Genomic DNA, 257,809 nt, shown 5'->3' on the forward strand with positions numbered 1-257,809 from the left:
GGTGCTATGATTACTACTTTGCTGTGCTGTCCTCAGTACTAGCGGCCAATGTCTAATGAGGAGGAGCTTCTCCATGTGTGTGTTAGCTGTTTGTCTTTCCTCCGTTGTGAACTGCTTACTAATACCCTTTGTTCATTCTTAATTGTTGGCTTTGCAGGACATGTTTTTTTGTTTGTTTGTTTCTTAAGATGTATTTATTTATTTGAAACACGGAGTTACAAAGAGAGAGATCTTCCATCTGCTTGTTCACTCTCCAAATGGCCCTAACAGTGCAGGCTGGGCCAGGCTGAGGCCAGGAGCCTGGAACTCCATCCAGGTCTCCACCATGGGTGGTAAGAACTACAACTTGCAACTGAAACATCTTACTCTTGACCAAGGCATGTGGTCACTCACCTTTATTTCCTCCATCTCATGTTTTTCCTTTTAAACACATTTTAAATTGTATAGATATTTATATATAAACAATTGCAAGGAAAATGACTCTGTGACTTAATTATTTTAAGATTTATTTATGGGGCCAGCTCTATGGCACAGCCGGTTAAGCTGCTGCCTGCGGCATCAGCATCCCATGTGAGCACTGGTTTGAGTGCAGGATGCTCCTCTTCTGATCCAGCTCCCCGCTGATACACCTGGGAAGGCAGCAGCAGATGGCCCAAGTCCTTGGGCCCCTGCACCTGTGTGGGAGACCCAGCAGAAGCTCCTGGTTCCTGGCTTCAGCCTGGCCTAGTCCCAGCTGTTGCGGCTGTTTGGGGAGTGAACCAGCAGATGGAAGATTCTCTCTCTCTCTCTCTCTCTCTAACTCTAACCTTCAGATAAATAAATACATCTTTTTTTTTATTTTTTAAGATTTAATTGGTTTACTTGAAAGAGTTACAGAGAGAGGCAGATAGAGAGAGAGGTCTTCCATCCACTGGTTCACTCCCCAGATGGCAGCAACGGTCAGAGCTGCACCAATACGGAGCCAGGAGCCAGGAGCTTCTTCCAGGTCTCCCACATGGGTGCAGGGGCCCAAGGACTGGGCCATCTTCCACTGCTTTCCCAGGCCACAGCAGAGAGCTGGATCAGAAGAGGAGCAGCTGGGACTAGAACCGGCCCCCATATGGGATGCTGGCACTTCAGGCCAGGGCATTAACCCACTGCACCACAGCACCAGCCCCAATAAACACATCTTTTTAAAATATTTATTTATTATTTATTTTGAAAGGCTGAGTTAGAGAGAAGGAAAAATAGAGAGATCTTCCATCCAATGGTTCACTCCCTAAATGGTCACAACTGCCAGGGCTGGGCAAAGCTGAGGCCAGGAGCCAGGAGCTTCATCTGGGTGTCCCATGTGGGTGGCAGGTGCTCAACACTTGGGCCCCTTTCTGCTACTTTTCTCAGGTGCATTAGCAGAGAGCTGGATCAGAAATGGAGCAGCCAATAGGCTAATCCTCTGCCTAGCGGCACCAGCACACCGGATTCTGTCCCGGTTGCCCCTCTTCCAGGCCAGCTCTCTGCTGTGGCCCAGGAAGGCAGTGGAGGATGGCCCAAGTTCTTGGGCCCTGAACCCAGTGGGAGACCAGGAGAAGCACCTGGATCCTGCCTTCGGATCAGCGTGATGCTCTGGCTGCAGCGCCGCCGGCTGCAGCGGCCATTGGAGGGTGAACCAACGGCAAAGGAAGACCTTTCTCTCTGTGTCTCTCTCTCACTATCCACTCTGCCTGTCAAAAAAAAAAAAAAAAAAAAGGAAGTGGAGCAGCCGGGACTCAAACCAGCAGTGTTCATATGGGATGCCAGCGTCACAGATGGTGGCTTTACCTGCTACGCCACAGCACCAGCCCCTGTATCTTACTATCTTAACTGCTACTTTATTACTGTGTGTCAGGGTACTTCAAAATGGTTGTGGAAAATGGAACTATATATTTAGGCATAAAAATATTTTGAGAGCCAATCATAATGTGCATTTCTCATGAACTTTTTGACATACCATTGCATTTACACACAGAAAAACACAAATTTTGTACTCATTTTAGAAGTCTACAGATCTGTAATCATAAGGTCAAGACCTTTTTCCTTTTTTAAAGATGTATTTATTTATTTGAAAGACACAGTTACTGAGAGGCAGAGGCAGAGAGAGAGGTCTTCCATCCATTGGTTCACTCCCCAGATGGCTGCACTCCCCAGAGCTGTGCCGATCCAGAGCCAGGAGCCAGGAGCTTCTTTCAGGTCTCCCACATGGGTGCAGGGGCCCAAAGTCTTGGACCATTTCGAAGTTTGTTTCTTCAGTTTATCACCATGCTGTTCACCTACCAAGACAGCTTTATTACTCAGTAGAGTACAGTGAACCTGACATTCACTTATTTTTGGATGTTTGTATCATTTCCTGCTTTTTAACATTATGAACAGTTTTGCATCGAGCAAATTCTTGGCTTTGACTTTCTCGAGGGAATTATCTTCTCAGGGTGAATTTCTGAGTGGTGGACAGTGCCTGAAACCCAGGGGCTTCTGGCATTTTCTTTTTCTTTTCTTATTCTTCAAAACCACCACACTCAAGCCCTGATGCCTGCTATTTCATAAACACTGTGGGAGAAAACACACTCTCTAAGCCAGAAACCAAAATTTTAATTCGAGTAGGGTAGAAAGGGTTGTATCCCAGCGATGCATGTGACAAAGGATCCCAGTCTGACACACTCCGAGCCTTCCCGGCAGCCCCTGAAACTGGACCTGCGGTGTCGGCTTTTTACCCGAGGCAGGATCGGTTGACAGCATCAGCCGCCCTCCCTACCACCATCTCTTGTCCCCGTGGGAATGGCTGAGGCGACGCTTTGCAAACAGGAGACTGGTCTTGGTAGCTACTCTCGCAACACACGTAGCAGAGGATGCTCATTTACCACCAGTGACCTGTTGGTCTCGAGCAGTTTTGCGATGGAGAAAGGAGAGGAGAGTAGGCACTGTAGTGCAGCGGGTTAAGCTGCTGCCTGGGATGCTGGCATCCCGCACTGGAATGGACACCTGTTCAAGTCCTGGCGACTCTGCTTCCCATTTGGCTTCCTGCTGATGCTCCTGGGAAGGCAGTGGTAAATGGCCCAAGCTCTTGGGCCCCTGCACTCACATGGGAGACCTGGATGGCGTTCCTGGCTCCTGGCTTTGGCTCTGGCCTGGCCCAGACCTGGGTGTTGCAACCACTCGGAGAGTGAACCAGGAGATGGAAGATCTCTCTCTCTCCCTCCCTCCCTCCCTCCCTCCCCCATCCCCCTCTATTTAAGCACTCTGCTTCTCAAATAAATGGGCCTTTTAAAAATACAAAGGAATGTAAGAAAAGTACTTTTGTTGGAGGGCGAGAACTGGGTCTGTGCCGGCTTCCTGTTATCTCCTTAGCCATGGCCGTAATGCCCAGCTCCTAGTAGATGCTTGGTGAACGTGAGTTGAATGAATGAATGGAAGAACGAGGATGAATTATACCTGAAGGAAATCTGTATCCTGGACATCGCCAGGACAAAAGTCGCTCTGCCCAGCAGGGGGTAGGGCTGGGGGCAGTGTGTCACCACTGGCACAGTTCGGAAGCATCTAATGTGCATTCTTTATTGTCCTCCAGTATCAGACACAGTGCTAGCGCTCACAAAGGTGGTTGATACACAAGAACAGAGCAGGAGGCATTCCTGGCGTGGGACGTCTGGGGTGTCAGGACTACTTATGCTGCCCGGAAGCCTGGATCTAACTAAACAATAAAGGGGACTTCTTGACCCTTGCTACTGGGAGGCCCACAGAGGAGCCCGGCTTCAGGAGTAGTTTGATTCAGCAGCTCCATGACATCATGAAGGGGCCGGCACTGTGGCCGGCGGCAGGTATATAGGAGTGTTCACGTGAGCCCCAGCTGCAGCCACCTCTGATCCAGCTCCCTGGTAATGCATCTGGGAAAGCAGCAGCAGTAGATGGTCCAAGTACTTGGGCCCCTGCTGCCCATGTGAGAGACCAGATTGATTTCCTGGCTCCTGGCTTTGGCCTGGCTCAGGCCCGGTCCCTTCACTGTGACCATCTGGGGAGTGGACCAACAGGTGGGAGATCTCTCTGTCTCACACCCCATCGAATACTCTACCTTGCAAGTAAATAAATCTTTTCCTTAAAATGACATCATCAAGGACGGAGGCTTTTTGCTTCTCACTCTATCAGATTCAGCCCAAGACAAGCTTTCCTCCCAGAGAAAGGAGGGATGCAGCTCCCCGTCCACGTCCGATGTGGGAAGAGTGGGGAGGTCTACCCTAGCATTCCAAGGAGCAGTGCTGAGATTCCCCCTGGCTGTGGGGTGCTTGGGGCGAGGGCAGACTCTGCGTGAAAGCCCTGGGTAACCTAGGGAAGGGCTTGAGCGCTGGGCAGTGGATAAGCAGGCACCTGATAAGTTGTAGGACCTGGACAGGTGGGAGGAAGGTATCAAAAATGTGCCAAAAAGAAAGAGTAAGCCCAGGGTGAATGACGAGGCCACAGTGAAAACGTGGTGGCCTGGGGCGTGCCAGCAGTGGGTGGTAGGTGACCTTCGTTTCCCAGACGCAAAGGCAAGCGTATCCATCAGACTCCTTCCTGGCAGTCACCTCCTGGTGCAGCCTCGAGGAAGGGCGAGGAAATTTTATCCATGCGGCTGCAGTGACACTGGTGCAAGGTCACCTAGAACGGATGTGATGCCTTAGGAAGAAGCGTACAGAGAGAAGGGGCTGAGCCTCTGCAGCCTCACGGAGAGCCGGCAGAGAAGGCTGAGGCCGGGGAAGAAAGGCACCCTGGAAGCCACGGATGGGGAGTGTGCAAAAACCTCCCCAGGCAGGTGCACACAGGCGAGGCCAGTGGCAGGGGCCTGGGGTGGGTCTCCCATGGACCCTGCGAAATGTCCCCTAGGGGATGCAAGACGTCACGCCCCCGTCCCGGCTCCCTGGATGAGTGTGGACAAGCCCACCAGGTTCTGCCCAGGAAGGCACGGGGCAGCTCCTCTGTAGAACGCACTGCAGATGCTGTAGCAAGGGCCAGGGACTTCCAGAACCACCCAGGAAGGCCTCGGAACCCTGCTGGCTGGAGGAGGAGACCCTGAGCTGGGGTGTCAGAAGGGGTTCTGAACACCAGCTTGAAGCGAGCAGCTGGAGGGAGAGACGTCTGGGATGTGCAGGGGTTGTCGTGGTCACACCATGCCGGGAGACTGATGGTTCCAGCAGCTGGCAGGGATCACCCCGACGGTCCCCTCTGAAGGGTGCAGCGCCAAGGGGAGTGAGCGCAGCCACCAGTGTCCACATAGCTCCAAGGCCAGCTGGGCCAAGTGAAGTCTCCTTGGCCTGCCCGCAACTGGCCTGGGCTTGGATCCCATGGGACCCAGGCTCTGCTGGGCAGCCCGTCTGCCCCTCCTCCCCACCTCAAGAGTCTCCCCTCCCACCCCTCGCTCAGACTCCCTTTTCGGGGTGTGAAAGAAATGACTGTCCCCCTGCAAGCAGTCCCTGTGGCTTATGGTGCAAATCAAAACCCTTTGCAATTTTTTTTTCCCTTCCAGAACCACCAAGTTCAACACTGAAAAAAAATTTGGCTTTTAGATCTTTGTCTTTTCAACAGACAGCCCCCCCCCCCCCCCGTGACAGCTAGAAAGCTAGGAATTAGCCTGTGCCTGTGGAATGGGGCCTAAGGAAAACAGCACTATGCAAAGGAATGCTTCAGCCTTGGAAGCGGCCCAGTCTTTTATGCTACAAAGTCCTGCCCACACCCCAGCAACTACAGGTGGTCCCAGCCTCCCCCTGGCCCAAGGAAAGAACCCTAGGAGAATCCTCTCTGCCAAGCCTGATAACACCGGGTGATAATAAAATCCTGGGGAAGATTTCGCCGATTCCGCACTGAGCAAACCCTCTGGGAAAAGGGCAGGAAGAACTGCAGCCCGATCCCTTGTATCTGCAGACTTTTGCTGAGCTGGCTGCCTGCCCTGCCGGGCACCTGGCCCCTGGTTCACCGCTACCCTCTGTCCTCTGTCCCAGGTCTGACTTCTTTCTTGCATGAAGACAGAAACAGCCAAGCAGCCATGTCCAGTAAGGGGCTCTGGGATCAGCGCACACTGTGAAGCAGGTGACAAATGGAACCAGATTGTATGAAGGCACAGAGGCTGCAGGGTCTTTGTCCCAGCAGCTGGCATCAACGACGCTAACACACCGTGCGCTGCTGGTGAGAACCACAGCATGGCCCGATGCCATGACCAAGCCTTCCCTCAAAATGCCATGGCATCACTGGCCAACTTTAGCTCCATGTCTTGGGGACGGGCCATTACCTGGATCGGCCCCCTCCTTTGCAGGCTGCCGCCCCCACCCCTCCTCTGCCACCAGAGGTAGCAGGGGCACAGTGCAGAGCAGTGCAGGGACGTGGGCGGAGTTCAGGACTGCAAGGCACAGTCTCCTCGTTCGACTCTGTCTCTGCTGGATGTGTCTGGCGAGACTTGGCAGGGACACAGCCAGGTGCCGGCCAATTTTAAACCAGTGTCTGCCTTTTCCCAATCAACCCCCGTCTGTGTTCATTTGCTCTCTGTCACGGAGGCTTGTTTCCCAGGCTCTCACCACATCCTGGTGAAGAGCAGGTAAAGTTGCTCTGTGGCGAGGTATCAGTCTGCCAGGGCTGCCAAACCTGAAGAGTACCATGGCCAGGTGGCTTTGCCAGTGGGAGGTTACCTCCCCACAGTGTGGAGCTGAAGTCTGAGACCACGGCGTGGGCAGGGATGGTCTCTCCTTGGCTTGTGGCTACCCGCCTCCTTGCAACACTTTGTCTTTATCTCTTCTTCTGAGCACGCCGGTCCACTGGGTTAAGGACTGCTTGTGTGACTCTGTGTCCCCTTAATTGTCTCTTTCAAGGCCCATCTCCAAATACCTTTAAAAAACCTCCCACTGTGAGGTTTCGGGGGTCAGAATGACAATATGTGAAATTGAGGGGACACAACTAATCACAAGGGTCCAGTTGGTGTTGTCCACGGTCTTATTTCTGTGGGTCATTTAAGGAAGCAAAAAGCTGCTTCCTGGCATTCGGATCAGTCACAAGATGCTTGTAACAGGGCACTGAGGCTGGGCTAGGTATTTTTATTTTTAATTGTATTTGTTTATTTTCATTTTATTTGATAGGCAAAGAGACAGAAACGAAGGGGGAGGGAGGGAGGAAGCTCCTGGCTCCTGGCTTCGGGTTGGCGCAGCTGTAACAAAAGGCTGTAACAGCAAGAGCTGGGCCAGACCAGAGCCAGGAGCCAGGAGCCAGGAGCTTCTTCCAGGTCTCCCACGCGGGTGCAGGCACCCAGCACTTGGGCCATCTTCTACTGCTTTCCCAGGCCATGGCAGAGAGCTGGATCAAAGTGGAGCAGCCGAGACTTGAACCATAGCCCATATGGGATGCCAGCACTGCAGGCAACAGCTTTACCCGCTATGCTACAGCGCCAGCCCCGGGTATTTGTTTTATGCTCTGGGTTATAATCCAATACTGGGTTATTCATTTTGTTGCTCAAAATGATCCAGCTTTGCTCACTAGGAGCTCTCTCAATCTCTCTCTTTTCAAAATTTACGTAAAAATACTTGAATATTCAAATATTTGAAAAGCAGAGGGAGGGTGAGAGAGCGCGAGAGAGATATCAATTGTCCATCTGCTGGTCCACTCCCCAAATGGCCCAACAGCCAAGGCTGGGTCAGGCTGCAGCCAGGAGCCAGGAACTCCATCTGGGTCTCTCACGTGGGTGGCAGGGACCCAAGCACCTGGACCACCATCTGCTGTCTTCCTAGGTGCACTGGAAAGGAAGTGGAGTAGCCAGGACTTAAAAAGGAACTCCACTAAGGGGTGCAGGTGCCACCAGGCTTTCCTTTGGGTGTCTCTCTGATCAGCTCCATCATTGTGTGTGTGTGGTGTTTAGCATTTCCTTACTCCATCACTGTGTGTGTGTACGTGTGTGTGTGTGTGTGTGTATTTAGCATTTCCTTACTCCATCACTGTATATGTGTGTGTGTGTTTAGCATTTCCTTACTCCATCAGTGTGTGTGTGCGTGTGTGTGTGGTGTGTTTAGCATTTCCTTACTCCATCACTGTGTGTGTGTGTGGTGTGTTTAGCATTTCCTTACTCCATCATTGTGTGTGTGCGCACGTGTGTGTGTGTTTAGCATTTCCTTACTCCATCACTGTGTGTTTAGCATTTCCTTACTCCATCATTGTGTGTGTGTGTTTAGCATTTCCTTACTCCATCATTGTGTGTGTGTGTGTGTGGTGTGTTTAGCATTTCCTTACTCCATCACTGTGTGTGTGTGTGTGTATGTGTGCTCAGCATTTCCTTACTCCATCACTGTGTGTGTGTGTGTGTGTGTGTGCTCAGCATTTCCTTACTCCATCACTGTGTGTGCTCAGCATTTCCTTACTCCATCATTGTGTGTGTGTGGTGTGTTTAGCATTTCCTTACTCCATCACTGTGTGTGTGTGTGTGTTTAGCATTTCCTTACTCCACCATTGTGTGTGTGTGTGTGTGGTGTGCTCAGCATTTCCTTACTCCATCACTGTGTGTGTGTGTGTGTGTGTGCTCAGCATTTCCTTACTCCATCACTGTGTGTGCTCAGCATTTCCTTACTCCATCACTGTGTGTGTGTGGTGTGTTTAGCATTTCCTTACTCCATCACTGTGTGTGTGTGTGTGTTTAGCATTTCCTTACTCCACCATTGTGTGTGTGCTCGCATGTGTGTTTACCATTTCCTTACTCCATCACTGTTTATGTGTGTGTTTAGCATTTCCTTACTCCATCATTGTGTGTGTGTGCTCAGCATTTCCTTACTCCATCACTGTGTGTGTGTACGTGTGTGTGCTCAGCATTTCCTTACTCCATCACTGTGTGTGTGTGTTTAGCATTTCCTTACTCCATCACTGTTTATGTGTGTGTTTAGCATTTCCTTACTCCATCATTGTGTGTGCGTGTGTGTGCTCAGCATTTCCTTACTCCATTATTGTGTGTATGTGTGTGTTTAGCATTTCCTTACTCCATCACTGTGTGTGTGTGTTTAGCATTTCCTTACTCCATCACTGTGTGTGTGTGTGTGTGTTTAGATTTCCTTACTCCATCACTGTGTGTGTGTGTTTAGCATTTCCTTACTCCATCACTGTGTGTGTGTGTTTAGCATTTCCTTACTCCATCATTGTGTGTGTGTGTGTGTGTGTGTTTAGCATTTCCTTACTCCATCACTGTGTGTGTGTGTGTGGTGTGTTTAGCATTTCCTTACTCCATCATTGTGTGTGTGTGTGTATGTGTGTGTTTAGCATTTCCTTACTCCATCATTGTGTGTGTGTGCTCAGCATTTCCTTACTCCATCACTGTGTGTGTGTACGTGTGTGTGTTTAGCATTTCCTTACTCCATCACTGTGTGTGTGTGTTTAGCATTTCCTTACTCCATCATTGTGTGTGTGTGTGTGTGTTTAGCATTTCCTTACTCCATCACTGTGTGTGCTCAGCATTTCCTTACTCCATCATTGTGTGTGTGTGTTTAGCATTTCCTTACTCCATCACTGTGTGTGTGTGTTTAGCATTTCCTTACTCCATCATTTTGTGTGTGTGTGTGTGTTTAGCATTTCCTTACTCCATCATTGTGTGTGTGTGTTTAGATTTCCTTACTCCATCACTCTGTGTGTGTGTTTAGCATTTCCTTACTCCATCATTGTGTGTGTGTGTTTAGCATTTCCTTACTCCATCACTGTGAGTGCTCAGCATTTCCTTACTCCATCATTTTGTGTGTGTGTGTGTGTGTTTAGCATTTCCTTACTCCATCACTGTGTGTGCTCAGCATTTCCTTACTCCATCATTGTGTGTGTGTGTGTGTGTATTTAGCATTTCCTTACCCTATGCACTAGAAGATGACCCAGCTTCATTTTGCATATTCCCTGCCCCAGTCGTGGAATCAGTTGATTTTCCTGGTGGCCAGGATCGGGCATGGGACATGCTCCGGGTGACCAGGGCACCTCTCCTCGCAGGCCGTCTGAGCCGGGGCAGCAGGCAGCAGCAGGCATGGGGGGCCTGCGTGTCTGTGAGGATTCCTGTTGTATGCACTGGTGTCTCCAGTAACCTGACAATGTGGTGACACTGATGCTGCCGCTTCCATCCGGTACTGGACCCCAAGGTCATTCTGGTCTCCCACCCCTTTGCTGGTCTGCAGCCTCCCACTCCAACAAAGGGAAACCACGTGCCCTGTCACCCACCCCACCCCCACCCCGAGCCAGCACCACCTGCTGCCTGTCTTGCTCCGCTCGGGCTGCGGGGCTAACCTGACGAGACAGCAGTGCCGGCTGCACTTCCTTCCACCTTGACTTCCCAGCTTCCGTTCATTTCTGAAATGGCTTAGGTCAGCACCTTCCACCCATTCCAACTGTTTTTTGGGGGGATTCTCCCTTCTCCTGCCAATGAAGCCAGCCCGTGGGGCTCCCACTGTGCTATTCTCGGATGAGGACTAGCTCCTGCATCCTAGTGGCTCTCACCAGTCCCCTCTGCCATCACCGGTGCCACTGAACCGAGTGACAGTCATACCCCAAACAACTCAGCTGAACCCCCTGCACCTGCCTGCCAAGCCCTGTGACCCCCTGGGTGGACCCAGCCTCAGGCCAAACCCCTGCAAGCCTCCACCTGCTCATCCCCCAGGACCATGCAACAGGGGTGGCCGCCCTGGGTCCTGGCCAAGCTGTCCAGCCATCCTGCTGGTCTACGCGGTAACTGGGGCCTTCTCAGGTTACTCAGAGGATCACTTTGCCTTAGAAACTCCAGCTGTCCCCTTGGGCGCATCCGTAACCGATGCCAAGGCCCTGAGCAGCCAAGGGCCGGCCGGCAACCGCGGAGTGTGAGTGGGTATTCCGTGAGAACGCAGGCTGTGTCCGCCGTGGCCGTGGCCGGTGCAGGCAAACAAGGCAGGTGAGCAAAGCTGGGGAGCGGTGCAGCCCCTGCCTGGGATGGGGGAGGTGGGCAGGAACCGAGATGCCGTGTGGTACCGAGATAGCCCAATCAGGAGCCTGGGTTCCAGCATTCCCAGGAGGGGAGGGAAGAGACAACAGCCCAGCCTGGGGGCTCTGGGTGGGTGTGGAGAGGACACCCTGGAGGGCTTGACGTGGTTCAGAAGCTCTGGGCAGTGGGAGGTCGGGGGACTGGCAGCCTCTGTGGCCCTGTGGACTTCCCAGGTTGGGTGTAGAGGTGGCTTGTCACCCGGCACAGGGGTGGCCGTGGAGGGAGAGCTTTCCAGACAGTCCCTCTCTGGTTACAGAGAAACTGCTTCTCTCGCAGTAGAGGAAGCAACTTCAGGTCCCCAAATGATGTGGCGGTGCCCTCACCCACACAGGAGCCCTGTGCTTGGCCATCAGGTGACCCGGGACATGCCCCTGAGTGTCCGTGCCCCGTGCCAGCACCACAGCCTGGCAGATGAGGACAGGGGCCCCGGGGTGGGCGTGGGACTGATCCTGCCAGCCTTGGGGAGGCAGTCTCACACGTGCCCTCTGCTGGCACGGCCTCTCCCAATGTCACTTGGGGACACTCCCTCCCAGTCCATCGTGCTGTCAGAACTCTGGGCCTTTCCCCCCGCCCCCAACTCCCCAGTCCCAAGAAGTGTGTGGCCCACGCCGGTTCCTGGGAGAGGGAGCTGTGGGCAGGATGGCTCCTGGGGGCGGGTCTCCAAATTTTCACAGGGAGCTGAGGGGCAGCCGGGACCCTCCAGGCCAGGGTCAGCAAGCCCTCAGACCCTCCAACCAGAATACACGCCCCCCCCCCCCCCCGCCAACATCAGAGGCCCACCACTCCTGTAATGAATCCCTGCTCGAAACAAACCCACACAAGGGCTGGCCTAGCTGAGGTTCTCCAGAACGGTCTATCCTTGCCTCCCCAAGCTGTGCTTGTGTCCCCTGGACACCTCGATCGCTTGCCCTCACAGCTGGCCTCTTCTGAAAAGAGTCCCTCTCTGCTCCCTGAGCCTATCCCAGCGCCAGGACCCAGAGCCCCAGAGCAGCCATTGTCTTACAACCCAAAAGAGCTCACCGCACCACTAAGACAGACCCGGCACGTGCTCTCTGCTTAGAAGTTTCTAGTACTCTGGATCTTATCAGTTGCCAGTGAGAAACCCACTCTACACCTCCAAAGAAAGGAGGCCAAGAGTCCACATCCCCGGGAAGTCCTGCCATCAAGTCCAAGTTGGGTGAGCATGAGGCACAGCTGGATGCCGGCGCTTGGTGCCACAGACACCAAAGCTTGGAACGGCTGGCAGGGTGGCTGCGGACAGCACCCAACCTGCAACGTCCCAGATAGCCAGCGAGCCCAGAGAAAGACACCCCCCCTCCCGAGGCCACCATGTCACATCTGAAACGCTCAAGCGCCCTTTAGGAGACTCAGGCTGGGATGCAGCGGTTGGACAGGCCTGGTCAAGGCCCACTCCTGCTATCAGGGCCAGCGCATAACCACCTGTCTGTCCCCCTGAAGCCCAGGGCATGGGGGGCATGGGAGACAGGGAGGGTCGGCCTAGCGGTGACCCTGTCTTGTCTCCTCAGCCAAGTGGGAAGAGGCCTGTGAGGACAGGACGGGCAGGAACCCTCTGGACAGGGGTCCCTGGGCTCTGCCTCAGATGGGTGGGAGGCAGAGGAGTGAGCCCTGGGTGGGAGGGAGGGCTGGCTCTGCCACTCACCAGCTGGGCGTCCTGGGGTTAGGACCTTCCCATCTCAAGGCAGAGACACCTCACTGCTTGGGTCTGGGGGAGGTTTATAAAATCCTTCTACCTCCCCCGGTGGGTACAAATGGCTTCTGGGACTGCTTCCTGCTCCAACATTCTGGGCTACTGGAAGCTTGCGATTAGGTGGAAGGAACAGTAAGGTAAGGGAAGACCACGGAAGCCACAGTGCCCTATGGAAGTCGCACAGTGAGGTCATCCCTCTGGGAAAAGGTGTGGCTTCACCAGCTACGATCCCAAGGAACTCTAACTAAATCCTTATGTGGAAGCCACAACTCTGTCTCCAAGAGTTCCCTTTTGCTGGTTCACTCCCCAAATGCCCACGACAGTGGGGGGCGGGGGGCTGAGCCAGGCTGAAGCCAGGAAGTGGGAACTCCATTTAGGTCTCCCCTGGGGGTGGCCTCCCAGCGTGCACATTAGCAGGGAGCCAGAACTTGGAGAGATACTAGGATATGGGATGCAGCTGTCCCAGATGATGTTTTAACTGCTGTGGCAAGCGTGTGCCCTGGACCTAGAAAGAAGAGTTTGTTTTTTTTTTAAATGATTATTTGTTATTTATCTGAAAGGCAGAGGGGCAGAGAGAGAGAGAACAACCTTCCATCCCCTAGGTCACTCCCCAAATGCCCACAACAGTCAGGACTAGGCCAGACAAGCCAGGAGCTGGGACCTCAATCTCCGTCTCTCTCGCGCGGGTGGGACGCGCCCAATTACTTGAGCCAGCACCTTCAGAACCCCCCGGGCGGGGGCAGGGAAGCAGAGCCAGGCACCTGATATAGGATGCAGGCACCCCAAGTGGGTCTCAGGCCTTGGGCCAAAGCCTACCCCTCCAATTAAGACTTTAAAGACGGGGCATTTGTCTTTCACATCCAAAAACCAACATTAAGACGATATTTAATAAGTTACAAAGCCCGGAGTTAACGACAACGTTGTGGAGACATAAGTGGATGACGTCAGAGCCCCCCCTCCCCACATCCGCCTTCGGCCTCCCCGGGGTCACTGAGGCAGCAGGCCCAGCTCTCCCCGTCCCCAGCCCCTCCCTCTCCCTACAGACCCCTGCCCTCATCACGCTGTCCCCGTGGGGGCCTGACAGCCGCCCAGAACCCCAGCTGTCGCCTCCACTTCCTTTCTGACCTCCCTGTCCACACCTCTCCCTCCTGGGCGCCATCTTCTCAGCCACACTTCCGGCTGACCCCGGAAGAAGACCGGAAGTGGGGAAGTGAAGCCGGATGGAGGGGAACTGAGGCAGAGAGCTGGTCAGGAGGAGCAGAGAGGAGACGAGACCCCGGGCTGGCACGTGTCCTAGGCCTGTGCTCTCTCGCCCCCTCCAGCCACGCCGCCGCCATGCCGACCACCAACCTGGGCTGGCCCGAGGACTTCGGCTTCCGGCTTGGCGGCTCCGGCCCCTGCTTCGTCCTGGAGGTGGCCGAGGGCAGCAGCGCGCACGCCGGGGGCCTGCGGCCCGGAGACCAGATCCTGGAGCTCGAGGGCCTTGCCGTGGGCGGCCTGAGCCGCGAGCGCCTCGTGCGCCTGGCGCGGCGCTGCCCGCGCGTGCCGCCCAGCCTGGGCGTGCTCCCGGGCTTCGACGACGGCGGTCCCGGCCTGCGGGCCCCACGCCCCGGCCGGGGCCTCGCGCTCGGCCGCGAGCTGCTGCGCTTGGTGGGCCGTAAGCGCCCCGACGCTGTGCACCGAGAGCGCAGGCGCAAGGCCCAGGAGTTCAGCCGGAAGGTGAGGCGCACGGGGGGCGGGGCTGGGGGCGGGGCCTGAGGGGCGGGGCCTCCGCTCCCACCTGCTGGCGCTCAGGACATTTCTGGAGACGGCTATATCCCAAGTATGACGCTCAGATGTTAAGGTGCTGTATCTGATTTTGTACCTTTTGTTCCCCTGTTTTATGGCAATTGTTTTTTCTTATTTTGATTTTTTAAGAGATTTATTTTATTTATTTGAAAGAGTTACACAGAGAGAGAAGGAGAGGCAGAGAGAGAGACAGAAAGGTCTTCCATCTGCTGGTTCACTCCCCAGCTGGCTGCAACGGCTGGAGCTGTGCCAATCTGAAGCCAGGAGCCAGGAGCTTCTTCCGGGTCTCCCATGTAGGTGCAGGGGCCCAAGGACCTGCGCCATCCTCCACTGCTATCTCAGGCCACAGCAGAGAGCTGGATGGGAAGTGGAGCAGCCGCGACTCTAACCGGCACCAATATGGGGATGCCATCACTGCTGGTGGCGGCTTTACCCACTATGCCACAGCGCAAGCCCCAAATTTTAATGTTTTTAAAGATTTATTTTATTTATTTGAAAGGTAGAGTTACAAAGAGAGGTAGAGGCAGAGAGAGAGAGGTCTTCCATCCACTGATTCACTCCCCAGATGGCTGCAATAACTGGGGCTAGGCCAGTCCAAAGCCAGAAGCCAAGAGCCTCTTCCAGGTCTCCCACATGGATGCAGAGACCCAAGCATTCAGGCCATCCTCCACTGCTTTCCCAGGCTCATTTGCAGGGAGCTGGATCAGAAGTGGAGCAGCGGGGACTCAAACCAGCACCCATCTGGGATGCTGGTGCTGCAGGCTTGGGCGTTAACCCACTGCACCACAGCACCAGCCCAGATTTTAATTTTATTTATTTGAAAGAGTTACACAGAGAGACAAGGTGAGACAGAGACAGAGGTCTTCGATCCACTGGTTCACACCCCAAATGGCTGAAACAGCCAGGGCTGGGCTGGTTGAAAACCAGGAGCTTTGGCAGGTGCCACGGCTCAATAGGCTAATCCTCCGCCTGCAGCGCTGGCACCCCGAGTTCTAGTCCCGGTCGGGGCGCCGGATTCTGTCCTGGTTGCCCCTCTTCCAGACCAGCTCTCTGCTGTGGCCCGGGAGTGCAGTGGAGGATGGCCCAAGTGCTTGGGCCCTGCACCCCATGGGAGACCAGGAAAAGCACCTGGCTCCTGGCTCCTGCCATCGGATCAGTGCGGTGCGCCGGCCGCAGCGGCCATTGGAGGGTGAACCAACGGCACAAGGAAGACCTTTCTCTCTGTCTCTCTCTCTCACTGTCCACTCTGCCTCTCAAAAAAACAAAACAAGACAAAACAAAAACAGGAGCTTCTTCCCGGTCTCCCACTCATGTTCAGGGGCCCAAACACTTGGGACATTTTTCACTGCTTTCCCAGACTGCTAGCAGGGAGCTGAATCATAAGTGGAGCAGGGGCCGGTGCTGTGGCACAGTGGGTTAACGCCCTGGCCTGAAGCGCCGGCATCCCATATGGGCGCTGGTTCTAGTCCCGGCTGCTCCTCTTCCAATCCAGCTCTCTGCTGTGGCCTGGGAAAGCAGTGGAAGGTGGCCCAAGTCCTTGGGCCCCTGCACCCTTTTGGGAGACCTGGAGAAAGCTCCTGGCTTCTGGCTTCGGATCGGCCCAGCTCTGGCCGTTGTGGCCGTCTGTTGAGTGAACCAGTGGATGGAAGACTCTCTCTCTCTCTGCCTCTCCTCTCTCTGCCTCTCCTCTGTCTCTCCTCTCTCTGTCTCTCCTCTCTCTGTGTAACTCTGACTTTCAAATAAATAAATAAATCTTAAGAAAAAAAAACTGGAGCAGCCGGGACTTGAACTGGTGCCCGTATGGGATGCTGGCACTGCAGGTGGCGACTTTCACGTGCTATGCCACAGGACCGGCCCCTGCAATTGTCCCTTTTGAGAAATGTTTTTATTCATTGATTTGAGAGGCAGAGAGGGAGAAACAGAAATCTCCCATCCAATGGTTCAGTCCCCAAATACCTGCCATGCCTGGGACTGGGCCAGGCTGAAGCAGGGACTTGGGCCATCTTCCGCTGCCTGGGTCAGAAATGGAGCAGCTAGGATTCGATGTAGGCTGCTGCATTACAGGAGGAGGTTTAACCTGCTGTGCCAAAGTGCTGGCTCCCTGCTTGTTTTGTCTTGGTTGAGGTATTTATAGCCGAATAGTAAGGTGCCCTCAGGGTACAGCCCAGTCGATTTTACACAGGCACGCATTCTTGTGACCAGCACCCTGACCCGAGGCAGAGTAACAGGATATGGGTAATGATAGAATGTAGCCGTAGAATAATTCCTTCCCCCAGAATTCCTTTCCCTGTGGAGCCTCCCCATCAGGGGTGACCGCGGTCTCACTCGCATCGTTACAGATTGTCTCGGCCTGTAGGTGAACTTTATTTTTTATTTATTTTTTTTTATTTATTTGAAAGTCAGAGTTACACAGAGAGAGGAGAGGCAGAGAGACAGAGAGAGGTCTTCCATCCGATGGTTCACTCCCCAAATGGCCACAACAGCCGGACCTGTGCCGATCCGAAGCCAGGAGCCAGGAGCTTCTTCCGGGTCTCCCACGTGGGCGCAGGGGTCCAAGGACCCGGGCCATCTTATACTGCTTTCCCGGGCCACAGCAGAGAGCTGGACAGGAAGTAGAGCAGCCGGGTCCCGAACCGGCGCCCATATGGGATGCTAGCACTTCAGGCCAGGGCGTTAACCCACAGCGCCACAGCGCCGACCCTGTAGGTGAACTTTATGTAACGCAGGTGTGCAGTACCAACTCTTTGATGCTGGTCTTTTTAAAATTTTATTTATTTTATTGACTCGAAAGGCAGAGAGAGAGAGAGAGAGAGAGAGAGAGAGAGAGAGAGAGAGAACTCTCCCATCAGCTGGTTCACTCCCCCATATACTTGGAATAGCCAGGGCTGGGCCAGACTGCAACCAGCAGCTCATACTCAGTGTGGGTCCCCAATGAATGGCAGGGGCTCAGCTGCTTGAACCATCACTGCTGTCTCACAAGGTTTGCATCAGCAGGAAGCTGGATCAGAATTGTAGCCTTAAACCAGGGACTGCAAAATAGGAAGTTGGGGCCGGCGCTGTGGTGTAGCCGGTAAAGGTGCTGCTTGCAGTGCTGGCATCCCATATGGGCAGTGGTTAGAGTCCTGGCTGCTCCACTTCTGATCCAGCTCTCTGCCATGGCCTGAGAAAGCGTTAAAAGATGCTCCAAGTCCTTGGGCTCCTGCACCCACATTGGAGCCCTGGAAGAAGCTCCTGGCTCCTGGCTTTGGTTCAGCACAATTCTGGCCATTGTTGCCATCTAAGGAGTAAACCAGCAGAGGCAAGACCTCTCTCTCTCTCTCTCTCTCTCTCTGCGCCTCTGCCTCTGCCTCTCTCTCTCTGTAACTCTGCCTTTCAAATAAATAAGTAGATCTTAAAAATAAAATGGAATGTGGACACCCAAATGATCTATTTTTTGAAAATATTTATTTATTTGAAAGGTAGAGGCAGAGGCAGAGGCAGAGGTAGAGAGAGAGTCTTCCATCCGCTGATTCACTCCCCAGAGGGCCACAATGGCCAGAGCTGGACTGGTCCGAAGCCAGGAGTCAGGAGCTTCTTCTGGGTCTCCCACACGGGTGCAGGGTCCCAAGGACTTGGGCCATCTTCTGCTACTTTCCCAGGCCATAGCAGAGAGCTGGATCAGAAGAGGAGCAGCCAGGACTAGAACCGGCGGCCATATGGAATGCCGCCCCTACATTCTTTAGATTTGAGGTTACAGGCTTGGGTAGCCCCGTGGTCCAGCATCCAATGGCAGCTGGTTGTGTTGAGTGAGCCAGGGAGGGGAGTCCTAGTGATGTCTTTTTTTTTTTTTTTAAGTATTTATTTACTTATTGAAAAGGCAGAGTTACAAAGGTGGGGGTGGGGTAGGGCAGAGTTCTCTGAGCCGCTGGGTCATTTCCCAACTGGCTACAACGGCAGGCGGAAGTGAGGAAACAGGAGCTCCGTGTGGGTCTTCTCCATGGTGACGGGGCCCAAGCACTTGGGCCATCTTCTGCTGCCTCCTCAGACGTGTCCACAGGAAGCCGGATCAGAAATGGAGTGGCCAGGACTCGAGGCAGGCACTTGAGAAGGCATGCAGGCCTTGCGAGCGGCAGCTTAACCCACTAAGCCTCAACCCAGGCCCCCGGATGGCGCCTTAGCCGCTGCCCTGCGTACTGCCGGGCTTCTCTGCTCAGCCTTGCGTCTGCGACTTTCATTCCCGTTGTGTGTAGCAGCGGATCCTTCTTTTCATTACCTGTATCGTACAAAGAGCCACATCTGTCCCAAATGCCCACAAAACCAGGGTCCGACTGGTTGGTTGGCCATGGCGAGGGGCCTAGGTTTGGGTCCCCCAAGTTTCCAAAGGCATTTGGCACACACAGGTTCTGTGGGCTTGCAGATGGAAAGTTGGGATGACCCTAAAGATGAGGAGTTGAGATCCTGGAATGGCCGAAGTTTCCACCTGCAGGAGGAGCCCAGGGCCCAAGTGACCTGCAGGAAGCAGGGGTGGACCCAGGACAGGCAAGAGCGGGGACCCAGGGCTGGGGAGGAAGATGGAGGATGGACCAGCAAGGTCTGGCTACCAGACTACCCACCCCTGTATCTCTGCACCCCGGGGCATTCAGAGAGACTTCTAGGCCCTCATTTGGCTGAGACTCAAATGGAACAAAACAGCGATCCCATGTGGGTGACCAGAAAGCAGTCTGAAGCCCAGACACCCTGGACCCCTGCCTCAGACCCTGGCCCGTGCGGTGCTAAAGCTGGAAACTCAGTATCTGGGGACTGGGGACGGGATTGCACAGACTTGTCCTGTATGGAAGGGGAGCTGTCCAGCCCTGCCCTTGGGGGGGCTCGGCCCCCGGGTGTGGGGTTGGGGGGCCGGGAAGCCCTGTTGCAGCGGGGCTATAGCAGAAACGGCTCCCGGCCCTCTGCCCGGTCTGAGATCTACTCTGGCCTCCTCTGGCGTCCAAGCCTAGTCCAGTTCTTATTCCTTCTGCACTGACCACCCCAGGGGCCTTTCCCCCATCATGCATCCTGGCTCATCCCCTCGACTGAGTCTTTCAGCCCTGTGCCTCTGTGGCCAGGTGCACACGCTCACTCGCACACCCTCACCTGCATAGGACTCGACATCACCAGTGTCCAGCTCCTCAAGAGAGGTGGCCGCCTCCCTCTGCCCAGAACAGGCCCTGCTGCTCTCACAAACAGAACCAGCGTCTCCCCGCCTCCACCCTGCAGAAGTGCTTTTTCACCCACACCGAGTAGTCTTCTGTGTGTCCAGGAACAGGGGACAGCAGAGCGTACTGGTGAGCACCAGATGACTGTGGATGCAAAGGCCGGCCTCAGACCCAGTCTAATTATTTAATCTCTACAGTGTTAGAAGTGGGTCCACGCAGAGCCCCCAGCAGGGGTGGCCGGGAAGCAGGGACTCTGCCAGCCTGCCCGGGCCCACCGAGGTGTGTCTTCCAGCAAAGGGGCACGGAGAGTGGTGGATTCCGGATGCACCAAGTGCCCCCAGCACCTGGAGGCGGATCACCAAAGACCACCTCGGGAGATGAAGGGGCTCGGTGCAGCCCCCCGCATCGGTTTCCAGCTCCCAGCCCCCAGGTTCTCATCTGCACTCTGCCTGCCCCAGTTTTTCCTCCCTGAAGTAGCTGAGGTTTAATAGAAAACCCATTAGTGCCCCGTGATGGTGCCTCATGCTTAGATGTAGGTTGGGAACATCTGGGTAATAACTGACACCAAAACCGCACCGTGGCCGAGGCCCCAGGAGGGGGCAACTATTTTTTCCTCTTTCTTACATAAAGCATCGTTGCCTCTAGCTGGCATCCGCCTTTGAATCCAGGCTGCCGCTGACTTTGCCTTCCAAAGCACCAACCCCCGTCTGCACAGCAGGTGCATGGAGAGGGCTTCCTGGCCCTGCAGCCTTCCCTGCCCATTGGGAGGGAGACTGAGGTCAGCAGGGGCCTGCAGGAAATGCAGAACAGGCCCCTGTGGGTTCAGGTCCTGAGACACGCACTCAGCACTCAGCACTCAGCACTGAGTGCTTACTGGTTGCTGCTTCCCACACCTGGGGATGGACAGAGCCAGACCTCGGCCATCAAATCCAGGGGACGGAGGTGTGGGTGTGCCGGGACTCACGTGTGCACAGAAAGGGGCTTCTGCACAGGCCCACCCCTTCTCTCCGGAAAGCCTCCCTCGGTCAGCCCCTGTGGGACCACCCACGAGGCCGGTGGCTATACGAGGGGACTTCAGAAAGTTTGTGGGGAAATAGGACAATGAAAAGGTGAATTTGGGGCCGGCGCCGCGGCTCACTAGGCTAATCCTCCGCCTAGCGGCGCCGGCACACCAGGTTCTAGTCCCAGTCGGGGTGCCGAATTCTGTCCCGGTTGCCCCTCTTCCAGGTCAGCTCTCTGCTGTGGCCCGGGAGTGCAGTGGAGGATGGCCCAGGTGCTTGGGCCCTGCACCCCATGGGAGACCAGGAAAAGCACCTGGCTCCTGGCTCCTGCCATCGGATCAGCGCGGTGCGCCGGCTGCAGCGCGCCAGCCGCGGCAGCCATTGGAGGGTGAACCAACGGCAAAAAGGAAGACCTTTCTCTCTGTCTCTCTCTCTCACTGTCCACTCTGCCTGTCAAAAAAAAAAAAAGAAAAGAAAAGAAAAGGTGAATTTGGTGCAGAGGAGGTTGCAATGCATGCCTAGTTTTTTCGTAGTACATATTTTCCCTGAACTTTTTGACAAATGTGTGCATGTAGGTATTTCAAATTTTTTGCAGCAAAGTAAATTTACCTTTTAATTTCTTTTGGCAGGAGTTTTATTTTTTTAAAAAGATTTATTTATTTATTTGAAAGTCAGAGTTACACAGAGAAAGGAGAGGCAGAGAGAGAGAGAGAGAGAGAGAGAGAGAGAGAGAGAGAGGTCTTCCATCCGCTGGCTCACTCCCCAGTTGGCCACAAGGGCCGGAGCTGCACCAATCAGAAGCCAGGAGCCGGGGCTTCTTCCGGGTTACCCACGTGGGCGCAGGGGCTCAAGGACATGGGCCATCTTCCACTGCTTTCCCAGGCCACAGCAGAGAGCCAGATCAGAAGAAGAGCAGCCAGGACTAGAACCAGCGCCCTTATGGGATGTCAGCACTTCAGGTCAGGGCATCAACCCGCTGTGCCACAGCGCCGGCCCCAAGCTTTATTTTTTTATTTGAGATGCAGAGAGAGAGAGAATTCCCCCATCTGCTGGTTCACTCCCCAAATGCTGCAACAGCCAGACCAGTCTGGGGCTAAAACAGGAAGCCTGGAATGTAATTCAGGCCTCCCACATGTGTGACAGGGACCCAGTGACTTGAGCCACCACCACTGCCTTCCAGGGTCTGCACTGGCAGGAAGCTGGACTCAGTAATCAGGACTGAGGTGCTCTGATGACGTCAGCCATCAGGTTAGCGTGACGCCTGCTCCCTCTGTGCACCTGTCGAAGTCCCCTCACAGAGTTCCCAAGTTCAGGTGTGAACTCGGGGAGAAGATGCAGATCTGGAGGTCACTGTGTGGGGTCTGGTCCGTGCAGCGCCTGCCATAGTGCAGGTGGGAGGAGGAGTGGTCCTCACTGCTGACAGCAATGGGATGAAAACAGCGAACGCAGAAGCTCTGGCTGCAAAGAGGGTGTGGAGTCAGGGGAGGCGGGACTTCATTCGCTTATTTATAGCATGGAAGAGACAGGAGCTGCAAGGAGAGAGGCCGCAGAGGTGCTAATGCTGTGAGTTGGTTAGGGGCCCAGGACGGGGCAGCGACCATGAACAAGATAGACAAGGAGGCTGTTCTGGTGCAACCAACAGGCCTGTCAGGAGGAAGGCACCAGATGGATGGACCGGTCAGTGCAACTCAAGAGGATGCAATGGATGGGAGACCAGGAGGAAGCACCTGGCTCCTGGCTTCGGATCGGCGCAGCGCCGGCTGTAGCGGCCATTTGGGGGGTGAACCAATGGAAGGAAGACCTTTGTCTCTCTCTCTGTCTCACTGTCTAACTCTGCCTGTCAAAAAAAAAAAAAAAAAAGAGGATGCAATGGGCAGGGTGAGGGTGCTCAGGAAAGCTGGGCAGGTGACTCCTGGGCCGGAGCTGAATGGAGGAGGTAGTGGGAAGACAGGGTGGGGTGTCTGTGGCCTGCTGTGCTGACCTGAACCAGGGAGGGCCTTCCTCGTCCTCCGAGGGTGAAGGAAGGAGGAGGGGCAGAGGAGTGGAGAGTGAGGAAGGTGGTACCTGACAGCCTGCATTTGGCTGAACGTGACCCTGAGCCCCCGAGAGACAGAGAGAGAGAGAGAGATGGGGCCCCTGCCGTGTCTTCCCACCCGCGTGGCAAGGTCTGCTCAGGATGTCCGTGCCCAGGAACGGCCCAGACCCTGCAGTGACAAGCAAGGCCTGTCATCCCACAGGATGCACAGTCGATGGTCAGCTGCCCGTAGAAACCCAGCTTCCATTCACATGGAATGTCCAGTACAGGCAAACCCCTCGAGACAGAACAGTAGATCATTTGTTGCCAGGGGCTGGGGAGGAGGGGGCGGGGAGCACAAATATGGGGTCCATGTTGGGTGAAGAGAACGTTCTGGAATGAGAGCCTGGTGACAGTCACGTGGCACGGCGGGCGTGCTGGCCGGCCGGCACCATCGTATATGTCAGTGCAATCCTGGTGGCATATTTCATGACAGGTGCGTTTGGCCACAGCACAAAGTCCAGGCAGGAGGAGTAAGGACAACCTAGCAGGCGTTGCTCCTCCAGACCCTGCAAGTCTCAGCTCACTGTGGCAAACAGTGACAGCCACTGAATTGTGAAAAACAGCCCAACCCTCCAACAGTCAGTGCGCAATTCCTGTGCCAATACCTACGTGCACTTATGGATAGAAAGGCAATGCTGCGCGTTGCACCGGATAACCTACTTTCCTTACTTGCCAGGGCACCACGTCAGTGTTATTGAGGCCTCATTTGCATACCATGTACCCATTTCAAGCGTATGATCCACCAGTGCTTGGTATGTTCCCCAAATTGTACAGCCATCCCCCACATTCGGTTAGGAGTTTGACCGCCCCAAAAAGAAATCCCACACTCCTCGGCCATCCCTCTCCTTTTCATGGTTTTAAATAAAGATGGACAGCATCATTCTTTCTGGCAAGTAAGGACCACACTGCAGGAAATCTAAAAGACCATCCATTGCAAGACACCCTTATTTACCATTAAGAAACAGAAATGGGCTGGCATTGTGGCCTAGTGGGTTAAGACACCATCTGCAATGCAGGCATTCCATATGAGCGACAGTTCAAGTCCTGGCTGCTCCACTTCACAACCAGCTCTCTGCTCATTTGCCTGGGAAAGCAGCAGAAGATGGCCCAAGTACTTGGGACCCTGAACCCATGTGGGAGACCTGGAAGAAGCTCCTGGCTCATGGCTTTGAATTGGCTCACCTCTGGCTGTTGCAGCTACTTGAGGAGTGAACCAGCAAATGGAAGGCCTCTCTCTCTCTCTCTCTCTCTCTCTCCCCCCTCTCCCCTCTCCCCTCTCCCCTCTCCCCTCTCCCCTCTCCCCTCTCCCCTCTCTCTTCTCTCTTCTCTCTTCTCTCTTCTCTCTAACTCTGCCTTTCAAATAAATAAATCATATATATATATATAATTGGACACAAAAAACCATGACATGTTCTTCCTTATCACCTTAAAAAAAAAAAAGTTTATTTATTGGAGCCGGCACTGTGTTGCAGTGGGTTAATGCCCTGGCCTGCAGTGCTGACATCTCATGGACGACGGTTTGAGACCCGGCTGCTCCACTTCGAGTCCAGCTTTCTGCTATGGCCTGGGAAAGCAGCAGAAGACAGCCCAAGGACTTGGGCCCCTGCACCCGCGTGGGAGACCTGGAAGAAACTCCTGGCTCCTGGCTCCGGATCGGCACAGTTCCAGCCGTTGCGGCCAATTTGGGAGTGAACCAGCAGGTGGAAGATCTCTCTCTCTCTCTCTCTCTCTCTCTCTTTCTGCCTGTCCTCTCTCTGTATAACTCTGACTTTCAAATAAATAAATCTTTTTAAAAACTATTTTTATTTACTTGAGAGGCAGAGTTAAAGAAAGATAGAGGTAGAGACAGAGAGGTCTTCCATCTGCTGGTTCACTCCCCAAATGGCCGCAATGTCCAGAGCTGTGCCAGGCTGAAGCCAGGAGCCTGGAGCTTCCTCCAGGTCTTCCACGTGGGTGCAGGGGCCCAAGCACTTGGGCCATCTTCTGCTGCTTTTACAGGCCATCATGTAACTGAATCAGAAGAGGGGAAGCCAGGATCTGAACCGGTGCCCATATGGGATGCCAGTGCCGTAGGTAGATGCTTAACCTACTATGCCACCGCACCAGCCCCACCTTTTTTCTTTTCTAAAGAAAATTTGTTTGTTTGAAAGGCTGAGCAACAGAGAGAGAGAGTCAGAGATCTTCTGCTGGATAGCTCCAGGAGCCAGGGATTCCACCCAAGTGTCCCAAATGGGTGGCAGGGACCTAAGTGCTTGAACCATCATCTGTTGCCTCCCAGGCATATGGAGCAGCATAGGAAGTAGAAGTGGCAGCCTAACCTGCTGTGCCAACACACCTGCCTCATTATCCCCTTCTTACCACTTAATTAGTTATTAGTGAAAGAGGACTCTTAGGCTTGCTTATTTATTTATTTATTTATTTATTACAGGCAGAGTTAGACAGTAAGAGAGAGACAGAGAGAAAGTTCTTCCTTCCATTGGCTCAACCCCTAAATGGCCGCTATGGCTGGTATGCTGCACCGATCCGAAGCCAGGAGCCAGGTGCTTCCTCCTGGTCTCCCATGCAGGTGCAGGGCCCAAGGATCTGGGCCATCTTCCACTGCCTTCCTGGGCCACAGCAGAGAGCTGGACTGGAAGAGGAGCAACCGGGACAGAACCGGTGCCCCAACCGGGACTAGAATCCGGAGTGCTGGCACCGCAGGCAGAGTATTAGATCTTAGGCTTATTTATACGTAGTACCCGCAACCCGCATAACTTTGTGGAAATAACGTTTTTTTTATTTTTATTTTTATTTTTTTGACAGAGTGGACAGTGAGAGAGAGAGACAGAGAGAAAGGTCTTCCTTTACCATTGGTTCACCCTCCAATGGCCGCCGCGGCCAGCACACCGCGCTGATCCGATGGCAGGAGCCAGGTGCTTCTCCTGGTCTCCCATGGGGTGCAGGGCCCAAGCACTTGGGCCATCCTCCACTGCACGCCCGGGGCCACAGCAGAGAGCTGGCCTGGAAGAGGGGTAACCGGGACAGAATCCAGCACCCCGACCGGGACTAGAACCCGGTATGCCGGTGCCGCAGGCGGAGGATTAGCCTAGTGAGCCACGGCGCCGGCCCGGAAATAACATTTAACACTCATGAGCAAATTCACAAACACACAGGACAACCAACAGTGAAGCATATCCCCCTTTGGAGATGTTCAATGTGGAAAAAATGCCCCCCCCCCCCGAGTCAGTGATGTGCAGATGACGTGATGTGGGAGGAACTTAGCTACAAAGCAATGAGGATGGGCGTTTGGCCCAGGGGCGAAGGCGTGCGTTCAGATGCCCACATCCCGAATAGCAGGGCCTGGGTGAGATTCCTGGCTCCAGCTCCTGGCTTCAGCCTCCTGCTGATGTGGGCCCTGGGAGGCAGCAGTGACGGATGGAGCAACTGGGTCCCTGCCACCCATGTGGGAGACCTGGATTGAGTTTGCAGCTTCTGGCTGCCAGACCGTTGTGGGGAGTGAAGGAATGAACCAGTGAATGAGAGTGCTGGCGCTGGCGCTCTCTCGCTCGCTCTCTCTCGTCTCAAATAAATAAATATTAATAAAAACAGGTTAACCTAGGCAGGGAAGGGCAGCTCACAGAATCAGTGCTTAGAACCAGGAGAAGCACAGCTGTGCTAAAGCCCCGTGCAGGAAGGGTTCGCTCAGAGCAAACTGCAGGGCCGGCCACTGCTCCAAACAGCCTTGGCTGTCCCAGGCGTTTCTACATCGCCATTCCTTCCAGAGCCCCTGCCTGGCTACCCCACGATCACTGGTTACTTGGAGGCTTCTTTCTTTCTCAACTGCACAGCCAAGAGACTCCCAGCACCCCCCGCGCCCGCCCCTTGGCCGGGCTGCCGTCACACGTTCACATTGTCTCCGTCTCAGCACTGCAGACCCTGCAGAGAGGGGCCTTCTCACTCACGCATCGCTGTGCACTTGTCCCCACACGGCGAGGACACATGCCCGGAGGTGGGTCCGGGGAGTGGAAGGGTAGCCCTGGGCACATGTTCCAAGCTGCCTTCCGAAAGCCTTGTGCCCGTCGGCAGGCCGTCCCCCGACCCCCACCCCTGCATGGATGCGCCTTGACTGCCAGCAGCTGGCTTCTACAAAAAAAAAAAAAAAAAAAAAAAAAAAACAGAGAAAATAAACATCCCTGAGGGAGCCAGGGGGCCAGGGTGTGGCACAGCAGTGAGACGGGGCTTGGGACACCCCCCTCCCAAGTCTTTCCGACCCAGCTGCTTGCTAGCGCACACCCTGGGAGGCAGCAGGTGATGGCGCAAGTGCTTGGGTCCCTTCTAGCCACGTGGGAGGCCCAGATGGAGGTCTAGGTGTTGGCCTAGCGCAGCCCTGGCTGTGGTGGGCATCTGGGGGAGTGAACCAGGTAGAAGACTGGTCTGTCTGTCTCTCTCCCTGTCTTTCAGAATTAACTAAATAAACACATCCTTCAAGGCGGGGCATGCATGCCACAGCTTTTCTGTGGGGCTGGGCTGTTCTCTGTGGGATCTCATCAAGCCTTGTAGTAGAAGGAAGTGTAGTATTATAATAATAGTAACTGGCAATTATTGAGCGCCTGGCACAATTCTAAGCGCCGCGTTGATGCCTTGGCTTCTTTGGGTATTCCTTAGATGTGGAATGAAGCGACTGCCCGTACCCATCTTGGAGGGTTTGAAAGGACAGGACAAAGTGCTCCCCGTGCCCCCCGCCCTGTGGACGGGGAGAGGGAGGTAGGTGACTGGCCACCGTCCCTCCCTGCATCTCTCCTGGCAGGTGGATGAGATCCTGGGGGACCAGCTGACCACCAAGGAGCAGGTGTTCACGGCGCTGAAGCAGTTTGCCGCTGAGCAGCGGGTGGACGACCTGGTGCGGGCACTCACCCTGGCACTGCCGCACGAGGCCCAGGGGCCCCTCCTGGACAGCCTCAGGTACCTCGGGCAGGGCGGGTCTCTCTCTCCCTCAGCTACCCAAGCAGTCACAGCCTGCCCTGCTCCAACTCCAAACCCAGATGGACACCAAGACACTGTTGTTCTTGGAACAAGGTGCAGGCAGGGGAGCCTAGGACGGTGCCATGGGGCCATGGGCGTCCCCCACACCCGCCTCTGCCCTCTGATTCTCCGACGATGACTGAGTGTTGAGGACCCCACCAGACGCTTCCAGGAACATTCTCTGGCTGAAGCCCCCATTTCACTGAGGCTCAGAGAGGCTGGGGGTCCTGGGAACCAGCTCAGCTGTGTACTTTTTTTTTTTTTTTTAAGATTTATTTATTTGAAAGGCAGAGTTACAGAGAGGCAGAAGCAGAGAGAGAGAGAGAGAGAGAGAGAGAGAGAGAGATGTCTTCCATCTGCTGGTTCACTCCCCAAATGGCCACAATGGCTGGAGCTGGACCAATCTGAAGCCAGGAGCTTCTTCCAGGTCTCCCATGGGGTCGCAGGGGCCCAAGGACTTGGGCCATCTTCCACTGCTTTCCCAGGCCACAGCAGAGAGACGGATCGGCAGTGGAGCAGCCGGGACTCGAACCGGTGCCCATATGGGATGCCAGCACGGCATTTACACCTGGCAGCTTTCCCCACTACGCCACAGCGCCAGCCCCCAGCTGTGTACTTTCTGGTCTTCCGAGGTGCTCTGGACTCACCCTTTAGGTTTAATCTCAGAAGAAAAAAAAAAGTCTTGGGGGTGGGGGTTCTCACCTGGGGTGATCCAAGAGCCTTCCCACCCTGCCTGCATCCTCCCAGGGCCCCCTCTGGGGTTCTCTGCTCCCGCCCTGCCTCCCAGGCTTGAGTCTGCTCCCCCGCCGCCACCCTCCCCTCCTCTGGGCTCAGCCCACCCCCTCCCCTCGCTGCCATTCACCCCGCAGCCTGCCCCTCCCTCTGGGCCTGGCCAATGTCAGGGACGGGGCTGGCCTCCCCTCCACCCTCCACCCCCAACCCCAGCCCGGGCGCGGTGTCTCTGCTCTGCCACGGAGCCCGGGAGGCCACCGAGAAAGGCCACCATGAGCTGCCTTGGGTGAGTAAGGGGCCCGTCCCTTGCTGGGAAAACCCAGAGAGGAAAGAAAAAGTTATTTCTAGAGCGAATTTGCCGCGGGGATGAGGCTGTGACGCCAAGCGCTCCCTGCGGAGGTGATGGACGCGAGCCCGCCTGTCCGCGCGCCCGGGACTGGGCTGGGGGTGGGGGTTGGGGGGCGCAGCACCTGCTGTCCCCGGGAAGTTGGCGCGCTGGTCCCCGCTCCGCCCGCAGCCAGCTCAGCTGGATGCCCTGCGCGCGCCCAGCGCTCCCCTGGGTGCCGCTCTGTTCCTGTCCCCGCCCTTCCCTGGCCGCAGCTGGTCTCCGAGATTGGCAGGTCAGGAAGGCCGGGGGAGGGGCGCCCCGGGGGGCATGCTGGGCTCCGAGCCCCGGGATGCCCGGCCCTGCAGCCTCCTTCCTTGCGGCTGAGCAGCCACAGCCTTGGCTGTCAGTGCGGTGGGGGGAGGTTGCTGGCGGAGGGGGCAGCGCCCAGCTGGGCTCTGGAGGGAGAGGACTCCCCTAGCAGGGGGCTGAGGCATGCCCCCCACTCTCCCCCACACACTCATCCTGGGCTGGCAGGTTGCCAGTCCCGGCTAGTGCCGGCTCCAGCACTGATGGTGATCCCCGCACAGCGTGCCTTCCTGATAGAGCTCATGGGGGACAGGGGACCTAAAGGCCACAGTTAGCCATGTTTCCCGGGTCCAGGGAGCCTGCATGGCTAACTCAGCACTGAGCAATCCAGGCAGCCTCCTCGGCAGAGGCAGCAGGCACCAGCGTGTGGCTCAAGCAGTGAGCAGTGTCGGAGCGGCCCTGTGTCCTTTGGAGAGTGGAAGGACACCAGCAAGGAGGCTGATAAGGGGCAGGCACCTGGCTGGAGAGGATGGGAGCAGTGCCACGGTGGCCCCGGGGTAGCCCATGGTGCCCAGCGGGAAGCATCCCAACATGCCAGCCAAGGAGAGCCCCTGCTGGGACAGTGGGACCTGGCATAGAGAAGACACAAGGTTTTAATGGAGGCTCAGTGGCCAAAGGGTAGTGAAAAAAGAAACGTATATTTGTGTGTGAATAAGAGAGAGAACTGCACGTGGGGGGTGGGGGTGGGTAGAACCCCTCCCAAATCAGGGAGGTGGGGACCATGAGACCAGGAACCTGCACCATCCTGCCCAGTAGCCACGTGCCACATGTGGCCATTGAAGATAAAAAGTATTTACTGTTTGCTAACATTGACACTTCAGCTTAGGCTCACAGCTACATTCCAGGGTGGTTGCCCTGTGGGGTTGTGCAGAGAACATGTCCGCGGTCACAACGTAAGCCAAAGGCAGCGTCTTCCTCTCCGACGGCAGTTAGTCCTGCCGCTCAGAGCCTAATCTGGGTCTGTCCCAGAGGGACGGATCCCAGGCTGATGAGGTGATGAAACGGCTTTATAATTAGGACAGGCAGGCCGTTTGGAAAGTGTGACGTGGCCAGGAGGGAACAGGAGAGCAGTCAGCTTTGTGGTCCACTAGCGTTTCAAGGAATGGGAGGAGGAGGGCAAGGAGGAGGGGGCGGTGTCTGCGGGGGGCGGGGTGGGATGGGAAGCAGCTGGAGTTTGGAACCCAGCAAACCCAGCTGGAACCCCAGGTCCACTCTGGCGATGGCACCTGGAGCAGGTTAACTGACATGTATGGCATATTTTTAAAGTGGGGCGATGATGCAGGATCCCCAGTGGGAAACCATACAAATGAACTTTCCCATCTGTAGGCAGGACAGAGATGCACTGAGAATCTGGGGAGGGGTGTGAGGAACCATCAGCATCTCCCCCACCCCCTTCCACGTGGGTGCTGGGTGCTGGGGCCACCATCAAACCAAGTCATTGGGAGAACTCGGAGGTTGTGAAAGTGGCAGCGTCAGGCTCCCTGGCTGCCTCCTGGGCACGGTCTCTCTACCAAGAGCGGCTTGGCAAAGTGCAGTGCTAACGGCATTTGGTGCCTGATGGTTCTGCCGCCGGGGGCGGTCCTGCGCCTTGGGTGGTGTTCAGCAGCATCCCTGGCCTCACTGTCCACTGAATCTAGTGCCCCCCATTGCCATCTTGCAACCAGAACTGTTTCCAGGCAGTGCCAGATATCCCCCAGGGAGCAGAACAAGTGCCCTGCAGAGGTCTCTGGCAGCGCCCTCTCCCAGCGGCAGGCGCTTCAGGGAAGTCCAGCCGCTCTCCTGCAAGCCCATGCTGCCTTGGGCCACCTGGCCAGGTGCACCGTACCCGCAGGGATGTGCACCAGGGCAGCATGTCCAGATCCGAGCAGGAGCACGTGGTCCACCACAGCGCGGGGGCAGGTGCCATAGCTGTTATCATGGCACACACGGTTCTGGTTGCTGGGCCATTCATTGCACCTGGCACAGAACCAGAAGGTGACTCCATCATGAGAGACAGGCTTTGCTCTCCGTGAGGATGGCTAGACATTTCTGTCCCTGGGCAGGGCTGAGGACAAGGAGTGGGGAGGGCATGGCACCAGGGGGCACTTGGCTTTGGCTTCCTGCTGCTGCTGCCAGGAAGTGCAGGCCTGGGAGGGCACGGCGGGGTGGTGGGCTTGCCAAGGCCAGGTGCACTGTGGCCCAGGGCCTGGACAGAGCACCGGATGCTGGCGGCCACCTCTGCTGTGTCCTCCCTGTGCCTCTCTGAGCCAGGCAAGACGTTTCTCGGAGTGACACAGCCAAAGCCCTGGGGTTTCCAGCCCTTCGAGGGAAGGGCCCACTGCTGTGGCCCCTGCTGAGGTTGCCAGGGGAGGAGCCCTCCCCAGGAAGCCCCCAGGATCTGTCATTTTTCTCCTCTTATTTCAGATTCTGGCCCCCTGAGGCTGTCAGGCTTGGGGTCTGCTCCTGCTCTGACTGGCAGGGAGCAGCAGGGCCAGGGGCAGGGGCAGGGGCAGAGCCCTGTCACCTCCCCCTCCTCCCCTTCAGGCGTCCCTGGGGTCTTGTCCCCACCTGGGCAGCCCCTCCTCACTTGCACTCACCAGGCCTCAGACACTGCCCCTTTGCTGTACTTTGCAGTCCAGCCACGTGTGCCCAACACCCCTACCCTTCCAGCATCACCCCGCCCCTGGAGGGCTCCAGCGCCTGGGGTCCCTCATTCCTCCTTGAATCCTGAAAGTCTCCCATGGCTGCCTGCAGGGCTGGGGTGGGCTGCTGACCCTGGCATTCTGGGCCCCCAGTCCAGCGTCTTCACCAGAGCTTCCCGCTGCGTAGGTAGGAAGGATTTCTCGCCTGCCGGCTCCTGCTAAGCCCTGGAGGCTCGGAACAAAGACCACCCCCGCCCGAAAGCCTTCCAAGTTTTACAAAAAGGAATCGGGGCTTCTTCTGGACCCAGTCTTGGCGGCGGCGCAGCGTGGAGGACGAGCCGCTGTGCGGGTCCAGGCAGGCGAGCCTCCAGAAGGGATAGCACAAGTGCCAAGGGCGGGGAGCGGGGCGACCTCCAAGCGCCCCGGGCTTCCACCCCCACCCCACCCCAACCCCGCCCCCCCGCCAGCTAGCGGAAGGGTCCCTCGGCGGGGCGGGGCGGGGCGGGGCCACGCCAGAGGGGCGGGCGCGGGGCCGCGGGCCGGGACGGCTCGGGAGGGGCCGAGCGCTCTCGCCGGGCAGATGCGTGTGGAGTCGCGGCGCCCTCGCTCCGCTCGCGGGCTCGCCCGCCCCCGGCCCCTCCGCACCTGCCGCTCCGCGGTCCTCGGCTCCAGATGGGGAAAGACCAGGGCTTCTCTCGGCACTTTCGGTAGCTTCCCCGCCGCTCCCGCGCCCCCAGGAACCGTGCGCCCTGGGCGCAGCGGACCCTCCTCCGGCCGGCCTGAAAGGGGGTGGGGCTGGAGCACTGAGGTGCTTCCCTGACCTGGGTGGGCGCCCTGGAGCCTGGGAGGAGCCCGGGGGCTGGGGAGGGTGGAGATAAACGGTGCGGGGAGGTCTTCGCGTTGGGCGCTGGGGACCCTGGAGTCGGAGTCAAAACTAAGGGCTAGGACTGAAAAGCCCTGGTTCCTTCTTTCTCTGATGGAGGGGACAGGACAGAGGCTGAGGTTTGGGTCGGGTGCTCTGGGTGAGAGTTTGGGGGGCACTGCCGCTCCACTCCCTGAGGGCCCCTCTCCAGCAGTTCACTGGTGGATGATCCTGGGTGAGATGGAGAAAGCTGAGTGGGGACTGGGAATACAGCTGAGAGAAAACTCCCTAGGGGAGTCCTTGGTGGAAACCTGGGGTTGGTTTTGGACCTGACCCTGGCAGACAGAACTGAGCTGAGAGCATGGTGGTTTTGTGCCCCCTCCAGGGGGGGAATCCCATGGCCTCAGAGATCTATTGACAAAGGACACGGGAATCCTGGGGCGGCTGTTGCAGGGCTGGCACAGCCAGAGGGGCAGTGGTCAGTCCCTGTAGTCAATGCAGCCGCACTGCGCCCGGCTCTGCTGGGCCAGACTGGGCTGCATGGAGGGCTCACGTGAGCCAGGAAGGGTGTCTGGCTCTCCACGCAGCCTTGGCCTCTGTCTCAGCCGCAAGGACCCCAAGCAGGACAAGGGCCACCCAGCCTCCTCCCACCCGTGTGGTTGATGCCTCACCCTGGCTCCCACCAGAGGGGCAGGCCTTGCTGCTGCAGGCTGGAGCTGGAACGGCCACTTGGCCCCTACCCAGGCTGGACTCTGGTTTGGTGTCCGATGCCTTCCAGAGCCTGGGACTGGACCCAAAGTGGGAAGCAGGCAGTCTCAGGCTTCCTCCCTCAGTGCCAATGCAGCAAGCATATGGGGTGTGGGTAATGTGCAGGCTAGACAGATGGAGGGGGCAGGCTCCCGAGACCTCGAGTGACCATCTGGGGCATCACTGCAGGGGGCAGGATGGGCTCCTGACAAAGCTGAGCTGGCCACTACATTCTGGCTGCCGCCTCCCTGCAACACGCAGGCCCAGGCAGAGCTCTCTGGAGGGCAGCAAAATGCACCCACCTCCCAGAGGATCCATGCCCGTTCCCTTGCACCAAGGGGGCTCCTCCACCTGCCCGGCCACCTTAATCTTGCCCACAGAGGGTGGGGGGTGGGGGCCACTAGCCAAGCTCAGAGGGGTTGTATTTCAGCTGGCTGCAGGGCCACTGTCCCCTCCCTGTCTCCTTCCCCCTCCCCCTTGTGCCCTTGGAACTGACTCCAGGGAAAGGATCCTTGGGATGCAGCCTGGGAAGCATCGCTAGCCAGCAGACCTTTGGGGGTCCTTCTCGGAGGCCCTGCCACAGTGCAGAGCCTGGGCTCCCACTGCAGCCGCGCTAAGGGCCAGCGACAGAACCCTGGAAGGCCACAGATCCCCTCTGCCCTGCGACCACACAGTCCAGCCCTGTGTTAGCTGGTCACAGTGGCTTGCAGCTGAGTGACCGATTTCCAGCCTCTTGGAGACCAGGGGACCCTGCGCGGCCTCCCTCACCGTTTTGAGCTCCAGCTCCTGGAGGGGGCTGAGTAAGCAGGAGATCACAATGAATGGAGGCCAAGAGCGAGTCCACTTTAGCAAAGTGAATGCACAGGGCAGAAGCTTGGAGGTGGCAGATGTGGCGGTGCCGGCCCGAGAAGCAAGCAGGCAGCGGAGGCAGACCCCGGGCCGACCGCGGCCGGGTTTGTGCCAGCAGGCACCTAGAAACAAGCCTGGGACAGGTGTAACGGAGAGGGGGATCGTGGCCCGCGGGGAGGCGCAGTCAGGGGTCGCGCCCCGACTCTGCCATCCTCGCCCACAGAATCTTCATCCCCAAGAAGCACCGGGCGCGCTTCGACGAGGTGGTGTCGCAGGGCCTACTGGGCAAGCTGTGCCGCGCGCGCAGGGCGCAGGGCGCACAGCGGCTTCGCCGGAGCCGCAGCGAAGAGCGGCCCGAGCGCCTCCTGGTGTCCACGCGCGCCAGCGCCGCCCCGCGCCGCCCGGACGAGCCGCCCCCACGCAAAGCCGCCTCGCTGGTGGGCGGCCGCGCCGGCTCCGGGGGCGCGCGCAGGTACCCGAGGCGCGTGGGCACCGGCCGTGGACGCCTCCCCATCCATGGCTCGGGGGATGGAGACCTGGGTTGGGGGGTGGCTGGGGAGGTTAATGGGAGCGGGACGCGGGAGGGCTCCATGCTCTGCGTCTCCAGCAGAGCAGGACCCGGTTCCTGCCTTCACCCCGCCCTTATCTCTCCCCAGGACAGTCCGCGTCTACAAGGGCAACAAGAGCTTTGGCTTCACGCTGCGCGGCCATGGGCCTGTCTGGATCGAGTCTGTCCTGCCTGGTGAGGGGTGGGCAGGGTTGTCTCCATTGATTCTGCCCACGTGGGTGGCTCAGGCCGGTAGATCCAAATTCTCTCCTCCAAGGTCTTTCCTGTGTCGCCACGGAGGGCCAGAGGTATTGATCAGGACACGGGGCAGCCAGACAGAGTGGGTGCTTGCCCAGGCTATGCCACAACCAGACTCAGAGAGATATCAGGGCCTCAGTACCTCTGCCCACCCCACCCACCCCTACCTGGACCCCTTTTCTCTTCCCACCTGCTCTGGACTCCTGGGACTTGAGCCTTCCCAGTGCAGTGGTCTCTCCAGCGAGGTCCGGAATGGGCTGTGTGCTCTGTTCCGTCGTGGACAGTCTCAGCAGGGCTACTGAGGTGGACTCTGCCTCCGTGTGACCACCCCTCGGGGCTGGGCCACTTGCTCTGCCCTGCACCCACCCCCTCCCAGCAAGAAGCCCCTGGTGACACAGCCCCACCTGCACCCCTGTTGATGCTGCCCCTTCCTGCACCTCCACATCTCACACCTTCTGTGAATCTTGGGATCTTTCCGGAAGTGAATCCTGGGACCCGGCTCGTGCCGGTTCTCAACGGACCCAGGCATCGCTAAGCAGTTGACCCCAGGGTGTAGGGAGGGAGGCCCACGGCTGCTCGGAGGAGGGCTTCCTCTAGAAACGGCTAATCCCAGTCTCCCTGCCTCTCCCACGTGCGGGTGGAGACACCTGGTGTTGGGCTTTGCCAAAATCCACAGGTGCTGTTCTCCCCAGCCAGGTGACTGCCTGCTTTTCCTGCCATAGGAAACATGGGAAAGGCTGTGCCAAGTCAAGGACCTGGGGTCTCCTGAGCCCCTAGCCCATTGACCACTGATCCCCTGGGACAGCCCCTCTGGCCGTCCTCCTCCTCCAAGTGGAAGTCCAGGCAGGCTGGGTTCAACTAACCCTCACCCTCTCCCCCCTTTCCATCCCAGGGAAAGGACTCCTTCCCCTACCCCATCTCACCTTTACCAGGAAGTCTCCGCTGATTGTCTCCCCCCAACCCTCGCCTCAACTTGCCAGCCCTGCCTTCCAGGTGCTAGGTCCGACACTCAGGGCCATCAAGGGAGAAAGTGCCAGCTGAGGCTAATGAGCCAAGGAGACCACTGCCATTGGAAACACAGTTTGTCACTCACAGGTCCCAAGGGGAGGAAGGAAGTGGGCCATACTGCGGAGGACTGTGGAGGGTAGGGTTCCCTGGGGTGGGTCGGGGACAAGACCCAGGGCAGGGGGAGTGAGAGGAAGCACAGGCTACAGCCTTCCTTGGGGTTTTCACCAGCAGCAGTGGGCGGGGCGGGGCAGGGCAAGCGGGCTAAACCAGCTCAGGATTGGGTGTTGGAATAATTGCAGCGACTCCAGGGCAGAGGGACTGGGGTGAGTAGGGCAGGCGGCCACAGTGAAGCCCCCACCGAGGGGGTACTCGGAGGCACGGGCTCAGAAAGGGTAGGGTCGGCTTGCATGCTAAAGGCACACTTGCTAAAGTCCTTTTTGGGCAGAGTCCATCTCGCCAGGCCCCAAGATGTCAAAGCATCAGGAAATGCAGGAAACAAAAGAAAAATTTTGACTAATGCACCAGGTTTCCCCAGCCTGAGGGCGGAGCGTCGCTTGCGTGCACCCAGACGTGAGGCACCAAGACCAGAGCTGCAGCGGGGGCCCTTCAGCAGCCCAGGGCCTGACCCCCTCCCTCTGGGGGGGGTCACTGTGTCCTGAGCCCACATGGCCATCTGCGGACCCGGACTGCACCCTCCTCCACCACCCAGCGTGTCTCTGAGCCTCTGCTGCTGGCCCGTAAAACAGGAGAGCGACATCTGGCCGCCAGCGCCGGGCCCTGCCCCGCTGACTCCCGCGTCCTCTCTTCTGGCTTCCAGGCAGCCCGGCTGACAATGCTGCCCTCAAGTCGGGCGACCGGATCCTGTTCCTCAACGGACTGGACATGAGGTCAGGGGCCTCTGGGGACCATGCCCCTCCCCCCGACCACGATGACACCTGCCTCTTGGGACATCCGGGCCCTGGTCCCGATCTCTAACCAGTTGGTTCCCGGGCCCTGTCCCTCTTCCCATGCAAACTCTCAAGTCCATTCCCCCCACCCAACTCGGGACCTCAGTTCCTCCTTCCAGCCAGGGGGAATTCCCCAACTCCATGCTGGGGACACCGCGTTGCAGGGACCCCCTGTGTGTGGCGGTGGCAGGGCCACAGCTCCTTCAGCCAGGAAGGTAAAGGCCCAGGTGGTGAACTAAGCTGGTCCGAGGCCTGGGGCTTTTACCGTGCAAGATTCCAAACGGGAGAGGCAGGCCCTGGCCAGTCGTGGCCTCTCCAGGCAGGCCCGGAAGGTCTGACCGGCAGCCGTGCACGTGGCTGACCCCAGTGTGGCCCTCCTGGGCCATCTCTGCTTGGCAGGAACTGCTCACATGACAAGGTGGTGTCCATGCTGCAGGGCAGTGGCGCGATGCCCACGCTGGTGGTAGAAGAGGGGCTCGTCCCGTTCGCCAGCGGTGAGACCCCCTCCCCCAACACTGCCACTGCGGGGACCCCCAGAGTGCAGAGGACTCTGCAGCTTCCCTCCCCAGGGCTGCCCCCTGGTGGGGCTGGAACCCCAAGGGGACCCCACCCAGGGCTCTCGCTCCCACCCCAACCCCAGCTGCCCGGCAGACACACCCTCCACACACCTGACCTGTGCCTCTCCTGCCTGTGGTCCCGGCAGACTCTGATTCACTGGATTCGCCCAACCCGTCGTCAGCGCTCACCTCCCTGCAGTGGGTGGCCGAGATCCTGCCGTCCAGCATCCGGGTCCAAGGGAGGACCTTCAGCCAGCAGCTGGAACACCTGCTCACGCCGCCCGAGCGCTATGGCGTCTGCCGGGCCCTGGAGAGCTTCTTCCAGCACAGGTGGCTGGGCCGGAGCGGGGGTGGGGCCCGTCTGGGGTGGACTCCAGGTCCTGCCTGTATGCACCCTGCTGGGCTCCGTCTCCTGGGGGAGTCTCCTAGAAGGAAGCACCTGCGGGGGGGGGGGGGGGGGGTGCTCCAGGGTTGGATTGCCCTGGAGCAAGCCCCGCCTCTGACACCCAGCCACGTGGCCTCTGTGAAGTGAGGCCTGTCCTTGGCCAGGGCTCTCCATGAGAGCCACGCCTGTGGGCAGCGTTACGGAGTTGGGGTTGGGGGTCTTTTCTCCTGGACCTGAGCTGCAGCAGGGTGCATCTGTGGCTCACCTCACTCTGGGGGACCATTGTTACGATCTGTGTCAAGCCCCTCACTGCTTCATTCCCTTTTCTTTAAATCCTTTTATTTTCTTTAAAGATGCATTTATTTAAAATGCAGAACATCAGAGAGAGAGACAGAGGTCTTCCCCTCACTGGTTTGCCCCACCCCCCAAATAGCTACAGCACCCAAATGGCTGGGCCAGGCTGAAGCGGGGAGCCAGGAACCCCATCACCCCAGGCGCAGCATCAGGGAGCTGGATCTGAAGTGGAGCAGCCAGAACGCCAGCCAGCACCGATGGCTTAACTCGCTGCACCACAGCGCCACCCCGAGGCAGTTTTATTAAGATGCCACTCACTTGCCCCGCAGTTGAGCCACTTAAGTGTACAGTTGGGTGTTTAGTATGATCCTGCGTTGCCGACAACAGGCACGTGTCCTGAGAAACCCGTCAGGCATCTCCTCCAGTGTGAACGTCACCGAGTGCACACACACAAGCCGGCACTAGTGGGGCCCTTCCTTGGCTGGGACGTCCCGACACGGCCGCGTCACTCCTAGGTACAGGCATCACTGCCGCAGGCTGTAGAACTTCATCAGGCCAGAAGGAAACCCTGAACCCTGTCCCGTCGTCCTCCGCCCCGACCCTGGGCAGCCAGCGTCTGTGGTCTCTGCAGACTCTGCACTCTCACGAGTGGGCGCTCACGTCTGGCTTCTTGCACTGAGCTTGAAACTGTCGCGCTCCAAGTGAGTTGGCCAGTGCTCCTGGCTGCTGCCTGTGGCTGAACACTCCCCCATCGCGTGGGCGTGTCTCATTGTGTTCTTGCACCTCTGTCTGGAGACAGATACATGCGTCGTGTCTGCCCGTCACTCCCTGTGAGCTCCACCGGCTGGGGCCGTGGCCGCCCGGGATGGGCATCCTTTGGTTTGCAGGTGTTCTCGGAAAGTGGGCGCTGCTGTGTAGTTCGACGTCTTTTTCTTTTGCATCGTGGTTGAGTTTTTGTTTTTTTGTTTTTGTTTTTTCACAGGCAGAGTGGACAGTGAGAGAGAGAGACAGAGAGAAGGGTCTTCCTTTTGCCGTTGGTTCACCCTCCAATGGCCGCCGCGGCCGGCGCACTGCGCTGATCCGAAGCCAGGAGCCAGGTGCTTCTCCTGGTCTCCCATGGGGTGCAGGGCCCAAGCACTTGGGCCATCCTCCACTGCACTCCCGGGCCACAGCAGAGAGCTGGCCTGGAAGAGGGGCAACCGGGACAGAATCCGGCGCCCCGACCGGGACTAGAACCCGGTGTGCCGGCGCCGCAAGGCGGAGGATTAGCTTATTGAGTCGCAGCGCCGGCTGTGGTTGAGTTTTAAGTCACGGCCTGTGTTTGATTTTTTTCTTACCAACAACTACGTGTTTAGGTCTGTCTTCACTCAGCGCACGGTTTTGTAACTGCTGCCAGATTCCTGTGGGGCATGGCACTATCCACCTTTTCTTTCTTTTTTTTTTTTTTTTTTTTGCTTGTCTTCTGGCCATAAAGTTACGTCTTCTTATTTTTTAATATATAAACTTATTTTTATTTATTTGAGAGGCAGAAAGACAAAGAGAGACTGAGACACACAAAGAGAGCTCCCCTCAGCTGCTTCTCTCCCCAGATGCCCACAACGGCTATATCTGGACCAGGGCTGGAGCCGGCAGTCAGAAACTAAATCCGGGTCTCCCACGTGGGCAGCAGGAGCCTGGTTTCTTGAGCCATCATGCTGCGTCCCAGGGCCTGGAGCCAGGAGTCAGAGCCAGGCTTTGAATGCGGGCACTCTGCCGTGGAGCATCCTAACCGGCATCTTAACCGCTTCTGACGTCCCGTTCATTGGGGTGGGTTTGATGTTGTTAGCAGTCACTTAAGCACCTTTTCATACGCTCGGGAATGTTTGATGCATCCTCGACAAGGTACCTTTTTATGCCCTCCATCCCTTTCTGCTTTGTCGGGCGCCTTGTTCCTGCTGATTTGCACGAGTCCCTCATGCCTTTTAGACACCAGTTCCCCCTTGGTTTTGGAAACATCTTCCCCTGTTTGTTGTTTCTCTTCCTACTTCTGCAGTAGCCAATCTTCACATTCCCAAGTTGTTCTTCTGTGAACAGATGTCTTTGATTTTGTATTATCAAGCTCACTGCATTCTTGGTCTTACTCTTTTGCCTTTTGAAATTTTATGAAGACTTTGCTTTCTAGGTCCTTTTAAAGATTTATTTATTTGGAAGGCAGAGAGAGAGAAAGAGAGAGCACTCCTCCATCTGCTGCTTCACTCCCCAGGTGACCGTAACAGCCAGAGCTGGGCCAGGCTGAAGCCAGGAGCCAGGCGCTTCTTCCAGGTTTCCTGCATGGTTGCAGGGGCTGAAACCCTTGAGCCATCTTCCACTGCTTTCTCAGGCACATTAGCAGGGAGCTGGATCAGAAGTGGAGCAGCCGGAACATGAACCAGTGCCCATGTGGGACACTGGAGCTGCAGGCAGCGGTTCAACCCACCACACCACAACACCAGGCCCAGTTCTCCTAATTTTATAATGTTACCTGTCATACTTGAGTCTTCTTCCCACCCAGAGTTCACCTTGATGAGTGATTTTATATAAGGACCTGGCTTTATCTTTTCCATATACTGCAGTCAGAAAACTGTTTTTAAGAGACAAACATTTCTGGCCGGCGCCGCGGCTCACTAGGCTAATCCTCCGCCTAGTGGCACCGGCACACCGGGTTCTAGTCCCGGTTGGGGCGCCGGATTCTGTCCCGGTTGCCCCTCTTCCAGGCCAGCTCTCTGCTGTGGCCAGGGAGTGGAGGATGGCCCAGGTGCTTGGGCCCTGCACCCCATGGGAGACCAGGAAAAGCACCTGGCTCCTGGCTCCTGCCATCGGATCAGCGCGGTGCGCCGGCCGCAGCGCGCCGGCCGCGGCGGCCATTGGAGGGTGAACCAACGGCAAAAGGAAGACCTTTCTTTCTGTCCCTCTCTCTCACTGTCCACTCTGCCTGTCAAAAAAAAAAAAAAAAGAGAGACAAACATTTCTGTGCAGTAGATGCTGTTTAAGACCTGTTTTATTTATTTGAAAGGCAGAGTGACACAGAGTGAGAAACAGTGGGGGTAGGGGGAGAGATAGTCCATCCACTGGTTCACTCCCCAAAGGGCTGCAACAGCCAGATCTGGGCTGGGCTGGGCTGAAGCCAGGAGCCAGGAACCCCATCTGGGTCTCCCACATGGGGGCAGAGTCCCAAGCACTTGGGCCATCTTCTGCTGCCTTCCCAGGTGCACTGGCAGGAAGCTGGATTGGAAGCAGAGCAGCTGGGACTTGAATCGGCACTTCCATATGAGATGCCGGTGTTGTAAGCGATGGCTTAGCCTGCTGTGTCACCACTCCAGCCCAGTAGGTGCTATTTTGATCCCCATTCTATAGGTGGGCACAGAGAAGTTAAGTAAGCTGAGAAAGGACACTCAGCCGCTCAGTGGCAGAGCCAGGATTTGAATCTTGCCGACCTGGCCCCAGAGCCCACCTTCCTGCCTGCTGCTCCTTCTCTGGCTGAATTCTGTGGCCTGGAAGGATCGCCCTGGTCTCCACCCCACCCTACCCGCTGCGGTGAGCCCCTGGATAATGAACCCCTTTGTCCTGCACCCTCCCCCAGGAACATCGACACCCTCATTGTGGACGTCTATCCCGTGCTGGACACGCCTGCCAAGCAGGTGCTGTGGCAGTTCATCTACCAGCTGCTGACCTATGAGGAACAGGAGCTCTGCCAGGAGAAAATCGAGTGCTTCCTCGGCTACACGGCCATGACGGGTAAGCTGCCCCACCCACCTGGTGCACAGCCAGACACCTGTCCCCACCCAGGAGTCCTTACAGGCAGCTGTGCTCTCCCACCCGACTGCCTGCTCTCAGGCTCCTCACGCACAGAATGGGAGTGACCTCAGCAGCACTGCTTTGCATCCTGGGAAGTGTGCGTCACGGGCTGAGAAGTGTGTGTGTGGTTTGTTTTACAGATGCACCAGCACATGCCGCCTGGGTCACGAGCCCTTGGCCAGGGGGCACCTGGCTGGTGGGCTCCCAGCACATGTGCCTGAACACACACACACATGCGCGTGCACCTGCTGCACACACTCACAGCTTGCCGGGCCGTGAGCCTCCCACCTGCCCACAGCACCCTGCACTGTTAAGCCAGGTGGAGGAAGTGTGTCAGACCCTGTGAATTTGCCCTGTTCGGGGCTCTTTGCACCTGCTTTGACAGTCCCTGCAGGCCCCGCTATATGCTGGCCCTGGGGGCCCATGAGCCCTAGTCCTGGGGGCCCACAGTTTTCTGGGGGAGACAAGTGTCTTGGCAAGAAGCTCAGGGACTGGGCTGGGCAGCACACACCCTACACAGCTGTCCAGGCCAGGCCCTTCCCTGTTGTCCCCTAAGCCCCTTTGGACAGCAGTGATGAGCCTGGTCCCAGCATGGGACACTGAGCCCCTAGAAAGCAAGGGACCCTAGACTCTTACCATGGGAAGAACCCTGTGGATCGGATTTTGTCCCTCCGCTGGCCAGGCCGGGGGGCTCCTCCTGTGTCCTGGTGCCCGGTTTCCCTGGCCTGGGGCCCACTTCTTGGTCCAGGCGACTTCTGCCCTCATTGGAGGCTCCTTGTCTGGCTGAGAGGGTGGGAGGCCACCATCTCACCTGCATGTCCCACAGCAGAGTCAGAGCCGGAGCCAGAGCCGGAGCTGGAGCCAGAGCCGGTGCCCGAGCCCCAGCCACGGAGCTCCCTGAGGGCCTCCTCCGTGTGCCGCCGGAGCCTCCGGTCCCAGGGCCTGGAGACCAGCCTCAGCTGCGGTATGGCCCCCGATGGAAAGGCTGGGGTGGGTAGGTGGGAGAGGACCTCCAGGGCTCAGTTTTCCCATCTGCAAAAGGGGTGTGCAGTGCTGAGACTTGACAGAGAATGAGGGCAGGCAAGACTGAGCATGGCCATCCTGGGTCCGCGGGGCCTGTGGGATCCAGGCCAGGGCCCAGGCCTCACGGCTCAGGTGTGGTAAGGAGACCCCTAGGGCAGGCGCGGCCGCCCCTGATTGATTCCTGATTCCTCAGCAGGTCCCAGCGAGTGCGCTGAGATGCCGCTTCCTCTGATCCCAGGAGAGCGCCAGGCCGGCGACGGCACATCCCTCCCCGAGACCCCCAACCCCAAGATGGTGAGGCTTGCCCTGCCCCCCAGGTGGGATGCGCAGGGATGGGGGTGCCCATAGCTGAGGGGGCCCAGGAGGCCCCAGGCCAAGGCGCCCCCGTGGCTGCTGCTGGCTGGCTGAAGCCACATTAGGGCCACGCGGGAGACGCGGGCGTGGGCTGCACTCCCCATGCCCCGTCCCCACAGATGTCGGCCGTCTACGCGGAGCTCGAGTCGCGGCTGAGCAGCAGCTTCAAGGGGAAGATGGGGTCGACATCCAAATCCCTGGGCTCCCCGCCAGGCCCCAGCCCAGCAGACACGGCAGGTAGGGGCTTGCCAGCCCGGTCCCCGGAGGCACTGTCCTCCTGTCTGGTCGTCCCTGTGGTCCACACACCTGGGAAACGTCCCCGAGGCAGAGGGAACCCCTCCCCCAGAGGCCTCCATGCACGGGTCAGGGTTGTCCACGTGGTCAGGGTCATCCCGGCCCCTCCCATGTCACCTGTATCCCTCACCCCAGCCATGGAAGTCCCCGCGTTAGCAACGCGCCCTTGGACAAACTACAGCGTGCATGTGGGTTGCTGTGCGGGAGGGAGTCAGAGGACAAGAGCCCTGTGTGCCCAGGGCATGCTGGGCATGGGAGGGGCCACCTGACCCTCGGCCCCTCGGCCCTTTGAATGGCGTGCAGCTGGGCTGGGGTGTCTGTTTCAAGGTCCAGCCCGTCCAGGGGCTAAGTCGGGTCTCCCTCAGGTGCTCTGACCTTTGACCTCGCGCTGGGAAAAGCCTGGGAGGCAGAGTCACCCAGACTGGGCAAAGGGGAGTGCCTAGGGCCACAGCACTGACCTGCCCCGGGCCCTCCCCTCCAGCCTGCACCTGTGACCTGGGTGCAGGCTGAACAGGGGTCCTCACGCTCCATCCCCCACCCCAGGGCCCAGGACCCTGTCCAGCGTCTCCTGGCCCAGCGAGCGGCTGCTGCCCTCCCCCTGCTACTACCCGCTGTGCTCAGGGGACCCGGGCTCCCCCAGCAGCTCCGAGTCCCACCCCTACGCCAGCCTGGACAGCAGCAGGGCGCCCTCCCCACAGCCAGGGCCCGTCCACCCCGACAGCCCCCCCAGCCCGGACCCTGCCCGCCCGCCCAGCCGCAGGAAGCGCTTCACCTTCTCGCGCCCGATGCGAAGCCGGGACACTGACCGCTTCCTGGATGCGCTGAGTGAGCAGCTGGGCCCCCGCGTCACCATCGTGGAGGACTTTCTGACGCCCGAGAACGACTATGAGGAGGTGGGCGTGCCAGCAACGGGGTGGGGGGGAAGGGGCAGTGGTGGACATGGAGCCCGGCGGGGAACCAAGTCCCCAGCTCCTGCAGGGGGCCCAGTGACCTCGGGGTCTGCCCCAGGCTACCCCATCCTGTCCCTGGCCCCAGGCTATCCCATTTACTCTCATTACCCCATCCGTGTCCCAGGCTACCTCACCCACAGTCTCAGGGTAAACCACCAGACCCTTGTGTTCCTCTACCCAGCTTATCCCACCGCGTGCTGAGGTTACCCCGCACGCCTGGTCTGTCCTGGGCTATCCCACGCTCCCCACCCTCGGCCCACGTTTCATACACGTGCACCTGCTGTTGTCCGTCTGGGCCCAGCCCCGCCCTCCCCTCCCCTGCTCTCCCCCCACCAGATGAGCTTCCATGACGACCAGGGCAGCTTTGCCACCAACGAGCGGAGCAGCGGGAGCGACTGCGTGAGCAGCAGCGAGGAGGGCAGCTCCCTGACGTACTCCTCTATCTCCGACCACATACCCCCGCCCCCACTCAGCCCCCCACCCCCGCCACCCCTGCCCTTCCACGACCCCAAGCCCAGCGCCCGCTCCTCTGCCGGTCCCCGGGGTCCCAGCCAGGTGCTGCCCAAGCCCCTAGCCCAGCTCAGCCACCCTGTCCCACCGCCGCCTCCACCGCCCCTGCCCCCGCCCGTGCCCTGTGCGCCCCCCATGCTGTCCCGGGGCCTGGGCCACCGGCGCAGCGAGACCAGCCACATGAGCGTCAAACGCTTGCGGTGGGAGCAGGTGGAGAACTCGGAAGGCACCATCTGGGGTCAGGTACGTGAGCCGGGCCCGCTGGGGCCTTGCACCAGGGGAGGGCGGCCAGGGCAGCGGCGTTGAAGGCCTGAGCCATCCCCACAGTGTTCCTGGGACCAGCCCAAGGACACATGCCCCTGGTGGTTGACGCAGGCATTGAAGCCAATCCAGGTCCCTAAGCCAGACACCCTGGGGACGCCTGAAATGCCATCACACTTTCGGTCGAGTTCTTGTTCTCCTGGGTCCTTAAAAGGGGCAGTGGTCCACACTGCTGCCCGCCGGCCTCCACCATCACTGCAGCGCTCGGATGTCCTCCCGACACTACCAGCATCTACCGAACACCCCCGGTGATGGGGGACTCGCCACCTGCCGAGGCCTCCCTCCCCTCACTGGGCAATTTTCACCACCGTCCCCTGTGTGACTCTGAGCTCATCTCCCAGAGCTCCCCCGCCCAGGCATCCTCTGCCAGCCACAGGCCCACCAACCCCTGTTCTTGAGGTCGTTCTAGAATGTGCCTTCTGGCCACAATCCACGTCATTGCCAAAGAGCAGGCCCCACCTGGAACCCCAGCCAGTGGGGCTAGACTGGTGCGGAGCGGTGAGCAGGATCGTTGCTTCCTTTGACCTGACACCAGACTCCGGCCTGGGCTCCCTCTGGCTTCCGGAGCTGCCCCCTTCCTGGGGCCCGTGCCCGCCATCACCCTGAAGCCCAGTCTCTCCATATTCTTGGAACTCACAGCTTGCTGTCACACAGAGCCATGCTTGTCATGCCTCCCCGTGGCCGTCTCCTGGGTCCTGGTCCTGTGTCCTGCCCTCCCAGCCAGGACGGCGAGCTCCCCTGTCCCCAGGGAACCTGTCCATGTTGCTGATAAATATGCCCAGTAGTATAGGACCACCAACAGGGACCTCCCGGCTTTAGATGGTTCCTGAAGGTGGACACAGGGAAGCAGGTCACATACCTGCCTAAGTCCACGCCAGCTGTTCGCGCCCCACAGCTGAGATTTCATTCTCTGCGGGTCTCCCTTTTAGAATGGCCCCTTGGCAGCTGCCTGGCCCTCACTCCGTGCCCGAACCCCAGACTGCACCTCTCATCTAGACCATGTGTTACAGCCAGCTGTCCAGGCCCTGGCTTAGGACAGCTGCTTCTGTCCCCCCCCCCCCCCGTCCGCACCAGTTTGCCAGTGAACTCACTCACTCCCTGCAAAGGAGACCTGAAAAAACAGGGCCAGACCCCTCAGCCGCCACCTTCAGCCCCTTTAGCTCGGTGGCTGCCGCCCACCTCACCAGCTCCTGCACTGACAGAGATCCAAGCACGCCAGGAGTGCAGATCTCAAGAGGAGCCAGCTCCCCACCCCATCTTCCGGAGCCTGTCCTGGGCTTCTCCCGGGGCCTGGTGGGAGATCTCCCTCCGGGAGCCCCCAGGGTGGCTCTCGATGCGGGGGGGGGGGGGGGGGCGGGAGCACAGGTGTGGTGGAGGAAGCCAGCCCAGCTGCTGCTGTTCCTCCCACCCTGAGCTCCCTACCCTGTCCCACAGCTGGGGGAGGATTCCGACTACGATAAGCTGAGCGACATGGTGAAATACCTCGACCTGGAGCTCCACTTTGGCACCCAGAAGCCTGCCAGTGAGTGTCCTGGTGGCCGGGGGCGGGGGAACCCCGGACACCGCGCCGCCTGCGGCATCTGCGAGAGTACTCTGACGGCCGTTCACCCACTGTGTCGTCAGACCTTGAACCCCTGAGTCGCTCAGTTTCTCGGAGCTTCATCTCAAAAGGGAGACTATTAAGAACAGCTGGCGGCCGACGCTGTGCCTCAATAGGCTAATCCTCCACCTGCGGCGCCGGCACACCGGGTTCTAGTCCCGGTTGGGGCACCAGATTCTGTCCTGGTTGCCCCTCTTTCAGGCCAGCTCTCTGCTGTGGCCCGGGAGTGCAGTGGAGGATGGCCCAGGTGCTTGGGCCCTGCACCCCATGGGAGACCAGGAGAAGCACCTGGCTCCTGCCATTGGATCAGCATGATGCGCCGGCCGCAGCACGCCGGCTACGGTGGCCATTGGAGGGTGAACCAACGGCAAAAAGGAAGACCTCTTTGTCTCTCTCTATCCACTCTGTCAAAAAAAAAAAAACAAAAAACAGCTGGCATGGATTGCGTGCTGACCAAATGCCAGGCACTCTTCTAAGTTAATCCCGTGACAAACTGTGAGGTTACCTCCTCCTCCTAAGGAGGAAACACAGGAAACACTACGTGACTTGTGCCAAGTCACACAGCCAGGATAGAGTGGGAGGACTGAGGGCCAGGCCCCCTCTCTCCTCGGCCTGGAGGGGAAAGGCCTTGCCCGTTCGGGAATCAGCTGAAAGGTGGAGAGCTGGTTGATTCTCTTCTGCCAGCCCCATCCCGAGAGCCCAGAAGAGAGAGGGCATGGTCGTGGGGGGATGGGCACTCACCACCCACGCTGTGTTCCACTGCACCCGAGTGTCCCTGAGTGGAAGGGTGAGGAATGAGGGGCAGCCTCCCCCCAGAGCTGATGCAGCCCAGGCCGTGCTGGGGGCTGGGGGCTGGGGGGTGGTCTTGGTGGATGGCAGCGGCTGCACCATTCCTGGGCTGGTCCAGGGCACACCAAGCCCAGCCTCCCCTTTGCAACCGTCCAGTTTCCTTTCCAGAGCCTGTGCCGGGGCCCGAGCCCTTCAGGAAGAAGGAGGTGGTAGAGATCCTGTCCCACAAGAAGGCCTACAACACCTGTAAGTGTTGGCATCAGGCACCCCCACGGTCGTAGGGGTGGCACAGTGGCACTCACTATGGGTGGCAGTGCCACGGCCCAGCCTGGGTAAGGTTAGGCTTGGGGCTGGGACCCCTGTCACCTGGCTGCGCAGAGTCCCGACCTGAGCCCACCTGGGCTCAGGCATCGGCCTTGGCTGCACCTCCGTCGGCCCCACCTCCCCTGTAAACCCCCTCCCCAGTTCCGGCTTCCAGCACCATCCTCCGCAGGCCCCGCCCTCGCCCTGGTCCCCGCCCCTCACCCCGCCCCTCGCGGCCCCGCCCACAGCCATCCTCCTGGCGCACCTGAAGCTGAGCCCGGCCGAGCTGCGGCAGGTGCTCATGAGCATGGAGCCCCGGCGGCTGGAGCCGGCGCACCTGGCGCAGCTGCTGCTCTTCGCGCCGGACGCCGACGAGGAGCAGCGCTACCAGGCCTTCCGCGAGGCGCCCGGCCGCCTCAGCGAGCCCGACCAGTTCGTCCTGCAGGTGCTCCCGCTCGCGCTCCCGCTTTAGCGCGCGCCCTGGGCCGGGCTCCCACCGGGATCCGTGGGAGAGGGGGCGAGGGTGCCCCCTGCTAGGAGCCGCGCTAGGCTTTCTCAAGGGCGTCCGTGACCCCAGCCCCGTCCCAGACGGCGCGGAGGCCCCTGGCGGGCGCTGCGTGACTGCGAACCCCGCCCTCGCGGCAGATGCTGTCGGTTCCCGAGTACAAGACCCGCCTGCGCAGCCTCCACTTCCAGGCTACGCTGCAAGAGAAGACCGAGGAGATCCGAGGCAGCCTGGAGTGCCTGCGCCAGGCCTCCCTGGAGCTCAGGAACAGCCGGAAGCTCGCCAAGATCCTGGAGGTCAGGGGGCAGCCCAGCCCTGGCCCCCTAGCCTGGCGGGCGGGGGCGGGGCTAGGACTTAGCAGGACCCGCCCCCTTCCTCTCCCCAGTTTGTGCTGGCCATGGGCAACTATCTCAACGATGGCCAGCCCAGGACCAACAAGACCACGGGCTTCAAGATCAACTTTCTGACCGAGGTGAGGGGCCCGCCAGTCCCCGGCGAGGGATGGATTAGGCCAGGCGTGACTGCAGCGGAGGGCGGGGGCGGGGCGGGGGGGCGGGACTTGGAACGGGACGGCCCAGTTGGGGCTAGGCCAGGCCGGGGGAGCCAGATGGGGCGCTTACGTTGGGGCGGGGGTGTCACTCGCAGCTGAACTCCACCAAGACCGCGGACGGGAAGTCCACCTTCCTGCACATCCTTGCCAAATCGCTGAGCCAGCACTTCCCAGAGCTCCTGGGCTTCGCTCAGGACCTGCCCACTGTGCCCCTGGCTGCCAAAGGTAGGCGGGAGGGGGATGTGGAGGCAGAGGCTGTGCTGGGCTGGGGTGGGGGGAGAGAGGGGAGGTGCTGGGCTGGGGGGGTAGGTGCTGGGCTGGGGGTGGAGGGGAGGCAGAGGCTGTGCTGGGCTGGGGGAGGTGGGGGCTGTGGAGGCAGAGGCTGTGCTGGGCTGGAGAGGAGGGGGAGGAGCGGCTGGGCTGGGCTGGGGGGATGGGAGGGGCAGAGGCTGCCTGGGCTGGATGGGCGGGGCCTCGTGAAGCTCCTCTCCCCTTCTCTGCAGTAAACCAGCGGGCCCTAACCAGCGACCTGGCTGACCTTCACGGCACCATCAGTGAGATCCAGGACGCCTGCCAGACCATGTCCCCCTCCAGCGAGGACAAGTTTGCTGTGGTCATGGCCGTATCCTCTGACGGACACCCGGCTGCACCTGGGGGGTGGGATGGTGGGGTTTCACCCTGGTCCCTTTGAATCCGCGACGTAGGCCAGCTTTGTGTGACCTAGAATGGGGCTCCTTAGAGTTTCCCAAAGCCGCTGCCTTGTCCCCATCCGTCCCTGTAGGCGTTGGAGCCCAGACGGAAGTCATATGGCACAGGGAGGGGCTGCTGAGGCCCGACCAGCCAGAGGCAGTCAGGAGAGGGGAGCATTTCCAGGGAGCCCCCTGCGGGGCCTCCCCAGGGCAGGAGACGGATCTGGGGGGGATGGTGGGAGGGCAGAGCGGGTGGCAGCTCTCTGTGCCCCTGCTCTGTGGCCCCTGCCCTCCCTGGCACTGCCCCTGTCGTGTGTCCTGGTCCCAGAGCGTGGTCGGGGTGAGTGCCCAGGTTAGGAACGTGGCGTCAGATCCTGCTTTCCTGGGAGGTGGGAGACCCGAGGAGGCTGGCCAGCCCGTGCCTCGCCGGGCGGGCATCCCTGAGCCCGTGGCAAGCGCTCCTCACCGCTGCTGCTGCCTTGAACCATCTGACACCGAGATGCATTGTGGGTGTGGAAGCTGGGGCTGCTCAGGAGGGAGTCAGCTTCCCTCGGTGCAGGGGGTGGGCGGAGGTACCTGCCTGTGTCCCTGGCTTGCGGAATCCCAGGGCAGTGGGGATGGGTGGCTGTTTCTGGGCAGTCTCACTGCTGGAAGGCAGCCCAGCAGACAGCCCCAGGCCCAAGTCCTGACTCGGCTGTTCATCAGCTGAGTGCCTGTAGGCAAGTTGCTTCCCCACCCTGAGCCCTAGAGAGAGGCTGAGGATCCCCACCCCAGCAGGGGGGGGGGTTGGGCTGGGGTGGCGGGGTTGTCGTGACTGTTAACTGATGACCGTGCGCCTGAATCCATCCCATGGCCCTGTGTGACGCTGGGCTATGTGTGCTGCAGTGTCTTACCTGTAAGGTGGGGCTGACCTGCCTCCTTGAGGTGTCTGGACATCAAGTACGAACGTGCGGCGAGCTTAGAGCGCAGCTGGGCACAGCCCGAGTCCCGGGCCACATTACGGTGGCTCAGCCGCTGGGCCTCTGCCGAAGACTCACCAGGGAACACGGGGAACACAGAGGGCACTTCCGGAGCAAACCTGAACTTCTGAACCGTTTCAGACAGTGACAAAGGCAGAGGAGGTTCCGGAAGGGGCCACTACAGGTGGGTGACTTGGGGAAAAGGGGGCAGCGGCCTCTGAGAAGAGAGAGCCGCCCTGCCAGAAAGCAGAGAGTGAGGGTCTGAGGCTGCCAGCGACTGGGCCAGGTGCCAGGACGAGCGTGGTGGGCAGTGGGACAGGTGGGGGGAGGGGCGCCCAGCAGGCTGGCGGTTTCCTTGACCGAGACCCCTCAGTCCTTCCTGGAGACGGCCCAGCCAGTGCTCCGGGCGCTGGACGGGCTGCAGCACGAGGCCATGGAGGAGCTGGCCAAGGCGCTGGCCTTCTTCGGGGAGGACTCCAAAGCCACGACCTCCGAGGCGTTCTTTGGCATTTTTGCCGAGTTCATGAGCAAGTTCGAGGTGAGCCACGGTGGACGGGAGGGCTCCTCACAAGTGGTCAGGGCTGCAGGTCACACGAGGAGGTCCCCCGTGAGTGACTCTTCCCAAACTGATGGGAAGGGTGCGGAGGCTCCCGGATCCACTGACACCCCCTCCCCTGTGCTGCCCCCTCCCCAGCGAGCACTCAGCGACCTGCAGGCCGGAGACGGCCCGCGCAGCTCTGGGATGGTGTCTCCCTTGGCCTGGTGACGGCAGCCACGTTGCCCGCAGACTGAGTATGGAGGTGGACGCACGATGAGGCTGCGCCCAAGAGGGCAGCGTGGACGCGGAGAGGGAGGGGCCTCGGCACAGGGCCCAGCCGCTGCCCGCGTCTCCAGCTACCTCAGCCGCCAGGCTTGGCCGGCCTGGGCCCACCCTGGTCTGGCACAGCCTCCCTGAGTGGGAGCAGAGACCCTGGCAGCCCAGCCTGGCTTGTTCCTCACTCCCACCTCTCCTGGCTCTCTGGGGGCCCCCGGATGGTGCAGTGGACTGCCTGCCTGGGCCGTGGAATGCAGCACACCAAGCCAGCCTGAGGGCACCTGGAGGTAGAGCAGAGCAAGCAGGCGGGTAGTGGTGATGTGCACAGGAGGAGAGGCCCGGGCAGGGCCTGCAGAATAGAAGTTTTAGCCCAGCAGACAAACTGAGAACCTGTTTAGAGGCGACGGCATCCCAGTCGGGGAAGCCGTGGTCAAGGTCAGAGCAGAGGGAGCGGGGAGATGCCAAGGCAGGATTTGGCGGCTGCCTGCAGGTTTCCCACCTGGGTGGCTGGTGGAACAGGTCTGGGGGCACAGGGCACAATCTGGGACACGTGTGGGCTCCCTAAGGCTGTGGCATGTGTGTGTGGGAGGGTGGTCGGCGACGGGGTTGAGCTGGACGCCAGGAGCAGCGGGAGCGGTGGGCAGGTGGGGCGTGGGATTTCTTCCGCCCTGTCTGCCTCCCTCAGTAGATTCCTGCATCGGGCGGCTTCCCCGGTTACCTCTCCCCTTAACTCTGTATCCCAGAGAAGGCCAAAGCGGGCTTTCAACCTGTGTCTTGGATTCCGTCTCTCCTGCTGCCATCAAATGACTGATGAGATCCCCGCAGTCTTAGGAACCCACTGGGTTCTTCCTGTTCTCTCCTTCTTCCCTGCCCCGTGGAGAAATGTCTAAAGGGGATATGGCTGGAGGAGTCTATTTCTCCCTGATGGCTCCAACTCTCCAACTGCTTAGCTCCCACAGTTCCCCACGCCTGTGTGTCCCGAAAACACTTCAGAAGGTCCCTGAAGATCCCTGGATGAGATCTGAGATCCAGAGAGATTACCGACTCCAGCAGGCATGATCCCTGGGCCCCATGGGCCCATGTGGCAAAAGTCAGAAATGCATGTCCCCTCCGGGAGACCCAGCCTCATCCCTGGGGCACAGCTGGCCAAGCCAAGCACTGGCTAGGTTTTCTTCCTGCTGTGGCTTGTGTTGGCTAACTGTTCGCGCCAACAGTGCTATGTAGCAAACTGTCCCAACACTCAACGGCTTCAAGGGGCAGCCCCTTCTCTGCTCAGGAATCCATGGGTCACCAGACAGCTTGGGTCTGAGCTGGGCTCAGTCAACGCACTCACACACCTACAGTCAGCTGTGGGGCAGCCAGGCGGCCTTGCTAACCCTGTGGGCTCTCTCCCGTGTCGGGCCCTGGCTGGGAAGGCTGGAGTGACCTCCATGGTCCCTCCTCCTGCACCCCAGTGGCCTATTGTTTCCGTGATAAGAGATGGACATCCAAGAGAACAAACTTGGGGAGGTGCAGGGGGTCCCCTCACTTGGACTCGGAACTGCACACCATCCCTCCTGGCACATTCTGTCGTCAAAGCAAGCGACCAGGGTCATATTTTAGGGGAAGGGAAACCAGCTGGATCCATTCTTTGGGGGGAAAAAAAGGATTTATTTATTTATTTGAAAAGCAGAGAGAGAGAGTGATCTTCCATCTATTGGCTCACTCCCCAACTGGATGCAGTGGCCAGGGTTAGACCAGGACAGAGCCAGGAGCCTGGGGCTCCATCCAGGTCTCCCATGTGGGTAGCAGGGGTCCAAGCATTTGGGCCATGTCCTGCTGCTTTCCCAGGCACGTAAGCAGAGAGTTGGACCAGAAGTGGAGCAGCTGGGATTTGAACCAGCGCTCATATCGGGTGCCAGTGTTGCAGGCGGCAGCTTAACCCGCTGCACCACAGCACTGGCCCCGTGCACCCGCTTTGATGAGAGAAGCTGCAGAATCACATTGCACAGGGCATAGACTCAGGGCGGCAGCAGAATCGGGGCTATTTTTGCAAGCAACTTGCGTGCTTGCCCAGACGCTCGGGTGCGCCTCTCAGCCAGCTTAAAATCCCCTGGGACTCTGGTCCTGTGTCTAGCCAGCCAGCCTGGCTCCGCTCTCCCACCCCTGTGTGTCCTCCAGGTGACAGGCTTCTCTCTTACCTGTCACCCATGAGTTATCGGACTCCTCTGCGGATACTCAGACCCATGGGCAGCTGTCATTCGTGCCTGCCTAGCAGCCAGTCCACCCTTGTGCTGGGAAAAGGGTCCCTGTTCTTCCTTTGGGAAAGGCAGGCCCTCGAGCTGTGCTCGCAGGATAAGGAGCAGCCTGAAACTCCGCCTGCGTGGCTCAGAGAAAGGAGCTTCCCCTTTGGCTGGGATCGCTGGGTGGGAAGGGGGCGGAGCCTGGAGGGAGCAGCCGGAGCCACCACGTGGAGGGTGCCTGCCTGGGCTCAAAGCCAACACGGGAAAGAACCCAAGAAGGTCAGCGTTCTCGTCTCTGGGTCCCTGGATCCAACGGTGCCTGAAGTAGACCCCGGGACTTGTGAGTTTCCGAGCCAACAAGTCCCCCTTTCCACCTAGATGTCTGTTTAACTTCAATTCCTCGGCTTGGGCTGAACGGATTGGACTTCTGTCACTTGTAGCCCGTGGACAGATGCTTGTGGCTGCTCTGTGTTTGCACACGCTCCGTGAGCTCTCTCCATTCATAAACTCGTTCATCTGCACTGTGACTGTCCGCTGTGTGCCAGGTGCAGTGCTGGTGTCAGACAGCCTAGGGGTCAGTCTCTGACTTAACTGCGTATCGCGGTAGTGGTACCCCGGCAGCAGTGCAGAGTCCCGTACGTGAGCCAATGTGTGCGTCGCATCACCAACCCCCGCTTCCTCGCCACCTGACAAACTGAATGCAGGCGCTTACGTCCCAGGGACCTGCTGATCTCCCGATGCTGCTAAGGAAGTCCCATAGCCTGGCTATATGTATAGCACCTTTCCCAATAACACCAGTTAACGTTTACTGCGTAGTGGGCTCCGTGTTTCTGTAACGTATTTCATTCCCCCTCCCCCCGAGCTAGGTTTTGTTACTTCCTTTTTACAAATAAAAAGTCAGAAACGTAGGAAAACGTCTGTGGAAATGGGGAGCCCAGCCTTTGAGTGGAAAATACCTTCAGTGTCCTGCTGAATATGATGGCTTCCGTTTCATTTTCCAACTTTGAGAGGCTGAGACAGACAACTCCCGTGTGCTGGTTCATGCCCCAGATGCTTGCCATGGCCAAGCTGAGGCCAAACCCAGGAACTGGGAACTCCATGTGGGTGGCGGGAACCCTATTCCTTGAACCATCATCACCACTGCCTCCCGGGGTCTGCATTGCCAGGAAAGCTGGAGCCAGGAGCCGGCTCTGAACATCGACCCTCACTACTCTAATGTAGGATGCGGGCATCCCAACCAGCGTCTTGACCACCAGGCTCCGTGCTCACCTCTCACATACCTGTGCTCCAAGGCCATAGCTGCCAGCGGCTTTACGTGAAGCCCTTCCCTCTTCGCTGCCACCACCCAGGTGACTCCCAGCAACAGGGCCCTGTTGTCGGTTGTCAAGGATGTAATAGGCGTGATCCCAAAGCCTGAGAGGAGGTGGGATGAGCTGACGCTTTGCAGAGAGAGGCTTCTATCAAGTGCACACACACATTTGTCCAAGTTTCTGTGCTGTTGCTCCAGCCCCACCCTGCGACCCTCGGGCCTCATTCACAGCTCCTCCAACTCAGAGCTAATTCTTCCTGTGTTAGACACCTGCCTCGCTGCGCACTCTGTCCCTCAGTGACCAGGGCTCCTTGCCCTTCCCCGTAAACACTCTGTCCAGTCCTCCCCTCTTCCGAGCCAAAGCATCAGCACTTGTGTCTCTTGGCTACCTCCGTGGCCCTGCTGTGTGTGCACTCAACTCTGGCTCAGCACAGCCTGCCGGTCTGTCTCTCACCGTGCCCGGAGACCTGCTGTCACCCCGGCAGGAAGTCCTGCTGCAGCTTGTCCTCCTTATCTTGCTTGACCTTTAAGCAGCACTGGACACTGTTTACCCTCCCTTGGCAAATTCGTGCACACCCAGGGTTCAGCCACCGGCTGTCTACTCGCTGATAACCCTCTCACCAGCCTGATTCCCACTGGCCCAGCTGCTTTTGGCCTCTGCATACCACAGGTGCTCAATAGTTGCCCATTAAACTGAAGTGGCATCAACGTAGTGGGCTACCAAGTAACTCAAAGAAATGCCTTTGGGCGGGCATTTGGCACACTGGTTAAGATGCCACTTGGAGGCCAGCGCCGCGGCTCAATAGGCTAATCCTCCGCCTGCGGCGCTGGCACACCGGGCTCTGGTCCCAGTCAGGGCGCCGGATTCTGTCCAGCTCTCTGCTGTGGCCCGGGAGTGCAGTGGAGGATGGTCCAAATGCTTGGGCCCTGCACCCACATTGGAGACCAGGGGAAGCACCTGGCTCCTGGCTTCGGATCAGTGCGGTGCGCCGGCCACAGCGCGCCGCTGGAGCAGCCACTGGAGGGTGAACCAACGGCAAAGGAAGACCTTTCTCTCTGTCTCTCTCTCTCACTGTCCACTCTGCCTGTCAAAAAATATTTAAAAAAAAAAAAAAAAGATGCCAGTTGGAACACCACATCCGCATATCCAAGGCCTGGATCCACTTCCCATTGCAGCTTCCTGGACACGTGCAACTCTGGGAGGCAACAGGCGATGGCTTAAGTACTTGGGTCTCTGCCACCCACCCAGGGGACCCAGGTTGAGTTCTGGGCTCCTGGCTTCAGCCTGATCCAGCCCTGACTGTTGCGGGCATTTTTAAAGTGAGCCAGTGGACGGAAGCTCTCTGTCGCTCGCTCTCTAATCCAGAAGTCTGCAGAGTTGGTCGTTGGCTTAGCTGCTAGCACTCCAGCTGGGAACCTCACGTGCTGTATGGGAGTGCCTGAGTTTGTTTCCAGCTTCCTGCTCATGCGCACCCTGGGAGAAGGCAGGTAACAGTTGAAGTGGTTGAATCTCTGCCACTTGATCGAGTTCCTGGCTCCTGGCTTCTGCCTTGCGCAGCCTGGGTTGTTGCAGGCATTTGGGGAGTAAACCAGTGGCTGGGAGCAAAGTCACATCTGTCTATCTCTCAAATTAAGTAAATAAATAAAAATTTTAAATATTCCAGAGCCCTAACAAATAGTGCAAATGTGAATGGGCCAGGTCTAAGGAACCATGCACAAGGTTAAGGATAAAGGGTAACTGGGCCAGGGGTCAGGCAGGAGTGACAGGAAGGGCTGGTTCCTGGAGAGCAAGGGGGTGAACTCCCAGCTCTCTCGAAGCCCGAAACCCAGAATTTTGTTTAAAATGCCCTGATTTTTGAAATGCCAGCAACCAATTCAAAACATTAAGAATGTATCAGTGGCTGCTCCACTTCAGATCCAGCTCTGCTATGGCCTGGGAGAGCAGTGGAAGATGGCCCAAGTCCTTGGGCCCCTCCTGTGTGGGAGACCCGGAAGAAGCTCCTGGCTCCTGGCTTCAGATCGGCCCAGCTCTGGCCATTTGAGGAATGAACCAGTGGGTGGAAGATCCCTCTCTCTCTCTCTCTGTCTGTCTCTCCCTCTCTCTGTAACTCTGCCTCTCAAATAAATAAATAAATCTTTTAAAAAAATGCATCCATGGATATTATTGATGAACCAAAGGAAACCTTTCTGTGACCCAAATAGAGCCCAGCTCTGAGTCTGTGTCACCGTTCACATTCATGCTTGCCTGGGGCTACTACAGGATACCCCATACAAGGTGTCTTGGCTCGTTTTTAAATGTCAGCGAGGGAACTGTGATGGGGCTTTCTGGTAGTTCCAGTTTCTAGATAGAAAGAGGCTGCTAGCCGGCGCCGTGGCTCAATAGGCTAATCCTCCACCATGCGGCGCCGGCACACCGGGTTCTAGTCCCGGTTGGGGCGCCGGATTCTGTCCCGGTTGCTCCTCTTCCAGTCCAGCTCTCTGCTGTGGCCAGGGAGTGCAGTGGAGGATGGCCCAGGTGCTTGGGCCCTGCACCCCATGGGAGACCAGGAAAAGCACCTGGATCCTGGCTCCTGCCATCGGATCAGCAGTGGTGCACTGGCTGCAGTGGCGGCCATTGGAGGGTGATCCAACGGCAAAGGAAGACCTTTCTCTCTCTGTCTCTCTCTCTCACTGTCCACTCTGCCTGTCAAAAAAAAAAAAAAAAAAAAAAGAGGCTGCTTATCTTGAAGCCGCCTTTTGTCACTTAGGAAGCTCCGCCCTTTGGTCACAGGAAGACAAGACCTACACAGAGTGCTGGGGGCGCTGAGGTCACCGTGAAACTGAACTTGAGTCCACAGACTGGGGCTGTAGGTCTGGTTAGTTGTGCGAATTAGCTGCGTTATCTTGAGCTTGATAGTGTCTTGGAAGGTAAGGAAAATACATTTTTGAAAGATTTATTTACGGGCTGGCGCTGTGGTGCGTGGAGTGAAGCCGCGGCCTGCAGTGTTGGAATCCCACATAGGTATAGGTTCCAGGCCTGGCTGCTCCACTTCCAATCCAGCTCCCTGCCAGTGTGCCTGGGAAAACAGTGGAAGAAGGCCCAAGTGCATGGGTCCTTGCACCCACATGGAAGATTCTGTTTGTTTCTCTCTCTCTTTCTCCCTCTCCCTCTCTTTAATTCTGACAAATAAATAAGATAAATTTTTTTAAATGTATAACATTCCTATATGGGCACCAGTTTGAGTCCTGGCCACTCTACTTCTGATACAACTCCCTGCTAATGGCCTGGGAAAGCAGCAGAAGACGGCCCAAGTCCCTACGTCCCTGCACCCACCTGGAAGACCCGGATGGAGTTGCAGGACCCCAGCATTGACCTGAGCCACCTCAGCTGTTACAGACATCTGGGAATGAGCCAGTAGGTAGGAGCTCTCTGTTTCTCTGTATCTGTCTTTCTGGTTTTATTTTTCAAAAAGATTTTATTTATTTAAAAGGCAGCGATACATACAGAGAAGGAGAAAGATAGAGATAGAGACAGAGATAGGTTCCAGGGCTGGCGCTGTGGCATAGCCAGTAAAGCTGCCGCCTGCAGTGCTGGCATCCCATATGGGCGCCGGTTCAAGTCCCGGCTGCTCCACTTCCAATCCAGCTCTCTACTATGGCCTTGGAAAGCAGTGGAAGATGGCTCAAGTCCTTGGGCCTCTGCACCTGCGTGGGAGACCCAGAAGAAGCTCCTGGCTTCAGATTGGCACAGCTCTGGCCTTTGCGGCCAATTGGGGAGTGAACCATCGGAGGGAAGACCTCTCTCTCTCTCTCTCTCTCTCTCTGCCTCTCCTTCTCTCTGTGTGTAACTCTGACTTTCAAATAAATAAATAAATCTTAGAAAGAGAAAGAGGAAGAAAGGAAGGAAGGAAGGAAGGAAGGAAGGAAGGAAGGAAGGAAATGTTTCATTGGCTGATTTACTTCCCAAACAGCCACAATGGCCGGGTCCACACCAGGCCGAAGCCAGGAGCCAGGAGCTTCTTCCGGGTCTCCCATGTGGGTGCAGGGGCCCAGACACTCAAACCGACACCCACATGGGATGCCTGCACTGCAGGCGAAGGCTTAGCCTTCTATGCCACAGCACCGGCCCCTGTCTTTCTGTTTTTAAATATAAATTATTTGAAGAAATAAAAAATGCAATTTTCTGAGAAGGGTCCAGAAACCCAGCAGGATGGGCAAGGGTTCATTGTGGAAAGCAACTGGGGAGGAGGGGCGCTGAGTGGGGCCTGGGTAGAAAACCCCAGAGCTGTGCATTCCCCGCACGCAGGCTGTGCCTCCTTTCTCCACTGAACACCTCCCAGGCATTGCCAGGCCGTGTGACATTGCCTCCCAGGATGCACCTTAGCAGGAAGCTGGGACTTGAACCCAGGACTTGGGTATAGTGCGCGCAACTCCAAAACTTTTTTTTTTTTTGACAGGCAGAGTGGACAGTGAGAGAGAGAGACAGAGAGAAAGGTCTTCCTTTGCCGTTGGTTCACCCTCCAATGGCCGCCGCGGCCGGCGCGCTGCAGCTAGCGCACCGCACTGATCCGATGGCAGGAGCCAGATGCTTCTCCTGGTCTCCCATGGGGTGCAGGGCCCAAGCACTTGGGCCATCCTCCACTGCACTCCCGGGCCACAGCAGAGAGCTGGCCTGGAAGAGGGGCAACCGGGACAGAATCCGGCTCCCCGACCAGGACTAGAACCCGGTGTGCCGGCGCCTCTAGGCGGAGGATTAGCCTATTGAGCCACAGCGCCAGCCCCAAAACTATTTTTTTAAGACTTATTTATTTAAAAGGCGAAGTTACATTGAGAGATTTTTTTAAAAGATTTATTTATTTGGAAAGCAAATTTACAGAAAAGAGGCAGAAAGAGAGACCTTCCATCTACTCCCCAAATGGCTACAACAGCCAGAGCTGCACCAATCCAAAGCCAGGAGCCAGGAGCTTCTTCCGGGTCTCCTACGTGGTTGCAGGGGCCCAAGGACGTGGGCCATCTTCTACTGCTTTCCCAGGCCATAATAGAGAGCTAGATCGGAAGTGGAGCAGCCGGGACTTGAACCAGTGCTCATATGTGATCCCAGTGTTATAGGTGGTGGCTTAACCCTCAGTGCTGGCCCCCAAACTATGTCGTGGCCACCAGGCTATTTACTTTGCCTCAGATAACTTTTTTTTTGAAGATTTACTTATTTACTTCAAAGGTAGAGTTACAGAGAGGGGGGAGAGAGATGTGTTCCATCCACTGGTTTACTCCCAAATGGCTGCAACAGGTGAGGCTGGGCCAGTCCAAAGCCAGGAGCCTGGGCCCCCATCCAAGTCTCCCACGTGGGTGCAGGGGCCCAAAGATTTGAGCCGTCCTCCTAGGTGCCCATATGAGACGCCTGCATCTCCGGCAGCGGCTTAACCAGCTGCACAACACCAGCCCTCAAGCTGTATCCTAACCGCCAGGCCAAGCACTTGCTCTTTCTTGGAGAATTTTAAATAAAGCCCTAGAGACTCCGGTCTTGCTATGGCTGCTTGCTGGAACTGAAGAGATGAAACCTTGCTAAGCAGGTCAGAGAGGCTGAGAGAACTGACCCCAGAGAGAAGAATGGAATGTGGGCCGTGTCTACATCAGTCCCTTTTGGAGAAAATCAAACTCAGGTTGTTAAGTCTTTACGCGATCATCAGTTTTATGCTAACTGGTAAAGGCCTGCAGAAAATTCTCTTCAAAAAATTTCACGTTGTTCTACAAGTGTGTGTGTGTGTGTGTACACATAGGAAATAACTCATAGTCCCTCTGAAGACAACATGTGCTCAGGCACGTAGGTTGCAGAAATTAATGTCAGATACAACCTCATACATATTCAGAGAGTCACATTGAGCTGCACATTTAGGTGTAAATGAAGTGAGAAGAGAGAAAATGGTTCAATTGTATTTATGTTACATAGCAGGGCTAAAACTTTGTCTTGTAAACTCTAGGAAAGAGCAAAAATTAGATTACCAAAGAATTTCTTTCTACAGTATGGCTATGTCAGGATCACCCAATAGGTTATAATTTTTACCCAAAAAAAAATCTAGCTGCCTAAGTGTAGTCTGTGCCAGGGCTAGTGTCGTGGCACAGCAGGTTATGCTGTTGCCTGTGACGCCAGCATTAAATATTGGAGCGCAGGTTCAAGTCCCAGCTACTCTGCTTCCAATCCAGTTCCCTGCTGATGTGCCTAGGAAAGCGTCGGAGGCTGGCCCAAGTGCTCCTGGCCCTGCCACCCACGTGGGAGACCCGGATGGAGTTCCAGGCTTCGGGCTTTGGCCTGGCCCAGCCCCGCCTGTTCCAGCAGTTTGGGGAGTGAACCAGCAGATGGACCATCTCTTTTTGTCTCTGTCTCTCCATCCCTCCCTGTCACTCTGCCTTTCAAATAAATGAAGTAAATCTTAAAAAAAAAGTCTAGGATATACCAAAAAGATAGACTTACTATATCCAGAATGGAAGGCGAGGTGTTTTCAAAGTATTTAATATTCTCAGCGTTTAACCTTGTATTCTCCTGATAGAAGGTCACTTTACATATCCATTTCCAATAATGAGGAGTAGTTGGTTGCTGTGAATCTTCTTCCTTTACAGGAAAAAAAAAAAAAAAGAATGAATGTCAGAACTCCCATCAACTGCTGAAATATGCAGGAACACACTTGAGTAAACATTTTTCTTTTAAAGACATTTATTTGAAAGGCCGAGTTAGAGAGAGAGAGAATCTTCCAATGGCTGGTTCACGTCCCAAAGGTTTCAACGGCCTGGGCTGGACCAGGCCAAAGACTGGAGCCAAGAAGTCCATCCAGGTCTCCCAGGTGCATGCAGGGGCCCAAGGACTTGGGCCATCTTCCACTGCTTTCCCAGCCCACAGCAGAGAGCTGGACTGGAAGTGGAGCAGCCGGGGGGGCTGGTGCTGTGGCACAGCAGGTTAAGCCACTGTCTGCAGAGCTGGCGTCTCCTATCATATGGGTGATGGTTGAATGTCGCTCCCCCTCTTCGTGGAGGAACGACACAGGACCCTGCGCTGTTCTTTTGTCTGCTCGGCCCTTCCCGGGTTTGCTGCTGGTTCTTCCCGGGTTGGCTACTGTCCCTTCCACCTCCGTGGAAGGGCGGTTCCCCCTGCCACATTCCCCACTTCCGCAGGGGAGCGGCACACCGCCGGCCGGCTCTCTCGGGGGCTGCACAGGTGTTCCCCTTAGATGTTCCTCGTGCATGCCATCTCTCTCCTCCTTTGTAGTCCTCCTCCGCCAATCCTAACTCGGCTGCCCACACGCCGAGTACGCTGCTCTCCTCCAATCAGGAGCAAGTCCTACAGTTTATTGGCTGAACTGGAGGCAGCTGTGTAGAAGCTGTTTTCTTCTCTCCCAGCGCCATATTGTGGGAGAGCAGATGCACAGAATAAGTCTTAATTCCAGTAACTCAGTCCAGTCCGGATTGCTCCCCACAGTTGAAGTTCTGGCTGCTCCCTCCTACTGCTCCTGGGAAAGCAGCAGAGGGGAGTGAACCAGCAGATGGAAGACCTCTCTCTTTCTCCCTCTTTCTGTAACTCTGCTTTTCAAATAAATAAAATAAACCTAAAAAAAAAAAAAAAAAGCTTGGATTCGGGACAGGAGATGAGCACGCAGGATGTGTGGATGTGCACACCAGGAAGTATGGTGTCACACATGGTCACCCTCCCCAGCACCTGGCCAGCTCTCAACTCCACCTGCTCACACTGTTCCCAGCGGGTGTTGGCCAAGCAAGTCCTCTCCCAAGGGCTGAGCAAGGGGAGCTGACAGCGTTCAGAGAACCAGGCGTTGCTACCAGCTGATCCAGTGTGTCTGTTGCCCACGCACGAGTTTTCATAATTGGGTCTCTACCTTCCGCCAGAGGCTGTCTGAGCCGTGCACACAAATGGGGTCTCCCTTGAGAGCTGCATGCAGCCGGGGACTGACCGCGGTACCTGTCGGGGGATGGCTTAGCCATTATCAGATGCCGATGAGACAGTTCGGGGAACAGATGTTATTAGAGATGTGTTCCTGGGCAAGGAAGGGGAGGACTGGGGACATGGACAGGTCCAACGGCAGAGCAGGTGGCGCCAAGCCTCAGCCGCTCTGCCGGAAGTGGGTGCGGGCTGCCTCAGAACAGGTGTGACCTTGGGTGAGAAGCCAGGCCTGAGGGTGCTGAGGGCTGGATGCTGACCACGCTCCGTGAAGCAGAGAGGGAGTCTGCCCGTGCATCCTGTTGTCTCCCACAGGAGGTGTGTGGTGGGCAGGGTGGGGGTGGAGACGGGGGAACCAGCTGCGCCATGTCCAGAGGCAGTAGCCAGTCTGGAAAAAAAAAAAAAATCCTTCCAGCCAGTAACACTGTAAAACAGGAAGTGGAGGATGCCGTTATCAGTGGCACTTAGCCAAAATGAAAATTCCCTCCCACGTGGTTGGGCTCAGTCATCCACTGTGTGCAGCTCTGGTTCCTCCCTGCTGCCTCCTTCCTTCCCGGGCTTGGATTCTCTGCTGCCTTCCCTTCGAGCCCCCGGCAGCCTGGCCCCCTCCCCTGCTCTGCCCTCACCCAGGGGCGCTGTCACCGTGTGCCACCAGGGCGAGGAGGGGGTGGTAGCCCAGGTACACCAGACAGGTGTGCCCTGTGGCCTTTCTGGGCGGGACCTAGGGATGGCTCTGCCGCAGGGGTTGTGCCACGGTGTATGTAATGGGCAGGCCCCTCGCCCACCCCTGACGCGGGCACCCAGGAACTTTGAGAGCTGCCGTCTCCCAGGGGTTGGGGCAGCGGCATATGGAAGAGCCGCATCCTGGCTCCAGCCATCAGACCACAGTGCAAACTCAGTCCCAGGCCAGTGTGGCTGCACACACATGAGCCCCTGACTCGCGTGAGCGTCTACACTGGCCCATTCGCTGTTCCTGCTCTGTGCCTGGCGGATGTCATTTGTGCCTTCCCTCCAGCTCCAGGCACCCGGCACAGACAAGCCCTGCGGAACGACTCATGCTTTTTTAGTGATTCCTCACACAAGTTAAATGCTCCGATACCTGCACTCACACGTGGCACTGTCCAGCGTACAGACACCATGAAAATGCACTTTATACTTCTACTTCTTCTCTACTGGGGATGCTAACCAGCAAACAAGACGTCACACATCGAGAGAAGACTGCCAAGGGAAAAAACTTTATTTTTTACGCCCTTGACGGTGCTTTCATGTTTGCTCCCCCTGTCTGAGCCAGGAATCCTGCGTTTTCATTTTGCACCAGGCAGATCCGGCCTCTCAGCTTTCCCCCCTACAGAAAAGTTCACGTTTCTACCTCATTTTAAAGACTCTCCCCAGAAAGACAACATCTTCGGGCCCTCCTTGCATAAGCCGCATCCTCTTGCGAGACTTCCAACGCCAAGCTTAAAATTCTGAGCGATACCATGACTTAATTTCTATTTTCCTCTTAGACTTTTTCATACAATAAGCCTGTGAAGCTCTTATGCTCCCTGGAAGGGGGAAAAAAAAAAACAACCAACAACCAACCCTCAGAAGGGAGTGCCGTTTCAAAAACTAAAGGAAATCGCTGGCACTCCAAGGGAGGCCGGAAACCCGGCAGGGCAAAGTTAGGGAGGCGTCCGGGTCTTTAGGAACGGAGTGGGGCCCCGAGCCCAGCCGCGCCTGCACAGGCGCGCGTCCCCTTTAAGAGGCGGGCCCGTGGGCGGGGCCTGGCGGCGGCCCGCTCTCCCAGACTGCCCCGCGCGCGCGCCGGCAGTTCGGCCACGTCCCCGGCCACGTCGCGCCCGCTCTCGCCATCTTCGCCGCTTCCTCTCGGGGGCCGCCGCCGCCTGAGCCCGCCGAGCCCCGGGGCCCGCCGCGCCGACTGCCGCCGCCATGAACATCTTCCGGCTGACCGGGGACTTGTCCCACCTGGCGGCCATCGTCATCCTGCTGCTGAAGATCTGGAAGACGCGCTCCTGCGCCGGTGAGCGGCCGGGCGAGGCCCCGGGAGGGCTCAGGCGCGGGGCCGGGTCGCCCGCGGGACCCGCCGACCTCGGCCTGCTGGCCCGGCACCGAGACGCGGGCCGCGGGAGCCTGGGGGCCCCTCGGGGTGGGCTCCAGGCCGGGCCGCGCGGGTGTCGCAGCGCGGGGCCGCGCTCCGCACCTGGTTCCCCGCGACCCGGAGCGGCCGGGACGGAAGGGCTCTGGCCCTGCTGAGCGGGGCCCTGTTCGGTCTGACAAGTTCGGGGCGGAAGAACGAGGGTGGGTGGGTGGGGGTCCGGCTGGCCTGTCCGCGCGGTCCCTGAGCTTTAAGGGGCGGGGTCCGGGGGTGGCGGGCGCGGGCGGCGCGGGGATCCCGCACGCGAATCAATGGACGGGGCGAGAGAGGATGGGCAGGCCCGCGCCCGGCTCTGCCTGACGTGGCAGCCGAGCCAGTTCGGGAGGTGGGGCAGCCTGGGGGTGGGGGGCGAGGTCATCGCGCCCCAGTAAAGGCCTGGGGCTCGAGGTCAGGGTGTCAGGGCGGTCGGGTCACCCCAGCTGCGGGAGCGCGAGTAAGGTCTCCGCAGCATTTTGGGGTTTGTCAAACCCCGGGAGCCTCCGTGTAATAACGGGTTCTGCGCTGGGTACCGCCGAGGTGCGTCCCCTGTGGTCTCCCCGCGGTTCCGGCCTCCACGTCACCAGGGAGCTGGCCCGGTCCGTCGCCTGAGCTGATAGCTACAGAGTTCTTGCGTTTCATTGCAATGCCCTGAGTGCTCACGGATGGCGAATTTCTAAGATTTTCTTCGAAGTGCCATGCCTCCCTTGAGCTCGGGTTCAGTGACATCACTTGCAGCGAACTCAGGAACTTGAATTTTTTTCTCGGGGTCAGTGGACAGATGGAGTCCCAGAGGTCTGGGGTAGCAAGGGATCCCATTTATCCGCGTTTCTAAAAGTCCCACTGTGCCGGCCAGGCCTCGCCCTTCTCCCAGGAGCCTAGCTGAGATCCGGGAAGTGAGCGAGACCAACAGAGACCTTTGAGCTGTCAGGACAGGCGTTGCAAAGTCCACACGCTGGGACACCAGTGCGTCTGCCTCGGAGGTGATCTCTCAGAGGCTTGGTCACCGTGACTTCCAGGGCAGCGAATCGGTCAGCCGGTGGTGTCTGTGAGTGGCCGGCTCAGTGAGTTCACCACAGGGAGTGGATGCCCCGGGGCCCGCTCCCCACTGGGGCGAAGGGAGCTGAGGCTGGGGGGTGGGCGCTGGGGCACGCACCTTAGTGAGGAGCCAGGGTCCCAGTGGGTAGCAGTTCACAGTTCAGGGCTTTGGGGGAATAGGAGTCCGCGTGTGCTTCGGCCTAAGTCGCGTTAGTGTTGACATTTGGTGTCGGTAGTGTAGGTCCTCCTTGAGGTGTCAGGTGCTGCTGTTAGTCTTCAGTTTTGCTCCGAGACCTTTGTTTGAATCTCTTTTTCCAGCAAGTCGTGAAAGTGTGCGTGTGCCGGCTCCTAAGCTTGAGTCCAGACACAGCTGTCGGGGAGAGGTTAGTGCAGCTCCAGGAGCAGAACCCTTAGGGGCCGTGAGCAAGGACAGAGCGGGGGAGTCTGCTGCTGTTTTGTTTCCAGATAGTCACTCTTTTCACTTGGGAGACTTAGGAGCATTAAGGGAAATATAAACTATCTCAGATAAAATGCTGAGCAAGAAGGATGAACAGGTGAGTCAGGTTTGCTCGCCAGGTATTCCTTGGGCATTATTAAACTGGGCTTGTTCTCAGATGTAGGAAGATTTGTATTTTTGGTCTATGAGTTTTCCTGGCCTTTTAAAAATCAAAATCACCGAGATCACTTGGTCAGAATTCAAGGCTGCCTTGGACTAGCTACTTTGTTCTCCCACACTAAATTATAAAAGTACCTTGGGGACTCTTGAAAGAGTAAGAATTTGATATGAGTTTCTCAAATAACTGAAATGGGAGACACGCACCAGCCGAGTGTCTCACTTTGAAAATACCAGTATTGCACCTCGTTGTAGGGTTTTGGACGTGTCTGCTGTGCTGTCTCCCACCAGGGTCGGGCAGGAGGCCCGCTGGTGAGGAAGCTGGAGCTGCCTTCTCCCTCCTGGCAGCTGTCTCGGGCCTGTCCTGCAGTACTTGTCTGAATCTGCTGTGCCATTTGCGTGACAGAAGGGTTTCTCTCTCGCAGGAGGAGCATTGCAGCTTCACCTGCCGTGTGCTCACGTTGTCGCTGCATTTTTGCTGTAAACACTGACCTAGATAACCTCGGGAGAACGAGCTGGGGTGTTTAGATGCAGGGCTTCTCTGAGTTTCCCTGTAGAGTGCTGGTGGGGTTCTGAGATCCATGACTCCAGCCTCTGCTTGACTGTGTTCAGGGATGATGGGCAGCTTCTGACCTGTTCACCTGCCTGCTGTCCCTGCACTCACATAATTGCCCGGGATATGTCTTTCCAAGTAAGTGGAAAACACCTTACCTTGATTGTTGATGTGGAGTCCTTCGAGGGGCTTTTTTAAAATTAATTAATTAATTTGAAAGGCAGAGAGAGGCAGAGATCTTCCATCTGCTGGTTCACTCCCCAAATGGCCACAATGGCTGGAGCTGCACAGATCTGAAGCCAGGAGCTTCTTCCAGGTCTCCCACGTGGGTACAGGGGCTCAAACACTTGGACCATCTTCTGCTACTCTCCCAGGCACATCAGCAGGGAGCTAGATCAGAAGTGGAGCAGCCAGAACTCAAACTGGCACCCATATGGGATCCCGGCACGGCAGGCAGCGGCTTTATCTGCTACGCCACAGCGCCAGCCCTTCGAGAGGCTTTTGTGTCAGGTTCCCAGCTCCCTCTTTGAGGCAGCTGTCACCGCTGTTCCCTTGTGTGCCAGTTCTCTCCAGCTGGTGCTGACGACCCACTATGTGCAGGGTACTGGAATAGAATTCAGAAATTCAGAGCAGCGGCTTGCATCTGTTAGAGTTTCTATTCTTTTTTTTTTTTTTTTTTTTTTTTTTTTGATAGGCAGAGTGGACAGTGAGAGAGAGAGAGAGAGAGAGAAGGGTCTTCCTTTTGTTGTTGGTTCACCCTCCAATGGCCGCTGCGGCCGGCGCATCGCGCTGATCTGAAGCCAGGAGCCAGGTGCTTTTCCTGGTCTCCCATGGGGTGCAGGGCCCAAGTACTTGGGCCATCCTCCACTGCACTCCCTGGCCACAGCAGAGAGCTGGACTGGAAGAGGGGCAACCGGGACAGACTCCGGCGCCCCGACCAGGACTAGAACCCGCTGTACCGGCGCCGCAGGCGGAGGATTAGTCTATTGAGCTGCGGCACCGGCCTGAGTTTCTATTCTGAAAAGCTGCAGTTAGCCAATGAGAAGATAGGTATGAACAGATGAGAATAAAGAGTCTCAGCCAGTATGGGCAGTAGTAGATCGTATGGGTGCTGAGTGGTAAGAAGGACCCCAGGGCAGCGCCTGTGTGGAGCAGGGAGTGTGCAGGACCTCTCTGAAGACGAGCATGGCACTGCCGAGGGTGCAGGAGCAGTCAGGCTGCTGAGGGGCTGTGTGGCACCTCTCTCCCAGTTACCTTATCAGTTCCGCACATCAGCACAGTTAACGACAGTAAACCCAGGAAAATAGCCTGTAATAATTCTAGGTACAAAAGGTTGATACCCATAATAAAATACTCCCACAAATAGACAAGCTGACAGAAAAATAGGCAGAGTTGGTAGTTCCCAAAAGAATTAACAAAAGATCAGTTAGGCATGAGAGAATGCCCAGCCTCAGGCAATAACAACTTGGGTGTGGAGACGCAGTGTGTGCCCGCTGGGCGGGAGCAGATGAGAGAGAGAACCTCTGGATGTAGGGAGGAGTATGAAGAAAAGGTGTTGGGAATTTGGCAAGTTGAAATGTCACGCCTTGGGCTGGCTTTGGTGCAGTGGGCTAAGCCGCTGCATACAACCCCAGCACCCCACGTCAGAGCACCCGTTTGAGTCCCAGCTACTCCGCTTCTGATCCAGGGTCCTAGGAGTGTGCGTGGCACACAGCAGAAGGTGCCTGCCTGCATGCACGTGGGAGACCAGGATGCGGTTCCTGGCTCTGGCTTCAGCGCAGCCCAGCCTTGGTTGTTGTGGCCATCTGGGGAGGAACCCAGGATGAAAGAGCTCCCGCCTCCGGCCGCTTCCCCTCTCGGCCTTTCAAGTAAATCAATAAAGGACCTCTCTCTCTGTCTCTCTCCATCTCTCTCTGTCTCTCTCCGTCTCCTAACTTTGCCTTTCAGATAAAGCTTTAAAAAACTTATGTCTATCTCAGCAGTCTAAAGAGTTAAAAATTTTGTTACAATTTGTGATTCATGGGTCATACTTGCGCATTTTGATGGTGTGACTCTAGGGAATCTGGACTCAGCTCGTCCTGTGTGAGCAGACTGGGTAGGTATAACTGTTCATCACACCTGACCAAAGGAATCTGGACTCAGCTCACCCTGTGTGAACAGACTGTGTAGGTATAACTATTCGTTACACCTGATCAAAGGAATCTGGACTCAGCTCACCCTGTGTGAACAGACTGTGTGGGTATAACCGTTCATCACACCTGACCAAAGGAATCTGGACTCAGCTCACCCTGTGTGAACAGACTGTGTAGGTATAACTGTTCATTACACCTGACCAAAGGAATCTGGACTCAGCTCGTCCTGTGTGAACAGACTGTGTAGGTATAACCGTTCATCACACCTGACCAAAGGAATCTGGACTCAGCTCACCCTGTGTGAACAGACTGTGTGGGTATAACCGTTCATCACACCTGACCAGAGTACAAAACCTAAGTGGTGAAGCAGAAGCCAGGCCCCTGGTTTTGTTTTTTTCTTTTTTAGATTTTTATTTATTTATTTGGCAGACAGTTATGCACAGTGGGAGAGAGAGGGGCTTCCATCTGCTGGTTCACTCCCAATTGGCAGCAACAGCCTGAGTTATGCGGATCCAAAGCCAGGAGCTTCCTCTGGGCCTCCCTTGTGGGTGCAGGAGCCCAAGGACTTGGGCCATCTTCCACTGCCCTCCCGGGCCGCCGTAGAGAGCTGGACTGGAAGAGGAGCAGCTGGGACTAGAACCGGCGCCCATCTGGGATTCCGGCGCTGCAGGCGGAGGATTAACCTGCACCACAGCGCTGGAACTAGCCCCCTTTTAAGGGGTGAGAGTGTGTGTGGGCACACACATGAACATGTTTTAAAAAAATGAGAGATTTTAAAAAGCTTGGGGGCTATTGTTGTGGTGTGGCAGTTAAAGCTGCTGCTGTCCCTTACAGGTGCTGGTTCGTTTCCGGCTGTTCAACTTGCGATCCAGGTCCCTGCCACGCACGTGGGAGACTGGAATGAAACTCCTGGTTTCAACCTGGCCCAACCCTGATCGTTACAGCCATCAGGGGAGTGAACCAGCAGATGGAAGATAGCTCTTTGTTTCTCCCTCTCTGTAACTCTGACTTTCAAATAAAGTAATTTCTTAAAAATAAATAGCCTGGGCCGGCGCTGCAGCTCACTAGGCTGATCCTCCGCCAGCCACACCGGCACCCAGGGTTCTAGTCCTGGTTGGGGTGCTGGATTCTGTCCCGGTTGCTCCTCTTCCATGCCAGCTCTCTGCTGTGGCCCAGGAAGGCAGTGGAGGATGGTCCAAGTCCTTGGGCCCTGCACCCCATGGGAGACCAGGAGGAAGCACCTGGCTTTGGAATGGCGCAGCGCGCTGCTGTGGTCGCCTTTTGAGGGGTGAACCAACGGAAGGAAGACCTTTCTCTCTGTCTCTTTCTCACTGTCTAACTCTGCCTGTCAAATAAATAAATAAATAAATAGCCTGGAGGGACAGGCTTTGTGCGGCAGTTTAAGCCACCACTTGGACTGCCTGGTTCTAGCCCTGGCTACTGGGCTTCCGATCCAGCTTCCTGCTAATGTGTACCCTGGGAAAACAGTGGTGATGGCTCAAGCAGTGAGTCCCTCCACCTACGTGGGAGACGCAGACTGGATTCCTGGCTCCTGATTTTGGCTTGGTGCAGCCCTGGCTGTGTGGGTATTTAGGGAGGGAGCTGGAACCAGCAGATAGAATATCTCTTGTGTCTCTCTGCCTCTCAAGTAAATAAATATTTTAAAAATAATAAAAAATAGAAAACCTGAAAAGTTATGCTTAAAATGTGGTGGTATTGAAAATATCTTTCCCCTTTCTATTCCATATGTTTAATGAAGTAATTATCGTGGATTTCTTTGGAAATAGGGGGAAAGTGACAATAGTAAATAGTAAAAGCTGTTATTATGAAGTATTCACAATGGCAGGTGTAGAATAAAGCATTTTAGCCTTTTATTTTCTAGCACGCCCACAAAATTAGTATAATTTGTCCCTATTTGACAGATGCAGAAAGTGAGGACTTGAGCCATCCTCCACTGCTTTCACAGGCCACAGCAGAGAGGTGGATCGGAAGTGGAGCAGTTGGGCCCTGAACCGGCTCCCATATAGGATGCCGGCACTGCAGACTGTGGCTTTACCTGCTACACCACAGCACCAGCCCCAAGTCGTGGGCTTTTATTAGACTTCACTTGGTCTAGAGGGAAGACAAGAGTGACGTCAAGGTTGATGAATGATTTCCATTCAGCGAGTTACTCTCTGAACATGGTGCATGGAGCCTTGGGATGCCAGCTTCAGAGATGCTCCCGGTGGATTTGGGCGCATTTGTTACCTGGTAGCTTAGCATGCTTCGGTCTCAAAACCGGGAAGCTGCAGCCACTGCAGCCCAGGAGCAGGAACTGCACACCCCGCTCTGAGGTTCCTGCCTCCCCCTTCTCTCTAGCTGGGGCCCCACCTCCCTGTGAAGACAGGAAAGTTTGGCTGTTGGAGAATGGCGGAGAGCTGTGTAAGCCTCCTCAGGTTCCGGTGTGGACTCAGTGGGGGGAGCCCTAGGCCACAGACGGCTCGTTCTCTCCTCTGCTCGGGTGCACCTGGGCCCCAGCAGTGGTGAATTAGGGCAGAGCCCTAGCGCACTGTACACAGTCACAGACACAGTGTGCTGGAAGTCTTTCAAAGGTTATCCCAGAATACCCCAAGACGGGAATCTGCCGCACCGTGCAAAGAAAATGAATTGCATTTTCTTTTGTTCATTGGGTCATTCATTCAGCAGATATTTTCTGGGCCTGCTGTGTGCCAGGCCCTGTGTCCGGCACCGGGAATACACGGTGGAACAAAGTGTGACCCGGCTGGGGGGGGTGGGGGTGGGACTGAGCTGAGTGGCAGGAACTGGATCGCCAGGGGTTGTTCCTGTAGGTCCTGTGACTGGAGCTGGGGCGGCAGCCGCGGGAGGAGTCCCTGTGATGTGTGCGGGGCAGGCGTCTCAGGCCACCTCTGTGTTGGGCCTCAGAAGGGCCCCGAGACAGCGATACAGTCCCAGGCTTTAGTGCAGGAATGCTGAAAACGAAGACAAATTTCACACCTGCTTGGCCTCCAAAGCGCTGTAAGAATAAGCCCTTTATGGCGCACTTGCCCATCTGTGATGGGCATTGTCGTTTAGCGTGTTGGAAAGAGCTGTATGGGACGTGAACCGGAACCTTCCCACTCAGGGCCTCAGCAGGTACCGCGTGTGGGCTGCCTGCTTGCTCTTCTTCCTCAAATCAGGTACCCTCTCCAGCGTCTCCATCTTGTTTCTTCTTTGGAACAGTAATCTTTGATAGAAAAAAGTTCTCCGTTACTGGGGAAAAGAGTAATCTAAGCAGACTTACTGTTTGTATTGTCGCATCTGGCCCTTGAAACAGATTTATATTGATGCGTCTGGAAGGATGAAGTCAGCTTTTTCTTAGTTTCTGTGTAGGTGTTTTGTGAATAGGCTGGAACTGTGATTACAGTTAAGCAGCAGCATTCTTGCATGCAGGCTTTAGTTTCAGCAAGCTGCGAAGTGATTGTTTCAAGATGTCCTGTTGGAGAGGAGCATGGCGATTGATTGGAGTGCCGCAGCGTTACTGCCAAATGCCTGCTTCCTTCCTGAAGTGTGTGGTGGTGTGCTTACATTATGGACAAAACTGGTGGATTGTGATCCTCAGTTGTCTTCCGGCTCCCTCCCATTGTCATGTAAATGTCGACCAGATACAGGGGTCAGGAAAGCCTGGTGCAGGCCTTGTGGCCCTCTAGTCCTCCCTGAGCCAGGCCTGCCACACGGTGCTCTGCAGGTGGCTGGTGCTTGGACGTGGACTTTCAGGGGTTAAAGGGCAGCTGCTTCTGAAGACTCTGGTCACAGGTGCCCTCCCCGTTGCTGTAGCATTTCTGTGCAAATATGGGGTTAGTTTGGGGCCAGTCCAAGAGAGGGAATTTAAAAAGCATGTTTTTTAAAAAAGACATTTTATTAATTTGAAAGGCAGAGAGACAGATCATCCATCTACTGATTCACTCCACAAATGGCTGCAACAGCTGGGCCGGGCCGGGCCGGGCCAGGCCACACTAGGCTGAAGCCAGGAGCTAGGATGGATACAGGGGCCCAAGCACCTGGGCCGTCTTCACTGCTTTCCTAGGCGTGTTAGTAGGGAGCTGGATCGGAAGTGGAGCAGACAGGACTGAAACTGGTGCCCACGTGGGATGCAGGAGTCTCAGGTGCCAGCTTTACCTGCTACAGGTGTTAACATCTTCAGGTAAACCCTGCCCTCAGGAGAGAGGTTGTGTCAGGAGGTCTTCCCATGATTCCTCAGGAGAGAGGTCATGTCAGGAGGTCCTACCATGATTTGGGAGTGGATTCCAGCTTTGTCCTCCAAAGATTTACCAACACACTGTTACTGTGTTCCTGAGAGACAGTACCCGTCCACTAGTTCAGTCCTTGTGTGTTCACAGTGGCTGGGGTGTTTTCAAAGCTGGCAGTTGGGAGCTCACATCTGATTGTCCTGTGTGGGTGGTGGGAACCGAACTACTTGAGTCCTCACTGTCACCTCCAGGGAGTGCATTAGCAGGAATCTGGAGTCAGGAATCAGAGCTGGAAGCCAGACCTCCGATGTGGGGCTGGGGCAGCCTCGCTGGTGTGTGAATGCCAGGCCAGACGTCTCCCCTCAGGTACTGGTAACGGGGCAGCTACAACTCTGAGTGGCAGCAGTTTCTCCGAGAAGTGTGTCCTCCTAAGGGACACACCGACCTGTGACATCCTTGAGAAATAGGATGTCCACATACAGCCTTGAGTGTTGGAAGTGGCATCATTTAGTCATTTTCTGACCCCTCATGACAAGGAGGAAGAGTGGGAGGGCCTCCTGTGGGAATGCTCAGGGATGCCGCGGGACAGGGAGAGCCACTCGTGTCCACGGCGGTCCCAGGCGCGCGCCTTCCCGTCTGCATCCGCAGCGTGGGCCGCAGCAGCCCCCAGCTCCTCGGGCCTCTCTAACGCGTGCCTTTTGTCTCCTTAGGTATTTCTGGGAAAAGCCAGCTTCTGTTTGCACTGGTCTTCACAACTCGTTACCTGGACCTTTTTACTTCATTTATTTCATTATATAATACATCTATGAAGGTATGGTATGGCGTCCAGTAGAGTGTAGTTAAGAAGCATGTCTAAATACACTGTTGTTAAAACATTCAGTCTGCCTCATACACATTCTGGGAATAACTGGAGCCATTCGGCAGATTCTGTTTGCAGGTTTCCAGTTCTGCAGGTGGCTCGGGGACATGTTTTTTTTTTTTTTTTTTGACAGGCAGAGTGGACAGTGAGAGAGAGAGACAGAGAGAAAGGTCTTCCTTTTGCCGTTGGTTCACCCTCCAATGGCCGCCGCGCTGCGGCCGGCGCACCGCGCTGATCCGATGGCAGGAGCCAGGTACTTATCCTGGTCTCCCATGGGGTGCAGGGCCCAAGCACTTGGGCCATCCTCCACTGCACTCACTCCCTGGCCACAGCAGAGAGCTGGCCTGGAAGAGGAGCAACCGGGACAGAATCCGGCGCCCCGACCGGGACTAGAACCTGGTGTGCCGGCGCCGCAAGGCAGAGGATTAGCCTAGTGAGCCGCAGCGCCAGCCAAAGGGACATGTGTATTTGAAAGTTACCATCAGTGGCCAGCGCCGTGGCTCACTAAGCTAATCCTCCGTCTGCGGCGCCAGCACACCGGGTTCTAGTCCCGATCAGGGCGCTGGATTCTGTCCCGGTTGCCCCTCTTCCAGGCCAGCTGTCTGCTGTGGCCAGGGAGTGCAGTGGAGGATGGCCCAAGTGCTTGGGCCCTGCACCCCATGGGAGACCAGGATAAGCACCTGGCTCCTGCCATCGGATCAGTGCAGCGCCAGCCGCGGCGGCCATTGGAGGGTGAACCAACGGCAAAGGAAGAACTTTCTCTCTGTCTCTCTCTCTCTCACTGTCCACTCTACCTGTCAAAAAAAAAAAAAAGTTACCATCAGTGGGGATTGGGTATTTATTGCTCAGTTTATCTAGATAAGTGTCCTGTGTTCTGTTTATAGCATCTTGGGACATAATGGGTTAAAGTACTTTGAACTTAAAAAATTTTTATTTTCGGTTCCTCAAGTATGATATATCTTCTAAAACTCTTGGTGACTTTCAGGAGAGGTAACTATTATATTTTCAAGCCGTGGGAAATCAGACGCTCCCTGGAGAAACCCAGCCAGTCAGTACGTGATGAGAAAGCGAGGCCAGGGCTTGGCCGTGCAGCGTCTCTTGTGCGGCTGTGTGACAGACTGTGTAGGCTTCTATTTTTTTTTCTTCTTTTTTTCTCACTTAGTTTTTCTTGTGTTTGTGCTACGTTTATTACTTTTGGCACACCTAAATAACATCTCTGGGGTCGGCACTGTGGAATAACAGGCTAAGCTGCTGTCTGTAGTGCCAGCATCCCATATGGGTGCTGATTTGAGTCCTGGCTGCTCCACTTCTGACCCAGCTCCCTGTTAATGTGCCTGGGAAAGCAACGGAAGATGGCTCCTGCACCCACGTGGGAGACCCAGAAGAAGTTTTATTTTATGTATTTGAAAGACAGTTACAGAGAGACAGAGAGAGAGGTCTTCCATCCACTGGTTCACTCCCCAATTGGCCACAACATCCAGAGCTGTGCCAATCCGAAGCAAGGAGCCAGGAGCTCCTTCGGGGTCTCCCATGAGGGTGCAGGGGCCCAAGGACTTGGGCCATCTTCTGCTGTCCCAGGCCACAGCAGAGAGCTGGATAGGAAGAGAAACAGCCGAGACTAGAACCAGCACCCATATGGGATTCCGGCGCTTCAGGCCAGGGCATTAACCCATTGTGCCACAGCGCCGGCCCCCTGTAACTCTTGCAAGTAAGTAAATAAATATTTTTTTAATTCGCCATATTTTACTTACTTATTCAATGCCATTTAATAATACTTAATATAACGTATTCTAAACATTACTTTCTGTGGCATCTGCGGTGTCATTCACACTGCAACAGATGTGTAACTGTTACGGTACTGGTCCTGTTTACCGCTGCCGGTACACACCACACTGGGGAAGCACTGGGCGACTGAGCCTCGGTTCTTTCCCATAGTCATTGACCTTGTACTTCCGAACTCTGGCAGGGTTGGCATGAAGCTGTAGAGTCTGGTGGGGGCATAGATAGAAAGCCACGGTGAAGGACATGTGTAGAGTCTGCTAGGGGCATTGATAGAGCGCCACGGTGGGGGACAAGTATAGAGTGCTGGGGCATCGATACGGCGACACGGTGGGGGACAAGTGTAGAGTCTGCTAGGGGCATTGATAGGGCGACACGGTGGGGGACAAGTATAGAGTGCTGGGGCATCGATAGGGCGACATGGTGAAGGACATGTGTAGAGTCTGCTAGGGGCATTGATAGAGCGCCACGGTGGGGGACAAGTGTAGAGTCTGGGGGGGGCATAGATAGGGCGCCACGGTGGGGGACAAGTGTAGAGTGCTGGGGCATCGATACGGCGACACGGTGGGGGACAAGTGTAGAGTCTGGTGGGGGCATAGATAGAGCGCCATGGTGCTGAATAACGACCACCATTTGTCACAGGTGCTGTGAAGGTCTGACTGCTTTCACTCATTCATTCTGCACATTCGGAGCCTCCAGCGTGCCAGGCACTTGGTTATTAGCATAGAAGTGATATTTAAGCTGAAGCTATCGGTTTGATATTTAAACAACTATCCCCAACACTTTATGCAAAAGCATTAAAATTTTTTTTTTAATGGTTTTCATTTTATCTAAAAGGCGAAGAGAGAGGGAGAGAGAGATCTTCCACCTGCTGGTTCACTCCTCAAATGTCTACAGTAGCCAGGGCTGGGCCAGGCCAAAGCTAGGAGCCAGGAACTCGGTAGTAAGGGTGTCTCATGTGGGTAGCAGGGCCCAAGTACTTGAGCCAACACCTGCTGCCTCCGAGGGTGCACGTCAGTAGGGGGTCAGAAATGGAGCTGGGACTTGAGCCCAGGTGTATCGATACGGAGTGTGGGCATGCCAGGCAGTGTCTTCAACTGCTCTGCCAAACTCTCACCTCAAAAGCATTTTTATAAGCACAGGTGAAAGTAGACACAGCAATATCTGAGACTGTGGCCTGTACCGAAAAGCAAATTTGAGTTACCCGGAGTCATTCCAGTCTTCGTTAGTAAGTGAGGGAAGCCTAGTACCGAGGAATAAGCTCACTGCAGAACGGTGGCCGCCCACTCTCCGGGCAGGTTCCAGCTGCAGGTGTCAGAGGTGTTGGGCAGTGTCCTCTGCCCTGTCAGGGTCCCGGCCGGCAGCAGTACCTGCTGGGTCCCCTGTGCTGAAAGGCGGGTCCTATGTGCTCATGTCTTTCTGCTTTACCTGCCACGTGCTGGTGACAGGACAAACGCAGCTCTTCTCCACAGCCTTCACTGATGGACCTCACCTGCAGCTGGCCACAGGCTGAGGCCCCTTGGCTGCCCTGAGCCTTGCTGGGTGTTTCCAGGGGGCTCGGTGCAGGTACAGAGGTGTGCATATTTTGTTTGTGTGCCTATGTAGATGGTATTTTATTCCTGTACATGTGTACATTTATTTGTTTATGGAAAGAACTACTCTGTTCCTTTTTTTTTTAAATTGATGGTGGTTCTTTGGTGTATTTTGTTTGTTTGTTTGTTTTGGTTTTTTTTGACAGGCAGAGTTAGAGAGAGAGAGAGAGACAAAGAGAAAGGTCTTCCTTCTTCCGTTGGTTCACCCCCCAAGTGGCCGCCATGGCTGGCGCGTTGCAGTCAGCGCGCTTTTCCGATCCAAAGCCAGGAACCAGGTGCTTCCTCCTGGCTTCCTCCATGGGTCTCATGTGGGTGCAGGGCCCAAGGACTTGGGCCGTCCTCCTCTGCACTCCCGGGCCACAGCAGAGAGCTGGCCTGGAAGAGGGGCAACTGGGACAGAATCCAGCGCCCCGACCAGGACTAGAACCTGGTGTGCCGGCGCCGCAAGGCAGAGGATTAGCCTAGTGAGCCGCGGTGCCGGCCCTGGTGTATAGTTTTGACTGACACTTTTTTTGAGAGGCAGAGACATAGAGCAAGGGAGCTGCCATCCACTGATTCACTCCCCGAACGCAAGGCTGGGACTGGAGCTAGGAGCTAGGAGTGCAGTTTGCCTGTCATTGTGGGTCGCAGGAACTCTGTTACTTGAGCCATCCCGCTGCCCCCTGGGGTCTGCATTAGCGGGAAGCTGGACCTGACCTCACGTTGACACATCTGCAAACACAGCTACAGGGACTGTTGAGTGCCTTTGTGGGTATTTTAAAAAAGCAGTTGAGGGCTTGTTGATTGCTCTCATTTTCCTGTTAAGTCGTTTGCCCAAATGTTTTCCTGATTACGTTTCTCAAGTTGTATTTCCTGAGTAGTGGTGCCAGGTAATGCAGCCGCTCTTCTAGTTGGCTTCGTTCGTGGGCTGAACCTGCTGTGTGACTCTTGGGGTTAAATGTCTCCCATCTGGAAATGAATGTAATTTCAGAGTTTGAGATTTTTCCTTGGAGCCAGATGAGTATGTGATGGGTGGCCTTTCGAATGTGAAAGAGCACATGACCGGAAGCCCTTGAGCAGCTGTGCTGCCGTGTTCACAGGATCCCTCGCAGGGAGACAGCCATGTTTCACAGATTATCACTACTGTTAAGTGTTGTCTTTGTTTTGTTATCAAACTTTTATAGCACCAACAGGAATGTTCAGTGTTCAAGTAGCACAATTTAGATAGAAACCAACATTTTAAAGTTAGCATGAATTCCGTTGTATGTGTTATCATTAGGAAAATGTTAGCTAAGAAGTGCTCTGAGGGGGCCGGTGTTGTGGTCTAAAGCCTTACCCGCTGCCTGTGACGCTGGCATCCCATTTGGACACCAATTCAAGTCCTGGCTGCTTTACTTCTGATCCAGCTCTCTGCTAGTGTGCCTGGGACGCCCAGCAGAGGATGGCCCAAGTGCTTGGGCCCCTGCACACACATGGGAGACCTGGAGGAAGCTTCTGACTCCTGACGTCGGTCTGGCCCAGCCTCAGCTGATAGGGTATTCTGGGGCGTGAATCGGTGGATGGGAGATGTTGCTCTGCCTTTCAAATAAGTAAATACTTGGCCGGTGCCGCGGCTCAATAGGCTAATCCTCTGCCTGCGGTGCCGGCACACCGTGTTCTGGTCCCTGTCCGGGCACTGGATTCTGTCCCAGTTACTTCTCTTCCAGTCCAGCTCTCTGCTGTGGCCCGGGAGGGCAGTGGAGGATGGCCCAAGTGCTTGGGCCCTACACCCGCATGGGAGACCAGGAGGAAGCACCTGGCTCCTGGCTTCGGATCCGCAGCGGCCATTGGAGGGTGAACCAATGGAAAAGGAAGACCTTTTTCTCTGTCTCTCTCACTGTCCACTCTACCTGTCCAAAAATAAATAAATAAATACTTAAAAAGAAAAAAAATAGCATCATGCCAAGAGGGCCATTGGTTTTGGATAGCGTTGAACTTTCTTTGCCTTCTCTTTTTCTTAAGCTGTTATCTAATAGTCTGAGATTTAAAAATACATTTCTTTGAGGCTGGCGCCCTGGCTCACTAGGCTAATCGTCCGCCTGCGGCGCTGGCACACCGGGTTCTAGTCCTGGTCAGGGCGCCGGATTCTGTCCCGATTGCCCCTCTTCCAGGCTAGCCCTCTGCTGTGGCCTGGTAGTGCAGTGGAGGATGGCCCAAGTGCTTGGGCCCTGTACCCCATGGGAGACCAGGAGAAGCACCTGGCTCCTGCCATCGGATCAGCGCGGTGCGCCAGCCACAGCGGCCATTGGAGGGTGAACCAACAGCAAAGGAAGACCTTTCTCTCTCTGTTTCTCTCTCTCTCACTGTCCACTCCGCCTGTCAAAAAAAAAAATTTTTTTCTTTGGCAACTTCTTAGGAAATTATACTTAACATGAACCCCAAAAACCTGCTCACACAGAAGCCTGTAGCTGTGTTCATAACAGTTTATCCACCATCCCCTCAGACTGGAAACCACCCGCCTGTCCTTGCACAGGGACCAGACAAGCAGACTGGGCTCCGCTGCTCAGGAACATGCGGTCATAGTTTTAATACACTGTCCATTTTATTTTGAAAGGCAAAAAGATGTCTTTTGTCCTCTGCTTCCTTCCCCAAATGCCTGCAGCAGCCGTGTGTGGGCCGGGCTACAGCCAGGTCCAGAATCAGTCTGGGTCTCCCCCTCAGGTGCAGGGATGCAAGGACTTGAACCGCTGCCTCCCAGGGTGCTCATTAGGAAGCTGGGTTGGAAGGGGAACAGCTGAGACTCAGACCCAAGCAGCCACCTGGCCCCCATGCTGAATGCCTGACCCTGTAACTATGTTAAAATCTGAGAGACAGCTCCCATTTGCTGCTTCACTCTCCACATGCCTGCAATGGCCCAGGGCTGAAGCTGGGAACCCAGTCCAGGTTTCCCATGTGGGTGGCAGGAACCCGACCACTGGAGCCGTCAGAGCTGCCTCCCAGGGCCTGCGTCAGCAGAAAGCTGGAGTCAGGAGCTGGAGCCAGGGGTTTGAACCCAGGCAGTGCGGTGCAGGGACGTGTGCAGGCATCAGCACTGACATCGTAGCCCCTAGCCAGACGCCTGCCTCAGGACAAAGATTTTTTTTTTTTTAAGATTTATTTATTTATTTGAAAAGCAGAGTTACAGAGAGGCAGAGGCAGAGAGAAAAAGAGATCTTCTATCCGCTGGTTCACTCCCCAGATGACCGCGATGGCCGGAGCTAGGCCCATCTGAAGCCAAGAGCTTCTTCCGGGTCTCCCACGTGGGTGCAGGGGCCCAAGGATGTGGGCCATCCTCTACTGCTTTCCCAGGCCATAGCAGAGAGCTGGATCAGAAGTGGAGCAGCTGGGACTTGAACCAGCACCCATATGGGATGCCGGCACTGTAGACAGCGGTTCTAGCCCCATGCCACAGCACTGGCCCTAGGACAAAGTATTAATCCATGCAGAAAGTTTGCTTGACTCTCAGATGTCTTATGCCGGCCCAGATAAGCTGAACTCAAAAGGCAGTGTTCTGAGTGACTTCAGTTACCTTGTGTCAGAAAAGACGAACGTGAGGACGAGGTACAGACCAGTGGTCGCCAGACCGTGAGCCTGTGAGAGGCTTGACCACAAAGGAGTAGCATGGTAGTGGTTTTGGGGCAGTGGAACTGTTCCGGGTCCTAATTGTGGTGGTTTTGAGAACTGTGTACCCCCCAAAAGTGACTTTTCCGTGTTTTAAGAAATACCAAAACAAAACAAAAAAACCCCTAAGACCTAAGGAACAAAACCGTGCCTCTAGATTGACGGGTGAGAAGCTGGAAGAGTTGTAAGGCACTAACCACCTGGTGTTCTGTCTTGCTGTTAGCTCATCTACATTGCCTGCTCCTACGCCACAGTATACCTGATCTACATGAAGTTCAAGGCCACCTACGATGGCAACCATGACACCTTCCGCGTGGAGTTCCTGGTGGTCCCCGTGGGAGGCCTCTCGTTTCTCGTTAACCACGACTTCTCTCCTCTTGAGGTTAGTTCCGTGGTCGAGTGGTTGCCTGGGGGAACAGATGCGTTTGCTTGTTTTCCGCTCGGGCAGATTTCTGGTGGGACATAGACTGCTTGGTGTGAGGCCCCTGGGTGCTGGGTGTTTGCTGTCACTTGGTGCTGGCTCCTTTAGGTATCTCATTACCTTCACTTCTGTCCCCTGACACGGGGCCCCGCAGGTCACAGGGCCTGAAGCACGTGGCTTATCCGCTCCGAGGCCGGCTCGTCTCCCTGTGTGCGGATGTCGCACACCCTGGGGAGGAGTGGGCCAGGGTGCCCTGGCGCTGTGTGGAGAGGGAGCCTGCTCCTGACTGCCTTTTTCCTTCGCACCAAATTGCACAGGGAAGAATAAGATGTTGGAAGGAGAAAGTGATGGAAATTCGAGGTGTCCTGTTGCCCAGCGTGTCGCCGCTGGGGCCCTGCCTCTTACGTGTTGCTCGGGTGTTTGTGAAGTGTGTGGCTGCCAGGCTGCCCTGCCCGAGGCTGAGACGCCCACACGCCGCTCCTCTTAAGCCCCTCCACGGTGAAACAGGAGGGTTTCCCGTGAGCTCACGGCCAGCCTTGGCCCCTGCTTGCCCTTGCAGATTCTGTGGACCTTCTCCATCTACCTGGAGTCAGTGGCCATCCTGCCCCAGCTCTTCATGATCAGCAAGACGGGGGAAGCCGAGACCATCACCACCCACTACCTGTTCTTCCTGGGCCTCTACCGCGCTCTGTATCTCGTCAACTGGATCTGGCGCTTCTACTTTGAGGGCTTCTTTGACCTCATTGCCGTGGTGGCTGGCGTAGTCCAGACCATTCTGTACTGCGACTTCTTCTACTTGTACATTACAAAAGGTGGGTGCTCTGCCCGTGTGGCTCCTACGGTCAGGTCCTCTTTGGGCCAGCTCTCCTCACCCGGCACTGCCTCACGGAGCACGGCTGCTTCAGAAAAACATTTTCATTATTGAGAAGTAAAAATCTGGGTCAGGGTTTTCAGTCCTTTTCAGTGTAAGGACCCCCCCCTCCCCCTTGTTTTCTATAACTTTTTATTTTCCTAAAATGGCAATTTTCATTGTAAAAAATTCAAACAGGACTGATAATTTCAAAGACAATCTGAAATCCCACTGCTCAGAAAAAATTGTTCTTGTTTCAGTAAGTATAACTCCAGATAACTCCGCATGCATATGCACAGGTATACAATGAAAACTAAGCAGGCTTCACATTTTTTTTTATAAAGATTATTTATTTATTTGAAAGAGTTATAGAGAGGCAGAGAGAGAGAGAGAGGTCTTCCATCCACTGGTTCACTTCCTAAATTACCTTAATGGCTGGAGCTGAGCTGATCCGAAGCCAGGAGCCAGGAGCTTCTTCTGGATCTCCCACATGGGTGCAGGGGCCCAAGGACATGGGCCTGCTCTGCTGCTTTCCTAGTCATTTTAACAGGGAGCTGGATCAGAAGTGGAGCAGCTGGGACTCAAACCAGCACCCTTATGAAATGCTGGCCCTGCAGGCAGTGGCTTTACGTGCTATGCCACGGCGCCGGCCCCTCACTCAATGTCTTCTCATGTGAATAAATAGGAATCTACATCAGTCTTCGATTATACGTATGCACTGCAGTATTGCCCAGTCCTGTCTGTGAGTGTGCTGTTGATTTGCTGCTACTAAAGCCAGTGCTGGGCTGGGTGTTGGGCCCCGAGATGCCACTTGGGATGTCCTCATCCTGTGTTAAAGCGCCTGGCTTCGAGTGCTAGCCCTGCTTCCAATTCCAGCTTCCTGCTAATGTGCAAGGTGGCAGGCAGCAGGTATTGGCTCAAGTACTTGGATCCTGCTACCCACATGGGAAGCCCAGATTGAGTTCCTGGCTCCTGGTTTTGACCTGGCATAGGCCTGGCTGTTGCAGCCATTTGAGGAGTGAACCAGCGGATAGAAGATCTCTGTTTCTTTTTCTCTGCCTTTCAAATAGATAAATAGATAAATTAATTTTTAAAAAATCCAGTGCTTTAGCCGACATTCTGGTTTTGTTTTTAAGATTGATTTATGGCCGGCGCCGCGGCTCACTAGGCTAATCCTCTGCCTGCAGCGCCGGCACCCCAGGTTCTAGTCCCGGTCGGGGCGCCGGATTCTGTCCCGGTTGCCCCTCTTCCAGGCCAGCTTTCTGCTGTGGCCAGGGAGTGCAGTGGAGGATGGCCCAAGTGCCTGGGCCCTGCACCCACATGGGAGACCAGGAGAAAAGCACCAGGCTCCTGGCTTCGGATCAGCGCTGTGCGCCAGGTGCGGCGGCCATTGGAGGGTGAACCAACGGCAAAGGAAGACCTTTCTCTCTGTCTCTCTCTTTCTCTCACTGTCCAAAAAAAAAAAAAAAAAAAAAAAAAAAAAAAAAAAAAAAGATTGATTTATTTATTTGAGAGGTAGGGTTACAGAGGGAGAGAGAGTGAGGTCTTCCAAGTACTTGAGCCAAAACCTGCTGCATGCCACTGTGCACATTAGCAGGAAGCTGGAATTGGAAGCAGGGCTAGGACTTGAACCCAGGCACTTCAATACAGGATGAGGACATCCCAAGTGGCAACTCCAGGCCCAACACCCACCCCAGGAGCCAGGAGCTTCATCCAAGTCTCCCATGTGGGTGGCAGGGACCCAAGTGCTTGGGCCATCTTCTGCTGCTTTTCCCAGGCAGGTTAGCATGAGCTGGATCAGAAGTGGAGCAGCCGGGACTCAACTGGACCCATGGGGGATTCCAGCGCTGCGGGCTGCAGCTTAACCCTGCTGTGCCACAGCACTGGCCCTTCTTATCTCTTTATACCCCACATTTCACACAGCTCTGTTACATTTTAATGTATGTTGGCTAGGATAAGTCACAATAACAAAACTATTATGACTGTTTTGGCGTTTGCAGTCACATTTCAGGGTTTTACATGTGACTCTCTTGCTTCCGTGTGCCTCGCTGTGTGGAATCTTGTGTGTGGCACTTGCAGGTGTGGGAGGAAGGGACCCTGTGAGCCTGTCGGTATCAGTAACGCTCAGCCTTCTCTTCCTCTCTGCACGCTAGTGCTCAAGGGAAAGAAGCTCAGCTTGCCAGCGTGAGTGCCAAAGACCGTCGCCAGCGTCTGTCCTTCAGGGTGCTCGGACAGAATTCGGACCGCAGCAGAGGCGTAAGATGCTTGATACGGAAAATCAGAAACTCCACTCTTTTGTTGCAGATTGTCATCAGGGCTCTGTGAGGACACAGAGCCAGAGAACCAGAAGGTTTCTGTTTAATGCATCTTGCCTTATCTTTTTTTATTACTATGTACAAAGATTTTTTTACACAAAGAAACTTAATGCTGTATTAATAAATTCAGTGTGTAGCTTCAATTGGGCTAGTTCCAAAAGTGAAGATTTTGTGAGGAATAAGTGCAAACTTTTTTTTTTTTTTTTTTTTTTAATTCTTTGACATTGTTGATTCTTTGTGTCTGCAATGAAATTGTACTCCTGATGGTCGGTAGATTATATATTCTTCCATCTATCAAACTTGCATTCCACTATATTTATTTTTTGCCAAAAGATGAGTTGTATTTGTTTGAAATCTGAGGCACTGTGTTCGGTTTGGCAAATTAGTTCAAATTTCTTCCCACCTAACACAGAGATCTTTCCTTGGACATCGCAACACTACATTTAAGGTTGGTAAGGATGACTTGCAGGTCCTATGGTTTGCATTATAAAGATGTTAAGGTTCTGAGTGTAGATAGAGTGTCAATTAATCGTCACCAAAGGTGCCTGCCCTCCTCCCCTGCTGAGTCAGCGGGAGACTCCCACGGTGCTGAGTCACTTCGTGGGCAGCAGGGGGTCCGAGTGTGGGATGGGAGGATTATTTTGGGTATTGGACTCTACTTGTTTGAGGACTGGGACACAAGTAGTTACCTGTCATTTTTATTTACAGTTCCAGAAGAGTACCACAACCATGTCCATGCTCAGATTCAAGTAGTTTCTCATGTCACTTCTGGGTGGAAAAATTTTTATTTTTTAATTGGCAGCATCAATTACCATTCTATATATTCTTTTTTTTTTTTTAAGTGAGCTCTTGCATGAATTATCTTGTGTTACCATCCTGAATAAACATTTTATTAAACAGAATAAATTGTCTTTTTATGAGTTGGGCTTTTGGGATGTCCTATGTTGGGATGATTTTTTTTTCTTGTCAGTTGGCAGCAAAAGCTCTACAGGGCTGCCAACACTTAAAATCCACTTAATACTATCCATACAACTTTCTATGAGGATAGTAGACTTTTCCTCCTGATTTTGTCATTATATTGATCCGCTACTTTTTTGGATTTGTGCAAAAATGTCTTTGTTTTTATGTGATGCACCATAAAAAAGTACTGAATACTAACAGTGCCTGCTACAAGAACAATGCAGCATTTTTGCTTTCTGCATTAGAATGTCTTGTGGAGGGAGGGAGCTGGGTGGTTCTGTTTTTATCCAGCGTGGGTCTTAACATCTTCCAGTATCGGCAGTGTGACTGCAGGGTCAGATCTTGTTTTCGCTGCTGTGTGTGTGTCGGTATCTTTAAGCCCAGCCTCCTAGTCTCTCTAGTTTTTGCGGCCTATTCCTCCTCCTCAGGTGATGGTTAGCGTGTGGAGGAAGCTCGGTGAGTCCAGCTGACTGCCCACCAGGCTGGGCTGAGCGGAGAGGAGGGTCAGTGGCTGGAGAGCAGCGTGCACAGGACAAGCATCTGGGCATCTGGAACCCCGGCGTAGCACGGCCCCGTGAGTCACCTCGCCCAGGGAAGAAGAAAGCGGGCGACATGTCCCCACCACTGCTGGCCCCTAGGATGCATCTCGGGCAGCAGGGCCGGGGGCTGGAGTGGGGGCTGGGCAGCCTCCCGCCCTGGGCACACAGGCTCTGCCGGCTTTGATGGCCTTAGAAGCACTGTTTCATAGTTATTTTCACCTCCTGAATAAAGATTATCAGGTAGTTAATATTTTATCAAGTTTTTTTTTTTTTAATTTGTGTTCATTTTTTTATTAAATTCTAAACATGAGGGACAATAAAGCCAAGTATGAGTGCCGAGAGTCCCGGCTTCCCTGCGTGTGGCACCCTTGTCCTGGATTTCCAGAAACTCGCTCCCCCGTGTGATCTGGAGAAGCGCCTGCCCCAGGGTGCTGTGCAGTCGGAGAGCCTGGGACAGCTGCCTGAACAGGAGATGGCCTGGGTCAGTTTAGACTGCAGGTTCAGAATCCTCCTTAGGACAGGAAGGCCACAGACGTCCACACAGGGGCTCCTCCACGCCTTCCCCGACTCCCTGTCTGAGGAAGAGCAGCTGCATGGGGCTTCTTCCCGTGTGCCTCTGCCCTCTAGTGGCTGGATGTGGAATTTCCAAGGAACCACAGCATCCCACCCGCTGTTCTCCAATTTTTGGAACAGTTAACATCCCAGCAAGTTGCAGATTGGTCTTGACCAATCCTCTCAAACAGCGACAGGAAGCTTTATTACAACATCTAAGGCTGTCTGTCCTGGTCTCACCCCCAGCACTTACTCCGCTCCACTTAACTCAGTTACTAAATTACATACGAAATGCCAAAACTGTCTTGGAAGAATACTTTGTAATTTTAAAATATTGAAATTAACCTGAAAACGAGCAAACAGGGCTGTTGAGGATCTTTTTTTCCTCAAAACCTGGAAGGTTTTTGGCTGTGTTTCAAGTAAGTTTAAAAAAAAAAAAAATAGGTACCAGGGGTTGCATAAGCTATTTGGCCCATATGCAGCCCTAGACTTGATTCCCCACTCTGGCTCCTGACTCCAGCTTCCTGCTGATGTGGACCCTGGCAGGCAGAGGTGTTGGCTCAGGTAGTCGGGCTCCTGCCTTCAGCCTCCACCACAGTAGGCATTTAGGGGAGCGACTCAGTAGATGGGAGCTGTGACTCTTGCCTCTTAAAAACAATGACAATCTGAGGAGGGACTCTGAAAGCTCACGGAGAAGACATCTGTCAATTTCAAAACTTGTTGACATCAAAAATAATTTAAGTCTATGTTCCACAAACTCCTTTAAAAAACCCAAAAATTTGTTTGAAAGGCAGAATGAGAAAAGGAGTGACAGACGGGTCTTTTATCCACTGGTTCACTCCCTAAATGGTTACAACAGCCAGGTCTGGCCCAGGCCAAACCAGGAGCCTGAAACTCCATCCAGGTTTCCCATGTGGGTGTCAGGGGCTCATACAGTATTTCCAAGTATACACAAAAGTACAACAGTGGGGCCGGCGCTGTGGCACAGTGGGTTAATGCCCTGGCCGGCAGCGCCAGCATCCCATATGGGCGCCAGTTCGAGACCTGGTTGCTCGACTTCCAATCCAGCTCTGCTATGGCCTGGGAAAGCAGCAGAAGATGGCCCAAGTCCTTGGGCCTCTGCACCCACGTGGGAGACCTGGAAGAAGCTCCTGGCTCCTGGCTTTAGATCAGCCCAGCTCCGGCCGTTGCAGCCTGTTGGGAAGTGAGCGAGCGGATAGAAGACTTCTCTCTCTCTCCTCTCTCTCTCTCTCTCTCTTTTTGACAGGCAGAGTGGACAGTGAGAGAGACAAAGAGAAAGGTCTTCCTTTTGCCGTTGGTTCAGCTTCCAATGGCCGCTACGGCTGGCACATCGCGCTGATCCGAAGCCAGGAGCCAGGTGCTTCTCCTGGTCTCCCATGTGGGTGCAGGGCCCAAGCACTTGGGCCATCCTCCACTGCCCTCCTGGGCCACAGCAGAGAGCTGGACTGGAAGAGGGGCAACCGGGACAGAATCCGGTGTGCCAGCACTGCAGGCGGAGGATTAGCCTATTGAGTCACGGCACCGACCTCTGCCTCTCCTCTCTCTGTGTAACACTGACTTTCAAATAAATAAATAAATCTTAAAAAAAAAAAAAAAGTACTACAGTGAGATGACCTCCACTTCTTGAGAACATCCTAAATTTTTCATCCATAAAGGCTACAATACGTATTTTTAACTGATGATACACCAACAAAATTAGTAATTGTTAGATACAAGCTAACATTTAACCCTGTTCAAGTTTTCCTGGTTGTGTCAGAAAAAGATCTTTTTATGGTTTGTCCATTTGAGTCACATCCACACAAGGTCTGCACATTGCATGTTGTTAGTGTCACAGTTTTCACTTTATTTGAGAGACAGATCTATGCACGGGCTTGTCGCTCCCCCTCTTCGTGGAGGAACGACACAGGACCCTGCGCTGTTCTTTCGTCTGCTCGGCCCTCCCCGGGTTTGCTGCTGGTTCTTCCCGGGTTGGCTACTATCCCTTCCACCTCCGTGGAAGGGCAGTTCCCCCTGGCCGCATTCCCCACTTCCGCAGGGGAGCGGCACACCGCCGGCCGGCTCTCTCGGGGGCTGCACGGGTTCCCTTAGATGTTCCCCATAGATGTTCCCGGTGCATGCCGTCTCTCTCCTCCTTTATAGTCCTCCTCCGCCAATCCTAACTCGGCTGCCCACACGCCGAGTACGCTGCTCTCCAATCAGGAGCAAGTCCTACAGTTTATTAGCTGAACTGGAGGCAGCTGTGTAGAAGCTGTTTACTTCTCTCCCAGCGCCATATTGTGGGAGAGCAGATGCATAGAATAAGTCTTAATTCCAGTAACAGTCTAGTCCGGTTTGCTCCCCACATGGGCTCACTCCCCAGATACCCACAGCATCCAGGCTGGGCCAGGCCAAAGCTGGGAGCCTAGAATTCAATCTAGTTCTCTCACATGGGTAGCAGAGACCCAAGCAGTTGAGCCGTCACCTGATGCCAGCCAGGGTGTGCATTATCAGGAAGCTGGGTGGCAGGTGCTCAGTGCTTTACCACTAGACCAAATGCCCACTCCCATATGCCTTTAAATTGTGGCTATTTTTACAATCAGGACTGGGGACCGTGCTGTGGCACCTGCAGTGCTGGCATTCCATATGGGTGCCAGTTCGAGTCCTGGCTGCTCCACTTCCGATCCAGCTCTCTGCTGTGGCCTGGGAAAGCAGTGGAAGATGGCCCAAGTCGTTGGGCCCTTGTACCTGCATGAGAGACTCAGAAGAAGCTCCTGGCTTCGGATCAGCCCAGCTCCGGTCATTGTGGCCGTCTGGGGAGTGAACAAGTAGGTGGAAGACCTCTCACTCTCTACCTCTCTGTAACTCTGCCTTTTTTTTTTGACAGAGTGGACAGTGAGAGAGAGAAAGGTCTTACTTTTTCTGTTGGTTCACTCCCCAATGGCCGCTGTGGCCGGTGCGCTGCGGCCAGCACACCGCACTGATCCGAAGCCAGGAGCCGGGTGCTTCTGGTCTCCCATGCGGGTGCAGAGCCCAAGCACTTGGGCCATCCTCCACTGCACTCCCTGGCCACAGCAGAGAGCTGGCCTGGAAGAGGGGCAACCGGGACAGAATCCGGCCCCCCGACCGGGATTAGAACCCGGTGTGCCGGTGCCGCAAGGCAGAGGATTAGCCTAGTGAGCTGGGGCGCTGGCCAACTCTTCCTTTCAAATAAATAAACCTTAAAAAAAAAAAAAAGCGCTACAGAATTTCTGAAAAGCTCTCATCAGCCAGCACAGTTCAGCTCTATGTCACAGGTAACTGACACAACTAGTGGTCTTGCTTTTGCTGGGCTCCTGTCTCCTTACCAGCTGAAGCTGTTGGCCGTGTACCAGGTGCAGCTAGTAGTCACTGGTTGGGAGCTGCGTGAGCTCTCTGCGCCCAGGCTGCCTATCCTGTTCCATCTCTTAATTCAGTTCCCACTGTACAGGTGAGGAACCAGGCTTAGCCTAGATCAAGTACCTTGCCCAACGTCGGATTTTCCAAACTGTACCCATGTTTCGGGCACCAGGCCGAGTCTCCTCCCCAGCCGGAGTGCGTGAGTCTGACCTCACCATCTGGCTCTCCAGCAGCCAGCCCGGGCTTTGCAAACCCTGCAGAAGCCCAGCTAATGCTGTTTGGTGATAGACATTGGAGAACGCACCAGAGGATCAGGATGAAGCCCAAAACGAGGACAGACAGCTGGGGGGGGGGGGGCGCTTGCCTCAGGAGGTGCTGACTTTGGGACTTGGGTGTGGGGGCACCGGCGCGGGGTGGTGTCTCATCTCCAGAATCCTCATCAAGCCCTTGGCTGCACACGCGTTCACCTGCAGACCTGGCACCCTTAAACCCGTCCCGTGGGGCTGCCCTCTGCCTTCTCTCTTCTCACCCTGGGCAACTGCCCTCCAACCCCCAGCCCCCCAAGTCTCTCTCCACCTAGCTCTCCACGTTTGTTTCCCAAAGTCCGGTGTTCTAGAGGTGCCTAGAACCCGAGCTGTGACGTGCACAGGAAGGCAAGAGGATGCACAGGGCGCCTGGGCTCCGGGGGTGGGAGGTAACAGGCTTGGAGGAACTGGGGGGTCCGGGAAGGCCCCTGGAGGCAGGGACCCCGGAGCTGAGGTCCGAATGAAGAGAGCGCGCGAGTGAGCTGCAGGCAGGGAGTGAGGCGGCCCGGACCGGGGCCGGGGGCAGTGCAGGTGCCCAGACGTGGGGTGACCCTGCCCCACCAGACACTGAGTTCCAGGAGCGAACGCAGGGCACAGGCTTGGAGGCGCGGGAACCCGGGCGTGAGACCCAGACCCGTCAATAATGGCCTGGTGAGTCCTTATCTATGAACTGGAAGTATCACCGGGACTGTTTTTTTTTTTTATCACAGCCGCACACCTGCGATAAAACCAGCCTGAGGCATCTGACCCAGCGGCTATGCGCAAGCGCAGACAGCGCCGCCGCCAGCGGTAGCGACGGCATGCGGCTCAGTGCGCATGCGTCGGCCTCGGCCTCCGCAAAGAGCATGCGCCGAGCCCCGCCCTCGCGTGCGCCTGCGCCTGCGCGGGGTCGCGGGTCAATTTGCCGGCCGAGTCCAGAGGGCTCCGGGGCAGCCGGGTCCGGGGAGCTGCGCGAGGGGCCGGCCCGAGGCCGGGCGTTCGGACCAGAGCCATGCCCGGGATGGTGCTCTTCGGTCGGCGCTGGGCCATCGCCAGCGACGACCTGGTGTTCCCAGGGTTCTTGGAGCTGTTGCTGCGAGTGCTGTGGTGAGCGCGGCGGCTCTGCGGGCGGCCGGACGCGTGAGGGGCGAGACGGGGATGGAAGTCGCGAGCGGTCACGGAGGGGCCGGCGCCGGCCGTGCCCGCGTCACGGGTGGCGAATCGGAGGGGGTCGGTGGTGCCCGGGGCTGGGGGTCCGGGCTGCGGGGCGCCGAGCCTGGGGGCCGTGGGAGCCGCGAGGCGGTCAGCGCCGGCCGCAAGCCGTGGACGGTGGCCTCGGGCCGGGGGCAGCCGCTTCTCGCGGGGAGGGGGCCCTGTGTGCCGGCCGGACGTTGACGGAGCCCTTCTGGGGCCGCTGGTGGTCGCACTTAGTGAGCGGCACCGGGGGCAGAAGCTGTGTTCCCGGAGAGGAGAAAAAATAAATAAAATCTTTTTAAAAATTTATAAAAAACCAGAAGTGCTGGGAGCTGCGTCCCGGGAGTTGCGCGGTTGCCAGGGCTGTGAATTTCTGAGGTCACTTCCCCATTCTTGCTTCTGGGTCCAGGGGCCCGGGGTTGCACCCCACCGGAGAGTTATCTGATCCACTTCCGCTTCTGCAGGGCTGTGGGCTTGAGCCCTTTCGCTTTTTTCTTTAAAAAAAAAAATTTATTTATTTGAGTTACACAGAGAAGGAGAGGCAGAGAGAGAGGTCTTCCATCCGCTGGTTCACTCCCCAATTGGCCGCAACGGCCGGAGCTGAGCCGATCCAAAGCCAGGAGCCAGGAGCTTCTTCTGGGTCTCCCACGTGAGTGCAGGGACCCAAGGACTTGGGCCATCTTCCACTGCTTTCCCAGGCCACAGCAGAGAGCTGGATTGGAAGAGGAGCAGCCGGGGCTCGAACTTGGGCCCTGGGTGAGATCCCTGTCGCCTGCCCTGCCCGAGGCAGCTCTGCAGCCGCGGTGCCCTGGAGAGCTTAACCAGTGCCCCGTGGGGCATCTTGAGAAACCTGCTCCGGGTGCTCTGGGGTTTGAATCACACAGCTGCAGACCACAAGGAGTGGGTGTCAGTTTCTTGTTAATCCAGCCAGTGAAAGTCTCTGGCTAAGAATTTAGCAAGTACGTTGGAGGACTTCAGACTTCACGGGGGGGGGGGGGGGGGGGGGGGGGGTGTTATTTTGGTGCAGAAAATGTTGAACTCCCTGCATGGGGTGGGTGTTCTTTAAAAAGGTCACAGAAAAAGGTGTATTCTGGAAAAAAGTATGCCTGGATTTCACTGTGTTTTTGCACCAAAATAAACATCTTTTAATTTCATTTGTCCACGAACCTTTTGAAGTATCTGTGTTGTTCACCTGTTCTGTATATCTGAGTCATGGTGGGCCTGTCTCCCCCCACCTTTTAATTTGGGATGGACCGGGCCCTCACCTGCTGATTCATACCCCGAGTGCCTAAAATGGCCAGAGCTGGGCTGAGGGTGAAGCACTCCGTCTCGCGCCCGAGTGGCGGGAACCCACTTTCGTGAGCCATCCCTTGCTTTCTCCCAGGGCCTGTGTTAGTGGGAGGAGCTGGGATTGAACCCGGATTCTGTGATGTGGGCCTCGAGGTCTTAACTGGCATCGGCTGTCCCCACAGTGCAGCTGGTTTCCAGAAGCTCAGCTTATGTTTGATTCCTCACGGCTTTCAGGCCGCTTGTGAGTTGTAGCAGGTGTGGGAGCGGAACAATGACAGAAGTAGCAGAAGTATAAAACTTAGTGTAAAAAAAAAAAAAAGTCATGCCTTGAGTTGACTTTGACTGATGAACGTGATATATCCAAATGCACCTCACCTGGTTTCGAAGGTGTGACGGCCTTGCGTGTCTGTATCGTGTTATGGCAAGCAGCTGGCCGGCTTCCGTGGCTCACGGGCCCTGCCTGTCTCCCCGCAGGTGGATCGGCATTCTGATGCTGTACGTCATGCACAGAGGGAAGCTGGACTGTGCCGGGGGCGTCCTTCTCAGCAGTTACCTGATCGTGCTCATCGTGCTCCTGGCGGTCATCATCTGCACCGTGCTGGCCATCGTGTGCGTCAGCATGAGGGGTGAGGCGCCGCCTGGGCCACACGGCACCCTTCTCTTCTGTTCAGCAGCTTTGAGATGCAGTGTGCATTCTAATAGGATCGACCCATTTTGAGAGTGTATAATTCGATGTTTATTTTTAAAGTTTATTTTTTGAGAGAGTTCTCCTCCGCTGGTTCACTCCCCATGGGTCCCCACTGACTTGTAGCTGGGACTGAATTCTGGAGCCAGGAATTCAGTCCGCATCTTCCGTGTGGGTGGCAAGAACCCAGCCACTTGCTGCCTGCCGGGGTCTGTGTGGGCAGGAAACTCGAGCTGATACTAAACCCAGGCCTTCCAGTATGAGGTGTGGCGTCTTACCCAGCTGCTTAACTGCTGGCCCAGGAGCCTGCCCTGTGGTTCAGTGGTTTTTAAAGCAGATTCAGAGTTGTGCAGCCATCCCATCATCTCAGGACGTGTCCATCATCCCCAGAAGCCCTGTACCTGTGAGCACTGACTCTTCACTCCCCCGACTCAAGTGTGCTAGCCCTGCTCACCTGGTTACTGTCTCTCGGCCTTCCTGGACATCGGATTTGTGGAGTTAACCATTATGTGGCCTTTTGCTTTTTTTTTTTTTTTTTTTTAAGATGTATTTTTTGGGGTTGGCGCTATGTTGTAGTGGGCTAAGCCTCTGCCTACGGCGCTGGCATCTCACATGGGCACCAGTTCTAGTCCTGGCTGCTCTCTGCTATGGCCTGGGAAAGCAGTAGAAGATGGCCCAAGCGCTTGGGCCCCTACAGCTGCGTGGGACACCTGGAAGAAGCTCTTGGCTTCAGACCAGCCCAGCTTCGACCGTTGTGGCCATTTAGGGAGTGAACCAGCGGATAGAAGACCTTTCTGTCTCTCCCTCTCTCTGCCTGTAACTCTGCCTCTCAAATAAATAAATAAACAAGTAAAACCTTTTACAATTTTTTTAATTTATTTGAAAGGCAGAGTTACAAAGAGAGAGTGAGAGACAGAGTTCTTCCATCCACTGGCTCACTCCCCAAATGACTGCAAAGGCAGATGCTTCTTCTGGGTGTCTCATGTGGGTGCAGGGGCCCAAGCACTTGGTCCATCCTCTGCTACCTTCCTGGGTACATTAGTAGGGACCCGTATTGGAAGAGGAGCCTCTAGGAATTAAACCAGTGCCCATAGGGGTTGCCAGCACTGCCGCCAGCAACTTAACCTGCTACTCCACAGCGCCGGCCCCTGGCCTGACTTCTTAAACTCAGCATAATGTTTTCAAGATTCATCCCATTGTAGTGTGCATCAGTACTTTATCCCTTCAGACGATGAATAATACAATAATCCATCAGATGGATTTGCCATGTTGTACTTACCTGTTGGTCCGGTGGTGAACATTTGGGTTGCTGCCACTGTTTGTTACAAATAATTGTTACAATAATGCTGTTACAAGTAATGCTGCTGGGAATATTTGCATGCGGGTTTCTGTGCAGATGCAGGCTTGCATTGTCTTGGGCGTGTACCTGGGTGTGGAAGTGCTGGGTCACGTGTTGACACTGCGTAACCCTTTGAGGAAGTGCCAGGCTTCTTCAGGGCCTGCGCTGCTTTATGTTCCCGCGGCTGAGTGCCAGGGTTCCAGTGTCCCGGCGTCCTGGCCAGGACTTGCTGTCTGACTGCGGTGAGCCGTCCTGCCCACTGCTGTGGCGTCTCACAGTTTCCGTCTGCACGTCCTGCTGACTGGTGAGGCTGAGCAGCGCTTGATTTGCCTCTAGGCCATTTGTGTGTCACTGGGAGGGAAGTGCGCATTTAGATCTTCTGCCCAAGTTTTGAACTAGGTTATTTATCTTTTTGTTAATGAATTGTGAGACACACCTATTTCTTTCTTATTTATTTATTTGAAAGGCAGAGTAATTGAGAGACACATAGAGAGATCTTCCACCTGCTGGTTCACTCCCCAAGTAGCCACAACAGCCAGGTCTGGGCCAGGTTGAAGCCAGGAGCAAAAAACTTCACGTTGGTCTCGCACATGAGCGGCAGGGCCCTAGAGCCTAGGCCATTCTCTGCTGCCTTGCCAAGGACAGTAGCAGGACGCTGCATTGGAAGCAGAGTAGCCGGGACTGAGCACTCCTATTGGGCTGCCACCAGCGCAAGTGGCATCTTAACCCACTGTGCCACGCTGCCAGCCCCCACCCATTCTTAATGACACCTTTTTTTCTGTAAGTTAGGATTTTCTGCACACCGTGATTTTTCTGAGACTATCCGGAGGTGCTGAAACCTGCCCAGTGTGATTGCTCTGGCTTGTGGGATGCGCTGAGCGCGTTGGTAACTTGTGAAAAGATGCGATAGTGACTACAGATTGGTCGAGGCAGGGCTGTACTGCGTGTCGCCATCCACTGTGTTGTGTTTCTTCGCTACTTGAGTTAGGATACCAGAGGCCTGCTTATCTGCGCATCAGATCGTAGAGGACAGTAATGACCAGAGGGGGTGACGGAGTCGATGTTGACAGTCTGCGGTGATGCAGTGGAATGCAGAACCTTTTTTATTATTATTATTTGAAAGTTATTTAGATGGATAGATCTTCGATTCATTGGTTCATTCTCCAAATGGGACTGGGCCAGGTTGAAGTCAGGAGCTTCATCTGGGTCTCCCATGTGGATGGCAGGGGCCCATGGACCTGGGCCATCCTCCTCTGTTTTCCTGGGCACATGAGCAGGGAGCTGGATTGGAAATGGAGCTGCTGAGATTCAAACTGGTGCTCATATGGGATGTCGGCACTGTAGGTGGAGGCTTAACCTGTTACGCCACAGCGCTGGTCCCAAAATAAATAAAAAAAAAGACTGGTGTCATTTCAGAGGTAGCGTTATCTGATTTATTTATTTTGACATGTCACCTTCTGGTTAGACCACTGGGTTTATAACTGAAAGGAATTCAGACTGGAAGCAGTGTCAGCTTTTCCCCTTAGTGTGTGTTTTTCTTCAGATACATTGGGCAGTGTTAGGGCACCTTCTCATTCCCGTGATGCGTGTTCATGTTCACCCCTCCCAGGCCCTGCCACGATACTGGCACCACTGCACACTCATGGCCAGAGCTCAGGAGTCCTTGGCAAGTTGTACAGGCGATTGTGGGTTGCCTGTGCCACGACCTCCTCCAGACAGAACCCACTGTAGTTCACTGGGCCCCCTGTTCCTCACATACTGAGAGTGGATCCTAGACTTGGTTCAGGAATGGATGTGTGACCGATCCAGGCCAGTTAGAGTTCCCAGAAATCTCAGGGAGGTGCTTCCTGGACCTCTGGGAAAGATCCGGAAGCTGTCACATAGCACTTTTCTTTTGGATGCTGCTGTGTCTCTGCTCATGGCCCATGGTAAGGTGACTTAAGAGGAAGGCGGAGCTAGGGCCCTGTGATGACCCTTCTTGTCCCTTGAGTCAGTACCTACAGATCCTTCTTGCTTTTAACCAATTGAAGTTAGATTTTCTGTTGTTTGTGGATAGAGATATCCCAACTGAACTGAAAACAACATTTTATAATAAAAATGTTAGTTAAGTTGCTGGTTTGTTAGAAATAGTTAACCTGATCATCTTGTTAAAAATATTGTATAGGGGCCAGCGCTGTGGTGCAGTGGGTTAATCCTCCACCTGCAGTGCTGGCATCCCATATGGGTGCCGGTTCGAGTCCTGGCTGCTCCACTTCCGATCCAGCTCTCTGCTGTGACCTGGGAAAGCAGTGGAATATGGCCCAAGTCCTTGAGGCCTGCACCCACGTGAGAGACCCGGAAGAAGCTCCTGGCTCTTGCCTTTGGATAGGCGCAGCTCCAGCTGTTGCAGCCATTTGGAGAGTGAACCAGCGGATGGAAGACCTTTCCCTCTGCCTCTGCCTCTCACTGTCTGTAATTCTGCCTCTCAAATAAATAAATGAAATCTTTAAAAAAATAAAAATATAAATTTCGATGAAGAATTCCATAAAAGATTAAAAAAGAAATACGGATGGGTGTTGTGGTGCAGTGAGTTGAGCCACTGTTCAGAATGTCTGCAACCCATGTAGAAGTCCCTGGGACAGAGTCACAGCTCCTTTTTTTTTTTTTTTAAGATTTATTTAGGCCGGCGCCGCGGCTCACTAAGCTAATCCTCCGCCTCGCGGCGCCGGCACACCAGTTCTAGTCCTGGTTGGGGCGCCGGATTCTGTCCCGGTTGCGCCTCTTCCAGGCCAGCTCTTTGCTGTGGCCCGGGAGTGCAGTGGAGGATGGCCCGAGTACTTGGGCCCTGCACCCCATGGGAGACCAGGAGAAGCACCTGGCTCCTGGCTTCGGATCAGCGCGGTGCGCTGGCCGCAGCACGCCGGCCGTGGCAGCCATTGGAGGGTGAACCAACGGCAAAGGAAGACCTTTCTCTCTGTCTCTCTCTCTCACTGTCCACTCTGCCTGTCAAAAAAAAATTTTTTTTTATTTAATTTATTTGAAAGATAGCCACAGAGAGAGGTCTTCGATTCTGTTGGTTCACTCGCCAAATGACTGCAGTGGCCAGAACTGAGCTGATCCAAAGCCAGGAGCCTCCCCCTGGTCTCCCACATGGGCGCAGGGGACCAAGAACTTGGGCCATCTTCTAGTGCTTTCCCAGGCCATAGCAGAGAGCTGGATTGGAAGTAGAGCAGCTGGGACTCGAACCAATGATGCTGGCACTACAGGCTGGGTTGTGTTTTTTTTGGTTTTGTTTTAAAGATTTATTTATTTTACTTGAAAGTTATATTTTCACAGAGAAAGGAGAGGCAGAGAGAAAGAGAGAGAGGGAGAAAGAGATCTTCCATCCATTGGTTTACTCCCCAGATAGCTGCAACGGCTGGAGCTGCGCCGATCCAAAGCCAGGAGCCAGGAGCCTCTTCCAGGTCTCCCACGTGGGTGCAGGGGCCCAAGGACTTGGGCCATCTTCCACTGTGTTCCCAGGCCACAGCAGAGAGGTGGACTGGAAGTGGAGTAGCTGGGTCTCAAACCGGCGCCCATATGGGATGGCCACAGTGCCAGCCCCCAGGCTGGGATTTTAACCCACTGCTTCCTGCTATTGTGCCTGGGAGACAGTAGATGATGGCTGAGTACTGAGTCCCTGTCACCCACATGGAACATCCAGGTGAAGTTCACGGCTTAGGGTTGGTCTACACCCTGCTATTGTAGGCATCTGGGGAGTGAACCAGTGGATGGAAGATACATTCATTCTCTCTCTGTGTTGCTTTGCTTTTCAAATAAGTAAAAATGAATAAACAAACATTAGAGAAAAGGCAAATGGGAAAAAAATGTAACACAGGAGACCCAGGGGAAATCTCCTTTATTATATTAGGCCTTTGATAATAAACAGAAGAAAAGCAATAGTAGAAACATGGGCAAAGGACATGAAAAGTAAAAGCAACATAAACAATTTTTAAATGTATAAAATGTTTAGCCTTGATCACAACATTCATTTCGATAGCACTTTGGATTGGTGAGGCTGTGAGGAGCATCAGCTCATTTTGTTGGTGGGAGTATAAACTGGTGGTATTCCAGGGAGGCCAGTACAGTAATATTTGTGTCTGTATCAGATTTTTCCCATACATCTATTCACGTGCAAAGAATTCCTTGTAGGGGTCCTCATTGTAGTGTTGTCTGTAGGAACAAAAGATTGGAACAAACTGTCAATGGGTTGTTGGTTAGGTGAGCTATGGTCTGTCCGTATCGTAGTTGCTATGCACCTGTTGAAAATGAAGAAGTGCCTCGTGAAAGATAAGGGATGATTTCCCAAAAGCTAAGGTACAGGACATATATTGTTGGAATTTAAATTTAAATTTTTTGTTTATTTTTTTTAAAGATTTATTTATTTGAAAGAGTTACACAGAGAGAGAACCAGAGGCAAAGAGAGAGAGAGGTCTTCCATCCTCTGGTTCACTCCCCAGTTGGCTGCAACGGCTGGAGCTGCGCTGATCCAAAGCCAGGAGCCAGGAGCTTCTTCAGGGTCTCCATGTGGGTGCAGGGGCCCAAGCACTTGGTCCATCTTCCACTACTTTCCCAGGCCATAGCAGAGAGCTGGATCGGAAATGGAGCAGCTGGGACTTGAACTGGTGCCCATAAGGGATACTGACATTGCAGGCAGTGGCTTTACCCGCTATGCCACAGCTATGGCCCCATTTTTTAAAGGGTATACGCCTTTGTTTATTGACAGACTCTGCGGGAAGACCAAGTCTGTGGTTTACTTCTAGGGTAATTGAAGGAGCAGAGGCTCACGGTGGAAGGAGGGCCCAGAACTTCATTTCTGCCTGTACCACTTGGACTCTTGACCCTGTATGAGTATTGTCTATTGTCTGCACATGAATCAGTGGAGCTTTTAACAAATTATAAATTTTAGCTGTTTTTAGGTGTTTTATTTTAAATTCTACACATGCTTTATAAAAAAAATTTTTTTTTTAATTTATCTATTAGAAAAATGTGGATAGAGAGAGCTCCCGACTGCTGGCTCACTCCCCAAATGTCCACAGTGGCCCCTGTGTGGGGCTGAAGCTGGAAGCCAAGCACTCGACCTGAGTTTCCCACCTGGGTTGCAGGGTCCCAGTCAGTTGAGCCATCTCCATTACCTCCCAGGGTCTGGATAGCAGGAAGCTGGAATCTGGAGCTGAAGCAAAGAATTGAATACGGGAGCTCCAGTATGGGAGTCAGCACCTTAACTACTAGGTCAGACAGCCCCGGTGTAAGGTCTGTTTAGAAATAATTCCTAACACATTGGTAAATTTTATTCTTGGTATATGGATAATTCCTGTTGCCTTTTATTTCATAATTCAAATCTCAATTTGTCATTTGAGCAGAAAGTATGTAGTTAGCTTTTTTTTCTTTTTAAAGATTTATCTGAAGGGCAGAGTGACAGAGAAACAGAGATGGATCTTCCATTCATTGGTTCAGTCCCCAGGTCCCCTGGGGCTGGACCAGGCTGAAGCCAGGAGCCTAGAACTCCATCTAGGTCTACCAGTGGGTGGCAGGGACCCGAGCGCTAATGCTCCCCATGCTGCCTCCTGGTGCATTAGCAGGGAGCTGGATTGGAAATGGAGCAGCCAGAACTTGATCCCAGGCCCTCTGATACAGGATGCAGGGGCCCCAAGCGGCAGCTTAACTCTGCACTGCAGTACCCACCCTTTCTCTTTTTTTTTTAATTTATTTTATTTAGTTGAAAGAGTTGGGGGCTGGAGCTATGGCGCAGTGGGTTAAAGCCCTGGCTGCTCCTCTTCCCATCCAGCTCTCTGCTGTGACCTGGGATAGCAGTGGAGGATGGCCCAGGTCCTTGGGCCCCTGCACCCACATGGGAGACCCGGAAGAAGCTCCTGGCTCCTGGCTTCAGATTGGCACAGCTCCGGCCATTGCGGCCATCTGGAGAGTAAACCAGCGGATGGAAGACCTCTCTCTGTCTCGACCCCTCTCTGTAGCTCTTTCAAATAAATAAAATAAATATTAAAAAAAAAAAAAAAAAGTTACAGGTAGAGGTAAAGCCAGATAGAGAGGTCTTCCATTCTGCTGGTTCACTCCCCAAATGACCACAATGGCCAGAGCTGTGCTGATCCAAAGCCTGGAGCCAGGAGTTTCTTCTGGGTCTCTTACGTGGATGCAGGTGCCCAAAGACTTGTGCCATCTACTGCTTTCCCAGGCCATAACGGAGAGGTGGATAGGAAGTGGAGCAGCCAGGACTTGAACTGGTGCCCATATTGGAGGCTGGCACTGCAGACAGGGGCTTTAATCTGCTGTGCCACAGCACCAGCACTGGTATTCCTTTCTTTACTTTTTTAATTAATTTGCTTAAAGTAGTTACAGAGAGAGAGAGGTCTTCCATCTGCTGGTCCACTCCCTAGCTGGCCGTGATGGCCGGAGCTGCGCTGATCTGAAGCCAGGAACCAGGAGCTTCCTCTAGGTGTTCCTGTGCAGGTGCAGGGGTCCAGGGTCTTCCTCAGGCCAGAGCAGAGAGCTGCATCGGAAGTGGAGCAGCCGGGGCTTGAACTGGCACCCACGTGGGATGTTGGCACTGCAGGTAGCAGCTTTACCTGCTATGCCACAGCACCGGCCCCCCTTGGTATTCCTTTCTAAAAGAAATGTCACAGGTTGTAGAAGGAGCATTTGGGAGAAATAGAATTCTGTCATCTTTATCCAAGAAACTAATCTTTGTTTTGGTCATGCACATAAAGCTTAGTTTGGAAGGATGTTGATGCTACTCTTTGATCTGAGGGTCTCCTGGATGACATCTTGCTGCTGAGGCCGCATGGGAGGTGTAAGCAGACATGGCCCGCCCCCGGTGACTGCCACACTTTGATAGAAGAGCAGCCTTTACATCCGGCGTGCGCTTGCCTTGCACTGCTCGCCTTGGGCTTTGTTCCAGGGACATCTCCCATCGCTCTGTGCACCTCCAGAGCTCTTATCTGATCTCCCAGCGGAGGAGGTCGCCGCAGTGGCCAGAGGTGTTGACTGACAAGTCCACGACTGTTGCCATTCGTAAGTGGCTTTGCCTGATGAAGGCTAATAGGGTCCCTTAAGGGGGACTGGCGAGGATGCACCATTCAGCATGGCGCCAGTGCTCCTTGGTGGGGGATCGCTGGCGTCACGACCCCTGCCACAGCAGTCACATGCAGGCGCTGGGTGCTTGCAGGCGCTGTGCCTGTTTCTCTGAGGTGGCCGGGGACTCTTACGCAGTAGGAAGTTCCAGAAAGAGCACTGGATTTTTTATTTTTATTTTTTTTAATAATTGCACTTTTTGCCCCTGAGAGAAGTATTATTACAGTTAACAACCTGATAAAATTTTGTCTTAGTGACAAAATGAGGCCTGAGAGTGGGTAATGTTTTAAAAGGTGACTCCTGTAAGTCAACAGAAGCTAGTTTGGGAAATTTAAAAGCTACTTCCTTACCAAGTTATTCATAAAATCTTAGATTTTTTTCAATCCTTGTTTTTGTTTTAATCATGGAGTGTGTTGTTTAGGTTAGATTATTATAAATTTTCACTGAAAAGAACAGTGTTTCACATCAAGAATTAAAGCCGGGGCTAGTGCTGTGGTGCAGCGGGTAAAGTTGCACCTGCAGTGCCAGCATCCCATATGGGCAGTGGTTTGAGTCCTGGCTATTCCACTTCCGATCCAGCTCCTGCTAATGTGCCTGGGAAAGCAGCAGAGGATGGCCCAAGTGCTTGGGACCCTGCACCCACGTGGGAGACCCAGAAGAAGCTCCTGGCTTTGTCTGGCTCAACCCTGGCTGTTGCATCCATTTGGGGAGTGAACCAGCCGATAAAAGGTCCCTGTTTTTCCATCTCTTCCTCTTTGTAACTGCCTTTCTAGTAAATAAATAAATCTTAATAAAAAATCCAGGCTCCTTGGGATTTGATGACCGTTTACAGGTAGGAAGAAGGCAGATGGCACACTGTGTGCTCTCGCAGCCGTGTCGCCGTAGGAAGTTCTCCACTGCTGAGGAGGCGAGTGAGCAGTATGGATGTTTTCTGTTTCAGGAACCATTTGCAACCCTGGACCGCGGAAGTCAATGTCTAAGCTGCTTTACATCCGCCTCGCGCTCTTTCTGCCAGAGATGGTCTGGGCTTCCCTGGGGGCCGCCTGGGTGGCAGACGGCGTCCAGTGTGACAGGACAGTTGTGAACGGCATCATTGCCACCGTCATTGTCAGGTGAGGCTGACTTTCTCCACATCATGTTCTCAGTTAAGACAGAGGTGAACAAGCCTGTAAGGAACGTGACCGCCCCAGTCACGCATGCTTCCTAGACTAGAAATTGGGCCTTTCCGAGAAACACAGAGACACTTGTTTTCCACGATGCATTTGTTGTCCTGTTCTTTTTTAAAGATTATTTCATTTATTTGAAAGAGAGGGAACTTCCGACCACTGGTTCACTTCCCCAAGTGGCCACAAGAGCCAGTGCTGGGCCAGACCAAAGCCAGGAGCCAGGACCTTCTTCTGGGTCACCTAGGTGGGTGCAGGGACCCAAGCAGTTGGCTGGCCATCTTCTGCTTTCCCAGGCATGTTAGTAGGGATCTGGATCAGAAGTGGAGCAGCCGGCCAGCACCAGGCTCACTAGGCTAATCCTCCACCTGCGGCGCCAGCACACGGGGTTCTAGTCCCGGTCGGGGTGCCGGATTCTGTCCTGGTTGCCCCTGTTCCAGTCCAGCTCTCTGCTGTGGCACAGGAGTGCAGTGGAGGATGGCCCAAGTCCATGGACCCTGCACCTGCATGGGAGACCAGGAGAAGCACCTGGCTCCTGCCTTCGGATTAGCGCGATGCTCCGGCCACAGTGCGCCGGCTGCAGCGGCCATTGGAGGGTGAACCAACGGCAAAAAGGAAGACCTTTCTCTCTGTCTCTCTCTCTCTCACTGTCCACTCTGCTTCTCAAAAAAAAAAAAAAAAAAAAAAAGAAGAAGAAGAAGAAGAAGAAGAAGTAGTAGTAGTAGTAGTAGTAGTAGTAGAGCAGCCGGGACTTCGGGACTGGAACCAGTGCCCATATGGGATGCTGGTGTCAGAGATGGTGGCTTTACCCACTGCCACATTGCCAGCCCCAGTTGTCGTTTTCTTTTTTGCTGGTTCTCACCTCGTCTGCATTCCCTTTTTTTTTTTTTTTTTTAATTAATTTTTTTTGACAGGCAGAGTTAGAGACAGAGAGAAAAGTCTTCCTTCTGTTGGTTCACCCCCCAAATGGCTGCTACGGCCAGCGTGCTGTGCCGATCCAAAGCCAAGAGCCAGGTGTTCCTCCTGGTCTCCCGTGCGGGTGCAGGGCCCAAGCACTTGGGCCAACCTCCACTGCACTCCCGGGCCACAGCAGAGAGCTGGCCTGGAAGAGGGGCAACCGGGACGGAATCCAGCGCCCTGACCGGGACTAGAACCTGGGGTGCTGGCGCTGCAGGTGGAGGATTAGCCTAGTAAGCGGTGGTACCGGCCTGCATTCCCTTCTAAGAAGGAAGGCAACTATAGGGCAGAAACTCAAGGGAGGATGAAAAGATAGTGTCAGGAGTTGGACAGAGAATGATGCTCTGGCAAGATGAGGTTTCACATTTTCTAGGGGGAATTTAAGAGCTGATCTCAGGAAATCAGAGGGACGCTCGCACTGTTGCCGCCATCTGGAGTTGCATGCCAGGGGGCAGCAGAGTCCCTTCACACAGCGTTTCTTCCCACAGCACCTGGGCTTGTGAGGTCAGGCCCAGGCGCGCACTGAGCGTTCTGTAAATATTTCTTTTTTTAAAGGTTTATTTACTTTTACTTGAAAGTCAGAGTTACAGAGAAAGAAAAAGGGAGAGAGGGAGAGGGGGAGAGAGAGAGAGAGAGAGGTCTTCTATCCACTGGTTCACTCTCCGATTGGCCACAATGGCCAGAGCTGCACCGATCCGAAGCCAGGAGCCAGAAGCTTCTTCTGGGTCTCCCATGCAGCTGCAGGAATCCAAGGACTTGTGTCATCTTCTACTGCTTGCCCAGGTCATGGTGGAGAGCTGGATTGGAAGTGGAGCAGGTGGGACTTGAACTGGAACCCATATGGGATGCCGGCACTGGAGGTGGTGGCTTTACCCTCTATGCCACAGCGCCGGCCCCGCTGTAAATATTTAAACACGTGAAGGAAAGACGCCATTAGAGCACCTGGAGATCTGGAAATTCTTCTGGGTTTGACAAGAAGAACCCTGAGGGCTGAGGAGTAAGGGCCTGGAGAGCGTGGGGGACTGTGGAGAGCAAGTCCCAGCTGCCTCTGCACCCGGGCTGCAATCTGCCCACCAGTCAGCTTCCCTGTGTGCTTTGTGCTCTTCAGTTTTTAGGCTTTGGTTTTTGTGGGGCCTAGGTTAGTTGTGGGTCCATGAGGAACTTTCTAGAAGAAACAAGTTGCTTACCTCAGCCAGCTTCTGGGAGAGCTGTGTCTTCCTGGGTAGATGCAGAAACTGAGCTGGAAGGAGGCGCCTTCAGCTCCGCCTCTGGAGGTGGGGCCCCCGTCACCGAGCCTCTTCACTTGTTTTGCAGTTGGATCATCATCGCCGCCACCGTGGTCACCATTATCATTGTCTTTGACCCGCTGGGGGGGAAGATGGCTCCATATTCCTCTGCTGGTCCCAGTCACCTGGATAGTCGTGAGTCCAGCCAGTTCCTCAACGGCCTCAAGACAGCAGCCACCAGCGTGTGGGAAACCCGAATCCGGCTCCTGTGCTGTTGCATCGGGACGGACGACCATACTCGAGGTGCTTTTACCAGTACGGCAGAGCTTTTCTCAACCTACTTTTCAGTAAGCTGAAGGGGTCTGGTGTGGTCCCGTTTTCTGTCTAAGTAACTGCTTCTTATGTGAAGATGCGTGGTCTGCGTTCTGAGCTAATGCCCCTGCTCACTTGAAGTAGCTTTTGAGAACCTGGAACCTTGCGTGTATGTGGGTGGGGGCAGGTACTCTGGGCGAGTGCCTGGGGAGCAGTCAGCTGTGAGGGCTACACTGTCCTTTCCCCTCTCTCAGGTGTATTCCTGTATGGACACCGTCCAGTCAAGAGTTTGAGGGTTTTTTCTTTTTTAAGATTTATTTATTTGAAAGTCAGAATTACAGAGAGGAGGGAGAGACAGAATCTTCCATCCACTGTTCAAATGGCTGCAATGGCCAGGGGTGGGCCAGACTGAAGCCAGGAGCGAGGAGCTTCATCCAGGTCTCCCATGTGGGTACAGGGGCCTAAGTACTTGGGCCATCTTCTGCTGCTTTCCCAGGCTTTTAGTAGGGAGCTGGATCAGTAGTGGAGCAACCAGACATGATCCCGCATCCATGTGAGATGTGGTGCTGCAGACTGGCTTTACCCACTGTGCCACAGCAGCACCCCCCCCCCGCCCAGTGTTTTAATGTTTGTTCTTATTTATTTAAAAGGCGCAGTGATAGAGACATGTGTTCCATCTGCTGGTGCACTCCCCAAGTGCCCACAGTAGATGGGGCTGAGGGGCTGGGCCAGGCTGGAGAGGACCCCAGAACTCCATCTTTGTCTCTCATATGGGTGGCAGGAATCCGAGTACTTGTGTCATAAGCTGCTGCCTCTCAGGGTACGCATTAGTAGAAACTGGATGGGAAGCAGAGATGCAAGTTAGTCTCAGGCACTCCTGTGTGGGCCTCCCAAGTGTGTTATCCCATAGTGACAATCCCTGCCCCTTGAATTAGGCCGTTTAAAAAAAAATGTTTACTTTTTTTTTTTTTTATTTGAAAGAGTGACACACACACACACACACACACACACACACAAAGAGAGATCTTCCATCCTCTTGTCTCAGTTGCTTATAATAGCCAGGGCTGGGCCAGGCTGAAGCCAGGAGCCTGGAACTCCATTTGGGTCTTCCACATGGCCAGCAAGGACCCAAGCACTTGAGCTATTATCTGCTACCCCCCAGGTTGCATTAGCAGGATGCTGAATCAAAGCTGAGGAGCTGGGACTCAAACTAGTACTCTCATCGTTTTTGTTTTTGTTTTTAAGATTTTACTTATTTGAAAGAGTTACAGAGAGGAAGAGACCAAGAGATCTTCCATCTGCTGGTTCACTCCCAAGATGACTGCAGCAGCCTGGGCTAAGCCAGGCCAAAGCCAGGAGTTTCATCTAGGTCTCCATGTGGGTGGCAGGGGCCTGCATACTTGGTCCATCTTCTGCTACTTTTCCCAGGCCATTAGCCTGGAGTTAGGTCAGAAGTGGAGCAACTGGGTTTTGAACTGGCACTCATATGGGATGCGGAGTTGCAGGTGGCAGCTTTACCTGTGAGGCTACAATGCCAGCCCCCAAATGTTAGGAGAGACAGAGGGAGAGAGGTGTTCTGTCCACTGGGTCACTTCCCAAGTAGCAGCAACAGTCAGAGATGGTCCAGGTAGAAGCCAGGAGCTTTTTCTGGGTCTCCCATGTAGGTGCAGGGGCCCAAGGAATTGGTCCATCCTCCGCTGCTTTACCAGATGCAGTAGCAGGGAGCTAGATCGGAAGCCAGGCAGCCAGGATTCCAGTCTGCACCATATGGGATGCAGACAGGGACTTAACCTGCTGTGCCAGCATTGTGGAGTAATGGGTTAAGCTGCTGCGTGCAGTGCTGATATCCCAAATGGGGTCCCATTGGAATCCTGGCTGCTCCACTTCCTATCTAGCTCCCTGCTGATGCACCTGGGAAAGCAATGGAAGATGGCCAAGTACTTGGGCCCCTGCACTCGCGTGGGAGGCCTGGAAGAACCTCCTGGTTCCTGGCTTGGGATATATCCCAGCTCCGGCCATTGTGGCCATCTGGGGAGTGAGCCAGTGGATGGAAGATCTCTCTGTCTCTGTACTCTTGCAAATAAATAAATCTTGGAGCTGGCACCAACGCACAGTAGGTTAATCCACCTGCGGCGCTGGCATCCCATATGGGCGCCGGTTCTAGTCCCGGCTGCTCTTCTTCCAATCCAGCTCTCTTATGTGGCCTGGGAAAGCAGTAGAAGATGGCCCAAGTCCTTGGGCCCCTGCACTTGCATGGGAGACCAGGAAGAAGCTCCTGGCTCCTGGCTTCGGGTTGGCACAGCTCTGGCCATTATAGCCATTTGGGGAGTGAACCAGTGGACGGAAGACCTTTCTCTGTGTCTCTGCCTCACTCTCTGTAACTCTACCTCTCAAATAAATAAATAAATAAATCTTCAAAAAGGGAAATGAAATAACAGAGCCTGGAATAACTTGCCAGTTATCTTTTTATATGTCCTCTGTCAGTCTGGTACTCAGTAGGTCCAAGTATAGGCAGTGCCGTGCATCAGAAGTAGTGTCAGCCAGCTCTTCTGTATATCATGAGAGCAGTTTTACCTGGTTCTACTTTCAAAGAGAGGTTTGACTAGATTATTGCAGTACAGAAGGATGTTGTCATTCTTGAGTGATTTCTTTAGCAATCTAGAAATATTTTCTTTTGTGTACAGTGTGTGGTTTTTTTTTTGTTTTTGTTTTGTTTTGTTTTTTGACAGGCAGAGTGGACAGTGAGAGAGACAGAGAGAAAGGTCTTCCTTTTGCCGTTGGTTCACCCTCCAATGGCCGCCGCGGCCGGTGCGCTGCGGCCGGCGCACCGCGCTGATCCGAAGGCAGGAGCCAGGTGCTTTTCCTGGTCTCCCATGGGGTGCAGGGCCCAAGCACCTGGGCCATCCTCCACTGCACTCCCTGGCCACAGCAGAGGGCTGGCCTGGAAGAGGGGCAACCGGGACAGAATCCGGCGCCCCGACCGGGACTAGAACCCGGTGTGCCGGCACCTCTAGGCGGAGGATTAGCCTAGTGAGCCGCGGCGCCGGCGTGGTTTTTCTCTTTATACAATGTTCTCTGATAAACTGCTGCTGTGGTCAGAATTGAGATCTTGTAAGGGAGGAAGAATTGTCTTTTTTTTTTAAAGATTTATTTGAGAGGCAGAGTTTCAGACAGAGAGGGAGAGACAAAAAGGTCTTGCATCTGTTGGTTCACTCTTCAGATGGCTACAACAGCCAGAGCTGAGCTGATCTGAAGCCAGGGGCCAGGAGCTGCTTCCTGTTCTCCCACATGGGTGCAGCGGCCCAAGGACTTTTACCATTCTCTACTGTTTTCCCAGGCCATAGTAGAGAACTGGATCAGGAGAGGAGCAGCCAGGATATGAACCGGCAGGTGCCATGGGCGGAGGCTTAGCCCGCTGTGCCACAGCACTGGCCCCAGGGAGAATTGTCTTGCCACTCCACGCACCTGTGCATCTCTCTCTCAAACCTCTGAGTGCCTGACTTTACATGTGTGGTGCTGGCAGCCCCCGTGGACTAGAGAAGGCTTAGAGCCGTATGTCCCACGAGTAACTTTGAACGAGTGTTGCCATCCAGTCAGAACAAAGACAAGGATTATTGTTAGTGAATATCTTCTTAAAAAATCCTCCGCCTGCGGCACTGGCATCCCATATGGGTGCCAGGTTCTAGTCCCGGTTGCCCCTCTTCCAGGCCAGCTCTCTGCTGTGGCCTGGGAGTGCAGTGGAGGATGGCCCAGGTGCTTGGGCCCTGCACCCCATGGGAGACCAGGAGAAGCACCTGGCTCCTGCCTTCGGACCAGTGCAGCACTGGCCATGGCGGCCATTTGAGGAGTGAACCAACGGAGGGAAGACCTTTCTCTCTGTCTATCCCTGTCTATAACTCTACCTGTCAAAAAAAAAAAATATTTTCATTTGAAAGGCAGAGAGAAACAGAAGCAGACGCAGAGAAAGAGATCCCCCTCTGCTGGTTCTCTTCCAAGATGCCCACAGTACTATGACTAAGCGAGACCAAAGGAAGAAGCCTGAACTCCATCCGAGTATCGCATGGGTGGCAGGGACCCAAGCACTTGTCATCACCTGCTGCTTCCCAGTGTATGCATTAGCAGGAAGCCAGAATCAGGAGCAGAGCTGGCCCTTGACCCCAGGCAGCATGACATGAGGTCCAGGCTTCCCAAGCAGCAACGTAACCACTGTGTGAAATGCCCAGCCCCATCCCCACAGAGCGAGTCTTGGTCTTTATCATGGGCAGAGCTGACAGCTCCAGGTGTATGGGCCTTTCGCAGGGGCTAGCAGTGCCTGGAAGTGGTTGAGGATTCCTGCGTCTTTTTTTGTTTGTTTATGATTTTTTTTTAATATCATTTGGAAGGCAGAGAGAGAGAGAGAGAGATTTTCTGTTCGCTGGTTTACTCCCCAAAAGGCTGTGACAGTCAGGTCTGGGCCAGGATGAAGCCAGGAGCCAGGAACTCCATCTGGGTCTGCAACGTAGGTGAGAACCCAAGTACTTGAGCCATCACTGCTGCCTTCCCGGTCACATCTGCAGGAAGCTGGGTCAGAAGCAGAGCAGCCAGGACTGGAACCGGTGCTCCACTACGGGATGCTGGCATCACCGGCAGCAGCTCAGCCCACTGCTCCACCCCAGGCCCAAAGGGATTGGTGGTTCTGTTTTAAATTTATTTTTTATTTGAAAGGCAGAGTGACGAGAGAGGTAGAGACATCTTCCATCTGCTGCTTCCCTCCCCGAATAGCCACAATGGCCAGTGCTAGGCCACGCGGAAGCCAGGAGTGCAGAGCTCCAGCCAAGCCTCCCACATGGTGGCGGGTCTCAGTACTTGGACCCCCCCTCCACTGCCTTCTCAGCACCTTAGTGGAGAGCTGGGTCAGAAGTGGAGCAGCCAGGACTCAAACTGGCGCCCAGATACTGGACGCAGGTGTCTCAAGCAGCAGCGTAACCCGTTGTGCCACAACGCTGGCCTTGAAGTGAAATTTTAAAATAGGGATTAATCAAATGTTTATGTTCTCCAGTGGATTTATCTGAGTGCAGGATATGAGAAAATACTGCGCTCACTTATGGAAGTTCTGCAAGGAAAACGCTTTAAATACCTTCGTACATACTGACGTGTCTGTGTGTGCCTGGAAACTGTAATACGCTGGATCTTAAGGAACTCAGGGGCTGGGTTTATGACAGGCCATGCTGGTTTCCTCCCAGGACACAGATCTGGTGCCCAGTGACATTGCCGCGGGCCTGGCCCTCCTCCACCAGCAACAGGACAACATCAGCAGCAACCTGGAGCCTGACGACGTGGTCAGTCGTCCGCCAGAGCCCTCGCAGGTGAGCTGCCATCTCCTGGGTGGTGTGATTTTGACATTGACTGTCAGTGCTGGTAGTAGTTGGGTTGGCTTCTGCTGGTTGTAGTGTATCCTCTGTCAAGTCTGTCTTCTCATCAGCTGGAGTTCAGGTAATGGGAAGCCTGTTCCTGGCCGGTTCACCCTCCATCCTGTTTTTACATCCTTGTGTTTCAGGAAATGTACTGTTGGGAGTCTCCATTCCTTCTGAGATGGGACTTGATTCTTCCCTGGTGTTTGCTTTCTTCTCTGGGCCTGGGGAGCAGAAACAGATGGTTTATATTGGTGATGGTTTACCTGCCGTGGATTTTTTTTTTTTAACGCTTTTAGAAGCATTACAAACTGTATGTATTTCTCTGCCCGTTGCCAAAGCACCTGGGTTGTGGCAGCTCAGGTGCTGCAGCCTCTAGGGGGCTGCTGGCCCGGCGCCCACAGGCAGGAGTCAGAGCAGCTGGCCGCCTTCTTGCTGGCAGTTCCTGCCGTGCTCATGCACTGCTCTGCCGTGAGGAGTCCATCTCCATCTGTACTCAAGGGCTGGTTTTCTCCTGCAAGAGCCAGAGAACCAGGGGCTTGAGCTCAGTTTGAAAATCTGTCTGTTGACCCTCTCCACAATGAGTTCCCTAAACAAAACCTTTTTCTTCGTTTCCAGGAGGCTGACTTGGATGAAGAATTAGAAAACTGCCATCATTACATGCAGTTTGCAGCTGCTGCCTATGGGTGGCCTCTCTACATTTACAGGAACCCGTTTACCGGCCTGTGCAAGATTGGAGGCGACTGGTAGGTTGCACTGCCTGAGGCCTCCCTGTCTCCCTTAGAAAAAAAGGGAATATTTAGAAATCCTTTGAAAGGCTTTCTGTTTGACAGACTTTGAGGACTTGTGGAAACAGTAGAAGGCGCTGTCCTGTCTGGTTCACCTGGAGTCAGCAGTCTGGCTCCCTGAGTTGGGTACTGCCGTGCTTCCTCCATACATGCACAGCGGCTGACCCCTGAGCCATCCGAAATTTAATGTAGACCCTGTGCCCACATCTCTTACTACTTCAGCCTGAATTTCCTAAGATCAAGGATGACTCTTTTTTTTTTTTTTTTTTTGACAGGCAGAGTGGACAGTGAGAGAGAGAGACAGAGTTTAGAAAGGTCTTCCTTTGCCGTTGGTTCATCCTCCAACGGCCGCTGCAGCCGACGTGCCACAGCCGGCACACCGCGCTGATACGAAGGCAGGAGCCAGGTGCTTCTCCTGGTCTCCCATGTGGGTGCAGGGCCCAAGCACTTGGGCCATCCTCCACTGCACTCCCTGGCCACAGCAGAGAGCTGGCCTGGAAGAGGGGCAACCGGGACTAGAACTCGGAGTGCCAGCGCCGCAGGTGGAGGATTAGCCTATTTAGCCGCGGCGCTGGCCCCCCCCCTTTTTTTTTTTTTTTTTGATGTATTTTATTTATAATTTGAAAGAGTTAGAGAGGTAGAGAGAGGTCTTCCATCCACTGGTTCACTGCCCGAAATGGCCGCAATGGTCAAAGCTGAGCCGATTCAAAGCAAGGAGCTTCTTCTGAGTCTCCCATGTGGGTGCAGGGCCCCAGGACTTGGGCCATCATCTGCTGCTTTCCCAGGTCCATTAGCAGGGAGCTGAATCAGAAGTGGAGCAGCCAGGACTCAAACCCAGTCCTTTATGGGATGCTGGGGCTTTAATCTGCGCCACAGTGCTGCCCCAAGAATGGCATTCTTTTATAAACCCACAGTAAGGTTATAAAACTGAGAACGTTTTATCATCGTTCATCAGCTGATTTACAACGTGTATTAGAATTTCCCCACCTGTCGTAATGATAGCCTCTTCAGCCGTTTTTCCTCCAGGCCAGGATAAGATGTTGCATTTGGTCATCACGTGTCCTTCATCTCTTTGAGCTTAGAACAGGTCCTCGCCATTCTTTGTCTTTCCCGACACTGGTGTTTTGAACAGATCAGTGCAGCTATTTTGTAGAATGGCCCTCAGTTTGCATTTGTCTGATGACTTCCTTGTGATTTAGATTGAGCTTTCTGTGGGGAACTTTGTGTTCTGCCTAGCAAGTCTTACCGCGTTGGGAGGTGCGTAGCGCCAGTGTAGCCCGTTTCTGGCCATGTCAGCAGGTTGCTCCGCTGATGCCACGGCTGGGTTTTGTTCCAGAGCAGGTGCTTTCCTCGTAAAAAGTCATCTTCAGGGATTTACAGTGAGACTCTGTATCCTGTTCTGCTCCAGGCTTTCGCCTGATAGTCACTGCATCCAGTGATTCTTGTCTGAATCGGTGATGACTAGGATGCCTACAAATATCTAATATTTCTAAATTCACCTTTTCTACATTGGTTGTAATTCTACTGGAAAGAGGAATTTACTTTCCCCACTGTTTGTTATCAACATGGATTTATAGATTCTTTCTTTATTCAATGGGTTGTAATTCATTACTGTTAATTGTATAATAAGAATAATATTTACTTGGTGGTCAAGTGCTCCAGAGTTGGCCCTGCAGGCTGGCTCCTGTGAGCTTTGGATATGTCCCCATAGTTTTTTGAGCACTTGCGATTTTTTACATAAGCTGTTGCTACTTCATTCTGTGCGTTCCCTGGAATGTTCTCCAGGCACTTCTTCATTCTTTGTGGGGAGATTCAGAGACCAAGAACTAAGTGCTGGTTGTGCAGACCACTCCCAGGGTGCTATTGCTTCTGGGCCTTTTGAGTGGACAGATTTGGGGAAAAACCACCAGTTTCATGTGATTTGGCCCAGTATATTTATTTTATATTTGGAAGCATATCTTTGTGGTTTCTCCTTGCCTTCTCTCATGGCCGTCGTATTTGTCCCCCAGGGAAAGCCCTGGCCCCCAGCAGCAGCAGCAGCTACTGCTACAAAGAAGACATCCGCTAAGTAGAGTGGCTGATTTGCCTGTAGTTTCTTTTCCTTTAAATATATAAATATTTATTTATGTTGTCTAACTCTGCCTGTCAAAAAAAAAAAAATGAGTGGTTTGGTTCACCTGTTTCAGTTGGCATTTAGTTTCAGGGTCTTTGCCATCCTTAATGATTTAATTTATTGTGTGAAAAATGGGAAGAGTTACCATGATGGCAGAGGTCAAGCTCCGGTAGAAGGCACACACCGAGAAATCTTCCATCTGAAAAGCCATTCTATGTGAGCCAGGCTACGTTCTGAAAATTTCAAGCTGTCGTCCTCATGTTTGCTGGGGAAGAATGACAGTGAGGATGCACCTTGCTCAGTAGGTGGCTCAGGCTGGGATACTGACATCTTGGTTCCCTCTTTTTTCAGTTGTAGGAGCAGACCAACAGAGTACGACTTGGTCGGGGGAGATCAGCTCAACTGTCACTTTGGCTCCATCCTGCACACGACAGGGCTGCAGTATAGGGATTTCATTCACGTCAGCTTCCACGACAAGGTTTGCTCTAGCACCGTGGTTCTGCATTTCTTTTGGGTCCTGCGGTCCTTTGAGACTCTGGTGGAATCAGAATGAAGTTAGGAATTATTGGCTCATATAATAGACAGACACATACATGCCCATATCTGGTGCACCATTTTGGGGATTCACAGACCCCTGAAGCCCACACAGGTCCATGGATCCAGGTGAAGAACCTGGGTTTAACAGGCTGGAGTGGGCCGGTGTGGTGGTGTAATGTGGTAAGCCTCTGTCTACAAAGCCACCACCCAGTATGGGCGCCGGTTTGAGTCCTGGCTGCTCTGCTTCTGATCCAGCCCATATTTACTTGAAAGGCAATTACTGGGGGAGAGAGGAGATAGATCTTTCATACATTGGTTCACTTCCCAAATGGCTGCAATGGCCAGAACTTGGCCAGACAGAAGCCAGGAGACAGAGGCTTCTCCCGGGTCTCCGACATGTTGCAGGGGACCAAATACGTAAGGTATTAGGGCATTAGCCCATATTTGGGCCCCTGCACCATTGATGATGAATGTTCTCACAGTCTGCTGCTGAAGTCTTTAGGGAGTGCTGCAGCACAGCAGGGTAAGCCGCAGCCTGTGACGCCAGCATCCTCTATGAGCGTCACTTCACGTCTCAGCTGCTCCCTTTCCAATCCAGCTCCTGCTAATATGCCTGGGAAAGCAGCGGAGGCAGCCCAAGTACATGGGTCTCTGCCACCCCTGTAGGAGACCTGGATGGAGTTCCAGGCTCCTGGCTTCAGCCTGGCCCAGCTCTGACTGTTGCAGCAATTTAGAAGATGTCTTTCTCTCACTGTCTCTTTCTGTAACTAATTAATGAATTAATCAAATTATTTCCTGAAGCCCAGCGTCCAGGACACACTTTGGATCAGTTAATTGAGAATCTGGAGATGAGACCAGCTCTGAGTTTGTTGTTGTGTAAAGATTTATTTATTGGGGCTGGTGCTGTGGCGCAGTAGGTTAATCCTCTGCCTGCTGGCATCCCATATGGGCACCGGTTCTAGTCCCGGCTGCTCCTTTTCTAATCCAGCTCTCTGCTATGGCCTGGGAAAGCAATAGAAGGTGGCCCAAGTCCTTGGGCCCTGCACCCTCATGGGATACTGGGAAGAAGCACCTGGCTCCTGGCTTTGGATTGGCGCAGCTCCGGCCATTGCAGCCATTTGGGGAGTGAACCAGCAGATGGAAGACCTCTCTCTCTCTGCCTCTCTATAACTCTGCCTTTCAAAAAAGATTTTATTTATTTACTTGCTTATTTATTTTTTGAAAGGCAGAATGACAGGGAGGGAGAGACAGAGACAGAGATTCCATCCACTGATTCACTCTTCAAATGGCTGCAATAGCCAGGCTTGGACAAGGCTGAAGCCAGGAGCCAGGAACTCCTTCCTGGTCTCATATGAGTGGCAGGGTCCAAGCACTTGGGCCATCATTGATTGCCTTCCCAGGTGCATTAGCAGGGAGTTATATCAGAAGTAGAGTAGCAGGGCTGGCATTGTGGCATGGTGAGTTACACCAGCATCCCGTATGGGTGCCATTTTGTGTCCTGGCTGCTCCACTTCCAATCCAGCTCCCTGCTAATGTGCCTGGGAAAACAGTAGAAGATGGCCCAAGTGCTAGGGCCCCTGCCACCCATGTGGGAGACCTGGGTGAAACTCTGGCTTTGGCCTGGCCCAGCCCTGGCCATTGCATCCATCTGGAGAGTGAACCAGCAGATGGAATCAATCTCCCTCCCTCCCTCCCTCTAATTCTGCCTTTCAATTAAAATAAATGAATCTTAAAAATAGCTTAAAAAGAGAAGCGGAGTGACCAGGACTCAAAACAACACTCTGATGGGGCTGCCAGTGTCACTAGCTGCTGTCACTGCAGGTGGCTGCCAGCCCCCAGCCCAGGAGTTTTCAAGACCTCCAACCCCTGCTGTGAGTCCAGTGTGAATAAATCTGGGCGCCCTGCTTCCCAAACCAGTGGCTCCAAGCGATTGCATTGTGGAATCACCTGGAGACTTTCAACGCTCCTAGGCAGGTGGGCATTTGGCTTAGCAGTTCAGACATCCATGCCCCACATAGGGGAGGGCCTGAGTCGGATTCCTGGCTCCAACTTCCCAGCGGTTCACACCTTGGGAGGCAGTAGTGGTGGCTCAAGTAATTGGGTCCCTGCCCCTGCCACCCATGTGGAAGACCTGGATTGAATTCCTGGCTCCAGCCCCAGCCCAGCCTTGACCACTGTGGGCATTGGGGAGTGAATCAGCTGATGAGAGCTCTCTCTGTCTCTCTCCCCTTTCAGTCAACAGAATTAATTGAAAGTCCTGAGGGAGGGCATGGAGGCACAGTGGATTAAGCCACCCACATCTCATTGGAGGCTGACTCAAGTCTCAGCTGCCCCAGGCTTCTGACCAGCTGCCTGAGTGCACCTGGGAGGCAGCAGATGCTGGCTGGCTGGGGTGCTTGAGTCTCTGCCCGCCCCCGCCCCCCCCCACGGGAGATCTGGATCCGGGTGGAGTTCTGGGCCCTGGGCTTGAGCATGGCTGAGCCCTGATGTTGGCAGCACTGGGGGAAGTAACCAGCAGATGGAGGATCTGTCTCTGTCTTTTGCTTTCCCTCTGTCATTCTGCCTTTCAAATAAACAAATAAATCATTACAAAAAGAAATCGATGATACTGTGTCCTGGGGAGGAAGAAACAGCTGAGGGAGCTTAGGGCGCTGGCTGGAGCTCACACAGCAGGGGAGGGGCCTGTGAGTTCACCTGGGCCTGCCTCACGCCCAGGCCCTCTCAGGGTTCCTTCTGGACTTGGGTTTAGAAGGCAGGAGCCCAAAATTGCAGCTCTGACTGCGTTGCATCTGAGTGGAAGGGCAGGCTTACCAGGCCCTCTGCCTAGACCTGGCCTGGGCTGCTTCACGGGATCTGTGGAAAGTGCCTATTGTGAAAAAAGCCACATGGATTTCAAACTTTTATTAGTAGCACGATAAATGTAGTTTTAAATCGCGGTTTTCCGGGGACTCTTTGAAGTCCCTGTGTGTAGAACAGGTGCTCGGCTGAGCCCAGCCCCGTCAGGTCACAAGGCGCTGCTGACCTGAGAGGAGACCGTGGGCAGCACCTGCCTCCTGGCCCCAGCACAGAGCCGGGCATAGCCATTGACTCCGTGAGACTGGGACAAGATGTGGGCGTCGAAGCTAGATGAGAGCCCCTGAGAATGGAGTAGATTTGACTTACCCGGGAGTCAGAAGCTGAGGAGGAACCGCTAAGGGCGGTCGCGGATGATGGCAGAGATCTGAGGAGCCCACGGAGGGGCAGCTCCGTGCCTTTCCTTCCAGGTCTGGGAGTCAGGTCAGTGGCGTCGTGGGTGTCATTGGACACGTGTGTTCACCGTGTGCGCCTCACCACTCATCTCTGCCCTGCAGGTGTATGAGCTGCCGTTCCTGGTGGCCCTGGACCACAGGAAGGAGTCCGTTGTGGTTGCAGTGAGAGGGACCATGTCTCTCCAGGTGAGGCTGAGCCACGTTAGGGACTCGGGTGGGAACAGGGACTCGGGACAGAGAAACACTTTTGAGTAATGACACCAGACACTGAGGCTGGCCAGGCAGTGAGGACGATGTGAGATGCGCCCCGAGCGAAAGATGGGCGAGCTTGCTTTCTTCTAACCAGCTGTCACAAACAGATGTGGGGAGGCTTGGCTCCTAGCCAGGGAGCTCTGGCCCCTTTCCTGTCTGACTTCCCTGGATGGACCTGGCCAGACTCAAAGCTGGGTGACCCTGTCCCCCGACTTCCTGCACCAGAGCCAGCTGGGACAGCAGATGCGGTCAAAAGCTGCAGGCTGCTCACCAGCCCTGCGTGGGTTCTCTTTCCGGGTCCTCACAGCCCAGCACACCCTGGGCCCCGCTCTTGTCCAGGTGCAGCAGGGAACCCCCGTGTACTCACCCCCAGCCCAGGGCCCCTGTTGCCTCTTCCTCAGCTCGTCTGCCCCGACGCCCTGGATGACACTCACCCTTGGGTTTCTGAGGCGCCACAGGTTCAGTTCTCAGCAGTCTGAGCTGGAGGCTGTGCTGTGCCTGCTGTCCCTTGGGGGCGCATCGTCACATCACGGCAGCGGGGACCCGCCATCAGCCGCAGAGAGTGCACTGTCATGCGTTTTCCCACACTGAGACTCCACAGGCTGACGGCTGCCTCGGTCAATGCTGTTTTGTAGGACATCCTGACTGACCTGTCCGCAGAGAGCGAGACCCTCGACTGCGAGTGTGGGGTGCAGGACCGTCTGGTCCACAAGGTACAGCCTGGGTTTGTCTCTCCCACTAATACTAACCACTCAAAGATGAGTGGTGAGGCTACCATGTCCCAAGTGTTGTGCAAAAGTGCTTTCCTGCTCTGTTGATTATCATGGTGCCCTTAGCAGGTGTGTCTGTGTACGTGTGCTTGTTTCTTTTTTTTTTTTTTTTTTTTTTTGACAGGCAGAGTGGACAGTGAGAGAGAGAGAGACAGAGAGAAAGGTCTTCCTTTGCCGTTGGTTCACCCTCCAATGGCCGCCGCGGCCGGCGCGCTGCGGCCGGCGCGCTGCGGCCGGCGCGCTGCGGCCGGCGCACCGCGCTGATCCGATGGCAGGAGCCAGGAGCCAGGTGCTTCTCCTGGTCTCCCATGGGGTGCAGGGCCCAAGCACCTGGGCCATCCTCCACTGCACTCCCTGGCCACAGCAGAGGGCTGGCCTGGAAGAGGGGCAACTGGGACAGAATCCAGCGCCCCGACTGGGACTAGAACCCGGTGTGCCGGCGCCGCTAGGCGGAGGATTAGCCTAGTGAGCCGCGGCGCCGGCCCGTGTGCTTGTTTCAAGAGTGGAGACAGATGGGTTAACTCGCCTGAAGCCACGTAGTGAGTGAGTGAAGTGTCAGATTGGATGTTTGAACCCGGGCCTGTGGCTTTCCTTCCCCGTCAGTTAGATTAATTGTCTCATGGTAAGAAAAGCAGTGATGTGCAGAGCCATGTGGAGTAAATCCTTACCCTCCCACCCCTGCCCATTGTCCCACGAGGTCCCTGCTTCTCTCGCGGGGCTGGAGCGGGCTGGGTGCAGAAGCTGCTCTGACGTGGTAGGAAATGCCTTGGGCCTGCTCAGGGCTAAATTGTGATTTCCTTAAATAGGTTTTCCTGAAAACTGGTAAAGCACACGTAATGTTCGTCGTTGTAACCATTTCTAAGTGTGCAGGTCAGTGGCGTTTAGTACACTCGGGTGCTGTGTACTCGTCGCCACTCTCCACACTCAGCATTCCTCGTCCACAACAAGGTCTGTACCCTCCACACCAGCTTCCCCTCCCAGCCTCCAGCAGCCTCTGGACGTTTCATGTAAGTGGAATCACATGGAGTCTGCCTTTTTTGTGACTGGCCTATTTCACTGGGCATAACGTTTACAAGGTTCATCCTTGTAGCCCATGTTAGAATTTTATTCCTTTAAAAATATTTATTTTCATTTTATTTGAAAGGCAGAGAGGGGCCGGCACTGTGGCACAGCAGGTTAAAGCTGCAGCCTGCAGTGCTGGCATCCCACATGGATGCTAGTTCGAGTCCTGGCTGCTCCTCTTCCGATCCGGCTCTCTGCTATGGCCTGGGAAAGCAGCAGAAGATGGCCCAAGTCCTTGGGTCCCTGCACCCACGTGGGAGACCTGGAGGAAGCTCCTGACTCCTAGCTTTGGATTGGTGCAGCTCCAGCAGTTGTGGTCATCTGGGGAGTGAATCATCAGACAGAAGACCTCTCTCTCTCTCTGTCTCTTTTCTGCCTCTCCTCTCTGTGTAACTCTGACTTCCAAATAAATAAACAAATATTTTTTAAAAAAAAGGGCATAGAGACAGATGAGAGACAGATCTTCCATCCACTGGTTCATTGCCCAAATGCTTGGAAAGGGAGGTGGAAGGCAGGAACCCGGATCTCAATGCAAGTCTCCCACATAGGTAATAGAGACGCAAGAACTGAAGCCATCACCTGCCTTTCAGGGCACATAAGTAGCAGGAGGCTGGAATCAAGCCCTGGCGCTCTGATAAGGGTGTGGGCATCCCCGGCGGCGTATTAACTGCTGCACGAAATGCTCGCTCCTCTTCCTTCGAAGGCTGCACAGCGGGGCACACTGCCTCCCACTCAGCCCTGGGCACGGGGTTGTGTGTGTTGTGGCTGCTTGAAGCATGCTGCTGTCAAGTGGGTGCACTGTGTTCCAGTGCCTCCTTTTAGTTTGTTATTATTTATTTATTTATTTTTTTTTTAAGATTTTTTTTGAAAGATTTACACGGAGAGAGAAGGAGAGGCAGAGAGAGAGAGATCTTCCATCTGCTGGTTCACCCCCACCCCCCAATCGCCCCAATCGGCTTCAATGGCTGGAGTTTTGCCAAACTGAAGCCAGGAGCCAGGGGCTTCCAGGTCTCCCATGTGGGTGCAGGGGCCCAAGGACTTGGGCCATCCTCTACTGCTTTCTCAGGCCATAGCAGAGAGCTGGATTGTAAGTGGAGCAGCCGGGACTTGAACCGGTGTCCATATGGCTTTACCCTCTGTGCTACAGTGCTGGTCCCCGCCCCCCCCCCTTTTTTTTTTTTAAGATATAGTTATTTGAAAGGCAGAGTTAGAGACAGAAGATCTTCCATCCATTTTTTTTTTTTTAAGATTTATTTATTTGATTTGAAAGTCAGAGTTGCCAGGAGACAGAAATCTTCAGTCCACTGGCTCACTCCCCAAAATGGCCACAGCAGCCAGAGTTGGGCCAGTGTGAAGCCAGGAGCCAGGAGCTTCTTCCAGGTCTCCTATGTGAGTTTGGGGGCCCAAGCGCTTGGGCCATCTTCCACTGCTTTCCCAGGTCATTAGCAGGGAGCTGGATCGGAGTGGAGCCGCAAGGACTTGAACTGGTGCCTATATGGATCCCGGCTTTTACCCACTATACCACACACTGACCCTGCCCCCACTTTTAGTTCTTTTGGGAGTGCACCAGAAATGGAGCCGCTGGTCACTGCCTGGCAGTCCTTGAGTGACTTTTTTTGGGCCACGGCATTGTTTTCCACAACGCTGTGCCACATGGCATTTCCGCCAGCATCAACACTTGCTAGGTCCCCTTTTTATTTATTTATTTTACTAAATAGTGTGATGTGGCTTTGATTTGCATCTCTCTGATGACTGTGACATTTAGGGGCAAGTGTGGAATGATTCACTCCCAGCAGTTACAGCGAGGACTCCTGGGAGAAGGCAGTGAACTTGGACTTGGCTTTTGTGTTGGTAGGACCCAGAGGTGCACCCCAGGAAGGTTTCAGGAAAGAACAGTGCATGGAGGCCTCTGTCCTGCACCCCTGGAAGCTTTGTCTTTAACCCTTAGCTGGATTTTGGTGCCTCAGTTCTCAAAACAGTCCACTTTATTATTACATGTTTGTGTCTGCACACATGCGTGTGTGTGAAGAAAAAGAAGACTTTGCATCTTACTACAGAGAGACATGAGCCAGTCACCCCTGTCTGCCTTCGGAGTGCAGTGGGCTCTGGCTGGGCGTTGGGTGACCCAGGCTGAGACCCGCCCCTCACACCATGTCCTGGCAGTGACGGCACCCCCGGGGCCACCAGGGCCGTGCCCACAGCGCATGCTCTGCCTTGGCGTCCCCTGTGCGAGGCCTGCTGCGTGATCGGCATCTAATCCGGAGCTGTGGAAAGCCAGCTGGGTGTTGGCGGGTCTCCTGTGTGCACAGGGAGGCTCGGCAGCAGCACTTGTGCTCCGAGCTCTGTTGGCTCCTGTCACTCAGAGCTGCCGCAGAGGTGGTGCGTGGGGAGTGTGGCCTGCAGCTGACCACGTTGCCCGCATGTTTGGCGGCTGTCGCAGAGTGCTCAGGCTGTGAAGCCTGCCTCTGCTCTCTGACGTGGTGCCAGATCCGTTAGTCCACCTGCAAGGTTGCTGCATCGCAGGGACTTGTTCTTCGAGATCGTCAGTGTCCTGTCTTACACAGAAGTCCCTCTGCCTGTTAGAGTAGGCGCTTCAGGCCAGCGCTGTGGCATAGTGGGCTACACTTCTGCCTGCGGTGCTGGCATCCCATACGGGTGCATGTCTGAGACCCGGCTGCTCCACTTCCGATCAGCTCTCTGCTGTGGCCTGGGAAAGCAGAAGATGGCCTAAGTGCTTGGGCCCCTGCGCCCGTGCGGGAGACCTGGAAGAAGTTCCTGGCTCCGGATTGGCTCAGCTCCAGCCGTTATTTGAGGAGTGAACCAGTGGATGGAAGACCTTTCTCTCTGTCTCTCCCTCTCTCGCTCTGTGACTCTGCCTGTCAAATAATAAATGAATAAATAAAATTAAAAAGAAAGAATATGAGCCCCCCAGGACAGGGTCGGGCCTCTTGTCTTGGGCTGAGTAGTGGGGCTGCTGTGAGCCGGAGTTCTTGGTCCCCAGGATTGTCCTTAGGATTGGTGCATTTTCAAGGAGCCTGTTTCACATGACAGCCATGTTATCAGGACATTTTAAGTTTAATTATTTTTTGAGATTTATTTATATGAAAGAGTTTCTAAGAGAGAGATCTTCCATCCACTAGTTTACTCCTCAGATGGCTGCAACAACTGGGGCTGAATCCAGCTGAATCCAAGCGCTTCTTCCAGGTCTCCCACATGGGTGCAGGGGCCCAAGCACCTGGGCCATCTTCTGCTGCTTTCCGGGTGCATCAGCAGGGAGCCGGAACGGAAGTGGAGAACCCGGGACTTGAACCTGCACCCGTTTACTATGCTGGCACCCCAGGCAGCAGTTCTACCTGCTACACCACAGCGCCAGCCCCAACAATTACTTTCTTTAACTGAACCCGAACCTGACTTCCCGAGTACTCACTTCTGTGGCCGGTTTTGCCTTTAAAGGGATAGTAGATGCTTACTCGCTGTGAGAGCTTTGACCTCGTTTACAAGGTCCGTTGGGGTAGGAGTTGAGCAGTGCAGACCCCATTGATGACACCCGGGCCCAGGTGGGAGTAACTGGGTTGATTGCCAGCACCTGCTCCCGACTCCAGCTTCTGGCCAATGCAGACCTTAGGAGGTGGCAGTGGTGGCTGAAGTGCTTGGGTTTCTGCCTCCTATGTAGGAAACCAGGGTCAAGGTCCTGGCTCATGGCTTCAGCCTGGCCCAGCCCAGCCATTGGTGGGCTTCTGGGGAGTGACCAGCCAATAGGAGGCTGGTCTGTCTGTCTGTGTCTCTGATTCTGTCTTTGTCTTTTTCTCTCCCTTTCAAGTAAATAAATGTAATAAAAAGATCAGTCACTTGCCTACCTCTGACAGGCTGTGGGGCCTTGGCTCAAGTGTGCTGTGATGCGTCCCTACGGCAGCGTCCCGGGTAGCTGCAGGAAAGCCTGGACAAGCCTTGTCTGTGGCATGGAAGGATGCTCCCACGTCCTCCGTCCATATTCATTTAAATATTTGGGGAACACCTGCCCCACGCCAGGCTCGGTACGTGGGGCCAGGAGGCAGCAGTGAGGACCGGAGATGGCGGCAGGCCCCTGCTGTCTCCGCCTGTTTGGGGTGCCAGTGACCGTTCAGACCGCGCACTCTGCTCTGAGCCGTGACGCCCCCGCCTGTCTGTGTTCCCAGGGCATTTCTCAGGCTGCCAGATACGTTTACCGGCGACTCATCGGCGATGGGATTCTGAGCCAGGCGTTCAGCATTGCTCCCGTGAGATGTTACTTTTTCTTTTCTTGTCCCGTTTTCAGCCGTTTGGTGGGTGTAGCCTCCCTCACTCTGCCTTCGTCCTGCAGGAGTACCGGCTGGTCGTCGTGGGGCACAGCCTGGGCGCCGGGGCCGCCGCCTTGCTGGCCATCATGCTCAGGAACTCCTACCCGCAGGTCAGGTGCTACGCCTTCTCCCCGCCCAGGGGGCTGCTCAGGTAAGCCCTGCCCTGCGTGCCTGAGGGCGCCGCGGAGCCGAGCGTGCGGCAGGGCTCGGCTCCATGCTGAGGGTGCTCTCTCCCTCTCACGAGTCAGTACCCGGGTTGCTGCGCGCTGCGTCCTGAGTGTGTTCTTTGGCTGTTTTCTAGTTCACTAGAAAGTCTCTGTAATTGGAATGTTTCACCAACAACTGTGAGGTCCACACAGAGAGGCCAGCTCGACCTTTCAAATAAATAAATAAATCTTTTTTCCAAAACAGGCACACAAAAAAGATCGTCTAGAGGACTCTTGTTTATCGGTTCAATAGTGCAGTAATACACGATTAATGTCAGCTCACGTATCCTGCTCGAGTACCAGGGTATTCCCACAGCGGGATTATTAGAGGAAGATAGGAGGTGTCATTTCTTCTGTACATAACAGTGTATCTGGGAGGCTTAAAGTTAGCAGCGGGGACTGGGTGGGTTAAGCCCCACTCGGGAGGTGAGCGTCCCATTTCGGAGTGCTGCTCTGCTTCCTCCCCAGCTCCCTGCCAATGCTCTCGAGAAGACAGCGGAAGATGGCCCAAGCACCTGGGTCCCTGCACCCATGTGGGACCCGCAGGGAGTTCCAGGCCCCTGGCTTCAGCCTGGCCCAGCCCTGGCCATTACAGCCATTTGGAGAGTGAACCACAGATGGAAGATCTCTCTATGTCTCCCTTTCTTTCTCTGTCACTTTGACTTTCAAATCAATAAGTAAACTTTTTTTTTAAAGATTTATTTACTTGAGAGACAGCAGTTATAGACAGAGGGAGGAAGAGTCAGAGAGATCTTCCATCTGCTGGTTCATTCCCCCAAAGGCTTCAATGGCCAGAGCTGGGCCAGTCTGAAGCCAGGAGCTGCTTCTGAGTCTCCCATGTGGGTGCAGGAGCCCAAGCACTTGGGCCATCTTCCACTGCTTTCCCAGGCCACAGCAGAGAGCTGGACCGGAAGTGGAGCAGCCGGCTCTCAAGCCGGCGCCCTCATGGGATGCAGACTGCAGGCCAGGGCTTCAAGCTGCTATGCCACAGCGCCGCCCCATCACTGCTTTCACACCTAAGCAGACACGCCTGTGGTGCCCTGTCCTGTGGGTACAAAGCAACGTCTGACAGCACAGGCACCCTTGTCCATCTGGGGCTGTGAGGGCCGTAGCTCTGGGCTCTCTGGGCGGGTGTCGGGGTGTGACGGACAAAGCCCCAGCGAGTGGCTTCTACCTGTGCCCTGCGCGCTCTCCCATGCTGTTGCGTGGGTTCTCCCACGGGCGGCTGCTGGGTCGCCTGCCTGGACTGCCCTGGCCCACGTGAACCTGAGCTGTGGAGCGTGTCCGTGGATCTTGTGGCCTTCACGGCCTTGGGCCAGCGAGCTGCTCTCCTCCCTTCGGAGGGCGGAGGGCAGAGGGCAGAGCTGGGCTCCAGGAGAGCCGTCTCGCTGCCCTGGCGGTGGCGCGGGTCTCTCGAAGCCCCCGTGGGCACTCAGCTGACTCTTGTTGGTTTTGGACGTTGCAGCAAATCCCTGTGTGAGTACTCGAAGAGCTTCACCGTGTCGCTTGTCCTTGGGAAGGACGTGATCCCCAGGTAGGCGCGGGGCTTGGCTTGTGCCTGAGGCCGCTGCGGCTGCCCGGCACTGACCTCCGGGTGGCCTCTGCCACGCAGGTTAAGTGTCACCAACCTGGAGGACTTGAAGAGGAGGATCCTGCGGGTGATCGCTCACTGCAGTCAGCCCAAGGTAACAGGGCCGCCCTGGCACGGCTCTGGGGGACCTGGGCCTGGCGGGTGGGGGTGCTCGGGGAGGTCCTGGCAGGGCGCTTGTCGCCCCCTCCCACCGTCTGGCCAGCTTGTGTCTGGGGTTCTCCGGACCGCCTGAGAGGCAGACGCGAAGTGCCTGTTAGACACCTTGGTGGGGACCGGCCCCACGCGCTCTGCCGGCGCTGTCCGTCTGTCTGATGGTGCTTGTGTCGTCCCAAAGCTTAGACAGGAAGGCTGCCAGTGCAGATCCTGGCAGCACCTGTCGCTAGTGGCGATGGACGTGTCTTGACCAGTGGAGACCCCAGGATGTATGGGAACGTTTAAGGAGGGATGCCGCGGGCACAGGGCACAGCCGGGGCCGCACGCGCGTGGGGTGGGGAAATGCATGCCCAAGGTGCTAGCGTCTGGAGCCTGGGATCCCAGAGTTCCTGCTGTAACCACTTGGTTCTTGGCTCATTTTTGGCTAGTCAGATTTTCTCCTTCTCAGCCCCCCACACCCAGCCCAGACCTGTAGCAGTGAGCGCTCAGGAGGGCACGTCCTTGGCAGGATTTCCTGCAGAGAATTGGGGTGATGTCCTCTCGGAGTCCACACGCGGCTGCCAGTGTGAGGGGTCACTGCCGAGGCTGCTCTGAGCCCAGCGCTGCGGCCCCCCCCCCCCCCCCCGTCCGCGGTGCTCTCCGGGTGGCGCAGGCCAACGCGCTGCCCCCGCCTGTCGCCCTCAGTACAAGATCCTGCTGCACGGGTGCTGGTACGAGCTCTTCGGAGGGAGCCCTGAGAACCTGCCAACGGAGCTGGACGGGGGCGACCAGGGGCACCTGACGCAGCCCCTCCTCGGGGAGCAGAGCCTGCTGACGCACTGGTCCCCGGCCTACAGCTGCTCCAGCGACTCCCCGCTGGACTCCTCCCCCAAGTACCCGCCTCTGTACCCCCCCGGCAGGATCATCCACCTGGAGGAGGAGGGCAGTGCGGGGAGGTGAGTGCGCCCTCACCGCCAGCTGACGGCACGCGGGAGGTGACCACCGAGGCCGTGGCGCTCACCGCCCGTTCCGTTTCAGGTTTGGCTGCTGCTCCGCCACCCAGTATGGCGTGAGGTGGGCGCACGAAGCCGAGTTCAGCAGGATTCTCATCGGCCCCAAGATGCTGACTGACCACATGCCCGACGTCCTGATGCGAGCCCTGGACAGCGTGGTCGCCGACAGAGCGCTGTGCGTCTCGTGTCCAGCACAAGGGCTTCCGGACGTGGACGTGGTGTAAGCGGGGCTGCTGGGACCGGGGACCACACCGTTCGGAAACAGCCGGGGTCCGACGTGCGGAAAGCCCGTGGGCACGTCGTCGGTGCTGTTTGCGGTGGCACTGGCGGGGTCAGGAGGCAGGGGCGAGCACGGAGGGGAGGGGCCTGTGAGCCCCGCGGCGGACGTGGGCAGCCGTCCTCCCTGTCACTCCACAGATGAGTCTGAGCTCGCGCGTGCGCCCTGGGCTTTCCTGGCTACCCCGCCCCCGCCTGGGTTTCCCCCGAGTGGCACCAAGCTTGGGACTGGAGACAGGTGTTTGAGGCAGGCGAGCGGCCACGCACCTGGCCTCCTGAGGCCGCCGAGTTGTCCATTGCTCGCTGGCCCTCGTCTGGCTCTGAGGGCGTGGGGAGAATAAAGCATTCACCCTCACTCGTGTCCGTACTTGTGTGCTCCTGCGCTGTTCCCAGGCAGGCCTGCCGTACTGGGTAGTTGCAAGTGAAAGTGAAACCTAAGTTCTCTTGCAGTTCTGCCTGCAGAATGAGGGGACGTGAGACCCCGTCAGAGGCCAGGAAAATGGCAGTAAAGAGACTGCCCTAAGAGGGGAAATCCATGAGGATGGGGGACAGGCACAGGCAGCGTCCTGCGCACTGTGGTGACCGGCCTGGCCCTCCCGCTGCCCTCCCAGGGGCCAAGGACAGACCCCCTCAACCTTAAGAACTCCACGGAAACAGGGCCGCAGCCCCACCACCCCAGCTCTGGAGAGCTCGGACTCCGCACACAGCACCTGCACCAGCCTGGGAGGGGAGACAGCACAGGGCTCCGGCACCAGCTGGCTCACTTGAGTGCGAGACTGAAGTCACAACCGTGATGGGGCCAGAAGCACCCAAGCCCCGGCTGCGGCCCAGAAGCTGGCCCGAGTGGGGACCTGGAGAGCGGTCCCGAAGGTCCAGTCGACATCCCCAGGGAGGAACACTGCAGGGCGCCCACGCGGAGGCTCGGGCCTGCGCTCACCGCCAGCCTCGGATTTTAGACCCAGGTGATCATTTCCAAATTCGTTGGCTCGAAAACACTCCCAGGACTGGTGCCGCGGGGCGGCAGGTTAAACCAGTGCCTGCAGCACACACATCCATGTGGGCACCCAGCTGCTCCACTTCCAGTCCCAGGAAAGCAGCGGCAGAGGGCCCAAGTGCTCGGCCCCTGCACCGCGTGGGAGACCCAGAGGCAGCTCCTGGCTTCGGCCTGGCCCCGCCCTGGCTGTAGCTGACACTTGGGAAGCGAAGCAGCAGATGGCAGATCTGTCTCTTCCTCAAACTGCCTTTCAGGTGAATCTCAAGCAGCAGCCTTCCCAGGTGGCCTTCCCAGGGAGCTCTTGGTGCCACTCATCAGGACAAGCAGCAGGAAATGAGATGAGCGCGGAGTGAAGGCCCCGTGACCTGAGGAGTCCAAGTTGCCCAGAACACAGGGGCCGGCACTGTGGCGTAGCGGGTAAAGCTGCCACCTGGCACGCCAGCACCCCATGTGGGCCCTGCTAATGCACCTGGGGAAGCAGCAGCAGATGGCTCGAGCACCTGGGCCCCTGCACCCCTGCACCCGTGTGGGAGAGCTGGAGGAGCTCCCGGCTCCGGCCATTGTGTCTACTTGGGAAACAGACAAGGGAAGATCTGTCTCTTCCTCTCTGACTCATGTAAATCACCTTTTTAAAAAAATGACTTGGTGGAATAAGCAACTAAAGCACTGCTTACGGCGGGGCCAGAAGCTGGGCTGTGAGAAGTGAGGACACTGACGGCTGAGCCACCGAAGCCGTCACCTCGGCACGCGGGAGAGGGCTGTAACAGCTGTGGAGCCGTGTCCACGCTGAGCTCCGTGAACTCGCGGCACTGCCCCGAGAGGGGCCCAGCAGACCTGAGACTTCCTCGTCTAACAACGTCTCTGCAGTCTCCACAGAGAACAGGTTCCTGGGCACAGCCGAGGCTCCGGGCATGGGCACCGTCTGCTGAGCGCTGGACTCGAGGCAGCCGCATGTGCCCGTGAGCACGCCCCACGCGGGCCCTCCTGGGAGCGTCCTGCAGACACGGAGCAGGTCCAGACCTGCACCTCCCGCCCCGGGCAGCACTCCCTGTTGCTGTGTGAAGTGAGTGTCTCGCACAGCCCACACTTCGAGCGAAGCACATTACACACACCCCGAGTACCTGCCCGGCAAGTGCGCAAAAATTCAAGTATGGCCAGTCGTATGATTCAAGGATTTATTAATTCATACATGCAAAACATACTGCTAATTGCATTAGCAAAAGATCAATGTAAAAACACTCCACAACTCTGCAACTGTCGATTTAGAAAATGTTGTTCTAGTGGTTGAAAGTTCCAACACTGTGTTCTCGCCAGTGAGTGAGGCTGTACAGAACGTCGTCAGCACTAGCACAGTTTACAGAACCTCAGAGACCCGAGAGAACCTTGTTAGGGCGAAGCCACGACAGGAAGCGCGTGTCCGTGGGGGTCGGTGTTAGTGTCGGGGATGTTAGAAGGGTCGTGGTTTACGGGAATCTAAAATCTCTTAAAAACTGCAAAGCTGCAACACATGATCTTTACACCTAGTAACTGGAGAACTAAGAGCGCTGAATCAGCTTCGGATAAAGTAACGTGAAAACAGGAATGCACTTGCACTAATCTACGAGAAAGCTCCCAGCGCATCATCAGAAAGACGTTATCATACAAGGAGGCATATTGCTCATGAAGTAGGGCTCTAGAAGAAAAGCACTTCCTAAGTCGGCAACTACGGGAATGGCCAGTTCAGAGATGAACGGACGCCCGACCTGGGAGGATGGCAGGTGTGGGAGGAAGGCTGGAGGGACAGATAACAGACCTCTTTCCGCAGCTCCTGGGGACAGGACTCGCCCTCACGTGCTGGCCTGTGACCCCGAGCTCAGGCACTCCGTGCACGCCTCCGTATCCCGTCAAAATCCTGTCTCCATCCTGCGACACTGCCTCCACCCCCCCCAGCGTGCACACAACTAAGCAGAGGCTCCGTGAGTTCTGTCAGCATCTCGGCGGAAGCTGGCCGGCTGTTTCCGGAAAACTCACTAGGAAATCAAGTTGAGCTGGGACGTGCGGTGCGGTGTCAGGCAGGGAACGGGCTGACAAACGGCTGCTGGGAAGTGGCCACTTGTCAGCGGGGGGCTGTCCTGCTTTGTGTCATCCGAACACGGCCGCGCACGCAGCCGCACCGCTAACTCCGGGAGCTACACTGGTCTTTCAACCGCTTAGTGCTTAGTGTTCTCAGCACAACAATGCAACTTAGTGTGAGAAGGTATTTTGGCAACTCTTACTCTGAGCAAGAACAGGGGCTTTTGAAAAATAAGGCTTTAAGAAGGCTTGTCATTTTAGGGCTAAATTTTAATAGAAGGTGAGTCTGAACTCTTAACATTTAAAACAAAAACCTTAAAATTACTGATTGGTTCAAAACGGTTTTATGGAAAAATTAATCTGTAACAAAAACTTGGCATTGAGTGCGAAGGCTCCACCGTTTCCGAGCAAAGCGTACAAAGGTCGAGGGCCAGGGCCGGGGGGCGGCGCTCACAGCAGCAGGCACTTCCTCTTCCTCTTCTTGACGGGGGGCGGGCAGAGGACCGCTCGGATCGCCTCGTCGAACACTGTCTTGAGGCCTCGCTGCGTGAGGGCCGAGCACTCCAGGTATTTCACAGCACCTGCGGGAGAGACAGCCACTTGGCAACACTGGCGGAGGCACAGCCGGCACAGCCTGGCACGGCCTGACGCGGCTTCCCGCCGAGTGCGCCGCACCCCGAGAGGACCAGCGCCCTCTGCGTTCCCGGAGCGGACTCCTCAGAAGCGCTGCGGGGCAGACGGCCAAGACGATTTCCTACCGATCTCCTTGGCCATGGCCAAGCCCTGCGGGTAGGTGATGGGTGTCAGCTTCTTCTCCTTCAGTTTCTCAATCGTGTCTTTATCATCCCGAAGATCCAGTTTCGTTCCCACGAGGATGATGGGCGTGTTGGGACAATGGTGTCGCACTTCAGGGTACCACTAGACCGGAAGAAAGGACACACAGGTTACACCCAACAGGGGTCACTGCCCAGCCCCCACCTGAGGCGCCCTGCCCCAGTCTTCACGTAAGCCTTCGAGAACCACAAGGGACACCCACGGGTGTCAGATTAGCAAGCAATGACAGCCCCCACCCCAGCGAATTGAGGACCCCACAGAAAGGCCCCCGGCTCAAGGAAACGGTCGTTTCTGGTCGAGCAGACTAAGTTCCGGGTCATCCCAGAAACCGACCTCCTGCTCGGGGCCGAGCGGCCCACACCGAGCCTCGGCTCTGCTGCCCTCGGTGAACGGCAAAGCCCCCACGTACCTTCGCTCGGACATTTTCAAACGACGCAGGACTCACAAGGGAAAAGCAAATCAAGAAGACGTCCTATGTAAAAGGAAACAGACATTCAGAAACCAGGTCTGAAAATGCTGAACGCGCTTTGTGGGATCGAGCCTCAGACACGGGCGCGCGTCTGGGACCAGCACCCGTGTCGGGAGCTCGCCCTGCCGCGGCCCTGCAGCTGGCAGGCGGCTTCCAGACCAGAGCCAGTACTGTGAGGAGGGGCGCACAGGGAGCACCTGAGGCCAAGGGAACCCCTTTGACGGTATCTGTCAGAAACAGCAAAAATCAACACGCTGCAACTACCCGCGCGCCCGTGAAGCGCGGCTGCCTGGGCTGGGCACGGAGCCCAGGGGCTGCGCTGCTGGCTGGGCTGCCCACACCCAGAGCAGGTGCCTCATCCAGCCGGGCTCCGCTCCTGTGTGTGCCGCTTCCTGCTAACTCACACCCGGGCGGCAGCGAATGACAACAGCCCAAGTGCTTGGGTTCCTGGCTCCGCCAGCCACTGTGGGCATTTGGGGAAGTGACCCAGCAGAGGGGAGATGTCTGTGCCCCCATACCAAGCAGCCTTTCAATTTCACAAAGACACAATTTAGAAATTTTTCTCAATAGAAGTATCTGAACACAGTATAGCTTCCAGTTAGCTCCCCATTTGCATGCTAGATCCAGTCACTTCAGATGCTCACTGGGCTCCAGCTGAGCTCCTGCTCAGGGACCTCTTGTCCCTCACTCCCTGGCACTAAGTGGCGGCTCGGTGCTTGCCACCCGAGCCCTGTCCAGGAGGCTGGGGCCCTGGGGATGTGGCGGGTAAGGCCACTCGCACAGGCCCAGTGGGCCCCGGGCTGCAACCAGGCAGCTGCAGCAAAGGCAGGGCTCCCAGGACAGGGGCGGGACCCAGGCTTGCAGACAGCGCCTGACTAGATGCTAAGCGCCGCCGTCCCTCCCGGCCTGCACTGTGTGCAAGCTCAAGTTCGTGCCTGTCTAAAAAATGCAGAGTTCCTACACTGCCAGGTGTAAGAAAGCATCTTCCTGGAAAAGGCAACTCTGCTGCTCTGTGAAGTGGACACAAGTCCCAGGCTAGCACCTGAAATTGCCCAGGGGCGCGCTCGTGCCTGCACGGGAACGAACACATCCCACACAGCAGCCTCTGATACAGGGCGTTCTGAACGCCGGCGCATGCACAAGCTCGTCCAGCAGTCACCACAGCACCCGGCATCCACGGCAAGCACGGTTGGGTTAGCTCAGCAGCCCTGCCCAGCCGCCCGGACACCACAGCGCAGAGAGGAGGCCCTGGCAGCGGTTAGTCCTGCTCCGGTTAGCGCGCAGCCTGTGAGCCGGCGGCTTCTCCAGGCCAGCGCCGACAGAGGCCCTGACGCGCACCCTGCTTCCTCCTGCCTCGGAGGAGGGCAGAGAGCAGCCGGGGAACTGCTGGGGTTCCCACTGGTGGGCGCCAGCGCGTGCTAACGGAGCTCATTCGTCAAGCACAAGCCCAACCTTGAGTGAATCGAATAGAAAACACGCAAGGAACGCGAGGCTCGGCAGGAGATCCGAGGGAAACTGAGTGAAACAGAACAGGGAAAGCTGAGACTCAAGTCGACTGAAAGGGTTACATACGGCAATCGGCTTGTCTCTGCCCCTGGACGTAATGTCCTTACCATACGTTTCTCCAACCTAGTAATGCACGAGAATTTTGTTTGAGTTTTGTACAAACTGGGGAAAATAAAAATTAACAGAACCTGTTATTTACCCTTTATCAGAGTTTTGTCTCTACCCACCTGAAGGATCCCAAATGTACCATAATGTAACACCTCTGATGCCAAATGCTACCAATCACGCCATGACACCCCGAGAATGGCGAAGGCTGACGCTGGCAGACACTGGCGCTCCTTGGAGCTGTGGGCGGCACACTGCAGGATGTAACCACGCCACCGAGCCAGAGCGCTCCCAGGTGCAGACACAGCCCCGTGGGGGGCACAGCAGAGAGGCCTGGCTGTGCGGCCGCCCACCAGCAAAGGCTCTCCCAGAACACAGCCCGGCTGAGCGGACATCTCAGTGCCACGTCACCATGAGGTCCCTGTGCACACTTGGCTCCTGTCCACTTCCAGCCTTGGGGGTGCGGTTTGCATCTGGGGACGCTAAGACCCCTCCCCCCCGCCTCGTGGCAGATCTGCACGGGGCTGTCCCTCGGAGAGTGACAACACTGCCAGGACTGACCACACTGTCAACTCATTTTTAGTTTCAATACATATGAACAGCCTTGCTCTTCCAACACAGCGCCCTGGAATCCTTTTAAGAAAACGGGGATTTGTTATTTGAAATTCATCTCACGTTTCTCTGATTTATAATTTGACAAGCATGTTAGTTTCTGTAATTCCTCAGGTTTAACCTGTGACCACTCTTGTTCTGGTGCCAAATCTTAGCTGACGCAGGCTTGTTAGTGATCAGTCACGCACGGCTCCTACACCCCCCCAGCCAGGGCGGCGCAGAGTGCAGCAGGTGGCTGATCTCGGTCTCTTCGCCTTTCAAAAAAATCCAAGTGAGAATCCTCGGTCACACTCGACTCTGAAGACACACGCACACCAGAAGCCGGGCGGCTCCTCGTGCCACCTGCCTGCTGCTGTCTGTCCTCCTTCCCCCACCCGAACACAGCGTCCGTGCCCCAAGACCCAGCCTCTGGCGTCAGCTCTTGCCGACCTCTGCGGTCCTGCCGCCTCGGGACGGGGAGGTGGGCTGGCTGACCCTGGCAGAGAGCCTCTGCCTTCCCTGTCCTCACTCAGCACCGCGGGTCACGCACAGCCACAGGCCCACCCTCCCTGACCACGCCACTTTCTGCTTTGCCGCCCGCTGCGCCTTTCAGGGACGTGGCAGCTCTGCTGACGTCCCGACTCCTGTGTCCCCGTCACCACCCAGGAACCCAGCGGCACGCTCGCCACGCGTCCCGACAGCCGGGCTCACCCCCACAGCACCCTCACTTTCTCTTTCATGGATCTTCTTCCACATGCCGCCTGCCTGCCTCTCACTGTTAGGCTTGGATTTCTTTCTTTTAAATTACAGGGGCTGCAGGCACTGGGGAAAGGGCTAGTTCATACAGAGAGAGCAAAGGCAGAACCCAAGGAGGCTGGGCATGCATCAGCGTGGAGCTCAGCCACAAGATGCAGCCCTGGCGGCCAGAACCAGCCCGCACCCACAGCCACAGCCACAGCCACAGCGGCGCCCGCGGAGTAAAGCAGGCACGTGGCATGCTCGAGTCCGATGAAGCAGAAATGAGGCCAGGACACAACACACCAACAAGACCAGAGCACCTGCACCCGCGCACCCAGGAGCAGCAGGTGCCGGCTCCAGTGGCTGGGTCACTGGCACCCACGTGGTTCTCCACCTAACCCAGCCCCGGCTGCTGCAGGCATTTGGAAAATGCTGTATTTGCAAGTCACAGTTAGAGGAAGCGGGAGAGACAGAGGGAGAGATCTATTTGTGGATCGCTCTCCAGGTGCCCAAGAGCCAGGCATGGGCTGGAGTCAGAGCCAGGAGCTTCTTCCAGGTCTCCACGCGGGTTCCTGCAGGGATTTTGAGGAATGAACCAGTGGATAGGGAGCTCATGCACTCTATCCCCACAACTGTTTTCTTAAAACAAAAAACAGCACGTTTCCTGCATTAAACACAAACATGTCACGATCCTGTCTAAATGCAGACAGACCCAAGGTCAGCACGCTGTCTACACCATCACCACACACCCACCCCCGCCATGATGACCGACTGCCCAGCAGTCCCAGTGCCAGCCTCGGGGCCTCCGCCCCGCTGCTACGTGGGCTGCTGGACCCGTCACAGTACCCTGCCTCCCTGCAGCGTCCAGTCGAGAACAAAGCACTGCTTCTGGGCGGGCACTGGCCTGGCGCTTCAGACGCCACCTGTGACACCTGCATCTCTCAGTCCCCGCTCTGCTCCCAACTCCAGCTTCCTGCTAATGCACACCCTGGGAGGCAGTGGGTGATGTCTCAACTGGTTGGTTCCCTGCCACCATGGGGGAGACCTGGAGCTCCCAGCCCCCAGCTTTGGCCAGGCCAGGCCGTAATGTTGTGGGCATCTGGGGCATCAACCAGTGGACAGGAGATTTCTCTCTGCTTCTAGAAACGAATCGACCCTGCCTCTCTGAGACCTCACTCCCAAATCAACATCAGCCTGAAGCTGTGTGTGTCATCTGCAGCGAAGGGGAACAAACCCAATTTTAACTCAAAGTGTGTTCCTAGTGACCTGTGCTGGAGGACACTGACACTTTAAAAAAAAGAAAACCAAGACTGATTTATTTGAAAGGCTGAGAGAGAGACAGAGACACACAGAGAGAGAGAGAGAGAGACAGCGATATCTTCCATCTGCTAGTTTACTCTTGAAATGGCTGCAACAGCCAGGGCTGGGCCAGGCCGAAGCCAGAAGCCAGAATCCCCATCCGAGTTTCCTGAAGGGGTGGCGAGGGCCCAAGGATGTGGGCCATCCTCTGCCGCCTTCCCAAGCACATCAGCAGAAAGCCAGATGGGAGGGGCTGGTGCTGTGGTACAGTAGGCTAAGCCTCTGCCTGTGGCACTGGAATCCCATATGGACGCCGGTTCGAGTCCCGGCTGCCCCACTTCCGATCCAGCTCTCTGCGATGGCCTGAGAAATCAGATGGCCCCAGTCCTTGGGCCCCTGTACCCATGTGGGAAGAAGCTCCTGGCTTCAGACTGGCCCAGCTCTGGCTGTTGCAGACATTTGGGGGAGGGAATCAATAGATGGAAGACCTCTCTGACTTGCCTTCTCTAACTCTGGTTAGATTCATTTATTTCAGAGGTAGAGTTGGAGGCCAGATGGGGAACGGACTTGGACTGATGGGATACTGGCAGCACACGGAGCAGCCCAACCCGCTGTGCTGCGCCAGCCTGGACATGGACACGTTTATCAGGTCGCCCTAATGAGGAGGGCGGGCCTTCTGAGGAACCACACTGCCCAATGTTGCAGAGCGAACGTCAGAACACACACAGCAGACACAACGCTGGCACAACGCACAGGCGTGCGGGCCCACCACCTCAGCAGACGGCTGCACTGCTGGGGGGCTCGCTGTGACACCAGCATGTCACTCGTGTTCCCACTCGCACAGGAAGGCGAGACACTGGCCATGCCTTCACCCTGAGCCTGGGCACAGGACTGACAGGACACTCAGAGAATTCTCCACCAACGGTGAGAAAAGCGTGAAGGGGAGTTCCACCTGAAAACGATGGCCACTGTGCAGCCTTTCGGACAGCCAATGGAAACTCAGGCTTCACACAGATCTACTCAGCCATCAGCAGCACCCAGCGATGGACGCTGGGATTCAACGGCCATGGGAATGTCACACCTCCTTCCAGGAGGCCCAAGGTAAGAAACCTTCCAGTCAGCAGTGCCCTTCCCGGGGCGGCAAGCCCAAGCCAAGGGACCGCTGCTCTGACCCATGCCTCTGGGCCTCGAGGGACCCCAGCCTAAAGCCACTGCCTACCTCCATCCGGGGCCTCTGGGCGTGGAGGTGGCAGTGAGTGAGGTGCCAAGGAGCTGGAGGAGGAGGAGGAGGAGGAGGAAGGAAGGCAGGTGGGACAGGGCGGGGCGGTGCTGGGGGAGCAGGAGCTGAGGAGGGGGGGGAGGAGGAGGAGGCGAAGGAGGAGGAGGGGGAGGAAGGCAGGTGGGACAGGGCGGGGCGGTGCTGGGGGAGCAGGAGCTGAGGAGGAGGAGGAGGAGGAGGAAGGCAGGTGGGACAGGGCAGGGCGGTGCTGTGGGAGCAGGAGCTGAGGAGGAGGAGGAGGAGGAGGAGGAAGGCAGGTGGGACAGGGCGGGGTGGTGCTGGGGGAGCAGGAGCTGAGGAGGAGGAGGAGGAGGAGGAGGAAGGCAGGCGGGACAGGGCGGGGCGGTGCTGGGGGAGCAGGAGCTGAGGAGGAGGAGGAGGAGGAGGAGGAGGAGGAGGAGGAAGGCAGGTGGGACAGGGCGGGGTGGTGCTGGGGGAGCAGGAGCTGAGGAGGAGGAGGAGGAGGAGGAGGAAGGCAGGCGGGACAGGGCGGGGCGGTGCTGGGGGAGCAGGAGCTGAGGAGGAGGAGGGGGAGGAAGGAAGGAAGGCAGGTGGGACAGGGCGGGGCGGTGCTGGGGGAGCAGGAGCTGAGGGGGGGGGGGAGGAGGAGGCGAAGGAGGAGGAGGGGGAGGAAGGCAGGTGGGACAGGGCGGGGCGGTGCTGGGGGAGCAGGAGCTGAGGAGGAGGAGGAGGAAGGCAGGTGGGACAGGGCGGGGCGGTGCTGGGGGAGCAGGAGCTGAGGAGGGGGGGGAGGAGGAGGAGGCGAAGGAGGAGGAGGGGGAGGAAGGCAGGTGGGACAGGGCGGGACGGTGCTGGGGGAGCAGGAGCTGAGGAGGAGGAGGAGGAGGAGGAAGGCAGGCGGGACAGGGCGGGGCGGTGCTGGGGGAGCAGGAGCTGAGGAGGAGGAGGAGGAAGGCAGGTGGGACAGGGCGGGGCGGTGCTGGGGGAGCAGGAGCTGAGGAGGAGGAGGAGGAAGGCAGGCGGGACAGGGCGGGGCGGTGCTGGGGGAGCAGGAGCTGAGGAGGAGGAGGAGGAGGAGGAGGAGGAGGAGGAGGAGGAGGAAGGCAGACGGGACAGGGTGGGGCGGTGCTGGGGGAGCAGGAGCTGAGGAGGGGACGCAGATCTCCAGCACAGAGGACAGAAAACGGGGCACGAGCCCTGGACACTGGGCTGTGGCTGAGACAGGTACCGCTGCCACCATCCTGCCTCCCAGTGCTGTCCCCTCCTTGCCTGGCTGTCCCTGTCTCTTTTTAAATATAATTTAACACAGAAATAGTGCTAGGGCCAGCGCTGTGGCACAGTGGGTTAAGCCTCTGCATGCAGCACCGGCATCACATATGGGTTTGAGTCCCAGCTGCTCCACTTGCAATCCAGCTCCCTGCTAACGGCCTGGGAAAGCAGTGGAAGACGGTCCAAGTAATTGGGCCTCTGGATCCACATGGGAGACCTCAAAGAAGCTCCTGGCTTTGGCCTGGCCCAGCTCTGCCCATTGTGGCCATTTGGGGAGTGAACCCACAGATAGAAGATTCTCTGACTCAGGCTTCAAATAGATTAAAAAAAAAAGTCTTAAAACAAAAAAACAGCAGGGGCCGGCGCCATGCCGAATCTGGTAAAGCTACCACCGGTGGGGCTGGAATCCCATATGCACATGGGCTAATGGCCTGGGAAGCAGGGGAAGATGGCCCAAGTGCTTGGGCCCCTGCACCCACGTGGGAGACCCAGAAGCAGCTCCTGGCTTCGGATCAGCCCAGCTCTGACCACTTCAGCCATTTGGGAAGTGAACCAGCAGATACAAGATCTCTCTGCCTCTCCTTCCCTGTAACTCTTTAAAATAAATCAACCTTTTTTTTTTAAAAAAAAATGCTGTATGGAAAAAAAAAAAAAAAAAAAGAAAGAAGCCCACTTCTCGCTGGCCCCGTGGAGTGAGTGTGCGCAGCCATGGAGGCTCCAGGAAGGAGACCCCGCAGGCGCCAGAGTGTCAGCACTGGGCCTGTCCCTCAGTTGCCGAGATAGTTCCTTGTCTCCAAGGGAGCCCGAGCAGGCGTGGCTCTGCCAGTGAGCCAGGTTACCCCACGCAGCTGCCTACGGGACTCGTCTGAGTTCCAGGAGGGCAAGAAGCGTGTCTCTGTCCCTACAGGGAGTGTTGACCAGGGAGCGTCCGAAGTTTAAAGAATAGCCCCGAATGGACACCTCCTCTGTGACCGCAGGCCTCGCACACTGCCGCGTCTGCACACGCAGTGGGACTCCCGCCAAGTCACCTCTGCCTTACCACGGGCGACTGCGAGGACAAGGCCTCGCCCTACCTGTGTCCTGACTCACAGCAGCGTGGCGCCTTTCTCAGAGGAGTACAGCCACACCCTGCTAGGTGTATTGGCAGTATGTTTCAAAATCACTGTAAAATCTTTTTTTTTTTTTTGGTAAAGATTTATTTATTTATTTGAAAGGTAAAGGCAGAGAGAGAGACACACAGAGACAGAGAGAGAGGTCTCCATCCACTGGTTCACTCCCCAGATGGCTGCAACGCCAGAGCTGCACCAATCTGAAGCCAGGAGTAATGGGTAGAGCCGCCACCTGTGGTGCCAGCATCCCATGTGGGCACCGGTTTGAGTCCCAGCTGCTCCACTTCCAATCCAGCCCCGTGCTAATGGACCTGGGAAAGTGGAAGATGGCCCAAGTGCTTGGGCCCCTGCACCCATGTGGAAGACCCAGAGAAAGCTCCTGGCTTCAGTCTGGCCCAGCCCTAGCTGTTGTGGCCGTTCGGGGAGTGAACCAGGGGATGGAAGAGATCTGTCTCTCTCCCTCCCTCTCTCTGCAACTCTGCCTTTCAAATAAATAAAATAAATCTTAAAAAAAAAAAAAAAAAAAAAGTTTAAAACGCAGGGCAGGTGTTGAGGGGGTGTGAGTGGGGGCCAGTGTGGTAATGGCATTGTGATTAATCTGGCACTTATGACACTGGTTCAAATCCCAGCTGCTCCACTTCCTTTTTTTCTCTTTTTAAAGATTTATTTATTTATTTGAAAAGCAGAGTTACAAACAGGCACAGGCGCACAGAGAGGTCTTCCATCTCATGGTTCACTCCCCAACTGGCTGCAACAGCTACAGCTGGGCCAGTCAGAAGCCAGGAGCTTCTTCCAGGTCTCCCATGCAGGTGCAGGGGCCCAAGCACTTGAGCCATCCATCGTCTACTGCTCTCCCAGGCCATAGCAGAGCTGGACTGGAAGTGGAGCAGCCAGGTCTCAAACCAGTGCCCATGTGGGATGCCAGCGCTGCAGGCAAAAGCTTTACCCGCTAAGCTACTCTCTCCACTTCCAATCCAGCTCCCTGCTAATGTGCCTAGGAAGCAGCAGGTAATGGTCCAAGTGCTTGTGCTCCTGCCACCCATGTGTGAGACCCAGATGGAGTTCTAGGCTCCTGTCTTTAGGCTGGTCCAACCCCAGCTGTTTTATCCACTTGGGGGATGAGCCAATGATGGAAGCCCTGTTACTCTTTCAAAGAAAAAAAAAAATCTCAAAACTGAGGGTTGGCACGAGGTGCAGTGGTTAATATGCAGCCTGAGATGTCCCCATCCTACTGGAATGCTGGGTTCAGGTGCCAGCTCTGCTTCCAATACCTTCCTACCAATTCACCCTGGGAGCCAGCAAATGGCTCAAGCTGCTGCTAACCACATGGAAGTTCCAGATGGAAGTCCAATCCTCTGGCTTCAGCCTGGTCTAGCCCCACCGTTCTGGGCATCTGAGTGAAGAAGCAGATAAAAGGTGTCTCTTTCTACGCCTTTCATATAAAAACAAATAAAAAAATCACCAAAGGCTACCCCGTCAGTCAAGGGTCACAGTCTGCCTCTCGCTATGGTGTCTCCCTAGTCTGACTGGAGCCCCTCCGGCCAGGTTCAGGGGCACAACCCAGAAACAAGGAGTGCCCTAGCCCGGCTGAGACACAGTGGGGGGGAGGAGGACTCCCGCAGCAGAGCACACGCGGGTGCCTGCATGTGCTTCCTCACGTGTGCGTGAACTCAGCCACTCCTGAGAGGGACAGGCCCACTCAGAAGTCAGGAGCGGTCCAGCCCACCCAGGGCCAAGTAGGGGACAAGACCTGAACCCAAGCACTGTGCTCTGCCACCTCTCTGCAGTATGTTTGCTTCAGCCTGTCAGTCATGTCCCAAACAAAGAACATGGAACAGGACAGGCAAACGCCACGCCTAACAAAGTGGCTTGCAACCCTGAGAGCTACTGTTTTGCCAACTACTATTCCATCAGCTTTAGTACATAAACCATTCAGTTGTCTGAAATAGAAGCAAAACTCATCTGAAAATGTTTTCTGACTGCATACCGTATATACTTTACAAAACTGAAACCTCATATTTACACTAAAGATTTAGGTATTTAAGCCACAGAAATTATGAATTTTATAAGAAAAGTACTAAGTTCATTAGATTACTTACTAACTTGTAATAAGTACACCTCAACTTTAATGAGATTTGATTCTGTTGTAAAAACTATCACAAAGCAAACCACCCTGAGACTAACTGCTGCTAAAAAGTGGTCTGTGGGGGCCAGCGCTGTGGCAGTTCCAGTCCCAGCTGCTCCACTTCTGATCCAGCTCCCTGCCAATGGCCTGGGAAAGCAGCGGAAGATGGCCCCTGTGCTTGGGCCCTGCATCCACAGGGGAGACCCAGGAGAAGCTCCTGGCTTTGGATGAGCCCAGCTCTGGTCACTGCAGCCATTTGGGGATTGAGATATCTCTCTCTCTCTCTCTCTCTCTCTCTCTCTCTCAAATTCTACCTTTCAAATAAATACATAAAGCTTAAAAAAAAATTGACTTGTGGGAGCCAGTGCTGTGGCACAGTGAATGAAGCCACCACCTGCAGTGCCAGCATCCCATATGGGCGCCAATTCAAGTCCCGGCTGCTTTACTTCCGATCCAGCTCCCTGCTCACGAGCCTGGGAAACCGGCAGAAAATGATCTAAGTGTTTGAGTACCTGCACCCGCCTGGGAGACCTGGAGGAAGCTCCTGGCTTCAGCCTGGCCCAGCCCTAACGATTGTGGACATTTGGGGAGTGAACCAAAAATGGAAGATCTCTCTCCCTCTGCCTCTCCTCTGTAACTCTTTCAGTAAAGTAAATAAATCTTAAAAACAAAACAAAACAAGAAAGGTTTGTGCAAATTGTGCATAATCAGTGAAGCCACTGCCTCTACACCAGCATCACATATGGGTGCTGGTTCAAGTCACAACTGCTCCACTTCCAATACAGCTCCTTGCTAATGAGCCAAGGAAAGCCAAAGAAAAGGGTCCAAGTACTTGGGCCCCTGTGCCCATGTGAGAGACCCAAATGAAGCTTCTGGTCTTGGCCTGGCACAGCCTCAGCTACTGAGGCCATTTGGGGAGTGATCCAGAGATGGACGATCATACTCCCTCCCTCTCTGTAACTCTATCACAAAAATAAAAATAAGAAAGTGACTTGTGAGGCGGGCATTGTGGCACAATGGGTAAACCACCACTTGGCACACGCACATCCCATATGGAAATGCGTGATTCGAGTCCTCGTTACTCTGCTTTCCATCCAGCTCCTTGCTAATGCACATGGGAAAGCAGCAGATGATGGTTCAAGTACTTACGTCCTTGCCACGGGGAGACCAGGATGGAGTTCTGGGCTCCTCTTTGGCCACACGTGGTCTAACCCAAGCTGTTGTGGGCATGTGATAAGCAAACCAGTAGATGCTAGATTTCTCTCTGCTCTTCCTTCCTGTCACTCTGCCTTTCAAATGAATAAATATAGACATCTTTAAAAAGATTTATTTATTTGAAAGGCAGAGTTACAAAGAGGAAGAGGCAGAGAGCTAGACTGGAAGTGGAGCAGCCAGGACTCAAACCGGCACCCATATGGAATGAATGCCGGCACTGGTAGGCAGTACAACGGCTTTACCTGCTACACCACAGTGCCAGCCCCAATATGCAAGTATTTTTTAAAGTGTTTTGTAAACACAAAACAGTACTGATTCCATAAGGTCGTCCTAAAATTAAATAAAAGAGGAGTAAGCATTTATAGATAGAGGTTAAGATGCCTTATCCCACACGTCCAGCACCATGATGCAGTAAGTAAAGCCAGCATCCCACATGGGCACCACTTTGGGTCCTGGCTGCTCCTCTTCCAATTCAGCTCCCTGCTAATGTGCCTAGGAAAGCAGTGGAAGATGGCATAAATCCTTGGGCTCCGTACCCACGTGGGAGACCCGGAAAAAGCTCCTGGCTTCAGATCAGCCCAGCTTTGTCAAGTTGCGGCCCTTTGGGGAGTGAACCAGCAGATGGAAGACCTCTCTGTCTCTACCTCTATCTCTAACTCTGCCTTTCAAATCAATCAATCAATCAATCAAAAAAAGAAAAAAAAGACGCCATACCCTGCACTGGAGTTCCCAGGATCCAGTCCCAGTTCTGGTTCTGACTCCAGCTCCCTTGCTAGCGTGCACCCTTGGAACAGCAGGTGACAGCTCAAGTACCTGGGCGGTCACCACTCGCGTGGGACACCCCCACCGAGTTCATGCCTACTGGCTCCGGCCTGGCCCAGCTGTTGCAGACATTTGGGGAGTGAACCAGCACACGGAATATTTCTTGTCTGTCTTCCAAGGCAAATGAAAATAAACTAATGGATTAACAATAACAAAGCATACAAGAATGTAAAGTGCACAGTGCTGAAATAGCTGGCAATGCCCAGGCAGCAAAAACCAAGCTCCCAACTAGGAAAGCATTTACTACTGGGCTAACGTTACCTTTCCTGTTAGCCACTATGTCGAAGTCATGGCAACAGAAGCACGTCTGTAGGTGATATGCATTAATTCAATATTCAGGGACATAAACTCTAAAAGACAGTTAAAAACCAGCTGCGATCCTTACTGTTTGTGGGTAGGACAGGGGCCGTAACCTGTCATAATCTTCTTGTCCGGCTGTATCCCATAAGCCCAGATTCACTGGTTTTCCATCTACCATAACATTGGCAGAATAGTTGTCAAAGCTGTAGAATGGAATAAACATGGTCAGTCACAGAACCGGGACCCAGGTCACCGTCCCAGCCACACCCCAGAGGGGTACGAGGAGGCTGGGAACGGCTGACGCTCAGTCATAAAGAAACAAATGAAGACGGGCAGGCCTTTCTCCCAGGGGTTAGCACACCGCCTAGCAGGTCCGTGGACAGCCGGAAGCGCCTGGCTTTGAGAGCAGCTCTGCTTCCTGATTCCAGCTTCCTAACGCAGACCCTGGGAGGCAGTGGAGATCATTCAAGTAACTGCATTTCTGCCACCCACGTGGAAGAGCTGGACTGAGTTCCAGCTCCCAGCTTCAGCTCAGCACAGACCAGAGGATGGGAGCTCTCTCAAACAAACACGATTAAGGCAAAACCCACATGAGGAGACATCAGCCTCTGAGCCCGGTGGAGGAGCGGGCACGCAGCCTAGCAGTTAAGACGCCTGCATCCCCTGTGCTCCGGCTCCTGACTGCAGCTTCCTGATCCTGCAGACAGGAGGCAGCAGGGACGGCTCAGGTGACTGGGTCCCTGCCAACCCCAGGGAGACACCTGGATGGAGTTCCTGGCTCCCAACCTCAACCTAGCCCAGCACAGACAGATCAGGCATTTGGGGAGTGAGCCAGCAGATGGAAGACCTCTCTCGTCTGTTTCTGGCTTTCAAATACATGAAAATTTTAAAAAGAAAAAAGAAAATGTATGATGAATGTGGTAATTCTGCTGCTAGGAAAAAGAGTTACTCCATAAATGGTAACTGTCACACTCCCCAACCCCCACTGTAGAAAAAGGATCAGAGGCTTGCCTCACAGGATACCAAAAACAGCTTCTAAATGAATTAAAGATAAATTCTTTAGCCACAAAAATATGAAATAAATAAATAAATAACAGAGGCTACTTTTGGATCATTTAAAGAGGAACGGCCTTCCTAAGTATCACATAAAATTCTATGGGGTAGACAAGTGGCTCTGTTTACATAAGAATATTAAACTTCTGTATGGCAGAAGACAACACAGCAAGTCCAAAGACAAGAGATAAAGGGGATTAATATTTTTTATTTACATAGAAACTCCTTCAGTAAGAAAAAAATTTCACTAGAAAATTAAGCAAAGAATTTCAACAAGCTATTCCAAAAAGAAACAAATGAACAGTAAATGTTCAACAGATAATAATCTTCGGGACCAGCACTGTGGCATAGCAGGTAAAGCTGTCACCTGCAGTGCCGGCATCCCACATGGGCATCAGTTTGAGTCCTGGTTGCTCCACTTCTGATCCAGCTCTCTGCTCTGGCCTGGGAAAGCAGTAGAGGATGGCCCAAGTCCTTGGGCCCCTGCACACATGTGGGAGACCTGAAGAGGCTCCAGGCTCCTGGCTTTGGATTGGCCCAGCTCCAGCTGTTGCGGCCATTTGGGGAATGAACCAGTGGATGGAAGACCTCTCTCGCTCTCTGTGTCTGTAACTCTTTCAAATAAATAAATAAAACTAAAACCAACAACAACAACAACTAAAGAGCGTCTTCTTTCAAAAACAAAAACAAAAAAAAGATTCTAACCTTCCTAATGACCAGAAGTGTCAATAACCTCTTTCAACCAACATTGGTCACACAGAGCTCTGAGGCTTGGCTACATAGGGCTCCCTGGTAACCCATCATCAGAAACACACTTTCTCACCTCCACCCAAAGTTGCTGTCCGAAAGGATTAAGCAACACAATGGCCAACTCCATCCTACACACCCAGGTTTCAATTCCACAGCTCCGTAACTGCACAGTGACCTGTAACCCACTAACAGCCAATTCAAACCTAATGGTCTGGGGGCAGGTGCTGTAGTGTGGAGTTAACCTGCCACTTGGAGACCTGCAACCCTTATCAGAGTGCTAGTGAGTCCCTAACCTCCACTTCCAATCCAGCGCTTTGCTAATGTGCCTGAGAAGTAGTGGATGATGGCTTACATACTTGTGTTCTTGCCACCACTGTGGGCGACTCAGATGGAGTTTCTGACCAGCCAGCCCAGCCCCAGCGGTTATGGCCATTTGGGGAGTAAACCTGCAGACTGGGGATTTGTTACTCTGCTTTTCAAATAATTAAAAGAAAAAAAAATCTAAATGGCCCAAGGGTGAGCATGTGGCACCATAGTTAAGACACCACTTCAGACACCCGCATCCCATATCAGAGTGGCTAGGTTCAGGTCCCGGCTCTGATTCTGATTCCAGCTTTCCACTAATGTGCACCGTGGGAGGTAGTAGATGGCGGCCCAATTCCTTGGGTCCCTGCCACCCATGTGGGAGACCTGCATAGAGTTCTGTGTCCCTTGCTTCAGCCTGGTGCAGTCCAGGCTGTTGTGTGCATTTGGGGTGTTAATCAGTGATGAAAGAGCTATCTTTCGCCGGCGCCGCGGCTCACTAGGCTAATCCTAGTGGAGGATGGCCCAAGTGCTTTGGCCTTACACGCCATGGGAGACCAGGAGAAGTACCTGGCTCCTGCCTTCAGATCAGTGCGGTGCGCCGGCAGCAGCGCGCCAGCCGCGGCGGCCATTGGAGGGTGAACCAACGGCAAAAGGAAGACCTTTCTCTCTGTCTCTCTCTCTCACTGTCCACTCTGTCAAAAAAAAAAAGAAGGAGAAAGAAAGAGAGAGAGAGAGAGAGAGAGAGAGAGAGAGAGAGAGAGAAAGAAAGAAAGAAAGAAAGAAAGAAAGAAAGAAAGAAAGAAAGAAAGAAAGAAAGAAAGAAAGAAAGAAAGAGAGAGCTATCTTTCAAATAGAGTTTAGGGGCCGGCACCGTGGCTCACTTGCTTAATCCTCTGCCTGCGGTGCTGGCATCCCATATAGGCGCCGGGTTCTAGTCCCGGTTGTTCTTCTTTCCAGTCCAGCTCTCTGCTGTGGCCCGGGAAGGCAGTGGAGGATGGCCCAGGTGCTTGGGCTCCTGTACCCTCATGGGATACTGGGAAGAAGCACCTGGCTCCTGGCTTTGGATCGGCGCAGCGCCAGCTGTAGCATCCATTTGGGGGGTGAACCAAAGGAAGGAAGACCTTTCTCTCTGTCTCTACCTCTCACTATCTGTCAAAAAAAAATTTCAAATAAATAGAGTTTAAAAAATAAAAAATAAAAACCAACGGTCTAAGAGTTCCTGTTCCAGTTCCCAGAGAGCCAGACAAGAGCCATTTCTGACCAAACTTTTGCTCAGGACCCCAAGCCTGGCTCTGGCTGCCTTTACATTACTGTCTCTCATCCTCCCTGTTTGCCTAACTTCCTTTTGCTTCCTAAGTGTCTGCAAATCAACTAGGAAAACCGTGTGTGTTCTGTCATATCAGAAGTCAGCATCAGACTCAGATCTTTAAAAACCCAAATGCCTTATAGTTAAGAGTTCAGTAAATGAGAGGAAAATAAATGTTATCTGTTCATATAAGGATTAGGAATAGCCTTCTAGCAAAACAAATGGTAAAGGAATCAGAAATCACATCACAGACAAGCGGATTCCCAATGGACCGCAGATACTTACACAGTGGGGATGTACTCTCCAGGGAACGCATTGGTCGTGTAGCTGATCAGCAGGCAAGTCTTACCCACAGCTCTGAAGGGGAGAGGAGAGGCTGCTTAGTCACATGCATGGACTCCTAGCTTGTTACTCTGTTAAAATAACTTCTAGGAAAACCAAAGATACACCACACACTCAGCAATGAAGAAAACAATGGTTGTTATTATAACCTTTAATACCACATACATTTTTACCTTGAAAGTTAAGCTAGAATTTCTCAGAAAGGTACAATCAGGAGCCATGGTATTAGCACTAACATCAGGAAACGGTTGTTAAGGGATGACGGGCCCATATCCCACATGGGTGCACCTGAGTCTGCGTGGTGGCTCTGGCTCCTGACTCCAGGTTCTCCCTAAGGAGCATCTTCAGAGAAGGCTCAAGTGGCTGGGTCCCTGCCACCCATGTGGGAGACCTGGGTTGAGTTCCTGGCTCCCTTCTGGGCATTAGGAGAGTAAATCAGCAACTGGGAGCTCAGTTTCTCAAAAACAACAACAACAACAACAACTAAATAGGAGCCAGTGTTCTGGTGCAGTAAGTTAAACCGCAGCCTGCAATGTTGGCATCCCACATGGGCTCCAGTTTGAGTCCCGCCTGCTCCACTTCCAATCCAGCTCCCTGCTGATGTGCCTGGGAAAGCAGTGGAAGAAGGCCCAAGTGCTTGGGCCCCTGCATCCGCGTGGAGACTTGGATGAAGCTCCCGGCTACGGCGTGACCCAACCTATCACTGCAGCCATTTGGGGAGTGAACCAGCGGCTGGAAGATCTCTCGCCTTCCCTCCCTCTCTCTCTGTAAGTCTTTCAAATAAATAAATAAATCTCTTTTAAAAACTAAGTAATTGAAAAGTACAAGTTTCTTTCAAGAACACTTCAGAACTTAAGAAGTCTGTTCTATAAACATATTTAGAAACCTTTCATGCAAGAGTCTTAATTTCTATCCTCAGAACTCTCCAGTAATTACTAATATGCACACAGCCTCCTCTGCAACTCAGACTTTGTTACTTCTGCTAAGTGGCACAGCTCCAACTGCCACCACTTTCCCCAGACTTCTCTGGCACTCAGCATGCCTGTGTTCTCAGTGGACGGCTTAGTCAATTCACCACCACACAGAACTGTTCCCACATTCACTCACCACCTCCCAAAGCCCAGCCCTCACATGACCATAAGCTGCACGAACAGAAACTTAAGAGAACCCTGCTGAAGCACTCGGGACAGGGGCAGCACCTGCACAACTTGTGGAAACCGGCACGCCATCAGGCACAAGTTACAGAGGTAGCACAAATTCTCCCCAATGCATGACATTTTTCAAGAGAAAACCACCTAAAAATTAAGACTGCCATTACTCCTCCTCCCTCCCCAGAATCCTCCAAATTTACAATTTCAACCTCAGGGAGCCTGGGCTCATCTCCCTGCTAGCCTGTGTTGGTTTATCAAGGTAAGGAAGATACCCTGTATTCTAATTTGTAAGATTTTGTTGTTCAATCTCAACTATTGTAAACTAGGACTCACCACAGAGAAGGTAAGTGTTTTTCTATTTATTTTCCCCACATTCTCAGAGGAAGGCAAAAACCTCAACAAGGGCAGATACAGACCCACCCAGTCCTGCCAGCACTTGTTTCACTCGGAACATTATTAAGGGCTTAACAAAAGTTGGAACTCCCCACCCCGAAGACCTCATAGAGTCAAACATTACATCACCAGGAGGTAACCTCCAGCCTCGAAAGGCTTTCTCAACAGAAATGACTCACTGGGCACACATCTGCTAAAAGCTCATAATGTCAAAGGCAACCTGTATGAGCAAGAGCCTCCGATACGCAATCGAAGCCTGGCTGTGAGACCCAGCGCCGACTCTCACTGCTGGCTGTAGGTCTGGGCAGGTTTCACCCACCTATGCCTAAGTTCTGAACCCCTAAAATGGATGCAGAAACTTCCAACTCCCTCATCCAACTATCTGAGCTTCAATTTAATTTTGATTTGTATCAACTCATCAGGCCCAGTGCCACACTTAGGTGCAGTAAACAAGATCTCAAAGAGTGTTTGCAGTTGTTAAAAAACACGGAATGCAGTAACAACATAAAATTACAGTGCGAGAAGTGTGACCGAAGATGCCCTGGAAACGCACATGAGATTTAACCTAGCCTCAGGGGCCTCCAGAGAAGGCTGCAAGGTACATCAAAGGGAGTGAGGCTGCGGTCGGTAGACAGACTCCAAGGAAGCCCAGGGTGAGGGAGGAACTCGGGAGGAAGGGGGCAGTGGCAGAGGATGCGGGGGGCCCAAGGAGCATCAGATCTGAGCAGCAGTCTGACTTCAGTGTGGAGAGGACCGAGACAGCTGGGACAGGAGGCGGCAAAATGAGAAAGCCACTGCTGTGGCCCAAGAACCCGCAGCATGGGCAGGGCGGTGGGGGGCAGATCCGGGCCATCTCGGGAGCTACTCGGACGTGAGCACGGCAAGCCGGCACTGGCCGTGCGGTGGATGTGGCAGCTGAGGGAGAATGGCCTGCAAAGCCGAGGGAAGTGACTCTTCTTCAAAATGGGCAGAGAAAGGCGAACAAAGATAAGAAGCTCAAAGGTTTTCACTGTTACGATACAATGTTTTTGGCATTGCCTTTAAAATCCTGTTCTTGGGCTGCGTTGCGGTGTAGAGGGTGAAGCCGCTGCCAGAGACGCTGGCATCCCATACGGGCGCAGGTTAGAGACCAGGATGAAGCTCCTGGCTGTGAGCTGGCCAGTGTGGCCATCTGGGGAGTGAACCAGCAGATGGAAGATCTGTCTCTCCCTACCTCTGTAATTGCCTTACAAATAAATAAACCTTTAAAAAAATAAATAAAATCCTGTTCTCTCTTCTATATAAATGAGGAACAAAGCCATTACTATGAGTAACTGTGTCTAAAATGTTCTAGAATTTCCCTTCCTGAACTGTTTCTTCAGATGGGACATCATCTTTTGAAAAGCGTACCTGTGATGGAATTGAAGGTACTGGCATAAACTGACATTGGCGAAAATTTTATTATTCACCATCATTTGCTACAAATCTGCTTGCTATTAAAAACAAGATTACTGACACAAGTTTGACTTTTACTAAATTTTTAAAAAATATGTAACAGGGGCTGGTGCTGTGGCATATTAGGGTAAGTTTCCACCTCCAGTGCCAGCATCCCATATGGATGCCGGTTTGTGTCCCAGCTGCTCCACTTCTGATCCAGCTCCCTGCTACAGCCTGGGAAAGCAGTGGAAGATGGCCCAAGTGCTTGGGTTCTTTCACTCACATGAGAGACCCAGAAGAGGCTCCTGGCTCCACATCAACCCAGCTCCAGCCTCTGCAGCCATTGGAGAGTGAAACAGCAGATGGAAGACCTGTCTATCTCTTCCTCTGTCTGTAACTATACCTCTCAAACAAAGTTTAAAAACTTAAAAAAAAAAAAAAAAGTGTAAGAAAAAGATGATCTTGCTCTCAGCAATCTCGTCCTCTTGCTGTAAACATATTGCACCAATTAACTCCAGAGCCCAAGCTAAGAGCCAGTCAAGGCGAAGTTAGCAGCCTCTCTACACAGGAAGCAATAGCTGTATTGGATCATGTTTTGATGGGACACTGCTATGGAAATTTCTGGAAGTTATTATTTGCTTTGGAATTCTCAATTTTATGTATTTAACTGCTCAATCCAACCTCTTTTTAATCTGTGAAAGATGCCGTGGGGCCATGGCTGTGACGTAGCAGATAAGGCCGCTCGCTGCCTGTAGTGCCGGCATCCCATATGGGCGCCAGCTCAAGTCCTGGTTGCTCCACTTCCAATCCAGCTCTCTGCTGTGGCCTGGGAAAGCAGTAGAAGATGGCCCAAGTGCTTGGGCCCCTGCACCTGCGGGAGACCCAGAAGAAGCTCCTGGCTTTGGATCAGCTTAGCTTCAGCTGTTGAGGCCAACTAGGGAATGAACCAGTGGATGGAAGACCTCGCTCTCTCTCGCTCTGCCTCTCCTCCTCTCTAATTCTTTCAAGTAAGTAAATAAAAACTTAAAAAAAGCAAAGAAAGATGTCCTAACTCCAGAAAAGGAACAAGTCTACTGGAAGAAAAGTTCACATCAGTTTTCTGCTGGCTTTCCCCTAGTTCGTGACAGCAGGTTTTTTTTTTTTTTTTTTTTTGCTTTTTTTTTTCCTTAAACTTATCTTGTGCCTCCATGTTCTATTCTGTGAAAACAACCAGCGTTAAAACCAGTAACTTATGTTTCCTTTCACGTTATTTTTTCATTAAGAACCTTTTGGGGCTGGCACTGTGGCACAGTAGGCTAAAACTTCACTTGCAGCACCAGCATCCGATATGGGCACCAGTTCATGTCCCGGCTGCTCCTGTTCCAATCCAGCTCTGCTGTGGCCTGGGAAAGCAGTACAAGATGGCCCAAGCACTCGGGTCCCTGCACCCACGTGGGAGACCGGGAGGAAACTCCTGGCTTCAGATTAGTGCAGCTCCAGCTGTTGCCGCCATCTAAGGAGTGAACCAGCAGATGGAAGACCTTTCTCTGTCTCTCCCTCTCTCTGTAACTCTACCTCTCAAATAAGTAAAATCTTCCTAAAAAATTTTTTTTCCAAACTTTACTATTACTTCCAGAATCTATAAACCAAAACTTAAAAGCACACACAAGCGTGGGCATTTAGCACAGTGGTTAGGACACTGCTTGGGACGCCCGCATCTCCTATCAGAGTACCTAACTTGAATCCCAGCTCCTCTCCCAATTGCAGCTTCCATGGGAGACAAGGTTATGGCTCAAGTGTCTGGTCCATTCCCACCCACACAGCCGACCTAGACTGAGCTCCAGGCTCTGGATGCTGCAGGCATCTGGCAAGTGAAGTCCGTGAAGAAGAGATCTCTCTGTCTTCCTTTCAAATAAAGAAAATTTTAAAAATACGTAAGATCAGGGTTGGTGTTGTGGAACAGCGGGTTAAGCCACCTCTTCGGATGCCCTCGTGCCATATCAAAGTGCTGGTTCAAGAACTGGCTCCTCCATTTTTTTTTTCCATTTTCCAGATGGAAGATTTTAATGTGGGGATACCAGGGGACACTGTTCACTGCCAAAGGTGGAGGCAGAGGCCCAGATGTCTGGTTCTCCAAGTATTTATTATCAATAGTGACATATTAATCATAAAAAATGTGCAGTTCTGTGAAAACAGGGTTTTAGCTCCTCCATTTCTGATCTGCTTCTTGCTAATGTGCCTGAGAAAGCAGTGGGTGGTGGCCCAAGAACTTGGGTCCTGTCACCCAAGTGGATACCCAGATGGATTTCCTGGCCCAGCCCCAGATGTTGTGGGCACTTGGGGAGTGAACCAGTGGATGGGAGGTCCTTGTTTCTTCCTATCATTCTGCCTTTCAAATAAATAAATCTTAAAATGAAATCAGAAAATCTAAAAATCAGAATTTCCTGCACTGCCTTTTTAAAAAAAGATAAACTGATCTCAGGATATAAAAAAACCAGACTCAGTCCTAACAACCATTATAAACCAAAATATAGAGCATAGAGTATTCCATGAAACACACACTCATGTTCATCGAATAAATCAAAAACCTTCAATGATGGTCTTCAAATTTACACCAAGAAACAAGGTACGGGATTTTCTAAGAACAGGTCATAGGAGCCAGCACTGTACACACTAAGCTGCCACCTGCAAAGCCAAGGGCATTCCAGACTGCAGCAGTTCAAGCCCCAGCTGTTCTAATTCAGATCCAGCAGCCAGCTACGTGCCTGGGAAGGCAGTGAAGGATGGCCCACGTAGTTGGGCCCCTGCCACCCACATGTGAGTCTGGATGAAGTTCTTGGCTCTTGGTTTTGGCCTGGATCAGACCCAGCCAGTGAAGCCCTTTGGGGAATGAACCAGAGGATGGAAGATTCTCTCTCTCTGTCTTTCGAATACAATAAATATATCTTTAAAAAAAAAAAAAAGGACTGATCACTGAAGCACACTTATAATATACGTTCAAAAAAGCACATCAAATTAAAAGAATAGTAATACAAAAACACGAAATGAAATTCTGATGTGTGACTAACAAAGGACATCACAGCCAATGTATAACTATTATCACCATCAGAGACTTCAAAAATTTAAGATTCGGCAGTTTCTCTAACACTCACAGCTGAAGGTGCTACCTGTAACAGAGCTGGAGTCTGAAGCAGGCTTTATCCTAGACCACCCTTTCTCAACGTTCAAGTCTTACCCCAGTGTGGGTGGCGCTGAAGGTCAGCTGCAGGTACAAGGCTCAAAAACAAGAATTTGGGGTGGGAGTGCCCCACCTCTGAGTACTGGCTCTGGTTCCTGGCTCTAGCTGGCTGCTACTTCAGACCCTGGGATGCCACAGTGATAGGTCAGGTATCTGGGTTCCTGCTACCCAACTCAAAGACCTGGACTGAGTTTCTGGATCCCAGTGCAGCCGCTGTAGGTGCCAGGGGAGTGAACCAGCAAATGGGTGCCTCTCCACCTTTCAAAAAGTTTAAAAAAAAAGAAACACAAAACAACACATGTATCTAACTGCAAACCACCCCATTCTCCATCAAAATCAGCAGTTCAATTAAATCCTCTGATAATGGGAGACATGTTATGAAGCAAACAGACCAAAATGCAGATCACAGAACCGTGGAGGTGGGTATATGGGTGCTGACCGTACGATTCTCACCAATACTGAAACTGAATGTCTCATATTAAGAGATACTGGGGGCCGGCACCGCAGCTCACTAGGCTAATCCTCCGCCTTGTGGAGCCGGCACACCGGGTTCTAGTCCCGGTCGGGGCGCCAGATTCTGTCCTGGTTGCCCCTGTGGCCAGCGAGTGCAGTGGAGGATGGCCCAAGTGCTTGGGCCCTGCACCCCGTGGGAGACCAGGAGAAGCACCTGGCTCCTGCCATCGGATCAGCGCGGTGCGCCAGCCGCAGCGCGGCGGCCATTGGAGGATGAACCAACGGCAAAGGAAGACCTTTCTCTCTGTCTGTCTCTCTCACTGTCCACTCTGCCTGTCAAAAAAAAAAAAAAAAAAAAAAAAGAGAGAGAGAGAGATGCTGGAAGAAAAATACTCCTTCTGACAAGATGGAACCGCCTTGGTAGGGTGCTTCCTGATAAAACATCTTCCCAGGAAGCCTACAATTATAATCTAGAAGTGAAAAAGCAGAAAGCACAAAGCCATCAGATGACTAGTGCCAACAAAAAACAAAACCACAATCTTCATAAAGGTGGATTTAAGGCTTCTACAAACGGTTTCCTGCTCCACTTAACTCAAATCCAAGCTTCTGAACCCCTATCATTTGGCCGGGGGGAGGTATATGTATACTTTTAGCAACCAAGATCAGAGTCATGAGCCCAACCTAAACTTGGAAGCCGGGGCAGAATGCAAATACCTTTATCACAAGCCAAAACTACAATCTGAAGCCCCATGCCTCAAGAGGAACACAAAGAATTCACGATGAGCTTATGCAAACTCATGGACCACGTCACCACCGTTCAATGGAGGTAAATACTGTAGCTTCCTGTGAGAGTGGCATCAAGGAAGGCACTCACCACACACAACTAAAAATAACTCAAGGGCAGCAACGTCGGAGTGGACCTGGGACCGAGAGGGCCACAGGCCAATCTGAACACCCCTGGGATAAGCAAAATGAGGGCCTTCAAGGCTTTCACTCCCAGCCTTCAAGTCAACCTAAGCCAGACGCTACTCAAAGTCATTACTGATACTCATTTTATACCCATTGCCAATTATACTGCTATATCGGGAGTAGTCCACTAGAAGAACACAGGTGGGCCCGGCGCTGTGGCACAGTGGGTTACAGCCCCGGCCTGCACACTGGAGTCCCATATTGGGATGCTGACTGTTCGACTGAGTCCCAGCTGCTCCGCTTCTGATCCAGCTCCCTGCTGATGCACCTGGGAGAGCAGCAGCAGATGGCCCAAGTGCTTGGGCCCCTGCATCCACGTGGGAGTCCTGGAAGAAACTCCTGGCTCCAGCTGTTGTGGCCATTTGGGCAGTGAACCAGAGGATGGAAGACCTCTCTCTCTCTGTCTACCTCTTTCTGGAACTCTTTCAAATAAATAAAATTAAATTAAAAAAAAAAACAGCCAGCTGATCCCAGTTATAAAATGGTTAAAACTCAGCTTGCTTCCAATTTGTGGTATCTCCACCTTTTGCCTTCACTGTTTAAACACCTTTAACTGAAACTCGGGGCCATATTTACAGCTTTAACAATCTGATAAAACAACATTCCAGCAGTATCATCAGGAATATAGCTTACCAGTCGAAAGCAGAAATATATTCTTGGTACGGAAAATTTGGGATTTGGATTTTTACTTAAGAAATGTTTGCTACGTATGACCCCTGAGAGTAACAGTGTAACTTTTTTTTTTTGGCAAAAGTTCACTTTACTCCAATACTACTTAAGACAGTCAAGAGTCAACATAAATGTCAAACCCTCATTAAAATACCGTGGGGACAAGCCTTTGCGACACTGTCACCCCACAGCGCGGTGCCGGGCTTCGATTCCTTGCTGCAGGCCCCAATTCCAGCTTCCTGCTAGTGTGAACCCCGGGAGTGGTGGTGACGGCTCATGTAGTTGGGTCCCTCCTGTCCATGAGCAAGACCTAGAATGGGTTCTCAGATGCTGGTTACAGGTATGTGGGGGGTGAGCTGGTGGGTAGGAGCTTCTTCTCTCTCAAGTAAATTTTAAAAATTAAATTAGAAAGCAGACGGGAAATTCCAGGGCGGGAACAGTGTTTTGAATACTCATACTCCCTCACAGAGCCTCACACAGTGCTGGTCCTGGCCACTTCCAGGCAATCAGTAGAGGCCTGGCCCCTGGGAGGGGCTTGCCAGCCAGCCCCCTGCATGATTTCACTGAACTTCCCAAGGAGGAACCTCTCTGGGGGAGGGGAGGAGTGATGTGCTCCCAGACACCTCCCAACTAAGTGGTGAGATGTGGGCAGGCCAGACACACACAGCAGGCATTCAACAAGTATTCACTGGATGGAACAGCAGTACCAGCAGGAGAGGGCTGGGAGCTCTTCGCCTCAAACACCCTGGGTCCCTGCTTTAGAAACCTTCAAGTCAGAATACTACATTCCATCCCTCGGTACTGAATTACCACAACTTCACTTAGAAAGAGAGCTAAGCATATCCTAAGCATAATTGATGGAGCATTTATAACTTTTAAGGGAAATCCAGGTCATTTTAAACGTTCCTAAGAAAAAGTGACGTTTTGTTGATGCCTGACACAAAAGCATGGAAGAATTCACTTAAAATAATCCGCTGACTTCATTTTCAATCCCACTTCACGAATGCTTTTCCCCAAGTGCCAAAGTAAGGTTTTCTTTTAAAAAGGTAACGTAGCATACACATTCCTAAATAAATGAAATTTAAACATTTTTATTTGAATACGTAGAACTATACAGGGTTCACCTTTCCCACGTGTGACACGAATCCAACAGACATGCATCTCCCCAGAAAAACCAGTGTCCTAACTGTCCTCCTTGCATCCGAAATGCAGAAACAATCTCAAACGTCTCCCATCAGTTCTCTAAGCTAAGAGATCACACATTCACTAAGAGGCATTAAAAAAAAAAAAAAAAAAAAAAAAGATGAAAGTCGGAAGGCCACTTTTGGGATATGAACCAGAGGTGTCCAGCGCACTCTTCCTCCGACTCTGGACTTGGACCAGTTGCATTCAGAGCTGGGTGAAACTGGTAGTAATTCTTCGAGAGTCCCTGTCCCACACTAAGCTACACAAGCAATGCTGAGACGCGCGATTTTGCTCGGATCACACTGGGATTCTTGTTTCTAAGGGAGGGAAAAACACACACACACACACACACACACACAACTGCATAAGACCGGTCTTGTCCTCCTCTGGGGCCTGTAACCCCCACGGGCGGTCCTGGAAAGAACTCCATCCATCCCTGCCGCGCTCAGCCAAGGCCTCGGTTTTTTTATTTTTATTTTTATTTATTTTTTTAAATAACGACCACATTCCAGGAGGTCAGCTTCCGTCACACCTGGCCCCTGACAGCATCTTCCAAACTTTCTCCACGCCAAGGGCGCCACCGACCATGTCGAAGAACCCCACAAGTGGCCAAGTTACAAGTGGCAGCGACGCGGCCGCACGCTGGGCTTCCGGTCACTCAGACCACTGGACCTCCGCCGCCCGCCCCGGCTCCCCGGGCTGGAGGGGTGGGGGTGGGGGGCGACCAGGAGGTTTAGGGTAAATGCCAGGGAAGGGCCCCTTCTCGCCAAAATAAAATAAAATAAAATAAAATGATTTGCACAGGCGCCCGAGAGCCGTGCCAAGCCGGGCAGGGTGGCGGGCGGCGTCCGGCCGCCCCGCGGGCCCGGGAAGGCGGCGAGAGGGCGGAGTCCACTCTTGCCCGCGGCCGGCCAGCGGCAGGGCCCTCCCCCCACCAGGACGCCGCAACCCGGCCCGGGACGACGGCGGGTGAGGGGCGCCCGCCCGAGCCCCGCGCAGAGGCCGCGCGGCGCCCACGCGACCCTCGGCGAGCCCCCGCCGGCCCCCCAGAGCCCCCGGCCGCGCACTCACCCGTCTCCCACCACCACACACTTGATGGCCTGCATCTGGGCCGCTCGCTGGGCCGCGGCGGCGGCGGCGGCCGGGCGCTGAGGCGGGAAGCGGCGGGCGGACGGGCGCGCGGCGACGGGCGGGCGAGCGCGCGGCGACGGGCGGCGGGGCGCGGGATGCCGGAGCCACTGTCCACGCCGCCTCGCCCTCCGCGGACTGGAGGCACAAGCCCGGCAGCAGCCACCACCCAAAACGGAGGAAAACTGCAGAGAAACAGGAAATGGCCGCTCCACTCACATCCGGCCGCCCCTCCCCCGCGCCGGCGCCGCCGCTCCCAGGCTCCGGGAGGGGCCGCTCCCGCCCGAGCGGCTCCCGGGGTTCCTCGGGGCTTCGGGAGCGCTCGGGAACGCTCGGGAGCGCTCGGGAGCGCTCGGCTCCGGCCGCGGGGGCGGGGCGGCCGCCATCTTTCCCGCGGGCTGGGCGCGGCCGGGTTTGGACTGGGAGGGGAGGCGGGGGTTCCAGGAACCGCGCTGACGTCACCGACTCCCGGCCCGGCCGTCCGAAGGGCGTGGGTTGTTCCCCCACCTCTTTATTGTCCTGTGTGTATGGTCACTGTCACTTAGGCGATGACATAAGGGCCTTCTAGAAATTTCCGAAGCTGAAGCTATATAAAGAAGGAAAAAAAAAGAAACCATACCATTATTGGGCCATAATCAGTATTCATTCCATCATATTTCTTTTTTTTTTTTTTTTTAAGATTTATTTATTTGAAAGAGTTACAGAGAGAAGATGGAGAGAGAGAGAGAGGTTTTCCACCCGATGGTTCTCTCCCAATTGGCCGCAATGGCCAGAGCTGGGCTGATCCAAAGCCAGGAGCTTCTTCCAGGTCCCCATGCAGGTGCAGGGGCCCAAGGACTTGGACCACCTTCCACTGCTTTCCCGGGCCACAGCAGAGAGCCACATCGGAAGTGGAGCAGCCGGGTCTCGAACCGGCGCCCATATGGCGCTTCAGACCTGGGCTTTAACCCACTGCACCACAGTGCCAGCCCCTCTCCATATTTCTTTTTTATTTTATTTATTTATTTATTTATTTATTTATTTATTTTTGACAGGCAGAGTGGACAGTGAGAGAGAGAGAGACAGAGAGAAAGGTCTTCCTTTGCCGTTGGTTCACCCTCCAATGGCCGCCGCGGCCGGCGCTCTGTGGCAGGCGCATCGCGCTGATCCGAATGCAGGAGCCAGGTGCTTCTCCTGGTCTCCCATGGGGTGCAGGGCCCAAGCACTTGGGCCATCCTCCACTGCACTCCCGGGCCACAGCAGACAGCTGGCCTGGAAGAGGGGCAACCGGGACAGAATCCGGCGCCCTGACCGGGACTAGACCCCGGTGTGCCGGTGCCGCAAGGCGGAGGATTAGCCTAGTGAGCCGCGGCGCTGGCCTCCATATTTCTTAATACACACAGTGAACATGTTTCAGGCAAGATTGAAAAATCATACTGAATCTCTAATATTTTTAATTGCGGCTTACTAGTCCATTGTACACATGTACCTTTTTAAAATTTTACTTTGTTCATTTATTTTGATTTTACTTGAAAGGCAGAGAGAGATCCTCCACCTGCTGATTCTTCCCTAAATACCTGCAACAGCCAGGGCTAAGTCAGGCCAGTCGGGAGTCGGAGCCCAATCTGAGCCTCCTGGGGTGCACATTAGCAGAAAGCTGCATCGGAAGCAGAGTTGGGACTGAAGCTCAGGCTGTATGATACGGCATTCAGCGTCCCAAGGGGCATCTTAATAGCTGTGCCATGCGCCTACCGTTTATTTAAATAATTCCCCTTTTATTAGGCAATTGAGTTGTTTTAATCTTTCTGTGGAACACCTTTGTATCAGAATCTTCATTCCTGTGGCCCAAGCTGTGGCATAGCAGGTAAAGCCACCATGAACAGTGCCAACATCCAATATGGGTGCTGGTTTGTGTCCCGGCTGCTCCACTTCCAATCCGGCTCTCTGCTGTGGCCTCAGAAAGCAGTGGAAGATGGCCCAAGTCCCTCCAGCCCTGTGAGAGAGCTGGAAGAAGCTCCTGGCTCCTGGTTCCTGGCTTCGGATCAGCCCAGCTCTGGCCATTGTGGCCATCTGGGAAGTGAACCAGCGGATGGAAGACTCTCTCTCTCTTTCTTTGCCTCTGCCTCTCTGTAACTCTGCCTTTCAAATAAATAAACCTTTTAAAAAATCTTCATTCTTAGTTTTATTTCTTTTGAATACATTCCCCAAAATGGAGTTATTGGACCCACAGTAGGGGAAATGTTCTTAAAGCTTTGATAGAAATTATTGCACTGTCCTCCTGGGCGGTGTTTGAGAGTGGACTTTCCAGGGGAATTGATTTCTGAGGATATTTTCATGTTGTAGGCTGCCTTCTCCTCCTACTCTGTTGCCCAGTATTATAATAATCTTCTTAAATCAGAACTTTTTATATTAAAAATTTTTTTATTTACTTGAAAGGCAGAGAGACAAAGAGGCATAGAGATCTTCCATCTACTCGTTCACTCCCCAAATCCCTGCAACTGCCCGGGCTGGGGCAAGGCTGATGCCAAAAGCCTGGAGCTCCATCTTGGTGTCTCACAAAAGCTGGCAGGGACCCAAGTACCTGAGCTGTCACTTCTTCCGAGGTGCACGTTAGCAGGAAGGAGGAATCGGAAGTAGAGGAGCCAGAACCGAAACCAGACACTCTGGTACGGCATGCTGGCGTTCCAATCTGCGTCCTACGTTCTCTGCCAAAAGGCCTGCTCCCATTTTTTAAAAAACATTTTTCTCATACAATTATTTCAAAGTAGACGTTTCCCAGGGCAAAGGACATTTTGTTTTTGCTGTACATAAGGATCTCTCTTGAAAGTAGTTGAAATTTCGGGCCGGCGTCGCGGCTCACTAGGCTAATCCTCTGCCTAGCGGCACCGGCACACCAGGTTCTAGTCCCGGTCGGGGCGCCGGATTCTGTCCCGGTTGTCCCTCTTCCAAGCCAGCCCTCTGCTGTGGCCAGGGAGTGCAGTGGAGGATGGCCCAGGTGCTTGGGCCCTGCACCCCATGGGAGACCAGGAAAAGCACCTGGATCCTGGCTCCTGCCATCGGATCAGCGCGGTGCGCCGGCTGCAGCGGCGGTCATTGGAGGGTGAACCAACGGCAAAGGAAGACCTTTCTCTCTCTGTCTCTCTCTCTCACTGTCCACTCTGCCTGTGAAAAGAAAAAAAAAAAAAAAGAAAGTAGTTGAAATTTCAAGTATGAAACAGCAACAGCATCCCTTGTGCCATCACTGCTGATAAAAAAATATCCAGGGAGTTCATGACAAACCTCAGTGACTAAGTATACAGTAATTACTCTCATGTCTTTAAACCAGGAGCAAATAAAAGGCTGTGGTCTCAGGTCAATCATATAATTCAGGGGAACAAACATTTGAGTGCTGATGTGGCATCATGTGGCAAGTGAACCATGGTCGCCATGACTCCAAGCCTACCTCGCTTAGTGCCATAAGTGGGTGACCGATAAGGAGCTTATCAGGAGGCAAAAAGGACACTCGTGCTGGTGAAAAGCTCTTCTTCCAGTGGTGAGAGTTGAGAGACAGACGGGTCTGGTTCTTGGTGGGGATTGGTGGAGTGAGAAGAGGGTCCCACAGAGAACAGAGCTGTAGAAGTCAGAGGCTGCAGGGAGAGCAGGTGTGGACCTTCCTCAGCCCTCGCACAGAGGGCATCAGCTGCTCCAGTCTAGAATCCAGAGAGGCCGTTCCAGGCTGGATCACGAACTGCCTTGAGTGTGGACTTTATCCTGATAGGAAATGAGTTTCTGAGCCAACATATGACACAACCACGTCGACATCATCATTTTATGGTAATGTGAAAGACTGCTCTCTAAGTAATGCAACGGTGACTAAAAAATAACAAAATGAACATACAACCCAAGTATGAACATCAGCCTTCGTTTAAAACTGAGTTTCTCCAACTTTGGCCTTGAGTCTCTGCTTGGAATGTTCCCCAAGTCAACAAAGAGCTAAATTAATAAAAGCAAATGCTCCAAACTACGATTCGGATATGATTTGTGCTCCCCACGAGGGTCACGTGTGGGAAACCTGGTCCAGTGGGTGGTGCTACTGGGAGGTGGTGGGACCTAGTTGAGCTCACTGAGGGGTGGGCTACAAGAAGGTAGTTACACACGGAGCATGCCCAGCCCCTCCCAATATCTCTGTGTCTCCATGATTGAGATGTGCTCACTTGCCCTGACACTGGATGCCACCCCTGCTGTCCGCCACTCACCATAGAGCCCTCACCAGAACTCAGCCAGTGCAGGCACCGAGCCCTTGAACCTCCAGACCTGTGAGCTCAGTGAACCTCCTTTTCTTCATAGTTATTCTGTCAGATATTTTGTTATGCTGACTCAAAGCTCACTGCTAGACTATTTTTTTTTTTTTTTTTGACAGGCAGAGTGGAAAGTGAGAGAGAGAGAGACAGAGAGAAAGGTCTTCCTTTGCCGTTGGTTCACCCTCCAATGGCCGCCGCGGCGGCGCGCTGCGGCCGGCGCACCGCGCTGATCCGATGGCAGGAGCCAGGTACTTACCCTGGTCTCCCATCGGGTGCAGGGCCCAAGCACTTGGGCCATCCTCCACTGCACTCCCGGGCCACAGCAGAGAGCTGGCCTGGAAGAGGGGCAACCAGGACAGAATCCGGTGCCCCGACCGGGACTAGAACCTGGTGTGCTGGCGCCGCTAGGCAGAGGATTAGCCTAGTGAGCTGCGGCGCCAGCCGCTGCTAGACTATTAAACTGTGTCTGGCTCTCTGCCTACCTTTCTTTCTCCCAGGGAGACAGAGAGTGCTCCCATCTGCGGCTTCACTCCTCAGATGCCTCCAATGGCTGGGACTTGGCCAGGCCAAAAAGCCAGGAGCCGAGGGCTCAATCCAAATCTTCCACACAGGTGGCGGGAACCCGAGAGCCATCACCGCCGTAGGAACCAGGTGTGGACTCCATATGTGGGAGGCAATTGTCTTAGCCACTAAGCTAACTGCCTGCCCTGTGCGCGTTTCTGAGTGTACTCACACAGTGCCTATCAACTGCCCATTGTGTCTGCTGAGGTCCTTCATTCAAGGCCATCCATCTGTTCTGTTCCAGTCACTGTCTAGGTGTTAGAAGTAGGAAACCAAGCAGGTCCCTGCCTTCTAGTAACAGAGACACACAGCAAGTAAACAAAGCATACAATGTTCATTTGCAGAGTAGGCTGAGAGAAGAATTCAAGTGCCTCGTTTCACTGCTACTCAAAACGCCCTGACCTTCAGGATAGCAAGTGGGGGAGATAGCTCAGAAGACCCAGCCGACTTGGATAGAGAGGAAACAGGAAATGATGAAGACATCAGACACCCAGGAAGTCCAACTAGCCTAATCATATCCTATAATAAAAAAGAAAAAAAACAGTGCTGAGTAATTGGCCTAGTGGTCAAGACGCCCATGTTTCACACTGGAGTGTCTGGGTTCCATGGCCAGCTCCAACTCCTGACTCCAGCTTCCTGTTACTGCAAACCCTGGGAGGCACCAGGTAATGTCAGGCAGCTGGGTTCCTGCTACCTGCATGGGAGACCTGGATTGAGTTCCTGGCTGAGGGTTCAGCCCTGGCTCAACTCTGGCTGCTGCAGGCATCTGGGGATGGGGGTGCCCTGTCTCTCTGCATCTCAAATAAATAAATTAAAATTGAAAAAAAAAAAAAAACCAATGACAAAGAAAAAGAGAAAAGGCTCATGAAAATATTCAAAGAAATTTCCCAGACCCAAAGGTTGAATTTATAAATGGACAGTTCCAACACCACTGAATGAAAACAGACCTGTTCCATGGGGCCAGCATTGTGGCACATCGGGCGAGGCTGGGCAGGGTGGAGGGTAGGGGTGGGGGTTGTAAAAGACACCGGCTGTGGTCAGCATCCCACATGGGCTCTGGTTCTTTTCCCTGCTTCTCTACTTTCAATCAGCTCCCTGCTGATGGCCTGGGAAAAGCAGCAGAAGATGACCAAAGTGTTTGGGTCCCTGCCATGCACATGGGAGACCTGGGTGAAGCTCCTGGCTCCTGGCTTTGGCCTGGACCATCTCCCGCTGCTGCAGGCAATTGGGAAGTGAACCAGCAGATGGAAAATCTCTGTTGCTCTGCCTTTCGAGTAAATCTTGGAGGAAAAAAAATAGAAAAAAGAAGAGTGTCTGTATGTTGAAACACCGGCAGCCAGTTTTCAAACTCCTTAATAAGAAAGGGTGTGGGCCAGCGCCACGGCTCACTAGGCTAATCCTCCGCCTTGCCCTGCGCCTGCATGGGAGACCAGGAGAGGCACCTGGCTCCTGGCTTCGGATTAGCGCGGTGCGCTGGCTACAGCGCGCCAGCCGCAGTGGCCATTGGGGGGTGAACCAACGGAAGAGAAAGACCTTTCTCTCTGTCTCTCTTTCTCACTGTCCACTTTGCCTGTCAAAAAAAAAAAAAAAAAAAGGGTGTGGCTCAGTGGAACAGTAATGCTACAGTGATGCTAACAGTAATAGTAAAGCTAATCTGTTGAAATGATTGCTGTAACAGTGTTTCTTATTCATTGCCTCATAGTAAAATTTACAGTCACAAAAGAGGATATATAAACCTGGAAATTTTCTATAGATATGCATTTGTTTATTTTGTGCGATTAATATGTTACAAAATCATGGAGCAAACCACATCACTATATTATAATTGTTTTTGTAAATTCTGAACAAGCTCATATTCTGAAAAGCGTTCCTTCTCTCTCTCTTTTTTTTTTTTTTTTGAGATTTATTTATTTATTTGAAAGGCAGAGTCAGAGAGAGAGAGAGAGAGAGAGAAAGAGAGAGAAAGTCTTCCATCTGCTGGCTCACTCCTCAAATGGCCGGAACAACCAGAGCTGTGCCGATCCAAAGCCAGATCTGAAACCAGGAGCCAGGAGCTTCTTCTGGATCTCCCACATGGGTGCAGGGGCCCAAACACTTGATCCATCCTCCACTGCTTTCCCAGGCCATGGCAGAGAGCTGGATTGGAAGTAGAGCAACCGGGACTTGAACTGGCAATCTTGTGGGATGCCAATACTGCAGGCAGTGACTTTACCCATCGGCCCCTCCTTCCCTTAATTGGTGTTAAGTTGGGTATTAGATTTCCATGACTGTTATCCTTGTGTACTATTTATTTTTAAATTTTGTTCACATCTATATCCTGTTCATCTACAGTAAAGTAATTTTATGGAAGATATAATTTCTTACTGCACAAAGAATACACAGGGCATTCCTGTATTAGAGAATAAAGTTGGCCAACTGAATTATCTTATTCTTTTTTTAAAAAAAATTATTTATCTATTTGAAAGTCAGAGTTACACAGAGAGAGGAGAGGCAGAGAGAAGAGAGAGAGAGAGAGAAGTCTTCCATCCAATGGTTCACTCCCCAACTGGCTGCAATAGCTGGAGCTGCACTGATCCGAAGCCAGGAGCCAGGAGCCAGGAGCCAGGAGCCAGGAGCCAGGAGCCAGGAGCCTCCTCTGGGTCTCCCAAGTGGGTGCAGGGGCCCAAGGACTTGGGCCATCTTCTACTGCTTTCCCAGGTGACAGCAGAGAGCTGGATCAGAAGTGGAGCAGCCAGGACCAGACCAGTGCCCAAATGGGTTGCTGGCGCCTCAGGCCAGGGTGTTAACCCTCTGTGCCAAGGTGCCAGCCCCATCTTTTTATTCTTAACACAAATCTTGGACAAAGAGAAACTTAATCAGTGTGTTTATCTTACAAGATGGAAAGACCTAAGCTGAGTCTGATTAATGTATAAAAGATGTTGCAAAGAATTTACTTTATAAATCTTTAAAAAAAATTTTTTTTATTTATTTGACAGGTAGAGTTATAGACAGTGAGAGAGAGAGACAGAGAGAAAGGTCTTCCTTCCGTTGGTTCACTCCCCAAATGGCCACCATGGCCAGAGCTGCGCCGATCCGAAGTCAGGAGCCAGGTGCCTCCCCCTGGTCTCCCACACGGGTGCAGAGTCCAAGCACTTGGGCCATCCCACACTGCCCTCCTGGGCCACAGCAGAGAGCTGGCCTGGAAGAGGAGCAACTGGAACCAGAACCCGGCTCCCATATGGGATGCCGGTGCCGCAGGTGGAGGATTAACCAAGTGAGCCGTGGCACCGGCCCCGATTTTATAAATCTTAAAGGACATGTGATTGAAGGCATTTATCTTTTCTTGATTTTTCCTCCTGAACATTGATGTCTTTAGGAAGTGATCAACATGATGGTTTCAGGGCCTAATTGTTGGCAGACGATTGAGGCACGGATAAAACTGTTCATGTCCGCTGTTTACCACCATGTTATTTGAAATAGAAGTGACCATGTGTATTATCTTGCCTTAAGAAGTCTGACGAAAAAAGCAGCATCTGTCATTTGTAAATTTTCTTGCTCTAAAGAAAGCAGTTATGTTCTACAGATATAAATTATGTAAATAAAAGTTATTTTATACCACTTCAAAAAAAAAAAAAAAAGAGAGAAGAGAAAGAAAGCAAGAAATACCGCTGGCTCCAACAGTCATCCCGTGGGGCAGTGCCTTCAAGCTTCTAAAGGAAAACGAGATTCAAACCGGAATTCTGCTCACAGCCCAACTATTGATAAAGAAGGCGTGTGAAGTGAGAACATTTTCAGACAAGTCAGTTCTGAAGAGCGCTGCCTCCTACGCACCATATCCCAGGAAGCTACCGGAACATATGTTCCTCCAGGAGCAGGAAGCAGAAGAGAAGCCAGGAGAGGCGGGAAGTGCAGCCCCAGCACAGCGGAAGGGGGAACGGCCCCAGCAGCCATGATGGTCGCAAGACCTGCCCGCCTTGGACCAAGGACACTTTGTGGCCAGAAACCCGCACACGGTCTGGTCTGTGCCCAGGGTCACTTCCCCCAGCTGGGAATGGTGAGCGGCAAGCCAGTCCTTCCCAGCATGGACGTGACCGTGGAAGAGTTAAAAGAAATATACAATGAACACCCATATTTCCACCTAAATTCTACAATGAACAGTTCACCATTCATGTTTGAAACGTATCTATCCACTTATCCATCTCACCTCATTTTTTAAGATTTATTTTATTTATTTGAAAGGCAGACTGAGAGAAGGGGAGGAGGAAGGAGGGGGTGGGGAGGGGAGAGGGGGGAGGAGATCTTCCATTCTCTGGTTCACTCCCTCGAAACCTTCAACAGCTGAGGCTAGGCCAGGCTGAGGAGCCTGGAACTTAATGCAAGATTCCCAAGGGGGTAGCTGGGGCCCAGGTACTTGCACCATCTCCTGGCATGTCCTAGGACGATCAGACGTGGAGCAGCCAGGACTTGAACAAGGCAGGTGACCCAAGCAGCAACGGGAGCTGCTGTGTTAAACGCCTGCTTCCAACTCGGGTGATTCTAACGAGACCCACTCGTCTTGTATGCCTGTGCTTTTAGACAGGTGTTTTCCTTTATTACGTGTATGTGCGCAGGAGTGGAATTCTCAAGTCATACTGTGGGTGTGTTTTATTTTATAAATGAGAACTTTTCCCAAAGTGATTGTCTTATTTCACATTCCAACAATGCATCCCCACCAGTGTTTGGCATTGTCAGCCTTTTTTAAAATTTAAAAAATTTATCTATTTCAGAAACAGAGAGACAGACACGGCTCCTGTCTGTTGATTCGCTCTCCGAAGGCCCACAACAGTTGGGGCTGGGCACTGTGGAAGTTGGGAGCCCAGAACTCCATCCAGGTCTTCCATGTGGGTGGCAGGGACCCAAGTACTTGACAGCTACCACCTGCTGTCTCTTAGGGTCTGTATTAGCAGGAGGTTAGAATCAGGAGCCAGAGCCAGATTTGGAGCCTAAATGTGGGATGGTAGCATCTCAACCTAGGCTAACTGTCCTAGCCATTTTTTAAATCCATCTTTTTAATTCTAGCCGTTCTGGTGGGTTTCCAGTAGCATCTCATTGAGTCTTTAATTTGCATTTCCTTGATGGTGAACAATGTTCAACACATTGTGCCTGTGTACTTATCACCATGCCTCTCTCCTAATTAGCAACTTAGCAAGAATCTTCTGATCCTTGTGGACTGCAGTACAGACAAAAAACACCCACAGATCTGCCCAAAATATAAAAATTCTCTGTTATGCGCACAAGAACCCTTCAAAAAGTCTATGGAAAATAGAATTAAGAGATAAGTCTATTTTTTTTAACTTGGAATAGACTTCCATTGTGAATGCTGGGGTGGTCAGTCCTCGGCCATGGGTCAGCGGTACCCCCAACCGAGGCTCTGAAGCTGGGGTTCAGGCCCTCCCTGTGCCCTGCAGCAGCTGTGTTGTGGCCACCTGGTGGGGATGGAAGGGTTGCAGCCTCCGTAGCTCAGAGGAACACACCTGGCCCTCAGCAACAGGAGGTGCCTGAGAAGCTGAACCCGAGCAGGTGCAGGCCCCAGTCACCAGTGCCCAGAAGCCCAGCCGCCCAGCCAACGGCAAAGCCACAGTCACGCAGAACGGGGCTGTTGGACGAGGTGCAGGCCTCTGGGTGGGCAGAAGCCAGAGGCAGCCAGGCAAACTCAGGATTGTCCTCAGGGGAATCCTCCCAGCTGTCTGTGTCCGGGACTCAAAGGCCACTCCTGTCTGCACGCCTACAAGTCACACCCGAGGTGCTACCTGCTTGGGGAAGCCCCAAGGGACGAGGGAAAGAGGGACGGAGAGAATAGGAAAACCCCACTCTGCCTGTTGAGGTTCCAGGTCTGAGATTAGGGGTTCCTTTGCTCTGGCAGCAGCAGACATGACTCCCAGAAGCAGCTCAGCCCAGAGTCCGGTTCCGGGGAGGGGCCTCTGAGTGCTAAGAGGAGGGAGCAGTGAGCTCCTGACAAGGCCCTGGGGATTCTCACCCAGACAGCCATGGGACAGACAGACAGACGGATGGACAGGTGGGGGCTGGCTTCCGGAGGCTGGTGGCCAGCCATGGAGGAGAATGGAGAGAGACACAGAGCCCCGGCCAGCTGCACGCCTGCATCACGCACGTGTGTGTACACACACACACACACACAGAGATATATAACAGTGAGACTAAAACCTAGGGGCTCAGATGTACAAAAACATGTGTGAGTGAGGAAGGAGGCAGGGAAGAGGGCGGGAGACGGGCAGTCCTCCTGAGGCTGACCTCTTGTCTCAGCTGAAAAACTACAGTCCCCTGGAAAACGGGGCGCAGGGCCAGGGCATGGTGGCCACAGCTGCTGGCCTAGCTGGTGAGTGGTGATCAGAGTGGGGGCTCCCTTGGTGGTGGGGGTGGACCACTGGCAGATTCAGCAGCCGCCCGGCAAGAGCCACACAGGCCCCCTGGGGCTTCATCCTGAGACGCTGGCCCCTGCTGCTGGGTTTGGGCTGTGGCAGGAGACTGCTGGACGCAGCTGCCTGGAACTGGCAGGTTTATGGGGCTGGTGTTGTAGCACAGTGGGTTATGCTGTGCCTGTGATGCCAGCATCCCAGAGCAGTGTGGTTCGAGTCCCAGCTGGTCCACTTCTGATCCACTCCCTGCCAATGCACCTGGGAAAGCAGCAGCAGATGGCCCAAGTGTCTGGGACCCTGCCACCCACGTGGGAGATCTGCATGGAGTTCCACCCTCCTGGCTTCAGCCTGGGCCACCTCTGACCATGCGGCCATTTAGGGAATGAACCAACAGATGGAAGATCTCTCTCTCTCTCTCTCTCTCTCTCTGTCTCTTCCTCTTTCTGTAACTCTTTCAAATAAATAAATAAATAAATATTTTTTTTTAAATATAAATTTATGAGGCCGGCGCCGTGGCTCACTAGGCTAATCCTCTACCTAGCGGCGCCGGCACATGGGGTTCTAGTCCCAGTCGGGGCGCCAGATTCTGTCCCGGTTGCCCCTCTTACAGGCCAGCTCTCTGCTGTGGCCCGGGAGTGCAGTGGAGGATGGCCCAAGTCTTGGGCCCTGCACCCCATGGGAGACCAGGAAAAGCACCTGGCTCCTGCCATCGGATCAGCGCGGTGCGCCGGCCGTAGCACACCGGCCGCGGCGGCCATTGGAGGGTGAACCAACGGCAAAGGAAGACCTTTCTCTCTGTCTCTCTCACTGTCCACTCTGCTTGTCAAAAAAAATAGATATATATATATATACATAAATTTATGGCCGGCGTGGCGGCCCACTAGGCTAATCCTCTACCTGCGGCGCTGGCACCATGGGTTCTAGTTCCGGTTGGGGCGCTGGATTCTGTCCCAGTTGCCCCTCTTCCAGTCCAGCTCTCTGCTGTGGCCCGGGAGGGTAGTGGAGGATGGCCCAAGTCCTTGGGCCCTGCACCTGCATAGGAGACCAGGAAGCAGCACCTGGCTCCTGGCTTCAGATGGGCACAGCTCCGGCCGTAGTGGCCATTTGGGGGGTGAACCAACGGAAGGAAGACCTTTATCTCTGTCTCTCTCTCACTGTCTAACTCTGCCTGTCCAAAAAAATGGTGTGTATATATATATATATATATAAATGTATTTAGGTGCAAAAAACTTCAAAATACATGCATGTTTTTTTTTCATAAGATGCATTTTCTGTGAACTTTTTGAAGATCTGTTGTCCACGCTTGTGAACGAGTGGACTATATCCGGAGGGACACACAAGAAGCTGGCAGCATCAATGGTTCTGGGGAAAAGGGATTTTTCATTGTTTATCTTTTTGCTTCTTTCAGATTTCATACCCTGTGCCCTTATGGATAAAAATCACACACTCACCCTAACAGATTTCAGAGGGAAATAAAAAAGATCTCAGGTGTGTGAGTCAACTTTGACAAGGTGGCAAAAGGCATGAAATCCCAAGGGAGGCTCTGGATTCCGCTAAATACAAGGGCCTGGTGTCCAGAGACAACGGCTGTCTGTTTGCATGCCACCAGCCGTCACGTTGGACGTGTGGCCCGGTGGGTGGAGCACCGGATTAGGAACCTGGGAACCGCCCTGGGAACCACCCTGTCTACCACCAGGCTGGTCTCAGCTCTGCCTCCAACCACAGGCTAGAAGACTTTGCTAAGTCCCTACTCCCCTTTGCTCATTTGGACAAAGAGGAGAATGAACCCTGGACTCCTGACTCTGGTTTGCAAGTCCAGTCAGGGCTGTAAAAAGGAGGGACTGGGGAGCCAGCCACTTTCAATGATTCATTGTGTTATCGGTTTTTTCTTTTTTTTTACGAAACTCCTAGGTGCGCATCTTTAATCATCAACTATTACAGGAAAGTTTATACTAAAGACCTCAGTCCCCTGCCTAACCTTTCCTTGGGTCTCCCCACTGCCATGTCTGCCCCTAAAAGAAACCTATTTCTTTGGAAAATGGCGAAAGGGGGACTGGCAATGTGGCACAGTGGGTTAAGCCACCACCTGCAACACTGGCATCCCAGATGAATGCCGGTTCAAGTTCCGGCTGCTCTGCTTCCTGCTTCTGATGCAGCTCCCTGGGAATACTCTTGGGAAAGCAGTGGAAGATGGTCCCAGTGCTTGGGCCCCTGCACCTCTGTGGGAGTTCCAGGCTCTTGGCTTCAGCCTGGTGATTGCAACCACCTGGTGAATGAACCAACGGATGGAAGATCCTTCTCTCTCTACCTCTGTCACTCTTTCAAATTAATGAATACATCTTTAAAAATAAAATAAAATAAAAAATTGTAGAAGAAAAGGGCTGGCCAGCACTGTGGTGTAGTGAGTTAAGCTGCCGCCTGCAGCACTGGCATCCCATACAGGCACTGGTTCAAGTCCCAGCTACTCCACTTCTGATCCAGCTCCCTGCTAATGCACCTGGGAAAGCAGCAGAAGATGGCCCAAGTTCTTGGGCCCCTGCACCTACATGGAAGGCCTGGAGGAAGCTCCTGGCTCCTGGATTTGGCCTGGCCCAGCCCAGTCATTGTGGCCACTTGGGGAATGAACTGGAAGATGGAAGACCTCTCTCTCTTTCTATCACTCTGCCTTTCTTTCTTTTCTTTTCTTTTCTTTTCTTTTTTTTTTTTTTTTATTTTTTGACAGGCAGTGTGGACAGTGAGAGAGAGACAGAGAGAAAGGTCTTCCTTTGCCGTTGGTTCACCCTCCAATGGCCGCCGCGGCTGGCGCACTGTGGCCAGTGCACCGCGCTGATCCGATGGCAGGAGCCAGGTGCTTCTCCTGGTCTCCCATGGGGTGCAGGGCCCAAGACTTGGGCCATCCTCCACTGCCTTCCGGGGCCACAGCAGAGAGCTGGACTGGAAGAGGAGCAACCGGGACTAGAACCCGGCATCCATATGGGATTAAGGTGCCTCAGGCAGAGGATTAGCCAAGTGAGCCACGGTGCCAGCCCCACTCTGCCTTTCAAATAAATAAAAAATAAATATTAAAAACAAAAAAGGCACAGTACCTAAATGTACAGTCACTTTTAACCATATCTGTCTCCTTGCAGCCACTTTCTCTGTTTCTCAGAATAGCAAGCTGCTGCCCCTACTTCCTGCTGGGCAGCAGTAACTGTTATGACACGGCTTTCTGCTGTGACAAATGAAGCTTTAGCTCCCGATACCGCCATCACCCTCGTCCTTTTATGGCTGGCTATTTCAGTTCTCCTCTTGGTGACTGCTGAAACCATAAACATCATATGGGCCCTGTCTTTTTTGTTCCACTCCCTATATCCTGGGTCACCCTACGTGAGAGAAGACCTCACTCCATCCAGGTGGCAGGTCACCTGGGAGTGCCCAGGGCAGCTGAGACCGATGGGCTGGTGCCCTCTGAGCCAAGGGCAGCTGTTTGCTTGGACCCTGATCTTATTGCTCTTGTCCCCAGAGTCAGGACGGTGAAGTCACTTGAGAGCGATCATCCTGCCCAGAAATAGGGTGGGAGAGAAGCCAAGATTGTCTCTGAGCCTTCCAGGCCCCCAACCATCCTGTTGCTTGCTCCTTTTCTCTTTAAGTTTCCTTGATGTGGTCTCACGCTGCAGCTTCTCTCTCCCTGCAAATGTCCAAGAGAAATAAAATGCAGCCCTGGTAGCAATTGGAAAGAGTAAGAGGAAACAAATGCACCCAATCTTAATGTTTTGTTTAACCCAAGGTAACTAAAATATTACCATTTCAACATATAATCATTATAAAAACTGAGCTATTTTACATTCTTCCTTTTTATTAAAGATTTATTTATTTGAAAGTCAGAGTTATGGAGAGGCACAGGCAGAGAGAGAGAGAGGGAGGGAGGGAGGTTTTCTATCCTATGGTTCACTACCCAGATGGCTGCAACAGCTGGATCTGTGCTGATCTGAAGCCAGGAGCCAGGCACTTCTTCCAGGTCTCCTTCGTGGGTGCAGGGGCCCAAGGACTTGGGCCATCTTCTACTGCTTTCCCAGGCCATAGCAGAGAACTGGATCAGAAGTGGAGCAGCCGGGACTTGAACTGGCACCCATATGGAATGCCAGCACTGCAGGTGGTGGCTTTACCTGCTACGCCACAGCGCTGGCCCCTACATTCTTTAATTTCATATTAAATATTCAAACTCTGGGGTATATTTTACAGCCACATCTCCATTCAGTTCATCTCATACAGCATATTAAATGTTCATCAGAAGCATGTGATCTACATTTGAAAAAAAATCCATATTTATTTGAACAGCAGAAAGAGAGAGAGGGAGAGAGAGAGAAACAGAGGTCTTCCAGCTGCTGGTTCACTCCCACACTGGGCCAGGCCAAAGCCAGGAACCAGGAACTGCATCCAGGTATCCCCTCGGGCGGTAGGGGCCCAAGTACTGGAGCCATCATTCACTGCCTTCCCAAGCACCCTAGCAGGGAGCTAGATCAGAAACTGGGACTCAGGCCGGTACTCTGATATGGGGTGCCAGTGATGCAAATGGCGGCTTAACCCACTGCGCCACAGTGGCAGTCCTCGGTCTGTATTTAGATTCAGTAAAATTTAGATGAAAAAGGAGAGTCCCATACCCAGCTTGTTCATCTGAGTTTTCTACAACAGTCATGTATGAGAGTGGTCCCATAAGATTACAATGGAGGCAAAAAATTCCTATTATTTAATATTTTTACCATACCTTTTCGGTTTTTCAATTTTTAACTAATTTATTTGAGAGTCAGAAAGACAGCCAGTGATAGCTCCCAGCTGTTGATTTACTCCCCAAATGTCCAGAACAGACATAACTGGGCCAGGGCCGAGGCCAGGAGCCTGGAACACCACTCAGGTCTCCTATGTGGGTTACAGGAATCCAAATTCTTTTTTTTTTTTTTTTTTTTTTTTTACAGGCAGAGTGTTAGAGAGAGACAGAGAGAAAAGTCTTCCTTCTGTTGGGTCACCCCCCAAATGGCTGCTACGGCTGGCGCACCGTGCCGATCTGAAGCCAGGTGCTTCCTCCTGTTCTCCCATGCAAGTGCATGGCCCAAGCATTTGGGCCATCCTCCACTGCCTTCCCAGGCCACAGCAGAGAGCTGGACTGGAAGAAAAGCAACCAGGGTCAGCGTCACAGCTCACTAGGCTAATCCTCCGCCTTGTGGCGCCAGCACACCGGGTTCTAGTCCCAGTCGGGGCGCCGGATTCTGTCCCGGTTGCTCCTCTTCCAGTCCAGCTCTCTGCTGTGGCCAGGGAGTGCAGTGGAGGATGGCACTTGGGCCCTGCACCCCATGGGAGACCAGGTGAAGCACCTGGCTCCTGGCTTTGGATCAGCGCAGTGCACTGGCCGCAGCGGCCACTGGGGGGTGAACCAATGGAAAAGGAAGACCTTTCTGTCTCTCTAACTCTGCCTGTAAAAAAAAAAAAAAAGAAAGAAAGAAAGAAAGAAAAGAAAAGCAACCGGGACAGAATCCAGCACCCCAACTGGGACTAGAACCCAGGGTACCGGCACCGTAGACGGAGGATTAGCCTAGTGAGTCGTGGCACCAGCCAGGAATCCAAATTCTAGAGCCCTCACTGCTGCCTCCCAGAGTCTGTCTTAGCAGGAAGCTGGAATGAAGAGCTGGAGCTAGGAACTGAACCCAGGGACTCGAATGTGAGACATGGGCACGTTAACCGTTAGGCTGACCATGGTGTTACCACTGCCTGTAGTGTTTGTACAGTAATATGCTTTGTCAGTGTGTGGCCTAGGAGCTCTGGGCTATCTCATGTAGCCTAGTTGTGTAACAGGCCACACTGTCTAGGTCTCTGTGATGTTTGCTCAAGGATGAAGTTACCTGGAGGGGCCTGGCCTTGTGGCACAGCAAGTTAAAGCAGCCGCCTGCAGCACCTGCATCCCATATGGGCACTGGTTCTAGTCCCGGCTGCTCCACTCCCAATCCAGCTCTATGCTGTGGCCTGGGAAAATGGTAGAAGATGGCCCAAGTGCTTGGGCCCCTGCACCTGTGTGGGAGACCCAGATGGAATTCCTCATCCCTGGCTTCAGCTTGGCTCAGGCCTGGCTGCGGCAGGCATTTGCGGAGTGAACCAGTGGATGGAAGCTCTCTCTGTCTCTTTGTCTTTCAAACCAATCAATCAAGTAATCATTAAAAAAAAAAAAAGCCATGAAAAAAAGATTCCAAAGCCTGTAGTATTTTTGTCATAGCAGCAAAAATAGCTAGGACAGCCGGCACCGCGGCTCACTAGGCTAATCCTCCGCCTAGCAGCGCCGGCACACCGGGTTCTAGTCCCGGTTGGGGCGCCGGATTCTGTCCCGGTTGCCCCTCTTCCAGGCCAGCTCTCTGCTGTGGCCCGGGAGTGCAGTGGAGGATGGCCCAGGTGCTTGGGCCCTGCACCCCATGGGAGACCAGGAGAAGCACCTGGCTCCTGCCATCGGATCAGTGCGGTGCGCCGGCCGCGGCGGCCATTGGAGGGTGAACCAACGGCAAAGGAAGACTTTTCTCTCTGTCTCTCTCTCTCACTGTCCACTCTGCCTGTCAAAAAATAATAAAACAAACAAACAAACAAACAAACAAAATTAGCTAGGACATGGGAGAACATCTTCAGCTGGTTGCAGGCGACAGAAGGCTATTGTGGATTGAGATGAACGGGAACAATACTAGAGAGTTCACAGACTCAGAGGCAAGGGCAGGACCCAGGGCCACTGTAGGGCTCTCGGTGATCTTGTCTGGGGGGCCCTGCTCACAATGACTGAGACCACCTGCCCCAGGCCCCAGGGCTACTCCTCCCCGGTTTCTGGTCCTGAGGAGCGGAGGCGGAGGGCTTGATTGCTCCTGCTGGGTCACCTGTCTCTGGTTTAGGAAAAAGAGAAGGAGCCGGTGACTCAGAGTCCGCCAGAACCAAGGGAATGGATAGAGGAAGTCGCTCCAGGAGAAAGGGAAGCTGTGGCTGGGCAGGCAAAACCAAAAGATCTTCGCTCCATCCCTGAGGGCCGGGTGCAGAGTGAATGATGGAGCTAAAGTGACCGCGGCTTAAACGAGATGGACATTTGTGTTTCTGGTAGGTGACATCCAGCAGGAAGTGATGCAAGCTGGCCAATGCCTCTTTCTTGTTTTTTTTTTTTTAGACTTATTTATTTATTTGGAAGTCAGAGTTACACACAGAGAGAAGGAGAGAGAGAGAGAGAGAGAGAGAGGTCTTCCATCTGCTGGTTCACTGCCCAGTTGGCCGCAACGGCCGGAGCTGTGCTGATCCGAAAACAGGAGCCAGGAGCTTCTTCTGGGTCTCCCATGTGGGTGCAGGGGCCCAAGCACTTGGGCCATCTTCCACTGCTTTCCCAGGCCGCAGCAGAGAGCTGGATTGGAAGTGGAGCAGTGGGGTCTCCAACCGGCGCCCATATGGAATGTCGATGCTTCAGGCCAGGACGTTAACCCTGGTCCATGCCTCTTGTCCATGAAGTCTTGGTCCCTATTTCCTTCCTTGTGGGTTCTGATGGGGTTCTGGCTGGCAAGAGGCAGAGGAGAAAGACGAGATTGTGCCCAGGGTCTCCCCAGGGCGATTCTAGATGCCATCATACCACCTCTCACATCCCATTGGCTAGAATGGGGTCACATGACTACACCGTGCTGCAGGGCAGGCTGGGAAGTGTACTCCCGGGTGAACGTCCTGTTTCCCCTGCGAGCAGAGAAGAATGGATGCTAGAGGACGATGATCTGGGCTTGGCATCTCCACCTGATGCCGCCTGACTGCGTATCTTTCCGCACACTTAGCATATTTAACCACTCCTGCTCATCCTAATGCAACCATCAGTTGCAATAGCTCTGAGAACGGGAGTTCTGGAGAGCTCTTCATTCAATTCCATCCCCAAATTTTGCAACCTGTGGCCCAAACAGAAGTTTACCCAGTGCTGGCTTACCCTAATCCCCATATACAATGAGGAGAAGAAAATGCGACTGTGTCCTCACAGTAGCTGGGACTGGGGGTGGGATGAGCCCAGCAGCCAGGTGCTCCATCCTTGTCTCTCAAGGCCCAAGCACTTGAACCATCACTTGCTACCTCCCAGGTGCAGCAGCAGGAAGCTAGATTGGAAGCAGAGGAGCCAGGATTCAGATTGGCAGGATGCTGGCTTAATACACATGCTGGCCCCAATATTTGTTTGTTTGTTTAGAAGGAGGCAGAGACAGAGATTTCCCATCTACTGGTTCATTCCCCAATTGCTGGCAGCAGCCAGGGCTGGGCCAAGCTGAAGCTAGGAGCCAGGAACTCATGGTCTCCCAGTTGGGTGGCAGGGACCAACCCATCCTGTGCTGCCTTCCAGGGTGTGCGTTAGCCACCAGCTGGGAATCAAACCCAGGGCCTCTGATGTGGGATGCAGGTGTGTCAGCTGGTGGCTGCACCCACTGCACCATAACCCCTGACCCAGCCCTAAGGAACAAATCTAAGCAATTGTCATAAAACAGAATCACAGAAAGTCACAATGGGACATGTGGCTCCTGAGGATATACCAGTGGGAGAAAAGGGAACCTGAATCTGTGAAGTCTGCTGATGTAACTAGCCCAGGACAGTAATGAGGAAGTCTCTACCGGGGGAGGCGATGGCATTTATAAAATGGTACTGAAAAAAGGAAGAGAAAGAGCGGGACCACACACTGAGAGACCGGGGTTTAACTTTAAAGAGAGAGCAACTTGAGAGGCTTGCCTATTTATTTCTGAAAAGTCGGATATAATATGAAACAAACAAAAACAAGCGATGGAGGAAATGTGAAATCTGATGATTTCAAGGAACTGTTTTCTTTAGGGGGGGGGATAGAACTGTGGTTGAGGGCTAACTCTAGTTAAGGGTTTATCTTTCCGAAATAAACACGGAGGTATTTGCAAATGTAAGAATGGAATCTCATTTGGAAGTGGGGTCTTCACACCTGTAGTTCGTTAAGATGAGGTCATCCTGGAGCAGGGTACTCCCCTGGGCCGTCGGCTGTGGTCTTTATGAGAGGATACACACACTCACACTCAGACACACACACTCATACACTCGCACATTTACAGACACACACTCACATACTCACTCTCACACATTCACACACATACACCCACCCCACACTCATACACACTCACTCACATTTACACACTCACACACTCATGCTCATACACATACACAGCCCTCACACACATTCACACACTCACATGTAAACACACACAAGTCACTCACACACATGCTCTCACACTCACACACTCACATTCACATATACCCAAATACACACACAATTCACTCACACATATGTGCTCAAACGCTCATACACACACACACATTCACACACACGTCACTCACACAAATGCTCTCACATTCACACACATTCACATACATGCAAACACACACACATGCGCTCACTCATACACACACTCAGACACACTCATACAAGTCACTCACACACATGCTCTCACACTCACACACACATTCACATACACCCAAATACACACACAATTCACTCACACACACATGCACTCAAACGCTCATACACACACTCACACACACACAATTCACTCACACACGTGCACTCACACACACACACAGAATCTGGCCGTGTTGAGATGGGTGCAGCAGCAGGAGAGATGTAGTTAGAAACCTGGGCTGCCAAAGGCTTCCAGCAAGCTCTGGGAGGTGGCAGCGGTGAGGAAGGGTCCTCTCCAGAGCCCTGAGGGGAGACCTGCAGCCTCCGGAACTGGGAGAGGATGAGGTTCAGGCATGAAGCCCCCCAACGTGTGGTCATTTGTTACGGCAGCCTCAGGGGTTAACGCAAGGACCACCATCAGCTCTGGAATTCCCATGTGTTTGCTTGTAGTCAGTATCTTTATGGGTGCTCAAATTGTCCTGGTTTGGGCTGGTAGGAGGTTCTTCTTCTTCATTTACTTTCATTTTATTTGAAAGGCAGAGAGAGACACCTTCCTTCTGCTGGTTCACTCCCCAAATGCCCATAAGAGCTGGGGCTGGGCCAGGCTGAAGCCAGGAGCCTGGAAGTCGGTCTGGGTCCCCCACGCAGCAGGGCATGGAACTACATACGTGAGCCATCATCTGCTGGGCAGGGAAAGAAACGCTTTAGTGGTTTATTGAAGTTTCTTATTTTTTGTGCAGTGAGATTCTAGTTTTAATAATTCTGGGAAATGGTTCCTCTTTGTGTTTGGCTCTGTCACTAACTGGATTCAGGTTTTATTTTGCTTTCAGATTTTAAAGCAATTTTTTGACATTTATCTATTTGAAAGTAATAATTACAAGGGGGGGAGAGAGAGAGAGAGAGAGAGAGAGAGAGAGAGAGAGATTTTCCATCTGTGGGTTCACTTCCCAAATGGCCAGCCCCTAAAGCAAATTTAACTTTGTTTTATAATTGTGTGAAATATTTACATGGTCCCAAAGTCAAATTCTGTGGTTAACCCATTGCCTGTGATACTGGTATCCCATATGAGCGCTGGTTCAAGTCCTGGCTGCTGCTCTTCCAATCCGCCTCCCTGCTAACAGCCTGGGAAAGCAGTGGAAGATGGGCCCAAGTGCTTGGTTTCCTGCCACCCACGTGGGAGACCCAGAAGAAGTTCCTGGCTTTGGCTTGGCCAAGCCCAAAGTGTGTTTCATTCCCCAAATGGCCGCAACAAGCCAGGTCTGGGCCAGGCTGAAGCCAGGAGCCTGGAACTCCATTCAGGTCTCCCCTGCGCTTTCCCGGGCTCATTCACAGGGAGCTGGATCAGAAGCAGAACAGCTAGAACTTGAACCATTACTTGGATCAGGGATGCCAACGACCCCAGCCCTGTCCATTTATTAACCAGACATTCTCCATGTTTTCCTCTCCCTTACTGTGTCACTTGACATTATGCACGGCTTGTACATGAGCCTGAGCCTGGAAAGAGCCCTCCAGTGGGAGACTGGAAACTCACGTGGTTAGAGCCCTGCCTCCCTTCCAGGTCAGCTCAAGAATGAGCAAAGGAATGTAAGGGATTTCTATCCAACATTTGGGATCACTCCGATCCACCTTCCAGCAGCACAGTCTAGTTGTATCCCTGTTCAGGTTGCTGGGGGCCCATGGTTAAACGTCATTAATTGGGGCTGCGGTGCTGGCATCCCATATGGCCGCCGGTTCGAGTCCCAGCTGCTCCTCTTCTGGTCCAGCTCTCTGCTATGGCCTGGGAAGGCAGTGGAAGACAGCTCACGTGCTTGGGCCCCTGCATCCACATGGGAGACCTGGCTTCAGGCTTCAGCCTGGCCCAGCCCCAGCCATTGCAGCCCTTTGGGAAGTGAACCCGCAGACGGAAGATATCTTTCTCTCTGTCTCTCCCCCTCTGTAACTATACCTCTCAAATAGATAAATATTTTTAAAATTTTAAAGTAAACCTCATTAACCACACCAAGAGCTAATTGATCCCATGACACCTACACTCCAAAAGGGCTCCCGGGCTCTGAGCATGAGAAGAGCTACCGCTTTCCTAGTGTCCGCTGCTCTCTGACCCAAGTGTGGCTGTACCTGTTCCCATTCACTTCTCCTCACTTTGCAGAATGAGCTCACGGGAGCGCCGAGAAATTGCTAAGTCTAGAAGCTGAAGTCTACAGCTGTCTGCAGTAGGGAAGAGAGGAGACAAAGCAGGTGGGTCTAGTTACATTCTCCTCCTCCTCCCCCTCCCCCACCTTCTCCTCAAGCACTTGTCCATCTTCCACTGCTTTCTCACGTGCATTAGCAGGGAGCTGGATCAGAAGTAGAGCAGCCAGAACTCCAACCGATGCTCATATGGTGTACCAGGATTAGGAGATGAAGTGGCAGCTTAACCTGCCACACAACAGCAGCCCCAAGAACAGTATTTTTCTATTTATCCCTCCTTGTAACCCTCTGTGCCTCAAGAAAAATACTTCTCACACTTATTATTTGGTCCATCTGCATCTGTTTCTGAAGTTATTCTTAGCAGAACATCTTCCCTAGGGCTGCTCAGTGAATTGGGCTGAGTTGAATCCTAGCTCATGAACCTAGACGGATTTTGCAGCCAGCATTGCAGCTTGGAAGTAGTTAACCCTGACGTTTATTAAACCCCGACTCGAGTTAGCATTCTTTCGGGTTCTCTTCCACCTTTCATTATGTCTCACTGCAACCGGCTCCTTAGCTCAGTTTAACTCTGCGGTCATTTTGTTTGCTGTTGTTTATGGCAACTGAATGGCTTATTAAAATGCCTCCGTGGCATTTAGAAACAGAGAAATGAACAACCAGGGGAGCATATGTATGTTCGAGGGCACATACATAGGTTTGTGGGGAAAGGGGCAAGCACTGTGGTGCAATGGGTTCCGTCAGCACTTGCAATGCCGGCATCCAGGGACCAAGCGCTTGAGCCCCCGCCACCCATGTGGGAGACTTGGATGCAATTCCTGGCTCCCGGCTTTGGTCTGGCCCAGCCCTGACCATTACAGCCAGATGGGGAATGAACCAACAGGTGGAAGATCTCTGTCTCTCCCCCTCTGTGTCTTTCGAATAAACTGTTTTTTTTTAAATTTTTTTTATTTTTTTTTTGACAGGCAGAGTGGACAGTGAGAGAGAGAGACAGAGAGAAAGGTCTTCCTTTTGCCGTTGGTTCACCCTCCAATGGCCGCCGCGGCCGGCGCGCTGCGGCCGGTGCACCACGCTGATCCGATGGCAGGAGCCAGGAGCCAGGTGCTTTTCCTGGTCTCCCATGGGGTGCAGGGCCCAAGCACCTGGGCCATCCTCCACTGCACTCCCTGGCCACAGCAGAGAGCTGGCCTGGAAGAGGGGCAACCGGGACAGAATCCGGCGCCCCGACCGGGACTAGAACCCGGTGTGCCGGCGCCGCTAGGTGGAGGATTAGCCTAGTGAGCCGCGGCGCCGGCCCGAATAAACTGTTTTTAAAACAGTCAACACAGTACAACAACATTAATAAAAATTCATGGAAAATAGCATTAAGAGATCATTTCTAGTGTTGCAAAGAAATTGAAATTTATACATATAAAGGTCTTCTTGAGAAAGCATTTGATGAAAAAACTATGCATGGTTTTCAAAGATGTTTGTACCAAAATGAATCATCTTTTAATTCGATTTTTCACGCACAAAGTACCTTTGTGTGTGTCTGTGTGTGTATAACATTACTACAGCCCAAATGGTCTTTTTTTTTTTTTTTTTTTTTTTACAGACAGAGTGGACCGTGAGAGAGAAAGGTCTTCCTTTGCCGTTGGTTCACCCTCCAATGGCCGCCGCTGCAGCCGGCGCACCGCACTGATCCGATGGCAGGAGCCAGGATCCAGGTGCTTTTCCTGGTCTCCCATGGGGTGCAGGGCCCAAGCACCTGGGCCATCCTCCTCTGCACTCCCTGGCCATAGCAGAGAGCTGGCCTGGAAGAGGGGCAACTGGGACAGAATCCAGCGCCCCGACCGGGACTAGAACCCGGTGTGCCGGCGCCGCAAGGTGGAGGATTAGCCTATTGAGCCACGGCGCCGGCCCAAATGGTCTTCTAACACTGATCAAATAAGTAGGACAGTCAGTTTTCCACCAGTGAAAATCATTACAGGCCTAAGAATAAATTTAGCCGACCTCCGAATCTGTTTATCTGATTGCTTTTGTATTGTCTGGCAAATTTTACATAGGAAACTCTCGTCGTTAAAATCTTCATCAGCTAGTTTCCCAAACACAGCATAGATGTCTTCATTTTGCTGTTTTTGGGGAGAGAGCTTGAAAAACAATGGTAACTCAGCAGCGTGTGTTCTGCCGTGCTCAAAGATAGCATCCAATGGGCATTCAAAGGAAAAAATAGCTTACAAAAAAGGAAGTGAGCTTTTTAATGTCAATGATAAATGTGGCAAAAATATAATTCTGCAAGAATAAGAGAAACGAAAGATTTGTGAACATTTTTTGAAATATCTTATTTTGATAACAAAGGTAGTCACAAGCTAAGAACCCTGAAGTATCTATTATTATTATTTTTTTTGACAGGCAGAGTGGACAGTGAGAGAGAGAGAGACAGAGAGAAAGGTCTTCCTTTTGCCGTTGGTTCACCCTCCAATGGCCACCACCGCTGGTGTGCTACGGCCAGTGCACCGTGCTGATCCGATGGCAGGAGCCAGGTACTTATCCTGGTCTCCCATGGGGTGCTGGGCCCAAGTACTTGGGCCATCCTCCACTGTACTTCCCTGGCCACAGCAGAGAGCTGGCCTGGAAGAGGGGCAACCGGGACAGAATCCGGCGCCCCGACTGGGACTAGAACCTGGTGTGCCGGCGCCGCAAGGCGGAGGATTAGCCTAGTGAGCCGCGGCACCGGCCTTGAAGTATCTATTTAATATGATCTTGCATATATGGTATCCCTGAGCATCCACCCATGGCTCTCAGGTGGGCTTTGTGGCACAGCAGATTAACCTTCTGCACTGGATGCTTTTTTATTTTTTTAAAAGATTTATTTTATTTATTTGAAAGAGTTATGGAGAGAGGTCCTCCATCTGCTGGTTCACTCCCCAGATGGCTACAGCAGCCAAAGCTGTGCCAATCCGAAGCCAGGAGCTTCTTCTGAGTCTCCCATGCGGGTGCAGGGTACCAAGGACTTGGGCCATCTTTCACTGCTTTCCCAGGCCATAGCAAGGAGCTGGATCGGAAGTGGAGCAGCAGGGACTAGAACCGGTGGCCGTATGGGATGCCGACGCTTCAGGCCAGGGCGTTAACCTGCTGTGCCACAGCGCTGGCCCAGCGTTGGATGCTTTGGAGTCTCAGCTGATCCGGATTGCTGCTGATGCATCCTGGGAGGCAGCAGCTGACTCTCAGGTGCTTGGGGCCCCAGCACTCAAGAAGGAGGTGGGGATGGAGCTCCTGGCTCCTGGCTTCAGCCTGGTCCAGCCCTGGCCGCTGTGGCCATTTGGAGAGGGAACCAGTGGATGGAAGATTCTTTTTTTCTCTCTCTCTCTCATAGATGAAAATAAATATGTAAGGGAATGCAGTAGGCATTTGAAGAAAAGTGCCATAAATTCCCTCTATTGTTTATAATCTCCCTCTTTGGGTTATAGACAGAAGATTTGTGAAAAGGATCTGAAAATGAGGGTTAAAAATGATCATTACTGCAAACCCACTCAGGGGCCAGGGACTTCCTCATGAAACAAATCCACTTTAAAAAAAAAAGATTTATTTATTTATTTGAAAGGCAGTTACAGAGAGGCAGAGGGGGAGAGAGAGAGAGAGAGAGAGAGAGAGAGAGGTCTTCCATCTGCTGGTTCACTCCCCAAATGGCTGCAATGACTGGAGCTATGCTGATCGGAAGCCAGGAGCCAGGAGCTTCTTCCTGGTCTCCCACAGGTGCAGGGGCCCAAGGACTTGGGCCATCTACTGTTTTCCCAGGCTACAGCAGAGAGCTGGATCGGAAGTGGAGCAGCCAGGACTAGAACCCGTGCCCACATGGGATGCCACCACTGCAGGCAATGGCTTTCTCCACTACAGCACGGGACCCAACAGATCTGCTTTTACACAGAGACTTTCCACCGTGGCTTTCTCCAAGGATTCGAGGCTTGCATTTCCCTCCATCACCACCTGGACCAGGCTCCTGGCTTTTCTCATGGGCGGGCAGAAGTCAGCAGCTACAGGAAGGTACCTGTCTTCTCCATCATGGCAATTTTTTAAAAAAAGATTTTATTTATTTATTTGAGAGGTAGAGTTACAGACAGTGAGAGAGACAGACAAAGTTCTTCCTTATGCTTGTTCACTCCCCAAATCATCATGGCAAATCTTTAAAAGTCGTTATTAAAATAAAAAATAAAGAAATAAAATAAAAATCCCAGAGAACTCTACACGTCTTGGCAGTTCAAGTATTTTTACTTTTGACACCAGGGGCTTGCATGAACGCTGTCATAATTAAGATTAAATGACAATTATTCGGGCCGGCGCCGCGGCTCACTAGGCTAATCCTCCGCCTTGCGGCGCCGGCACACCGGGTTCTAGTCCCGGTCGGGGCGCTGGATTCTGTCCCGGTTGCCCCTCTTCCAGGCCAGCTCTCTGCTGTGGGCAGGGAGTGCAGTGGAGGATGGCCCAAGTGCTTGGGCCCTGCACCCCATGGGAGACCAGGAGAAGCACCTGGCTCCTGCCTTCGGATCAGCGCGGTGCACCGGCCCCAGCGGCCATTGGAGGGTGAACCAACGGCAAAGGAAGACCTTTCTCTCTGTCTCTCTCTCTCACTGTCCACTCTGCCTGTCAAAAAAAAAAAAAAGACAATTATTCGGATGCTGGTGAGGAATGGCTGGAGACCACAGCAATTCACACGGGGGAAAATGTCCCACCATTTGGCCCCCAAAAGCTTCCCTTCGTTTTCACTGCGGTGAAATACACGTTACCAGGCCGTTGGTCACCGGCACCACGCCCAGCGCGCGGCTCCGCCAATCCAAGCGCGCCGCCATCTTCCCCCTCGAAGCCCTGACACCTTCCTTCCTCGTTCTCCCGTAGTTTTCATTTTCAGGTTCAACCACTAGGGGGCGGGCGGAGACAACGCACCTGCCTCACTCCTCCCTGTCCCCCCACAACCCGGGCCCGCTCTCCACGCATGCGCGCCTCATCAGCTGGTGGGGGGAAGGAGGCGGGACCCGGGGGCGGGGCCTAGGGGCCGCGCAGGCGCGGGGCGGGCTTTGTGACGTCAGGCCGCGCGGCCGGGCTGGGACCAGGCGGCGGCTCGCGGAGGCGATTCCCTGAGCGCGAGGCGCGGACTCCGCTGCCCCGCGGCCCGCCCGCCCGCCGGCCTCGCCGCCGCCTCCCTCGCTCCCTGAGCGCGCCGAGCGCGGGCCAGCGGCCGGGGCGGAGGCCCAGGGCGACGCGGCGCGGACAGGGAGGGAGGGCGGGCGGGCGGGCAGTGGGAGCGCCGGTCTCTATATGGCGGCGGCTCTGTCGGGCCTGGCTGTCCGGCTGTCGCGCTCGGCCGCCGCCCGCTCCTATGGGGTCTTCTGCAAGGGGCTGACCCGCACGCTGCTCATCTTCTTCGACCTGGCCTGGCGGCTGCGCATCAACTTCCCCTACCTCTACATCGTGGCTTCCATGATGCTTAACGTGCGTCTGCAGGTGGGTGAGCCGCGGAGACCCCCGACCCGCCTCCGGGGCGCCCCGCGGGACGCAGGTGCCCAGGAGTCGGCCCTGGGTGGGTGCGGAGCGTGTGCGTGCGTGCGCGCGCCCCCGAAGCCCACGGTGGTCTTCCCCGCGAGCGAGGCCCCAGGGGGGTGGGTTCCGTCCGAGGCCACGGCGCAGGCTGGACAGACCCTGAAGAGGACATTGCAAGCCGGGGGCTTCGGCTGGTGCTGGTAGTGGGGTTTGGGGCGGGGGAGAATATCTAGCTCCCAAACTTTGCAAAGCCTTTTTTTTTTTTTTTTTAATATTATCCCGGAAGCTTAACATGGATTGGAAGTTGGTGGTTTTTGGATCGTAGAAGGGCAGAGGGGTGGAGATGAGGGGAGTTGGGGTGGAGGCTGCATGGGCGCGGGCGGTTTCATAGCCCCCTCCTCCCCAAGTCAGAGGCGAGAGAAGCGTGCGTGCGCACGCGCGCGCACCTGCAGCCCACCTCGGCGTTCCGTTGTATCCCTTGACTGAGGGGCGCCTGTCGCTAGTGGACGAGAAAGCTGTCAGATGGAGAATTTGAGAGCCTGTGGATGGCCTTGGCGCGCCTGCCCTGTGGGGCACAGGCTGTGTTGTGGGGCCTGACAGTGTTTGTGGGGATCCCTGGGGTGCACGGTGAGCCAGCACCAGCCCCCAGCCCCCGCCGCCGCTCCCCGCGGGTGGACTCAGCAGGGGTCTGCCTTGTGTTTGTGCGGGCCTGCAGGGTTTCGGTTCCTAGCACAGGTGTATCGGTGGGCTGCGTGTGCAGCGGGGAACATGACTCTATTTCGCGGTCTGAATTGAGATACTTTGAGCAGGGGTTTGTGGCATTCTTCGGTGGTCCCAGCCTCCAGGAGCAGGTGGTATACATGGGTACAGAGTGCTGGGTCTGGGGCCCCGGCAGTCCCTGCCCCTTGGACGTAGGGGCCCCGTGGTTGCCAGATCTGGCAGGGTCTCTCCCACAGGAGTCAAAAGTCCTGGTTTTTAGTTACCAAGTTAACTTGTTTTTGTTTGTTTGTTTAAGACTCTTTGCAAGCATAACAAAATGCCTGCAGGCTAATTTGACCACCCCCCCCACCACCACCACAGCAGGTTCCCACTTTCTAACCTCATGTGTAGCGTTCTCATATCATTTGCGGTCATTTCTAAACTTGCAAGAACAAGAGCACCTGTTACCCAATGCTGTTGCATTGGAAATGACCATGTTTTGAACCACACACACACACACACACACACACAAAACCAAAACAAAACACCAAAGCACCTTTCTCACATGTCCACTTCTCTATTTATAACCTCCGCTCTGGCCAAAGCTGCTCTAATCACTTGTCTGGACTGATACGTTATTCTCCATCTGTTCGGCACTGGGCAGTTAAGGGCTGTCTTTCTAAAAACAAGTCAGATAGAATCATTCCTCAAACAAAACACCAAACAGAACTGCCCCAGGAGACCCGGAATGCAGCTCACGTGGTGTTACCTGGCCGCCCGGCTGCAGCTCACCCCCGACCTCTCCACCTGCTTGTGCACGCTCGGCCTCCTGTCTCCGGTTGGCTCTTGCCTGGTTCCCACACCTCAGCTGGGGATCACCATAGCTCTGTGGTCTGGCACCTGCGGTCTTGCTATCATTGATTTTTAAAATCAGTGAAGCACTCCGTGTCCAGTTTGGGGTTTCCAAACTGCTGGGCAATGCAGTAATGTCTGGAGAGGTGCTCACGTAACGCTGCTTAACAAGGAGTGTGCCCTGGGGTGCTTGAAGGCAGGTGCCTGGGAAGAGGGGCTGGGCTCTACAGCGAGTGGTGTGGGCAGTCGGTGAGCGGCAAACACCAGTCCCCAAAGCCCAAATGGGTGCCTTGGTGGGCTCCAAACCAAGCGGCTGTGCGGGAACAGCACAGCTTTTGAGGATCCGGGAGCTGCAAGTGGGCAGGGAGGGAGGAGAAGGGGGCACACAGGTGGTTACCAGGTGCCTTGCGGAAGGGCCTTCTGTTGACCTTGGGCTTGACCGGTGGCAGCCAGCAGCTGTTTCACATCTTGGGGGCAGACCGGCTGTCGTCTTTATTCTAACGTGTACCTCTGCTACCTCAACTCCCCTGCGGAGTCACAGTGCTTATTCATTTGTGGAAAACCACGAAGTTCCCTGGCTTGAGGGTTTCATTCTTCTTGCCTTCTGGTAAAGGGAAGTGCAGCAGGAAGTAGACTCGGAGGTAGAGGGTCAGCCCCCGCCCCACACTTTGTTTTCTTAGAGCACCCTGAACCCTCCTTCACTGCAGGGCTGTTGGCATCTGTTTTGCAAGGAATAAGGGATTAAGGACTCCATTTTCCACTGGGTACTAGGCTTCGCCAGTCTCTTATTTGTAGGGCAGTGAAGCACTGTAAGGAGGTTAGTGTCATTCTAGCACAAATGGTAATTCAGTGGGAAAAGAGATGCACCAGGATTTTGATCAAAGGCAGAGATGGAAAAGTACTGTTGCCAACAAGTCTTCAATTACTAAGCATGCTGCTTACCTAAACAGACTGAAATATGAAGCAATGTAAAACAGACTTCACAGCACATGCTTCATATAGCAAAAGCAAGACAAAACATGGCTCCGTGGGGGGGGGGGCATCGGGCACAGCGGTTCGGCACTACCTGGGACGCCTGCGTTCCATATCAGAGGGCCTGGTTTGAGTCCCGGCTCTGCTGATGGCAGCTTCCCGCCAATGATGGCTCAGGCGCTGTGTGCCTGCCACTTACACGGGGGACCTGGATTGAATTCCTGGCTCCTGGCTTTGACCTGGGCCACCCACGGCTGTTGCAGGCACTTGGAGAGGGAATCCGCGCATGGGAGATCACCTGTCTGTCTGTCTCTCTGCCTTTCAAATAAATAATGTTTTTTAAGTGGTACTGTGAGTCTGCTGTGACTGAACACGTCGTGGCTACATTACTGTGGCCTGTGGGGATGGTCAGTGTCTTAGCCCCAGGTCTCCTGGGTGGAATAGAGTAGGCAGAGAAAAGAACGGTCCGGAGGTTGCTGGCTGTCAGAGCCAGCAGTGTCCTTGGTTTGCCTGCTCCGTGCTCACCAGGGTTGCAAACCTTTCCCTGGCTCCCCGCTCCCCCCTTTGTTCTGTGCTCTGACTGCTCTCCCTTGGTCTCCACTCTGACAGCTCTGCTCATTCATCCCAAACAAGTGGAGAGTCAGAAATGGGTGGGGGAGGCTGGGGACACGGGGCCTCACGGAGAAGTGCTGCTGGAGCAGGACCCTGGGAGAGGGGAGGCTCGAGCCGCAGAGGTGTCTGGGCAGGGGCAGGCCTGGGGCCTCGCGGGAGCAGCAGGAGGCCGAGGGGGCTGGCGGAGGGAGACTGCACGTAGAGGCCGAGGAGCAGTTCCCGAGGGGCGCCGCAGGTGTTGAAAGGACTTTGCCGTACGTGGTGGGTCTCACAGTTGTGAAAAGTAGAGAAGATCCCAAATTGTCGCAGCCTTCCGGTGAGTGTTTCTCTGTTGGTGCTCCTGGAAGAAATTGGGGGACAGGCTAGGCTGTTAGGAGGAGGCCGTACCAGCTTGCAGGCCGTGTGAAGGCCTGAGCTCCGGTTAGCTTAGGAGTGTGTCTTGGCTTCTGAGAACCCAGCAGTTGTATACTTGAGAAACAAAAATGCTGTAGGCTCTTGCCTGTATCCATTCGTTCAGACTTTTGTTTGGAAAGATTTTAAGCCTCTATAAAATTTGAATACAGTGAACATCTGTATCCTTGACCTTTTTTTTTTTTGAGCGACAAGGAGACAGAACTCCCATCTGCTGATTCATTCCCCAAATGCCTGCCGCAGCTGGGTCTGGGCTGGGCCAGAGTGGAGAGCGGGAGTGAGTCCAGGTTTCCTGTGTGGGTGCAGGGATCCACCTGCTGCCTCCCGAGGCCACAGGGGCAGGAAGCTGGGATCGGAGCAGAGCTGGGACTTGAACCCAGGCATCTCACGTGGGACCTGGACATCCTGCACAGCTAGGCCAGACGTCCACCCCGGCTGCTGTTAAAGAACCCCACAGATAACCATATAACAGTGCAAGCAGGTATTGAAGTGCCTGAGTTCAGCTGTCTGTCTGTCTGTCTGTCTGTCAGGAGATACTCACCAGGTATGAACTGAAAGAAAAAATAAGCTTAAAACCATTCATAGGGGCAAGCATTTAGCCTTGGAGCCAGGACGCCTGGTTAGGCTGCGCCGTCCCATTCAGGAACACTTGGGTTTGGTTCTTGGCTCCGGCTCCTGATCCTAGCTTCCTGCTGGCCCTGGCACTTTGTGAACATCTGGAGGGTAAACCAGAGGTAGCGGCTCTCCTCCTCTCCCGGTCTCTCTCAGCTTCTCAAGTAGATCAGTGATGCTAAGACGCCAGCCTAAGTGCTGAACTTTAAACCTCTTGGAAGAAATCTTCGTGATCCTGGATTCATGCACAGTCAGCAAAAGAGAGGAGATGGGTCAATCAGACTTCATCAAAATCGGTAGCTTCTGTGTATCGAAAGGACAGCGTTGGGGCCAGCACTGTGGCACAGTGGGCCGGGCCTCCACCTGTGACGCCGCTGCTCCACTTCCTGTCCACCTCCCTACTAATGCGCTTGGGAAAGAAGCGGAGGATGGCCCTTGGGTCTCCTTGGGTCCCTACCAGCCACATGGGAAACCCAGAAGGAGTTCCTGGCTCCTGGTTGCAGCCTTTCCCAGCCTTGAGCCTTGTGGAGAGTGCACTAGTGAATGGAATCTCTCTGTCTCCTAACTCTGCCTTTCAAATAAACAGTTTTTTTTTTGTATTATTATTAAAAAGTACACTACCAAGAGAGAAAAAGATGACCAGGGATAAAGTATTTGCAAATTGTATATTTGATGACTCTTAAAAGTCAACAACAAAAGAAAACACCAATCCAGGAATTGGCAAGGATTGAAAAGACATTTACCTAGAGGAGGAGATGAACGACTGACCAATACGCCCGTGAGAAGAACTCAGCATCATCAGTCACTAGGGAAATGCAAGTCAGAACCACAGGTGCTGCTTGTACCCCTGCTAATGGCTGTTGTTTGGGGGTGGGGGGGAACCAGGGCCAGTGCTGTGGCGTGGCAGGGAAAGCTGCTGCCGGCGACCCCGTCATCCCGTGTGGGTGCTGGATTGAGTCCCAGCTGCTCCACTTGCGGCCACCTCCCTGCTGATGTGCCTTGGAAAGCAGCTGAGAGTGAACCAACAGACGGGAGATTTCTGTCTCCTCTCTGCAACTCTTCATTTCAAATATTTGATCTGTGTGCTGGTTCACTCCCCAAATGGCCCCAGCAGCCTGGGGCTGGGCCAGGCAGGAGCCAGGAGCCCAGGAGCTTCTAGGTCTCGCCATGTGGGTGGCAGTCTCCCCAGGGACCTGGATTATCTCCCGATGCTTTCCCAGGTGCATTAGCAGGGGGCTGGATCAGAAATGGAGCAGCCGGGACTTGAACCAGCACACGTGAGATATCGGTGCTTTCAGGCTGTGGCTTAACCATGCACCACAGTGCCAGCCCAAGGAAGGACGTTTTGACACCTGTCACCACAGGGGTGAACCTTGAAAACCTTGGGCTCAGTGAAGTAAGCCAGACCAGGGCAGACAGAGCGAAGTGGCTAGGGTACGGGAGGTTACCAGGGCTGGTACTGGAGCAGGTGCGGATGAAAGGAGTTCTGGGGATAAATTCTGGAGATGGGTGGGAGTGGGGGTGCACGGTGCACCTCAGTGTGGATGTGCTCAGTGCTACTGAGCTGTACACTTAACAGTGGTTAAGACGGTCTTTTTATTTTTAAAAAAAGATTTACTTATTTGAAAGGCAGAGAGGGAGAGAGAGATTGTCCGTCTCTTGGTTCACTCTCCAAGTGGCCACAGTAGCCAGGGCCAAAGCCAGGAAGCGAGAACTCCATCCAGGTCTCCCAGTGGGTGGCAGGTGCGCTGGTACCTGGGCCATCTCCAGTGCCTTCCCCGACGCACTAGCAGGGACCTGAACAAGTGCTCCCACGTGGGGTGGCAGACTACCACAACGCCAGCCCCAAAATGGCAGTTTTTAAAAGTTCAATTTTATGTTTGTTTCACTGCGATCTTTTAGAGAATGACATGAAAAGTGATGCTGCTCTTGGGTGTTGTCATGCATAGTTGCTGTAGAAGTTTTCAAGTGCCCGTTCTTCCTGGTCTGTGGGGTCGTGGTAGCAAGCTGGTGGTCTGTAGGTCTCCCTGTGAATTGTGCTGCTGCAGAGGCTCAGCAGCGCAGGCCGCTGGGGCTGGAGCCTGGGAGAAAACAGGAAGAAGCCCCAGAAAAGGCAGCCTGGCGGTGGGCAGCCGGGGCGGGCGGCGGGAACAGAGGCAGCTGTTACGTGTTCCTTGGTAAGGACGTTGGCTGGTATTCTGAGTACAACGGGAAGCAAGTTTTTTTTCTTAAATAATCTTGAGAGGCAGAAAGAGGTAGGCAGGCGGCTCCCATCTGCTGGTTCACTCCTCAGGTGCCCATAAAACCTAATCCAGGTCTCTGACATGTGTGGCCCAAGGGACCCCATCCCCTGAGCCATCATCTGCTGCCCGTAGGTTACATTACCAGGAAGCTGGAACTGGGAGCGGAGCCAAGACCTGAATTCAGGCACTCCAGTGTGGGGTGTCTGTGGCCCGTTTGGCAGCTTCACCAAGGCCAAACACCTGCCCTGGGAAGCCAGATTTTGAGCTGAGGTGTGTGATGTAATCTGATTGACTGCTTTTTTAAAGGGTAATTTTTTAGCGAGCTGTGTTATGGAAATACTCCAGTATACACGGAAATGGGTGGTGTAAGGAGTGCCCATCCGTCACTCCTTGGCCGTAAGGATCGACTCTGCTCCTATGGTTTTCTCTCTTTCCACTAACGCCACACTCCACTGTGAGATCTCAAGAAGAGTGGGTCCCTTTTGTGTTGTTAGAATTTTTACTTTGAAATACTTTGACCTGGTGCCAATGCTGTGGCATGGTGGGTTAAGCTGTCCCCTGCAGTGCTAGCATCCCACAGAGGTCCCGGCTGCTCCACAACCCAGCTCCCTGCTACTGCACCTGGAAAAGCAGCGGAAGACAGCCCAAGTGCTTGAGCCCAGCACCCACGTGGGAGACCCGGAAGAAGCTCTTGGCTTCAGCCTGGCCCAGTTCCAGCTGTTGCTGCCATTTGGGGAGTGAACCAGTGAATGGAAAACCTTTCTCTCTGTCTCTCCCTCCCTCTCTGTGAAACTCTGCCTTTAAAATAAATAAACCTGGCCGGCGCCGCGGCTCACTAGGCTAATCCTCCACCTAGCGGCGCCGGCACACCGGGTTCTAGTCCCGGTCGGGGCGCCAGATTCTGTCCCGGTTGCCCCTCTTCCAGGCCAGCCCTCTGCTGTGGCCAGGGAGTGCAGTGGAGGATGGCCCAGGTGCTTGGGCCCTGCACCCCATGGGAGACCAGGAGAAGCACCTGGCTCCTGGCTCCTGCCATCGGATCAGCGCGGTGCGCCAGCCGCGGCGCGCCAGCCGCGGCGGCCATTGGAGGGTGAACCAACGGCAAAAGGAAGACCTTTCTCTCTGTCTCTCTCTCTCACTGTCCACTCTGCCTGTCAAAAAAAAAAATAAATAAATAAATAAATAAATAAACCTTAAAACAAATTTTTTTTGACTTAAGGAAAAGTTGCAGAAATAGCACAGAGCCTGTGACCTGGGTTCTTTTGCTGTGAGCTCCAGTGTTTTATACTCCTGTCCAGGACCCCACAGAGTGGCCGTGCCTCTTGGGAGTCTCCTCTGATGGGTGACATTTCCTTAGCCTTTTCTTGCCTGGTGCGTCTGTCATTTGGACACTCCCGGCTGTTGGGAGTGAGGCTGCCGTGAATGTCCGTGTGAGTGCTGTGTGGCCGTGTGTTCCCCTTGGATTATACCTGGGAACATTGCTGGGTCAGCCGTGCCTGTGTCTTCAGCCGCTTCTACAGGAGTGGTCTTTACACACGGGGAGAGTTAGGGTAAAAGCAGGGCGCTCGGACAGACCCTGTGTGGGAAGTGGCAGGTATGCCGGGTGGAGGCCGCAGTGGGCGTGGCCACGCGGACGCAGCATGGACGTGGTTTAGGAGATAGAAACCATGCGGCCGTCCCCTCTGAAGGAACAAGGCCGTGTGTGGGAGAGACGTCGTTGGCGTTTCTTCTTCCCATGAGCTGTCCATGTCCATGTTCTTGGTTCTTCTGTAGGGCTGTGGTGTTTTTCTTAATTTCTTGGAGTTTTTTTTTTTTTTTTTTTAATCTGTTAGGTAAGATTTATTGATGAGTTGAAAAAAAATTAGCTTTTGTTTTGTTTTGACTTTGCTTACATTGTGTTAGAGCCATATTGGAGGTTTTGTGTTTCATTTATTTATTTTTTTTTTTTTGCCTAATGTATTTGAAAGGCAGAGACAAGACAGGGATCTCCCGTCTGCTGGTTCACTCCCCAAGTGCCCATAACAGCCAGGGCTGGGCCAGGCTGAAGCCAGGATTGAGGAACGCCGTTCCTCCGTTCCAGTCTCCCATGTGGGTGGCAGGAGCCCAGCCTGAGCCATCACCTGTTTCCTCCCAGGGTGTGCATTAGAGAAGCTGGAATCCCAGCAGAGCCAGGACTTGAACCCAAGGCGCTCCGACATGGGATGTGGGTGTCCCTAATGGCATCTCAACCACTATGCCAAATGCCCCCCTTGAGGTTTATTTTTATATGGTAAAATAAAGTCTTTTTAAAATTAATATGAGCAGTCTTTCCCGATTTGGTTTTACCGTCATTAGAAAGGCCGTCTGCTGAAGGTGTAAGGAACTCCCAGGTATCCTGGCACTGCTGCTTCATCGTTGCCATTTTTGTTGTTGTTTTTAAAGAAATGAGCTTTTTTTTTAATATTTTATTTATTTATTTGAGAGAGAGAGTTACAGAGGGAGAGACAGAAGGAAGGGTCTTCCATCTGCTGGTTCACTCCCCAAATGGCTGCAATGACTGGAGCTGCGCCAGTCCGAAGCCAGGAGCTTCTTCCGGGTCTCCCACATGGATGCAGGAGCCCAAGGACGTGGGCCATCTTCTACTGCTTTCCCAGGCCACAGCAGAGAGCTGGATCGGAAGAGGAGCAGCTGGGACTTGAACCAGCACCGAAATGGGATGCCGGCACTGCAGGCAGAGGCTTAGCCTACTACACCACAATACCAGCTCCAAGAAATGAGTTTTTTACAAAAGATTTATTAATTTGAAAGAGTTAGAGAGAGACAGAGATCTTCCATCCCCTGGTTCCCTCCCCCAAAAGGTCACAACAGCTAGAACTGGTCCAGGCTGAAGCCAGGAACCTGGAGCTCCATCCAGGTCTCATACGTGAGTGCCGGGACCCAAGCACTTGGACCATTTTCTGCTACTTTCCCAGGGAGCGTGAGCAGAGAGCTGGATCGGAAGTGGACCAGCCGAACTTGAAGTGGCATCCATGTGGGATGCCAGCATTGCAGATGGAGGCTTAACCTGCTGCACCACAGCACAGGCCCCATTGTTTACTTTTGAATTTTAATTTTATTAGGGAGCTCCCGTCCACTGGTTCACACCCCAGAGGCCGCAGGGGCTGGGAGGTGGGGGTCAGTCCTGGTCTCCGTGTGGACTCAGCTGCTGGAGCCATTGCCTGCCTTCCCAGGTGCATATTAGCAGGCAAATGGAACCAGGAGCCGAGCCAGGAGTGGAACCCGGGCCCTTCAGTGTGGGTGCTGGCACCCATTGACATCCCAACCCCTGAGCCAAACACCTGCCCCTTGCTTATTTGTAAACAAGATGCGTTTGGAGTTTATCCTGGTGGCCGTGGTCAGTCTTTCTCCAGACAACACTGCGGAAGGAGATCATGTGTATGAGGCATTGCTGTTCACCGGGGTCAGCTTTGAGAGCAGAGACTTCTTTGCTTGGTGTGCAACCCTAACCCCAGCACCGAGCTTGGCTGAGGGGAGGGGCTCAGTGAGCGTTTGCGGATTGAACCTGTGATGAGAACAGAATCCCAGATGAGAGGTTATCTGTGCATATTGTTCCAAGTCATTGTTTTGTTAAGATTTACTTATTTGAAAAGTGGAATTCACAGACAGAGGGAGAAACAGAGACAGAGAGGTCTTCCATCTGTTTGTTCACTCCCCAAATGGCCGCAATGGCTAGAGCTAGGCTGGTTCGAAGCCAGGAGCCAGGGGCTTCTTCTGGGTCTCCCACGTGGGTGCAGGGACCCAAGCACTTGGGGCCATCTTCCACTGCATTCCCAGGCCACAGCAGAGAGCTGGGTGGGAAGCAGAGCAGCCGGGTCTCAAACTGGAGCCTTTATGGGATGCTGGTGTCCCCGGCAGCTGCTTAACCTGCTGTGCCACAACTCTGGCCCCTCTAAGTCATTGTTTTTTGTTTGTTTTGTTTTGTTTTGTTTTGTGTGTACATAGAACTTTTTATTTTTTTTTTTTAAGATTTATTTTATTTATTTGAAAGACAGAGTTACATAGAGTGGTAGAGCTGGAGAGAGAGAGAGAGGTCTTCCATCTGCTGGTTCACTCCCCAAATGTCCGCAACGGCCAGAGCTGAGCTGATCCGAAGCCAGGAGATAAGAGCTTCTTCTGGGTTTCCCACATGGGTGCAGGGGCCCAAGGACTTGAGCCATCTTTTACTGCTTTCCCAGGCCATAGTTAGAGCTGAATGGGAAGTGGAGCAGCCAGGACTCCAACCGGCACCCACATGGGATGCTGGCGCTGCAGGCTGGGGCCTTAACCCACTGCGCCACAGTGCCGGCCCCCTAAGTCATTGTTAACTTGCTCTCCATAGAGGGTGTCCCGACGTAGGCTTCCCTAGCAATGCAGGGAGCACCCTGGGTGGCCTCCCATCTCTCTTCAGCCTGTGCCAAGGCCCCTGCCCTTGCACTTCAATGCACTTGTCTGTGTTGAGGCCACTCACATGCTGCCATGTCCAGCAACCACTCATCTAAACCTCCCAGCTTCACTGAACCTCCCAGCAGTGTTGGGTCATTAACTCCGTGGGACGCTCTAGAGGATGATGAACTGCTGTTCGTTGGGTGCTGTGGGACGCCAGTCAGAGCAGATGCCCTGGTGCCTTCACAGCTCCCGGAGGAGGTGCCCTTCTGGCTGGGGTGGTCAGTTACCCAAGCCTCTGAGCTGGGGCGGGGCTCTTCACCTCCTGGGCATGCCTTTGAGCGTCCAGGGACTGGAGAGAGAGGTGCACGACTGGTTCTGCAAGGCAGAAGGGCAGGGACATGCAGGAGGGCAGCGGCTGCCTGGTTGGGTCAGGCCTAGCGTGCAGCAGGCTGGCCCCTACCAGAAGCAGGGTGCATGCCAGGCGGCTGTGACGTAGGTGTGCCAGGTGATTGGCAGCAGGGACTCAGGGACGTGACTGTGCCCTGGGGTTACGGGGAGCCACTGCCTTTGGAGATGAGGCTGTCCTGCCCGCATCCCGTCTTTCACAACGGGCAGAAATGTGGGATTTAATTCGGTGACCTTTCCAACCTAATTATTGTATTTTTTAAAAACTGTATTCTTCCATTTCATTTTTTATTTATTTGTGAGGTAGAGTTACTGACAGAGAGGGAGAGACAGAGAGAGAGGTCTTCTATCCACTGGTTCACTCCCCAAATGGCTGCAACGACTGGAGCTGGGCCCATCCGAAGCCAGGAGCCAGGAGCTTCTTCCAGGTCTCCCACGTGGGTGCAGGCCCGTGCACTTAGGCTGTCTTCAACTGCTTTCCCAGGCCACAGCAGAGAGCTGGGTTGGAAGTGGAGCAACTGAGACATACAACAGCACCCATGTGGGATGCCGGCACTGCAGGTGGAGGCTTAGCCTACTATGCCACAGCACCAGCCCCTCTTCTATTTCATTTTTAGAAAAATCTTTATCTCTGGTTCACTCCCCAAATGCCCCCAAAAGCCAGGAATGGGCCAGGCTAAAGCTAGGAGCCCAGAGCTCAGTCTGGGTCTTCCCTAGCCAGGAGCTTCTTCCAGGTCTCCCAGGTGGGTGCAGGGGCCCAGGCACTTGACCCATCACCTGCTGCCTCCCAGAGCGTGCATTCCGCAGGGAGCTGGGTGAGGAGCTGGGACTGAATTCAGGCATTCCGATACGGGATGCGAGTGTCCCTGGCAGCGTCTGAACCACTGCCCCGCACTCACCCCTGGTCTGATCAGTTCAGTCCAACACACAGTGAGACTCCGGTTTACCCCAGAGGCCAGGGAAACAGGATCGTCCTGGGTGGGGCACCTGTGCAGGCCATCCTCCCGGAGAGGAGCCGCTCACGGCCCTTCAGTGCCCTGCCTGTTGTAACTGACTTTGACTGTCCCCTCCGGGAGTCGCTTGCCGGCTCGCTTCCAGAGGCATTGAGGCCAGGATATTTTTAGTAGACAAAGCAGGAGTACCTCTCATGGTCAGGTCCCAGAGGCCATGAATAGCTCCAGTCAGGGAAGGGAAGGGGACGGGCGTCCAGGAGAGCCGCAGCTGCTAAACTGGGTCAGGCCGCTGTCAGCCCGCAGGTTGGCTGCCTGGAGCAGAGGCTCATGGCGCGGCAAGCCCTTCCCTAGGTCTGCTGGAGGGTCCCGGCCGCCCTGCAGTCTCCCCCTGCCTTCCAGGTCAGGTTTCACCGTTACCAGCCGTGGTGCTGGGGAGCGGACGAGTTCCGGAGTTCCCAGTGCTGACCTCCGCAGTAGACTCCTTCCCTCACTGTGGGCTCACTGTTGGTGCACGCGTGCGTTTGCCATAATTGGTGCTTTTTATTATTGTGTAAACCTGACGCGGGGAGGGCCCAGGGGACACTGCTGTACTACACGTCGTGTGGCACAGGGAGACCAGACCTGGAGCAGACAGCTCACGGCCATTGCTAGCGTTGTCTGGGAACTCTGTGGAGGTTACTTTTGGTGACAGAAGAGTGGTGAGGCTCTGAGCCCCGTGTTCCCTGGTTCGCTGGCGTGTCTTTATTAGGGGAATTAAATACGTGGTTTATGACTGAGTTTACTGGACACCTGGAAGAGCTTCGGGGAACAGCTTATCCTGTCATTAACTTGCTCCATCATTCAGGAGGTGATTATGTTAATGGCTCTTTATTTAGAGTACTTCCACACAGTTTTGGAAACACTCCATCTTTCTGAGCAGTACTAAGCCCTTGTACAAGGACGTACTAAAATGGTTTCAAAACTAATTTTCCTGCACGCTGGCCCATATTAAGTGGCCCATTTTTCTTAAGAATTAAAAAAAAAAGCCCACCTATTAGAACGTGTATTAAAATATATGTAGGAATGCTTCCATTTGATCAGTAACACAAACAGTTTAAAACATATGCTCTGAAAAGTTAATTTCAGCGAGAAGTTAATGAGGTTTAACTTGGTGAACTTTGAAAGCATGTGTTTTGGAATATCGCTAGAATCCGTACTTGGAATAGTTGTACCTGATGCTCCTGTTTGCTTTATGCCATTGTTTATTTAAAAGTCAGAGAGATAGAGACATTGCCCATCTGCTGGGTCACTCCGCAGATGCTCACAGTGGTCAGAGCTGGACTGGGCCGGGCCAGGCTGGCACCTGGAGTCAGGAGCTCAGTCTGGGTCTTCCATGTGGGTCTCAGGAACCCGACCACTGCCATCGTGTGCAGCCTCCCAGGGTGCCCATTGGCGGGAAGCTGGAGCCACACTTGAACCCAGGCCCTCTGAGAAGGCGTGCAGGTCCTGGTGGCATGATGAGCACTGTGCCCAATGCCCGCTCCTATGCTGTTCTATTTTTATCAGTTATTATGTGGAGTAATAGTCACCCTTGAAGCAGCTAAGGTTCTTTAGTATGTTCCCTAACATTTCCACACATAGTTGTATTCCTAACTTTTTTTTTTTTTTTAAGATTTATTTATTTTTGAGAGGTAGGGTTACAGACAGAGCTTCCTGGCCCAGCCCAGTCCAGCTCTGACCACTGTGAGCATCTGAGGAGTGAACGAGCAGGTGGGAGATCTGCCTCTGTCTCTTTTTAAATAAATAATGACAGAGAGAGAGGTCTTCTATCCACTGGTTCACTCCCCAAATGGCCTCAGTGGCCACAGCTGGACCAATCCGAAGCCAGGAGCCAGGAGCTTCTTCTGGGTCTCCCACATATGGTGCAGGGGCCCAAAGACTTGGGCCATCTTTCCACTGCTTTCCCAGGCCATAGCAGAGAGCTGGATTGGGAGTGGAGTAGCTGGGACTAGAATCAGCACCCATATGGGATGCTGGCACTTCAGGCCAGGGCGTTAACCCACTGCGCCACAGCACTGGCCCGTTTTTTTTTTTTGTTTTGTTTTGTTTTGTTTTTTAAGAGACAAAGCTACCATCTATGGACCTACCTCCCAGATGCCCACAGTGACCAGGGCTGGCCTGAGGCCAAAGCCAGGAGCCTGGAACTCAGTCCACGTCCCCCGTGTTATGGCAGGGACCCAGGGGTCTGTACCATTGCCTGCCTCTTCCCGGGATCTCTATTAGCAGGAGCCTGAACTAAGCAGCTGGGGCCAGCAGTCGAGCTCAGACGTTCACCTGTGAGACATTTGTGTCATTTACTTATTTATTTGAAAGACAGGGAGAGACGGATCTTGTACCTACTGGTTCACTCCCAAATGGCCGTTACGGCCAGGGCTGTGCCCCGCCTTGGGCCGAAGCCAGGAAGCTGGATTGGAAGTGGAGCAGCTGGGGTTCAACCGATGCTCATGTGGGATGCTGGTTTGCAGGCAGTGTCTTTACCCACTGTACCACACTGCCAGCCCCGCCATGGGTGTCTTCACTGGTGTCTTTCTTTAAAATTATTTTTATTTATTTTTTTATTATTTGACAGAGTTAGACAATGACCGAGAGAGACAAAGGTCTTCCTTCCATTGGGTCACCCCCCCCAAATGGCTGCTACGGCCGGCGCTGTGCTGATCCGAAGCCAGGAGCCAGGTGCTTCCTCCTGGTCTCCCATGCAGGTGCAGGGCCCAAGCACTTGGGCCGGATTCCTCCACTGCCTTCCCGGGCCACAGCAGAGAGCTGGACTGGAAGAGGAGCAACCGGGACTAGAACCCAGCACCCATATGGATGCCGGCGCCACAAGGCACTGGCCCCCTTCATTGGTGTCCTAATTGCTAGGCTAAACGCTCCCCCCAGAGGTGGGTCTTATGGGGGATAATTGGGTTTAGATGAGGTTGTGAAGACGAGGCCCCTGTTAATGGGACTAGTGCATTTATTAAAATAGATCCCTAGGGGCCAGTGCTGTGGTAGTGGGTAGAGCCACCGCTTACACTGGCGGCGTCCCGTATGGGTCCCAGCTGCGTTACTTTGACCAGCTCCCTGCTGATAATGTGCTTGGGAGAGCTGAGGAAGATGGCCCAAGTGTTTGGATCCCCGCTTATCCACGTGGGAGACCTGGAAAAAGCTCCTGGCTTTGGCATGGCACAGCCCTGGCCGTTGTGGCCATCTGGGGAGTGAACAAGTGGATAGAATATCTCTCTCTCTCTCTGTCTGTCCTTCTCTCTATGTAACTCTTTAAAAAAGATTTATTTATTTGAAAGATGGAGTTAGGTGGAGACAGAAGTCTTCCATCTGCTGGTTTACTCCCCATATGGCCGCAATGGCCAGAGCTGCGCCAATCCGAAGCCAGGAGCCAGGAGCTTCTTCCGGGTCTCCGACATGGGTGCAGGGGCCCAAGGACATGGGCCATCCTCCGCTGCTTTCCCAGGTGCATTAGAAGGGAGCTGGGTTGGAAGTGGAGCAGCTGGGACCATATGCAGGCTAGAGCTTTAACCCGCTATGCTACAGTAATGGCCCCAATACGCAAATCTTTAAAAAAGAAAAGAAAAAGGCAGGTTCCCCGAGGCAGGCATTTGGAGCATTGCTTAAGATGCCCTTGGGATGCCTTCATCACATAGCCGAGTGCTTAGTCAAGTCTCAGCTAATGTGTCCCCTGGGAGATAGCAGGTGATGGCTCAAGTATTTGGATGGAGCTTCAGCCTGGCCCAGCCCTGACTGTTGTGGGCTTTTGGGGAGTGAACCAGTGGGTGGGAGGTCTCTATCTCCATCTTTCTCTCTGTCTGCTTTTGAAGTAAATGATAATAAATAAAATCTTTAAAAGACAAAAGAAAAGAGAGGGGCTCGTATTGTGTTGCAGTAGGTTAAGCTGCTGCCTGTACCGGTTCAAGTCCTGGTACTCCATTTCCAATCCAACTCCCTGCTAATGTGCCTGGGAAAACAGCAGAAGGTGCCCGAATGTTTGGGTCCCTACCACCCGTGTGGGAGTCCCGGATGGAGTTCTAGGCTCCCGGATGCAGCCTGGCCCAGCCCTAACCTGTGAATATTGAGGGAGTGAACCAGCAGATAGAAGATCTCTCTGTTTCTCACTCTGATTCTCTCACTCTCCCTTCTCTAATTCTGCCTTTCAAATAATCGGTAAATATGAGTCTCTCTTCTCTACCAGCTGTGAGGGCATAGCCCAGAGGCAGCTGTCTACAGCCCCCCATTCACCGGGGCAGAGTACTAATCTGAACTGCAGATGGAGCCATCGTTTGCTTGTGCCGAGTTCCCCACGGCCCCAACACCTGCCGAAGGCCGAGTCCTCAGGGGAGGGGTCGCTGCCCCTAACTGGCCCTGCCGCCATTCCTCAGCCCTCCTTGCCTTCTGCTTCAGCCTCTGGTCGCTCTCCCTCCCTCTGCTTTCTTGCCAGTGCACTCTTAAGTCGTCCTGCAGGCACAGCGCTTCCTCAGACCCGCTGAGGGAACCGCGTCCTGCCTGTCTACACTGGTCTACGCTGGCGGTGTGACTCCTGGTGCTTCTGAATGGAATCCTGTTTAGGGTGTGGGGAAGCCCCGCTGTGAGGGGGCTCTTGCCCAGCCCCTCCATCCTCCTCACCTGTGGTCAGAGCCCCTCCTTGGGCCAGCCCCTTAGAGCAGTCACCGAGCACACTCTGTGTACCTGTTCTCCCTCTTACGGCTGCTGGTGTTTTCCCATTGAACGTGGCACGGGTGGTTTAACCCGTCAGTTCATGAGGGAGCCAGGATTTCCCAGCAGTGTCTGGGGGGTTCAGACAGCACCCAGGCCGTGGGGAGCACCAACTGCTGGGTGCTCCCAGGGCAGGGATCACCTGCTCTCATGAGACAAAAACTGCTCTGTCCTCATCTCAAAGTCGTTGCAAAGCGCCCCAAAGGCAGTGAAAGGTGTTGGCTTCTTTAAAAGTAAGTCACCTGGGAGGGTACACTAGTTAGCACATCCAAGAACCTTTTTTTCAGTTTTTCCCCATGTCGAGGATCATGTCAGAGACCACAGCTGCTGTGGGAAGGTCCCTGGGCACACTGGGTGTTCACGACCCAGGCTGCCTGAGCGGGCGTCAGCCGTCCAGCCCGCCATCACTGGCAGATGTGACCCTGGGAGTAGCTGCGTGTGCAGAACGCTTTCCTACGGAGGCTCCTGATTGGCGACCTCAGAGGCACCTGCAGGCTGGGGGCCACAAGTGAAGTCGCCCCCATCACGGGGAGTCAGGGCCCCAGTTGCACACCACGCCCTCCTGGGGGCAGGGAGGAGGAGTGGGTCCTGAGCCGGCAGAGAGCCGTGTTGGTGGAGCCTCGGGTCGCCGGCTTGCTGAATCCCGTGTCCTGAGGCGGGTGGGCAGCTCTCCTCCCGCTGCCCACCACGGTCTGTCCCTGAGGTGCCAGTGTGTGTGTGGCGAGTGTGGACGTCGTCCTTGCCAACCTCTCTTGACTCTCACTGTCTCCTGCAGGTTCACATTGAGATCCACTGAACGGTCTCCCGGACCCACAGAGGCGGGATCGTGCTCGTGCGCCCAGGAGCCCCAGGCATGAGGTTCGGCAGAGGGACCCTGGGCACCTGCCTGGCCCGCGTCGAGGCGGAGGCGGAGGGAGGAGACTGGGCGGCGCTGCCTTCCCGGCTGAATTCCCAGAGCGAGGCGCTGGCGTCGGGAAGGAGAGAGGATCCGCGCGGGGCCGGCCTCTGGCCTCACCAAGTGCTCCCGGACTCCCGAGAACCTGGGGGAAGAGACACAGCTGTCGCCTGGGCTGGACTGGTCGGCAGGAGGGCGCAGGGCCGCAGACAGCGCCCCCAAGGAGAGCGTGGGGCCTGGGCGGCGCCGCTGCTGAGGGACCCGAGCCGGGTGCGGGAAGCGCCTCGGCCGCTCTGCGGGTGTTGCGGCGCCCGGCCCCGGCGCCCTGGGGACCAGCAGATGCATCTCGCCGGCGCTGAGGCACCCGCACGGCAATAAAAATAGCGGGATTACTTTTCCGGCTGGCCCAGGATGGTTTCTTTCGCATTAAGACTGGATGCCAACAGCACGGCCCCTGCCGAATCCCTGCTCGGGTGCGTGTGAGCGGCGCCCGCGAGTCCGGCGGACCCACGGAGAGGCCGGCCACGCGGTAGGAGCTCTGTGGGGACCCGGGAGGCCGCGGCCGGACTGCAGCTGCGCCCGGCTGGGTGCGGGTGTGCGGCTGCGCCCGCCTGCACGGACACCGCTTCTTCGCACCTGCGGGGAACGGGGACCGAGGCCCTGCGGCGAGCGCGTGGCCTGAGGGGCGCTTTCACGCCCAGGTTTTTCCCTTCGTCGTCCGTGGATAACTTTAATAAAGGTCATTTCAGAAGAACGTGCGTTTTTAAAGACTCCGGCAGTGAGCCTGAGGAGCCGTGTGCGGGGCGGGGGGTTATGGAGTGCATCTATCGATTGACAGTGTGTGCCGACGCCTGCGCCGCGTGCTGTTTTAGTGTTTGGGGGAAATGAGAATTAAAACCTGTTCTTTAGCATAATAAATATGTCTTATTTTAAGTGTCTCAGGTTTTCCTCATTATTAAAATGCTGTCGAGCTGCTAACGCAGAAGAATCCTTGGGCGCCAGGGCAGGTGACACCCCCAGAGCGCAGAGGTGGAGCCGCCCGCACCCGGCTCCTTGATCCCTGGAGGGAACACCAGCCGGCCGGGGGTTGTGTTGGGGGATTGGGGCTGGTGCCCCCACACCGCCAGGGCTCAGCAGTGACAGGAGCTCCCCGTGGTATCGCCCAGGGGCTGTGACGCAACCTGGGGGCGCTGCCTGATGTACAACAGAAACTGTGGATCAAGCCCTCCTTCTGCTTTTTATAAAAAAAGGAAGTTTACTCCATTGGGATGGGACTTTGCATGGTTCACCCGCTTCTATTTCCTCTGTGTTGTAAGTTGCAATAATGTAATAAACTGGGCATGTTCTGCGTTGTACTAAAGTGCTTTTTCTAGAAGCAGTCCTGGGGAGCTGGCCAGCAGTGTCATCCCCAGGGTGGCCCTTTGGTGTTGTGCGGGGTTCCTGTCTGAAGATCTCTCTCCTGTGGAGGGTTCCAGACGGGAGGGAGAAGACGGCCCAGGAGAGACTGGTGGGTAGAAGTATGTGACTGCAGAACAGGTGGGGTTTTCTTTATTTACTTACTTATTTGGAAGACAGAGTTGCAAATAGAGGAAGAGAAGGGACCTCCTTCCGCTGGTTCACTCCCCAAATGGCCACAACAGCTAGGGCTGAGTCAAACGGAAGCCAGGAGCTTCTTGGTCTCCCATGTTGGTGCAGGGTCCCAGACACCTGGGCCATCTTCCACTGCTTTCCCACGCCATTAACAGGGAGCTGGATCAGAAGTGGAGCAGCCGGGACTCAAACCAGTGCCAATATGGTGCTGGCATTGCAGATGGTGGCTTTACCCACTGTCATAACGCCGGCCCCTGTATTTATATGAAAGGCAGAGAGACAGATAGCTCTACCAAGGGCCCCTCCCTCTCCAAATGCCTGAAACAGCAGGGGCTGGGACAGGCCAAAGCCAGGAGCCCAGAACTCGGTCTGGGTCTGTCGCAGGAGTAGCAGGGAGGGACCCAAGTATTTGAGCCATCATCTGCTGCCTCCCAGGGCGTGCAGGAAGCTGGAACAGGAGCAGGACCGGGACTCACATTCAGGCACCTTCAGTATGGAACACAGGTGCAAAACACCTGATCCTCGCCGGCGCCGCGGCTCACTAGGCTAATCCTCCGCCTAGCGGCACCGGTATACCAGGTTCTAGTCCCGGTCGGGGCGCCGGATTCTGTCCCGGTTGCCCCTCTTCCAGGCCAGCCCTCTGCTGTGGCCAGGGAGTGCAGTGGAGGATGGCCCAGGTGCTTGGGCCCTGCACCCCATGGGAGACCAGGAAAAACACCTGGCTCCTGGCTCCTGCCATCGGATCAGTGCGGTGCGCCGGCCACAACGCGCCGGCCGCAGCGGCCATTGGAGGGTGAACCAATGGCAAAAGGAAGACCTTTCTCTCTGTCTCTCTCTCTCACTGTCCACTCTGCCTGTCAAAAAAAAAAAAAAAAAAAAAAAAAACACTGATCCTCAAAATCGTTTTGCACCAAAAGTATCTTTTCATTTCACTTTGTGTGAACTTTCTTTCTGATGTGCCCTAGATCCATATAAAGGTCCTAACTGTAAAAGAAGCGGCCTAGATGTTTATGTGTAAGCAATGCGGCTTCCATGATGGAACTGGGCAAGGGTGGTCCATTTGAAGTGCCTCAGGTTGTATCATTGCAGCTGTGAGAACCAAGAAAGCTCACTTTTTAAAAACTGCTGTTCCCTGGGCCAGTGTTACAGTGTTCCAGGTTCAGCCTCCGCCTGCAGCGCCAGCATCCATATGGGCACTGGTTCGAGACCCCGCTGCTCCACTTCTCATCCGGCTCCCTGCTGATGGCCTGGGAAAGCAGCAGAAGATGGCCCAGGTACTTGGGCCCCTGCACCCACCTGGGAGACCTGGAAGAGCTTCTGGACTCCTGGCTTTGGCATGGGCAGGCCTGGCCATTTGGGGAGTGAACCTGTGGGTCTGTTTCTCTCTCCTGTCTCTCCTCTCTCTCTAACTCTGCCTTTCAAATAAATTAAAAAAAAAAAAAACTTAATAAAAACTACTGTTCTTTGGTTTATATGTATTTTTTTCCTTTCGCAGTTAATGTTGAGAAGTTGAATAGTCTTTTTTTTTTTTTTTTAAAGATTATTTGAGATGCTGTGGCATAGTGGGTAAAGCCGCCGCCTGCCATGCTGGCATTCCATATGGGCGCCGGTTCAAGTCCCAGCTGCTCCACTTCCGATCCAGCTCTCTGCTATGGCCTGGGGAAGCAATGGAAGATGGCCTAGGTCCTTGGGCCCCTGCACCCACGTGGGAGACTTGGAAGAAGCTCCTGGCTTCGGATCAGTGCAGCTCCAGCTGTTGTGGCCAGTTGGGGAGTGAACCAGTGGATGGAGGACCTCTATCTGCCTCTGCCTCTCCTTCTGTCTCTGACTTTCAAATAAACATATATATATATATATTTTTTTTTAGATTGGAACGCTTCACGAATTTGCGTGTCATCCTTGCGCAGGGGCCATGCTAATCTTCTCTGTGTCGTTCCAATTTTAGTATATGTGCTGCAGAAGCGAGCACTATATATATATATATATTTTTTTTGACAGACAGAGTGGACAGTGAGAGAGAGAGACAGAGAGAAAGGTCTTCCTTTGCTGTTGGTTCACCCTCCAATGGCCGCTGTGGCCGGCGCGCTGCAGCCGGCGCACCACACTGATCCGATGGCAGGAGCCAGGAGCCAGGTGCTTTTCCTGGTCTCCCGTGGGGTGCAGGGCCCAAGCACTTGGGCCATCCTCCACTGCACTCCCAGGCCACAGCAGAGAGCTGGCCTGGAAGAGGGGCAACCGGGACAGAATCCAGCGCCCCAACTGGGACTAGAACCTGGTATGCTGGCGCCACAAGGCGGAGGATTAGCCTAGTGAGCCGCGGCGCCGGCTTCAAATAAACAAATCTTAAAAAAAAAAAGTTATTTGAGAGCCAGAGGCAGAGAGAGATCTTCCAATTGCTGGTTCACTCCCCAAATGGCTGCAACACCCAGAGCTGGGCTGATCTGAAGCCAGGAGCCAGGAGCTTCCTCTGAGTCTCTCACATGGGTGCAGCGGCCCAAGCACCCAGGCCATAGCAGACGAAGAGGAGCAGCCAGGTCTCAAATCAGCACCCATATGGGATGCTGGCACCGCAGGCAGTGGCTTTACCCACTATGCCACAGCGCTGGCCCCAATTTCTTTTTAAAGAGATATGTATTTATTTGAAAGGCAGAATGATAGAGGGAGAAACAGATCTTCCATCTGCCAGTTCACTTCCCAAACAACCACGAGTGAGTGAAACCAGGAGCCTAGAACTCCATGTGGCTGTCCGACATGGGTGCAGGGGCCCAAGCGCTGCTTTCCCAGGAACATTAGTAGGAAGCTGTTTTGAAAGTGCAGCAGCTGGGGGCCGGCGCCGCGGCTCACTGGGCTAATCCTCCGCCTTGCGGCGCCAGCACACCGGGTTCTAGTCCCAGTTGGGGCACTGGATTCTGTCCCAGTTGCCCCTCTTCCAGGCCAGCTCTCTGCTGTGGCCAGGGAGTGCAGTGGAGGATGGCCCAGGTGCTTGGGCCCTGCACCCCATGGGAGACCAGGAAAAGCACCTGGCTCCTGGCTCCTGCCATCGGATCAGTGTGGTGCGCCGGCCGCAGCACGCTGGCCGCGGCGGCCATTGGAGGGTGAACCAACAGCAAAGGAAGACCTTTCTCTCTGTCTCTCTCACTGTCCACTCTGCCTGTCAAAAAAAAAAAAAAAAGCAGCAGCTGGGACTCGTACCAGTGCTCAGATAATGGGATGCTGATGTTGCAAGCAGTTTCTTAGGTCACCACACCAAAACACCAGCCCCTTGATTTTTTTTTTCTTTGAAAGATCCTACGTGCTAATATACTCCCTAAATGCCTACAACAGCCAGCACTGGGCCTGGCCAAAGCCAGGTGCTGGGAACTCACAGTCTAGAAGGGTAGCGGGGACCCCTAGCACTTGAGCCATCACCTGCCTCCCAGGGTGTGTGTTAGCAGGAATCAGGAACCAAGCTGGAACTTGAACACAAACATTCCAGTGTGAGATACAGTTTCCCAGGAGGCACCCTTCACGGCTATGCCAAATGCTCTCATCCTGTTCTTTCTCGTTTCTTTTCTTTTTTTTTTTTTTTTAAACAGGCAGAGTTAGAGACGGAAAGGTCTTCCTTCATTTGGTTCATCCCCCAAATGTCTGCTGCAGCCAGTGCGCTGCGCCGATCTGAAGCCAGGAGCCAGGTGCCTCCTCCTGGTCTCCCATGGGGTGCAGGGCCCAAGCACTTGGGCCATCCTCCACTGCACTCCCTGGCCACAGCAGAGAGCTGGCCTGGAAGAGGGGCAACCGGGACAGAATCCGGCACCCCGACCAGGACTAGAACTTGGGGTGCCAGCACTGCAGGCAGAGGATTAGCCTAGTGAGCCGCGGCGCCGGCCTCTCTTTCATTTCTTGTTTGTTTTCTAAAAGGCAGTGGTCTTAACCTCTCTTCCCTTGCCCTGTCTTGCCTACTAAGAGTTCTCTTTCTGTTATCAAAAAACAAGTAATTTGATGAGGAGGAAATGGATCCTGTTCTCTTAATCTGAATTATTGTCTTGTGTTGTACTCAGGCTTACAAGCCCCCGCCTGCTGCCGATGGCCGTGGACTTGGGAGAGGTTTGTGTCTATGTCCCTTGTTCACAGACGCCGATGAGAACCCGGGGACTTTGCAGGACACCTGGGGATGTCCTGCCTAGGACGCAGGTATGCCTACAACGTCCTGTCTCTTGTGTCTCCACCGGCGTGAGGGTGAGCCTGAGCAGAGAAGAGCTGGCTTGTTTTACATGCAGGGACTTTGTTCTATGTGTGGCGAGACCAGGCCAGGCACGTCTGAATTCAGTGAGAAATCAAGAACACAGAAGGAAGAGAAGCAGGTGTAATCTCGCCTTGTGTCCTGTTGTGTCTTCCAGAGTGCAGAGTGAGGCAGATGCTGCATCCAGGTGAGTGGCAGGTAGGGCTCGCTGTTACTGCCCGCTTATTCTCTCCCGCCCTGTAAAAGCAATGTTCAGCAAATGCATGAAATTGAAAATGTTTAATTGGAAGTAACTTTTAAAAAATATTTATGGGGCTGGCACTGTGGCGCAGCGGGTTAAAGCCCTGCTCTGCAGTGCCGGCATCCCATATGGGCGCCGGTTTGAGACCCGGCTGCTCCACTTCCGACCCAGCTCTCTGCTGTGGCCTGGGAAAGCAGTAGAAGATGGCCCAAGTCCTTGGGCCCCTGCACCCGCGTGGGAGACTCAGAGGAAGCTCCTGGCTCCTGGCTTCGGATTGGCGCAGCTCCGGCTATTGCAGCTAATTGGGGAATGAACCATCTGATGGAAGACATCTCTCCCTCCCTCCCTCCCTCCATCCCCTCCCCCTCCCCCCTCTCTCCTCTCTCCCCCTTTCTCCCCCTTCTCTCTCTGTAACTCTTTCAAATAAATAAATAAATCTTCGAAAAAAATAAAAAATAAGAGACATTTATTTGAAAGGCAGAGTGACAGAGGGACGGAGACACAGGTAGAAAGAGCTCTTCCCAATGGCCAAGGTTGGTCCAGGCCAAACCTGGGAGCCTGGAACTCCATCTGGGTCCCCTGTGTGGTGGCAGAGGCCCAAGCATTTGGGCCATCTGCTGTTGCTTTTCCAGGTACATTAGCAGGGAGCTGCATCAGAAGTGGAGCAGGGGCCGGCGCTGTGGCATAGCGGGTAAAGCCTGCCCCGCCATAGCACTGGCCCCTAACTTAAAATGTTTCGCCAGCTTCTCCATTTTCCTGTATGACGGATTCCATAAGAAGAATATCTTGACCAGCCACATCTCTTTGGCTGAATGCTGTATGAATCCAGTCTTCGTTACTGTAGCTAAATACCTGAGGCCGACTAACTTTATAAGGAAGAGAGGTTTATTTGTAGCCAAGGGTTCTACATCACCAGCCTCCCTGCTGGCGGGGTCCTGAGTTGGCACAGAGACGGATCGCGTCTCCTACAGCCGCAGCACTAATAACCTAATCTACTCTTAGTCGATTCCCAAAGCCTCCACATCTAATTGGATTACGTGTCCAGCCTCCTCATCCCATTAAGTTTGCGAGCTGGGGGTTTAAGCACCTGTGTGATTGCAGGGGTCAGCCGTCCAACCTCAGCACGCTCATGTACTCTGCGGCTCCTGCTCACCCGTCCTATGTGTCGTCCTGCCTGTGTGTGTGGGTGGGGTGGGGGGGGTCCTTGGGAGAGAAAATCAGCTGTTGGGGTTTAAACACATGTGAGGTGTGCGGTGCCCAGAGCCACTTTTCCCACCAGCCTTTGCATTTGGACCATGCATAAAGGGTCAGAACTGACCAGGACGGCTGTGCACTGGGCCTTTGCCACTCATGTTCATCATAGGGATGGTTGTGATGTGTTGGGAGAAAAGGGTCCAAGAAGGTGAGAAACCTTCAGACCACAGCACCTGCCCAGGTGAGCCTCCAGGTCCCCGTCCGTGGGAAAAATTCATTACACTTTAAATTCACTGACACCGCCGTTGGCAAGACTGAAGGACCAGGATTTTTCTGTTTGTGTGTTTATTTATTAGATCTATAGAGAACCCCCTTGCATTGGTTCAATCCCCAAATGCCTGCAGTAGAGCTGGATCAGGTGACCAGGAACCCAGCCCAGGCTCCCCGCTGTGGGTGCCAGGAACCCAGCCATCACTGCTTCTCCCAGGGTGTGCATGGAAGGGGAGCGGGAGCAGAGCTGGGTGTTAAACCCAGGCCCACCAGGAGATGACGGGAGCGCGTCAGCCTCCTGGCCAAACGCCCACCCCTGGTTTTCCTTCTACAACCTGTGGTGCTGGGCACAGTCTTCTGCAGAGCGTTGGGGCCACATGCATAAATTAAGTTGGCAGACGAAACTTAACTGTGGGAACGTCCAAGAGTCGCTTTGTGAAGTGGCCTTTAGTTTTTTATTTTAAAAAGTTACTTATTCGTTAGAAAGGCACAGTGACAGAGTGTGTTTCCACGTGCTGGGGGGCTGGGCAAGATTGAAGCCAGGAGCCGGGAGCTCCATCCGGGTCTCCCACGTGTGTGGCAGGGGCCCAAAACCTTGAGCCATCATCCGCCGCTTCCCGGGGCGGAAGGGTCAGAAGTGGAGTGGAGCGGGCTGCAGCAGGTGCCGGGACACCCACACCCACCCCTCACGGAGCCTTTTGTTAATGGGGGCAAAGTTTCAGTGGAAAACCCTCCACCCTCTGAAGGTGAGCAAATGAAACAGGTCGCAGGGGACAGCTCACGGCTGCAGGACAGTGTGTGGATTTCAGCACAGTCTATGAAACTGCTTAATTCAGGGAGAGTGGGTGAGGCTTGGAAGCCAAGACCCACATGTGTGTGCTGCAAGGCTCACTGTGGCCACCAGGGGGAGCCGTGGGCTCACTCAGTGCGCGGCTGTGCAGAGGTCCTGTGTTCCCTGGTTTTTTTGTTTATGCAAATTCTTAAGCAAAAGTTACCAGCGTGGTTTGTCATGTGTCAAACCCCACAACAACACCTAACCCCAAGACCTATAGAGAGCGCTTTAAAGCCGCAAGGTGCACGTGTTAGAAAATGTGGCTTTTTTTGTTTTTTATATTTTTATAGGCCGGCGCCGCGGCTCACTAAGCTAATCCTCCACCTTGCGGCGCCGGCACACCGGGTTCTAGTCCCGGTCGGGGCGCAGGATTCTGTCCCGGTGGTTGCCCCTCTTCCAGGCCAGCTCTCTGCTGTGGCCAGGGAGTGCAGTGGAGGATGGCCCAGGTGCTTGGGCCCTGCACCCCATGGGAGACCAGGAGAAGCACCTGGCTCCTGCCATCGGATCAGCGTGGTGCGGCGGCCGTAGCGCGGTGGCCGTGGCGGCCATTGGAGGGTGAACCAATGGCAAAGGAAGACCTTTCTCTCTGTCTCTCTCTCTCACTGTCCACTCTGCCTGTCCAAAAAAAAAAAAAAAAAGAAAAGAAACACCTTTATTTTTGGGTTTATAGCTTTAATCAGTTAGCTCTCATGCACATCACCCATAGATTTTTGAAAGTGGTGACAGGTGCACGGGGAGCCAAAGCATAGAGCTCGTTGGACAAATCTCCATCATTCCTCTGTTCTCTGGGCAGTCTCACTCAGGTGCACGCAGAAGGTGTTCCTTCCCCCTTTTGGCCCAGACAGCTGGGGCAGCGTGCACAGCTGGAGTCCCCATCCCCCATCCCCCATCCCCTTCATGGCAAACTCCCGGACCTCTCTGAGCACCCAAGGGCTCCGCTTCTCAAAGGCCCCTCGCCGTGGGTGGGTGCGCCTGTGACTGTTGATGGCGTGCCCTTGGTTGTCACCTTGCCGACAGCCCTCTTCCTCCCCACCGCCCTTCTTTGCAGAGCCCATCCTCTGGTTCCCTCCCCGAATGCCTGCAGCAGCTGGGTTGGGTCGGGGAACACGATCCAAGTCTTTCCGTGGGTGGTGGGGATCCAGTCCCTTGAGCTTGAGCCATCGCTGCCGACACCCGTGGGCTCCTGCCCTGGCAGGAAGCTGGAGTCAGGAGCTGGAGGTGGAAGTGGAACACAGGCTGTCTGACGTCTGACAGGACACTTGGGTGTCTCCGCTGCTCGGCCAGACGCCTGCCCCTGTGCGTGGCTTCCTCTGAACCCCTCTTCCCTCTCGCTCCTCATTCCCTGTAGGAGCTGGGAGCTCTGTCTCGCTTCCCTGGCAGCTCAGGCTGCGGGCAGCCTCTCTCTGCCTCGCCTCCATCCCACTTTGCATGTCTGAAGATGCCCAGCCTTGGGGGTCCCAGCCCTGCTGTGTGCAGTAGTCTTCACCCTCTCCCTGGGGTGTGCGATTTTAAATACAGTCTTAGCTTTCGAACTTGACCTTGGCACTGCACACAGGACAGTTCCCCAGCCTAGGATGACTCATGAGAACATCCTGTGCCGTCCCTCCCCCACTCCCACCCCGCCCTCCGGAGCCACTGCGGGCCTCCCCTCCTGGCCACCAGCCTCACCTCTCATGCCAAAAATAGGACTTGGAGCCAGCTCCCCCTGTGACATAAGGAGTCTTCCAGACACGGACAGGAAATGGACAGGCCAGGGCTCCAAACCCGCGGCAGTCTCACTTCTAGTTTTCCAGGGCATGTCTCTCTTTTGTTTTTGATGGCATGCTGGGCTCTGAAACAGGTGAATTGGGGCTGACGTTAGGCACAGTGGGTTAAGCCGCCACCTGCAGTGCCCACATGCCGTAGGAGCTCCGGTTTGAGTCCCGGCTGCTCCACGTCTGATCAGCTCTCTGCTGATACATCTGAGAAAGCCGTGGAAGGTGGCCCAAGTACTTGGACCCTTGCCACCCACGTGGAAGACCTGGATGGAGTTCCAGGCTCCTGACCAGCCTAAGCCATCTGGGGAATAAACCAACAGAAGGAAGATCTTTCTCTATGTCTCTCCCTTGCTCTGTAACTCTGCCTTTCAAATAAATAAATAAATCTTTAAAAATTGGTGAGCAAAACAGAAGTTGATCTCAAGTATCCACGGGTTAGTGGGTGACCCCAGGTCATTAGCATGGGACTGCCGCAAGAGGTTGGAGCTCTCGGGGCCGGCCCTGTGGCTCACTGGTTTAATCCTCCGCCTGCGGCACTCACATCCCATACGGGCGCCGGGTTCTAGTCCTGGCTGCTCCTCTTCCAGTCTAGCTCTCTGCTGTGTCCCGGGGAAGGCAGTGGAGGATGACCCAGGTGCTTGGGCCCTGCACCCGCATGGGAGACCAGGAGGAAGCACCTGGCTCCTGGCTTCGGATCGGCATAGCTCCGGCCGTAGTGGCCATTTGTGGGGGTGAACCAAGGGAAGGAAGACCTTTCTCTCTCTCTCTCACTGTGTCACTGTCTCGCTAACTCTGTCAAATAAATTAAAAAAAAAAAAAAAAAAGGTTGAAGCTCTCAAGCACTTGCCGACTGCACCCCAGCAGCTTGGGCAGAGGCTTCTGCCAGGAGCCCCCCCCCCCATCAGTCCCAGCTGACTTGGGGTCCCAGAGGTTAGGCAGGAGCTGTAGTGTGCTGGCCTGGCCTGCGCCAGGAGCTGTGGCTTGCGAGGTAAGTGTTCCAGATCCAGGCTGCCAAGGGCGATATCACCTGCCCACCCCAGGCACAGACCTCCGGCCTCCTGAACCCCTTCTCCCCCTTCCTGTCAGGATTGCCGCAGTCTGAAACGCATCCAGCTGTTCTCCGTCTCTGCTCTGCAGGTCACAGAGGACTAGAACCCTCTCCCACTCCCCTTTCCAGCGCTTGGACCAACCGCCGGCTTCTCCCCACTTTGGTTCTTTCCCCAAGAAACAACCTCATAATCACCACCTAGCTTTTATTTATTTTTATTTGAAGGTCAGAGTTAGAGAGAGAGAGAGGTCTTCCGTCCAATGGTTCACTCCCCAATTGGCCGCAACGGCCGGAGCTGTGCTGATCCGAAGCCAAGAGCCAGGAGTTTCTTCCAGGTCTCCCACGTGGGTACAGGGGCCCAAGAACTTGGGCCATCTTCTACTGCTATCCCAGGCAGAGAGCTGGATCAGAAGTGGGACAGCTGGGTCTCGAACCGGTGTCCATATGGGATGCCAGCGCTTCAGGCCAGGACTTAACCACTGCGCCGCAGCGCCGGCCCCGATCATCACCTAGTTGTTGGAAACATGAAATATGGCAATGACCTAAGAAGTTCAAGTCAGATTTCTTTCTTTCTTTATTATTATTATTTTTTTACAGATTTATTCATTTGAAAGAGCCACACAGAGAGAGAGAGAGAGAGAGAGAAGGAAGGGGGAAGGAGATGTCTTCCATCTGCTGGTTCACTCCCCAAATGGCCACAACAGCCGGGGCTGGGTCAGATGGAAGCCAGGAGCCAGGAGCTTCTTCCGGGTCTCCTATGGGGGGTACAGGGGCCCAAGGACTTGGGCCATCTTCTACTGCTTTCCCAGGCCACAGCAGAGAGCTGGGTTGGAAGTGGAACAGCCGAGGCTCGAACCAGCACCCATACTGGATGCCATTGCTGCAGGTGGCAGTTTTACCGGCTAAGCCACAGTGCTGGCCCCTCGAGTCAGATTTTAACTTTGCCTCTTGAAGCCATTCATGATGTAAGCAAAAAACCCGCTGCTTATGGTGACAAATGGCGGCCATGTCTGCTAACTGGATTTTTTTTTTTTTTTTTGACAGGTAGTTAGAGACAGAGACAGAGAGAAAGGTCTTCCTTCTGTTGGTTCATTCCCCAAATGGCCGCTACGGCTGGAGCTATGCCATTCTGAAGCCAGGAGCCAGGTGCTTCTCCTGGTCTCCCATGCAGGTGCAGGGCCCAAGCACCTGGGCCATCCTCCACTGCCTTTGCAGGCCACAGCAGAGAGCTGGACTGGAAGAGGAGCAGCCAGGACTAGAACCCAGCACCCATATGGGATGCCAGAGCTACAGGTGGAGGATTAACCAAGTGAGCCATGGCACCGGCCCCCTGCTAACAGGCAGTGGGCGGATTTCTACCAGACTGAACAACAAAGCACTGGGAACCCTGGGAGTGGAAATGAGAGTGGCACAGGCTATGCTGGTGGGGGTGCCCCCAGTGCTGCTGCCCCCAGGGCCCTGCAGCTGCTCTGGCTGCGTGGGGCTCCCAGCCTCTACGAGGGCACAGACTGGGCCGTGGATCCTCCCTTTCCCAGCTTCTTGGGATCTGCTCTGTTCTGAGCTCCCTGCCCCAGCTCTCGTTTCTCGGGGTTCCTCCTCTTCAGAGCAGGGGCCGTTCTGCCAGGTTCCTGTGAGCCCAGGCGATGTGAGCGCTCACCCTGCTCGCGGCTGCTGCAGTGCCGTTCCAGGCTCCGGAGCCGTTGAAGGCACCAGTATCACCCGTTACAGTGGCCCGAGCTGACTGAGCTGTTCAGCAGTAGAGAGAAATGACTGTGTCCACGCTGGGTCCAGAAGCCATGACTGCGTGGTTGCATTTAGAAGTTTGCAGAGACAGGAAGCAGAATAGTGATTGCCCGGTGCCGGAGTGGGGACAGGACTCAGGGGATGATAACTTCAGAGGGTTTGGTTTGTTTGTTTGTTTTTAAAGACTTATCTATTAATTTGAAAGGCAGAGTTACAGAGAGAGGAGAGAGATTCCATCTCCTAGTTCACGCCCCAAATGGACAAAATGGCTGGGGCTGGGGTGGGCCAACGCCAGGAGCCTGGAACTCCAGCTGGAGTGGCATGGGTGGCTGGGGCCCAAGTGCTGGGGCATCTGCTGCCGCTTCCCCAGGCACATTAGCAGGGAGCTGGGTCGGGATTGGAACCGGGTGCTCGTGTGGGATGCTGGCGGCACAGGCCGTGGTGTAACCCACTGTGCCAGAACACGGGTCCCCTGGGGGATGTTTTTGCAGATGATAAAAATGTTCTGAAACTGTGATGGTGGCAAAACTTTCTGAATGCACTAAAAGCCACAGAATTGAATACTTTATGGATTAGGGTGAGAGTTTGGCATGGTGGTTAGGTTGCTGCCTGCCTGTAACACCCACTTCCTGTGTCTGGGTGGCTGGGTTCAAGTCCTGGCAGCAGCTCTTCCTCCTCTTCCTCCTCCCCCTCCCTCCTCTTCTATCTTTTTATTTATTTGAAAGAGCTACAGAGAGAGACGGAGAGACAGATTCTTCTATTCATTGGTTCCTTCCCCAGATGGCCACAACAGCTGATGCTGGGCCAAGCCAAAGTCAGGAACTTCCTCTGGGTCTCCCCCATGGGTGTCAGGGGCCCAAGCACTTTTGCCACCCTCCATTTTGCTTTTGCAGGCACTTAAATAGGGAGCTGGATGGGAAGTGGCTTTACTCGCAACACCGGCCCCCGGCCTCTGCTCCCGAACCCCGCTTCCTGCTCATGTGCACCCTGGGGGGCAGCAGTGATGGCTGAAGTAATGGGGTCCCTGCCACCCACATGGGAGGCCCAGATGGAAGTCTCTCTCTCTCTCTCTGTCAAATACATTTTCAAAGACAAGTTTATTGAAAAACAAATGGGTGAGTTGTGTGGAGCATGTGTTAGGAAAGAAGAACAGGACAAAGAGGCGAGATTCGAACTCACAGCCGAGTTCAAGGGAGAGAACCAGAGAGGGGCTCACTACCAAGGTGCTCTTGGGACAGACAGAGAGCAGGAACTCTTACAGGCTAGGTTTACATAGCATAAGGCAGCCAAGGGTCGTGCGGGGTTGGGTGTTTGGCAGGGCTGAGCAGGTTTGCACGGGCTTCCCTGCAGGCTAACAGCTGGGGGTGTTGAGCTGGGTGTGGGAGACGGTGGAGGCTGAGTTTGGGTTCGTTATGGAAGATAGTAGGGAGGCGATTATATCTCAGCGGAGGTCAGAGGCTAAAACAGATCTAAGATCTTTGCCCCATCGGAGTGGATTGGATCTCTAAGAATATAAGCAGTAAGTCCATGTTTTAGATGGAGGGGAGAAACGGAGGGAACGTGTGTGACAGGAGTCAGGCCAGGGTGCAGTGTGCAGACACGCTGAGCCCTAGGGACCCTTGGAAATGTGTGTGGGTGTGTTCTCAGTGGCTGGGAAGTGCTGTCAGCATTTAGGGGATGAGAGATGGGGAAAGAAAGGGAGACGGGGTAGGGGTGGGGGACTGCCAATCCTGCGAAGTCCGGGTCCTACACACAAAGATGTGTGCCTCCTTGCCAGCCTAACCTCCCCACCCCCTGCTGAATACCCAGCCCAGGGGACGCCTGTGAAAAGAAGCAGAAGGACAGTGAGAGACAGAGAAAGAGAGCTCTCGTTCACCCGTTTACTCCACAAATGCCTAGGAGCCTCCAGTTTAATCCGGGTCTCCCATGTAGGTAGTGGGAAACCAAGTACTTGGGCCATCGCCTGCTGCCTCCCAGGGTCTGCATTAGCAGGAAGCTGGAGCTGGATCTCACCCCAGGCACTGTGATGGGATGCAGGAGCCTCTTAAGTACTTGGCGGAAGGATTATCCCAAGGGGAAACTTCTTTAAAGAAAGATGTATTTCTTTTTTTTTTAAATTTTTTAAATTTTTTTATTTTTATTATTATTTTTTTTTTGACAGGCAGAGTGGACAGTGAGAGAGAGAGAAAGGTCTTCCTTTGCCATTGGTTCACCCTCCAATGGCCGCCGCAGCCGGTGCACCACGCTGATCCAAAGGCAGGAGCCAGGTACTTCTCCTGGTCTCCCATGGGGTGCAGGGCCCAAGTACTAGGGCCATCCTCCACTGCACTCCCTGGCCACAGCAGAGGGCTGGCCTGGAAGAGGGGCAACCGGGACAGAATCTGGCGCCCCGACCGGGACTAGAACCCGGTGTGCCAGCGCCGCAAGGCAGAGGATTAGCATAGTGAGCCGCGGCGTCGGCCGAAAGATGTATTTCTTTATTTGAAAGGCAGAGTGACAGAGAGAGCGATCTGTCTATTAGTTCACTCCCAAAAGGGTCACAACAGCCAGGGCTGGGCCAGGCTGAAGCCAGGAGCCTGGATCTCCAACCCGGTCTCTCACACGGGTGGCAGGAGCCCAAGTGCCCTGGGCATCCTCTGCTGCCCTCTCAGGTGCCTTCGCAGGGAGCTGGATCAGGAGCGGAGCAGCGGAGACTCGAGCCAGCACTCTGATGAGGGATGCCGGCGTCGGGGGGGGGGGGGAGGGGCGACTTTCTGATGTTGACATCATGCATCGTAGCACCTTGCTGGCCAAGGCTTTAGACACCTCTGCTGCGCCGTTGGGATCACAGAGGTCAGTCTGCACATCGGCTCTGCTTCTCGCTCTGACCGACACATAACGGAAGGCGTTTGTGGGGTAGAGGAGGCTGTTTGGTCCCTAAATCCCCCTGCGTCCGCCTTGGTCTTTGCACCACATCCGATGAAGCCGAGAGCAGGGCAGCCCTTCAGCCAAAGGCTCCCTCACCTCCGGCGGGATCCTGGTTTTCTCACACAGGGCCCAGCCCAGCTTCGGGTGTTTGCTTAGGGGTTATTTTTAGGCCCCCACAGCACCAATGAGGTCAATCCTTGGGGTATTTCTGCAGCATTATTTTTTTTTTTTTACCCGATCATGACTGTTTCCAACCAAGTAGAAACATTTCCTTTTTAAGGTGGTGTTTCTCGGGCAGTTAGAAAGACTAATCCAAAAGATTAGCAGAAATAGCAGCTGTGGAAGAGCCGGAATCCCAGCAGCACGGGCGAGGCACTCCCCAGGCCCCTCGGGATGTGAGAAAAAGCAAAGAGGAAAACACGAGAGACGCAAAGTGGACGTCCACGAGTGGCGTGGTCCTCACGGGAGCCCAGAGTTGTTGTTTTTGTTTTTAATTGTTTATTTAAAAGAGTAAGAGATCTTCTAGCCACTGTGTCTCTCCCTAAAAGGCCACAACAGCCAGGGCTGAGCCAGGCCAAATCCAGGAGCCAAGAACTCCATCTGGGACTCCCACGTGCGTGCAGGGACCCAAGTGCTTGGGCTGTCTTCCGCTGCTTTCCCAGGCGCGTTAGGAGGGAGCTTGGTTGGAAGTGGAGCAGCCAGGACTTGAACTGGCACCCGTGTGGGATGCTGGTGTTGTAGGCGGTCGCTTAGCCAACTGTGCCACAGCAACAGCCCCTTCTTTGGTATAACCAGAAATCAGTGAAAAGTAGCATAAACCTGACCCAGAGCTGTATCCCTCCCACCCACTAGACTTCATATTAAGAAACAGGGCCGGTGCTGTGGTGCAGCGGTTGAGGCCAACATCTGCAGAGCCGGCATCCCACATGGGCGCTGGTTCAAGTCCTGGCTGCTCCACTTGCGACCCAGCACCCTCCTAATGCACCTGGGAAGGCAGTGCAAGGTGGCGCAAGTCCTTGGGCCCCTGCATCCACGTGGGAGACCCAGAAATGAAGAAGCTCCTGGCTCGTGGCTTCGGATTAGCCCAGCCCTGGCCGTTTCGGCCATCTGGGCAGTGAACCAGCTGATAGAAGACCTCTCTCTCTCTCTCTCTCTCTCTCTGCCTCTGCTTCTCTGTAACTCTGCCTTTGAAATAAATAAATAAATCTTTTTTTTTTTTTTTTGACAGGCAGAGTGGACAGTGAGAGAGAGAGACAGAGAGAAAGGTCTCCCTTTGCCGTTGGTTCACCCTCCAATGGCCGCCGCGGCCGGCGCACCGCGCCGATCCGATGGCAGGAGCCAGGAGCCAGGTGCTTTTTCCTGGTCTCCCATGGGGTGCAGGGCCCAAGCACCTGGGCCATCCTCCACTGCACTCCCTGGCCACAGCAGAGGGCTGGCCTGGAAGAGGGGCAACCGGGACAGAATCCGACGCCCCGACCGGGACTAGAACCCGGTGTGCCGGCACCGCTAGGCGGAGGATTAGCCTAGTGAGCTGCGGCGCCGGCATAAATAAATAAATCTTAAAGAAAAGAAAAGAAAAGAAAAGAAATAGCCCTGGGGCAGGTGTTTAGACCTGCAGTGCCCACCATCCCACACCAAGTGCTTGAAGTTTGATTCCCAGCTTCTGCTCCTGACCCCAGCTTCCTGCTAACGCTCTGGTAATGGGAGTCCTGGATTGAGTTAGTCCGAGGCATTGTGGGCGTTTGGGGAGTGAACCAGCAGATGGGAGCTCTGTCTCTCAAATTAATGCCTTTTTTTTTTTTTTTTTTTTTTTTTTTTTTTTTTTTTTTTTTTTTTTAGCACTCCTTTAGCTCTTTAGCTTCTTTGTAGTCAACCCTATGCATCGGCTGGGTTGGCTCCATGGGTGTGGCCTGATGCTTTGTCTTTGAGGTCTCAGCCTTCCTCAGGGTGCAGCCGTACTGAGGGAACAGTGTTTCCTCTCGGGAAGGGCGCGAGGCTGCGTTGTAACTTAGCGCACGCACCTTCCGCCAGGTGAAATAACGCAGACAGAATGGACAGGACCCGTATGCTCGGCTCCAGGCATTTTTGCACCAAGAAGGCAGGATGAGGGGTGCTAGGGGCTGGGGGAAGTGGGGAGCGAGGGGTTAGTGTCTAACGGGTGCAGGGGTCCTGTTTTGGAAGCTGAAAAATGTCTGAAGGGGCAGGCGTTGCAGTGCAGCAGGTCGAGCCACAGCTTGGGACACTCACATCTCACATCAGAGGGCCTCAGCCCCTGCTTCCAGTCCAGCTTCCTGCTAATGTGCCTTGGAGGCAGCAGGTGCTGGAATCGGTGGGAGACCCGGATGGAGTTCCTTGCTCCAGAGGAAGTCCTGGCTCCTGGCTTCGGCCTGGCCCAGCCCTGGTGGTTGCAGGCATTTGGGGAGTGAACCAGTGAATGGACGATCTCTCTCACTCTCACTGTGTGTGTGTGTCTGTCTCCCTCCCTCCCTCTCTCTGGCACTTTGACTTTCACATAAATAAATATTAAGGAAAAGAAAATAAAAATATTCTGTACATAGTGGTGAAATATGGTTAAGGTGGTCAGGTTTATATTTTCTTCTTTTAAAAGATGCATTTATTTGAAAGGCAGAATTAGAGAGGGAGAGTGAAATCTCCCATCCACTGGTTCACTCCTCAAATACCTGCAACTGCCAGGGCTGGGCCAGGCCAGAGCCAGGAGCCAGGAGCTTCCTCTGGGTCTCTGACGTGGGTACAGGGGCCAGGGACCGGGGACAAGGACTTCAGGTGCCTTCCCAGACACATTAGCAGGGAGCCGAATCAGAAGTGGAGCAGCAGGGACTTGAACTGGTACCTACATGGGATGCCAGCACTGCAGGCGTTGGCTTCGCTCGCTACACCACAGTGCCAGCCCCTGTGGGTATTTTCACAATAAAAAATATTAACACACACACACACACACATCCCAGTAATTAGTATGACACTTTAAAGGAAGGGCTTACTACTGATGATGGCTGCAGTGGGTTAAGCCAATGCCTGTGACACCAGCATCCCATATGAGCACAATTTCGAGGCCTGGCTGCCGCTCCGCTTCTGATCCAGCTGCCTGCTGATGTATCCGCGAAAGCAGCAGAAAATGACCCGAGCACTTGGACTCCCATTACCCATACCAGGCACCCAAGTGGAGTTCCAGGCTCCTGGCTTTGGCCTGACCCAAGCCTGGCTGTTGCTATCATTTAGGAGTGAAGCAATGGATAGAAGATTGCTCTCCCTCTCTCTTTCTAATTCTGCTTTTCAAATAAATAAATGCATCTTTAAAAAGAGGGGACAGTATATAGTAGGAAATTTTGGGAACCCTCTGCATGAGGGTTTGAATCCTACCTCGACCCCTTCCACAGCAAGGCGCTTGACTGCTGTCATCCTCAGGTGACTTCTTTATAAAACCGTTAATGACATCTATGTCGTTAGGGCCAGTGTGGGGGATCGCAGGCACTCTGTCCTCTGCCTGGGGCATGGCCAGTGCTCCACAGGTGCCAGGTACAAGTGACAAAGGGATCTTGTCTGTGGGAACCTCAGTTTAGTGGGCTGGGAGGCCGGTGCCACGGCTCACTAGGCTAATCCTCCGCCTTGTGGCGCCGGCACACCGGGTTCTAGTCCTGGTCGGGGCGCCAGATTCTGTCCCGGTTGCCCCTCTTCCAGGCCAGCTCTCTGCTGTGGCCAGGGAAGGCAGTGGAGGATGGCCCAAGTGCTTGGGCCCTGCACCCCATGGGAGACCAGGAGAAGCACCTGGCTCCTGCCATCGGATCAGTGCGGTGGGCCGGTCGCAGCGCGCCGACCGTGGCAGCCATTGGAGGGTGAACCAACGGCAAAGGAAGACCTTTCTCTCTGTCTCTCTCTCACTGTCCACTCTGCCTGTCAAAAAAAAAAAAAAAAAAAGTGGGCTGGGAGTCAATAGCAGGTTTTTGGTGTGTGTGTGTGTTTTTTTTTTTTTTTAAGATTTATTTATTTGTTTATTTGAAAGGCAGAGTTACAGAGAAGCAGAGGTAGAGAGACAAGAGAGAGGTCTTCCATCTGCTGGTTCACTCCCCAGATGGCCGCAACGGCCGGAGCTGGGCCAATCCGAAGCCAGGAGCTTCCTTCAGGTCTCCCACATGGGTGCAGGGGCCCAAGGACTTGGGCCACCTTGCACTGCTCTGCTTCCCAGGCCACAGCAGAGAGCTGGATCGGAAGAGGAGCGGCTGGGATGTGAACCGGGCCCCGTATGGGATGCCAGCACCACAGGCGGCGGCTTTACCTGCTATGCCACAGCACCGGCCCCCAGGAGCAGTTTTAAAATAATAACCAGGTCCAATGAGGCTAAGACCTTTCTTCAGGGTCCTTTCTAGCTGGCATTCTGGTTATAATTCAGGTTAAAAATTAATTTTCAGCTCCTGGGCTGCTAATCTCACCTTCGAGCGTGCATGTGGCATTTCCTGGCTGGGGTTCAGTTTGGGTCTGGTTCTTGGCAGGGTTGGCCTTGGTGGTTAAAGAGAAATCCTTCAAGGGGAAGATTCCTGACGAGCGATCTGGGGTGAGAATCGGAAGTCTGTGGCATAAGTGTGTCCTGTGTGTCCCGTTTTCAGAGGTCAAAACAAAGCGCTTGCAGTGGGAGAACCTGGGGACCTGGGCCCCCAGCGTGGGGTTCTCACACGAGGCTGAGTGCTTGCCCAGCTGCACCCCTTGCTGGCCATGGCTCACTGTGGGGCAAAGGTGCTGGACGGTTACACCTGGGCCCCAGGGAGGTCGCTGGGTTTGTTTATAACGGAGGACAGCAGGGGCTGGCAGCTGACCTAACCGTTAGGATGCCCCCTTGGGACACCAGTCTTCTGTATCTGAGTGTGTGGCGTCAATCCCAGCTTCCTGCTAATGCACACCATGGGGCCGCGGGTGCCGGCTCAGGTGCTTGGGCCCCTGCCACCCACGTGGCAGAACTGGATGCAAGTCCTGGCCCAGCCCTGGCTGTTGTAGGCATTTAGGGAGTGAACCACAGGGTGGGAGCTTTAGTTCTGTTTTCCTCTCTCTCTTCCTCTCAGATGAATAAAAAATAAGAACAATTAATTTATTTAATTAATTCAGATTTGAGGTCGGCCGTGAGACCCAAAAACTACTTAAAACTGACACTCGTGTTTTTGGGCCAGTTCTCAACGTCTCTGCTTTCTGCTGTGGGGTTTAGGTCTCGACTGTTTCTTTCCAGCGCTGTTGGGGCATGATTGACAAATAAATCCGCTTTTCTTGATTTGATCGGCTCTGTTTGCAAACAGAAATCAACTTTTAATAAGCCATCAGTGTGTTCAGTCTGTCTCTATATCCATTTTACATTTCAAATAAGATTAGAAGAACTTGGGAGAAGTTCATTTACATTTGGCTTTAATGTCTGATAGAATTACTTAGCGGTAAAGAAATGTATTTGATTTCAGCTCAGAGGGTTGGGGTGTGAGCATAGGACTTCCTTAAACACGTGGCTTTGTCTTAGCCCATGAGACAGCTTTTCAGTCGAATCTGATACTCAGATTAATTTGTGTGTCGAATTATTTTCCCTTCCTTTATTTTTAAAAAAGATTATTTACTTGAAAGAGTGACAGAGAGAGAGAGAGAAAGAGAGAGAGAGAGAATCCCTCCCTCACTCATCTATTCCCCAGGTGGCTTCACCAGCCCGGGCTGGGCCAGGCCAGAGCCAGAGCCTGGATACTTCATCCAGGCCTCCCCTGTGGGTGCAGGGACTTAAGTACTTGGGCCATGCTCTAATGATTCCCTAGGCACATTAGCAGGGAGCTGGATCAGAACTGGAGCAGCTGGGACTGGTGCTCATATGGGATGCTGGCTTCCAAAGTGGCAGCTTAACCTGCTGTGCCACACACCCTCCTTTCCCTTATTTTTTTAAGATGTATTTGTTTATTTGAAAGGCAGAGTTACAGAGAGGCAGGGCAGAGAGAGAGAGAGGAGAGGTCTTCCATCTGCTACTTCACTCCCCAGATGACTGCATTGGCCAGAGCCGTGACAATCCGAAGCCAGGAGCTTCTTCCACGTCTCCAACACGTGGAAGAAGTGCAGGGGTGCAGGGGCCCAAGGACTTGGTTCTTCTTCTGCTTTCCCAGGCCATAGCAGGGAGCTGGACCAGAAGTGGAGCAGCCAGGACTCAAACTGGCGCCCATATGGGATGCTGACACTGCAGGCGGCAGCTTTACCTGCTATGCCACAGCGCCGGCCCCCCTTCCATTATTTTTTAAACAATTTTTAACTGATATAAAAGTGATATCACATAAATTAACCACTTTAATGTGAATAAGTAAGTGACTTTTAAAGTTTTCTTTAGGTATTTGGGAGGCAGATATATGTGTGCTAATACTGCTGGGAAAGCAGCAGAAGATGGCTCAATGGCTTGGGCCCCTGCACCCATGTGGGAGACGCGGATGGAGTTCCAGGCTCCTGGCTTTGAACTGTCCCAGCCCTGACCACTGCAGCTCTATGGAGGGTAAATCAGTGGATGGAAGATCTCTCTCTCTCTCTCTCTCTCTCTCTGTACCTCTGCCTTCAAATAAATAACTTTTTAAAAAATTACCTGCTATGGTCTGGGAAAGCAGTAGATAATGGCCGAGTCCTTGGGCCCCTGTACCCATGTGGGAGACATGGAAGAAGCTCCTGGCTCCTGGCTTTGGATCGGTGCAACTCCGGCCACTGCGGCCATCTGGGGAGTGAACCAGCGGATGGAAGACCTCTCTCTCTGTGTCTCTACCTCTCTCTGTAACTCTGTCATTCAAATAAAAAAAAATCTTAAAAAAGATAACAAGATGGCTGGGTGAACCAATCTGCAGATTTTCAGGAGCCCCAGGTGGTTTATACACTGTACTTGTGGACAGAGGTGTATAGTGATTTATTTTTAATGTTGAATCGTTTTTATTTAAAAGGCAGAGTGACAGAAACAGAGCTCTCCCATCTGCTGGTTCACTCCCCAGGTGCTGGCCAGGATGAAGCCGGGAGTGTAGAACTCCACTCAGGTCTCCCACGTGGGTGGCAGGGACCCAGGTGGTACTGGAGCCGTCATCTGCTTCCTGCCAGGGTGCACGGTAGCAGGAAGCTGGATTGGAACTGGAGGCAGGACTGGATCCCAGGCACTCAGATATGGGATGGGTGTCCCTAGGGGCAGCTTCACCCCCTGTGTCACAATGTCCGCCCCTCTGTGACAGTCCAGTCGTGCACACGAGGCTTTAGAACCATGATGAAGGCATTTGCTGGATAACAGGGGCCTTTACGATTGGCAGGACCTTCCCGTAGCCTCTGGTTGTTCATGCTTTCAGCCGAGAAATTAGTAACGTGCACTAATGACCTATTACGTGTTTATAAAGTTTTCTTAATAACCTGCAACCCTCCTCCCCCAGGCTTCTTCCCGGAGCTGCCTCCGGCTGATGTAGATTAAACAGCGGAGAGAAACAACTCCCGGTTTCAGGCTACCCTGAGCCCTGGGACAGAGCGCCCGGATCTGAGGTTCCGCTCAAAAGCTGCTGAGTGCCCTTGTGACTCAGATTAAACAGCAAAGCCCTCACGTTGCCTCCGGCCTCCGCGCTGGGCTCCCTCTGCAGCCTCCTCTGCTGCCTGCCCTATGTACGGGATCCAGCCCACCAGCTCCGGGTCCCTCCAGGAGCCTGCGCGAGCCAGCGGCTGAGACGGCTGCCCGTGACCCCCTTCTAGGCTGCTTTTCCCCAGAAGTGCACATGAGATTACTGCTTTCAGTATCGTATGTTTGCCACGTCAGGACAGTGGTGTGATTTAAAAAAAATATTATTTATTTATTTGAAAGTCAGAGTTACAGAGAGAGGGAGGGAGAGACAGAGAGAGGTCTTCTGTCCGTTGGTTCACTCCCCAGATGGCCTCAATGACTGGACTGTGCTGAGCCAGGAGCTTCTTACAGGTCTTCCACAAAGGTGCGGGGACCCAAGGACTTGGGCCACCTGCTGCTGCCTTCCCAGGTACATTAACAGGGAGCTGCATCAGAAACAGAGCATCTGGGAGTTGAACCGGCACCCATATGGGATGCCGGCACTGCAGGTGGTGGCTCAGCCTGCTACACCACAGCGCCAGCCTCAGTGGTGTGGTTTTCTAGTTAACACACACAGATCCTATGGCATTGCACACACGGGATGTATGCGCCCTTGCACTTCAGCATCTGCAGAGGTCCTGGAGCCAATCCCGCTGGCTGCAGAGAGGGGGCTGTGTTCACAGTAGAGAAGTGTGGGGAAGTCTTCCACACGTGAGGCACAGCTCTTGGAGATCCAGAATGCTCTGCTCCCTTTAGTCCAGACAATAGAAGCACGTAAATCAAACGGCCTGCCTTACAGACACGCTTCACAGTGGCACGCAATGATGATACAGTTCCATCTCCAAAGGGCACCTTAAGAACTCTGTTATTGGCCGGCGCTGCAGCTCACTAGGCTAATCCTCTGCCTTGCGGCGCTGGCACACCGGGTTCTAGTCCCAGTCGGGGCACCGGGTTCTGTCCCGGTTGCCCCTCTTCCAGGCCAGCTCTCTGCTGTGGCCAGTGAGTGCAGTGGAGGATGGCCCAAGTGCTTGAGCCCTGCACCCCATGGGAGACCAGAAGCACCTGGCTTCTGCCATTGGATCAGCGCGGTGCGCCCGCCGCGGTGCGCCCACCGCAGCGCGCTGGCCGCAGCGGCCATTGGAGGGTGAACCAATGGCAAAAGGAAGACCTTTCTCTCTGTCTCTCTCTCTCACTGTCCACTCTGCCTATCAAAAAAAAAAAAAAAAATTGTAGTTGGTGCCAGCATTGTAGCACAGTGGGTTAAGTAGCTGCGCGTCTGTGAACACTGGTTCGAGTCCTGCCTCCTCCACTTCTGATCCAGCTCGCTGTCAATGCACCTGGAAAAGCAGCAGAAAATGGCCCAAGGGCTTGGGGCCCTGCACCCACGTGGGAGACCTGGATGGAGCTCCTGGCTTTGGCCTGGTTCAGCCCTGGCTGTTGAGGCCATTTGGAGAATGAACCAGTGGGTAGAGGATCTCTCTCTCTTTCTCTTTCTCTCTCTCTCTCTCTTCCTCTCTCTCACTCTGTATTTGTAACTCTACCTTTCAAATAAATAAATTTGTTTAAAAAGTTATAGTAAAGTATATGTCGTGTAAACTTTATGATTTCAATCAGTTTTTAAATTTAATTTTTTCAAAGAAGCAGAGATTTTCCATTCATTGATTGACTTCTACTGGTTTATTCTTCCAAATGCCTGTGGCACTCAGTGCTGGTCCTGGCTGAAGCCAGGAGGCTGGAACTCAATCCAGGTCTCCCAGGTGGGTGGCAGGGATGAGATGTGGGCATTCCTGAACTGTGGCACCAAATACCTGCCCCCATTCAAATCATTTCTTTTTTAAAGATTTTATGTATTTATTTGAGAGGCAGAGCCATAGAGAGAGGGAAAGAGAGAGAGAGAGGTCTTCCATCTGCTAGTTCACTCCCCAAATGTCTGCAACTGCTGGAGCTAGGCCATTCTGAAGCCAGGAGCTTCTTCCAGGTCTCCCACATGGGTACAGGGGCTCAAGGACAAGGGCCAACTTCCACTGCTTTCCCAGGCCACAGCAGAGAGCTGGATTAGAAGTGGAGTAGCCAATCCTTTCTCTCTCTCTCTCTCTCTCTCTCTCTCTCTCTTACTAACTCTCCCTGTCAAAAAAAAAAAAAAAAAAAAAAGTGGAGTAACCAAGATGTGAACTGGTGTCCATATGGGATGCCAGCCCAGCAGGCAGGCGGCTTTACCTGCTACACACTGTGCTGGCCCCCAAATCATTTTTTAAGTGACTAGTTCAATGGCATTAAGTACATTCACGGTGTTGCGCAATCCTCACAGCACCACCACCTACCCACGGAATGTTTCTCATCTTGCAAAACAGAAACTCTGCACTCTTAAACGCTCACTCCACGCTTCCCCTCCCCCGGCCCCCTGCACCACACACACACACACACGTCTCCATTCTGCCTCTGTGACTGGCCACTCCTGAGACCTCCCTGGGGAATCCTGTAAGGAATCAGTATGGCTCTTCACAGCCTCACGGAGTCCAGTGTTGACCCTTTTGTCTTCAGGGTTCATCCAGGCTGTAGCCCATACCAGGCTGTAGCCCATGTCAGAATTTCCTTCCCTTTTTTTTTTTTTTTTTTTTTTGATTGATTTATTTATTTGAAAGGTGGAGTTACAAAGTGGCAGAGGCAGAGAGAAGTCTTCCATCCATTGGTTCACTCCCCTGATGGCCTTAACAGCCAGAGCTGGGCCAGGCCAAAGTCAGGAGCCAGGAGCTTCTTCTGGGTCTCCCAATGGGTGCAGGGGCCCAAGCACTTGGGCTATCTTCCACTGCTTTCCCAGGTGCACTAGCAGGGAGCCGGATCGGAAGTGGAGCAGCCAGACCTCAAACTGGCACCCATACGTGATGCCTGCACTGCAGGTAAAGGCTTAACCCACTATGCCACAGCCCCAGCCCCAGAATTTTCTTTCTTTTTAGGGCCAAATGATAGTCCACACCGCCGTGTGTCCATTCACTGGACATCATGGGCACTTGGGTGGCTCCCATCTCTTGGTTCTTCTGAGTAATGCCTGTCAGAAAAATAAAAAAGGCAGAGTGACAGAGAGAGGGAGAGAGCTTCCATCCACTGATCCACTCTCCCAAAGGGCAGCAACAGCCAGAGCTGGGCCAGGCCAAAGCCAGGAATCAGGATCCAGGAATTCCAGGTCTCCCAGGTCTCCATGTGGGTGGCAGGAGCCCAAGTTACTGGGACCATCCTCTGCTGCCTTCCCAGGAGCATTGGCAAGGAATTGAGTTGTAGGCCAAGCAGTCAGGACTGGAACTGGTGCTCTGATATGGATGCCGGCATCACAAGCAGCTGTTTTCTTATTTTCTTTCTTTCTTTCTTTCTTTCTTTCTTTCTTTCTTTCTTTCTTTCTTTCTTTCTTTCTTTCTTTCTTTCTTTCTTTCTTTCTTTCTTTTTTTTTTTTCAGGCAGAGTGGACAGTGAGAGAGAGAGACAGAGAGAAAGGTCTTCCTTTGCCGTTGGTTCACCCTCCAATGGCCGCCGCGGCCGGCGTGCTGCGGCCGGGGCACCGCGCTGATCCGATGGCAGGAGCCAGGTACTTATCCTGGTCTACCCACTGCACTGCAAGGCTAGCCCAGCCTATCAGCTTTGTTTGCTTTTTAAAGACTTATTTAAAAGGCAGAGTTACAGAGGCCAGGGGGAGAGGGTGGGGGCAGACAGAAAGATATCTTTCATCTATTGGTTCACTCTCCAAATGGCCAGGGCTGGGCCAGGCTGAAGCCAGGAGCCAGGAGCTTCTTCTGGGTCTCCCATGTAGGTGCATTTGGGTCATCTTATGCTGCTTTCCCAGGCGCATTAGCTGTATTGTTGCCTCGTTTGATCTTGGATGTATTTTATCTGTTGAGAGCAAAAAGCTGGTGCACGGTAGTGCTCAACAAATGTCCTCTGAGTGATTGATTGAATGACTGCCTGCGGCCCCTGTCTGAGGCAAGGCTATTGGGGGGACCTACGGTGGGGAGGGGGCCTCTGCATCTGCCGTGCTTCCGGGGTCCTGAGCCAGCACTGGCCAGGACCTACCTAACGCCCTCTCTCCACAGGCCCTGTACCAGGCCTGTTCACCCGCAGTCACTTCATTCATTCACTGATTATACTTTGATTCTGCTGTGGCCTGCGAAGGCAGTGGAGGATGGCCCAAGCGCTTGGGCCCTGCACCCGCATGCGAGACCAGGAGAAGCACCTGGCTCCTGGCTTCGGATTGGCGCAGCGCACCTGCTGTAGCGGCCATTTGGGGGGTGAACCAAGGGAAGGAAGACCTTTCTCTCTGTCTCTGTCTCTCTCACTGTCTAACTCTGCCTGTAGAAACAAAACAAAACAAAAAAACAAAACTGTGTGTGTGTGTCTAGAGAGAGAATTTTGAGAGACAGCTCTCAAGTGCAGGTTCACTCCCTAAATGCCCTCACCAGCTGGCAGTGGGCTGAGCTGAAGTTGGGAGCCAGGAACTCAATCCAGGTCTCCTGTGTGAGTAGCAGGGACCCCACTGCCACCTCCCAGTGTCTGCATTAGCAGAAATCTGCAATCAGGAGTCAGAGCTGGGACTTGAACCCAAATAGTCCCCTGTGGGATGCAGGGAGAGAGGGACACACACACACACACACACACACACATGTCCCATCTGCTGGTTCACTCCCCAGATACCTGCAACCACAGCCAGCAGAGGAGAGGTCACTGCAGCTCTCACATGGGTGACAGGAACCCAGTCCCTTGAGCCATCACCGCTCCCTCCTAACATCCGCACTCTTGGTCCCGAAGCTGGAAACTGGGATGTGGGTGTCAACTTCCAGGCGTATGTGGCTGCCTCCCAAGCTGATAGATTTAATTGCAATAATCGCTATTTATTTATTTATTTTTACAAGTATATTGGCATGTGGGGAAGAGAAACAAACAGGTTCTACAGAATTTTCACTCCTGCAGGGGCTCCCGGGTGGCTAAACAACATGGAGCAAGGCCTTGGCCCTGCGAGTTGGGCGAGGGGAGCCCAGGTGAGCAGAACCCTGCATTCGGGTTTCTTCTGATAAACAGCTGCCCCAAGGAGCTTGCCAAGCCAGCATTCCCCCAGAATTCACCTTCTAAATGTTGGCCACTCACAGATAAAACTCTGCACTTAAAATGTGATGCTCAGATGTGGGGGTGCTGTGGGATAGTAGGCTAAGCCTCCGCCTGCAGCACCAGCATCCGATATCGGCACCAGTTCATGTCCCGGCTGCTCCACTTCCGATCCAGCTCTCTGCTGTGGCCTGGCAAAGCAGTAGAAGATGGCCCAACTTCTTGGGCCCCTGTACCCACATGGGAGACCCAGAAGAAGCTCCTGGCTCCTGGCTTTGGCTCACCCAGCTCCAGCATTTGCGGCCATCTGGGGAGCGAACCAGCGGATGGAAGACCTCTCTCTCTCTTTAAAGATTTATTTATTTATTTGAAAGTCAGAGTTACACAGAGAGAGGAGAGACAGAGAGAGTGAGAAGGGTCTTCCATCCGCTGGTTCACTCCCCAATTGGCCGCATCAGCTGGAGCTGAGCTGATCTGAAGCCAGGAGCCAGGAGCCAGGAGCTTCTTCCAGGTCTCCTACATGGGTGCAGGGGCCCAAGGACTTGGGCCACCTTCTACTGCTTTCCCAGGCCATTAGCAGAGAGCTGGATCAGAAGTGGAGCAGCCAAGACTTGAACCGGCACCCATATGGGATACAGGCACTGCAGGCAGCGGCTCTACCCACTACGCCACAGCGCCAACCCCTCCCTGTCTCTCACTTCTGTGTCTATCTCTCTTTCACTCTGCCTGTCAAAGAAATAAATCAATAAATCTTTAAAAAATGCATTTGAGGGGCTGGCACAGTGACATAGCAGGTAAAACCACCACCTGCGGTGCCAGCATCCCATGTGGGCACCAGTTCAAGTCCTGGCTGCTCCACTTCCAATCCAGCTCTCTGCTATGGCCTTGGGAAGCAGCAGAAGATGGCCCAAGTCCTTGGGCCCCTGCACCCACGTGGGAGACCCAGATGAAGCTCCTGGTTTCGGATTCACTGTGGTCATCTGAGGAGTGAACCAGTGGATGGAAGACCTCTCTCTGCCTCTGCCTCTGCCTCTCTCTAGCTCTGCCTTTTAAATAAATAAATAAATAAATAAATAAATAAATAAAATGTATTTGAATTGCTCTTGGCCTTCAGAGGTTGTTAGAGATGCCACTGTAAATTGTAGTTCTTTCTGAAATTCACACATGAGGATTTTGGTCTTTGTTTCAAACAGAGCATGTGGCTAGGTTGGCTTTGGAAAGCAGAGTCAAACTTCATACTAAATAGAACAAATGAAAAAAAAAAATCCTCTTCCAAGTAGGAAAATGGAAATGACAACTTCTAAAAATGTCCTTTCGCCATGAAGTTTTGCCTCAAATGTGGCTACTTGGCACTGTCTTTTTTTTTTTTTTTTTTTTTTTTAAACTCAGGCCTCTTGAATAAAGCTGAAAATTCTTATGTTGAAAGGCACTTCCTTCTGCTTTTTTTGATCACCTTCCTGGTTTTGTCTAATCTCACTCAGATTACAGTCATATTTCTTGGACTTTTTCATGTCTTGTGAAAGCTTGAAGCACAGCGTCTTTGTTCTGCGGTCTGGACTTTGTGTCTGGTCTTGGGCAGAATTTGGGGACCCTGACAAAGAGAAATGTTTGTTTTAAATGTTCTTAAGGTCTTGGAACTCCTTTGTCATGTTCAACTTCTAAAATGTTCATGCATTCTGATGAGGTCTTTTATTTAGAGAATGTTTTGTTTTAATTAAGCCCATCTTCAGAGACATGGAATTTCTGCTAAGAATGTGTTTTCTCCTTTACAAACAAGTTATATTTATAACATTCATAAACTAAGTTATTAACAAAGGCAACATTTTAGCCGCACTGTCGCTGTGTTTTCTAAGTCCGTGGTGGGGATTAAAGAGGGGAAGACCAGGCTGAGACAAAATATGATGACAAATCAAGACGTGGTGCACGCACACAGACTTGGTTTCAGTCATTTTGTTCTTAAATCCTGTTTTTCAAAATTGCTTTGTAGACCCATCTCTCATCTCTGAAAAGAACACTCAGGGAGGTTGCTATATTTATGAGCGTTGATGTGTTTTATTTTTTAATTTGTGCCTGCTCTAACTATAGAGAAAAAGCTACAGTGGAGATTCCATTTCTTCCCTTGTTCAATGAGGCTGCCTTTGAAAATGAAAATTTAGGGGCAGGCACGTGGCTCAGTGGTGAAGGACCACCCAAGACACCCGCCGCCCATATCCAAGTGCCCGAAGTCGAGTTCCAGCTTCTGCTAATGCGTACCTGGGGAGGAAATGGATAATGACTTAAGAGGCTGGGTCCCTGCCACCCACTTGGGAGACCTGCGCTGTGCTGGTGGCTCCCAGAGGGGCTGTTTCAAGCATTTGGGGAGTGAAGCAGTAGATGGCAGCCCTCTGTCTCTCTGCCCCCACATAAAAAATTTTAAAGTAAATATAGATTTTTAATTATCAAATTTTTTCTGAATATTAAATGTCCACATAATAAAATATATAGAAAATATGGAAAAACTGAGACGTGAAAATTAAAGCCATCTACAGATCTCTTACCAAAAGATAACCTATGCTAGTATTGTGGTCTATTGTTAATATTTCACAGGTATATTCCTTATCCTGCCTTTTCTTATTGTGGTAAACGCGTATGCCTGAATTCCAAGTTTTTTTGCACCAGTGGGAACGTATCTTTTAATTCCGTTTTCCATGAATGTCCTGTACCCGTGTTACGTGACACTGACCATGTTAACCGTTTTTAAGTGTACAGTCCCATGGCTTTAAGCACATTCACCTGATTGTGAACCATCACCACTGTCCCCTCTCCCTAAATTTTCCATCTTCTCGCACTGAAACTCGGTCCCCAGGAAACACCCACTCCTCATTCTCCCTCCGCGGTCGCTGGCAACCACCATCCTCCCTGCCGCCCCTAAGGGGTTGTTATACTGCTCTTTCTCTATTATTAAGATCATTTTATGTCTGAATAATATTCCAGTGCATCCATTTGTGTAACGACTCATTCGTCTGTACCACTACTGGTGGGCTACGCTTTGTCTGTTTTCCCATTATAGATAATGCCTTGGTTAGCTTTAGGGACATGAAAACAATCTATACCTCTCTATTTTTTTAAAATCCTCCAAGGGGAAATTAGCAGGTAGATGGGTGTGAACATTTTAGAGGTCTTCGAGAGATACTGTCAGTTGATTCTTCCCAAAGAGCTCTGTCAACCCCCATTCCTGAGTTTGTGTCTCGTCTCTTGCCCGTGGTCTGTTTCAGCTTATTACATCGGGGGCAAAAATACTGTGACAGTGGAGCTCAGTGGCCTCTTGCTGCACTGTTGTTAAGATTTGTGGGGCTGGCCGGTGCTGCGGCTCACTAGGCTAATCCTCCGCCTTGCGGCGCCAGCACACCGGGTTCTAGTCCCGGTCGGGGTGCCGGATTCTGTCCCGGTTGCCCCTCTTCCAGGCCAGCTCTCTGCTGTGGCCCGGGAGTGCAGTGGAGGATGGCCCAAGTGCTTGGGCCCTGCACCCCATGGGAGACCAGGAGAAGCACCTGGCTCCTGCCATTGGATCAGCGCGGTGCGCCGGCCACGGCGGCCATTGGAGGGTGAACCAACGGCAAAGGAAGACCTTTCTCTCTGTCTCTCTCTCTCACTGTCCACTCTGCCTGTCAAAAAAAAAAAAAAAAAAAAAAAAAGATTTGTGGGAATGACACTGTGGAGCAGTGGGTTAAGCAATATAGGCGTTCCAGATGAACACTGCTGACGTGCCTGCGAGGGAAGATGGCCCAAGCCCTCAGGCCTCTGCCACCCATGTGGGAGACCTGGACTGAGTCCAGGCTCCTGGCTTCATTGAGGCCCAGCCCTGGCTGTTGTGGACATTTGGGGAATAAACCAGCAGACAGAAGAGCTCACTCTGTGTGTGTGTGTGTGTGTGTGTGCCTCCCTTTCACATAAATTAAAAATAAATAAACAAAAAATTTAAAATGCTTCCTGAGGCCTCAGACAACGGCTCCATGAGCAGATCTCAAGTTGAAGTGCGAGAGAAGTGGCTTGGCTGTGGTTTCCTAAGTGTGCAGGCAAAGACTCATTCCTGCTCATGGAGGGGACGGCTTCCTGGATTTTGTGAATGGGGTAGCAACCCCTGAGAAAAAGCTGCCCCCTCCCCCGTGCCCGCCAGTTGCCGATTGCGCCCCATCCATTTGTTTTCCTAGTGTAGCTTCAGGTTAATTACTGGTGTTGGGGCGGCTAATGAAGTGTTAGTCACAGACCGGCTTCCTCTTCCAGTTGCCAGCTTTCACAGAAGGAGCCTCAGCTTGGTGGTGTCGCTCCCCCTCTTCGTGGAGGAACGACACCAAACCCTGCCTAGGCTTCATATCCGAGTCACGGCACCATTATGTCGCTCCCCCTCTTCGTGGAGGAACGACACAGGACCCTGCGCTGTTCTTTCGTCTGCTCGGCCCTCCCCGGGTTTGCTGCTGGTCCTTCCCGGGTTGGCTACCGTCCCTTCCACCTCCGTGGAAGGGCAGTTCCCCCTGCCACATTCCCCACTTCCGCGGGGGAGCGGCACACCGCCAGCCGGCTCTCTCGGGGGCTGCACAGGTGTTCCTTCAGATGTTCCCCTTAGATGTTCCTGGTGTTCTCCTCCTTTATAGTCCTCCTCTGCCAGTCCCAACTCGGCTGCCCACACGCCGAGCACGCTGCTCTCCTCCAATCAGGAGCAAGTCCTACAGTTTATTGGCTGAACTGGAGGCAGCTGCGTAGAAGCTGTTTCCTCCTCTCCCAGCGCCATATTGTGGGAGAGCAGATGCATAGAATAAGTCTTAATTCCAGTAACTTAGTCTAGTCCGAGTTGCTCCCCACAGGTGGGGCTTTGAGAGGAGAAGGAAAGGGAGTAACAGTAAAGGCTGGAGTGTGCTTTGACCTGGCCCCCAAATCAGCCAACATACCGAGATCGAAAAGGAAAAGCTAAGACAGGTTGTCTGGAAGCATCCTCTCGCTACTTAGCTCTTGCCCGAATCTCCGGCAGTCACACACCAAGAGCACCTGCCTCCTGTTGTTGATTCCATTTAAAAAATTTTTATTTTATTCATTTGAAAGGCACAATGACAGAGAAAGAGGGAGAGAGAGAGAGAGATCTTCCATCTGCTGGCTTACTCCCCAAACGCCCCCAACAGCCAGGACGGGGTCAGGCCAAAGTCAGGAGACAGGAACGCCTTCCAAGTCTCCCACACGGTGACCCCAGGCCCTTGGGCTGTCTTCTGCTGCTTCCCCAGGCACATCAGCTGGGAGCGGGAACAGAGGCCCAGAATAACCACATCTTGAACCAGGTCCTCTGATAGAGGGTGTGGGTGTTCCAAGTGCTGGCTTGTCCTGCTGTGCCACAATGTCTGCTTCCATCCGGCTGCTCTTTGGCTCTCAGATTGTCTGTCCCAGCTGCCCTTGCTCGCCTGTGGCCACGCTGGCTCTGCTGTGCCCTGCCGGAGTTTGTGACATAAGCAGCGCTTCCTGGGGAACCAGCCAGGCAGCATGTCTCAGAGGGTCACGGCGCTCAGTGGCCACCCGCAATTAGGAAGCTGCCTCGTCATGTTCTTCGGGGAGGGAGCCAGGAATGCAGCTGACGCTTCTTTCTGTCACTGGATTTCTAGAAGCTCATGAAGAGAGGCCGGTCTCGGTGGGGCGGGTGGTAAGAACCCACTTCCCTGCGTCACCTCCTTGGAGAGCCTTCGTAGCAAGTCTCTGGCCATCTTGTCTGGCCTTGGCGTCCATGCCAGCAGAGGACCAAAATCCTGTTCTAGCATGGCTGGGGCATGCCATGGGCCTCAGGGAATTGTGGCTGCTGCCGAAACACGCCCGAGAGACACGGGATGAGCCCTTAGGCTCTGCCAGCAGCCAACACCATCAGTCATGGCGTCCCTTCACTGTGCAAAGTCACACCTTTTCAATCTATGGAGGTGAAGTTCACAAAACATTAAACAAGTCATTTGGAAGTGAACAGTTCCGGGCCGGCGCTGCGGCTCACTAGGCTAATCCTCTGCCTGCAGTGCCAGCACCCCCGGTTCTAGTCCCGGTTGGGGTGCATCGGGTTTGTCCCGGTTGCCCCTCTTCCAGGCCAGCTCTCTGCTGTGGCCCGGGAGTGCAGTGGAGGATGGCCCAAGTGCTTGGGCCCTGTACCCGCATGGGAGACCGGGAGAAGCACCTGGCTCCTGGCTTCGGATCAGCGCGGTGTGCCAGCCACAGCAGCCATTGGGGTGTGTGTGTGTGTGTGTGTGTGTGAACCAACGGAAAAGGAAGACTTTTCTCTCTGTCTCTCTCTCTCTCACTGTCTAACTCTGCCTGTCAAAAAAAAAAAAAAAAAAAAAGTAGTTACCATGAAATGGTTGTACTGGAGTGGGCATCGTGTCTCAGAGGGCTAAGCAGGTGCTTGGATTGCCTGCGTCCCCTACCTGTGCTTAGTACGGAGTCCTGCCTCTGCTTCTGCTTTGGATCCAGCTTCCTGCTAATGCAGATGATGGTTCCAGTACCGAGTCTCTGCCACTCATGTGGGAGGCCCAGAGAGGGTTCCTAGCTCCTGGCTGTGGCCTGGCCCAGCCTCAGTTTTTGGCATTTGGGGAATAAACCAGTGCATGAAAGATCTCTCTCCAATGAACCTTTTTTTTTTTTTTTAAAGATTCATTTATTTGAAAGAGTTACACAGAGAAGGAGAGGCTGGGGGCGGGGGTGTCTTCCATCTGCTGGTTCACTCCCCAGTTGGCCACAACAGCTGGAGCTACGCTGATCTGAAGCCAGGAGCTTCTTCTGGGTCTCCCACGCAGGTGCAGGGGCCCTTGGACTTGGACCAGCTTCTACTGTTTTCCCAGGCCGTAGCAGAGAGCTGGATCAGAAGTAGAGCATCTAGGACATGAACCGGCGCCCATATAGGATGCCGGCACTGCAGGCGGCAGCTTTACCCGCTGTGCCACAGCGCCGGCCCCTCAAATGAATCTTTAAAGAAAAAAAATTGTTGGATTTATTAAATGCTGAAGATGTTGTTGGTGATGTCTTTGGAGTTGCCCTCTTCGCTTTTTCCAGGAGAGAAAAGGGTACAGGATGGGAGGGGACGAGAGAGGGACACTTGGAGGCCTCCTTTCCGGCTAGGAGACACCAGAAACCGGGTCCCTTTGTGACTCACCTGCTCCAGCAGGGGGTCTCCCGGCTGAGTCCACAAGCCCCATGCTCCTCTCCTTTGAACTTGGCTGCCTGGAGGAGGATCCATCGCTGTGACTAAGCCCCCAGCCAGCTCACTGGAGCCTCAGAAGAGGAGCAGGCACCGGGGAGAAGGTGCCCCGGGCAGTGTGTTTCCACGGCTGCGGCTGGAATGAGATTCACGCTGCTTGTTTTGCAGTTCCTCTGACTAGCCGAGGAATGCCGCAAGCTGCAGGGTGTGGCCGCTTTCTGTCCTTTTTGTGGCTGACAATTCTTCAGCGCCCCGGCAGGGCTGGGATTCATGCTCCCTGTGAGGAAGCCGCACTGACAGGTCTGGGCTGGGGGCCGTGACCCAGAAGTCTGCACTCTGCCCGTGACCAGGAAAGAGGCAGGATCTGAGGGCGTTGGCCTCCAGGGCTGTGGCCACAAACGCTGGCCAAATGGGCAACTCGAAAACAATGGAAATTTAGGGGCAGCTGTTTAACGAACGTAGCAGTGGAGACGCCCACGGCCCACATCGGAGAGTCTGGGTTTGAGTCCTGGCTCCGTTCTTGCTAACGCGTAAGCACCGGGGAGCTGCACGCAGATGGCTCAAGTCCCTGCCTCCATGTGGAGACCTGGATGGAGTTCCCAGCACCTAGCTTCGGCACTGCCAGGGCCATGCGGGGCATTTGGGGAGTGAACCAGTGATGGGGGCGCTCTCTCTCTCTCTCTCTCAAAAGAAATGAATACCTCCTCTCCGATCCAGAAAGTGGTTATCTTACAGCTCTGGAGGCCCAGAGCCGGAATCCAGGGGTGAGCAAGGCCATGCTCCCTCTGTAGGCTCCAGGGGGAGGACCCTGCCTTGCCTCTGTCTCGCCTTTGGTGAGCTCTGGTCTGCGTGCCAGTCTCCGCCTCTGTCCTCACCTGGCCTTCTTCCCTGTGTGTGCTTCTCTTCCTCGCAGCGCGCACGCCACTGTGTTTAGGGTGCACTTTCATCTGGTATAACTTCCTTTCAACGATGCCCTATTTCCAAACAAGATCCCATTCAGGCCCTGTTTTCACACGCCTTGTTAATTTTCTTTATTGAAAGGTGTGGGGTCGGCGACGCGGCTCACTAGGCTAATCCTCCACCTGCGGCGCCGCCACCCCAGGGTTCTAGTCCCGGTTGGGGCGCAGGATTCTGTCCCGGTTGCCCCTCTTCCAGTCCAGCTCTCTGCTGTGGCCCGGGAGGGCAGAGGAGGATGGCCCAGGTGCTTGGGCCCCTGCACTCGCATGGGAGACCAGGAGGAAGCACCTGGCTCCTGGCTTTGGATTGGTGCGGTGCCGGCCGTGGCGGCCATTTGGGGGGTGAACCAATGGAAGGAAGACCTTTCTCTCTGTCTCTCTCTCTGTCTAACTCTGCCTGTCAAAAAATAAAAATAAACAAAAAAGGTGTGGAAACACACACACACACGCATGCACACAGGCACACAGTAGAGCGCTCTCATTTGCTGGTTCTCTCCTCAGATACCCACAGTGGCTGGGGCTGGGCCAGGGACTGGGGGAGCTCAGTTCAGGTCTCCCACGGGGGCCACAAGAACCCAAGCACTGGAGCCGTCACTGTCGCCTCCCAGTGTTCACATTAGGAGGGAGCTGGAGCCAGAGCTGGGTTTTGAACCCAGGCACTCGGGGATGTGAGCCTCTTAACAGAGTCTCAACTGCCAGGCAAATCCCATCCCAAACCCTATTTTCAGATGAAGTTCTGGAGGGACAGGAATTTGGGGGGCATTACTGAACCCTCAGACAAAAGCCCCAAATGACAGCCATGATCCCCAAATCCCAAAGGCACAGATCTGATTTGCGCAAATATCTGACACACAGATTTAATGCCGGACCAGCAGTGTTTGCCCCTCTTTCTTCTTTTTTTGAAGATTTATTTATTTATTTGAAAGAGAAGCAGAGACAGAGAGAGAGAGAGGTCTCCCACCCGCTGGTTCAGTCCCCAAATGGCCACAGCTGCGCCAATCCGAAGCCAGGAGTCAGGAGCTTCTTCCGGGTCTCCCACGTGGGTACAGGGGCCCAAGGACTTGGACCATCTGCTGCTGCTTTCCAGGCCATAGCAGAGAGCTGGATCAGAAGTGGAGCAGCCGGGACTCGAACCAGCGCCCAAAAAGGGTGCTGGCACTGCAGGCAGTGGCTTTACCTGCTATGCCACAGCTGCTGGCCCTCTCCTTTTCTTTTCACTATCACTGTGTTTCTTTTGGTTTCCAGTTGGAAACGCAAAGGGTCACTGGGCGGGGGGGGCAGTGCAGCGGGATGCAGGTGTGACACCTGGGGAGGGGTGCAGGGCAGGTGGGCCTCTGTAGATGGCCTCCAGCAGCTCGACAGAGTGCCCAGAGCAAAGGCTGCCCGTGATAGGTGCCCTGAAGTGCGCATGTCCGCAGCCTGTGTCCCCTCCCTTGGTTGTATCTCACGGATAAAACAAATCAGAAACGGGAAATTGCGCTGGGTGCTGGGTGCAATGGGTTAAGCTGTTGCATTAACATTTCAAGTCCTGGCTGCTCCACTTCTGATCCAGCTCCTTGCTAGTGCACCAGGGAAGCAGCGGGAGATGGCCCAAGTTCTTGGGCCCCTGCTACCCATGTGGGAGACCTGGCTTTGACCTGGTCCAGTCCCAGCTGTTGCAGCCATTAGGGGAGTGAATCAGTGGATGGAAGCTCTCTCTCTCTCTCTCCCTTTCTCTCTGTCACTCTGCCTTTCAAATAAACACATTTTAAAACAACAGGAAATTGACTTTGGCATAAGGTATGTGCACAGTTCACAGGTGTAACTTCACTTAAAAAAAAAGCACCCCACACCACACAGGTTCCTTCCTGCTGCCCCCATTATAGCCACTGTCGTCCTTCCCCGAGAATGTATCAACCCCTGGCAGCCACTCATCCGCCTCCTATGTTTATCATTGTTTTGTCATTTGGGGACTGTTATGGAGTCCTACCTACCTACGTGGTCTTTTGGGATTGGCGTTTTTCGCTCCGGATCCATCCGGCTGGCTCTGTGGATCGTCCGTCTCCTCATTGTTGGACAGCGTCCCATGGAGTCGGTGTGCCAGGGTCACAATTTACCCACAGCAGGCATGTTTTGGTTGCTAAAAGTAAACTGCTAGCCATGTCCCTGACTAGGATCTGCGTGGACATCAGGGTTGGTTTTTTTTTTTTTTTTTTAAATATTTCTTATTTATTTGAAAGACAATTTTACAGAGAGAGGGAGAGAGAGAGATCTTGCATCTGCTGATTTACTCCACAAGTGGCCACAACGGCCAGGGGTAGGCCAGGCTGAAGCCAGGAGCCAGGAGCTTCTTCTAGGTCTCCCACACAGGTGCAGGGGCCCAAGCACTTGGGCCATCTTCTACTGCTTTCCCAGACACATTAGCAGGGGACTGGATCAGAAGTGGAGCAGCCGGGACTTGAACCAGCGTCCATATGGGATGCCAGCACTGTAGGTGGCAGCTTGACCCGCTACGCCACATCGCAGGCCCCAGGGTGCATTTCTTTGTGATAAATGTTCGGTCACAGTTGCTGGATCACAAAGGAACTCCCAAGCCCTCGTCCGGAACAACTGGACCAGCCATTCCCATCTTTTTCGGCTTTCGGTACCATCACTAACTTTGCCGACAGGTGCTTGTATCCCATGGGGTCCTAATTCACATTTCCCTACTGGCTAACGATGCTGGACGTCTCTCACACGCTTCCTTTCCATCTGTTAATCCTTTTTGGTGAAATATCTGTTTGTGTCTTTTGCCCATTTTCTAATTGGATTGTTTCTATTTTTACTGCTGAGTTTTAAGAGTTCTTGATACATTCTAGAAATGAGTACTTTGTCAGATATGTGACAAATATTTCTTCCTGAAAATATTGCAAATATTTTCTCCTTGTCTTTTTTTCTTTCTTTTTTCTCCTTGCTTTTCATTCTTTAACAGGATCTTTCAGAGAGCAAAAGTTTAAAATTTTCACAAAGTTTATGCTTTTTTTTTTTTTTTTAAGATCTATTTCTTTCAAAGGCAGAGTTACAAAGAGAGAGAGGGAGAGAGGTCTTCCATCCACCAGTCTACTCCCCCAGATGGCCACAATGGCTGGGGCTAGGCTGGTCAGAAGCCAGGAGCCCAGAGCTTCCGCCGTGTCTCCCACGTGGGTGCAGAGGCCCAAGGACTTACCGACGCCCCTATGGGACGCCAGTGTCACAGGCAGTGGCTTTACCAGCTACGCCACAACACTGGCCCCTGCATTATGGCTCTTGGCATCACATCTAAGAACTTGTCATTAGACCCTGGGTCCCAAAGATCTTCAACTGTGTTACTTTCTGAAAGTTGTGTCATTTTTACACTTGAGATTTTAATGTAGGATTCATTTTAAGTTAATATTTGGGTCAGTTAATTTTTATTAGGTTTAGGTTCTTTTTTTTTTTTCTTTAAATGTTTATTATTTGAAGGGCAGCGTTAGAGAGAGAGAGAGAGAGAGATCTTCCATATGCTGGCAGGTTCATGTCCTTTTCCTATGAATATCTGATCATTCCCCACCGTTTGCTAAAGGACACTTCTTCCTCCATTGTGTCCATTCAGATGGTTTTCCCATCACTTTCTGTCCATCGCGGTGCAGTGCGTTAAGCCTCTGGAGCGAGCATTCCGATCAGAGTGCTGGTTCCAGTCCTGGCTGCTCTGCCTCTGATCCAGTTGATGGCACAGATACTTGGGCCCCTGCCACCCATGTCGGGGGGACCAGAATGGAATTCCTGGCTCCTGGCTTCATCCTGGCCCAGCCCTGACCTTTGTGGCCATCTGGGGGGGAGTGAACCAGCAGATGGAAAAAGAGTTTCTCTCTCTCTCTGCCTCTCCCTCCCTCTCTCTGTAACTCTGCCTTTCAAATAAATAAAATGAATTTTTTTTTTAAAAGTTGATGCTCATACACATAAACTAACCTGAACGGAAAATCCGTACACTCACTTCCTTTTTCGGCTCGACCTTCTAGTACGTGTTTAACTCCATTGATTTCGGCTGCTCCGTAAGGAGATCCTCCTTTGTCTGGGTGATTTGGTTCCTTGATGAGCATCTCATTTTTCCTGTATTGGCAGTAGGGCTTACAGCTGGGTTCAATGCTGCTTCCTGTTTTGTCATTTTGGGTTTAAACTGGCTTCGGTCACAGCTGCCATGGAAGGCAGATTATGGTAGACTTTGAAAAACGCCTGCAAATCCTGCCACAGCAGTGACCGAGCCAGCTGCTGCACTGCCCTGGGGCTCAGCTCCCCTGCCTTCCCCAGCAGCACGGGACCTCCCAGTGCAGAGGCCCCCGCCACCAATGAGACACCTTCATCTCCAAGTGACTGGCCACCAGCAACAGGCACAGACAGCTGAAACACAGGCCGAATAAGTAAGTCTTAAAGATAAGAACCCCGGGGCCGGAGCCGTAGCTCACTTGGCTAATCCTCTGCCTGCGGCGCCAGAATCCCATAGGGGCACCGGGTTCGGTTCTAGTCCCGGTTGCGGCGCCAGATTCTGTCCTGGTTGCTCCTCTTCCAGTCCAGCTCTCTGCTGTGGCCCGGGAGGGCAGAGGAGGATGGCCCAAGTGCTTGGGCCCTGCACCCGCATGGGAGACCAGGAGGAGGCATCTGGCTCCTGGCTTCGGATCAGCACAGCGCCGGCCGTGGCGGCCATCTGGGGGGTGAACCAATGGAAGGAAGACCTTTCTCTCTCTCTCTCTCTCTCACTAACTCTATCTGTCAAATAAATTAAAAAAAAAAAAAATAAGAACCCTGGTGCCAGTGTTGTGATGCAGCAGGTAAAGGCGCTGCCTGCAACAATGCCAGCATCCCATATGGGTGCCGGTTTGTGTCCTGGCTGCCCCACTTCCCGTCCATCTCCTGCTTGGGAAAAGCAGCAGAGGATGGCCCAAGTGCTTGGGCCCCTGCACACACGTGGGAGACCCAGAAGAAGCTCCTGGCTTTGGCTTGGCCCAGCCTTCACTGTTGTGGCCATCTGGGGAGTGAACCAGCAGATGGAAGATTGATTCTCTCTCTCTCTCTCTCTCCCTCTCTCCTTGTAACTCTACCTTTCAAAGAAATAAATAGATCCTTTTTTAGGAATCAGCTGGCTATACTCGTGTGGGGCTCTTCCTGAGTTCTCTCTGCTCCTTGGATCTGCACACCCATCTTTTCACCAATACAACGTGATATGCATTACTTTAGCCATGTAACAGTAAGTCTTTTTATTTTTTTATTTTTATTTTTTTGACAGGCAGAGTGGACAGTGAGAGAGAGACAAAGAGAAAGGTCTTCCTTTGCCATTGGTTCACCCTCCAATGGCCGATCCAAAGGCAGGAGCCAGGTGCTTCTCCTGGTCTCCCATGGGGTGCAGGGCCCAAGCACTTGGGCCATCCTCCACTGCACTCCCTGGCCACAGCAGAGAGCTGGCCTGGAAGAGGGGCAACCGGGACAGAATCCGGCGCCCCAACTGGGACCAGAACCTGGTGTGCTGGTACCGCAAGGTGGAGGATTAGCCTAGTGAGACACAGCGCCGGCTCAACAGTAAGTCTTGAAATCAGATAAAGCGTCCTCTCCCTTTTACCAAATTGTTCCAAATTGTTTTAGCCGGTCCAGTTCTTTTGCCTTTCTATATACATTTTAGAATAAACTTACCGTTATATACCAAAAAAATCTTGTGACGATATTGATAGGAATTGCTTTAAACTTGTATTTCAATTTGGGGAGTGTGGGGAGCAACTCGGACTAGACTGTTACTGGAATTAAGACTTATTCTATGCATCTGCTCTCCCACAATATGGCGCTGGGAGAGGAGGAAACAGCTTCTACGCAGCTGCCTCCAGTTCAACCAATAAACAGCAGGACCTGCTCCTGATTGGAGGAGAGCAGCGTACTCGGCATGTGGGTAGCAGAGTTGGGATTGGCGGAAGAGGACTATAAAGGAGGAGAGAGACACCATGCACCAGGAACATCTAAGGGGAACACCCGAGAAGCCCCCGAGAGAGCCGGCCGGCGGTGTGCCGCTCCCCCGCAGAAGTGGGGAAAGTGGCAGGGGGAACCGCCCTTCCACGGAGGTGGAAGGGTCGGTAGCCAACCCGGGAAGAACCAGCAGCAAACCCGGGGAGGGCCGAGCAGACGAAAGAACAGCGCAGGGTCCTGTGTCGTTCCTCCGCGAAGAGGGGGAGCGACATAATGGTGCCGTGACTCGGATATGATGCCTAGGAGGCATAATGGTGCCGTGACTCGGATAGGAAACCTAGGCAGGGTTTAGTGTCGTTCCTCCACGAAGAGGGGGAGCGACAGGGGAGTATTGACTTTTTTAAAAAACAATTACATTAGTTTTTTTCTAAGGGAGTTTTTTTTCTTTTTAATATTTATTTTATTTGAAAGGCAGTTACAGAGAGAGAAAGAGAGGGAGATACAGAGAGAGCTGTTTTCCATCTGCTGGTTCATTCTCCCAATGGTTGCAACAGCTGGGGCTGGGCCAGGCTGAAGCCAGGAACAAGGAGCTTCTTCCAGGTCTCCCATATGCGTGCAGGGCCCCAAGGCTTGGACCATCTTCTGCTGCTTTCCCAAGCACATTAGCAGGAAGCTGGATTGGAAGTGGAGCATCTGGGCCTGGAACCAGTGTCCATATGGGATTCTGGCAGCGCAGGAGGCGGCTTTACCCCGGCACCAAGTGGTTGGGTTCTTGATACCCACAGGAGAAACCTGAATTGAGGCCTGCAGCCCTTCTGGCTATTGCAGGAATCTGGGCAGAGAACCAGCAAGTGGGATCTCTGTTTCTTTCTCTCTCTGACTTTCTGCATCTCAAGTAAATAAATAAATATTTTTTAAAAAGTAGAAAATGTTTTGGTTACTTTTTTCAGTTCAAAAATTTGTTTCTTCTTTGTATCTTCTTTTACTTTGGTGAGATTTTTGTCTATGCCGTTGCTGAAGTTTTCCTTTGTTCCTTTTTCCATTTGTCTCCAACATGTTTGTAGACCATTTTTCCAACAGCTGCTTTAAAATCTTCTGTAGGGGTTGGGTTTTTAGCTCGGTGGCTGTGATTCTGCTAATTTTTTGGTGTCCCATATCAGAATATCGTGGCTTTGATTTTTGGTTCTGACTGCTGATGCCAGCTTCTAGGTCACTGCAAAAGATGGGAGGCAGCAGGTGATGGCTTAAGTGGTTGAGTCCTTGTCACCCAAGTAGGAGACTTGGATTGAGTTCCAGGCTCCTGGCTTTGGCCTGGCTCCAGCCTTTACTGCTGTAAACCTTTGGGGAGTGAACCATCAAATGAGAGCCTGTTCTCTTTCATTCTCAGATAATTTGGGGAGGGGGACATTTAAATCTTAGGCAGATGATCTTAGTATTTCTATCATTTTGCTCTTTGCATTATCAACTGTCTTTATTCATTTAACTGCGGATTTTTCTGGTTCTTGGTGTGATGAGTGGTTTCATTATTGTTAATGTTATCTTAGACGTTTCGGTAGTGTTGTGAGACCCTGGGTCAGTGTATATTCTGCCACCTACAGTAGAGAAGCGGAGGTAGGCATATTGAGTCATTTCTAAGTCCTGGTTTTCCAGTTGGCCTCTGTTGACGTCCTGGGACAGGGAGGGAGGAGGGGCACCTTGTTACTGCTCAGTAGGGGTACAAGTGTCCCCTAGGCTCCCGCAGACACCCCTGGGACAGGGAGTAGCAGAGGGATTTCATTCCTGTTCCCCACGTGGCCTCCACTGGCCCACGGAGCAGGCAGGCGTAGCAGGTGGCCTTGCTGTTGCTGAGGGTGGCCACAGTCCTGACTGTCCCCTCTGCCGTCACCACATCCCTGCCTGCTTGGCAGGAAGGAAAGCCCCCCCCTCACCCCCCGTTTCCAACCTGGCCTTTTCTGGGAGGGGCTTTGGTTTGCAGTGCTTCCTTGTAGCCCAGGGAGGGTGGAGGCTCAGCCTGGCAAGCCCCGGGCTGGCTGGAGCAGGGCGTTATTGTCTAAAGGTTTTCTGTTTTGCTAGGCTAACCCTCTCCTGATCCGTTGCCGCAGAGAATAGCCTTTTGTTGGGGCTTTTTTTTTTTTTTTTTTTTTTTTTTTTGTCTGCGCCAGTTGGTGTTTCTGATTTCTGGCTTCCCCAGCTGTGTCACGTTTGGGATCTACGAGGCAGAAAGAAAACCAGGGAATTCAGCACCGGGTGTTCCTTTGGGTCCTGCGCTGTCCAGTCCTGCGGCCACCTTCTTGCCACGTTCCAGGGTCGTTACCGTTTGTTTCCTCTGCGATAGCTCTCGATTTCAGTCGCACTTAGTGAAAGGGACTGGGAAAAGTACTTTTATTCTAGCGCTTTGGAATCTGAAGTCTTTGTAGATGACACGACTTTTCTTTGTTTATTTTTTAACAGTGAGAGCAATCAGAAAGCGTTAGAGGGGCTGGCGCTATGTGGCATAGCAGGTAAAGCCACCGCCTGCAGTGCCAGCATCCCATATGGGCACTGGTTCAAGTCCTGGCTACTCCACTTCCAATCCAGCTCTGTGCTATGGTCTGGGAAAGCAGTAGAAGATGGCCCAAGTCCTTAGGCGCCTGCACCGGCTTGGGAGACTCGGAAGAAACTCCTGGCTCCTGGCTTTGGATTGGTGCAGCTCCGGCTGTTGTGGCCAATTGGGGAGTGAACCATCAGATGGAAGACCTCTCTTTCTCTCTCTCTCTCTGCCTTTCAAATAAATAAATAAATCTTAAAAAAAAAAAAAAAGGTTTAGATGCTGCCTATGATGATCCAGCTGTTCCACTTCTGATCCAGCTCCCCGCTAATGCCTGTGAAAAGTAGTGGAAGACGGCCCATGAATTTGGACCCCTGCCATCCATGGGGGAGACCCAGATGAAGCTCCAGGCCTCAGCCCTGGCTGCTGCAGCTGTCTGGGGAGTGAACCAGCAGATAGAAGATCTCTCTCTTGTCTGTTTCTCCCTCTTTCTCTGTAACTCTGCCTTTCCAAAAATTAAGTAAATACATACATCTTAAAAAAACAAAGCTCTAAATTCATAAAGCTCTAAATTCATATAATACATCTTGTTTTTTTTTTCTTATTTTTTAAAAGATTTATTTATATGAAAGGCAGAGTGTCAGAGAGAGAGAGAGAGAGAGAGAGAGAGAGAGATCTTCTATCTGCAGCTTCGCTCCCCAAATAGCCCAAAGCCAGGAGCCAGAAACACCATGCTGGTCTCCCACATGGGCAGCAGGGGCCCAAGGACTCGGGGTATCTCTTGCTGCTGTTTGGGCACACCGGTGGGAAGCTGGACCAGAAAGTGGAGCCATTGGGACTTGAAGTGGCTCAAGTGGTGGCTTCACCTGCATTGCCCCAAAGCCTGTCCCTTGATGTGTGTATCATCAGCGGTCAAGTATTTGAATAGGGTATGTACGTTAGACCCGTCTCCTCTCCCCCCTCCCCGCACCCACTGCAAGTGGCTGTGGAAGAGGTTCCTGGGAGCCTCACTGTGACTCTGGGCGCCGAGCTCTGACATGTCCATCAGGGAGAAGCGTTGCCTACCAGCCCCTGTTGGAGCCCCAGGGCCCCGCTGAGAAGCAGGTTGTTTCGTGAGTCAACTAACATCAAAGGCAGGGATGCAGAGTCCTTGATTCCCTTAAGGAAATGCACCTGCAGGACCATGGCCCTGAGAACCTGGTTCCTTAGCAGACAGGTGAGGACAGCAGCGAGGGACGTCTGCACCTATAGGCACAGAACAGGGCAGGAGTGGATTCCAAGGCAAGCGTGAAGGGAAAGATGGCAACCAGGAGGTAAAAGGGGGAGGGCCTCAGTGAAAGAATGAGTGACTGGCCGGCGCCCTGGCTCAATAGGCTAATCCTCCGCCTTGCAGCGCCGGCACACCGGGTTCTAGTCCCGGTCAGGGCGCCAGATTCTGTCCCGGTTGCCCCTCTTCCAGGCCAGCTCTCCGCTGTGGCCAGGGAGTGCAGTGGAGGATGGCCCAAGTGCTTGGGCCCTGCACCCCATGGGAGACCAGAATAAGTGCTTGGCTCCTGCCATGGGATCAGCGCAGTGTGCCGGCCACAGCGTGCTGGCCGTGGCAGCCATGGGAGGGTGAATCAACGGCAAAAGGAAGACCTTTCTCTCTGTCTCTCTCTCACTGTCCACTCTGCCTGTCAAAAAAAAAAAAAAAAAAAAGAGTGACTTGTGGATGTGGGGCACATCCATTAAGTGCTTACTGGATGCCCTGCTCTGCTACTTGTCGCTCCCCCCTTCGTGGAGGAACGACACAGGACCCTGCGCTGTTCTTTCGTCTGCTCGGCCCTCCCCGGGTTTGCTGCTGGTTCTTCCCGGGTTGGCTACTATCCCTTCCACCTCCGTGGAAGGGCAGTTCCCCCTGGCCGCATTCCCCACTTCCGCAGGGGAGCGGCACACCGCCGGCCGGGTCTCTCGGGGGCTGCACGGGTGTTCCTTCAGCTAGATGTTCCCCTTAGATGTTCCTGGTGAATGCCGTCTCTCTCCTCCTTTATAGTCCTCCTCCGCCAATCCTAACTCGGCTGCCCACACGCCGAGTACGCTGCTCTCCTCCAATCAGGAGCAAGTCCTACAGTTTATTGGTTGAACTGGAGGCAGCTGTGCGGAAGCTGTTTACTTCTCTCCCAGCGCCATATTGTGGGAGAGCAGATGCATAGAATAAGTCTTAATTCCAGTAACTCAGTCCAGTCCGGATTGCTCCCTACAGATCCCCCTTTCTTTTTATTTTTTGGCGTTGATACGCGCCTGTCTTCGGTGTCCCGCGGCACACACTCTGCTCTACTTTCTAGAGTTGCTACAGGTTTTTACAAGTCCTATCAATCAGGCAAACCGAATCCGGGTCCTCTCTTCGCCATGTTGTGAGGAGGTTTTTAGGCGCTGATGCGTGCCTGTGTTCGGTGCCCTGCAGCGCATGCTCTGGTCGAGCCTGCAGGGGCTTACAAGCCCTATCAGGCAAACCGAATCCAAGCCTTCTCATTGCCTTTTTGTGGGGAGGCCTTACTGATGTTAATTCGTGCCTGTCTTCGGTGACCTGCGGCGCATAAGCTGCTAGCCGCCGCAGGTGCTCATCATGCTCATCGCCTCACTTAATCAGGCAGACCGAATCCAAGCTCTCACATTGCAGTGTTGTAGGGAGGCCTTTCTATTTCTCTATTTCTCTATCTCCGGGCATTCCCATTTCTCCCATTTTACTTCTATCTTCCAGCATTCCTATTTCTCTTTTACTTCTAAACTTCTGTTTCTCTTATCCCCGCGGCTTCCCGGCTGCGCCTGCCCCGAGGCTGCTTCTCGGCAGCTTTCCGGCTCTGAGCCGCTTCAGCCCGCGCCTCTCTCATCTGCGCAGCTTCCCGGCTTTGCGCGGCTTGGCTTCGCGCGCTCCGCGGTCTCCACGCCCTTCGCGTCTGCACCACGGCCTCGCGCCAGCCCCGTTCCCTATCTATTCACGCCCCGTGCTCTCTCTGCACGCGGCGGCTTCCGCGAGTAACACAGCGTAGCTTACGTGTCCGCCACTAGCATTCAATCTAAGTTCCCCGGGCTAGCCTGGCGAATTCAACCCAGCATACGTCTCCACCCCACGGTTTGGCTTCCCGTCCTTTGCTCCCCGGGCTAATCAGACGGATCCCAATCTGGCTTACGTTTCAGCTTCTGGTTTCAACCTTTCGCCCCCTATTCCCGGGCTAACTTGAGAACCCCAAAGTGGCTTTCGTGTCCGCCTTGGCCTGCCCCCCACGGCTTCAATTTCCCTAACATTTTTCTCTACCCGGTATGTTTCCCCAAACTTTCCTCCAACGATATTCCTCCCTCATTTCTCCTGGCCTCTCCCCACAGTCCGCGTCCGAGTCTGTTTGTTCTAGCGTTCACTTTCGCTTTCGACCTTAGAGATTTCTCCCAGCTTCCCCCCGTAGTCCGTATCTGAGTCTATGCCTAGGCTTTCAATAGCTTCTTCCGGCACCCTTTTCGTCCGGCTTTTCCCTAGGCTGTTTGCTCGTCTCTCTCTCCGGTATTTTCCCAGTTCTTCCCGTTTCTTCCCTCTTAGGTTTGCTATCCGACCTAGGTTTCCTAATCCGAGTCATTTCTTCCCTCCTAAGTTTCCTATCCGCCCTAGGTTTCCTATCCGAGTCACGGCACCATTATGTCGCTCCCCCTCTTCGTGGAGGAACGACACTAAGCCCTGCCTGGGCTTCATATCCGAGTCACGGCACCATTATGTCGCTCCCCCTCTTCGTGGAGGAACGACACTAAACCCTGCCTAGGCTTCATATCCGAGTCACGGCACCATTATGTCGCTCCCCCTCTTCGTGGAGGAGCGACACTAAACCCTGCGCTGTTCTTTCGTCTGCTCGGCCCTCCCTGGGTTTGCTGCTGGTTCTTCCCGGGTTGGCTACTACTGTCCCTTCCACCTCCGTGGAAGGGCAGTTCCCCCTGGCCGCATTCCCCACTTCCGCAGGGGAGCGGCACACCGCCGGCCGGGTCTCTCGGGGGCTGCACGGGTGTTCCTTCAGCTAGATGTTCCCCTTAGATGTTCCTGGTGAATGCCGTCTCTCTCCTCCTTTATAGTCCTCCTCCGCCAATCCTAACTCGGCTGCCCACACGCCGAGTACGCTGCTCTCCAATCAGGAGCAAGTCCTACAGTTTATTGGTTGAACTGGAGGCAGCTGTGCGGAAGCTGTTTACTTCTCTCCCAGCGCCATATTGTGGGAGAGCAGATGCATAGAATAAGTCTTAATTCCAGTAACTCAGTCCAGTCCGGATTGCTCCCCACACTACTGACTGACAGCGTCTAGTTCTCAGAGTTGTCACGTGTGGTCCAGGCCTGCGGTTGATCTCATTTCATGGAAATGAGGGCACAGAGAGCCAAAGCGGCACTGCCGAAGTCACACAGCCTAGAAGCTGAAGTGACCGAGCCGCCTGACGTGGGAGCCTGGGTTATCCGCATACCATCAGTGGCACTTGGTGATGTAGTGTGTCTACCATTCCTGGGATGTTCTGTGACCTCCTTCCGAAGGCCAGGATCATGGCTGGCTCCTGCCACCGTACACGTGCACAATCACGCAGGCGCGTCTGCCTGCGCACTGTGCTCCGTGACTGCTGTGCTGTTGCTTGAGTGCCGGCCGGGAGCACACACAGATGTTCCATGTCCACATGTGTCATTTCCCCCTTTTTCTGTGTAACTTCCTGTCCCATAATCCCCCCTGCACCCCAGGACGGAAGAGTCCCCTGATGCCTGCCAAGCTGCACACGCTGTGGACCCTTGACCAGCTTAATTTTAAAAATTAATTAATTTTTTTTTGTTTTTAGTAGGTCAGGGACAAACTATAAAAATGAAGAACTGGATAAAAATAACATAGCTTTTTATTACTACAGGAGACAACTTGAGTCTAATAATTAATATTGATGCGGGCTGGGGCAAGTGGAAGGCCATTCTTTCAGCAGCGAAATGTTTGAGATGGGGACCAAATGATTGTTTTTTCCCCCGAAGTTTACCATAAAGGAAAAATCTGACTGCCTTTGTCCTTGCAAACATGCACGTGACTGATCAATCCAAAAAGAATTAAGCTGCCCTTGGTTATGTCAGGAGTCCCAGGAAACCTGATGTCGGTTGTGTGGCTTCGAGGGGGCACAAAACAAGACCAAGGTGGCCGGGCAGTGACTGATTGGAAAAAGAGGGCATCCGAGCTTTTAAACATTTAACAAGGCTGTGATCTGACACTCCCACCCCTGTTTGCCTGGACTGAGCAGGGCATGTTCATCTAAGATCATCTCCATTCCAATGAGGGTTTTTTTTTTTTTTTTTTCTTTCCCAGATAAAATTAGATTTCAGGAAACATTCCAGTCCTTCCCTGGAGCCCGCAGTGAGCTGGCCTCACCGCGTCCCCTCCCCGGCCTGGACCAGAACCCTGAGCAGATGCGGTGGATTAGTCGAGGACCCCATCTGCTGACGGCCACCACCACGTCTGCCTTTGCTGACTGTTATCGGAGCAGACGGGACGTGCTGGCAGCAGCCGTGGCTGGGGCCGCGTGGGCAGCCTCTGGGGCCTTTGGCTGGGCTCGGGCTCTTGTGAGCCTTAGCGCTGGGGGAGGCTGTGTGCGGCCTAATGCACAGATTTCCACTTGGAGCATGCCGATGAATGTACAAAGGAGAAGTCCCCTGACCCTTCCGGAATGTGCACATTCTTGATTTTTTTCGACTATTTCTGCAGTTGGCCCAAAGGGCTGCTGAAGGGGTTTCAAACGGCTCCTGTGTTCATGGCTTGTTTGTCTGGCAGCAGTGTCAGACTCCACGGTTTTCTCCCTGTGGTGGGTAGTGGAGGCAGAATGAACACAGACCACAGTAGGTTCTGATGGAAAACTCTACAGGAAATGCTATTGATGCGACAAATTATCATTAAATCACTGTGTCATCATTTGGTTAATGGCTGTGTTTCTTCTACACCGTCAGTCCCACAAAGCTAAAGAGGAATTTTTTTTTAAAAGATTTATTTATTCACTTGAAAAACAGGGTTACAGGGGGGCAGGGAGAGATAGAGAAAAAGAGAGTGAGAACTTGCATCCTCCAGTTCACTCCCCACATGGCTGCGATAGCCAGGGCTGGGCGAGGCTGAAGCCAGGACCCAGGAAGTCCATCTACCCGGGGTTTTCCATGTGGGTGCAGGGGCCCAAGCACCTGGACCATCTTCCACTGCCCTCCCAAGTGCATTAGCAGGGAGCTGGATTGGAAGTGGAGCAGTGGGGACTCGAACCAGCGCTCAGATGGGATGCAGTGCTGCAGGCAGCAGCTTAACCTACTGCACCACGATGCTGGCGTTTTCGCCATTGTATTCCTAGCACCTGGGGCAGGGCCCACACTACAGGTGGTACCTGACAAAAGTGGTGGCAACAATTTAATAATAACTGGATTTAGTAATTTTTTTGACAAATCATTTTCCTTACACATTCATTTTAAAAAAAACTTTCAGCATCCGAACTGGACCTAACAAGGAATGCTGGTCTCAGTGGACAGCTAAGATACTTAATGTTTCCATGTGCTCAGGCAATGTTCACATAAGCAGATTAGATGACCGATGTCTTGGTGGTATTTGAGTGACACCGAAAAGCTATTTTTTTTTTTTTTTGACAGGCAGAGTGGACAGTGAGAGAGAGAGAGAGAGAGAGACAGAGAGAAAGGTCTTCCTTGCCTTGGTTCACCCCCCAAATGGCCGCTACGGCTGGCACGCTGTACTGATCTGAAGCCAGGAGCCAGGTGCTTCTTTCTGGTCTCCCATGCGGGTGCAGGGCCCAAGGACTTGGGCCATCCTCCACTGCCTTCCTGGGCCACAGCAGAGAGCTGGACTGGAAGAGGAGAAACCGGGACAGAATCCAGCGCCCCAACCGGGACTAGAACCTAGGGTACCGGTGCCACAGATGGAGGATTAGCCTAGTGAGCCGCGGCGCCGGCCTGCAGCTCCCACTCCTAAGACATCTAAAACACCAGGAGTTGACGTCGAGACATATTTCACGTTGGTCATATCTGTGAGTTCAACACCCAGGTATCACATTATTGAGTTCAAAGTATGCTATCCTTGGATGCTCTTATCTCTAAGATAACAAACTGATGTGAACAAGACCAGCGTGCCACCTGTGTGGGTGGGGACTTGAACCTGCATCACATTGTCCCTTTGTCACACAAGAGTGGCCCATGGCCTTGGAAGTGCCTGAGCGCTCTGTGTCTTAATTCTTGTTGTTTTCTGCAGGTAGAACTCCTTGGATTCTCTCCACAACCGTGGTTGGCTTAGACAGATGACCCCCTGGGGGAAAAGTCCTTTGACTCAATGAGCGACCTGCAAATATAAAACAGTTGCCAGAGAATTCTATTAGAGATGAGCCATCTCCCCCATTACAAGGTTTGCTTTTCTTTAATGCAATTTAGCTCAAGCAGAAAGGCCAGTTGGGAGGGGCTGCGTTCTGTGCCTTACTGGAAGCCAGACCGGCGGCGAGTGAGGCAGGCGATCCACAGAGATTTGGGGCAGGAAGGAGGGGAGGCGGCTGCCCCACAGGCCTGTGCCCACGGGGAATTGAGTTCAGACCTCCTCCTGTAGCCATAAATCCAGGGCAGCTGGCAGCGATCCAAGAGAGGCTGGCGCTAAACT

General features: G+C 53.9%; 5 protein-coding genes, 4 long non-coding RNA genes and 1 other non-coding gene across 16 annotated transcripts; 5 read left to right on the forward strand and 5 right to left on the reverse strand.

Annotated features, from left to right (window-relative positions):
• The first annotated feature begins 13,728 nt into the window (after positions 1 to 13,728).
• Positions 13,729 to 53,648, forward strand: GRID2IP (Grid2 interacting protein). 4 transcript variants are annotated; one of them, XM_051839061.3, is made up of 22 exons: positions 13,729 to 14,408; positions 27,513 to 27,667; positions 34,456 to 34,704; positions 34,889 to 34,974; positions 36,863 to 36,932; positions 37,392 to 37,486; positions 37,696 to 37,879; positions 41,827 to 41,981; positions 42,868 to 43,005; positions 43,261 to 43,358; positions 43,538 to 43,655; positions 44,256 to 44,605; positions 44,999 to 45,415; positions 46,928 to 47,015; positions 48,051 to 48,128; positions 48,434 to 48,630; positions 48,831 to 48,986; positions 49,076 to 49,162; positions 49,336 to 49,465; positions 49,744 to 49,862; positions 51,262 to 51,426; positions 51,583 to 53,648. In XM_051839061.3, exons 1-22 carry the CDS (start codon positions 14,025 to 14,027, stop codon positions 51,652 to 51,654), a joined length of 3,591 nt encoding a protein of 1,196 aa, XP_051695021.2. In that variant the 5' UTR covers positions 13,729 to 14,024; the 3' UTR covers positions 51,655 to 53,648. The 4 variants fall into 4 exon arrangements, with proteins under 4 accessions (XP_051695021.2, XP_089177029.1, XP_051695024.1 ...); XM_089320903.1 differs by lacking the exons at positions 13,729 to 14,408; positions 27,513 to 27,667 and adding an exon at positions 32,312 to 32,481 and having other exon boundaries at positions 43,258 to 43,358; XM_051839064.3 differs by lacking the exons at positions 13,729 to 14,408; positions 27,513 to 27,667 and adding an exon at positions 32,312 to 32,481.
• A 2,156-nt stretch (positions 53,649 to 55,804) lies between these two features.
• LOC149120320 (uncharacterized) lies at positions 55,805 to 171,003 on the reverse strand. Its single transcript, XR_016225780.1, has 2 exons — positions 170,964 to 171,003; positions 55,805 to 56,281 (listed from the first exon to the last, which is right to left on the reverse strand). It is a non-coding gene; the product is annotated as an uncharacterized LOC149120320 (long non-coding RNA).
• Positions 64,963 to 86,187, forward strand: KDELR2 (KDEL endoplasmic reticulum protein retention receptor 2). Its single transcript, XM_002723361.6, has 5 exons — positions 64,963 to 65,174; positions 74,558 to 74,658; positions 81,919 to 82,077; positions 82,676 to 82,928; positions 85,120 to 86,187. Exons 1-5 carry the CDS (start codon positions 65,084 to 65,086, stop codon positions 85,152 to 85,154), a joined length of 639 nt encoding a protein of 212 aa, XP_002723407.1. The 5' UTR covers positions 64,963 to 65,083; the 3' UTR covers positions 85,155 to 86,187.
• DAGLB (diacylglycerol lipase beta) lies at positions 91,887 to 130,568 on the forward strand. Its single transcript, XM_089320905.1, is given in 15 exon segments — positions 91,887 to 92,098; positions 93,950 to 94,101; positions 103,547 to 103,718; positions 106,041 to 106,299; positions 111,487 to 111,609; positions 112,273 to 112,400; positions 114,907 to 115,033; positions 118,443 to 118,526; positions 119,228 to 119,305; positions 124,600 to 124,711; positions 124,714 to 124,891; positions 126,412 to 126,480; positions 126,559 to 126,631; positions 127,375 to 127,625; positions 127,708 to 130,568. Coding segments are annotated over 15 exon segments (2,100 nt in total). The 5' UTR covers positions 91,887 to 92,003; the 3' UTR covers positions 127,907 to 130,568.
• RAC1 (Rac family small GTPase 1) lies at positions 130,114 to 159,153 on the reverse strand. 2 transcript variants are annotated; one of them, XM_051839075.3, is made up of 7 exons: positions 158,908 to 159,153; positions 148,327 to 148,398; positions 144,712 to 144,829; positions 133,880 to 133,936; positions 132,248 to 132,310; positions 131,763 to 131,922; positions 130,114 to 131,585 (listed from the first exon to the last, which is right to left on the reverse strand). In XM_051839075.3, the coding sequence occupies exons 1-7, from the start codon at positions 158,940 to 158,942 to the stop codon at positions 131,455 to 131,457; spliced, it is 636 nt and encodes a 211-aa protein (XP_051695035.1). In that variant the 5' UTR covers positions 158,943 to 159,153; the 3' UTR covers positions 130,114 to 131,454. The 2 variants fall into 2 exon arrangements, with proteins under 2 accessions (XP_051695035.1, XP_051695036.1); XM_051839076.3 differs by lacking the exon at positions 133,880 to 133,936.
• A 6,018-nt stretch (positions 171,004 to 177,021) lies between the features above and the next one.
• On the forward strand, positions 177,022 to 222,439 carry LOC149120321 (uncharacterized). 3 transcript variants are annotated; one of them, XR_016225784.1, is made up of 4 exons: positions 177,022 to 177,271; positions 181,747 to 181,835; positions 183,379 to 183,490; positions 222,247 to 222,439. It is a non-coding gene; the product is annotated as an uncharacterized LOC149120321 (long non-coding RNA). The 3 variants fall into 3 exon arrangements; XR_016225783.1 differs by lacking the exons at positions 183,379 to 183,490; positions 222,247 to 222,439 and adding an exon at positions 185,562 to 185,925 and having other exon boundaries at positions 177,032 to 177,271; XR_016225782.1 differs by lacking the exon at positions 222,247 to 222,439 and having other exon boundaries at positions 177,032 to 177,271; positions 183,379 to 183,707.
• Positions 186,840 to 206,034, forward strand: SMIM10L3 (small integral membrane protein 10 like 3). Its single transcript, XM_017339411.4, has 2 exons — positions 186,840 to 187,262; positions 204,977 to 206,034. The coding sequence occupies exons 1-2, from the start codon at positions 187,077 to 187,079 to the stop codon at positions 204,995 to 204,997; spliced, it is 207 nt and encodes a 68-aa protein (XP_017194900.2). The 5' UTR covers positions 186,840 to 187,076; the 3' UTR covers positions 204,998 to 206,034.
• Positions 208,549 to 208,655, reverse strand: LOC149120322 (U6 spliceosomal RNA). The gene has a single exon (XR_016226395.1). It is a non-coding gene; the product is annotated as a U6 spliceosomal RNA (small nuclear RNA).
• On the reverse strand, positions 214,094 to 216,018 carry LOC149120323 (uncharacterized). The gene is made up of 2 exons (XR_016225781.1): positions 215,111 to 216,018; positions 214,094 to 214,654 (listed from the first exon to the last, which is right to left on the reverse strand). It is a non-coding gene; the product is annotated as an uncharacterized LOC149120323 (long non-coding RNA).
• Positions 222,440 to 240,178: 17,739 nt separating the features above from the next.
• Positions 240,179 to 241,137, reverse strand: LOC138846979 (uncharacterized). The gene is made up of 2 exons (XR_011384531.2): positions 240,699 to 241,137; positions 240,179 to 240,511 (listed from the first exon to the last, which is right to left on the reverse strand). It is a non-coding gene; the product is annotated as an uncharacterized LOC138846979 (long non-coding RNA).
• Positions 241,138 to 257,809: the final 16,672 nt, after the last annotated feature.

The sequence above is a fragment of the Oryctolagus cuniculus genome, chromosome 19, assembly GCF_051225735.1.
Source record: "Oryctolagus cuniculus isolate XC-2025 breed Fujian yellow rabbit chromosome 19, ASM5122573v1, whole genome shotgun sequence".
In the NCBI taxonomy this organism is placed as follows: domain Eukaryota; kingdom Metazoa; phylum Chordata; class Mammalia; order Lagomorpha; family Leporidae; genus Oryctolagus; species Oryctolagus cuniculus.

Excerpts from the sequence above, each read along its gene's own strand:
- KDELR2 (XM_002723361.6), top strand. The coding sequence starts at position 65,084 with ATGAACATCTTCCGGCTGACCGGGGACTTGTCCCACCTGGCGGCCATC. Across the intron at positions 65,175-74,557 it reads GAAGACGCGCTCCTGCGCCG|GTATTTCTGGGAAAAGCCAG; the intron begins GTGAGCGGCCGG and ends TTGTCTCCTTAG. Across the intron at positions 82,078-82,675 it reads ACGACTTCTCTCCTCTTGAG|ATTCTGTGGACCTTCTCCAT; the intron begins GTTAGTTCCGTG and ends TTGCCCTTGCAG.
- GRID2IP (XM_051839061.3), top strand. The coding sequence starts at position 14,025 with ATGCCGACCACCAACCTGGGCTGGCCCGAGGACTTCGGCTTCCGGCTT. Across the intron at positions 14,409-27,512 it reads CCCAGGAGTTCAGCCGGAAG|GTGGATGAGATCCTGGGGGA; the intron begins GTGAGGCGCACG and ends CTCTCCTGGCAG. Across the intron at positions 34,975-36,862 it reads GATCGAGTCTGTCCTGCCTG|GCAGCCCGGCTGACAATGCT; the intron begins GTGAGGGGTGGG and ends TCTGGCTTCCAG.
- RAC1 (XM_051839075.3), bottom strand. The coding sequence starts at position 158,942 with ATGCAGGCCATCAAGTGTGTGGTGGTGGGAGACGG. Across the intron at positions 148,399-158,907 it reads TGTGTGGTGGTGGGAGACGG|AGCTGTGGGTAAGACTTGCC; the intron begins GTGAGTGCGCGG and ends TCTCCCCTTCAG. Across the intron at positions 131,586-131,762 it reads GGCCATGGCCAAGGAGATCG|GTGCTGTGAAATACCTGGAG; the intron begins GTAGGAAATCGT and ends TCTCTCCCGCAG.
- SMIM10L3 (XM_017339411.4), top strand. The coding sequence starts at position 187,077 with ATGGCGGCGGCTCTGTCGGGCCTGGCTGTCCGGCTGTCGCGCTCGGCC. Across the intron at positions 187,263-204,976 it reads TGCTTAACGTGCGTCTGCAG|GTTCACATTGAGATCCACTG; the intron begins GTGGGTGAGCCG and ends TGTCTCCTGCAG.